The 234,835-nt window shown below is 49.0% G+C and overlaps 1 protein-coding gene across 2 annotated transcripts; it reads left to right on the top strand.

Annotated features, from left to right (window-relative positions):
- The first annotated feature begins 22,927 nt into the window (after positions 1–22,927).
- On the top strand, positions 22,928–187,120 carry CNIH3 (cornichon family AMPA receptor auxiliary protein 3). Of its 2 annotated transcripts, XM_088449362.1 has the most exons (6): positions 22,928–23,251; positions 70,632–70,700; positions 152,288–152,335; positions 173,842–173,954; positions 182,570–182,713; positions 185,601–187,120. In XM_088449362.1, the coding sequence occupies exons 1-6, from the start codon at positions 23,171–23,173 to the stop codon at positions 185,626–185,628; spliced, it is 483 nt and encodes a 160-aa protein (XP_088305488.1). In that variant the 5' UTR covers positions 22,928–23,170; the 3' UTR covers positions 185,629–187,120. The 2 variants fall into 2 exon arrangements, with proteins under 2 accessions (XP_088305488.1, XP_088305487.1); XM_088449361.1 differs by lacking the exon at positions 185,601–187,120 and having other exon boundaries at positions 182,570–183,254.
- The last annotated feature ends 47,715 nt before the right edge of the window (positions 187,121–234,835 follow it).

The raw sequence follows: 234,835 nt of genomic DNA, 5'->3' as shown, positions 1-234,835 counted from the left end.
TGTATGACACATATAATGGGTTACTGTGATCACTGGTCCTGTAGATGCTGGAATTATGACACACAATACACTATTGTATGACACATATAATGGGTTACTGTGATCGCTGGTCTTGTAATATGCTGGAATTATGACACACAATACACTATGTATACGACACATATAATGGGTTACTGTGATCACTGGTCCTGTATATGCTGGAATTATGACACACAATACACTATGTATGACACATATAATGGGTTACTGTGATCGCTTGGTCCTGTATATGCTGGAATTATGACACACAATACACTATGTATGACACATATAATGGGTTACTGTGATCACTGGTCCTGTATATGCCTGGAATTATGACACACAATACACTATGTATGACACATATAATGGGTTACTGTGATCACTGGTCCTGTATATGCTGGAATTATGACACACAATACACTATGTATGACACATATAATGGGTTACTGTGATCAGCTGGTCCTGGTATATGCTGGAATTATGACACACAATACCTATGTATGACACATATAATGGGTTACTGTGATCACTGGTTCCTGTATATGCTGGAATTATGACACACAATACACTATGTATGACACATATAATGGGTTACTGTGATCGCTGGTCCTGTATATGCTGGAATTATGACACACAATACACTATGTATGACACATATAATGGGTTACTGTGATCGCTGGTCCTGTATATGCTGGAATTATGACACACAATACACTATGTATGACACATATAATGGGTTACTGTGATCACTGGTCCTGTATATGCTGGAATTATGACACACATACACTATGTATGACACATATAATGGGTTACTGTGATCGGCTGGTCCTTGTATATGCTGGAATTATGACACACAATACACTATGTATGACACATATAATGGGTTACTGTGATCGCTGGTCCTGTATATGCTGGAATTATGACACACAATACACTATGTATGACACATATAATGGGTTACTGTGATCGACTGGTCCTGTATATGCTGGAATTATGACACACAATACACTATGTATGACACATATAATGGGTTACTGTGATCGCTGGTCCTGTATATGCTGGAATTATGACACACAATACACTATGTATGACACATATAATGGGTTACTGTGATCGACTGGTCTGTATATGCTGGAATTATGACACACAATACACTATGTATGACACATATAATGGGTTACTGTGATCGACTGGTCCTGTATATGCTGGAATTATGACACACAATACACTATGTATGACACATATAATGGGTTACTGTGATCAGCTGGTCCTGTATATGCTGGAATTATGACACACAATACACTATGTATGACACATATAATGGGTTACTGTGATCACTGGTCCTGTATATGCTGGAATTATGACACACAATACACTATGTATGACACATATAATGGGTTACTGTGATCACTGGTCCTGTATATGCTGGAATTATGACACACAATACACTATGTATGACACATATAATGGGTTACTGTGATCACTGGTCCTGTATATGCTGGAATTATGACACACAATACACTATGTATGACACATATAATGGGTTACTGTGATCCTGGTCTGTATATGCTGGAATTATGACACACAATACACTATGTATGACACATATAATGGGTTACTGTGATCACTGGTCCTGTATATGCTGGAATTATGACACACAATACACTATGTATGACACATATAATGGGTTACTGTGATCGCTGGTCCTGTATATGCTGGAATTATGACACACAATACACTATGTATGACACATATAATGGGTTACTGTGATCACTGGTCCTGTATATGCTGGAATTATGACACACAATACACTATGTATGACACATATAATGGGTTACTGTGATCACTGGTCCTGTATATGCTGGAATTATGACACACAATACACTATGTATGACACATATAATGGGTTACTGTGATCGCTGGTCCTGTATATGCTGGAATTATGACACACAATACACTATGTATGACACATATAATGGGTTACTGTGATCACTGGTCCTGTATATGCTGGAATTATGACACACAATACACTATGTATGACACATATAATGGGTTACTGTGATCGCTGGTCTTGTATATGCTGGAATTATGACACACAATACACTATGTATGACACATATAATGGGTTACTGTGATCACTGGTCCTGTATATGCTGGAATTATGACACACAATACACTATGTATGACACATATAATGGGTTACTGTGATCGCTGGTCCTGTATATGCTGGAATTATGACACACAATACACTATGTATGACACATATAATGGGTTACTGTGATCACTTGTCCTGTATATGCTGGAATTATGACACACAATACACTATGTATGACACATATAATGGGTTACTGTGATCACTGGTCCTGTATATGCTGGAATTATGACACACAATACACTATGTATGACACATATAATGGGTTACTGTGATCGCTGGTCCTGTATATGCTGGAATTATGACACACAATACACTATGTATGACACATATAATGGGTTACTGTGATCACTGGTCCTGTATATGCTGGAATTATGACACACAATACACTATGTATGACACATATAATGGGTTACTGTGATCGCTGGTCTGTATATGCTGGAATTATGACACACAATACACTATGTATGACACATATAATGGGTTACTGTGATCACTGGTCCTGTATATGCTGGAATTATGACACACAATACACTATGTATGACACATATAATGGGTTACTGTGATCACTGGTCCCTGTATATGCTGGAATTATGACACACAATACACTATGTATGACACATATAATGGGTTACTGTGATCGCTGGTCCTGTATATGCTGGAATTATGACACACAATACACTATGTATGACACATATAATGGGTTACTGTGATCACTGGTCCTGTATATGCTGGAATTATGACACACAATACACTATGTATGACACATATAATGGGTTACTGTGATCGCTGGTCCTGTATATGCTGGAATTATGACACACAATACACTATGTATGACACATATAATGGGTTACTGTGATCAGCTGGTCCTGTATATGCTGGAATTATGACACACAATACACTATGTATGACACATATAATGGGTTACTGTGATCAGCTGGTCTTGTATATGCTGGAATTATGACACACAATACACTATGTATGACACATATAATGGGTTACTGTGATCACTGGTCCTGTATATGCTGGAATTATGACACACAATACACTATGTATGACACATATAATGGGTTACTGTGATCGCTGGTCTGTATATGCTGGAATTATGACACACAATACACTATGTATGACACATATAATGGGTTACTGTGATCACTGGTCCTGTATATGCTGGAATTATGACACACAATACACTATGTATGACACATATAATGGGTTACTGTGATCGCTGGTCCTGTATATGCTGGAATTATGACACACAATACACTATGTATGACACATATAATGGGTTACTGTGATCACTGGTCCTGTATATGCTGGAATTATGACACACAATACACTATGTATGACACATATAATGGGTTACTGTGATCACTGGTCCTGTATATGCTGGAATTATGACACACAATACACTATGTATGACACATATAATGGGTTACTGTGATCGCTGGTCCTTGTATATGCTGGAATTATGACACACAATACACTATGTATGACACATATAATGGGTTACTGTGATCACTGGTCCTGTATATGCTGGAATTATGACACACAATACACTATGTATGACACATATAATGGGTTACTGTGATCGCTGGTCCTGTATATGCTGGAATTATGACACACAATACACTATGTATGACACATATAATGGGTTACTGTGATCGCTGGTCCTGTATATGCTGGAATTATGACACACAATACACTATGTATGACACATATAATGGGTTACTGTGATCACTGGTCCTGTATATGCTGGAATTATGACACACAATACACTATGTATGACACATATAATGGGTTACTGTGATCGCTGGTCTTGTATATGCTGGAATTATGACACACAATACACTATGTATGACACATATAATGGGTTACTGTGATCACTGGTCCTGTATATGCTGGAATTATGACACACAATACACTATGTATGACACATATAATGGGTTACTGTGATCACTGGTCCTGTATATGCTGGAATTATGACACACAATACACTATGTATGACACATATAATGGGTTACTGTGATCACTGGTCCTGTATATGCTGGAATTATGACACACAATACACTATGTATGACACATATAATGGGTTACTGTGATCGCTGGTCCTGTATATGCTGGAATTATGACACACAATACACTATGTATGACACATATAATGGGTTACTGTGATCACTGGTCCTGTATATGCTGGAATTATGACACACAATACACTATGTATGACACATATAATGGGTTACTGTGATCACTGGTCCTGTATATGCTGAATTATGACACACAATACACTATGTATGACACATATAATGGGTTACTGTGATCGCTGGTCCTGTATATGCTGGAATTATGACACACAATACACTATGTATGACACATATAATGGGTTACTGTGATCACTGGTCCTGTATATGCTGGAATTATGACACACAATACACTATGTATGACACATATAATGGGTTACTGTGATCGCTGGTCCTTGTATATGCTGGAATTATGACACACAATACACTATGTATGACACATATAATGGGTTACTGTGATCACTGGTCCTGTATATGCTGGAATTATGACACACAATACACTATGTATGACACATATAATGGGTTACTGTGATCGCTGGTCCTGTATATGCTGGAATTATGACACACAATACACTATGTATGACACATATAATGGGTTACTGTGATCACTGGTCCTGTATATGCTGGAATTATGACACACAATACACTATGTATGACACATATAATGGGTTACTGTGATCACTGGTCCTGTATATGCTGGAATTATGACACACAATACACTATGTATGACCACATATAATGGGTTACTGTGATCGCTGGTCCTGTATATGCTGGAATTATGACACACAATACACTATGTATGACACATATAATGGGTTACTGTGATCACTGGTCCTGTATATGCTGGAATTATGACACACAATACACTATGTATGACACATAAAATGGGTTACTGTGATCGCTGGTCCTGTATATGCTGGAATTATGACACACAATACACTATGTATGACACATATAATGGGTTACTGTGATCGCTGGTCCTGTATATGCTGGAATTATGACACACAATACACTATGTATGACACATATAATGGGTTACTGTGATCAGCTGGTCCTGTATATGCTGGAATTATGACACACAATACACTATGTATGACACATATAATGGGTTACTGTGATCGCTGGTCCTGTATATGCTGGAATTATGACACACAATACACTATGTATGACACATATAATGGGTTACTGTGATCGCTGGTCCTGTATATGCTGGAATTATGACACACAATACACTATGTATGACACATATAATGGGTTACTGTGATCACTGGTCCTGTATATGCTGGAATTATGACACACAATACACTATGTATGACACATATAATGGGTTACTGTGATCACTGGTCCTGTATATGCTGGAATTATGACACACAATACACTATGTATGACACATATAATGGGTTACTGTGATCACTGGTCCTGTATATGCTGGAATTATGACACACAATACACTATGTATGACACATATAATGGGTTACTGTGATCACTGGTCCTGTATATGCTGGAATTATGACACACAATACACTATGTATGACACATATAATGGGTTACTGTGATCGCTGGTCCTGTATATGCTGGAATTATGACACACAATACACTATGTATGACACATATAATGGGTTACTGTGATCAGCTGGTCCTGTATATGCTGGAATTATGACACACAATACACTATGTATGACACATATAATGGGTTACTGTGATCACTGGTCCTGTATATGCTGGAATTATGACACACAATACACTATGTATGACACATATAATGGGTTACTGTGATCGCTGGTCCTGTATATGCTGGAATTATGACACACAATACACTATGTATGACACATATAATGGGTTACTGTGATCGCTGGTCCTGTATATGCTGGAATTATGACACACAATACACTATGTATGACACATATAATGGGTTACTGTGATCGCTGGTCCTGTATATGCTGGAATTATGACACACACTACACTATGTATGACACATATAATGGGTTACTGTGATCGCTGGTCCTGTATATGCTGGAATTATGACACACAATACACTATGTATGACACATATAATGGGTTACTGTGATCACTGGTCCTGTATATGCTGGAATTATGACACACAATACACTATGTATGACACATATAATGGGTTACTGTGATCACTGGTCCTGTATATGCTGGAATTATGACACACAATACACTATGTATGACACATATAATGGGTTACTGTGATCACTGGTCCTGTATATGCTGGAATTATGACACACAATACACTATGTATGACACATATAATGGGTTACTGTGATCACTGGTCCTGTATATGCTGGAATTATGACACACAATACACTATGTATGACACATATAATGGGTTACTGTGATCACTGGTCCTGTATATGCTGGAATTATGACACACAATACACTATGTATGACACATATAATGGGTTACTGTGATCACTGGTCCTGTATATGCTGGAATTATGACACACAATACACTATGTATGACACATATAATGGGTTACTGTGATCACTGGTCCTGTATATGCTGGAATTATGACACACAATACACTATGTATGACACATATAATGGGTTACTGTGATCACTGGTCCTGTATATGCTGGAATTATGACACACAATACACTATGTATGACACATATAATGGGTTACTGTGATCGCTGGTCCTGTATATGCTGGAATTATGACACACAATACACTATGTATGACACATATAATGGGTTACTGTGATCGCTGGTCCTGTATATGCTGGAATTATGACACACAATACACTATGTATGACACATATAATGGGTTACTGTGATCACTGGTCCTGTATATGCTGGAATTATGACACACAATACACTATGTATGACACATATAATGGGTTACTGTGATCACTGGTCCTGTATATGCTGGAATTATGACACACAATACACTATGTATGACACATATAATGGGTTACTGTGATCGCTGGTCCTGTATATGGTGGAATTATGACACACAATACACTATGTATGACACATATAATGGGTTACTGTGATCACTGGTCCTGTATATGCTGGAATTATGACACACAATACACTATGTATGACACATATAATGGGTTACTGTGATCACTGGTCCTGTATATGCTGGAATTATGACACACAATACACTATGTATGACACATATAATGGGTTACTGTGATCGCTGGGTCCTGTATATGCTGGAATTATGACCCACAATACACTATGTATGACACATATAATGGGTTACTGTGATCGCTGGTCCTGTATATGCTGGAATTATGACCCACAATACACTATGTATGACACATATAATGGGTTACTGTGATGACTGGTCCTGTATATGCTGGAATTATGACACACAATACACTATGTATGACACATATAATGGGTTACTGTGATCGCTGGTCCTGTATATGCTGGAACTATGACACACAATACACTATGTATGACACATATAATGGGTTACTGTGATCACTGGTCCTGTATATGCTGGAATTATGACACACAATACACTATGTATGACACATATAATGGGTTACTGTGATCACTGGTCCTGTATATGCTGGAACTATGACACACAATACACTATGTATGACACATATAATGGGTTACTGTGATCACTGGTCCTGTATATGCTGGAATTATGACACACAATACACTATGTATGACACATATAATGGGTTACTGTGATCGCTGGTCCTGTATATGCTGGAATTATGACACACAATACACTATGTATGACACATATAATGGGTTACTGTGATCACTGGTCCTGTATATGCTGGAATTATGACACACAATACACTATGTATGACACATATAATGGGTTACTGTGATCACTGGTCCTGTATATGCTGGAACTATGACACACAATACACTATGTATGACACATATAATGGGTTACTGTGATCACTGGTCCTGTATATGCTGGAATTATGACACACAATACACTATGTATGACACATCTAATGGCTTTACTGTGATCACTGGTCCTGTATATGCTGGAACTATGACACACAATACACTATGTATGACACATATAATGGGTTACTGTGATCACTGGTCCTGTATATGCTGGAATTTTGACACACAATACACTATGTATGACACATATAATGGGTTACTGTGATCGCTGGTCCTGTATATGCTGGAATTATGACACACAATACACTATGTATGACACATATAATGGGTTACTGTGATCGCTGGTCCTGTATATGCTGGAATTATGACACACAATACACTATGTATGACACATATAATGGGTTACTGTGATCACTGGTCCTGTATATGCTGGAATTATGACACACAATACACTATGTATGACACATATAATGGGTTACTGTGATCGCTGGTCCTGTATATGCTGGAATTATGACACACAATACACTATGTATGATACATATAATGGGTTACTGTGATCACTGGTCCTGTATATGCTGGAATTATGACACACAATACACCATGTATGACACATATAATGGGTTACTGTGATCGCTGGTCCTGTATATGCTGGAATTATGACACACAATACACTATGTATGACACATAATACACTATGTATGACACATATAATGGGCTTACTGTGATCACTGGTCCTGTATATGCTGGAATTATGACACACAATACACTATGTATGACACATATAATGGGTTACTGTGATCGCTGGTCCTGTATATGCTGGAATTATGACACACAATACACTATGTATGACACATATAATGGGTTACTGTGATCACTGGTCCTGTATATGCTGGAATTATGACACACAATACACTATGTATGACACATATAATGGGTTACTGGGATCGCTGGTCCTGTATATGCTGGAATTATGACACACAATACAATATGTATGACACATAATGGGTTACTGTGATCGCTGGTCCTGTATATGCTGGAATTATGACACACAATACACCATGTATGACACATATAATGGGTTACTGTGATCGCTGGTCCTGTATATGCTGGAATTATGACACACAATACACTATGTATGACACATATAATGGGTTACTGTGATCGCTGGTCCTGTATATGCTGGAATTATGACACACAATACACTATGTATGACACATATAATGGGTTACTGTGATCACTGGTCTTGTATATGCTGGAATTATGACACACAATACACTATGTATGACACATATAATGGGTTACTGTGATCGCTGGTCCTGTATATGCTGGAATTATGACACACAATACACTATGTATGATACATATAATGGGTTACTGTGATCACTGGTCCTGTATATGCTGGAATTATGACACACAATACACTATGTATGACACATATAATGGGTTACTGGGATCGCTGGTCCTGTATATGCTGGAATTATGACACACAATACAATATGTATGACACATAATGGGTTACTGTGATCGCTGGTCCTGTATATGCTGGAATTATGACACACAATACACTATGTATGACACATATAATGGGTTACTGGGATCACTGGTCCTGTATATGCTGGAATTATGACACACAATACACTATGTATGACACATATAATGGGTTACTGTGATCGCTGGTCCTGTATATGCTGGAATTATGACACACAATACACTATGTATGATACATATAATGGGTTACTGTGATCACTGGTCCTGTATATGCTGGAATTATGACACACAATACACTATGTATGACACATATAATGGGTTACTGGGATCGCTGGTCCTGTATATGCTGGAATTATGACACACAATACAATATGTATGACACATAATGGGTTACTGTGATCGCTGGTCCTGTATATGCTGGAATTATGACACACAATACACCATGTATGACACATATAATGGGTTACTGTGATCGCTGGTCCTGTATATGCTGGAATTATGACACACAATACACTATGTATGCTACATATAATGGGTTACTGTGATCACTGGTCCTGTATATGCTGGAATTATGACACACAATACACTATGTATGACACATATAATGGGTTACTGGGATCGCTGGTCCTGTATATGCTGGAATTATGACACACAATACACTATGTATGATACATATAATGGGTTACTGTGATCACTGGTCCTGTATATGCTGGAATTATGACACACAATACACTATTTATGACACATCTAATGCTTTACTGTGATCGCTGGTCCTGTATATGCTGGAATTATGACACACAATACAGTATGTATGACACATATAATGGGATACTGTGATCACTGGTCCTGTATATGCTGGAATTATGACACACAATACACTATGTATGACACATATAATGGGTTACTGTGATCACTGGTCCTGTATATGCTGGGATTATGACACACAATACACTATGTATGACACATATAATGGGTTACTGTGATCACTGGTCCTGTATATGCTGGAATTATGACACACAATACACTATGTATGACACATATAATGGGTTACTGTGATCGCTGGTCCTGTATATGCTGGAATTATGACACACAATACACTATGTATGATACATATAATGGGTTACTGTGATCACTGGTCCTGTATATGCTGGAATTATGACACACAATACACTATGTATGACACATATAATGGGTTACTGGGATCGCTGGTCCTGTATATGCTGGAATTATGACACACAATACAATATGTATGACACATAATGGGTTACTGTGATCGCTGGTCCTGTATATGCTGGAATTATGACACACAATACACCATGTATGACACATATAATGGGTTACTGTGATCGCTGGTCCTGTATATGCTGGAATTATGACACACAATACACTATGTATGACACATATAATGGGTTACTGTGATCGCTGGTCCTGTATATGCTGGAATTATGACACACAATACACTATGTATGACACATATAATGGGTTACTGTGATCGCTGGTCTTGTATATGCTGGAATTATGACACACAATACACTATGTATGACACATATAATGGGTTACTGTGATCACTGGTCCTGTATATGCTGGAATTATGACACACAATACACTATGTATGACACATATAATGGGTTACTGGGATCGCTGGTCCTGTATATGCTGGAATTATGACACACAATACAATATGTATGACACATAATGGGTTACTGTGATCGCTGGTCCTGTATATGCTGGAATTATGACACACAATACACCATGTATGACACATATAATGGGTTACTGTGATCGCTGGTCCTGTATATGCTGGAATTATGACACACAATACACTATGTATGACACATAATACACTATGTATGACACATATAATGGGTTACTGTGATCACTGGTCCTGTATATGCTGGAATTATGACACACAATACACTATGTATGACACATATAATGGGTTACTGTGATCGCTGGTCCGGTATATGCTGGAATTATGACACACAATACACTATGTATGACACATATAATGGGTTACTGTGATCACTGGTCCTGTATATGCTGGAATTATGACACACAATACACTATGTATGACACATATAATGGGTTACTGGGATCGCTGGTCCTGTATATGCTGGAATTATGACACACAATACAATATGTATGACACATAATGGGTTACTGTGATCGCTGGTCTTGTATATGCTGGAATTATGACACACAATACACCATGTATGACACATATAATGGGTTACTGTGATCGCTGGTCCTGTATATGCTGGAATTATGACACACAATACACTATGTATGACACATATAATGGGTTACTGTGATCGCTGGTCCTGTATATGCTGGAATTATGACACACAATACACTATGTATGACACATATAATGGGTTACTGTGATCACTGGTCTTGTATATGCTGGAATTATGACACACAATACACTATGTATGACACATATAATGGGTTACTGTGATCGCTGGTCCTGTATATGCTGGAATTATGACACACAATACACTATGTATGACACATATAATGGGTTACTGTGATCGCTGGTCCTGTATATGCTGGAATTATGACACACAATACACTATGTATGACACATATAATGGGTTACTGTGATCACTGGTCCTGTATATGCTGGAATTATGACACACAATACACTATGTATGACACATATAATGGGTTACTGTGATCACTGGTCCTGTATATGCTGGAATTATGACACACAATACACTATGTATGACACATATAATGGGTTACTGTGATCACTGGTCCTGTATATGCTGGAATTATGACACACAATACACTATGTATGACACATATAATGGGTTACTGTGATCGCTGGTCCTGTGTATGCTGAAATTATGACACACAATACACTATATATGACGCATATAATGGGTTACTGTGATCGCTGGTCCTGTGTATGCTGGAATTATGACACACAATACACTATGTATGACGCATATAATGGGTTACTGTGATCACTGGTCCTGTATATGCTGGAATTATGACACACAATACACTATGTATGACGCATGTAATGGGTTACTGTGATCACTGGTCCTATATATGCTGGAACTATGACACACAATACACTATGTATGAGGCATATAATGGGTTACTGTGATCACTGGTCCTGTATATGCTGGAATTATGACACACAATACACTATATATGACACATATAATGGGTTACTGTGATCGCTGGTCCTGTATATGCTGGAATTATGACACACAATACACTATGTATGACACATATAATGGGTTACTGTGATCGCTGGTCCTGTATATGCTGGAATTATGACACACAATACACTATGTATGACACATATAATGGGTTACTGTGATAGCTGGTCCTGTGTATGCTGGAATTATGACACACAATACACTATGTATGACACATATAATGGGTTACTGTGATCGCTGGTCCTGTGTATGCTGGAATTATGACACACAATACACTATGTATGACACATATAATGGGTTACTGTGATCGCTGGTCCTGTATATGCTGGAATTATGACACACAAAACACTATGTATGACACATATAATGGGTTACTGTGATCGCTGGTCCTGTATATGGTGGAATTATGACACACAATACACTATGTATGACACATATAATGGGTTACTGTGATCGCTGGTCCTGTATATGGTGGAATTATGACACACAATACACTATGTATGACGCATATAATGGGTTACTGTGATCGCTGGTCCTGTATATGGTGGAATTTTGACACACAATACACTATGTATGACGCATATAATGGGTTACTGTGATCGCTGGTCCTGTATATGGTGGAATTATGACACACAATACACTATGTATGACGCATATAATGGGTTACTGTGATCGCTGGTCCTGTATATGGTGGAATTATGACACACAATACACTATGTATGACGCATATAATGGGTTACTGTGATCGCTGGTCCTGTATATGGTGGAATTATGACACACAATACACTATGTATGACGCATATAATGGGTTACTGTGATCGCTGGTCCTGTATATGGTGGAATTATGACACACAATACACAATGTATGACGCATATAATGGGTTACTGTGATCGCTGGTCCTGTATATGGTGGAATTATGACACACAATACACTATGTATGACGCATATAATGGGTTACTGTGATCGCTGGTCCTGTATATGGTGGAATTATGACACACAATACACTATGTATGACGCATATAATGGGTTACTGTGATCGCTGGTCCTGTATATGGTGGAATTATGACACACAATACACTATGTATGACACATATAATGGGTTCCTGTGATCGCTGGTCCTGTATATGCTGGAATTAAGACACACACTACACTATGTATGACACATATAATGGGTTACTGTGATCGCTGGTCCTGTGTATGCTGGAATTATGACACACAATACACTATGTATGACGCATATAATGGGATAATGTGATCGCTGGTCCTGTATATGCTGGAATTATGACACACAATACACTATGTATGACGCATGTAATGGGTTACTGTGATCACTGGTCCTATATATGCTGGAATTATGACACACAATACACTATGTATGAGGCATATAATGGGTTACTGTGATCACTGGTCCTGTATATGCTGGAATTATGACACACAATACACTATGTATGAGGCATATAATGGGTTACTGTGATCACTGGTCCTGTATATGCTGGAATTATGACACACAATACACTATGTATGAGGCATATAATGGGTTACTGTGATCGCTGGTCCTGTATATGCTGGAATTATGACACACAATACACTATGTATGAGGCATATAATGGGTTACTGTGATCGCTGGTCCTGTATATGCTGGAATTATGACACACAATACACTATGTATGACACATATAATGGGTTACTGTGATCGCTGGTCCTGTATATGATGGAATTATGACACACAATACACTATGTATGACACATATAATGGGTTACTGTGATCGCTGGTCCTGTATATGCTGGAATTATGACACACAATACACTATGTATGACACATATAATGGGTTACTGTGATCGCTGGTCCTGTATATGCTGGAATTATGACACACAATACACTATGTATGACACATATAATGGGTTACTGTGATCGCTGGTCCTGTATATGCTGGAATTATGACACACAATACACTATGCATGACACATATAATGGGTTACTGTGATCACTGGTCCTGTATATGCTGGAATTATAACGCACAATACACTATGTATGACACATATAATGGGTTACTGTGATAACTGGTCCTGTATATGCTGGAATTATGACACACAATACACTATGTATGACACATATAATGGGTTACTGTGATCGCTGGTCCTGTATATGCTGGAATTATGACACACAATACACTATGTATGACACATATAATGGGTTACTGTGATCGCTGGTCTTGTACATACTGGAATTATGACACACAATACACTATGTATGACACGTATAATGGGTTACTGTGATCGGTGGTCCTGTACATACTGGAATTATGACACACAATACACTATGTATGACACATATAATGGGTTACTGTGATCGCTGGTCCTGTATATGCTGGAATTATGACACACAATACACTATGTCTGACACATATAATGGGTTACTGTGATCGCTGGTCCTGTATATGCTGGAATTATGACACACAATACACTATGTATGACACACATAATGGGTTACTGTGATCGCTGGTCCTGTATATGCTGGAATTAAGACACACAATACACTATGTATGACACATATAATGGGTTACTGTGATCACTGGTCCTGTATATGCTGGAATTAAGACACACAATACACTATGTATGACACATATAATGGGTTACTGTGATCACTGGTCCTGTATATGCTGGAATTATAACGCAGAATACACTATGTATGACACATATAATGGGTTACTGTGATCACTGGTCCTGTATATGCTGGAATTATGACACACAATACACTATGTATGACACATATAATGGGTTACTGTGATCGCTGGTCCTGTATATGCTGGTATTATGACACACAATACACTATGTATGAGACACATATAATGGGTTACTGTGATCGCTGGTCCTGTATATGCTGGAATTATGACACACAATACACTATGTATGACACATATAATGGGTTACTGTGATCACTGGTCCTGTATATGCTGGAATTATGACACACAATACACTATGTATGACACATATAATGGGTTACTGTGATCGCTGGTCCTGTATATGCTGGAATTATGACACACAATACACTATGTATGACACATATAATGGGTTACTGTGATTGCTGGTCCTGTATATGGTGGAATTATGACACACAATACACTATGTATGACACATATAATGGGTTACTGTGATCGCTGGTCCTGTATATGCTGGAATTATGACACACAATACACTATGTATGACACATATAATGGGTTACTGTGATCGCTGGTCCTGTACATACTGGAATTATGACACACAATACACTATGTATGACACATATAATGGGCTACTGTGATCGCTGGTCCTGTACATACTGGAATTATGACACACAATACACTATGTATGACACATATAATGGGTTACTGTGATCGCTGGTCCTGTACATACTTGAATTATGACACACAATACACTATGTATGACACATATAATGGGTTACTGTGATCGCTGGTCCTGTATATGCTGGAATTATGACACACAATACACTATGTATGACACATATAATGGGTTACTGTGATCGCTGGTCCTGTATATGCTGGAATTATGACACACAATACACTATGTATGACACATATAATGGGTTACTGTGATCGCTGGTCCTGTATATGCTGGAATTAAGACACACAATACACTATGTATGACACATATAATGGGTTACTGTGATCACTGGTCCTGTATATGCTGGAATTAAGACACACAATACACTATGTATGACACATATAATGGGTTACTGTGATCACTGGTCCTGTATATGCTGGAATTATAATGCACAATACACTATGTATGACACATATAATGGGTTACTGTGATCACTGGTCCTGTAGATGCTGGAATTATGACACACAATACACTATGAATGACACATATAATGGGTTACTGTGATCACTGGTCCTGTATATGCTGGAATTATGACACACAATACACTATGTATGAGACACATATAATGGGTTACTGTGATCGCTGGTCCTGTATATGCTGGAATTATGACACACAATACACTAAGTATGACACATATAATGGGTTACTGTGATCACTGGTCCTGTATATGCTGGAATTATGACACACAATACACTATGTATAACACATATAATGGGTTACTGTGATCGCTGGTCCTGTATATGCTGGAATTATGACACACAATACAATATGTATAACACATAATGGGTTACTGTGATCGCTGGTCCTGTATATGGTGGAATTATGACACACAATACACTATGTATGACGCATATAATGGGTTACTGTGATCGCTGGTCCTGTATATGGTGGAATTATGACACACAATACACTATGTATGACGCATATAATGGGTTACTGTGATCGCTGGTCCTGTATATGCTGGAATTATGACACACAATACACTATGTATGACACATATAATGGGTTACTGTGATCGCTGGTCCTGTATATGCTGGAATTATGACACACAATACACTATGTATGACACATATAATGGGTTACTGATCGCTGGTCCTGTATATGCTGGAATTATGACACACAATACACTATGTATCACACATATAATGGGTTACTGTGATCACTGGTCCTGTATATGCTGGAATTATGACACACAATACACTATGTATGACACATATAATGGATTACTGTGATCACTGGTCCTGTATATACTGGGATTATGACACACAATACACTATGTATGACACATATAATGGATTACTGTGATCACTGGTCCTGTATATACTGGGATTATGACACACAATACACTATGTATGACACATATAATGGGTTACTGTGATCACTGGTCCTGTATATGCTGGAATTATGACACACAATACACTATGTATGACACATATAAGGGGTTACTGTGATCGCTAGTCCTGTATATGCTGGAATTATGACACACAATACACTATGTATGACACATATAATGGCTTACTGTGATCACTGGTCCTGTATATGCTGGAATTATGACACAATACACTATGTATGACACATATAATGGGTTACTGTGATCGCTGGTCCTGTATATGGTGGAATTATGACACACAATACACTATGTATGACACATATAATGGGTTACTGTGATCGCTGGTCCTGTATATGCTGGAATTATGACACACAATACACTATGTATGACACATATAATGGGTTACTGTGATCGCTGGTCCTGTATATGCTGGAATGATGACACACAATACACTATGTATGACACATATAATGGGTTACTGTGGTCGCTGGTCCTGTATATGCTGGAATGATGACACACAATACACTATGTATGACACATATAATGGGTTACTGTGATCGCTGGTCCTGTATATGCTGGAATTATGACACACAATACACTATGTATGACACATATAATGGGTTACTGTGATCGCTGGTCCTGTATATGCTGGAATTAAGACACACAATACACTATGTATGACACATATAATGGGTTACTGTGATCGCTGGTCCTGTATATGCTGGAATTATGACGCACAATACACTATGTATGACACATATAATGGGTTACTGTGATCGCTGGTCCTGTATATGCTGGAATTATGACGCACAATACACTATGTATGACACATATAATGGGTTACTGTGATCGCTGGTCCTGTATATGCTGGAATTATGACGCACAATACACTATGTATGACACATATAATGGGTTACTGTGATCGCTGGTCCTGTATATGCTGGAATTATGACGCACAATACACTATGTATGACACATATAATGGGTTACTGTGATCGCTGGTCCTGTATATGCTGGAATTATGACGCACAATACACTATGTATGACATATATAATGGGTTACTGTGATCGCTGGTCCTGTATATGCTGGAATTATGACGCACAATACACTATGTATGACACATATAATGGGTTACTGTGATCGCTGGTCCTGTATATGGTGGAATTATGACACACAATACACTATGTATGACACATATAATGGGTTACTGTGATCGCTGGTCCTGTATATGGTGGAATTAAGACACACACTACACTATGTATGACACATATAATGGGTTACTGTGATCACTGGACCTGTATATGCTGGAATTATGACACACACTACACTATGTATGACACATATAATGGATTACTGTGATCGCTGGTCCTGTATATACTGGGATTATGACACACAATACACTATGTATGACACATATAATGGGTTACTGTGATCGCTGGTCCTGTATATGCTGGAATTATGACACACAATACACTATGTATGACACATATAATGGGTTACTGTGATCGCTGGTCCTGTATATGCTGGAATTATGACACACAATACACTATGTATGACACATATAATGGGTTACTGTGATCGCTGGTCCTGTATATGCTGGAATTATGACACACAATACACTATGTATGACACATATAATGGGTTACTGTGATCGCTGGTCCTGTATATGCTGGAATTATGACACACACTACACTATGTATGACACATATAATGGGTTACTGTGATCGCTGGTCCTGTATATGCTGGAATTATGACACACACTACACTATGTATGACACATATAATGGGTTACTGTGATCGCTGGTCCTGTATATGCTGGAATTAAGACACACACTACACTATGTATGACACATATAATGGGTTACTGTGATCGCTGGTCCTGTATATGGTGGAATTATGACACACAATACACTATGTATGACGCATATAATGGGTTACTGTGATCGCTGGTCCTGTATATGGTGGAATTATGACACACAATACACTATGTATGACGCATATAATGGGTTACTGTGATCGCTGGTCCTGTATATGGTGGAATTATGACACACAATACACTATGTATGACGCATATAATGGGTTACTGTGATCGCTGGTCCTGTATATGGTGGAATTATGACACACAATACACTATGTAGGACGCATATAATGGGTTACTGTGATCGCTGGTCCTGTATATGGTGGAATTATGACACACAATACACTATGTAGGACGCATATAATGGGTTACTGTGATCGCTGGTCCTGTATATGGTGGAATTATGACACACAATACACTATGTATGACGCATATAATGGGTTACTGTGATCGCTGGTCCTGTGTATGGTGGAATTATGACACACAATACACTATGTATGATGCATATAATGGGTTACTGTGATCGCTGGTCCTGTATATGGTGGAATTATGACACACAATACACTATGTATGACGCATATAATGGGTTACTGTGATCGCTGGTCCTGTATATGGTGGAATTATGATACACAATACACTATGTATGACGCATATAATGGGTTACTGTGATCGCTGGTCCTGTATATGGTGGAATTATGACACACAATACACTATGTATGACGCATATAATGGGTTACTGTGATCGCTGGTCCTGTATATGCTGGAATTATGACACACAATACAATATGTATGACACATATAATGGGTTACTGTGATCGCTGGTCCTGTATATGCTGGAATTATGACACACAATACACTATGTATGACACATATAATGGATTACTGTGATCGCTGGTCCTGTATATGCTGGAATTATGACACACAATACACTATGTATGACACATATAATGGGTTACTGTGATCGCTGGTCCTGTATATGCTGGAATTATGACACACAATACACTATGTATGACACATATAATGGGTTACTGTGATCGCTGGTCCTGTATATGCTGGAATTATGACACACAATACACTATGTATGACACATATAATGGGTTACTGTGATCGCTGGTCCTGTATATGCTGGAATTATGACACACAATACACTATGTATGACACATATAATGGGTTATTGTGATCGCTGGTCCTGTATATGCTGGAATTATGACACACAATACACTATGTATGACACATATAATGGGTTACTGTGATCGCTGGTCCTGTATATGCTGGAATTATGACACACAATACACTATGTATGACACATATAATGGGTTACTGTGATCGCTGGTCCTGTATCGCTGGTCCTATATATGCTGGAATTATGACACACAATACACTATGTATGACGCATTTAATGGGTTACTGTGATCGCTGGTCCTGTATATGCTGGAATCATGACACACAATACACTATGTATGACGCATATAATGGGTTACTGTGATCGCTGGTCCTGTATATGGTGGAATTATGACACACAATACACTATGTATGACGCATATAATGGGTTACTGTGATCGCTGGTCCTGTATATGGTGGAATTATGACACACAATACACTATGTATGACGCATATAATGGGTTACTGTGATCGCTGGTCCTGTATATGGTGGAATTATGACACACAATACACTATGTATGACGCATATAATGGGTTACTGTGATCGCTGGTCCTGTATATGGTGGAATTATGACACACAATACACTATGTATGACGCATATAATGGGTTACTGTGATCGCTGGTCCTGTATATGGTGGAATTATGACACACAATACACTATGTATGACGCATATAATGGGTTACTGTGATCGCTGGTCCTGTATATGGTGGAATTATGACACACAATACACTATGTATGACACATATAATGGATTACTGTGATCGCTGGTCCTGTATATGCTGGGATTATGACACACAATACACTATGTATGACACATATAATGGGTTACTGTGATCGCTGGTCCTGTATATGCTGGGATTATGACACACAATACACTATGTATGACACATATAATGGGTTACTGTGATCGCTGGTCCTGTATATGCTGGAATTATGACACACAATACACTATGTATGACACATATAATGGGTTACTGTGATCGCTGGTCCTGTATATGCTGGAATTATGACACACAATACACTATGTATGACACATATAATGGGTTACTGTGATCGCTGGTCCTGTATATGCTGGAATTATGACACACAATACACTATGTATGACACATATAATGGGTTACTGTGATCGCTGGTCCTGTATATGTTGGAATTATGACACACAATACACTATGTATGACACATATAATGGGTTACTGTGATCGCTGGTCCTGTATATGCTGGAATTATGACACACAATACACTATGTATGACACATATAATGGGTTACTGTGATCGCTGGTCCTGTATATGCTGGAATTATGACACACAATACACTATGTATGACACATATAATGGGTTACTGTGATCGCTGGTCCTGTATATGCTGGAATTATGACACACAATACACTATGTATGACAGATATAATGGGTTACTGTGATCGCTGGTCCTGTATATGCTGGAATTATGACACACAATACACTATGTATGACAGATATAATGGGTTACTGTGATCGCTGGTCCTGTATATGCTGGAATTATGACACACAATACACTATGTATGACACACATAATGGGTTACTGTGATCGCTGGTCCTGTATATGCTGGAATTATGACACACAATACACTATGTATGACACATATAATGGGTTTCTGTGATCACTGTTCCTGTATATGCTGGAATTATGACACACAATATACTTTGTATGTAACATATTAAACTGGATAAGTGCTAATTCTGCCCTCTTCATGGACAGGCCACACATCGCTCTAAAATCAGGCATTTGGAAACCCCCCTCTAGAAATCCTGCGTTTGCCACTGTATTGGGTGCTGGAATCAATGAATATTAGACTTTACTTTTGTCTGATTTTGTATTACACTACACCAGATGCAGAAATCCACCTCCCTCAGCTGACTGCAAATATTCTGCTATTTGCACTTATTACACAGTACATGCACTAATGACTGTGCACAATGCTGCTTTTATCACAGATATCTGTGGCACCTGGGACACCGGAACATAAAGTGACTTGTGCAATGGTTATGGATGTGCCAGGAGGGTGCAATGGTGACTTATGCAATGGTTATGGATGTGCCAGGAGGGTGCAATGGTGACTTGTGCAATGGATGTGCCAGGAGGGTGCAATGGTGACTTGTGCAATGGTTATGGATGTGCCAGGAGGGTGACTGACAATAAGGACACAAACACTCTTCTGTAACCAGTCAGGGGCTACTGTGCTGCCACCTGCCTCAGGTGAGACCCCTGCCACTGGTTGGGTAATACTGGGACAGTGCCCGTGACTGAGCCCCCCATGCCAGCCAGACACTGCTCATCACCCACCTCCATCCAGCAGCACATGGAGGGAGCTGCTCCTCCTCCTAGTCCTCCTCCCCTGGCTGGAGTGAGTCACTGGCACCGGCATCCAGCACTCCAGAAGTGTCCTCTGTGGATGTGGGGAGATGCTGGGGAGACCTGGGAGCTGGGCTGCTCTGAGCCGGACACTTCTGAGCCTTCTCCCCCGCCATGAGGCGTCCCGCGCTGGGCTAGCCTGGAGGTGGCTCAGCTGCGCGCATCCAATGCACCCGGGCGCAGCAGTGGCGCAGAGCGCACCGAGGCTGGGGGCTCCCCTGGGGTCTCCGGTCACCTGAGCGCTGGGACTGGGGCTGGAGTCACCGCTCGCCCCGGGGCCGCTATGGCATTTACTTTCGCTGCCTTCTGCTACATGTTGTCCCTGGTCCTCTGCGCTGCCCTCATCTTCTTCGCCATCTGGCATGTGAGTAACTGGGGAGTACTGGGAGAGGGGAGCATTGGGGGCTGGGGGCTGCTTGCCGACCTGGGCTATCTGGCTGCCAGACAGGGCGGCGAAACTACCTACACGTTGCTTACTGACGTTTTTACTGACACAGTTTGGGCAACAAAAATGAGACAGATCAGTGACTTTGGGACTTTTATTTGCTCCACTAAAGGAGTTTGACGCTTTAATTTTTTATCTGACTGTCAGTACATTGCCTGAGTGTTGAAAACTGCTGGCAGAACTTGCTGGGAATTGTGGTTCCACCGCAGCTGCTTGTTGGCAATGACAGTATTACAAGGGACTTTTCAGGCACCTCAGACAAAGACAAGTTCTCAGGATGACACTATTATGATTATGAAAGGTCGCACAATATTCATTTATGAATGCAATAAATTATTATAACAACTTACTGTACCTATTACCCTGTATTTTACTTTATTTCCCTGTCTCTTACTTTACTTCTCTCCACCTTCTTTTCTTCCTTCTCTCCTTGTCTCTCTTTCTCTTCCCTCCATCTCTCTTTCCTTCCCAGTTCTCTAATCTTTCCAACCTTACTATCTCAATCTCCCCGACTCTTTTTATCTCTCTCTTTCCTTCCCATCTCTCTCTGTCTCTGTCTGTCTCTCTCTCCCCCCCTCTCTCTCTCTCTCTCTCTCTCCCCCTCTCTCTCTCTCTCTCTATCTCTCCCCCCCCTCTCTCTCTCTCTCTCTCTCTCTCTCTCTGTCTCTCTTCCCCCCTCTCTCTCTCCCCCCCCTCTCTCTGTCTCTCCCACCCCCCTCTCTCTCTCTTCTCCCCATTTCTCCCTCTCTCTCTTCTCCCCCTCTCTCTCTCTCTCTCTCTCTCTCTCTCTCTCTCTCTCTTCTCCCCATTTCTCTCTCTCTCTCTCTTCCCCCCTCTCTCTCTTCTCCCCCTCTCTCTCTTCGCCCCCCCTCTCTCTCTCTCTCTCTCCCCCCTCTCTCTATCTGTCTCTCTTCTCCCCCCCTCTCTCTTTCCCCCCTCTCTCTCTCTTCTCCCCTCCCTTTCTCTCTCTCTCTCTCTTTTCTCCCTCTCTCTCTCTCTCTTCTTCCCCCTCTCTCTCCGTCTCTCTTCTCTCCTCTCTCTCTCTTCTCCCCCTCTTTCTCTCTCTCTTCTCCCTCTCTCTCTGTCTCTCATCCCCCCCTCTCTCTCTCTTCTCTCCCTCTCTCTCTGTCTCTCTTCTCCCCTCTCTCTCTCTTTTCTCCCCCTCTCTCTCTCTCTCTCTCTCTCTCTCTCTCTCTCTGTCTCTCATCCCCCCCTCTCTCTCTCTTCTCTCCCTCTCTCTCTGTCTCTCTTCTCCCCTCTCTCTCTCTTTTCTCCCCCCCTCTCTCTCTTCTCCTCTCTCACTCTCTCTCTCCATCTTTTCTCCCTCTCTCTTCTCCCCCCCTCTCTCTCTCTGTCTCTCTTCTCCCACCTCTCTCTCTTTTCTCCCCCCTCTCTCTCTCTGTCTCTCTTTCCCTCCCCCCCTCTCTCTCTCTCTTCTTCCCTCTCTCTCTCTCTCTCTCTCTCTCTCTCTCTCTCTCTCTCTCTCTCTCTCTCTCTCTCTCTTCTCCCCCTCTCTCTTCTCCCTCTCTCTCTCTTTTCTCCCTCTCTCCTCCCCCTCTCTCTCTCTCTCTCTTCTCCCCATCTCTCTCTTCTCCCCCCCCTCTCTCTGTCTCTCTCTCTCTCTGTCTCTCTCATACCTGTAGAACTAAACACACTCAAATATAAAACTTCATGTAACAACATTTATTCATTTGAAGGAAGAGACTTATTGATATTCTGTTACCTTTCATCGGCCTTTGCTGATGAAAGGTAAGATGCCATGATGAAGGTTGGTGGCTCTGTGATGTATCTTAGAGAGTTATACACTTTGTTACATCATATATTGCAGGACAGACTTGAGATGTGGTACAGACTTTCACATAAATATGGCAGCAGTTAAGGAGCAACTTTAAATGTTTTCCCAGAGGAATTAAACATTTCTGACACTGAGGGCCTGATTCAGAGTTGCACGCTATGCCGACATGGCGTAGTTGGCTGATGTTTTATTTGCTTTGCGAGTTGGCTGATGTTTTATTTGCTTTGCGTGTGTCTGAGGAGGACTTTGCGTGCGTCCAGATGGTTACAGCGCGGAGATGCTGAACGTATTTGGATGTAGAATCAGACAGAGATAGCATAGGGCTGGTGCAAGTTTCCATGGTGCGGTGTAAAGACACGCAAAGATGGATTCCTACAGCCAGCTCAATCAGGCCCTTAAGGGCAAGGCAGTTACATCTACCCTTCGTGGTAACAAACCATTCTATATTGGTGGCTATATCCCCGAAAACACTAGTTTACGGAGGTTAACCGCAAATATTTAGTATTCTCCGGATGTATTAAGGAGGGGCCGCAGCAGGTATATCCATTCCTACAGGCAGCCCCATCCCCCATAGGTTTCTTTGGGGGATGCGTTGCTGCCAAATTTATCAACTTCCGGATATTGGGTATTGGCCCCCACAGCTGAAGATGGCGTTAGCCGCTGTAGCCTATGGGCTACACCAGGCATAATTACCCGGCGGAGGGTTCCCCGGCAATGGCGGCCGTGCATGTGCAGTCAGCGTTACAGCGCATGTGCGGCAGCTCTACGTGCACATCGCAGGGACGGGCTCCTTCCAGTGCCCCTCTCCCTGCTCGTGCCGTATGATACATTCCCGGCGATAGGATTGCAGGTTGCAATAGCGATCATTAATAAATGGGGGCCCCTGTGTCTTATCATATTACCGAATTCTTACACAGCCAATATGTAACATTACTGCTCTACAGGGGCGTTTCTAGAGAGGAGGGGGCCTGTGTGCAGTCTCCGACACGGGCCCCCTCCTCTCTGTCCGGCGGCCGGCAGCGCACTGAGCTGTGAGCGGCCAGCGCCGGGGTTATAGACTCTGGGCACTAGAGTGCGCCCAGAGTCTATACGGTATGCGCAGGTCACTGGGAAAAAGGCCATGGTGGCCATTTTTCCTGTACAGGGCATGCGCAAACGTGCCCATGTGCCCCGCACACCCTGCACCCATTATAGATACGCCCCTGCTGCTCTAATCCTTGTGCATTACATTATACATGCATTATACTGGGACCACTGGTCAAACTTTTGGATTACTCCATTGGAATTTTCAGGTTTGGGTGGAAAACCTGTCACCGAGATATTGAGGAACCCATCAGTCCCCGGGGAAACAGCCTCTGGAGCCTGGATTTCACAAAGGATATTCCACCCAAAACTGAAAACCCTGGGGTCCAAGTGGGGAAACGTCTGCAGAAGCTACAGGTAGTCACATGACGAGATAGGTCTCTGACATGTTCATGCATCTGCTCTTTATACAGACTTACTGTACCTTGGGACTTTCTGACAATATTATTCAATAGAAATTTATTTTCGTCATAGCTTTATACCTCAGAACACTTTTATAACTCTCCCAGAGGGGCCTAATCATCATTATGGGGTCTATTTACTAAGCAGTGTTAGCAGACAGCGTGAAAAGTGATAAGAAAGTGATAAGGTGCCAGCCAATCAGCTCCCAACTGTCATTTTTCAAACACAGCCTGTGAGATGAAAGTTGGGAGCTGATTGGCTGGTACCTTATCACTTTTTTATCACTTTTCACGCTGTCTCCTAACACTGCTTAGTGAATAGACCCCTATATAATTATCGCTAGTGATAATTTTGTTTTGAACTCGCTGCGAGTGTAAGAAATCTCTCCGAACAGCTGCTCTTTTTGCTGAGCCAACTTTTTGGATTATATTTTTCCCGCTACAGCTGAGGTATCCATAAGTATTTCCTCACTGCGTCTGCCCCTCCTCTCTATTCCGCCGCTCTTTCACCCAACACCCTCTGCTCTGTATTGTAGCCCCCCTCCCGCTGCTGTACGTCCCCCGCTCTCCCCACCACTGTCATTAACCACCCCCCTGCGCGGTCACCGGTGTCTGTCCCAGCTTCCCGCTGCTGCTGGCCTGTGGAGCCCTCCCCCTGCGCGGCCCGCTGGTGTGCATCCCGGTTCCCGTCCCATCCCCGTGTCCGTCCCAGCTCCCCCGCTGCTGCTGGCCCTGCTGCTGTCCGTTCTGGCTCCCCCTCCCCAGAATCCCGACACCCATACAGAAAGCAGGAAAGACTAACCCTTACACCTATCTCCCCGGTGCCTAACCCTAACCTCACCTCCTAGTGCCTAAACCTAACCTCCCTCTCCCTGCACCCTAAACCTAACCTCCCTCTCCGGTGCTTAAACCTAACCTTCCCTCCTAGTGCCTAACTCTAACCTCCTCTCCCTGCACCCTAAACCTAACACTCCCTCCTAGTGCCCAACCCTAACCCGCCCCCTAGTGCCTAACCCTAACCTTCTCTCCCTGCACCTTAAAGCTATCACTCCCTCCTAGTGCCTAACCCTGACCCTCCCCCAATTGCCTAACCCTAACCACCTCTCCCTGCACCCTAAATCTAACCTTCCCCCCTATTGCCTAACCCTAACCCGCCCCCTCGTGCCTAACCAAAACCCTCCCCCTAGTGCCTAACCCTAACCCGTCCCCTAGTGCCTAACCCTAACCCTCCCCCTAGTGCCTGACCCCCTCTCCCTGCACCCTAAACCTAACACTCCCTCCTAGTGCCTAACCCTAACTCTCCCCCAAGTGCCTAACCCTAACCCCCTCTCCCTGCACCCTAAACCTAACACTCCCTCCTAGTGCCTAACCCTAACCCTCCCCCTAGAGCCTAATGCACGCGGTCAGGATTCTGGTGCCGGGATCCCAACGCTGTCGGGATTTCGCCCGTCGGCATCCCGCACACCGGGATACTGACTACATCTCAAACACAGCTACAGGGATCTGAATGTTGTACAATGAATGCTGTACAAACCGCCGTCTAAACGACAGCTTGTGAATTGTATTTCAGGGGGGTGAACAGTATCACTCACAAGTTTTGAAAAAAAAAATTTTTTTCGGTACTTGATGAATGACATAATTTCCACGTCCCCTATACTAGTATGAGGACTGGGGAAATTATCGGGTGAGAATTGTAACCAGGCGATATCTGTGATATCTCCTGTATCTCCTGCGTTACAGGGATGATGAATAGCCCTGAACCTTTTCAACCACTTTTGTAGAAATTGAAGGGATGATGAATAGACCCTAATATCTTTCATTTGTTATTCTGATTATTAACGATTTGTTTCTGTGCACCTGGCCAGCTGTGTGGCTCAGCCCCAAGTACCTTCTGTTGGGAATGTTGTTACTTAGGTGTTTTCGATACTATATCATACATATTCGATATGTGCGTGGTTACATTGTGTTTCTATATAGCGCATGATTACAGTGTGTGATTACCATGTGTGGTTACAGTGTGTTATTATAGTGTGTTGTTATAGTGTGTGGTTACCATGTGTGGTTACAGTGTGTTATTAAAGTGTGTTGTTATAGTGTGTGATTACAGTGTGTTGTTACATTGTGTGCTTACCATGGGCTCTATTTATTAACATTATTTTTACTAAAATAAAGTGATAAAGGCTGTTTTGTGTTTTCACACCCTTTTCACATTATTTTAGTTTCACCTGTAGTTATTACAGGGCAATTGGAGTAGAATTAGTCAAATTCTACTCCAACCCCTAAGTATCACTTATTTTTAGTAAAGCAGATCGCATTTCCCATAATTGTAATGGGAAATGTGATCCGACCAGAGTTACTAAAAATAAATTGTAAAAAAATACCGGGGGAAGCCCTGTGATAATAACGCCACCTGGAGGTGGCGTTATCCAGGGTCTCCCCCGGTTACCGGGCTCCCACTCTGCTCTAACGGGGAGAGCAGAGCCGGGAGTCAGTCCCTGTAATCAGCTGTGTGGTCTAAACAGACCGCAAGCTGATGGCTGTAAAAAAAAGAAAAAAAAAATGGAAAAATTTTTTTTTTACTTACCTGAATCCAGGGACCGGTGATCGGGCCTCCGGTGATGGCTCCCCTCCGGTCAGCTGGTCTCCCACAGTGCACTGCTGCCCGGTCATCAGGTGATCGGGTCCCAGTGCAGTATGGGAGATCACATGACCGGGAAGCCCGGCGAAGATCACCGGAGGCCAGGAGGATGCAGGTAAGTGTAATGAAGGGAGAGAGGGGGGTCGCGGGGGGTCCGCGATCACGGGGGGCGGGGCTTAGCATCGGTGGGGGGGTAGCAGCGACGGTGGGTCGGCGCATGCGCGGGCTCTTAGTCGCGGTATTTTTTCCGAAAATACCGCGACTAGAGTGCGGATGGGATTCGCAGGGACAGAGCTTTATCGCAAGCTCTGTCCCTGCAAGGGATTTATAGTAAATCCCTGTGATATTGCCTGAATTCGCAATGCGAATTCACTCGGTAATATCACACTACAATCCACATTCAATATGCGGATTGTAGTAAATAGAGCCCCATGTGTGGTTACAGTGTGTGATTATAGTGTGTGATTACAGTGTGTGATTATAGTGTGTGATTATAGTGTGTGATTACAGTGTGTGCTTACCATGTGTGATTATAGTGTGTGATTATAGTGTGTGATTACAGTGTGTGATTACCATGTGTGGTTACAGTGTGTGATTACAGTGTGTGATTATAGTGTGTGATTACAGTGTGTGATTACCATGTGTGGTTACAGTGTGTGATTACAGTGTGTGATTATAGTGTGTGATTACCATGTGTGGTTACAGTGTGTGATTATAGTGTGTTGTTACAGTGTGTGATTATAGTGTGTTGTTAGAGTGTGTGGTTACCATGTGTGGTTACAGTGTGTGATTATAGTGTGTTGTTATAGTGCGTGATTACAGTGTGTTGTTACATTGTGTGGTTATAGTGTGTGATTATAGTGTGTTATAGTGTTTGATTACAGTGTGTTGTTGCATTGTGTGGTTACAGTGTGTGGGCACTGTGTGTGGTTACAGTGTGTGGGTACTGTGTATGGTTACCATTTGTATTCACAGTGTGTGACTATAGTGTGTTGTTACCGTGTGTGGTTGCAGTGTGTGGTTACAGTGTGTGGGTACTGTGTATGGTTACCATTTGTATTCACAGTGTGTGACTATAGTGTGTGGTTACCGTGTGTGGTTGCAGTGTGTGGTTACCGTGTGTGGTTACCGTGTGTGGTTACAGTGTTTGGGTAACGTGTATGGTTACCATTTGTATTCACAGTGTGTGACTATAGTGTGTGGTTACCGTGTGTGGATACAGGGTCGATGTTTGGCCACTGCGCATGCGCACGCCGGATCCGGCTCCGACACGCTCATGCGCGAGATCCGGCTAGCGACGGGCGCTCCGTCGCTCCGGGTCTCGCACCAAAAGGGGACGGCTGTCGATTTTGATCGACAGCACACACCGTTTTGGAGGCAGGCAGGGGGAGTGGCTGTCCAAACGGAGGCATTCCTGACGGACACCTGCCGTTTGGGGGCGGCCCCACTGACATCACGAGTGATGTCAGTGGTGAGCTTCCGGCTCTATTAAGAGACAGAAGCTCACTGGGGCTTGCGGCAATGAGACTCTACTGCAAGGGTCTCGTCGCAAGCCGCGATGGTCGAGACCATCGTGACCATCACCTGGCCGTTCGCAATAGCTGTGGGTGGTCACCCACAGCTATGCGAGCGGCCCGGAGGCCGCACCAAAAAAAAAAACAAACGCCCTGATTCAGAGCGAGCACTCTTTCAGAGTGTCCGACTCTGAATCAGGGCCACAGTCTGTTGTTACCTTTTGTATTCACGGTGTGTGGTTCGGGGGTGTGTAGTTACCGTTTATGGTCACCATGTGTGGTTACAGTGATTGGTTACCGTGTATGGTTACTGTTTGTATTTTAGGTGTGTTACAGTGTGTTGTTATAGTATGTGGTTACAGTATGTGGTTACAGTATGAGGTTACAGTGATTGGTTACCGTGTATGGTTACTGTTTGTATTTTAGGTGTGTTGTTACAGTGTGTTGTTATAGTATGTGGTTACAGTGATTGGTTACCGTGTATGGTTACTGTTTGTATTTTAGGTATGTTACAGTGTGTTGTTATAGTATGTGGTTACAGTATGTGGATACAGTATGTGGTTACAGTATGTGGTTACAGTGATTGGTTACCGTGTATGGTTACTGTTTGTATTTTAGGTGTGTTGTTACAGTGTGTTGTTATAGTATGTGGTTACAGTGTGTGGTTACTGTTTGTATTTTAGGTGTGTTGTTACAGTGTGTTGTTATAGTATGTGGTTACAGTGTGTGGTTCCTGTTTGTATTTTAGGTGTGTGGTTACAGTGTGTGGTTACTGGTTGTAGTTCATACTCTTGAAAAAGCATTTCAGGGAAATTGTGAAAGCAACACCTATGAGCGCTGCGGTAAAGTGGGCGTGTACTGCTACATCTGAGAGGCGTGTCATACATGTGATAGGTGTGTACTGCTACATCTGAGAGGTGTCATACATGTGATAGGCGTGTACTGCTACAGCTGAGAGGTATGTCATACATGTGATAGGCGTGTACTGCTACATCTGAGAGCCGTGTCATATAACTGACTTACATCCAAATGTAAATGAGCCCCAAAGCAGTTAGTAACATCTTCGTGTTGATGAAAACACCCTGATACTTTTCAGAAAATGTGTGTAGCCATAGGGATCATTGGGGGAGATGTATTACAGCGGCACCTAACGGGCCAATTTATCGCTTCCGAGGTGAAGCAGGAAGCACTAACGATGCGTTTACTCCCCCCTACGGCGATCCCTGCCTGAGGACATGTATCTCAGTCCCCACTGGCTCAACTGAGCATGCGGCCCTGGAGCCGTCAGCCACCGCACCAGGGACATCGCTGTCCCTGCTGTAGGGACAGGGCATTGATAGTGACAGCTACATACATGCCCTGCCGATCGGCGCTGCTATCTTGTAGCTCTGAGCTAGTACAGAGTGGAACCAACAAAAGTAATCCCTAAATTTCTCCCTCCCCCCCTCTCCCGCACACTCCTCTTTAATTTCAATCATCTCACCAATTTAAACTGCCCATCAAAGCTATTGAGAAAATAAGCCCCGCCCTGATCGAAACCCCACCCCAGTTCATCCTAACCCTGCCCTCGATCCACCAATAAGCGCCAACGTTTACGATGTCCGGGAATCGGGGCTCTCCCGCCCAAATCAGGGAATCTGAGAGGAAGACAGAGGGAAGAATCTCGCCCTATCCAGCCGCACCCATTGTCCAAGGAGAACTTTTTCTTGAATTTATTCAGCAATAGGGCTTATTATCGCTTTGCCCCGTACATAAAAGGGGTTACCGCAGACGTGCGCGGAAAACTCATTCAACAGGCATCGTGTCGGGAATACAGCACTACGGTACCTGCTCCGTGACACCGTGTCGGGACTGCGCAAACAGAAGCGGCCATATCAGAAACATTATTTATAACTAGAATGAAGCAGAAATAACGACAATATATTTTCGTGATGTAGTTAAGAAAACTGCTGGACTGGTCAGGCAAAGAGGCCATTTAACCCTTGCTACTGCGGACAAGTGGCGTTGGGGCAGCTCAGTGACACTTATCTGCCGCTGTCATATTTATTCATTTACAATTGCCGCTGATGAGTGGTTTTTGTAACGCCTTAATAGGGGATACTGTCATTGCTCCGCCCCTAGGTGTAGTTACGTTGTCTCTAGCAACTAGAGGGTTAAAATTGTGGACTTAGAGCCTGATTCCGAGCCGGACGCTATTTGCGCTCGCTCGTTCAGAAAAAGGGGCCGGCTATTTAAATTGAGCACTCGCTCTTTGCGGTCTGTTGACGCCTCTGTGTCTGAGCGAGCGAACGAAACATGCGCTCGCCTCCTGGCCGCTCGCATCCTACGTCATCTCCGCTATTTATTAGATTAATCGAGTACATCAAAAGGCATCTGAACTGCTCGCAGTGCTTGTGGTTGGATTTTCCTACCGCAATCATGCGAACAGTTCAGGCTTAAGAAACAACCAAGTGACGTGGTCGATGACGCTGCTTTGTTAATTATGCACACCCTTAAAACACCCATTTTGACCATTTGGCACGCCTGCGTTCGGATCACCACTCCCCGTTTTCAAGCACCTTCCCCTGTTACCACCCACAAACGCCTCATCCTGTCACTCAAATTAGCAGGCACTCGCTATTTTGCGAGCGCTCGATTTCCGACCGCACTGACTGGTTGGCGCATGCGCATTACGACCCATATGCATGCGCAGTTGTGCGAACATCGCTCGGAGCGAACGAGCAGCCGCTTACGAGCGACTCTGAATCAGGCCCTTATATCCTACAAATGATTGGACGCATAATTCATGAGCCATCCTCCTCTGGCTGTAGCAGAGTTAGTAGAAGGAAGTGGAACCCGCCCCTAGACATGGCGGCCTCCAAATGCACGTGACATTTGGCTTCGGAACTTAGCGCCCTTTTCCGATTTTGCAAATCACTTCGCAGCTGAGTCCTGAGACAGATTTGGATACTTATTGTCCAGATTCAGACCCGCTCGCGAGCGCATAGCGCTCGCAAGCAGGTCGAAGGCCGGGCAGTGAGCACGCTGCACACTGCGCGTGCGCGAGCCCTGTAGCGAGTACATTTTCACTCGCTGCAGGACTCACTACATTGTGATTGACAGCTCGCCCCGTTTTGTAGGAGTGCAGGGGGGGTGGCTGGACAAACGGAGGCGTTCCTGAAGGAACGCCTGCCGTTTGTGGGCGGCTCTACTGACATCACCAGTGATGTCAGTAGTGAACTTTCTGCTCTATTAGAGCAGGAAGTTCACTAGGGCTTGCGGTGGACGAGACCCTACCACAAGGGTCTCATTGCAAGCCCTATGGTCGCGATAATCGCGACCATCGCCAGGCCGCCCACTAAAGCTGTGGGTGGTCATCCACAGCTTAGCGAGAGGCCTGGAGGCCGGAGAAAACAAAACGTCCCTCCCTGATTCAGAGCGAGCGCTCGCAAATAGCGAGCACCTCTGAATCAGGGCCTATGTATCAAGCAGTGAAAAGCGTGAAGTTGCCCATTGCAACCTATCAGCTCCTACCTATTATTTTATAGACTGTACTTGATAAATGCTGCTTAAAAGCTGATTGGTTGCTATGGGTAACTTCTCCACACTTTTCACTGTTTGATAAATAGACCCCATAATTAGAGCAGTGACTGCACCCAGCCCTGTGGCACGCTATAAGAACAATCTTGGCATTTATCTTGTTAATGTGGTTTGTTTGTTCAGGTTGCTCCTAATGTTTAAAATTCATAAACAGTATCATGGACTACTATGGCAACCACAGTCACATGCCATAGTAGAGGTCAGAAAGGCTTTGGCTGGCTCTCTGAGCTTGGGGCCTGATTCAGAGCCGGACGCAATTAGAAAAAGGGGGTGGCTATTCAAATGAACCGTTCGCTCTTTGCGGTCTGTTGACGCCTCCATGTCTGAACGAGCGAACAAAACATGCGGATGTTTTTTTAAAAAATACGCCCCCTAGCCGCTCGCATCATACGTCATGTCCGCTATTTATTAGATTATTCGAGTACATCGATCAGCGTATGAACTGCTCGCTATTCTTGTGGTTGGTTTTTCTTACCACTATATTGCGAGCAGTTCTGACTATAAAACAACCAGGTGACGTAGTCAATGACGCTGCTGTTTTAATTATGCACACCCATAAAACGCCCGTTTTGACCTTTAAGCACGCCTGCGTTCTTAATTCCACTCCCCGTTTTAAAGCACCTTCCCCTGTTACCACCCACATACGCCTCATCCTGTCACTCAAAGTAGCAGGCATTCGCTATATAGCGAACAAATGATTTTCGGCCGCACTGACTGGTTCGCGCATGCATATTATAAACCGTACGCATGCGCAGATGTGCGAACATCGCTCGGAACGAGCATACTGCCGCTTACGAGCGGCTCTGAATCAGGCCCTTGGTCTGCTGTGTAATGTAAATCCTTTTCCCCTTTATCGACTTATGACAAGATAAAAGCTTTGTGCCCATGTGCATGTGTATGACTGCCAGCCATTCTTTGCAACCCCCAGAGAGATTTTGAAAAGGAGATAATGATTTGTATAAAGACAGCTAAGAAAAATGCCAATCAGATGCACGCTTAAAAGGTGCTTACCTTTTAAGCTGCATACACACACGATTTTGTTACCAACGATTTTCTGAACGATTTTATGAACGATTATCTGTCAGATTACCTGTCAGATTTTTTAAAGTGTAATGAACGATTTTTTTGAACTACAAACGATTTTTGCATATTAACTTAATGAAAATCGTTGAGTTGGCCAGTCTGACTGAACTACAAAATACAAACATGAACGCGCATGAACGATAATCTTTCATCATTTTCGCACAGAAAGTGAACGATTTTTCAAACGATTATCGTTACACGATATCATTTAACAATAATCGTTCAAAAAATCGTTGTGTGTGTATGCAGCTTAAGAGATAAAAAAAAAAACTACTCTGTAGGATTGCTGCTTTAAATGCTGAGTTTATTAGGCATAATTGATGAGAAGTAAAATGCAGGTCAGACTGAAATGCAGATTTCACGGCATTTCATCGAAATCACAGATTACAGCAGAGGGGAGCGAGCTCTGGGTTCAGTGATCATAAGTACGAACTCCTGACCCAGACATGTGTTATACTTGCTAAATGGATGCAAGGATTGACATCAAAGTAATTACCAAGCGCACAGTGGTTCTTATTGTGACAGGTATTGAATTATTCAGCACCTGTCAGGATAATCCCAGCCCCCACCGGGTACAGTTAATGGCTATGGTGTTAATCCCTTCCTCCATTCTGCAAATGTAACGCACTGCTACCGTCTCCGGGTCAGAATGTCCCATCTATGTGCAGTGGTCCAGATACCGACCGTGTTAGGAAAGGGGCTGGTTCATAACTGCTCAGAATAAACCCTCATAGATTACCCAAATTCTCCGGGTGGGGGTGGCCCATTTAACTGGCTATAAAAACTGCTCGTGATTCTCCTACTTGTCTTCCTATTGTAGTTACCAGAGCTGAATTAATGGATCGCGGTTATTTTAGTGCAGTGGTTCTCAAACTCGGTCCTCAGGACCCCACACAGGACAGGTTTTCCAGGTCACCCAGTAGGTGCACAGGTGTATTCATTACTCACTGACATATTTTAAAAGATCCACATGTGGTTATAATAATTTCACTTTTGATTCCGTGAAGAGACCTGGAAAACATGCACTGTGTGGGGTCCCGAGGACCGAGTTTGAGAACCTGTGTTCTAGTCACACTTACCTACTTTTGAAAAAGTATTTCAGGGAGGTTGTGAAAGCAACACCTATGAGTGCGGCGGTAAAGTGGGCGTGTACGGCTACATCTGAGAGGCGTGTCATATAACTGACTTACATCCAAATGTAAATGAGCCCCAAAGCAGTTAGTAAGATCTACTTGTTGATGAAAACATACTGATACTTCTCAGAAAATACATGTAACCAATGCAAGGAAATTATACTAATCATCCCATTTGAATGTATATATCTCTGTTTTTTCTTTTATATAACAGCTACATAATGGGGGTAAGGTGAAATGAGGGAGATTGGTAGACTTTTCAGGGAGACAAGGAGATTGCTGCTATTTCAGGGAGTCTCCCTGACAATGAGGGAGAGTTGGCAAGTATGGTTCTAGTATGTTTCTCATCAGTTATACCCCTTTTCCACCAAAATTCCGGGTCTGACCCGGAGTTGGAACAGGGGGGGGTAATTCAGACCCGCTCGCGAGCGCAGGACGCTCGCAAGCGGGTCGATGTTCCCCACTGCGCATGCGCACGACGGAGGGAGCTCCATCGTGCGCATGCGCGAGACCCGGATAGCGACGGGCTATCCGTCGCTCCGGGTCTCGCACCAAAGGGGGCGTGCTGTCGATGTTGATTGACAGCACGCCCCCTTTGGTGGGCGTGCCGGGGGCATGGCTGCCAGACGGAGGCGTTCCCATGGGAACGCCTACTGTCTGGGTCCGGCCCCACTGACATCACTAGTGATGTCAGTGGGAGTGATTTTGGCTCTGATAGAGCCAAAATCACTCCAGGGCTTGCGGCAGCGAGACCCTACCGCAGGGTCTTCGTCGCAAGCCCGATGGTCGCGATGGTCTTGACCATCGCGACCATCATCATGGACGCTCGCTATATCTGTGGGTGGTAACCCACAGCTATGCGAGCGTCCATAAGGCCGCTCCATTTTCATGTAGGAGGGCACTGATTCAGAGCGAGCGCTCTGGTCAGAGCGTCCGGCTCTGAATCAGGCCCAGGGTTCCTATCCGGATCAGACCCGGGCATTTAGTCGGCGCCGCTCACACCAGAGTCGGGTCTGCATAGACCCGGCTTTTCCGGCGTGAAAGTGGACGCTTGGAGATGACGAATCGGCCGGCTTGCGGCGCACTGCAGAACATCAAGACCCGGAGTGCGCCATACACACAGCAGGGTTTCACGGGTTACTCCCGTGTTAAACCCTGCTATTTACCTGGGTTGGATTGCCGGGTCACTCGACACAGCGATCCAACCCTCTCCATTTTTACACCAGGGAGCTGCCCGGGTTAACCCTGCAATAACCCGGGTTTTAGCTTCGGCGTAAAAGGTGTATTATTTACTTCCAGCTACTTGTAATTGGAAAATAAGTGGGAAAATCCGTAGCAGGTAAAGTGAGTCATATTACAGAGTCAGGATATGTACCAATGTCATACATGGGCTTCTGCGTGGACAGCATTACAGCAGTACAGCGAGTGTAATTCATGTGTCCGGATTTCCGTGGCTGATCTGGTAACCCTGCTCCTTGGTGCCTCGGGGAGAGGAACAATGATTGACATCTCTGCATCTATAGCCGTTTTGCAAGAGGCAAGGTCTTTGCTCCCAAACTCTCCGGAGGCGGCATGTTAGAGATCATCCTACCCAGCTAATTACAGGGCGAAGCTGTGCGATAATCTGAGCCAGGGAGATGTATTAGTCATGCCATGCCAGCATGCCAGCTCCTGAACTTCTGTACAGGATAATAGTGTCATATCTATTTTATGGTTCTATGCTGTGGTATTAAACTAGGATTTTTTTGGGTCTTGTTTTATGCAACGATCAATTAAACTGTTGATATTAATGTCTTGGTAAAAGTAATGCAGTCAGAGTCCACACGTCTTAGTTTATCCTCGGTTTCTGTCCACAGCGGAATAAGGACCTCATTCAGAGCCGCTCGCTATTTGCGGTCGTTCGTTCAAAAAAAAGGGGTGGCTATTCAAATGAACCGTTCGCTCTTTGCGAACAAAACTTTAGGTCGTTTTTTTTTAAAATACGCCCCCTGGCCGCTACGTCATGTCCGCTATTTATTAGATTAATCGAGTACATCGACCAGCGTATGAACTGCTCGCTATTCTTGTGGTTGGTTTTTGCTACCACAATCTTGCGAGCAGTTCTGGCTATAAAATAACCCAGTGACGTGGTCAATGACGCTGCTGTATTAATTATGCACACCCTTAAAACGCCCGTTTTGACCTTTAAGCACGCCTGCGTTCTGATCTCCACTCCCCGTTTTCAAGCACCTTCCCCTGTTACCACCCACATACGCCTCCTCCTGTCACTCAAAATAGCAGGCATTCGCTATTTAACGAACAAACGATTTTCGGCCGCACTGACTGGTTCGCGCATGCGTATTACGTACGCATGCGCAGTTGGGCAAACATCGCTCGGAGCGAACGAGCATCCGCTTACGAGCGGCTCTGAATCAGGCCCTAAGGCCACTGAAGAACGCGAGATTATTCAGTGGTAGAGGACGTGGGGCTTGTCATCTGTAGGGATGGTAAGATGTAACATACAGTGACATCAGCCTCCTCCTGGGTCCTGTGTATAGTATGCACACAGATCACGTGGCGCAGATCGGCAGCAGAGACAGAGGGAACTAGCTGAACAGCGTGGTCGCTCGTATACGGCTCGCGTGGTCAAGTGCGGTTTTTGCACAGGAGGATTCCAGAGGCAACAGTAATAATTATCAAATAACTGAATGGATATATTATGTGGAACCAGTGCCGGCCTGAGGCTGGACGGGTGACTGAGGGCCTGATTCAGCAAGCAACGCAAGTGAGAGAACGCACGGTGCGAGCCGATGTTTGCGATCTGCGCGTGCGCGAACAGGTTGCTGAGTATGGTAAGGGCTCTCTCAGAGTACGCAGGGACCTTCGATGTTGATTGATAGGAAGTGCCGTTTGTGGGTGGTGACAGGGGGGTGGTCGGCCAAACGCTGGCATGCCTGTGCGTTCGCACGCCGTCACATGGGCACGCATAAATTAATCTCAACGGCACCGCATGCATACGGCCGCCTCTCTGCGTGCAGGAATCTCTCAAGTCCTGAGGCAGGGTCAGGTCTACCCTTAGCTTACACGCAGCTTTGATGGCACTCGATGTTCCCGATGTTTGCGCTGTCGATCACAGCATAGGTGGCCGGCTTTATGTTTTGCTGGGTGTCTGCTTCTTGTGCTGCGGTCTCCGTGCGAATACATTGATTAGCATATTCTCGCAGCGGCTGGGTGCGTGCGTCTGCTAGCGTGTGTTCCTTGCTGATTCAGGCCCTGAGACATCTGTTGAAGAGGGACCACTGAGCTCCTTGCCAGTTGAGGAGAAGGGGCTACCCTCTGGAAAGATAACTGTGGGGTTGCGTCTTTAAAGCTAAATTAGCACAGAGAAAAATACTTTTCCATGAGACCCCCTCCTCCTAACCGGAACTCCCGCGCAGCCATTTTTCATGAGGTTCCACTGTTACTTACACAGCATCGGCTTCCTGCTATTCATTCAGAAGCCGCAATCTATTTCGATATTTCTTCTATCTCTCCCCCTGCACTACTTAACGATGGTGAACTTTAATGTTTTGTTGGTTCTGTGTTGTGGAAAGTTCAGAGCTCCTGGGCAAACAGAGATTGACCTGATCATTGTGTGTTGCCCCGGGGTGATTGGGGTGCATCACATTCCTATGGAAATTTCTTCGGTGTAAATTCATACTGGGAATGCCCAGAACAGTGCCCAAGTGCTTCAGTGCGCCCCAGATTTGTGTGCACTAATATTGGTGAGATTGGGGTGTTCTGAGGATGCCTAGTATGAAGTGCGCTTGCTGCCCATAAATATATGGTCTATAACAGGGACGCAAGTGGGTCGTAAATGTCTGTGACGCATGCCTGGCGTAAACCAGGTGCAAATGTTGCTGTGGCCGCCCGGAATGCATCTTGTGCTCAACATGTGGAAGAAATTACCCTATTATTGTGTGCACTTCTTTGTGTGTAATCTCCGCACATTGGACCTGATTCAGCAGCAATTGCGATTACGGACGCGGATTGAGTGTTTGTAAGCCATCGTGCATGCGTATAAGCCGTGCAGCGATTGCATTACGATTACGGACGCACAAAGGAATCCATTGCGAAGTGAGTGACAGGCTGTCAGCGTTTGGGGGTGGTGACTGGTGGGGGGGGGGTGTCTCTCTGTTTGAACACCGTTTCATGGGCGTGCATAAATTAGCCACTGCGACTGAATACACAGCATGAGAGCTGCCTGCGTGCAACGAGACTTGCAATGTCTGCAACTGGTCAGACTTGTAAATGCTGCATGAGTGGTCGATCTGCCTCGATGGTACCGATGTTTTCCGCAGAAGAGCGACATTTGACAGATATGAGAAGACAGTCTTTACGTCGGATGTGCTTTGGCAAGCATCCGTAGGCGATTGCATTTGCGTCCAACCCTGCTTCAGCCACTTCTGCTACTGAACTGAAGCAAGACGCCACAGAAGATGGCCAGGATTAATCCTACGTGCGCATTCCGGCTGGTTTATTGCAACATCGTACAAAATTACGTTTTGGGTAGCTCCTACGCCTGTCATCGGGTGCATGATAGGATTGTGGCTGTCCCCTTATTCCCTAACCCTATAACAGTGAACACCGAGACCAGAGGAACAGCATCATTATAGTAAGGGATTGCGGACTCCGACCAATACACTGTATAATGATTGGAGTCGTTTTATTTTACCCATCAAAAATAATCCCCATAAAACTGAAACTGTAAAAAATGTAAATAAATGAAATAATTTTAATGTCTCTATAAGGATGGCCATGTATGACAGCTGGGTGTTTAATGTGTCGTATAATAGGTATGGAGCCATGAAATTGTAATTGCAACATATACACCAGATCGCACTAAATGTTGCGGTTCCCCTCTCAGCGTGCGACAGAATTCCATCTACCGCCGTCGTCCATCTGTTTCCTTCTCCCATTCCATTCATGGTTCTGCATTTCAGGCCATTTGGAATGAATTATTGACATTAAGTTTTCATCGGGGAGCGAGTTTCTTAGAAGTTTTAATGCTTTTGGATTATTCAGTACCATCGTATCTTCCTGTCATGTCGTGTTTAAAATGAAGTGAAATTACACTGACTTGTGCCGTGCCCAGGCCTGGCCGCAGCCTGGACGCCGGAGAATTAGCAGCAGCTATCCAGCTGGATGACTTTCTTCTCGCGCTCATAGGTCCTCATTCAGAGCCACTCGCTAGCGGCAGTACGCTCGTTCCGAGCGATGTTCGCACATCTGCGCATGCGTACGGATCGTTATACGCATGCGCGAACCAGTCAGTGCGGCCGAAATTCATGTGCTCGCAATATAGCGAATGCCTGCTATTTTGAGTGACAGAATGAGGCGTATGTGGGTGGTAACAGGGGAAGGTGCTTGAAAATGGGGAGTGGAGATCCGAACGCAGGCGTGCTTAAAGGTCAAAACGGACGTTTTAAGGGTGTGCATAATTAATCCAGCAGCGTCATTGACCACATCACTTGGTTTTTTTTAACTCAGAACTGCTCGCAAAATACTGGTTGAAAAAAACAACCACAAGAATAGCGAGCAGTTCATACGCTGGTCGATGTACTCGATTAATCTAATAAATAGCGGACATGACGTATGGTGCGAGCGGCCAGGGGGCGTTTTTAACAAATAAACGAGCGTATGTTTTGCTCGCTCGTTCAGACTTAGAGGTGTGAACAGACTGCAATTTGCGAACGGATCATTTGAATAGCCACCCCTTGTTTTTGAACGAATGACCGCAAATAGCGAACGGGTCTGAATCAGGCCCATTGACCCTTGAAATATTTACAATTTCTTTCTGGTTAAACTTGGAAAACTTTGCTCTGAATAAGATTAATCTCCCTGTTTATAGAATTTAATTTACACTTTCATCCAGAGGGCCTGATTCATAGCCGGGCTTGCGACGAGACCCTGCGGTAGGGTCTCGCTGCCACAAGCCCTGGAGTGATTTTGGCTCTAGTGATGTCAGTGGGGCCGGACCCAGACGGTAGGCGTTCCCATGGGAACGCCTCCGTCTGGGCAGCCACGACCCGGCACGCCCACCAAAGGGGGCGTGCTATCACTCACCATCGACAGCACGCCCCCTTTGGTGCGAGAACCCGAGCAACGGCTTCCCCGTCGCAGTCTCCGTCGTGCGCATGCGCTTTTGGGTACCATCGACCCGCTTGCGAGCGTCCTGTACACAGTGATTGTTCCGTCGTTCATTAAATCTTTTAAGTGTGTACTGGCAATCATGCAATGTCCAGGGTGAAGGCAAATCGCCCTGAACATCGCCACGATTCCCAGTCGTTTAGGTGTGTACCCAGCCTTAGTATGGATCGCAATTGCAGCTGCGTAATCGCAAGCAATGAAGCTGCGGAAATATGTTAATGCCTGCCACAGCACAGCCAGCATAGAGACGCCCACTGCTGCTATCTCACATCTGTAATACCTCAAAGTCCTGTGTATACATCTGTAACATCAGCCACAGTTCAGCCAGCATAGAGACACCCGCTACTGCTATCTCACATCTGTAATACCTCACAGTCCTGTGTATACATCTGTAACATCAGCCACAGCTCAGCCAGCATAGAGACACCCACTACTACTATCTCACATCTGTAATACCTCACAGTCCTGGGTATACATCTGTAACATCAGTCACAGCACAGCCAGCATAGACACCCACTACTGCTATCTCACATCTGTAATACCTCACAGTCCTGTGTATACATCTGTAACATCAGCCACAGCTCAGCCAGCATAGAGACACCCACTACTGCTATCTCACATCTGTAATACCTCACAGTCCTGTGTATACATCTGTAACATCAGCCACAGCACAGCCAGCATAGAGACACCCACTACTGCTATCTCACATCTGTAATACCTCACAGTCCTGTGTATACATCTGTAACATCAGCCACAGCACAGCCAGCATAGAGACACCCACTACTGCTATCTCACATCTGTAATACCTCACAGTCCTGCGTAACATCAGCCACAGCTCAGCCAGCATAGAGACACCCACTACTGCTATCTCACATCCATAATACCTCACAGTCCTGTGTATACAGTCCTGTGTATACATCTTTAACATCAGCCACAGCACAGCCAGCATAGAGACGCCCTCTACTGCTATATCACATCTGTAATACCTCACAGTCCTGTGTATACATCTGTAACATCAGCCACAGCTCAGCCAGTATAGAGACACCCACTACTGCTATCTCACATCTGTAATACCTCACAGTCCTGTGTATACATCTGTAACATCAGCCACAGCTCATCCAGCATAAAGACACCCACTACTGCTATCTCACATCTGTAATACCTCACAGTCCTGTGTATACATCTGTAACATCAGCCACAGCTCAGCCAGCATAGAGACACCCACTACTGCTATCTCACATCTGTAATACCTCACAGTCCTGTGTATACATCTGTAACATCAGCCACAGCACAGCCAGCATAGAGACAACCACTACTGCTATCTCACATCTGTAATACCTCACAGTCCTGTGTATACATCTGTAACATCAGCCACAGCACAGCCAGCATAGAGACACCCACTACTGCTTTCTCACATCTGTAATACATCACAGTCCTGTGTAAACATCTGTAACATCAGCCACAGCACAGCCAGCATAGAGACGCCCACTACTGCTATCTCACATCTGTTATACCTCACAGTCCTGTGTATACATCTGTAACATCAGCCACAGCACAGCCAGCATAGAGACACCCACTACTGCTATCTCACATCTGTAATACCTCACAGTCCTGTGTATACATCTGTAACATCATCCACAGCTCAGCCAGCATAGAGACACCCACTACTGCTATCTCACATCTGTATTACCTCACAGTCCTGTGTATACATCTGTAACATCAGCCACAGCACAGCCAGCATAGAGACACCCACTACTGCTATCTCACATCTGTAACACCTCACAGTCCTGTGTATACATCTGTAACATCAGCCACAGCTCAGCCAGCATAGAGACGCCCACTACTGCTTTCTCACATCTGTAATACCTCACAGTCCTGTGTATACATCTGTAACATCAGCCACAGCTCAGCCAGCATAGAGACGCCCACTACTGCTTTCTCACATCTGTAATACCTCACAGTCCTGTGTATACATCTGTAACATCAGCCACAGCTCAGCCAGCATAGAGACACCCACTACTGCTTTCTCACATCTGTAATACCTCACAGTCCTGTGTAAACATCTGTAACATCAGCCACAGCACAGCCAGCATAGAGACACCCACTACTGCTATCTCACATCTGTAACACCTCACAGTCCTGTGTATACATCAGTATCAGTCACAGCACAGCCAGCATAGAGACACCCACTACTGCTATCTCACATCTGTAATACCTCACAGTCCTGTGTATACATCTGTAACATCAGCCACAGCTCAGCCAGCATAGAGACACCCACTACTGCTATCTCACATCTGTAATAATACCTCACAGTCCTGTGTATACATCAGTATCAGTCACAGCTCAGCCAGCATAGAGACACCCACTACTGCTATCTCACATCTGTAATACCTCACAGTCCTGTGTATACATCAGTAACATCAGACACAGCACAGCCAGCATAGAGACGCCCACTACTGCTATCTCACATCTGTAATACCTCACAGTCCTGTGTATACATCTGTAACATCAGCCACAGCTCAGCCAGCATAGAGACGCCCACTGCTGCTTTCTAACATCTGTAATACCTCACAGTCCTGTGTAAACATCTGTAACATCAGCCACAGCACAGCCAGCATAGAGACGCCCACTACTGCTATCTCACATCTGTAATACCTCACAGTCCTGTGTATACATCTGTAACATCAGTCACAGCTCAGCCAGCATAGAGACGCCCACTACTGCTATCTCACATCTGTAATACTTCACAGTCCTGTGTATACATCTGTAACATCAGCCACAGCTCAGCCAGCATAGAGACACCCACTACTGCTATCTCACATCTGTAATACCTCACAGTCCTGTGTATACATATGTAACATCAGCCACAGCACAGCCAGCATAGAGACACCCACTACTGCCATCTCATATCTGTAATACCTCACAGTCCTGTGTATACATCTGTAACATCAGCCACAGCTCAGCCAGCATAGAGACACCCACTACTGCTTTCTCACATCTGTAATACCTCACAGTCCTGTGTAAACATCTGTAACATCAGCCACAGCACAGCCAGCATAGAGACACCCACTACTGCTATCTCACATCTGTAATACCTCACAATCCTGTGTATACATCAGTATCAGTCACAGCACAGCCAGCATAGAGACACCCACTACTGCTATCTCACATCTGTAATACCTCACAGTCCTGTGTATACATCTGTAACATCAGCCACAGCTCAGCCAGCATAGAGACACCCACTACTGCTATCTCACATCTGTAATAATACCTCACAGTCCTGTGTATACATCAGTATCAGTCACAGCTCAGCCAGCATAGAGACACCCACTACTGCTATCTCACATCTGTAATACCTCACAGTCCTGTGTATACATCTGTAACATCAGCCACAGCACAGCCAGCATAGAGACGCCCACTACTGCTATCTCACATCTGTAATACCTCACAGTCCTGTGTATACATCTGTAACATCAGTCACAGCTCAGCCAGCATAGAGACGCCCACTACTGCTATCTCACATCTGTAATACTTCACAGTCCTGTGTATACATCTGTAACATCAGCCACAGCTCAGCCAGCATAGAGACACCCACTACTGCTATCTCACATCTGTAATACCTCACAGTCCTGTGTATACATATGTAACATCAGCCACAGCACAGCCAGCATAGAGACACCCACTACTGCCATCTCATATCTGTAATACCTCACAGTCCTGTGTATACATCTGTAACATCAGCCACAGCACAGCCAGCATAGAGACACCCACTACTGCTATCTCACATCTGTAATACCTCACAGTCCTGTGTATATATCTGTAACATCAGCCACAGCACAGCCAGCATAGAGACGCCCACTACTGCTATCTCACATCTGTAACACCTCACAGTCCTGCGTATACATCGGTAACATCAGCCACAGCACAGCCAGCATAGAGACGCCCACTACTGCTATCTCACATCTGTAATACCTCACAGTCCTGTGTATACATCTGTAACATCAGCCACAGCTCAGCTAGCATAGAGACGCCCACTACTGCTATCTCACATCTGTAATACCTCACAGTCCTGTGTATACATCAGTAACATCAGCCACAGCACAGCCAGCATAGAGACGCCCACTACTGCTATCTCACATCTGTAACACCTCACAGTCCTGCGTATACATCGGTAACATCAGCCACAGCACAGCCAGCATAGAGACGCCCACTACTGCTATCTCACATCTGTAATACCTCACAGTCCTGTGTATACATCTGTAACATCAGCCACAGCTCAGCCAGCATAGAGATGCCCACTACTGCTATCTCACATCCATAATACCTCACAGTCCTGCGTATACATCGGTAACATCAAAGCACATCGGCCCCTCACGCGCAATTACAGCAGGTCTGACCTGTCGCAAAAATTGCAAGTCTCATAGTACTGACGCTGCATGTGCAATTGCAGCGGCTAATTTATGCACGCCCATGAAACAGCGTCCAAACGGACAGGCACGACTTGCGTTTTTCCAACCACTCCCCCGTCACCATCCCAAATGCTCACAGCCTGTCACTCACTCTGCGATGGATTCCTGTCTGCGTGCATAATCGCAGTGTATTCGCGGCGCCCGTGTAGTGCGGTTTATACGCATGCGCAATAGCTGACAGTCGCTCGATCTGCATACGCAGTTGCAAGTGCAATCCGTCTATATTTGTCATTTTCATCAGCCATCAGTCCCTGCCCCAGTATCTTACAATCTGTATGCGCTACCACATGTGCACATATGCACTAGGGATAACCTACCAGTAGGTTATTGGGGTGTGGGAGGAAGCAGGAGGAAGCCCACACAAACACAAAGAGAACATACAAACTCCACACTTATAACACTCTGGCCTGGAATTAAGCTTTTGACCTCCGTGCTGTGAAGCAGTAATACTGACCTCTACACCACCATGATATCCATGGTTAACCAAGTGACATTAGCAACTATTAAAGGGTAACTCTGGTTAGAATGTGGGCTTTTATATTTTCATATTCTTGCCGGTTTTTCATCAGCTTTGCCTCTAGGTAGCCCGGCAGTTAAAAAAAATGGTGGGTACCCTGAGATTTTGGGTATAATGCCTGAGGTCCACATGTGTATAACCCCCAACAATTCTGCTTTTTTTGGGCAGTCAAATCCAATTATCAATTTGGGGTATGGTCTTGATTAACTTTGGGTGCGGTCGAGTGGAATTGGGGAGTGTCTAATTTGTGTCATAAAGCTCATCCCGGCATTTTGATAGGGACCAAGAGAGTTACTTTAGGCTTATCATGTGGATTTTGCCATTGTTACAAACGACAAGTAGTCATAATGACGACATTTACGTTGTTGGCATTCACAATATCATTAGGGGGATGGTTGGGGTTAGGCACTAGTGGGAGGGTTAGGGTAAGGCTTAGGGATATGGTTAGGGTTAGGCACTAGGGGGAGGGTTAGGCACTAGGGGGAGGGTTAGGCACTAGGAGGAGGGTTAGGCACTAGGAGGAGGGTTAGGCATTAGGGGGAGGGTTAGCTACTAGGAGGAGGGTTAGGCACTAAGAGGAGGGTTAGGCATTAGGGGGAGGGTTAGGCACTTTTGGGAGGGTTAGGTTTAGGCCCTAGGAGGGTTAGGCACTAGGGGGAGGGTTAGGCACTAGGAGGAGGCTTGGGGTTAGGCACTAGGGGGATCGTAAGGGTTAGGCACTAATGGGAGGTTTAGGCACTAGTGGGAGGGTTAGGGTAAGGCACTAGGAGGAGGGTTAGGCATTAAGGGGAGAGTTAGGCATTAGAGGGAGGGTTAGGGATAGGCACCAGGGGGAGGGTTAGACCTTAAGGGGAGGGTTAGGCATTAGGGGGAGGGTTGGAGTTTTGCACTAGGGGGAGGGTTAGGCATTAGGGGGAGGGTTAGACATTAGGGGGAGGGTTAGGCACTAGGGAGAGGGTTAGGCATTAGGGGGAGGGTTAGGCGCTAGGGGGAGGGTTAGGGTAAGGCACTAGGGGGAGGGTTAGGCATTAAGGGTAGGGTTTGGGGTAGGCATTAGTGGGAGGGTTAGGGTAAGGCACTAGGGGAAGGGTTAGGCATTAAGGGGAGGGTTAGGCATTAGGGGGAGGGTTGGGGTTAGGCATTAGTGGGAGGATTAGGGTAAGGCACTAGGGGGAGAGTTAGGGTAAGGCACTAGGGGAGGGTTAGGCATTAAGGGGAGGGATAGGCATTAGGGGGAGGTTGGGTTGGGGTTAGGCGCTAGGGGGAGGGTTAGGCATTAAGGGGAGGGATAGGCATTAGGGGGAGGTTGGGTTGGGGTTAGGCGCTAGGGGGAGGGTTAGGGTAAAGCACTAGGGGGAGGGTTAGGCATTAAGGGTAGGGTTGGGTTAGGCATTAGTGGGAGGGCTAGGGTAAGGCACTAAGGGGAGGTTAGGGTAAGGCACTAGGGGGAGGGTTAGGGTTAGGCACTAGGGGGAGGGTTAGGGTTAGGCACTAGGGGGAGGGTTAGGGTGAGGGTTAGGGTGAGGCACTAGGGGCAGGGTTAGGGTTAAGTACTAGGGGGAGGGTTAGGCACTAGGGAGAGGGTTAGGCACTAGGGGCAGGGTTAGGGTTAAGTACTAGGGGGAGGGTTAGGCACTAGGGGGAGGGTTAGGCACTAGGGGGAGGGTTAGGTACTAGGGGAAGGGTTGGGGTTAGACACTAGGGGCAGGGTTAGGGTTAAGTACTAGGGGGAGGGTTAGGCACTAGGGGGAGGGTTAGGCACTAGGGGAAGGGTTGGGGTTAGACACTAGGGGCAGAGTTAGGGTTAAGTACTAGGGGGAGGGTTAGGGAGTAGGGGGGATCGTAAGGGTTAGACACTAAGGGGAGGGTTAGGCACTAGGGGGGATCTTAAGGGTTAGGCACTAGGGGGAGGGTTAGGCACTAGGGGGAGGGTTATGGTGAGGCTCTAGGGGGAGGTTAATGTTAGGTACTAGGGTTAGGCAGTAGGGGGAGGGCTGAGTTTAAGCACTAGGGAGAGGGTTGAGGTTAGGCACTAGAGGAAGGGTTGGGGTTAGGTATTAAGGGCAGGGTTAGCAATACTCACTGACGAAAGTACCACAGGATCCCCCAGAAGTTATCCTGGCGTCACCGCAAGGACCCGGAATACCACCGTATACATCCTGTTAGGTAAGTCACCGCTAGACCACCATGTTAAAATGTTGTAATCACGTCAACATTTTATCAGTCGACATGTCGACAAAATATACCACACCTGTTGTAAACACCAGACTATAATTCTGTACGCAGCAACAGCAACCTCACCTCTGTGAACAATTGCCTCGGACGTAGTTTCCCAAACTTCATGCTTGATGCCAGATTGTTAAATCAGATTGACTGAGGCACTAATTAAGTCACCTGTGCTCTTAAAACCTGGACTGTAGTGGTGGAGTTTGAAAACCTCTGAGCTAGGACACAAGCCAAAGACATCACAAATTGCGCAAGGACAATGGCTCCACATTTCATACAATTTGCACGGGGCTAGCCATCGGTAAATACAAATGTTCTGTCATATAAAGCTCCTGCTAGCCGCACTGTCAGCTGTGCAGGGAGTGAAGCATTGCATACTGTTTTGCTGGAGAACGAGTTCTTTCTTATAGGAAAGCATCTTGCAGAATGTGAGAATGGGACGATGAGAGGCAGAATGGGAAATGAGACCAGACAGGATAATGTCTCCGCTCTAATGTGACTCGGGGGCAGCGGAACCACAGATCGGATTCTTTATTTTGATTTCTGAATTATGTGGACAGTTTGGTAAATCCGGGGAGAAGCAGAGATGCACGAGATAATCTGTATATAACAAGAGCATTTCCAGGAGAGGAGAACTAAGGGCCTGATTCAGAGCCGGACGCAATTAGCGCTCGCTCGTCCTGAAAATAGGGGTGGCTATTCAAATGAACCGTTCGCTGTTTGCGGTCTGTTCACGCCTCTAGGTCTGAACGAGCGAACAAAACTTGCGGTCGTTTTTTGGGAAACTACGCCCCCTGGCCACTCGCATCCTACGTCATGTCCGCTATTTATTAGATTAATCGAGTATGAGGGTATGAGCTGCTCGCTATTCTTGTGGTTGGTTTTTGCTACCACAATTTTGCGAGCAGTTCTGGCTATTAAATAACCCAGTGACGTGCTCAATGACGCTGCTGTTTTAATTATGCACACCCTTAAAACGCCCGTTTTGACCTTTAAGCACGCCTGCGTTCGGATCTCCACTCCCCGTTTTCAAGCACCTTCCCCTGTTACCACCCACATACGCCTCATTCTGTCACTCAAATTATCAGGCATTCGCTATTTTGCGAGCACATGAATTTCGACCGCACTGACTGGTTCGCGCATGCGTATAACGATCCGTATGCATGCGCAGTTGGGCAAACATCGCTCGGAGCGAACGAGAGGCCGCTTACGATCGGCTCTGAATCAGGCCCTAACTCTTCTGTCGCTGCATGCGAGGCAGGGGCAGATATTTATCACTGTTTGGATTTACAATTTTAATTACATATAGAGGGTGCATTTAACAGGACCCACGCATTAGGGATGGATGTTAAATACTGGTGGCGTCACCACCATCGCAGCACGCCTTGCTATAACGTAGCCATCGCAATGTAACCAGTTATTTAGCATGCATGTGTAGTAGAATTTGGAAACTGTTCTGCGCACGCAGTCTCCCCCTCCTACCCGCCTACAAAACGGGGCGAGCTGTCGATCACCATCGACAGCCGCCCCGTCTTTGAGCGAGCCCCGGAGCGAGTGATTTCTCACTCGCTCCGGGGCTCGCGCACGCGCAATGGCCCACCATCGACCCGCTTGCGAGCGCAATGCGCTCACGAGCGGGTCTGAATCAGGCCCTGAATTCATATACTTTTAGAGCTTCTCTTGTTGCAGTCCATCCATAATTTCATTATTTATAAATATTTTGTCAACAGCGAGAAGCATATTTGGGGTTTTCTATTCACAATTAAATGGTTGCAAATTTATTTTAAATTTTTATAACCGATCAAACGTTGCTTTGACAGACTAATAGCTTGCCGCTAATAAGATGATATAGGGTGATTTCACCAGCTGAACACCCCTCGGCCTGTGTGAGTCTTTGTGCCGCTGCTAATTTTCTTGGTTACGTAATGAAATGAGGCATTTTCAGGATCCGCGTAGCCACACTTCTCAGGGAAATGTCTCTGCAGAGCATCGCGACGTCAGGTTGCATTAGTTACCATTAGACAGCGGTTTTTATTTCATGATCATTTTCTGCTTCTCGTCTGGCGCTCCAAAACCCGATTGTCCAAGTAAAACCGGACAATTGGAAGCCGTCGCTTTTGGCCCACGCCGTGCAGACTGGGTTGTTTCCAGGAATAGTAAATTTGTGATGCAGGGGGAACTGAACTGCAGATGTTCATTGAGTAATTCTGGGTACACACGGGCCGATATATCGTTCGTACAACTGACGAAAGATATATCGTCCCGGCCATCGATCAGAGTGTACACACGATGTAAATGGCGTCATGCACAGAACTATTGTCTCGGCCGTGGAGCACTACAGAAGCTGCTTGTGTGCCCTGACGATCGACTCACTGACCCATATGCCATCGGCAGGAACCGCCCACAATAACATCACTACCGGTTGCTGTGGCCAGACATATTGGTCGGTTAGTCGGTAAGTGTGTGTGTACATCTACATACATACCAAACCGGTTTGTCGGACGGCAAGACTCCTTATTACTGCAATTTGCGACTGTAGGGTCTTTTTGTTCCCCTACATGTCTGATTTGCCGGGATAAGAGCCCGCACTGGCAATCAGTAAGAAATTAAGTAATGATATTTGCAATCACTTTACTTTTCGAGTTTGCCCCTGTGCCTCCATGCTACTGCACATCTGGAAGCAGGCAGCACCAGGGAGGGGTCGTTCGGATCCCTCTGCCGGAAAAAATATTGCATCATGTTACCTTGGGCTTGGCACATTTCACTTTTTTGCAGCCCCCTTAGAAACCCACGGGGGCTGCTTTTGCAAACAAAAACAGAGGTATTCCCTGAAAACGGTGGTAGTGGGGGGTAATATCCCCCAAAACAGCATTGATGAATGTGGCCCTTAGACAATTCTCTACTTGAAGTAATTCCTACTTTACGGATGAGCTTTAAAAAAAAAAAAAAAGTAATATATATCTGTCAAAAGCAGACGAGGACAATATTCTGTGGTTCTCTCTAGAGATTAGATAAAGAAGTCTGCAAATGGGAAAAAAATAGGAGATATTAGATTCTAGAATGTGAGAGGATGGTAAATTTGGTTTTGGCTGAATCAGCAGCTTTGGTAACCTGCATCTGCCGGAGTCTACATTCAGTGCCTTGGAGCATCAGGGGGCCGCAGGATCCGGGAGGGGTTACCCTATCTTAAACCGCGTGTGTCCCATAGATTGGAGACCCCGCAGTACTGCTAGTTCAGGGTTGCAGGGTTATTGTAAAGCTGAAAATATGACACATACTTCTTAGGAAATCCACACGTGGTTTTTTTTTCTTCATTCTGTTCCTGACCCATTTGTAAATTGTTCCTTTATTATTTTTGTTTTCTATTCCCTATTGTTTTAGAAAAATAAGTACAAAAAGTTCAGAAGTTATTTCCAACCTAAACACTTGTGAGCTGGCCACGGACAACCAGAAGCACTGTGACATGTTGTTGCATTGATAGGCACAATCCTTAAAAACTTTTCAAGGCAATTAAACCCTTTGCGTTACAGAGTAGCTGGGATTATAAACCTTGTACACGCTTACAGCACAAGCAGACGCGTTTCATGTTTTTGATGCTAGTGAATTTTCAGTCCTTAGCGCTCACTTTTAGGCTTCTGCAGTGTATATACTTGTAGTAAGGACAAATGAATGTAACAGGATGCGTTAAAAAACAACAACTAAATGCTAGTAAAATGCATGTGATTAACTTCAGGGGTTGGGTATGAAATCCCAGCAGCTCAATAGCCGCCAGGATGAAATGCTGACGCCGGAAGGCCGACACAGAAGAATCCCGACAGAGCATGTAAGTACCCTAACCCTACCCTCCTCCCCCCCTAACCCTCCCTTAGGGATGCCTAACCCTAAAAATCCTGGGGTGGTGCCTAACCCCAAGTCCCCACCGGGGGTGCCTAAACCTAACCCTCCCGGGGGGTGCTTAACCCTGACCTTCCCCCAGTGGCGCCTAACTCTAACCCCCCCTTCCCCTAGCCTAACCCTTCCCGGGGGGTGCCTAACCCTAAGTCCCTCCGGGGGTGCCTAAATCTAACACCTCCCCCCGCAGCTGGGTGCTGAGGACCGCTGGACTTACCTCGATCAGTCCGGCGTCTTACGACATTCCGGCGTCGGGATTAAGATAGGCGTTGGTATTTCGACACCTATCTTAAGTCCCTTGTTGGGCTTCTGCTGTCGGAATCCACCGGTCAATAAACTACATCCCAACTCAGGTGGGTACGTGACATGAAGGAGCTAAAATATAAATAATGATGTCAGCAAACATTATTATAAATTAGAGGATGTGAATTAAAGCATGGCATGACGAGTGGACATCTCCTTTAGATATGAGATAGATTAGAAACAAAAGGAAAGTATTACAGTAGGTGCGGCGCGTCCAACGCATCTGAGAGGTGTGGCGTACTATATCTTTCTTCAAATTATGCGTCTTTGTTGCATCGCAGACGCAGCAAAAAGACGCTCTCAGTGTACTAGAGACATTAGGCTGCGACTTCAGCCGCACATTCATTTATTTCATACACGTACAGAGTCGCAGAAGCAGATGAAGCATCACAGTAGTTGGTAAGAGGAAAAACTGCGGCCGCTCCCATCAGAGTCCATTTTACTCAGATTCGGGCTCAGTCGCACACAGATGTAGGAATGTCGCACACCCCATTGATCATTGGACGCTAACAATGTAGCTTCTGGTTTTATTTATGTGAACGAGATGCGCATTTTAAGGTGTGAGCAGCAATCTGCGCTCACTAGTGCCACGATGCATCATCTTACGCGGTAAGAGCATCGAGGTAAACTGCATCTGCCGACATAAGTGCCGGGCGCTACATGGGCAATTGTATAGCTCCATCCTGGGAGCTTAACAGGATCACGCTGGATTGAATCAACCCCATAGATTGTAAGCTCCACTGGGACAAGGACTAATATGAAGCGCCAAATATTCTCAGTAAAGTGCTGCGGGAATATGTGTGCGCTGTATAAATAACGGATAATAAATAAATAACTGCGCAGGAACTTGATCCTATTTTCGTCTGCGGCTGTAGCCTTTCTGTGTTTGATGACAAATTGCAGATAACTTTGTTTTCCTGCCCTTGAGATTTATACATTTCATTTGCTCAGCCTCTTCCAGGAGCTGTCACAGACATAAACAAATGACACGTTTATTGCAATCAGATGGAATTATGCTCTTATTGGGAGCGCGGCGTGCGGTGCTCTCCCATCCAGCATGATAAACGCAGCGAGAGAGATTATACTGTACACATTAACTATTCATGGCTCGGAGAGAATGGCGCTGCCTCGTTACCGCTCCGTAACAAAAGTGACTGCTTTATTAACCACCGTGCTGAAAATACAGATATGGCGTTATTGAGGCAGCGTTCAGCATTATCCAGGAAACGTTGCATAATGCAAAAATAAATTAGATAAGAAAATAAATCCTGAGGGTTTCATTTGTGGCTGGCAGCAGCTGCGAGAGCTGGGTTCGGAATAGTCTGCTAGCGGATTCCTCACATCTGTGATGCTTCTAGAAAATGATCTGCAGGCCGGCTATTGCCGTAAATGCTAATAGCATGTAATAGGGTCATTTGCATATCACTACCCACAATGCCTTGGTGGCAATGGACAGTTTACCTGTTATTGCTTTACATGAGAATGGATTAATAGTCTGAACCCCAAACACAGAACTGCTTGAGGTATATTTACTAAAGTGAGAGTTTTTAGAAGTGGAGGTGTTGCCCATAGCAACCAATTAGATTCTACTTTACATTTATCTAGCACCTTGTAGAAGATAAGAGCTAGACTCTGATTGGTTGCTATGGGCAACATCTCCACTTCTAAAAACTCTCACTTTAGTAAATGTACCCCCTTGTCTTTGTTATCTAAGCGCGTGATGCGCGCATCTGTACAAATAGGGGCATTATTCAGAGATGAACGCTGTTTGCATCGCAGCCGCGTACAATATATGGTATTGCCACAGAAGGCATTTGAGGACAAGTGACGCCATCCAAAGGCAGCATGAGATCATCATCGGTTGTGGCATACGCCACCTGAGTGAGTCTAAAGGTGCAGACACACACAACGATTTTTTTTGAACGATTATGGGTAACGATATTGTTTATCGTTCAATCGTTTAAAAAATCCTCCACTTTATGAGTTAAAATGATGAACGATTATCGTTCATGCGCGTTCACGTTTGTAGTTCAGTCAGACTGACCAACTGAACGGTTTTCATTAAGTGAATATGCAAAAATCGTTTGTAGTTCAAAAAAATCGTTCATTACACTTTAAAAATTCTGACAGATAATCTGACAGAAAATCATTCAAAAAATCGTTGGTGACAAAATCGTTGTGTGTGTATGCAGCTCTAGGCGACTCAGGGCCTCATTTATCAACGAGTTTTATCATTCACAACGAATGATAAAACTTGTTGCATATGATAATGGTGCTCCAGCCAATCAGCTCCTAACTGTCATGTGTTTGAAAAATGACAGTTGGGAGCTGATTGGCTGGAACACCATTTATCATACTCAGTGACATTTAGCACTAGTTTGAGTGATAAACTCATTGATAAATGAGGCTGTCAGAATGGCCATCTTATCTCAGTAGCCAAGGCCAGTAAATCTGCGTCGGAAAGACTCCGGCACTCCCACAAAATGGAGATGACACGCTTCCATTTCAGGAAACGGTCCCTGTCGCTGCCCCCTCCCCTTCCCCAAATGCCGCAACATATCAGTCGTGCTGCGGCTTAAGGGGCAGTGCAAGCTGACCCCTAACAGGGCTTAAATGCTTCCTATGCTGGCCACGCCCCCTTAGTGCCCAACGTCGGACGCATGACGTCATTGCATTGTGCGGAAGGGGCTAGGCCAGCAGCACCGGTAAGTGCAGCGATGGCTTGGAGTGTCCTCAGCTGCAGACACTGTAGGATGCCTGTCTACACCCTGCGCTCTGTGCATCCTGAATGAAAACCTGCTCTAAAGCGCTTTTGACCTCAGACTGGGGCGACGGTTCATCTTTCAGCAGGACAATGACACTAAGCACACAGCCAAGATATGAAAGGAGTGGCTTCAGGACAACTCTGTGAGTGTCCTTGAGTGGCCCAGCCAGAGCCCAGACTTGAATCCGATTGAACATCTCTGGAGAGATCTGAAAATGTCTGTGCACCGACGCTTCCCATCCAACGTGATGGAGCTTGAGAGGTGCTGCAAAGAGGAATGGGTGAAACTGCCCAAAGATAGGTGTGCCAAGCTTGTGGCATCATATTCAAATAGACTTGAGGCTGTAATTGCTGCCAAAGGTGCATCAACAAAGTATTGAGCAAAGGCTGTGATTACTTATGTACATGTGATTTCTAAAGCTGCATACACACACACAACGAATTAGTAAATGAACGATTTTAGTAAATGATTTTCGTTCATTTTTTCAAGGGAAAAATGAATGAAAATCGTTTACTGAAATTGTTCATTTACTAAATGTAATTAACGATTTTTTTGAACTACAAACGAGTTTTGCATATTCCCTTACTGAAAATCGTTGAGTCAGTCTGACTGAACTACAAACTACAAATGTGTGAACGCGCATGAACGATAATCGTTCATCGTTTTAACTCAGAAAGTGAATGATTTTTTCAACGATTGAATGATAAACTATATTGTTATTGATAATCATTCAAAATATCATTGTGTGTGTGTATGCACCTTCAGTGTTTTGTTTTTTTTAAATTAAATTTGCAAAAATCTCAAAAAAAAACTTTTTACACGTTGTCATTATGGGGTATTGTGTGTAGAATTTTGAGGACAAAAATGAATTTATTCCATTTTGGAATAAGGCTGTAACATAACAAAATGTGAAAAAAGTGAAGAAATGTGAATACTTTCCGGATGCACTGTATATCTCTGAATCAGCCCCCAGGTGCGTGTAAAGCTGGATTAAGGTTTGTGCGGGCCACAGGGCAACTAACTTGTGGGGGCTCCTACCAATAAAATTGTCAATATGATAAGTGGGGAAAGTATAATGTGTATATTCTCCCAGCACTACAAATGTGTTATACACTGTAGCAGCACAAGTTCATATTATGCCACAGTGTGGGCACTGGGTGTGTGTGGCATGCAGGTGTACTAGTTGTGTGGGTGGGTGTAACTAGGTGCATGCTAGACATGTGTACAACCAGATGTTGCAGGCATGTGTACAACCAGGGCTGTAACAAGGGTTTGTTCCAGTGGTTTCGTTGTCAAAGGCGCTGGGGGCGGCACTGGCGCTGCCCCACGTTTGACTTGCAGGGTGCCTGGAATTGGAGATGTACTCAAACGATCAACAAGTCACACAATGTAGACATAACGTCGACACCACAATGTGCGGATAAATCAGGATTACTCCCCACTTTACTTTTTATTAAAAACAAAACTAAAGACGTTCTACAGCAAAAATGTTGATGTAATAAATAGACCCCTTGGTACTTTCATTAATGGTTGGATGGGGGCCGCATAGGTGCAGCCATCTCTGAATCAGGGGGAAATCTGCGGCCGGGGTGGGTACGGGATCCAGGCAGTCGGGATGCCGGCAGTCAGAATACCGACAGCGGCATACCGATGCCTGTGGGTAAGTACCCTAACCCTCCCCGCAACCTAACCCTCCCCACTGCAGCCTAAACCTAATCCTTCCCCTAGTGCCTAACCATCGGGAGGAACGCATCCGGTGCACTTCACCGGGGCCTGCCGCAATATAGGGGTCCACACTGCCCGGCGCCATTTATAATTGTATGGCAGGCTGCAGAGCAGCTGCTTGCCGAGCAGTCATCAAGGCTGTGCCTGAGCCGGCCGGTAGCTACACGCAGAGAGGACCAGGGCACAGTGCAGTCAGGATCAGCGCTGCAGTGCACTTGTGCTGAGCTCTGATTGGAGGAGCCCATCAAATGCTCCTCCGACCTGGAGTTTAGCAGCAGCGCGGCCTCATGGGCGTGACCTATTGTGAGACGGTTACAGCTAGATCCCCTTCCCTAGATGTACCCTGATGTCATCAGTTACTGTCTAACGTCTACTATCCACGTGGGCATAGGGGGGAATACAATCTTGTGGCGAGCGAATACCTTACCATTGTGAGGGTGTGACTGCTGCTCTGCCAGCTGCCTGAGGATGCTGCTGGTGAGTATACTGTGTGGGCACTCGAGGTGGCATAATGTGTGGGCACTACAGGTGGCATAATGTGTAGGCACTACAGGTGGCATGTGTAGGCACTACAGGTGGCATAATGTGTGGGCACTACAGGTGGCATAATGTGTGTGCACAACAGTGTAGCATAATGTGTGGACACTACAGGTGGTATAATATGTAGCAATGTGTGGGGACTACAGGTTGCATAATGTGTGGGCACTACATGTAGCATAATGTGTGGGCACTAGAGATGGCACAATGTGTGGGCACTACATGTGGCATAATGTTCGGGCACTACAAGTGCATAATGTACTACCGGTGGCATAATGTGTGGGCACTACAGTGTAGCATAATGTGGGCACTACAGGTGGCATAATGTGGGGACTACAGGTGGCATAATGTGTGGGCACTACATGTAGCATAATGTGTGGGCACTACAGTGTAGCATAATGTGGGTCCACTGCAGGTGGCATAATGTGTGGGCACTACAGTGTAGCATAATGTGTGGGCACAGCAGTGGTATATTGTGTGGTGACTACTGTGTGCATGATGTGTGGCCACTACAGGTGGCATAATGTGTGGGCACTACAGTGTAGCATAATGTGTGGGCACTACAGGTGGCATAATGTGTGGGCACTACAGGTGGCATAATGTGTGGGCACTACAGTGTAGCATAACGTGTGGGCATACAATGTAGCATAATGTGTGGGCACTAGAGGTGGTATAATGTGTGGGGCACTACAGTGTGGTATAATGTGTCGGGCACCCACTGAATCTCCCTGTTACCCACTGCCCCTCCCTCTCCCTGTCACCCACTGCCTGTCACCCTCTCCCTCTCACCCACTGCTTCTCCCTGTCACCTCTCCCTATCACTCTGTCCATGTCACCCACTGCCTCTTCCCTCTCTCTGTCACCTTTCCCTATCACCTCTCCATGTCACCTCTCTCTGTCACCTTTCCCTATCACCTCTCCATGTCACCTCTCCCTGTCACCCACTGCTTCTCCCTGTCACCTCTCCCTGTCACCCACTGCTTCTCCCTGTCACCTCTCCCTGTCACCTCTCCCTGTCACCCACTGCTTCTCCCTGTCACCTCTCCCTGTCACCCACTGCTTCTCCCTGTCACCTCTCCCTGTCACCCACTGCTTCTCCCTGTCACCTCTCCCTGTCACCCACTGCTTCTCCCTGTCACCTCTCCCTGTCACACTCTCCCTGTCACCCACTGCTTCTCCCTGTCACCTCTCCCTGTCACCCACTGCTTCTCCCTGTCACCTCTCCCTGTCACCCACTGCTTCTCCCTGTCACCTCTCCCTGTCACCCACTGCTTCTCCCTGTCACCCACTGCTTCTCCCTGTCACCTCTCCCTGTCACCCACTGCTTCTCCCTGTCACCTCTCCCTGTCACCTCTCCCTGTCACCCACTGCTTCTCCCTGTCACCTCTCCCTGTCACCCACTGCTTCTCCCTGTCACCTCTCCCTGTCACACTCTCCCTGTCACCCACTGCTTCTCCCTGTCACCTCTCCCTGTCACCCACTGCTTCTCCCTGTCACCCACTGCTTCTCCCTGTCACCTCTCCCTGTCACCCACTGCTTCTCCCTGTCACCTCTCCCTGTCACCCACTGCTTCTCCCTGTCACCTCTCCCTGTCACCTCTCCATGTCACCCACTGCTTCTCCCTGTCACCTCTCCCTGCCACCCACTGCTTCTCCCTGTCACCTCTCCCTGTCACCCACTGCTTCTCCCTGTCACCTCTCCCTATCACCCACTGCTTCTCCCTATCACCTCTCCCTGTCACCCACTGCTTCCCCCTGTCACCTCTCCCTGTCACCCAATGCTTCTCCCTGTCACCTCTCCCTGTCACCCACTGCTTCTCCCTGTCACCTCTCCCTGTCACCCACTGCTTCTCCCTGTCACCTCTCCCTGTCACCCACTGCTTCTCCCTGTCACCTCTCCCTATCACCTCTCCCTGTCAACCCCAAGCCTAATAATCACCATCGGAATGTCAGCGGTTGAGTTTCCAGGCGCCGGGATTCTGACCTCCGGAATGCCGACTACAGTACATCCCATGTAACCAACTGGGCTCTGACTTTAGATCGCGCCTAAAGTGTAAATCTGTCTGGAGTAGATGTCGTCAGCTTGTATTTGGGTATCTATTGAATCACCAATCTGGTGTTGCTCCTTCATCTACAATATACCCACAAGTGGTTATTCAGCACTGTGGGGCAGATGTACTATAATATAACAGCACTTATCATGCCACCAGTAGCGGCTCTAGGCATGGGCAAGCTGGTATGTCGCCCGGACCGCCATTGGATCCGGCGGGCGCAGGAAAAGCCCTCCCTCCCACCCGGCGCTATTTTGCTGATAAACGCTCAGGGGGAGGGAGCAGAGGAGGGAAGTGGCGGTAACACAGTCCGGCGCTGGGTGCAGCAAAGCCTGGCGCCGGCCCTGCAGGTCACTATAGCTCTTCCTGGTACGCCTCCTATCGAGGGGAAGCAGGATGCAATAACGCTGAGATGTATCAACATCTCGGGGCTGCCGGAGTGGGAGAGAGAAAACTCCCCCCTCCGGCGATTCCTGCAAGACCCCCCCAGTGCCTCAGCACTAGGCTGTGTGTCGCGCCTCCTGGCCAATGCCACTGCGCATGGGCGAGATCTCGCAAACATCATGTGACCTCGCACACAACCAAACCCCCGGGTATGCCGCCGCAGGTTAGCGCACATACTGGCCCAAAAGTGTGCTTATCGTTCTTTAATAACATCTGAATCTAAAGCCGGGTACTCAGTGACGGAACGATGCAAAGTAACGATACACCGCGTGTGCCGTACACACTGCATGATCCGGCATACGACGGCGCGATGTACAGTATGCTTACACGCTGCATGTAACGGAACCGCGTTGTTCATTGCATCCCATCTGCCGAGCAGAACAGCAAATGAGACGATGCAATGAACGGCAACCGTGAGCGATGGATCAGCCGTACACATTAAACGATGTGTACGATATATCGTTCCGATCACCGATATATCGTATAGTGTTTACACGGCTTTTGATGTTTGCAGATAAGATAGACAAAAGTCATTTATTATCTGGTTTCCTACATACCGAGGATGAATGAGTGTCTAATAGCGCTGGTTATTGTGGTGCATTTGGCACTTACCACCTCTTCTGAATCTCCCCCGTTCATTTTCAGTCACCTATGTAGAAATACACCCAGGAACTGCCCCTAATAATTGTAAAAGTGTACAGTGGCACAGTGGTTAGCATTGCTGCCTCACACAACTGGGGTCATGAGTTCGATTCCACCAGGGTGAATTTGTGGGTTCTCTCTGTGATTTTTTGGGTGTCCACATACATAAGTTAGTTGATGCCGCCCTGACTTTCATCTTTATATCAGAACTAGAGAAGTCAGTTCCGCAATTTGCCATAACCTACGGGCATAAGACATCAATATCCACAGGAGACGATTAGGAAACCCTGGTGATAAAAAGTTAACGACACATTATTCAGATTACCCACTTCAGCATTCCAGGAAATCAGAATATAAAACATTGCATTAGGGGCAGAAGAAGAAGTGGAACATTTTTATGAGGCCAGAGAGGTAACCTGAATGCTTATAGGCTTCATTGCTGGAGGACACATCTGCACAAGGAACACGAGGTTATTAGGACCTTATAACGTTTTACCAAGTGATCTCTGCTTGGTATTTTATTTTAAGCCTCAGTAAGAAAAATAATAATGAATTTCTCAGTTCCAGGTCATTAGAGGCGGATGTTATTTTACCAGGACCTAAAGTGGTTTGTGACATATCGTACAATGCAGAGACACATATGTATGCTGTGTGTTCTATAACGGGATAATAACATGTATTATAAACGCACCCCCCTTAGGCAGCAATATCTTTCTTCCTGAACCTGCCGAGAGTTTTGGGAGGAGGTATTAACTCTGTTTATACAACAGTGTTTTATTTTGCAATTTAACCGGTCCCACACCGTACACCTTGCACCCATTTACTAAATACTTACCTCTCCGGAGTCCTGCGTCGGTGGTACCATAGCTCCACAAATGGTCTGGCGGCCATTTTTCCCGGCATTTTGCGCAGACGCAATAGGGAAATCACAGGGGAAAGGGCTGGGGCATGCACAGGAAACTCCGGCATAGCACTAGAGATTACTCTAGTGCCTGGAATCTGCTGCCGGTCGCCGGGCAAATACATTGATTATTTCTGCATGCAGGGTAAATACTGGCTGCATGTAGCCTACGTATGCTGGACAGCTTTATTCTTACACTGCAAATTAGATCCGAGTTTAGGCACGGACGTCTCAAATGTAACGCTCTCTGCACATTCTACCTCTGTCCCCACCTGCAGCGCAGAACGGTTTCATCAAGGCGCAACTGTACTTGCTCCCAGCGCAGAATCAGCCCCTGAATGCCTTAATAATGTTATTAAAGCACCCCACCCGATGGGGGAGATGTACTAAGCCTTGAATAGAGATAAAGAGGGAGATTTAATAAAGCTTGGAGAGAGATAAAATAGGAGATAAATAGCACCAACCAATTAGCTCCTAAATGTCATTTTTTGAAACAGCCTGTAAAGTGACAGTTAGGAGCTGATTGGTTGGTGCTATTTATCTCCTATTTTATCTCTCTTCAAGCTTTATTAAATCTCCCCCATAGTACCAACTCCGAACTGACATTTTTTAAACACAGCCTGTAAAGTGACAGGAGCTGATTGGTTGGTACTTTATCTCTCTCCACTTTATCTCTCGCCAAGGCTTAGTAAATCTCCCCCAACATCTGGGAGAACAGGCTATTTTCCGTCACTATGGGAGTGTTCTTAGGGAATACATACGAATTACCGCCGGACATAAGTCCGGCGGTTCAAATCCCGACAGCGGCAGGCCGACACAGCTGAAAATCCTGATCGTCCCCAGGTAAGTATCAACTAACCTAACCCTCCTTAGGGGTGCCTAACCCTAACCTTCCCCCCAGTGCCTAACCCTCATCCCCCCTCTAAGTGCCTAAACTTAACCCCCCCTTCCCCGCCGCCTAAACCTAAGTCCCCCGGGGGGGGAGCCTAACCCTAAATTCCCCCCGGGGTGCCTAACCCTCCCTCCCCCTAGCCTAACCCTCCCTCCCCCTAGCCTAACCCTGACTTCCCGAGGGGGATGCCTTACCCTCCATCCCCCTAGCCTAACCCTAACCCCCCCCCTAGCCTAACCCTCCCTCCCCCTAGCCTAAAGGTGCCCACACACATACCGATGTCCTCACGATACGATTTTATGGCCAATTTCCTCATGAACTTTCACGGGAGCTCCCTTGCCGTCGTGATGACGATTTGGAGTTAAAAATGTCCAATCTGACTAAAGATCTATCTTGCAGCCAATGCATTGTATCCCAGATTGGCTAATCTGCCCTACAGCACGGCAGATCAGAAGATGCGATGTACGACGAGCGGGGACGCGCATCGGCATCATGCTCGTGAGTATAAACTCATGATTTGTACTTTTTTTACCCGATTTGTCGTCACGATTCGTCGAAATCGGCCAACTCGTGTAAAATGTCGCTATATGTGTGGGCACCTTAACCCTAACCTCCCGGGGGGATGCCTAACCTTAACCCTCCCTCCCCCTAGCCTAACCCTCCCTCCCCCTAGCCTAACCCTAACCTCCCGGGGGGATGCCTAACCCTCCATCCCCCTAGCCTAACCCTCCCCCCCCTAGCCTAACCCTTCCCCCCTAGCCTAACCTCCCGGGGGGATGCCTAACCCTAAGTCCCCCCCGGGAGCCCTAAACCTAACCCTCCCCCCCGCGGCTGTCCGCAGCGGCGCCTGACATCACTTCGACCGGGATGCCGGGCGCCGGTCTCCTGGCATCAGTAAAATGACAGGCGTCTAGAATTAGACGCCTGTCATTTAACCCTCACAGGGATAAAGCAGTCGGGAAGCCGGCTGTCGGGCTTACGTCCGCCGGCTTCCCAATTGCATACCGTTCTTAGTGCTCCCGAGTTGCTGGTCTGAACCCGCACTGTTTAGATTCAGTGCACGTGCCCCCCCCCCCTCCCAAGGGTCACTGTGGCCCGAAGATGGGACAGTGCCCAAAAAGCCGGACTGTCCTGCCAAAATCAGGGCGATTGGGGGTGGGATTAAAGTGAACCTATCACTATATAATAATAAGACCAGCAAAAGCAAATGTGCCATTATGTGGTCCCTGGGCCTAATACAGTAGGGATCGCTATTCATTCACTTCCAAGTCATATCCCGACAGTAATACTGCAGAAGGGGGGAGGTGGCAGCATCGTGTAACGGCTAAAAATGTGGTTGTGGGGGGAGGGAGACGACAATGTAGTGGGGGTCTAGCATATGTGCAGCCTCTGACAGGCTGTACCCTATTGTTCCTAAACAGCCCCCGGCACAATACACATTAATACCAGGTACGTTGTCTCATAAGCGATGTGTAGAACTAGAAATGTACAGATGTGCCCTCATACACCCAGCCTCTATACGCCACGCGGTGCCAACCTGCCATGCCGTTAAGAGTAACGTATCGACTTTTTAAAAAACGTTTTAGTCTTATTTGTGCCGCAAACGTAGCAAAACACCACTCAGTCTGCGCCAGAGATGCCGGGCTGCGACTTTAACCACACAAGAATTAGGCGCAGAATTTGGCATGAACAAAAGTTGCCGCCGCTGCTTTTGTGGCGTTTCGTATATTCAGACTCATTGGCACACAGATACACAAATACTGACTACCTGTCACTCAGCGAAGGGAATCCCCTGTGCGCGCGTGATCGCAATTCAATCGCTAAGCACATGCGCGGAGGCAAACAATCGCTCAGTCTGAGGGTTTCATTCAGACCCGCTCGCAAGCGCCTATGCGCTCGCAAGTGGGTTGATGTTGAGGCCCTGCACACATACAGCGGGCGCACTGCGCACGTGCAAACCCCGGAGCGTGAGAGAAATTCTCTTGCTCCGGGGCTCACTACAAAAGGGGCGGCTGTCGATGGTGATCGACAGCTTGCACTGTTTTGTAGGCAGGGTGGCTGGCCAAACGGAGGCGTTCCCGACGGAACGACGGCCGTTTGGGGGGCGGCCCACTGACATCACGAGTGACGTCAGTGGTGAGCTTCCGGCTCTTGTAGAGCCGAAAGCTCACTGGGCCTTGCGGTAGACGAGACCCTACCACAAGTGTCTTGTCGCAAGCTCTGATGGTCGCGATGGTCTTGACCATCGCGACCATCAACCTGGCCGCTCGCTAAAGCTGTGGGTGATCACCCACAGCCTAGCGAGCGGCCAGGAGGCCGGCTCAGAACATAGAAGCGACCGCCCTCATTCAGAGCGAGCGCTCGCATTTTGCGAGCGGCTCTGAACGAGGTCCTGAGTGCAGATATGAATAAGACCCATTGTACCCCTAATATCTCGCTGTTACGTCGCATTATGGTGGAACTGACCCTGGCAGTGAGACTGTGATTTATAACAGAAATAAATAGGGGCACGCCTACAATGGAGCTATGCACAGAGAGCAGGGATACGAATAGTAATGGGATTAAATGTACTGACTTTACTTTCTGCTGTATGTGGGTCTCACCAGTAACAATGGGCGTCATTTTCTTTACGTCCCATCAGCACATTACGGAATATAAATAAAACCAGCGTTGTCTAAATATTGGTCTATAAATATATTTCCATTTGTATCTGTGCACGGGGAATATAGATTTGCGGAGAATCAATGTGGGGCTTGCGAACAGCAGGGGGGGGGGGGGGGGGGGGGTTGGAAGCGGCTCCATGCCTGCAGCCAAATCTGCTCTCTTCAGTATAAGTAATAAGGAAACTGTTTTATCAATGGTTGAATAAATAAGATATAGCTGAAGGTGGAAATCAGTGATACAAGATCAGTCAGCGGGAAATCACATCTTCATCTGCGACGGGGGGGACGGATGACAGCTTGTTTGCTTATTTCGGCCATGTTCTATGAAGTAAACTTTCATTCCCACACTTAGGGGCCCATTTATCATTGTATATTTGCGGCTTAATCTTTCGGGGGGGTTTAACGGCGAATATTAAGTTTCCTCCAGATTTATATCTGCTGCGATCCCTCCATCCCCCCCCATAGGTTTATTTGGGGGACGTGATGCTTCCTGGGATTGGCCCCCGCAGGCAACGCCATCTGAAGATGGCGTGAGCCTGTTGTAGTCTATGGGCTACACTTTGCATAATTAGCCAGCAATGGCGGCTGTGTATGTGCAGTCAGCCGGACGGGCTGCTTCCCTGGCCCTGCGTGTGCTGGACGATACAGCGATATGATCCCATCTTACAATGCGGTTATGGGCGGTAATGTCCAATCCCAGATCACATTGCACATTCCATCAATAATAATAGATGGCCGCCTTAAACGCAGAGGCTGGTATTTCCCAAGCTGCCCTTTGGTATGCGGCGTGTGCCGGACATCGGATGTGGTTTTCAGGATTTACTATCCTGCGCTTGTCAGGAAATTATAAAACCGCATCGGATGTGCGCAGTTTGCGCCTGGAGATGAGCCGCCCATTGCAGAGTAGCACTGGCCACCTCTGATACCTCGGCTGGGGGGGGGAACAGGGAAAAAAATGTAGAATCTAGTGCAAGCTCTCGTGGCACTACAAGTACCAACATGAACTGATACTGTTGTTGGGAGCAAGGTTTTTTTATGCGAAAATCACTCAGAACTCGCCCCCAATTGTGGAATACCACGGGTATGCACGCTCCCGATACCCGCGATATTCAATTTGAAAAGAAATGCACGTGGGGCATACTAGCCTACTTTTGAAAAAGCATATCAGGGAGATAGTGAAAGCAGCACCTATGAGCGCGTGTTACAGTGGGCGTGTACTGATAAATCTGAGAGGCGTGTCATACATGTGATGGGCGTGTACTGATAAATCTGAGAGGCGTGTCATACATGTGATGGGCGTGTACTGATAAATCTGAGAGGCGTGTCATACATGTGATGGGCGTGTACTGATAAATCTGAGAGGCGTGTCATACATGTGATGGGCGTGTACTGATAAATCTGAGAGGCGTGTCCTAAACCTGACTTACATCCAAATGTAAACCAGCCCAAAAGCAGTTAGTAAGATCTGTTTGTTGATGAAAACACACTAATACTATTCAGAAATTCATAGGGATCATTGTGCCTTATAATAACCAATGCAGGGAAATGACACTAATGATCCCATTAGAATGTATATATCTCTGTTTTTTAATATAACAGCTTCATAATGGGAGTAAGGATGAAATGAGGGAGATTGCTAGACTCTTCAGGGAGACAGGGAGATTGCTGCTATTTCAGGGAGTCTCCCTGACAATGAGGGAGAGTTGGCAAGTATGACGTGGGGTTTTCAGCACTGAAAACCCCAAGGTGCAAGAAAAAAGAAAAACGTACTTAGCGGTCTGTTGGTTTCCACGGCTCCTGGTCATCCCCCCTCCATCTTTGCACTGGGGAGGGGGCTGCTGGCAGTCGAGGAGGCTGCTGGGAGGCTAGGGGGCTCTTTGGAAGGTATACAATCGGGAAGCCGGCTGCCTTAATACCGGCAGCCGGCTTCCCGACTGTCATATCCCGGCGAGGGTGAAATGCCGGGTGTCTAGATGTAGACGCCTGACATTTCCCTGGCGCCGGGAGACCGGCACCCGGCATCCCGATCGAAGGGATGCCAGGCGCCGTGAGCGGACAGCCGCAGGGGGGGGGGGAGGGCTAGGTTTAGGACACCCGGTGGGGGGTTAGGAACCCCCTGGGAGGGTTAGGCTAGGGGGAGGGAGGGTTAGGCACCACCGGGGGTACTTAGGGTTAGGCACCCCCCTGAGGGACTTAGGTTTAGGTAGCAGGGAAGGGGGAGTGTTAGAGTTAGGCACTTGGGGGGGGGGAGTTTAGGGTTAGGCACCCCTATGGAGGGTTAGGTTATGTTGGTCAATACTTACCTATCGACGATCGTGATTTCCAGCGCTGTCGGGCTTCCGATGCCGGGAACTCTGATTTGGTCGGCCAGGCGCTGCCGGGAATAGAACCGCCGGCCATGCAGCTGGCGTTATTTCATACCGATTCCCTTTGGCAGGGTGGTGGCTGCTGGGAGATGTAGTTCTCTCTGTAGCTGCTTCTGGGGGGGGCTCACACACACACACGGGGGTCACACAGACACTCACACACAATCACTTACACACACACTCACAAACATACTTACACACACCGCTGCTGCAGGAGACCGGGTCCTGACGCTGGGGGGAGAAGGTACCGCTTCAGAAGGTGAGTATTTACTGACTAAGGGCCTGATTCAGAGCTGAACGCTCTGACCAGAGCGCTCACTCTGAATCAGGGCCCTCCTACCTTTTTTTGGAGCGTCCTTATGGACGCTCGCAAAACTGTGGGTGACCACCCACAGCACATGCGAGCGTCCATGATGATGGTCGCAATGGTCTTGACCATCGCGACCATCGGGCTTGCGACGGAGACCCTGCGGTAGGGTCTCGCTGCCGCTAGCCCTGGAGTGATTTTGGCTCTATCAGAGCCAAAATCACTCCCACTGACATCACTAGTGATGTCAGTGGGGCCGGCTTGAGATGGTAGGCGTTCCCGGCACGCCCACCAAAAGGGGCGGGCTGTCAATCAACATCGACAGCACGCCCCCTTTGGTGCGAGACCCGGAGCGATGGAGAGCCCGTCGCTCGCCAGGTCTCGCGCATGCGCACGACGGAGCTCCCTCCGTCGTGCGCATGCGCAGTGGGGGAACATCGACCCGCTTGCGAGCGTACTGCCGCTCACGAGCGGGTCTGAATGACCCCCTAAGCCAATTGGAAACTTCCAATTGCTTAATTAGTCATTAGGGGGGGTACCGCTGGGGTCCCAGAGCATTTCCTGACCTTTCCTAAAAATATGGATTTTAGGAAAAATTGGTCGTGCTCTGTAGGTGCGCAATTAAAAACCTCCCGACTCTCAAAAAATTAAAAACCCTGCACCTAATTGTATAGCAAAAATCCCGCACCTGCAGAAAAAACCTATTCTGAGCTCACACTTTTTGGAGATGGCTTTTTGTAATCAGCTAATTTTTGATATTTTTTAAATAGTAAGTTTATTAAAGATCAACACAGTTCACAGCATCAGACATGTAATGTGACAATAACAGAATCTGAGAAAACAAGTATATCATCCAAGAGCAGGATTATAACCAGGCAATATATGTGCGACTGTGAGACCCATTTTTTTGAGGGGGTGTAATCAGCTAATTTTGCAAAATATTATCATTCCTTTGACCTGTAAAACAGTTAATATTCTCCTTTTATTTCATAGAATAAAAAAATTATGCTTTAAAAACAAAGAAAAAAAAAAAGTAAAAAATTAGAAGAGTCATGGACCGTATTATAATTTAAATGAGGGGTTTGGAAATAATTCAGCAGATGCTTTGATGGCATAGAATAACCAGACTGCCATAGACTGTCTCCTGAAATGCATATCCGCTGCCTGCCTCTTAGAAACGCTCCTCTCCTCTAATCATCTCTTGCAGATAATTGCCTTTGATGAACTAAGAACGGATTTCAAAAGCCCAATTGATCAGTGTAATCCTGCGCACGCGGTAAGTAGCCCTAATCGCTTCCTTCCCAGAAATGTGTTTTCTCAATGAGGATGAATGTTTGTGTCATCACATTACGGGTCAGAATGGTGACTGTCATTCACAGGTCCAGCGATACATTCACAGTCTTGTACCTACACTGTCTTGTGGAACCACCAGTAGGGTCACATCCCCTTGGGTACTATTGACCAACTCTCCAACTGTGCAGAACTACAAGTCCCAGCATACCCATACCAGCCAGAATCAGTAAAAATCCAATATGCTAGACTTGAGTATACCACCGATGATACTTGGCACTGTACTGTATAATATAGTTGTTTACAATCCCTTCTTTATAACATTACTACTTCAAGCATTAGTAAAAATATTTTTTTATTTAATTATTATTCGTCAATCATTTATAATCAAATATCCTGATACTAGGATTAGCATATAGTCGCAGACACACGGCTGTATACCAGGGGAAGGGCTGATACTAGGATTAGCATAAAGTCGCAGACACACAGTTGTATACCAGGGGAAGGGCTGATACTAGGATTAGCATAAAGTCGCAGACACACGGCTGTATACCAGGGGAAGGGCTGATACTAGGATTAGCATAAAGTCGCAGACACACGGCTGTACACCAAGGGAAGAGCTGATACTAGGATTAGCATAAAGTTGCAGACACAAGGCTGTACACCAGGGGAAGGTCTGATACTAGGATTAGCATAAAGTCGCAGACACACGGGTGTACACCACGGGAAGGGCTGATACTAGGATTAGCATAAAGTGACAGACACACAGCTGTATACCAGAGGAAGGGCTGATACTAGGATTAGCATAAAGTCGCAGACACACGGCTGTACACCAGGGAAGGGCTGATACCAGCATTAGCATAAAGTTGCAGACACACGGCTGTACACCGGGGGAAGGGCTGATACTAGGATTAGCATAAAGTCGCAGACACACGGCTGTACAGCAGGGAAGAGCTGATACTAGGATTAACATAAAGTCGCAGACACACGGCTGTACACCAGGGGAATGGATGATACTAGGATTAGCATAAAGTCGCAGACACATAGCTGTACACCGGGGGAAGGGCTGATACTAGAATTAGCATAAAATCGCAGATACACGGCTGTACACCAGGGAAGAGCTGATACTAGGATTAGCATAAAGTCGCAGACACACGGCTGTACACCGGGGGAAGAGCTGATACTAGGATTAGCATAAAGTCGCAGACACACGGCTGTACACCAAGGGAAGAGCTGATACTAGGATTAGCATAAAGTCGCAGACACATAGCTGTACACCAAGGGAAGAGCTGATACCGGGATTAGCATAAAGTCGCAGACACATGGCTGTACACCAGGGAAGGGCTGATACCAGCATTAGCATAAAGTCACAGACACATGGCTGTATACCAGAGGAAGGTCTGATACTAGGATTAGCATAAAGTCGCAGACACACGGCTGTACACCAGTGGAAGGGCTGATACTAGGATTAGCATAAAGTCGCAGACACACGGCTGTACACCAGTGGAAGGGCTGATACTAGGATTAGCATAAAGTCGCAGACGCACAGCTGTACACCAGGGAAGAGCTGATACTAGGATTAGCATAAAGTCACAGACGGGACTACAGCAAAGGACGCTAAAGTGGTAGCAGCAGCACGCGTTACCAAGGTTGGGGGACTATCTGAGATTAATAATACAGGTACTCTCATTGTGGTGAATTTAGAGATTACTTTATGTCAACACCTATATATGATTGACATGCTGCGTAGACACGGTCAGATTTTCTTAAAGATATGAACGATAACGATTGTAAAAATCGCTCATATCTTTGCCATGTTGGGCATGCATCGATGAACGATGCGCGTGCCCATATGTCAGATAACAATTTCTGAAATTGACTGTGTTTGCAGTCAGATTTTGACGATTTCATTAATTTTATACTGTCAGAAATCGTTCAATCGTTCATGAAATCGCTGGTAAAATCGTTCATATCGTTCATTGTTATCGTTGATCTAGCAAATCTGACTGTATGTATGCACAGTAACATTTCTTTAGCACCTTTGCAATTGGAACAAACACCATATTAATAAGAGTGGGCATTACTGGACAGAAAAAAAAAAGATTGAATAGCTTGCAAGCTTACAATTCATTTGACATTGTGTGATACCCTTTATAGCCTGTTGGTGTCACTGTTGCTATTGCTGTAGTAGGGGTCTTCAACCTTGGCCCTCCAGCTGCTGTGGAACTATACATGCCAGTATGCACTGCCACCTTTTTGATATAACAGCATGCTAAAACTATGGCAGTACATGCTGGGATGTGTAGTTCCACAGCAGCTGGAGGGCCAAGGTTGAAGACCCCTGCTGTATAGCAATCGTCTATGGGCCTGATGCAGCAATTATCGCAGTTACTAATTCGCATGCAATCGGCCTATTATTTCGCACTGGATATACAGACCCATGGCAGAGCGATTGACAGGAAGTGCCGTTTGTGGGTGGTGACAGGGAGGTGACCGGGCGAACGCAGGCGTGCCAATGTGTTTCAACGGCGTTGCAGGGGCGTGCATAAATTATCCACTGCAATACCATACACAGCCTGAGGCCTCATAGCGTGCGCTGAAGTCATCAATTTCTGAGTGAGGTCTGACCTGCCCTACCTGTGCGTATGGGTCCGCTGTTACCGATTGTTTCTCTCTGTTGGCCAAGTATACGGATGTGAGTATGGGGAAGTGGGCGTCCTTATGTTAGGCTGCGATCGCAATGTGAATGCAAACATTTACATATCACCACTGATATTAGCACCTGTGTTGCGTGCGTATAAGCAGAATAGAGATCCGTAGGAAATCAGGCCCTATATTTGGGTACAGTTCATTGAACAATTAAGAACATGACAGCAAAACTGAAAATGTTGTCACAACTTTGAAATAAAAAAATCACTTCTATTCACTTTGACATCTTAATACATATTAATGTAAGAATGTTTAAAATATACTTGCAGTCTTTATACAGCTAATCAGCATGAAGTTGCAGAGATGTGAATACATAAACGGTATATTACAGTGTATTCATTCCAGTTTCCATATGTATTACATGCAGCTGTTAAAGGCTGCGCTAATCACTCATCCTCGCGGTTTCTTCATAATGTCTTTGTTCTGCTCTCTAGTGTGGTCTCCATAGATGGGTTACAAAATAGATTAAGAGCTAAGGGGTCTATTCGTGGAGCAGAGAAAAGTCCTGTTTTGCGGTAAACGGGGCTTTTCTCTGGTTGGTGCAATTCAGAGCGGGTTACCGGGGAGAAGTTCATTATTTCTCCAACTGCACCCCCGCTCCGTGGCTGAATGGCGTCATTATACCTTAGTATGGTCAGTGTGCTTCATTAAAGGATGAAAAGCTCTGCTTTCCGCTTCTCCTTTGTGTTCAGATTCGCCGTCTCAGGATAGCGTAATCTGAACACAGCCACGAAGCGTGCAGGGAAGTTGCTTACCTCCCTGTCTTCTGCCCGCAGTGCCCAGCACTCAGCACTAGCTCCACCCCCTTGATGCCCCAGAAGCCACTGCAGCATCCCCTGAGCTCAGCTGTCGGCGCGTGCGCAGGAAGGACCTGTCTTCGCCTCCCGGCTGCTCACCCTGGAATGCAGCAAATGACTGGACCGCCGGACACCTGGATATTGGATCGCATCGTCTGAAAGGTAAGTATTCATAATTTGCTACTTAGCAAAGCTAAATATAGCATCAAACCAATGTGATATAAAGTGAAACATAAGTTTTAATTTTCTTTATGAATGAACCCCTATGTGCTTTGATTTAGACGTATGCATTACAGGGACATATTTCTGCAACTTTGCTGATACCAGATATCAACCAACTTGTAGGGCGTGTTCTGTCCACCATGTGAGCACCATCTATCCAGTTATCTGACCACCATGTAGTCACCATCTATCCAGTGTTCTGTCCACCATGTAGTCACCATCTATCCAGTGTTCTGTCCACCATGTGAACACCATCTATCCAGTTATCTGACCACCATGTAGTCACCATCTATCCAGTGTTCTGTCCACCATGTAGACACCATCTATCCAGTTATCTGGCACCCATGTAGTCACCATCTATCCAGTTATCTGTCCACCATGTAGTCACCATCTATCTAGTGTTCTGTCCACCATGTAGACACCATCTATCCAGTGTTCTGTCCACCATGTAGACACCATCTATCCAGTTATCTGACCACCATGTAGTCACCATCTATCCAGTGTTCTGTCCACCATGTAGACACCATCTATCCAGTTATCTGACCACCATGTAGACACCATCTATTCAGTGTTCTGTCCACCATGTAGACACCATCTATCCAGTGTTCTGTCCACCATGTAGTCACCATCTATCCAGTGTTCTGTCCACCATGTAGACACCATCTATCCAGTGTTCTGTCCACCATGTAGTCACCATCTATCCAGTGTTCTGTCCACCATGTAGACACCATCTATCCAGTTATCTGACCACCATGTAGTCACCATCTATCCAGTGTTCTGTCCACCATGTAGACACCATCTATCCAGTTATCTGACCACCATGTAGTCACCATCTATCCAGTTATCTGTCCACCATGTAGTCACCATCTATCCAGTGTTCTGTCCACCATGTAGACACCATCTATCCAGTGTTCTGTCCACCATGTAGACACCATCTATCCAGTTATCTGACCACCTTGTAGTCACCATCTATCCAGTGTTCTGTCCACTATGTAGACACCATCTATCCAGTTATCTGACCACCATGTAGACACCATCTATCCAGTGTTCTGTCCACCATGTAGACACCATCTATCCAGTTATCTGTCCACCATGTAGACACCATCTATCCAGTGTTCTGTCCACCATGTAGACACCATCTATCCAGTGTTCTGTCCACCATGTAGTCACCATCTATCCAGTGTTCTGTCCACCATGTAGACACCATCTATCCAGTGTTCTGTCCACCATGTAGTCACCATCTATGCAGTGTTCTGTCCACCATGTAGTCACCATCTATCCAGTGTTCTGTCCACCATGTAGTCACCATCTATGCAGTGTTCTGTCCACCATGTAGACACCATCTATCCAGTATTCAGTCAACCATGTAGTCACCATTTATCCAGTGTTCTGTCCACCATGTGAACACCATTTATCCAGTGTACTGTCCACCATGTAGTCACCATCTATGCAGTGTTCTGTCCACCATGTGAACACCATCTATCCAGTGTTCTGTCCACCATGTGAACACCATCTTTGCAGTTATATGTCCACCATGTAGTCACCATCTATCCAGTGTTCTGTCCACCATGTGAACACCATCTATCCAGTTATCTTTCCACCATGTAGTCACCATCTATCCAGTGTTCTGTCCACCATGTAGTCACCATCTATCCAGTGTTCTGTCCACCATGTAATCACCATCTATCCAGTTTTCTGTCCACCATGTAGTCACCATCTATGCAGTGTTTTGTCCACCATGTGAACACCATCTTTCCAGTTATCTTTCCACCATGTAGTCACCATCTATCCAGTGTTCTGTCCACCATGTGAACACCATCTATCCAGTGTTCTGTCCACCATGTAGTCACCATCTATCCAGTGTTCTGTCCACCATGTAGTCACCGTCTATGCAGTGTTCTGTCCACCATGTGAACACCATCTATCCAGTGTTCTGTCCACCATGTGAACACCATCTATCCAGTTATCTGTCCACCATGTGAACACCATCTATCCAGTTATCTGTCCACCATGTAATCACCATCTATCCAGTGTTCTGTCCACCATGTAGTCACCATCTATCCAGTGTTCTGTCCACCATGTAGACACCATCTATCCAGTGTTCTGTCCACCATGTAGTCACCATCTATCCAGTGTTCTGTCCACCATGTAGACACCATCTATCCAGTTATCTGACCACCATGTAGTCACCATCTATCCAGTGTTCTGTCCACCATGTAGACACCATCTATCCAGTTATCTGACCACCATGTAGTCACCATCTATCCAGTTATCTGTCCACCATGTAGTCACCATCTATCCAGTGTTCTGTCCACCATGTAGACACCATCTATCCAGTGTTCTGTCCACCATGTAGACACCATCTATCCAGTTATCTGACCACCTTGTAGTCACCATCTATCCAGTGTTCTGTCCACTATGTAGACACCATCTATCCAGTTATCTGACCACCATGTAGACACCATCTATCCAGTGTTCTGTCCACCATGTAGACACCATCTATCCAGTTATCTGTCCACCATGTAGACACCATCTATCCAGTGTTCTGTCCACCATGTAGACACCATCTATCCAGTGTTCTGTCCACCATGTAGTCACCATCTATCCAGTGTTCTGTCCACCATGTAGACACCATCTATCCAGTGTTCTGTCCACCATGTAGTCACCATCTATGCAGTGTTCTGTCCACCATGTAGTCACCATCTATCCAGTGTTCTGTCCACCATGTAGTCACCATCTATGCAGTGTTCTGTCCACCATGTAGACACCATCTATCCAGTATTCAGTCAACCATGTAGTCACCATTTATCCAGTGTTCTGTCCACCATGTGAACACCATTTATCCAGTGTACTGTCCACCATGTAGTCACCATCTATGCAGTGTTCTGTCCACCATGTGAACACCATCTATCCAGTGTTCTGTCCACCATGTGAACACCATCTTTGCAGTTATATGTCCACCATGTAGTCACCATCTATCCAGTGTTCTGTCCACCATGTGAACACCATCTATCCAGTTATCTTTCCACCATGTAGTCACCATCTATCCAGTGTTCTGTCCACCATGTAGTCACCATCTATCCAGTGTTCTGTCCACCATGTAATCACCATCTATCCAGTTTTCTGTCCACCATGTAGTCACCATCTATGCAGTGTTTTGTCCACCATGTGAACACCATCTTTCCAGTTATCTTTCCACCATGTAGTCACCATCTATCCAGTGTTCTGTCCACCATGTGAACACCATCTATCCAGTGTTCTGTCCACCATGTAGTCACCATCTATCCAGTGTTCTGTCCACCATGTAGTCACCGTCTATGCAGTGTTCTGTCCACCATGTGAACACCATCTATCCAGTGTTCTGTCCACCATGTGAACACCATCTATCCAGTTATCTGTCCACCATGTGAACACCATCTATCCAGTTATCTGTCCACCATGTAATCACCATCTATCCAGTGTTCTGTCCACCATCTAGTCACCATCTATCCAGTGTTCTGTCCACCATGTAGTCACCATCTATGCAGTGTTCTGTCCACCATGTGAACACCATCTATCCAGTTATCTTTCCACCATGTAGTCACCATCTATCCAGTGTTATGTCCACCATGTAGACACCATCTATCCAGTGTTCTGTCCACCATGTAGACACCATCTATCCAGTTATCTGACCACCATGTAGTCACCATCTATCCAGTGTTCTGTCCACCATATAGACACCATCTATCCAGTTATCTGACCACCATGTAGACACCATCTATCCAGTGTTCTGTCCACCATGTAGACACCATCTATCCAGTTATCTGTCCACCATGTAGTCACCATCTATCCAGTGTTCTGTCCACCATGTAGTCACCATCTATCCAGTGTTCTGTCCACCATGTAGACACCATCTATCCAGTGTTCTGTCCACCATGTAGTCACCATCTATGCAGTGTTCTGTCCACCATGTAGTCACCATCTATGCAGTGTTCTGTCCACCATGTAGTCACCATCTATCCAGTGTTCTGTCCACCATGTAGTCACCATCTATCCAGTATTCAGTCAACCATGTAGTCACCATTTATCCAGTGTTCTGTCCACCATGTAGTCACCATCTATTCAGTGTACTGTCCACCATGTAGTCACCATCTATGCAGTGTTCTGTCCACCATGTGAACACCATCTATCCAGTGTTCTGTCCACCATGTGGACACCATCTATCCAGTGTTCTGTCCACCATGTGAACACCATCTATGCAGTTATATGTCCACCATGTAGTCACCATCTATCCAGTGTTCTGTCCACCATGTAGTCACCATCTTTCCAGTTATCTTTCCACCATGTAGTCACCATCTATCCAGTGTTCTGTCCACCATGTGAACACCATCTATCCAGTGTTCTGTCCACCATGTAGTCACCATCTATCCAGTGTTCTGTCCACCATGTAGTCACCATCTATGCAGTGTTTTGTCCACCATGTGAACACCATCTTTCCAGTTATCTTTCCACCATGTAGTCACCATCTATCCAGTGTTCTGTCCACCATGTGAACACCATCTATCCAGTGTTCTGTCCACCATGTAGTCACCATCTATCCAGTGTTCTGTCCACCATGTAGTCACCATCTATGCAGTGTTTTGTCCACCATGTGAACACCATCTTTCCAGTTATCTTTCCACCATGTAGTCACCATCTATCCAGTGTTCTGTCCACCATGTAGACACCATCTATCCAGTGTTCTGTCCACCATGTAGTCACCATCTATCCAGTATTCTATCCACCATGTAGTCACCATCTATGCAGTGTTCTGTCCACCATGTGAACACCATCTATCTAGTGTTCTGTCCACCATGTGAACACCATCAATCCAGTTATCTGTCCACCATGTGAACACCATCTATCCAGTTATCTGTCCACCATGTAGTCACCATCTATCCAGTGTTCTGTCCACCATGTAGTCACCATCTATCCAGTGTTCTGTCCACCATGTAGTCACCATCTATGCAGTGTTCTGTCCACCATGTGAACACCATCTATCTAGTTATCTGTCCACCATGTAGTCACCATCTATCCAGTGTTATGTCCTCCATGTAGAAACCATCTATGCATTGTTCTGTCCACCATGTAGACACCATCTATCCAGTGTTCTGTCCACCATGTAGACACCATCTATCCAGTGTTCTGTCCACTATGTAGTCATCATCTATGCAGTGTCCACCATGTAGACACCATCTATCCAGTGTTCTGTCCACCATGTAGACACCATCTATCCAGTGTTCTGTCCACCATGATAACAACATCTATTCATTGTTCTGCCTACCATGGGGGCACCATCTAGCCAATGTTATGTCCACCATGTAGACACCATCTTTCCATTGTTCTGTCCTCCATGTAGGGTTTTGGTTAGGCACTATGAGGAGGATTAGGCTGCAGGATGGGAGGGTTAGGATGAGGCACTATGGAGAGGGTTAGGGTTAGGCTGCAGGAGGGGAGGGTTAGGATAAGGTTCAGTGTTACTCACCACTGGAACCAATGGATGACAGCTGGAAGTCAACTTTACCTGAACGCCGGACCCAGAAGACACCGCTGTTAGGTATGTAGCTGCTGCACCAGGACACACGACAATCTAATAATGTCAACATTTCATCAGTGTCGATGACCATATCAACCAGTCATAAGCACAGTGCTTGTTTTCTGGTGCACCTGAGTAGCGGAACCTTACTTTGTTTTTGGATAACAGGAAGTTAATTTTTCTGCCATCATTGGTGCTATGTCAACACGAAATCTTGGATCTTGTATCAAAAGATTAGTCCATGCCAGCTGCTTACAATAGACCAGGGAGGCACTAACCTGGCCATAGGACCAGCAATTTAGGTGAGTGCAGTAACTTTTATTTTTGTTACAGTTTCCAGTACCTTTTCTCATAGAGGAAAAGTGCTGCATAAATATATATCACTCGCTGCGTTTCCCTATTATCTGTCCTCTTCCATACTCTGCCTATCAGCCAGCAAACCAGGCAAATTGTTATTTCTTATTTAGTAGACATTGCAGTGCTGCTATTTACATCTGCAATATAGAGGAGCGTTTGAGAGGACTACGCATTGACAAGGAACCCTCCAACCAGCTGGGTGCTGGGAGGTGTTTTACATTTCCAGGACCGCGCCAGTGTCACAATCAGCAGCTTATTCCGTGACATGTTCCGTAACGAGCAGTATACAGGTATCTACTCTGTCAGGTCTCCTGTTTCTGATCCTGAAATGTATTGTGACGCATCGTAGTTTTAAAAGTAAGCAGAATTATATTGAAGCACAGTCACGTCCGGGCTGTATATTCAGCTGCCAACAAATATACAATGTGTTCCAAAACTAGATATTGCTTTAACTATATTTAGTGGGTGTTTTTTTTGCATCCACACTTTTTGGTTTTTGCTATGTGTTCAGAGGTTAAGTTGTTGACTAAAAGTTATTTTGCTATCCAGTTTATTAAATAATCAGGCTATATATATATATATATGTATGTAATTAGCTCGGTAGATTGGTGTCAGGGTTGCAGTGATTAGGTGCAGAGTTAGAGAGTCCACACATTGCGTTCCAGTAAAAATAAATGAAAATGGTGCTTTACTTCCAGCATGGAAACCAGTAAACAGAAAATAATAAACAACCTAGCCCTCTCTTAGGACACTAGCTCACTTCTTGAACCCGCTCTATAGAAGCAGCTAATCTGCATGAAAGTCTCTGACAGTCTCTGAGATTTGTGGTCCTTCCTGCCACATGCAGGACTGGACACTGGCCTCCTGGCCTGGTATAGCTTCCTTAGCTTGTTGGCTGCCGCCTCTCACAAGGACAGTGTCAGAGGTATATGGATCTCCCTGCCTCCTTGCAGGCATAATCCTGACCACCTGGTCTGCTTCACTCACACTGCAGCCCCACCTGGACTGTCTGGCTGTGTTCACCAGCATCCTCACCTGGGCTCTGGTCATACGACAGCCATTATACATCTTCCCACAATGCTTTTCTACTCTGTGTGGGCGGATCTATCCTGCCACACACAGAATCTGCTTCTCACCAGCACCACCTCTGGTGATACTGCCACAATATACTTTCATTTAAATATTTGCATCAGAGAATATTTATGTTTATCATCATGATATGAGCAAGAGCAAATTCTTGATAGTACAAAACAACATTCGTATTGAAAACAACGTTATCCATACCAGTAATACTGTAGATCAAACATACCACAAAACGCCTATTATCCTGAACATCAAAATTTCAGCGTTGGGTGTTCAATCAAGATGTATAGGGGTAAATTTACTAAGGGTCTGTTTCGCTGTACATTAAAAACCGATGGGCATTGCCGACAATTTAGTGTAAATAAAAGGAGGTAAAAATGGAGTGGGGTCTCCCCTTAGTCTCCACTGAGCCAGCCAGGGCTGGTGACACTATAGCAGGGAGCCATGCACAGTTGGGGCCCCCAGCCACAATGTCAACCAGCCCTAGACTAGTCAGTCCAAGGCTGGAATCCCTAGGGAAGTGGGGACCCCCCAAAATGGAGTCCCACCTAGACCCATGGGTTCCTGCCCTAGGCTGACCAGTTTAAGTTTTGTTGACATTGTGGCACATGTTATAGAGTCTTCAGCCTGGTGCTGGTTAGTGAAGAATAGGAGAGACAGAGACTCCATGCCATTTTGCCCCCAACTTTTCACTACCAGCCTAGGTTAGGAGGTCTTGGGCTGGTTATCCCAATATTCTTACCCTCTTTGTGTCAGCCCCTTGTACCATCAATGAGTGAGTAACATTATGTAACTCATTCACTATTTAAGACACCCCCTAAACCTTATCACTTTAAGCTCTGGGTCAGGGCTATACAGTATGGACCTGATTCAGACCCACTCGCAAGCGGCCGCTCGTTCGTTCACGGACGATATTTCCAATCTGCGCATGCATCCCAATGCACGTGCGTGAACCACTGCGAGTGGTCTAGAAGGGCTCGCTCGCCCAGCATAGACAGCCCATCTGAATGAGTGACAGGACAGGCCATTTGTGGGTAGTAACTGGGGAAGGGCAGTAGTAACGGGGGAGTGGAGGTGCGAACGCAGGCGTGACAATGCCAATGTTGCAATGCCATTTCAGAGGCGTGCAAAATTAAAAGGCAGTGTCATAGTTCATGTCACTTGGTGGAATTTCACACTGATGTGATCGCTTGCCATAACAAAGTGGGAGTGCTTATGACTTGCCCTGCGAGTGGCTGCCTTGACGCCACTTAGCCGAATTTCCATACGCTGGGAGCGAGCAATCGCATCTAGCGAGCGGGTCTGAATGAGATCCTATATCCACAGTTCTCTGTGGCATCTCCATAGTCCCCACCTCCACCTGGTTCACTCCGACAAGTCCCTTCCCAGGCTTTACGTATTGGTTGGCTTGTCTCGGCTTCCGTCCTCGGCTACTGTTGCAGCTCCGTGACGTCAAGTGTGCAGAGAGCCAGGAGCCAACAACCAAATGCCGCTTCAGGTACTGGTGAGGAAAGTCATGGGCACCAGTACCATGCCTTTGGTAAAGCCCTACTCTGGAGTATGTGTTTTCAACCACTCTTGCCCTTTACTGGCATCACCTGACACCATTGATCATTAAACATTAGCAAGAACAGATGTCTTGGTCAATAAGACGGACGGACCTAACACTCACCCTTTTTTCATAGCCACTTATGTCTTCCCTTGCAATCACCCCAGCCAGAATTCTAGTCAACCAGTCAGTCCGGCATATATACATACTTGCCCCCCATGCTTGCATTATGCTTCATGTTCCTCATTTACCCAGGTGTGTCCATGCTTTTAGTTGCACCAACTGTTATGTCCCATACATATATAGGGTTCGCGCATGCGTATAACGATCCGTACGCATGCGCAGTTGGGCAAACATCGCTCGGAGCGAACGAGCTGCCGCTTACGAGTGGCTCTGAATCAGGCCCTATATCTTTAGAGAGAATTGGGAGTGAGGGGACACTGGGACTATCTCTATCCTACATGAATGTTTTGTTACGTTGTTAGAAAAACAAAAAATTGCTCTTTCCCATATAAACCGGAATGCAAAAGTGTTCTTATTGCAGGTATAGGCTGAAGCCGGACTACTGCCGCCTATCGGGACATGGAAAAAACCCTCAGTCTTTGGAGGTAGGCACAATACCAGATATGTATATGCCATTTTCAACAAGGAATACCCCCATCCAGCTCTCCCAGTCAGAAGATGCTATACTTTGTTCACCCTCCTTCCCCCACTCACTGCTATAGTGGACATTAGATGTATGTGCGCCCCTTGTACCCAAGCACGTGCGCAGAAAAAGGTTCCATCACAAAATGCCATTCGTGCTGCACAACGTGTTCTTAGCATGTAGTAAGTTTTTTGCGCTCATTAAAGAGCCTTTGTAATCATGCTTGCTTATTAATCTCCTGTAAAGTCAAGAAGTAAAACATTATTAGTGGGTGTGGTCTATTTTGTCGACATTCATCATGTAGATATGAGAATATCAACATGGTCATAATGTTGACATGCTGCATGTCGACTTGATAAGAATGTCGACAAAACGTTCCTGGTGGGCCAGTGGTGGCTTACCTGGTACAGCGGGTCCGGTGGCTCCAGCAGTGTTTTCCGGGCACAGTGGTCAGCTGGTGAGGTCAAAGCTTCCGGCGGTGAGTATCCATAACCCTCCTAGTGCCTAACCTCCCCTCCCGCAGCCTAACCCTAACCATCTTACTAGTGCCTAACCATCCCCTACCGCACCCTAACCATCTTACTAGTGCCTAACCCTCCCCTACCGCAGCCTAACCTTAAGCATCTTACTAGTGCCTAACCCTCCCCTACCGCAGCCTATCCCTCCCTCTAGTGCCTAACCCTCTCCCCTTTCCAGCTTTCTAACCCTCCCCCTCGTGCCTATCCCTCCACTCCCACAGCCTAACCCCAACCTTCTCCGTAGTATCTAACCTTCCCTTCCACAGGCTAACTCTAACTTTCCACTCCTGCAGCCTTACCATAACCTTCCCCTCCCACAGCCTAACCCCAACCCACCCCTCCTGCAGCCCTTACCCTCTGCCTAGTATCTGACCCCTAACCTCCCCTCCTGCAGCCTAATCCTAACATTCCCCTCCTGCAGCCTAACCCTCCCCTCCTGCAGCCCTTACCATCTACCTACATCTGATCCCTATCCTCCCCTCCCGCAGCCTAATCCTAACATTCCCATCCTGCAGCCTAACTCTCCCCTACTGCAGCCCTTACCATCTACCTACACGTGATCCCTATCCTCCCCTCCCGCAGCTTAATCCTAACTTTTCCTTCCCGCAGCCTAACCCTAACACTCCCCTCCTGCAGCCCTTACCCTAGCTTCCCCTCCCGCAGCCTTACCTTAACCCTTCCCACCCGCAGCCTAACCCTCAACCTAGTATTTAACTCCTAATCTTCCCCTCCTGCTGCCTAACCGTAACCCTCCCATAGCCTAACCCTAATCCTCCATTCCCGCAGCCTAAATCTCCCCTCCCACAGCTTAACCCTAACCCTCCCCTCCAACAGCCTAAACCTCCCCTCCCACAGCCTATCCCTAACCCTCCCCTCCAACAGCCTAACCCTATGCCTCCCTCCGGCAGCCTAACCCCAAACAGCCTTACCCTCTGCCTAGTATCTGACCCCTAACCTCCCCTGCTGCAGCCTAACCCTAACCCTTCCCTCCCACAGCCTAACCCTAAACCTCACCTCCCGCAGCCTAACCCTCCTCTCTCACAGCCTAAATCTCTCCTCCCACAGCTTAATCCTAACTCTCCCCTCCCACAGCCTAACCCTAACCCTCCCATCCCACAGCCTAACCCTCCCCTCCCAAAGCCTAACCCTATGCCTCCCTCCGGCAGCCTAACCCTAAACCTCCCCTCCCGCAGCCTAACCCTAGGCCTCCCTCCCGCAGCCTAACCCTCCTCTCCCACAGCCTAAATCTCCCCTCCCACAGCTTAACCCTAACTCTCCCCTCCCACAGCCTAGCCCTATGCCTCCCTCTGGCAGCCTAACCCTCCTCTCCCGCAGCCTAACCCTCAATCTGGAATCTAGCCCCTAACCCTCCCCTCCCGCAGTCGAGCCCTCCTCTCCCGCAGCCTAACCCTAACCATCTTCCTAGGGCCTAACCCTCCAGGCTAACCCTAACTTTCCACTCCTGCAGCCTTACCCTAACTTTCCCCGCCCCCACAGCCTAACCTCAACCCTCCAATCCTGCAATCCTTACCCCAGGGGCGGATTGGCCATTGAACTCACAGGGAGTTTTCCCGGTGGGCCGGACTCTTTTGGGGTCACTGAAAATGGCATATTAATGGCTGTAGACGCCAAGATTTGTTCATGGTGGTTCACCCCTCCCCAGGGACCAGCCACCTACGGCTGTGCTTTGCAGATCAACCCACTCCTTCATGATCCACTACTCACCCTCCCTTGGCTCCCCGCTGAGAGGCACAGGCAGCGTCTCAAAGTCGAAGTCACACACACGCTGGCTGCCTGTGGATCGGATTGGCGGCTGCTGCTACCCCTACCGGTCACTGCATCAGAGGTCACCCGTCACTCCCCTGGAGACCATCTTCTCATTCATCATGAGTTAGCCAGCAGTGGACACCAAGCATTTCCTGCTGCTGGGTGACTGACACTGTGGAATTCCAGGCTGTGCATGCACCTGGGGGGCTGCTGTCTGGGAGGCTGCAGGGTGCCTGTGGGGGCTGCAGCTTGTTTAATTGCATTGTATTACAGGCCCCTGGAAGTACCCCAGGGTATTTAGGCAGGCAGGCTGGAAGTATGGTAGGGTATAGGCTGGTGTATGTGTTCCCCTCTCTGCCCTTACAGGACTTGGTCAAACTTTGAGGCACCTCTGGAGCTGATTGCCCTCTACTCCTAGTAATCCAACTCCTATAGTGTCTGCAAACGTGTGCACAAGTTGTGATTCTTGTTGTTAGTGCAGCTGCGGGCAGCCCCTCGGGCACTCATTGCTGAGGGGGTACCTATACTTGGACCAGCCATCTGGGCACTCACTGCTGAGGGGGTACCTACACTGCGTTCAGCCCCCTGGGCACTCACTGCTAAGGGGGTACCTACACTGCGTTCAGCCTCCTTGGCACTCACTGCTAAAGGGGGTACCTACACTGCGTTCAGCCCCCTTGGCACTCACTGCTAAAGGGGGTACCTACACTGCATTCAGCCCCCTTGGCACTCACTGCTAAAGGGGGTACCTACACTGGAACCAACCCCATGGGGACTCACTTCAGAAGGGTTACCTAAACTGGGGTCAGCTACCATGATGATGGGCCTATTTTTATGTGGAGGCCTGGAGCTGTAGCTCCATCCGCACCATTGTTAATCTGTCCCTGCTGACAGGAGGAGAACACCCACCCCATGTCCAGCAGCTGGGAAACTCCCTCACAGAGAGGAAAGTCCTGTCTGCTCGGTTACCAGCCAGCTAGTGGATTCACCTCTGGGGAGTAACAGAGTGGGTCCCAGCCAACAAGACCTCCCCTCCTCAACATTTTAATTGACTCCTCATCTCTCATAAATGGGGTGAGGGACGTATTACATAAACATATAGTGCACATATGAAGATCCCTTTATCAAACTAACAGAAACACACGCTATGTAGATTGCCAGCAATCAAAATACAATTGTGATTAAACCAACTCAGGATACTTCATTTGGAATTTCCGTACTCTAGTCTGCAGAATATTAACTATAACTATTGGCAAGTTATGAGAAAACATACCTCTATATAGTAACTTATATACTGGATAATTTTACAAAACTATAGGAAACAACTACTTGTAGACTAGAATAACTATGCGCACCTAAACAGATTGGTCGTAGGCTTCAGATGTATGTAATTGTTTTGTCCAGCATGTAGACACAAAAAAAACAAATCACAGGTGCACAACTCCAAATTACTAATTATATATAATACATTTTGCAATAGAATTTTGCAATAAATAGAGGTTTTAGCATAATCATGGCCAAGGTTATGGGCCTACCCACCACTTCACAGTAACCTCTTAGGGTAGGTCCCTAACATACTGAGGTTCAAATCCAGGGCGCAGGACACCCCCAAACCAGCCCAGCTGAGCCACCCCAGGGCATCGCTCTAATGAGAAAAGTGGAGTGTAAAATTGGATAAAGAGCAGCTACTGCTGCATATATAAGAATAGAGATGTGAAAATACATATATAATAAACAGACAATAGAAGTGTTAAATGTGCAAAAAAGGAAAAATGAGTTATAAAGCGATGCCCTGAAGCAGCCCAACCAAAGCAATCCAGGGGACCCACGCCCCAAAAATCAAACCAAAGCTGCACTACAGTATATAACTTTGCAGGACTTACCTAAATTGTGCCTTTTACTAATGTGCATTCACAATGCCATACTACCTGCTTAAAACCAATGTGGGAGGGGTGCTAGCCCAGGCTGAAGATGTCTCATGCCTTCGGGTGTGCAAAGGAGCACACTGATTAGAGTATATAGAAAAGAATCCTAGACTGCACACCCTGAATATATATATAATGAGAGGTGCTACTTGTTGAGACTATTATTGCAGACACAAACAAATAATAGTCTCAACAAGTAGCACCTCCTATTATATATATTTTCAGGGTGTGCAGTCCAAGGTCCTTTTCCATATTTGTCCAGCATGTAACAGGAATTGGGCAACAAGGGTCCAAGAGCCTGATTCAGCAAGGAACTCAGTTGCTAATACGCACGCAATCGGCCAATTGTTACGCACCGATTGTTGCGTACTGCGCATGTATATGCATCGCAGTGCGCAAACTAGCCATTGTGATCGGCATGCTTCGTTGGTAAATAGGGGCCAAAGTTATTAACTGAAAACATTATTCAGATTCTTTTTTCTGAAGATGTTCCTGTACAGGATCTTACTGGAAGATATAATCCAAAATCCATATCAGTAGTCATTATCCAAAGTCACCTAAATAAAGCAGGAACTACTCAGAGAGTATCAATGTAGGACAAAATGTCACCACAAAATGGCTTCCAGTAGCTGGGCTTCCCTTATATAGGGCTGTGACCTGCACTGTGACATCACAATACATACAGGCAGCAGCTAGTGATAGCTATAGCCACAAAATGGCTGCCAGTAGCTGGGCTTCCCTTATATAGGGCTGTGACCTGCACTGTGACATCACAATACATACAGGCAGCAGCTAGAGATGGCTATAGCCACAAAATGGCTGCCAGTAGCTGGGCATCCCTTATATAGGGCTGTGACCTGCACTGTGACATCACAATACATACAGGCAGCAGCTAGAGATGGCTGTAGCTTAGATCAACTCTGGGCCCAGATGCCCTGCAGCAGCAGTGTAACTCGGTGCAGGGTGAGGGTCGGGCCCCGTAGGTGGCCTGGGCCCCTTACCAGCCTCACTCTCCGCACCTTCTATAGCTACGCTCTTGACTGGCATGCTGTTTTTACTGTATGGCAGGCAGAAAGATACTCTCTGTATTGTAAGGCTGTCAAGTTGGCTGTTTGCTAGCACCACTTATGTTTGTGTTGGAGCGTCTACAATTTAAATTTGAATGAGGCCACTCTCAGGATTGTATCCAGAGCCTCTTTCCCCTGCCTTACCCTCTGCCAAGTATCTGATCCCTAACCTCCCCTCCCGCAGCCTAACCCTAACCCTCCCCTCTCGCAGCCTTATCTTAACCCTCCCTGCCTGCAACCTTACCCTCAATCTAGTATCTAACTCCTAATCCTCCCCTCCAGCTACCTAACCTTAACTTTCCCCTCCCACAGCCTAGATCTAACTTTCCCCTCCCGCAGCCTAGCCCTAACTTTCCCCTCCCGCAGCCTAACGCTAACCATCAGCTGCCGCATTCTAACCCTCACAAATCGACATTGTGAGCATATGGACTTAGGGCCTGATTCAGACCTGCTCGCTAGCAAATAGATGCTCATTGCAGACGATGTTTGCTAATGTGCGCATGGGTGTAGTTCGCAGTGCGCCTGCGCAAACTAGTACGAGTGATCGGAATGTGCTCGCTCGCCCTGCAAAGACAGCCCAGTGGAATGAGTGACAGGAGAGGCCGTTTGTAGGTGGTAACAGGGGCAGGGCAGTAGTAACGGGGGAGTGGAGTTGCGGACGCAGGCGTGCCAGAGTGTTTCTGGGGCGTGCATAATTAATGGGCAGTGTCGTAGTGCACGTCACATGGTTGAATAATACACTGAAGTGTTTGCAGTGCGGTACAGTCAACCGTAAGCGCTGCGGTCAGATTCGATAGAACCCGATGTACCGATGATTGTATATACTTCCTCGAGATGACGTTCACTAGTGGGCGGCTAAAGACAGGCTTGTGGGCTTCTATAAACACAAAGTGATCGCTCGCAAAGACATAGTGGGCGTGCTTATGCCTTGCCGTGTGATCGCCTGCCTTGACGTCACTTTGCTGAATTTCCATACGCTGGGAGCGAGCGGCCGCATCTAGTGAGCGGGTCTGAATCAGGCCCTTCAGATGTTGACATGTTCAATGTTACTATTTCAGCACTATCGACATCATAACTGTCGTCATTGTGTCAACATTGTGAATGTCGACATTGTAAAGGTTTACATTGCGACTGCATACCTTATTAACATATATATAGTGTCAGCATATTCCGTTGCGCTTCATAATTGGGACACAGTAATAAAACAAGACTTATGCATGCAAGGTAGGTAGTAACAGTGGCGTAACTTCATCCCAGGTGCCCGGAGGCAAGATAAATGTTGGTGCCCCCCCAAAATTAAAATGTACCACCCGCCCAGCACCTATGCCAGCCCCAGCTGCCGCCCCCTATGCAGTTCCACCAGTAGTGGTCCCCCTGTGCAGTGCCCTCTGTAGTGGTCCCTCTATGCAGTGCCGCCTATGTAGTGCCCCGCAGTAATGGTCCCCCTGTGCAGTACCTCCAGTAGTGGTCCCCCTTTGCAGTGCCCCTGTAGTGCCCCCAGTAGTAAGCCCCCTGTAGTGCACCCAGTAGTAAGCCCCCTGTAGTAAGCCCCCAGTAGTAAACTCCCTGTAGTGCCCCCAGTAGTAAGCCCCCTGTAGTAAGCCCCCTGTAGAAAGCCCCCAGTAATTCCCCCTGTAGAAAGCCCCCAGTAATGCCCCTGTAGTAAGCCCCCAGTAGTGCCCCCTGTAGAAAGCCCCCAGTAATGCCCCCTGTAGTAAGCCCCCGCAATGCCCCTGTAGTAAGCCTCCGCAATGCCCCCTGTAGTGCCCCCAGTAATGCCCCCTGCAGTGAGCCCACAGTAATGCCCCCTGTAGTGAGCCACCAATAATGCCCCCTGTAGTGAGCGCCCCCCCCCTGCAAGCACATACAAGAAAAAAAAAGAAAAAAAACAATACTTACCTGAAACCCCGCTCCAGTGCTGCTGCCTTCCGTCCCCGGCACCCGCTCCTCGGAACTATGGGCGTGACGTCATGATGTCACTCCCATAGTGCATTGCGGGACCCGGAAGTGGAGCTCAGGAGTGAGCTCCGTTCCTCCGGCTACCGCTGGGGGAAAGAAGGAGCCAGGCACCCGCTGGTAACACACTCAGTGGGCGCCCGGCAAATAGGGGGTGTGATCGCACCCCCCCGTATTGACGCCGCTGGAGGTGGAGCGCCGTTCAGCGTCGCTCCATCTCCATAGCAGTGCCTGGAACGGCCCGGGGGACAATGGAGCCAGGTGCCCCCTTAAGGGCTGGAGCCCGGCGGCAAATGACTCCATTGTCTCCGGCAGTTCCGCCACTGGGTAGTAACAGGGTGACAATGCGGCATTGCAGTGAAATGACTGGGACTAACCCCCTTTCCCCTAGCCTAACCCTTCCCAGGGGGTGTTTAAACCTAAGTCACCCCGGGGGTGCCTAAACCTTACACCCCCCATGGCTAAGTGCTAAGGACAGCCAGACTTACCTCGATCGGTCCTTCGGCATTCCGGCGTCGGGATTAAGATAGGTGTCGGTATTTCAACGCCTATCTTAAGCTTCTGCTATCGGGATATAGACCGGCGGCATTTAGCCCTACGGTCTATAAACTACATCCTGACTGGGACCATGAATCATGTCAGACAGACACAACATCGTCCCTTTTCTCTACAGACAGAAGAAAAAAAATCAATTCAGCAAATGCATTAAAAATCGGATTAATAAGAGGTTATTTTTAACAAAGTCATTAAAATAATTATATGCATTTTAATAATCCTTTTGAAGTATTGAAAATAATTCCAGAACAAGTTATCCATTATTACATTTTCCCCTATGGAGACTACTGCTAAGTGTTAAAATAAAGATACAAATCAGAGATTTACGCCTTGAATTGCAATGTAGTGAAAGATGAAAGCCAGATGGACTGCAGGACCAGTGATAGCCGGGGAGTCTTGAAGAGGTTCCGGGCAGTGGGAGGGTGCCTGTAGTGTCTAAAGGATACTGGCTGCAGGGTGCCTGTAGTGTCTAAAGGTTACTGGCTGCAGGGTGCCTGTAGTGTCCAAAGGATACTGGCTGCAGGGTGCCTGCCTGTAGTGTCTAAAGGGTACTGGCTGCTGGGTGCCTGCCTGTAGCGTCAAAAGGATACTGGCTGCAGGATGCCTGCTGTAGTGTCTAAAGGGTACTGGCTGCAGGATGCCTGCCTGTAGTGTCCAAAGGATACTGGCTGCAGGATGCCTGCCTGTACTGTCTAAAGGGTACTGGCTGCAGGGTGCCTGCCTGTAGTGTCCAAAGGATACTGGCTGCAGGGTGCCTGTAGTGTCCAAAGGATACTGGCTGCAGGGTGCCTGTAGTGTCCAAAGCGTACTGGCTGCAGGGTGCCTGCCTGTAGTGTCCAAAGGGTACTGGCTGCAGGGTGCCTGCCTGTAGTGTCCAAAGGGTACTGGCTGCAGGGTGCCTGCCTGTAGTGTCCAAAGGGTACTGGCTGCAGGGTGCCTGTAGTGTCCAAAGGATACTGGCTGCAGGGTGCCTGCCTGTAGTGTCCAAAGGGTACTGGCTGCAGGATGCCTGCCTGTAGTGTGTAAAGAGTACTGGCTGCAGGGTGCCTGCCTGTAGTATCTAAAGGGTACTGGCAGCAGTGTGCCTGCCTGTAGTGTCCAAAGGGTACTGGCTGCAGGGTGCCTGCCTGTAGTGTCCAAAGGATACTGGCTGCAGGCTGCCTGTAGTGTCCAAAGCGTACTGGCTGCAGGGTGCCTGCCTGTAGTGTCCAAAGGGTACTGGCTGCAGGGTGCCTGTAGTGTCCAAAGGATACTGGCTGCAGGGTGCCTGCCTGTAGCGTCAAAAGGATACTGGCTGCAGGGTGCCTGCCTGCAGTGTCTAAAGGGTACTGGCTGCAGTGTGCCTGCCTGTAGTGTCCAAAGGGTACTGGCTGCAGGGTGCCTGCCTGTAGTGTCCAAAGGATACTGGCTGCAGGGTGCCTGTAGTGTCTAAAGGGTACCGGCTGCAGGGTGCCTGCCTGTAGTGTCCAAAGCGTACTGGCTGCAGGGTGCCTGTAGTGTCCAAAGCGTACTGGCTGCAGGGTGCCTGCCTGTAGTGTCCAAAGGGTACTGGCTGCAGGATGCCTGCCTGTAGTGTCCAAAGGGTACTGGCTGCAGGGTGCCTGTAGTGTCCAAAGGATACTGGCTGCAGGCTGCCTGCCTGTAGTGTCCAAAGGGTACTGGCTGCAGGGTGCCTGCCTGTAGTGTCCAAAGGGTACTGGCTGCAGGGTGCCTGCCTGTAGTGTCCAAAGGATACTGGCTGCAGGGTGCCTGCCTGTAGTGTCCAAAGGGTACTAGCTGCAGGATGCCTGTAGTGTCCAAAGGATACTGGCTGCAGGCTGCCTGCCTGTAGTGTCCAAAGGGTACTGGCTGCAGGGTGCCTGTCTGTAGTGTCCAAAGGGTACTAGCTGCAGGGTGCCTGCCTGTAGTGTCCAAAGGATTCTGGCTGCAGGGTGCCTGTAGTGTCCAAAGCGTACTGGCTGCAGGGTGCCTGCCTGTAGTGTCGAAAGCGTACTGGCTGCAGGGTGCCTGCCTGTAGTGTCTAATGGATACTGGCTGCAGGGTGCCTGCCTGTAGTGTCTAAAGGATACTGGCTGCAGGGTGCCTGCCTGTAGTGTCCAAAGGATACTGGCTGCAGGGTACCTGCCTGTAGTGTCTAAAGGGTACTGGCTGCAGGGTGCCTGCCTGTAGTGTCCAAAGGGTACTGGCTGCAGGGTGCCTGCCTGTAGTGTCCAAAGGATACTGGCTGTAGGGTGCCTGTAGTGTCCAAAGGATACTGGCTGCAGGGTGCCTGTAGTGTCTAAAGGGTACTGGCTGCAGGGTGCCTGCGTGTAGTGTACAAAAGGTACTGGCTGCAGGGTGCCTGTAGTGTCTAAAGGGTACTGGCTGTAGGGTGCCTGCCTGTAGTGTCCAAGGATACTGGCTGCAGGGTGCCTGTCTGTAGTGTCCAAAGGGTACTGGCTGCAGGGTGCCTGTAGTGTCCAAAGGGAACTGGCTGCAGGGTGCCTGCCTGTAGTGTCCAAAGGGTACTGGCTGTTGGGTGCCTGTAGTGTCCAAAGGATACTGGCTGCAGGGTGCCTGTAGTGTCTAAAGGGTACTGGCTGCAGGGTGCCTGCCTGTAGTGTACAAAGGGTACTGGCTGCAGGGTGCCTGCCTGTAGTGTCTAAAGGATACTGGCTGCAGGGTGCCTGTAGTGTCCAAAGGGTACTGGCTGCAGGGTGCCTGCCTGTAGTGTCCAAAGGGTACTGGCTGCAGGGTGCCTGCCTGTAGTGTCCAACGGATACTGGCTGCAGGGTGCCTGCCTGTAGTGTACAAAGGGTACTGGCTGCAGGGTGCCTGTAGTGTCTAAAGGGTACTGGCTGTAGGGTGCCTGCCTGTAGTGTCCAAGGATACAGGCTGCAGGGTGCCTGTCTGTAGTGTCCAAAGGGTACTGGCTGCAGGGTGCCTGTAGTGTCCAAAGGGTACTGGCTGCAGGGTGCCTGCCTGTAGTGTCCAAAGGGTACTGGCTGCAGGGTGCCTGCCTGTAGTGTACAAAGGGTACTGGCTGTAGGGTGCCTGTAGTGTCCAAAGGATACTGGCTGCAGGGTGCCTGTAGTGTCTAAAGGGTACTGGCTGCAGGGTGCCTGCCTGTAGTGTACAAAGGGTACTGGCTGCAGGGTGCCTGCCTGTAGTGTCTAAAGGGTACTGGCTGCAGGGTGCCTGTAGTGTCCAAAGGGTACTGGCTGCAGGGTGCCTGTCTGTAGTGTCCAAAGGGTACTGGCTGCAGGGTGCCTGCCTGTAGTGTCCAACGGATACTGGCTGCAGGATGCCTGCCTGTAGTGTCCAAAGGGTACTGGCTGCAGGGTGCCTGCCTGTAGTGTCCAAAGATTACTGGCTGCAGGGTGCCTGCCTGTAGTGTCTAACGGATACTGGCTGCAGGGTGCCTGCCTGTAGTGTCTAAAGGATACTGGCTGCAGGGTGCCTGTAGTGTCCAAAGGGTACTGGCTGCAGGGTGCCTGCCTGTAGTGTCCAAAGGGTACTGGCTGCAGGGTGCCTGCCTGTAGTGTCCAAAGGGTACTGGCTGCAGGCTGCCTGCCTGTAGTGTCCAAAGGGTACTGGCTGCAGGGTGCCTGCCTGTAGTGTCCAAAGGATACTGGCTGCAGGGTGCCTGTAGTGTCCAAAGCGTACTGGCTGCAGGGTGCCTGCCTGTAGTGTCCAAAGCGTACTGGCTGCAGGGTGCCTGCCTGTAGTGTCTAAAGGATACTGGCTGCAGGGTGCCTGCCTGTAGTGTCTAAAGGATACTGGCTGCAGGGTGCCTGCCTGTAGTGTCCAAAGGATACTGGCTGCAGGGTGCCTGCCTGTAGTGTACAAAGGGTACTGGCTGTAGGGTGCCTGTAGTGTCCAAAGGATACTGGCTGCAGGGTGCCTGTAGTGTCTAAAGGGTACTGGCTGCAGGGTGCCTGCCTGTAGTGTACAAAGGGTACTGGCTGCAGGGTGCCTGTAGTGTCTAAAAGGTACTGGCTGCAGGGTGCCTGTAGTATCCAAAGGGTACTGGCTGTAGGGTGCCTGCCTGTAGTGTCCAAGGATACTGGCTGCAGGGTGCCTGCCTGTAGTGTCCAAAGGGTACTGGCTGCAGGGTGCCTGTAGTGTCCAAAGGGTACTGCTGCAGGGTGCCTGCCTGTAGTGTCCAAAGGGTACTGGCTGCAGGGTGCCTGCCTGTAGTGTCTGAAGGATATTGGCTGCAGGGTGCCTGCCTGTAGTGTCCAAAGGGTATTGGCTGCAGGGTGCCTGCCTGTAGTGTCCAAAGGGTACTGGCTGCAGGGTGCCTGCCTGTAGTGTCCAACGGATACTGGCTGCAGGGTGCCTGCCTGTAGTGTCTAAAGGATACTGGCTGCAGGGTGCCTGTAGTGTCCAAAGCGTACTTGCTGCAGGGTGCCTGCCTGTAGTGTCCAAAGATTACTGGCTGCAGGGTGCCTGCCTGTAGTGTCTAATGGATACTGGCTGCAGGGTGCCTGCCTGTAGTGTCTAAAGGATACTGGCTGCAGGGTGCCTGTAGTGTCCAAAGGGTACTGGCTGCAGGGTGCCTGCCTGTAGTGTCCAAAGGGTACTGGCTGCAGGGTGCCTGCCTGTAGTGTCCAACGGATACTGGCTGCAGGGTGCCTGCCTGTAGTGTACAAAGGGTACTGGCTGCAGGGTGCCTGTAGTGTCTAAAGGGTACTGGCTGTAGGGTGCCTGCCTGTAGTGTCCAAGGATACAGGCTGCAGGGTGCCTGTCTGTAGTGTCCAAAGGGTACTGGCTGCAGGGTGCCTGTAGTGTCCAAAGGGTACTGGCTGCAGGGTGCCTGCCTGTAGTGTCCAAAGGGTACTGGCTGCATGGTGCCTGCCTGTAGTGTCCAAAGGATACTGGCTGCAGGGTGCCTGTAGTGTCCAAAGCGTACTGGCTGCAGGGTGCCTGCCTGTAGTGTCCAAAGGGTACTGGCTGCAGGGTGCCTGCCTGTAGTGTCCAAAGGGTACTGGCTGCAGGGTGCCTGCCTGTAGTGTCCAAAGGGTACTGGCTGCAGGGTGCCTGTAGTGTCCAAAGGATACTGGCTGCAGGGTGCCTGCCTGTAGTGTCCAAAGGGTACTGGCTGCAGGATGCCTGCCTGTAGTGTCTAAAGAGTACTGGCTGCAGGGTGCCTGCCTGTAGTATCTAAAGGGTACTGGCTGCAGTGTGCCTGCCTGTAGTGTCCAAAGGGTACTGGCTGCAGGGTGCCTGCCTGTAGTGTCCAAAGGATACTGGCTGCAGGGTGCCTGTAGTGTCCAAAGCGTACTGGCTGCAGGGTGCCTGCCTGTAGTGTCCAAAGGGTACTGGCTGCAGGGTGCCTGTAGTGTCCAAAGGATACTGGCTGCAGGGTGCCTGCCTGTAGCGTCAAAAGGATACTGGCTGCAGGGTGCCTGCCTGCAGTGTCTAAAGGGTACTGGCTGCAGTGTGCCTGCCTGTAGTGTCCAAAGGGTACTGGCTGCAGGGTGCCTGCCTGTAGTGTCCAAAGGATACTGGCTGCAGGGTGCCTGTAGTGTCTAAAGGGTACCGGCTGCAGGGTGCCTGCCTGTAGTGTCCAAAGCGTTCTGGCTGCAGGGTGCCTGTAGTGTCCAAAGCGTACTGGCTGCAGGGTGCCTGCCTGTAGTGTCCAAAGGGTACTGGCTGCAGGATGCCTGCCTGTAGTGTCCAAAGGGTACTGGCTGCAGGGTGCCTGTAGTGTCCAAAGGGTACTGGCTGCAGGGTGCCTGCCTGTAGTGTCTAAAGGATACTGGCTGCAGGGTGCCTGTAGTGTCCAAAGCGTACTTGCTGCAGGGTGCCTGCCTGTAGTGTCCAAAGATTACTGGCAGCAGGGTGCCTGCCTGTAGTGTCTAACGGATACTGGCTGCAGGGTGCCTGCCTGTAGTGTCTAAAGGATACTGGCTGCAGGGTGCCTGTAGTGTCCAAAGGGTTCTGGCTGCAGGGTGCCTGCCTGTAGTGTCCAAAGGGTACTGGCTGCAGGGTGCCTGCCTGTAGTGTCCAACGGATACTGGCTGCAGGGTGCCTGCCTGTAGTGTACAAAGGGTACTGGCTGCAGGGTGCCTGTAGTGTCTAAAGGGTACTGGCTGTAGGGTGCCTGCCTGTAGTGTCCAAGGATACAGGCTGCAGGGTGCCTGTCTGTAGTGTCCAAAGGGTACTGGCTGCAGGGTGCCTGTAGTGTCCAAAGGGTACTGGCTGCAGGGTGCCTGCCTGTAGTGTCCAAAGGGTACTGGCTGCATGGTGCCTGCCTGTAGTGTCCAAAGGATACTGGCTGCAGGGTGCCTGTAGTGTCCAAAGGATACTGGCTGCAGGGTGCCTGTAGTGTCCAAAGCGTACTGGCTGCAGGGTGCCTGCCTGTAGTGTCCAAAGGGTACTGGCTGCAGGGTGCCTGCCTGTAGTGTCCAAAGGGTACTGGCTGCAGGGTGCCTGCCTGTAGTGTCCAAAGGGTACTGGCTGCAGGGTGCCTGTAGTGTCCAAAGGATACTGGCTGCAGGGTGCCTGCCTGTAGTGTCCAAAGGGTACTGGCTGCAGGATGCCTGCCTGTAGTGTCCAAAGGGTACTGGCTGCAGGGTGCCTGTAGTGTCCAAAGGATACTGGCTGTAGGGTGCCTGCCTGTAGTGTCCAAAGGGTACTGGCTGCAGGATGCCTGTAGTGTCCAAAGGATACTGGCTGCAGGCTGCCTGCCTGTAGTGTCCAAAGGGTACTGGCTGCAGGGTGCCTGCCTGTAGTGTCCAAAGGGTACTGGCTGCAGGGTGCCTGCCTGTAGTGTCCAAAGGATACTGGCTGCAGGGTGCCTGTAGTGTCCAAAGCGTACTGGCTGCAGGGTGCCTGCCTGTAGTGTCCAAAGCGTACTGGCTGCAGGGTGCCTGCCTGTAGTGTCTAAAGGATACTGGCTGCAGGGTGCCTGCCTGTAGTGTCCAAAGGATACTGGCTGCAGGGTACCTGCCTGTAGTGTCCAAAGGGTACTGGCTGCAGGGTGCCTGCCTGTAGTGTCCAAAGGGTACTGGCTGCAGGGTGCCTGCCTGTAGTGTCCAAAGGGTACTGGCTGTAGGGTGCCTGTAGTGTCCAAAGGATACTGGCTGCAGGGTGCCTGCCTGTAGTGTCCAAAGGGTACTGGCTGCAGGGTGCCTGCCTGTAGTGTCCAAAGGATTCTGGCTGCAGGGTGCCTGTAGTGTCTAAAGGGTACTGGCTGTAGGGTGCCTGCCTGTAGTGTCCAAAGGGTACTGGCTGCAGGGTGCCTGCCTGTAGTGTCCAAAGGGTACTGGCTGCAGGGTGCCTGCCTGTAGTGTCCAACGGATACTGTCTGCAGGGTGCCTGCCTGTAGTGTACAAAGGGTACTGGCTGCAGGGTGCCTGTAGTGTCTAAAGGGTACTGGCTGTAGGGTGCCTGCCTGTAGTGTCCAAGGATACAGGCTGCAGGGTGCCTGTCTGTAGTGTCCAAAGGGTACTGGCTGCCGGGTGCCTATAGTGTCCAAAGGGTACTGGCTGCAGGGTGCCTGCCTGTAGTGTCCAAAGGGTACTGGCTGCAGGGTGCCTGCCTGTAGTGTACAAAGGGTACTGGCTGTAGGGTGCCTGTAGTGTACAAAGGGTACTGGCTGCAGGGTGCCTGTAGTGTCTAAAGGGTACTGGCTGTAGGGTGCCTGCCTGTAGTGTCCAAGGATACAGGCTGCAGGGTGCCTGTCTGTAGTGTCCAAAGGGTACTGGCTGCCGGGTGCCTGTAGTGTCCAAAGGGTACTGGCTGCAGGGTGCCTGCCTGTAGTGTCCAAAGGGTACTGGCTGCAGGGTGCCTGCCTGTAGTGTACAAAGGGTACTGGCTGTAGGGTGCCTGTAGTGTCCAAAGGATACTGGCTGCAGGGTGCCTGTAGTGTCTAAAGGGTACTGGCTGCAGGGTGCCTGCCTGTAGTGTACAAAGGGTACTGGCTGCAGGGTGCCTGCCTGTAGTGTCTAAAGGGTACTGGCTGCAGGGTGCCTGTAGTGTCCAAAGGGTACTGGCTGCAGGGTGCCTGCCTGTAGTGTCCAAAGGGTACTGGCTGCAGGGTGCCTGCCTGTAGTGTCCAACGGATACTGGCTGCAGGATGCCTGCCTGTAGTGTCCAAAGGGTACTGGCTGCAGGGTGCCTGCCTGTAGTGTCCAAAGGGTACTGGCTGCAGGGTGCCTGCCTGTAGTGTCTAACGGATACTGGCTGCAGGGTGCCTGCCTGTAGTGTCCAGAAGATACTGGCTGCAGGGTGCCTGCCTGTAGTGTACAAAGGGTACTGGCTGTAGGGTGCCTGTAGTGTCCAAAGGATACTGGCTGCAGGGTGCCTGTAGTGTCTAAAGGGTACTGGCTGCAGGGTGCCTGCCTGTAGTGTACAAAGGGTACTGGCTGCAGGGTGCCTGTAGTGTCTAAAAGGTACTGGCTGCAGGGTGCCTGTAGTATCCAAAGGGTACTGGCTGTAGGGTGCCTGCCTGTTGTGTCCAAGGATACTGGCTGCAGGGTGCCTGCCTGTAGTGTCCAAAGGGTACTGGCTGCAGGGTACCTGTAGTGTCCAAAGGGTATTGGCTGCAGGGTGCCTGCCTGTAGTGTCCAAAGGTTACTGGCTGCAGGGTGCCTGCCTGTAGTGTCTGAAGGGTACTGGCTGCAGGGTGCCTGCCTGTAGTGTCCAAAGGGTATTGGCTGCAGGGTGCCTGCCTGTAGTGTCCAAAGTGTACTGGCTGCAGGGTGCCTGCCTGTAGTGTCCAATGGATACTGGCTGAATGGTGCCTGCCTGTAGTGTCTAAAGGATACTGGCTGCAGGGTGCCTGCCTGTAGTGTCTAAAGGATACTGGCTGCAGGGTGCCTGTAGTGTCCATAGGGTACTGGCTGCAGGGTGCCTGCCTGTAGTGTCCAAAATGTACTGGCTGCAGGGTGCCTGCCTGTAGTGTCCAACGGATACTGGCTTCAGGGTGCCTGCCTGTAGTGTCCAAAGGGTACTGGCTGCAGGGTTCCTGCCTGTAGTGTCCAAAGATTATTGGCTGCAGGGTGCCTGCCTGTAGTGTCCAACGGATACTGTCTGCAGGGTGCCTGCCTTTAGTGTCTAAAGGATACTGGCTGCAGGGTGCCTGTAGTGTCCAAAGGGTACTGGCTGCACGGTGCCTGCATGTAGTGTCCAAAGGGTACTGGCTGCAGGGTGCCTGCCTGTAGTGTCCAAAGGGTACTGGCTGCAGGGTGCCTGCCTGTAGTGTCCAAAGGATACTGGCTGCAGGGTGCCTGCCTGTAGTGTCCAACGGATACTGGCTGCAGGGTGCCTGCCTGTAGTGTCCAAAGAGCACAGGCTGCAGGATGCCTGCCTGTAGTGTCCAAAGGGTACTGGCTGCAGGGTGCCTGCCTGTAGTGTCCAAAGGGTACTGGCTGCAGGGTGCCTGCCTGTAGTGTCCAAAGAGTACTGGCTGCAGGGTGTCTGCCTGTAGTGTCCAACGGATACTGGCTGCAGTGTACCTGCCTGTAGTGTCTAAAGGATACTGGCTGCAGGGTGCCTGCCTGTAGTGTCCAAAGGGTACTGGCTGCAGGGTGCCTGCCTGTAGTGTCCAACGGATACTGGCTGCAGGGTGCCTGCCTGTAGTGTCTAAAGAGTACTGGCTGCAGGGTGCCTGCCTGTAGTGTCCAAAGGGTACTGGCTGCAGGGTGCCTGCTTGTAGTGTCTGAAAGATTCTGGCTGCAGGGTGCCTGCCTGTAGTGTACAAAGGGTACTGGCTGTAGGGTGCCTGTAGTGTCCAACGGATACTGGCTGCAGGGTGCCTGTAGTGTCTAAAGGGTACTGGCTGCAGGGTGCCTGCCTGTAGTGTACAAAGGGTACTGGCTGCAGGGTGCCTGTAGTGTCTAAAAGGTACTGGCTGCAGGGTGCCTGTAGTATCCAAAGGGTACTGGCTGTAGGGTGCCTGCCTGTAGTGTCCAAGGATACTGGCTGCAGGGTGCCTGCCTCTAGTGTCCAAAGGGTACTTGCTGCAGGGTGCCTGTAGTGTCCAAAGGGTACTGGCTGCAGGGTGCCTGCCTGTAGTGTCCAAAGGGTACTGGCTGCAGGGTGCCTGCCTGTAGTGTCCAAGGATACAGGCTGCAGGGTGCCTGTCTGTAGTGTCCAAAGGGTACTGGCTGCAGGGTGCCTGTAGTGTCCAAAGGGTACTGGCTGCAGGGTGCCTGCCTGTAGTGTCCAAAGGGTACTGGCTGCAGGGTGCCTGCCTGTAGTGTCCAAAGGATACTGGCTGCAGGGTGCCTGTAGTGTCCAAAGGATACTGGCTGCAGGGTGCCTGTAGTGTCCAAAGCGTACTGGCTGCAGGGTGCCTGCCTGTAGTGTCCAAAGGGTACTGGCTGCAGGGTGCCTGCCTGTAGTGTCCAAAGGGTACTGGCTGCAGGGTGCCTGCCTGTAGTGTCCAAAGGGTACTGGCTGCAGGGTGCCTGTAGTGTCCAAAGGATACTGGCTGCAGGGTGCCTGCCTGTAGTGTCCAAAGGGTACTGGCTGCAGGATGCCTGCCTGTAGTGTCCAAAGGGTACTGGCTGCAGGGTGCCTGTAGTGTCCAAAGGATACTGGCTGTAGGGTGCCTGCCTGTAGTGTCCAAAGGGTACTGGCTGCAGGATGCCTGTAGTGTCCAAAGGATACTGGCTGCAGGCTGCCTGCCTGTAGTGTCCAAAGGGTACTGGCTGCAGGGTGCCTGCCTGTAGTGTCCAAAGGGTACTGGCTGCAGGGTGCCTGCCTGTAGTGTCCAAAGGATACTGGCTGCAGGGTGCCTGTAGTGTCCAAAGCGTACTGGCTGCAGGGTGCCTGCCTGTAGTGTCCAAAGCGTACTGGCTGCAGGGTGCCTGCCTGTAGTGTCTAAAGGATACTGGCTGCAGGGTGCGTGCCTGTAGTGTCTAAAGGATACTTGCTGCAGGGTGCCTGCCTGTAGTGTCCAAAGGATACTGGCTGCAGGGTACCTGCCAGTAGTGTCCAAAGGGTACTGGCTGCAGGGTGCCTGCCTGTAGTGTCCAAAGGGTACTGGCTGTAGGGTGCCTGTAGTGTCCAAAGGATACTGGCTGCAGGGTGCCTGTAGTGTCTAAAGGGTACTGGCTGCAGGGTGCCTGCCTGTAGTGTACAAAGGGTACTGGCTGCAGGGTGCCTGTAGTGTCTAAAGGGTACTGGCTGTAGGGTGCCTGCCTGTAGTGTCCAAAGGGTACTGGCTGCAGGGTGCCTGCCTGTAGTGTCCAAAGGGTACTGGCTGCAGGGTGCCTGCCTGTAGTGTCCAACGGATACTGGCTGCAGGGTGCCTGCCTGTAGTGTACAAAGGGTACTGGCTGCAGGGTGCCTGTAGTGTCTAAAGGGTACTGGCTGCAGGGTGCCTGCCTGTAGTGTCCAAAGGGTACTGGCTGCAGGGTGCCTGTAGTGTCCAAAGGATACTGGCTGCAGGGTGCCTGCCTGTAGTGTCCAAAGGGTACTGGCTGCAGGATGCCTGCCTGTAGTGTCCAAAGGGTACTGGCTGCAGGGTGCCTGTAGTGTCCAAAGGATACTGGCTGTAGGGTGCCTGCCTGTAGTGTCCAAAGGGTACTGGCTGCAGGATGCCTGTAGTGTCCAAAGGATACTGGCTGCAGGCTGCCTGCCTGTAGTGTCCAAAGGGTACTGGCTGCAGGGTGCCTGCCTGTAGTGTCCAAAGGGTACTGGCTGCAGGGTGCCTGCCTGTAGTGTCCAAAGGATACTGGCTGCAGGGTGCCTGTAGTGTCCAAAGCGTACTGGCTGCAGGGTGCCTGCCTGTAGTGTCCAAAGCGTACTGGCTGCAGGGTGCCTGCCTGTAGTGTCTAAAGGATACTGGCTGCAGGGTGCCTGCCTGTAGTGTCTAAAGGATACTTGCTGCAGGGTGCCTGCCTGTAGTGTCCAAAGGATACTGGCTGCAGGGTACCTGCCAGTAGTGTCCAAAGGGTACTGGCTGCAGGGTGCCTGCCTGTAGTGTCCAAAGGGTACTGGCTGTAGGGTGCCTGTAGTGTCCAAAGGATACTGGCTGCAGGGTGCCTGTAGTGTCTAAAGGGTACTGGCTGCAGGGTGCCTGCCTGTAGTGTACAAAGGGTACTGGCTGCAGGGTGCCTGTAGTGTCTAAAGGGTACTGGCTGTAGGGTGCCTGCCTGTAGTGTCCAAAGGGTACTGGCTGCAGGGTGCCTGCCTGTAGTGTCCAAAGGGTACTGGCTGCAGGGTGCCTGCCTGTAGTGTCCAACGGATACTGGCTGCAGGGTGCCTGCCTGTAGTGTACAAAGGGTACTGGCTGCAGGGTGCCTGTAGTGTCTAAATGGTACTGGCTGTAGGGTGCCTGCCTGTAGTGTCCAAGGATACAGGCTGCAGGGTGCCTGTCTGTAGTGTCCAAAGGGTACTGGCTGCCGGGTGCCTATAGTGTCCAAAGGGTACTGGCTGCAGGGTGCCTGCCTGTAGTGTCCAAAGGGTACTGGCTGCAGGGTGCCTGCCTGTAGTGTACAAAGGGTACTGGCTGTAGGGTGCCTGTAGTGTACAAAGGGTACTGGCTGCAGGGTGCCTGTAGTGTCTAAAGGGTACTGGCTGTAGGGTGCCTGCCTGTAGTGTCCAAGGATACAGGCTGCAGGGTGCCTGTCTGTAGTGTCCAAAGGGTACTGGCTGCCGGGTGCCTGTAGTGTCCAAAGGGTACTGGCTGCAGGGTGCCTGCCTGTAGTGTCCAAAGGGTACTGGCTGCAGGGTGCCTGCCTGTAGTGTACAAAGGGTACTGGCTGTAGAGTGCCTGTAGTGTCCAAAGGATACTGGCTGCAGGGTGCCTGTAGTGTCTAAAGGGTACTGGCTGCAGGGTGCCTGCCTGTAGTGTACAAAGGGTACTTTCTGCAAGGTGCCTGCCTGTAGTGTCTAAAGGGTACTGGCTGCAGGGTGCCTGTAGTGTCCAAAGGGTACTGGCTGCAGGGTGCCTGCCTGTAGTGTCCAAAGGGTACTGGCTGCAGGGTGCCTGCCTGTAGTGTCCAACGGATACTGGCTGCAGGATGCCTGCCTGTAGTGTCCAAAGGGTACTGGCTGCAGGGTGCCTGCCTGTAGTGTCCAAAGGGTACTGGCTGCAGGGTGCCTGCCTGTAGTGTCTAACGGATACTGGCTGCAGGGTGCCTGCCTGTAGTGTCCAAAAGATACTGGCTGCAGGGTGCCTGCCTGTAGTGTACAAAGGGTACTGGCTGTAGGGTGCCTGTAGTGTCCAAAGGATACTGGCTGCAGGGTGCCTGTAGTGTCTAAAGGGTACTGGCTGCAGGGTGCCTGCCTGTAGTGTACAAAGGGTACTGGCTGCAGGGTGCCTGTAGTGTCTAAAAGGTACTGGCTGCAGGGTGCCTGTAGTATCCAAAGGGTACTGGCTGTAGGGTGCCTGCCTGTTGTGTCCAAGGATACTGGCTGCAGGGTGCCTGCCTGTAGTGTCCAAAGGGTACTGGCTGCAGTGTGCCTGTAGTGTCCAAAGGGTATTGGCTGCAGGGTGCCTGCCTGTAGTGTCCAAAGGTTACTGGCTGCAGGGTGCCTGCCTGTAGTGTCTGAAGGGTACTGGCTGCAGGGTGCCTGCCTGTAGTGTCCAAAGGGTATTGGCTGCAGGGTGCCTGCCTGTAGTGTCCAAAGTGTACTGGCTGCAGGGTGCCTGCCTGTAGTGTCCAATGGATACTGGCTGAATGGTGCCTGCCTGTAGTGTCTAAAGGATACTGGCTGCAGGGTGCCTGCCTGTAGTGTCTAAAGGATACTGGCTGCAGGGTGCCTGTAGTGTCCATAGGGTACTGGCTGCAGGGTGCCTGCCTGTAGTGTCCAAAATGTACTGGCTGCAGGGTGCCTGCCTGTAGTGTCCAACGGATACTGGCTTCAGGGTGCCTGCCTGTAGTGTCCAAAGGGTACTGGCTGCAGGGTTCCTGCCTGTAGTGTCCAAAGATTATTGGCTGCAGGGTGCCTGCCTGTAGTGTCCAACGGATACTGTCTGCAGGGTGCCTGCCTTTAGTGTCTAAAGGATACTGGCTGCAGGGTGCCTGTAGTGTCCAAAGGGTACTGGCTGCACGGTGCCTGCATGTAGTGTCCAAAGGGTACTGGCTGCAGGGTGCCTGCCTGTAGTGTCCAAAGGGTACTGGCTGCAGGGTGCCTGCCTGTAGTGTCCAAAGGATACTGGCTGCAGGGTGCCTGCCTGTAGTGTCCAACGGATACTGGCTGCAGGGTGCCTGCCTGTAGTGTCCAAAGAGCACAGGCTGCAGGATGCCTGCCTGTAGTGTCCAAAGGGTACTGGCTGCAGGGTGTCTGCCTGTAGTGTCCAACGGATACTGGCTGCAGTGTACCTGCCTGTAGCGTCTAAAGGATACTGGCTGCAGGGTGCCTGCCTGTAGTGTCCAAAGGGTACTGGCTGCAGGGTGCCTGCCTGTAGTGTCCAACGGATACTGGCTGCAGGGTGCCTGCCTGTAGTGTCTAAAGAGTACTGGCTGCAGGGTGCCTGCCTGTAGTGTCCAAAGGGTACTGGCTGCAGGGTGCCTGCCTGTAGTGTCTGAAAGATTCTGGCTGCAGGGTGCCTGCCTGTAGTGTACAAAGGGTACTGGCTGTAGGGTGCCTGCCTGTAGTGTCCAAAGGGTACTGGCTGCAGGGTGCCTGTAGTGTCCAAAGGGTATTGGCTGCAGGGTGCCTGCTTGTAGTGTCCAAAGGTTAGTGGCTGCAGGGTGCCTGCCTGTAGTGTCTGAAGGGTACTGGCTGCAGGGTGCCTGCCTGTAGTGTCCAAAGGGTATTGGCTGCAGGGTGCCTGCCTGTAGTGTCCAAAGTGTACTGGCTGCAGGGTGCCTGCCTGTAGTGTCCAATGGATACTGGCTGAATGGTGCCTGCCTGTAGTGTCTAAAGGATACTGGCTGCAGGGTGCCTGCCTGTAGTGTCTAAAGGATACTGGCTGCAGGGTGCCTGTAGTGTCCATAGGGTACTGGCTGCAGGGTGCCTGCCTGTAGTGTCCAAAATGTACTGGCTGCAGGGTGCCTGCCTGTAGTGTCCAACGGATACTGGCTTCAGGGTGCCTGCCTGTAGTGTCCAAAGGGTACTGGCTGCAGGGTTCCTGCCTGTAGTGTCCAAAGATTATTGGCTGCAGGGTGCCTGCCTGTAGTGTCCAACGGATACTGTCTGCAGGGTGCCTGCCTTTAGTGTCTAAAGGATACTGGCTGCAGGGTGCCTGTAGTGTCCAAAGGGTACTGGCTGCACGGTGCCTGCATGTAGTGTCCAAAGGGTACTGGCTGCAGGGTGCCTGCCTGTAGTGTCCAAAGGGTACTGGCTGCAGGGTGCCTGCCTGTAGTGTCCAAAGGATACTGGCTGCAGGGTGCCTGCCTGTAGTGTCCAACGGATACTGGCTGCAGGGTGCCTGCCTGTAGTGTCCAAAGAGCACAGGCTGCAGGATGCCTGCCTGTAGTGTCCAAAGGGTACTGGCTGCAGGGTGTCTGCCTGTAGTGTCCAACGGATACTGGCTGCAGTGTACCTGCCTGTAGTGTCTAAAGGATACTGGCTGCAGGGTGCCTGCCTGTAGTGTCCAAAGGGTACTGGCTGCAGGGTGCCTGCCTGTAGTGTCCAACGGATACTGGCTGCAGGGTGCCTGCCTGTAGTGTCTAAAGAGTACTGGCTGCAGGGTGCCTGCCTGTAGTGTCCAAAGGGTACTGGCTGCAGGGTGCCTGCCTGTAGTGTCTGAAAGATTCTGGCTGCAGGGTGCCTGCCTGTAGTGTACAAAGGGTACTGGCTGTAGGGTGCCTGTAGTGTCCAACGGATACTGGCTGCAGGGTGCCTGTAGTGTCTAAAGGGTACTGGCTGCAGGGTGCCTGCCTGTAGTGTACAAAGGGTACTGGCTGCAGGGTGCCTGTAGTGTCTAAAAGGTACTGGCTGCAGGGTGCCTGTAGTATCCAAAGGGTACTGGCTGTAGGGTGCCTGCCTGTAGTGTCCAAGGATACTGGCTGCAGGGTGCCTGCCTCTAGTGTCCAAAGGGTACTTGCTGCAGGGTGCCTGTAGTGTCCAAAGGGTACTGGCTGCAGGGTGCCTGCCTGTAGTGTCCAAAGGGTACTGGCTGCAGGGTGCCTGCCTGTAATGTCCGAAGGATACTGGCTGCAGGGTGCCTGCCTGTAGTGTCCAAAGGGTATTGGCTGCAGGGTGCCTGCCTGTAGTGTCCAAAGGATACTGGCTGCAGGGTGCCTGCCTGTATTGTCTAAAGGATACTGGCTGCAGGGTGCCTGCCTGTAGTGTCTAAAGGATACTGGCTGCAGGGTGCCTGTAGTGTCCAAAGGGTACTGGCTGCAGGGTGCCTGCCTGTAGTGTCCAAAAGGTACTGGCTGCAGGGTGCCTGCCTGTAGTGTCCAACGGATACTGGCTGCAGGGTGCCTGCCTGTAGTGTCCAAAGGGTACTGGCTGCAGGGTGCCTGCCTGTAGTGTCCAAAGATTACTGGCTGCAGCGTGCCTGCCTGTAGTGTCTAACGGATACTGTCTGCAGGGTGCCTGCCTTTAGTGTCTAGAGGATACTGGCTGCAGGGTGCCTGTAGTGTCCAAAGTGTACTGGCTGCACGGTGCCTGCATGTAGTGTCCAAAGGGTACTGGCTGCAGGGTGCCTGCCTGTAGTGTCCAAAGGGTACTGGCTGCAGGGTGCCTGCCTGTAGTGTCCATAGGATACTGGCTGCAGGGTGCCTGCCTGTAGTGTCCAACGGATACTGGCTGCAGGGTGCCTGCCTGTAGTGTCCAAAGAGCAGACGCTGCAGGATGCCTGCCTGTAGTGTCCAAAGGGTACTGGCTGCAGGGTGCCTGCCTGTAGTGTCCAAAGGGTACTGGCTGCTTGGTGCCTGCCTGTAGTGTCCAAAGAGTACTGGCTGCAGGGTGTCTGCCTTAGTGTGTAAAGGATACTGGCTGCAGGGTGCCTGTAGTGTCTAAAGGATACTGGCTGCAGGGTGGCTGCCTGTAGTGTCTAAAGGGTACTGGCTGCAGGGTGCCTGCCTGTAGTGTCCAACGGATACTGGCTGCAGGGTGCCTGCCTGTTGTGTCCAAAGAGTACTGGCTGCAGGGTGCCTGCCTGTAGTGTCCAAAGGGTACTGGCTGCAGGGTGCCTGCCTGTAGTGTCCAAAGAGTACTGGCTGCAGGGTGCCTGCCTGTAGTGTCCAACGGATACTGGCTGCAGGGTGCCTGCCTGTAGTGTCCAACGGATACTGGCTGCAGGGTGCCTGCCTGTAGTGTCTAAAGGATACTGGCTGCAGGGTGCCTGCCTGTAGTGTCTAAAGGATACTGGCTGCAGGCTGCCTGCCTGTAGTGTCCAAAGGGTACTGGCTGCATCGTGCCTGCCTGTAGTGTCCAAAGGGTACTGGCTGCAGGGTGCCTGCCTGTAGTGTCTGAAGGATACTGGCTGCAGGGTGCCTGCCTGTAGTGTCCAAAGGGTACTGACTGCAGGGTGCCTGCCTGTAGTGTCCAAAGGGTACTGGCTGCAGGGTGCCTTCCTGTAGTGTCCAACGGATACTGGCTGCAGGGTGCCTTCCTGTAGTGTCTAAAGGATACTGGCTGCAGGGTGCCTGCCTGTAGTGTCTAAAGGATACTGGCTGCAGGGTGCCTGTAGTGTCCAAAGGGTACTGGCTGCAGGGTGCCTGCCTGTAGTGTCCAAAGGGTACTGGCTGCAGGGTGCCTGCCTGTAGTGTCCAAAGAGCACAGGCTGCCGGATGCCTGCCTGTAGTGTCCCAAGGGTACTGGCTGCAGGGTGCCTGCCTGTAGTGTCCAAAGGGTACTGGCTGCAGGGTGCCTGCCTGTAGTGTCCAAAGGGTACTGGCTGCAGGGTGCCTGCCTGTAGTGTCCAACGGATACTGGCTGCAGTGTACCTGCCTGTAGTGTCTAAAGGATACTGGCTGCAGGGTGCCTGCCTGTAGTATCTAAAGGGTACTGGCTGCAGGGTGCCTGCCTGTAGTGTCCAACGGATACTGGCTGCAGGGTGCCTGCCTGTTGTGTCCAAAGAGTACTGGCTGCAGGGTGCCTGCCTGTAGTGTCCAAAGGGTACTGGCTGCAGGGTGCCTGCCTGTAGTGTCCAAAGGGTACTGGCTGCAGGGTGCCTGCCTGTAGTGTCCAAAGGGTGCCTGCCTGTAGTGTCCAAAGAGTACTGGCTGCAGGGTGCCTGCCTGTAGTGTCCAAAGAGTACTGGCTGCAGGGTGCCTGCCTGTAGTGTCCAACGGATACTGGCTGCAGGGTGCCTGCCTGTAGTGTCTAAAGGATACTGGCTGCAGGGTGCCTGCCTGTAGTGTCTAAAGGGTACTGGCTGCAGGGTGCCTGCCTGTAGTGTCCAACGGATACTGGCTGCAGGGTGCCTGCCTGTTGTGTCCAAAGAGTACTGGCTGCAGGGTGCCTGCCTGTAGTGTCCAAAGGGTACTGGCTGCAGGGTGCCTGCCTGTAGTGTCCAAAGGGTACTGGCTGCAGGGTGCCTGCCTGTAGTGTCTGAAGGATACTGGCTGCAGGGTGCCTGCCTGTAGTGTCCAAAGGGTATTGGCTGCAGGGTGCCTGCCTGTAGTGTCCAAAGGGTACTGGCTGCAGGGTGCCTGCCTGTAGTGTCCAACGGATACTGGCTGCAGGGTGCCTTCCTGTAGTGTCTAAAGGATACTGGCTGCAGGGTGCCTGCCTGTAGTGTCTAAAGGATACTGGCTGCAGGGTGCCTGTAGTGTCCAAAGGGTACTGGCTGCAGGGTGCCTGCCTGTAGTTTCCAAAGGGTACTGGCTGCAGGGTGCCTGCCTGTAGTGTCCCAAGGGTACTGGCTGCAGGGTGCCTGCCTGTAGTGTCCAAAGGGTACTGGCTGCAGGGTGCCTGCCTGTAGTGTCCAAAGGGTACTGGCTGCAGGGTGCCTGCCTGTAGTGTCCAACGGATACTGGCTGCAGTGTACCTGCCTGTAGTGTCTAAAGGATACTGGCTGCAGGGTGCCTGCCTGTAGTGTCTAAAGGGTACTGGCTGCAGGGTGCCTGTCTGTAGTGTCCAACGGATACTGGCTGCAGGGTGCCTGCCTGTTGTGTCCAAAGAGTACTGGCTGCAGGGTGCCTGCCTGTAGTGTCCAAAGGGTACTGGCTGCAGGGTGCCTGCCTGTAGTGTCCAAAGGGTACTGGCTGCAGGGTGCCTGCCTGTAGTGTCCAAAGGGTACTGGCTGCAGGGTGCCTGCCTGTAGTGTCCAACGGATACTGGCTGCAGGGTGCCTGCCTGTAGTGTCCAACGGATACTGGCTGCAGGGTGCCTGCCTGTAGTGTCTAAAGGATACTGGCTGCAGGGTGCCTGCCTGTAGTGTCCAAAGAGTACTGGCTGCAGGGTGCCTGCCTGTAGTGTCCAAAGGGTACTGGCTGCAGGGTGCCTGCCTGTAGTGTCCGAAGGATACTGGCTGCAGGGTGCCTGCCTGTAGTGTCCGAAGGGTATTGGCTGCAGGGTGCCTGCCTGTAGTGTCCAAAGGGTACTGGCTGCAGGGTGCCTGCCTGTAGTGTCCAACGGATACTGGCTGCAGGGTGCCTTCCTGTAGTGTCTAAAGGATACTTGCTGCAGGGTGCCTGCCTGTAGTGTCTAAAGGATACTGGCTGCAGGGTGCCTGTAGTGTCCAAAGGGTTCTGGCTGCAGGGTGTCTGCCTGTAGTGTCCAAAGGGTACTGGCTGCAGGATGCCTGCCTGTAGTGTCCAACGGATACTGGCTGCAGGGTGCCTGCCTGTAGTGTCCAAAGGGTACTGGCTGCAGGGTGCCTGCCTGTGGTGTCCAAAGAGTACTGGCTGCAGGGTGCCTGCCTGTAGTGTCTAATGGATACTGGCTGCAGGGTGCCTGCCTGTAGTGTCTAAAGGATACTGGCTGCAGGGTGCCTGTAGTGTCCAAAGTGTACTGGCTGCAGGGTGCCTGCCTGTAGTGTCCAAAGGGTACTGGCTGCAGGGTGCCTGCCTGTAGTGTCCAAAGGGTACTGGCTGCAGGGTGCCTGCCTGTAGTGTCCAAAGGGTACAGGCTGCAGGATGCCTGTCTGTAGTGTCCAAAGGGTACTGGCTGCAGGGTGCATGCCTGTAGTGTCCAAAGGGTACTGGCTGCAGGGTGCCTGCCTGTAGTGTCCAAAGAGTACTGGCTGCAGGGTGCCTGCCTGTAGTGTCCAACGGATACTGGCTGCAGGGTGCCTGCCTGTTGTGTCCAAAGAATACTGGCTGCAGGGTGCCTGCCTGTAGTGTCCAAAGGGTACTGGCTGCAGGGTGCCTGCCTGTAGTGTCCAAAGGGTACTGGCTGCAGGGTGCCTGCCTGTAGTGTCCAAAGAGTACTGGCTGCAGGGTGCCTGCCTGTAGTGTCCAACGGATACTGGCTGCAGGGTGCCTGCCTGTAGTGTCCAACGGATACTGGCTGCAGGGTGCCTGCCTGTAGTGTCCAACGGATACTGGCTGCAGGGTGCCTGCCTGTAGTGTCTAAAGGATACTGGCTGCAGGGTGCCTGCCTGTAGTGTCTAAAGAGTACTGGCTGCAGGGTGCCTGCCTGTAGTGTCCAAAGGGTACTGGCTGCAGGGTGCCTGCCTGTAGTGTCTGAAGGATACTGGCTGCAGGGTGCCTGCCTGTAGTGTCCGAAGGGTATTGGCTGCAGGGTGCCTGCCTGTAGTGTCCAAAGGGTACTGGCTGCAGGGTGCCTGCCTGTAGTGTCCAACGGATACTGGCTGCAGGGTGCCTTCCTGTAGTGTCTAAAGGATACTTGCTGCAGGGTGCCTGCCTGTAGTGTCTAAAGGATACTGGCTGCAGGGTGCCTGTAGTGTCCAAAGGGTTCTGGCTGCAGGGTGTCTGCCTGTAGTGTCCAAAGGGTACTGGCTGCAGGGTGCCTGCCTGTAGTGTCCAACGGATACTGGCTGCAGGGTGCCTGCCTGTAGTGTCCAAAGGGTACTGGCTGCAGGGTGCCTGCCTGTGGTGTCCAAAGAGTACTGGCTGCAGGGTGCCTGCCTGTAGTGTCTAACGGATACTGGCTGCAGGGTGCCTGCCTGTAGTGTCTAAAGGATACTGGCTGCAGGGTGCCTGTAGTGTCCAAAGTGTACTGGCTGCAGGGTGCCTGCCTGTAGTGTCCAAAGGGTACTGGCTGCAGGGTGCCTGCCTGTAGTGTCCAAAGGGTACTGGCTGCAGGGTGCCTGCCTGTAGTGTCCAAAGGGTACAGGCTGCAGGATGCCTGTCTGTAGTGTCCAAAGGGTACTGGCTGCAGGGTGCATGCCTGTAGTGTCCAAAGGGTACTGGCTGCAGGGTGCCTGCCTGTAGTGTCCAAAGAGTACTGGCTGCAGGGTGCCTGCCTGTAGTGTCCAACGGATACTGGCTGCAGGGTGCCTGCCTGTTGTGTCCAAAGAATACTGGCTGCAGGGTGCCTGCCTGTAGTGTCCAAAGGGTACTGGCTGCAGGGTGCCTGCCTGTAGTGTCCAAAGGGTACTGGCTGCAGGGTGCCTGCCTGTAGTGTCCAAAGAGTACTGGCTGCATGGTGCCTGCCTGTAGTGTCCAACGGATACTGGCTGCAGGGTGCCTGCCTGTAGTGTCCAAAGGGTACTGGCTGCAGGGTGCCTGCCTGTAGTGTCCAAAGAGTACTGGCTGCATGGTGCCTGCCTGTAGTGTCCAACGGATACTGGCTGCAGGGTGCCTGCCTGTAGTGTCCAAAGGGTACTGGCTGCAGGGTGCCTGCCTGTAGTGTCCAAAGGGTACAGGCTGCAGGATGCCTGTCTGTAGTGTCCAAAGGGTACTGGCTGCAGGGTGCATGCCTGTAGTGTCCAAAGGGTACTGGCTGCAGGGTGCCTGCCTGTAGTGTCCAAAGAGTACTGGCTGCAGGGTGCCTGCCTGTAGTGTCCAACGGATACTGGCTGCAGGGTGCCTGCCTGTTGTGTCCAAAGAATACTGGCTGCAGGGTGCATGCCTGTAGTGTCCAAAGGGTACTGGCTGCAGGGTGCCTGCCTGTAGTGTCCAAAGAGTACTGGCTGCAGGGTGCCTGCCTGTAGTGTCCAACGGATACTGGCTGCAGGGTGCCTGCCTGTTGTGTCCAAAGAATACTGGCTGCAGGGTGCCTGCCTGTAGTGTCCAAAGGGTACTGGCTGCATGGTGCCTGCCTGTAGTGTCCAACGGATACTGGCTGCAGGGTGCCTGCCTGTAGTGTCCAAAGAGTACTGGCTGCATGGTGCCTGCCTGTAGTGTCCAACGGATACTGGCTGCAGGGTGCCTGCCTGTAGTGTCCAAAGGGTACTGGCTGCAGGGTGCCTGCCTGTAGTGTCCAAAGGGTACAGGCTGCAGGATGCCTGTCTGTAGTGTCCAAAGGGTACTGGCTGCAGGGTGCATGCCTGTAGTGTCCAAAGGGTACTGGCTGCAGGGTGCCTGCCTGTAGTGTCCAAAGAGTACTGGCTGCAGGGTGCCTGCCTGTAGTGTCCAACGGATACTGGCTGCAGGGTGCCTGCCTGTAGTGTCCAACGGATACTGGCTGCAGGGTGCCTGCCTGTAGTGTCTAAAGGATACTGGCTGCAGGGTGCCTGCCTGTAGTGTCTAAAGGATACTGGCTGCAGGCTGCCTGCCTGTAGTGTCCAAAGGGTACTGGCTGCATCGTGCCTGCCTGTAGTGTCCAAAGGGTACTGGCTGCAGGGTGCCTGCCTGTAGTGTCTGAAGGATACTGGCTGCAGGGTGCCTGCCTGTAGTGTCCAAAGGGTACTGACTGCAGGGTGCCTGCCTGTAGTGTCCAAAGGGTACTGGCTGCAGGGTGCCTGCCTGTAGTGTCCAACGGATACTGGCTGCAGGGTGCCTTCCTGTAGTGTCTAAAGGATACTGGCTGCAGGGTGCCTGCCTGTAGTGTCTAAAGGATACTGGCTGCAGGGTGCCTGTAGTGTCCAAAGGGTACTGGCTGCAGGGTGCCTGCCTGTAGTGTCCAAAGGGTACTGGCTGCAGGGTGCCTGCCTGTAGTGTCCAAAGAGCACAGGCTGCCGGATGCCTGCCTGTAGTGTCCCAAGGGTACTGGCTGCAGGGTGCCTGCCTGTAGTGTCCAAAGGGTACTGGCTGCAGGGTGCCTGCCTGTAGTGTCCAAAGGGTACTGGCTGCAGGGTGCCTGCCTGTAGTGTCCAACGGATACTGGCTGCAGTGTACCTGCCTGTAGTGTCTAAAGGATACTGGCTGCAGGGTGCCTGCCTGTAGTATCTAAAGGGTACTGGCTGCAGGGTGCCTGCCTGTAGTGTCCAACGGATACTGGCTGCAGGGTGCCTGCCTGTTGTGTCCAAAGAGTACTGGCTGCAGGGTGCCTGCCTGTAGTGTCCAAAGGGTACTGGCTGCAGGGTGCCTGCCTGTAGTGTCCAAAGGGTACTGGCTGCAGGGTGCCTGCCTGTAGTGTCCAAAGGGTGCCTGCCTGTAGTGTCCAAAGAGTACTGCTGCAGGGTGCCTGCCTGTAGTGTCCAAAGAGTACTGGCTGCAGGGTGCCTGCCTGTAGTGTCCAACGGATACTGGCTGCAGGGTGCCTGCCTGTAGTGTCTAAAGGATACTGGCTGCAGGGTGCCTGCCTGTAGTGTCTAAAGGGTACTGGCTGCAGGGTGCCTGCCTGTAGTGTCCAACGGATACTGGCTGCAGGGTGCCTGCCTGTTGTGTCCAAAGAGTACTGGCTGCAGGGTGCCTGCCTGTAGTGTCCAAAGGGTACTGGCTGCAGGGTGCCTGCCTGTAGTGTCCAAAGGGTACTGGCTGCAGAGTGCCTGCCTGTAGTGTCTGAAGGATACTGGCTGCAGGGTGCCTGCCTGTAGTGTCCAAAGGGTATTGGCTGCAGGGTGCCTGCCTGTAGTGTCCAAAGGGTACTGGCTGCAGGGTGCCTGCCTGTAGTGTCCAACGGATACTGGCTGCAGGGTGCCTTCCTGTAGTGTCTAAAGGATACTGGCTGCAGGGTGCCTGCCTGTAGTGTCTAAAGGATACTGGCTGCAGGGTGCCTGTAGTGTCCAAAGGGTACTGGCTGCAGGGTGCCTGCCTGTAGTTTCCAAAGGGTACTGGCTGCAGGGTGCCTGCCTGTAGTGTCCCAAGGGTACTGGCTGCAGGGTGCCTGCCTGTAGTGTCCAAAGGGTACTGGCTGCAGGGTGCCTGCCTGTAGTGTCCAAAGGGTACTGGCTGCAGGGTGCCTGCCTGTAGTGTCCAACGGATACTGGCTGCAGTGTACCTGCCTGTAGTGTCTAAAGGATACTGGCTGCAGGGTGCCTGCCTGTAGTGTCTAAAGGGTACTGGCTGCAGGGTGCCTGTCTGTAGTGTCCAACGGATACTGGCTGCAGGGTGCCTGCCTGTTGTGTCCAAAGAGTACTGGCTGCAGGGTGCCTGCCTGTAGTGTCCAAAGGGTACTGGCTGCAGGGTGCCTGCCTGTAGTGTCCAAAGGGTACTGGCTGCAGGGTGCCTGCCTGTAGTGTCCAAAGGGTACTGGCTGCAGGGTGCCTGCCTGTAGTGTCCAACGGATACTGGCTGCAGGGTGCCTGCCTGTAGTGTCCAACGGATACTGGCTGCAGGGTGCCTGCCTGTAGTGTCTAAAGGATACTGGCTGCAGGGTGCCTGCCTGTAGTGTCCAAAGAGTACTGGCTGCAGGGTGCCTGCCTGTAGTGTCCAAAGGGTACTGGCTGCAGGGTGCCTGCCTGTAGTGTCCGAAGGATACTGGCTGCAGGGTGCCTGCCTGTAGTGTCCGAAGGGTATTGGCTGCAGGGTGCCTGCCTGTAGTGTCCAAAGGGTACTGGCTGCAGGGTGCCTGCCTGTAGTGTCCAACGGATACTGGCTGCAGGGTGCCTTCCTGTAGTGTCTAAAGGATACTTGCTGCAGGGTGCCTGCCTGTAGTGTCTAAAGGATACTGGCTGCAGGGTGCCTGTAGTGTCCAAAGGGTTCTGGCTGCAGGGTGTCTGCCTGTAGTGTCCAAAGGGTACTGGCTGCAGGATGCCTGCCTGTAGTGTCCAACGGATACTGGCTGCAGGGTGCCTGCCTGTAGTGTCCAAAGGGTACTGGCTGCAGGGTGCCTGCCTGTGGTGTCCAAAGAGTACTGGCTGCAGGGTGCCTGCCTGTGGTGTCCAAAGAGTACTGGCTGCAGGGTGCCTGCCTGTAGTGTCTAACGGATACTGGCTGCAGGGTGCCTGCCTGTAGTGTCTAAAGGATACTGGCTGCAGGGTGCCTGTAGTGTCCAAAGTGTACTGGCTGCAGGGTGCCTGCCTGTAGTGTCCAAAGGGTACTGGCTGCAGGGTGCCTGCCTGTAGTGTCCAAAGGGTACTGGCTGCAGGGTGCCTGCCTGTAGTGTCCAAAGGGTACAGGCTGCAGGATGCCTGTCTGTAGTGTCCAAAGGGTACTGGCTGCAGGGTGCATGCCTGTAGTGTCCAAAGGGTACTGGCTGCAGGGTGCCTGCCTGTAGTGTCCAAAGAGTACTGGCTGCAGGGTGCCTGCCTGTAGTGTCCAACGGATACTGGCTGCAGGGTGCCTGCCTGTTGTGTCCAAAGAATACTGGCTGCAGGGTGCCTGCCTGTAGTGTCCAAAGGGTACTGGCTGCAGGGTGCCTGCCTGTAGTGTCCAAAGGGTACTGGCTGCAGGGTGCCTGCCTGTAGTGTCCAACGGATACTGGCTGCAGGGTGCCTGCCTGTAGTGTCCAACGGATACTGGCTGCAGGGTGCCTGCCTGTAGTGTCCAACGGATACTGGCTGCAGGGTGCCTGCCTGTAGTGTCTAAAGGATACTGGCTGCAGGGTGCCTGCCTGTAGTGTCTAAAGAGTACTGGCTGCAGGGTGCCTGCCTGTAGTGTCCAAAGGGTACTGGCTGCAGGGTGCCTGCCTGTAGTGTCTGAAGGATACTGGCTGCAGGGTGCCTGCCTGTAGTGTCCGAAGGGTATTGGCTGCAGGGTGCCTGCCTGTAGTGTCCAAAGGGTACTGGCTGCAGGGTGCCTGCCTGTAGTGTCCAACGGATACTGGCTGCAGGGTGCCTTCCTGTAGTGTCTAAAGGATACTTGCTGCAGGGTGCCTGCCTGTAGTGTCTAAAGGATACTGGCTGCAGGGTGCCTGTAGTGTCCAAAGGGTTCTGGCTGCAGGGTGTCTGCCTGTAGTGTCCAAAGGGTACTGGCTGCAGGGTGCCTGCCTGTAGTGTCCAACGGATACTGGCTGCAGGGTGCCTGCCTGTAGTGTCCAAAGGGTACTGGCTGCAGGGTGCCTGCCTGTGGTGTCCAAAGAGTACTGGCTGCAGGGTGCCTGCCTGTAGTGTCTAACGGATACTGGCTGCAGGGTGCCTGCCTGTAGTGTCTAAAGGATACTGGCTGCAGGGTGCCTGTAGTGTCCAAAGTGTACTGGCTGCAGGGTGCCTGCCTGTAGTGTCCAAAGGGTACTGGCTGCAGGGTGCCTGCCTGTAGTGTCCAAAGGGTACTGGCTGCAGGGTGCCTGCCTGTAGTGTCCAAAGGGTACAGGCTGCAGGATGCCTGTCTGTAGTGTCCAAAGGGTACTGGCTGCAGGGTGCATGCCTGTAGTGTCCAAAGGGTACTGGCTGCAGGGTGCCTGCCTGTAGTGTCCAAAGAGTACTGGCTGCAGGGTGCCTGCCTGTAGTGTCCAACGGATACTGGCTGCAGGGTGCCTGCCTGTTGTGTCCAAAGAATACTGGCTGCAGGGTGCATGCCTGTAGTGTCCAAAGGGTACTGGCTGCAGGGTGCCTGCCTGTAGTGTCCAAAGAGTACTGGCTGCAGGGTGCCTGCCTGTAGTGTCCAACGGATACTGGCTGCAGGGTGCCTGCCTGTTGTGTCCAAAGAATACTGGCTGCAGGGTGCCTGCCTGTAGTGTCCAAAGGGTACTGGCTGCATGGTGCCTGCCTGTAGTGTCCAACGGATACTGGCTGCAGGGTGCCTGCCTGTAGTGTCCAAAGAGTACTGGCTGCATGGTGCCTGCCTGTAGTGTCCAACGGATACTGGCTGCAGGGTGCCTGCCTGTAGTGTCCAAAGGGTACTGGCTGCAGGGTGCCTGCCTGTAGTGTCCAAAGGGTACAGGCTGCAGGATGCCTGTCTGTAGTGTCCAAAGGGTACTGGCTGCAGGGTGCATGCCTGTAGTGTCCAAAGGGTACTGGCTGCAGGGTGCCTGCCTGTAGTGTCCAAAGAGTACTGGCTGCAGGGTGCCTGCCTGTAGTGTCCAACGGATACTGGCTGCAGGGTGCCTGCCTGTAGTGTCCAACGGATACTGGCTGCAGGGTGCCTGCCTGTAGTGTCTAAAGGATACTGGCTGCAGGGTGCCTGCCTGTAGTGTCTAAAGGATACTGGCTGCAGGCTGCCTGCCTGTAGTGTCCAAAGGGTACTGGCTGCATCGTGCCTGCCTGTAGTGTCCAAAGGGTACTGGCTGCAGGGTGCCTGCCTGTAGTGTCTGAAGGATACTGGCTGCAGGGTGCCTGCCTGTAGTGTCCAAAGGGTACTGACTGCAGGGTGCCTGCCTGTAGTGTCCAAAGGGTACTGGCTGCAGGGTGCCTGCCTGTAGTGTCCAACGGATACTGGCTGCAGGGTGCCTTCCTGTAGTGTCTAAAGGATACTGGCTGCAGGGTGCCTGCCTGTAGTGTCTAAAGGATACTGGCTGCAGGGTGCCTGTAGTGTCCAAAGGGTACTGGCTGCAGGGTGCCTGCCTGTAGTGTCCAAAGGGTACTGGCTGCAGGGTGCCTGCCTGTAGTGTCCAAAGAGCACAGGCTGCCGGATGCCTGCCTGTAGTGTCCCAAGGGTACTGGCTGCAGGGTGCCTGCCTGTAGTGTCCAAAGGGTACTGGCTGCAGGGTGCCTGCCTGTAGTGTCCAAAGGGTACTGGCTGCAGGGTGCCTGCCTGTAGTGTCCAACGGATACTGGCTGCAGTGTACCTGCCTGTAGTGTCTAAAGGATACTGGCTGCAGGGTGCCTGCCTGTAGTATCTAAAGGGTACTGGCTGCAGGGTGCCTGCCTGTAGTGTCCAACGGATACTGGCTGCAGGGTGCCTGCCTGTTGTGTCCAAAGAGTACTGGCTGCAGGGTGCCTGCCTGTAGTGTCCAAAGGGTACTGGCTGCAGGGTGCCTGCCTGTAGTGTCCAAAGGGTACTGGCTGCAGGGTGCCTGCCTGTAGTGTCCAAAGGGTGCCTGCCTGTAGTGTCCAAAGAGTACTGGCTGCAGGGTGCCTGCCTGTAGTGTCCAAAGAGTACTGGCTGCAGGGTGCCTGCCTGTAGTGTCCAACGGATACTGGCTGCAGGGTGCCTGCCTGTAGTGTCTAAAGGATACTGGCTGCAGGGTGCCTGCCTGTAGTGTCTAAAGGGTACTGGCTGCAGGGTGCCTGCCTGTAGTGTCCAACGGATACTGGCTGCAGGGTGCCTGCCTGTTGTGTCCAAAGAGTACTGGCTGCAGGGTGCCTGCCTGTAGTGTCCAAAGGGTACTGGCTGCAGGGTGCCTGCCTGTAGTGTCCAAAGGGTACTGGCTGCAGGGTGCCTGCCTGTAGTGTCCAACGGATACTGGCTGCAGGGTGCCTGCCTGTTGTGTCCAAAGAATACTGGCTGCAGGGTGCATGCCTGTAGTGTCCAAAGGGTACTGGCTGCAGGGTGCCTGCCTGTAGTGTCCAAAGAGTACTGGCTGCAGGGTGCCTGCCTGTAGTGTCCAACGGATACTGGCTGCAGGGTGCCTGCCTGTTGTGTCCAAAGAGTACTGGCTGCATGGTGCCTGCCTGTAGTGTCCAACGGATACTGGCTGCAGGGTGCCTGCCTGTAGTGTCCAAAGGGTACTGGCTGCAGGGTGCCTGCCTGTAGTGTCCAAAGAGTACTGGCTGCATGGTGCCTGCCTGTAGTGTCCAACGGATACTGGCTGCAGGGTGCCTGCCTGTAGTGTCCAAAGTGTACTGGCTGCAGGGTGCCTGCCTGTAGTGTCCAAAGGGTACTGGCTGCAGGGTGCCTGCCTGTAGTGTCCAAAGGGTACTGGCTGCAGGGTGCCTGCCTGTAGTGTCCAAAGGGTACTGGCTGCAGGGTGTCTGCCTGTAGTGTCCAAAGGGTACTGGCTGCAGGGTGCCTGCCTGTAGTGTCCAAAGGGTACTGGCTGCAGGGTGCCTTCCTGTAGTGTCCAAAGGGTACTGGCTGCAGGGTGCCTGCCTGTAGTGTCCAAAGGGTACAGGCTGCAGGGTGTCTGCCTGTAGTGTCCAAAGGGTACTGGCTGCAGGGTGCCTGCCTGTAGTGTCCAAAGGGTACAGGCTGCAGGGTGTCTGCCTGTAGTGTCCAAAGGGTACTGGCTGCAGGGTGCCTGCCTGTAGTGTCCAAAGGGTACAGGCTGCAGGGTGTCTGCCTGTAGTGTCCAAAGGGTACTGGCTGCAGGGTGCCTGCCTGTAGTGTCCAAAGGGTACAGGCTGCAGGGTGTCTGCCTGTAGTGTCCAAAGGGTACTGGCTGCAGGGTGCCTGCCTGTAGTGTCCAAAGGGTACAGGCTGCAGGGTGTCTGCCTGTAGTGTCCAAAGGGTACTGGCTGCAGGGTGCCTGCCTGTAGTGTCCAAAGGGTACTGGCTGCAGGGTGCCTTCCTGTAGTGTCCAAAGGGTACTGGCTGCAGGGTGCCTGCCTGTAGTGTCCAAAGGGTACAGGCTGCAGGGTGTCTGCCTGTAGTGTCCAAAGGGTACTGGCTGCAGGGTGCCTGCCTGTAGTGTCCAAAGGGTACAGGCTGCAGGGTGTCTGCCTGTAGTGTCCAAAGGGTACAGGCTGCAGGGTGTCTGCCTGTAGTGTCCAAAGGGTACTGGCTGCAGGGTGCCTGCCTGTAGTGTCCAAAGGGTACTGGCTGCAGGGTGCCTTCCTGTAGTGTCCAAAGGGTACTGGCTGCAGGGTGCCTGCCTGTAGTGTCCAAAGGGTACAGGCTGCAGGGTGTCTGCCTGTAGTGTCCAAAGGGTACTGGCTGCAGGGTGCCTGCCTGTAGTGTCCAAAGGGTACAGGCTGCAGGGTGTCTGCCTGTAGTGTCCAAAGGGTACTGGCTGCAGGGTGCCTGCCTGTAGTGTCCAAAGGGTACAGGCTGCAGGGTGTCTGCCTGTAGTGTCCAAAGGGTACTGGCTGCAGGGTGCCTGCCTGTAGTGTCCAAAGGGTACAGGCTGCAGGGTGTCTGCCTGTAGTGTCCAAAGGGTACTGGCTGCAGGGTGCCTGCCTGTAGTGTCCAAAGGGTACTGGCTGCAGGGTGCCTGCCTGTAGTGTCTGAAGGATACTGGCTGCAGGGTGCCTGCCTGTAGTGTCCAAAGGGTATTGGCTGCAGGGTGCCTGCCTGTAGTGTCCAAAGGGTACTGGCTGCAGGGTGCCTGCCTGTAGTGTCCAACGGATACTGGCTGCAGGGTGCCTTCCTGTAGTGTCTAAAGGATACTGGCTGCAGGGTGCCTGCCTGTAGTGTCTAAAGGATACTGGCTGCAGGGTGCCTGTAGTGTCCAAAGGGTACTGGCTGCAGGGTGCCTGCCTGTAGTTTCCAAAGGGTACTGGCTGCAGGGTGCCTGCCTGTAGTGTCCCAAGGGTACTGGCTGCAGGGTGCCTGCCTGTAGTGTCCAAAGGGTACTGGCTGCAGGGTGCCTGCCTGTAGTGTCCAAAGGGTACTGGCTGCAGGGTGCCTGCCTGTAGTGTCCAACGGATACTGGCTGCAGTGTACCTGCCTGTAGTGTCTAAAGGATACTGGCTGCAGGGTGCCTGCCTGTAGTGTCTAAAGGGTACTGGCTGCAGGGTGCCTGTCTGTAGTGTCCAACGGATACTGGCTGCAGGGTGCCTGCCTGTTGTGTCCAAAGAGTACTGGCTGCAGGGTGCCTGCCTGTAGTGTCCAAAGGGTACTGGCTGCAGGGTGCCTGCCTGTAGTGTCCAAAGGGTACTGGCTGCAGGGTGCCTGCCTGTAGTGTCCAAAGGGTACTGGCTGCAGGGTGCCTGCCTGTAGTGTCCAACGGATACTGGCTGCAGGGTGCCTGCCTGTAGTGTCCAACGGATACTGGCTGCAGGGTGCCTGCCTGTAGTGTCTAAAGGATACTGGCTGCAGGGTGCCTGCCTGTAGTGTCCAAAGAGTACTGGCTGCAGGGTGCCTGCCTGTAGTGTCCAAAGGGTACTGGCTGCAGGGTGCCTGCCTGTAGTGTCCGAAGGATACTGGCTGCAGGGTGCCTGCCTGTAGTGTCCGAAGGGTATTGGCTGCAGGGTGCCTGCCTGTAGTGTCCAAAGGGTACTGGCTGCAGGGTGCCTGCCTGTAGTGTCCAACGGATACTGGCTGCAGGGTGCCTTCCTGTAGTGTCTAAAGGATACTTGCTGCAGGGTGCCTGCCTGTAGTGTCTAAAGGATACTGGCTGCAGGGTGCCTGTAGTGTCCAAAGGGTTCTGGCTGCAGGGTGTCTGCCTGTAGTGTCCAAAGGGTACTGGCTGCAGGATGCCTGCCTGTAGTGTCCAACGGATACTGGCTGCAGGGTGCCTGCCTGTAGTGTCCAAAGGGTACTGGCTGCAGGGTGCCTGCCTGTGGTGTCCAAAGAGTACTGGCTGCAGGGTGCCTGCCTGTGGTGTCCAAAGAGTACTGGCTGCAGGGTGCCTGCCTGTAGTGTCTAACGGATACTGGCTGCAGGGTGCCTGCCTGTAGTGTCTAAAGGATACTGGCTGCAGGGTGCCTGTAGTGTCCAAAGTGTACTGGCTGCAGGGTGCCTGCCTGTAGTGTCCAAAGGGTACTGGCTGCAGGGTGCCTGCCTGTAGTGTCCAAAGGGTACTGGCTGCAGGGTGCCTGCCTGTAGTGTCCAAAGGGTACAGGCTGCAGGATGCCTGTCTGTAGTGTCCAAAGGGTACTGGCTGCAGGGTGCATGCCTGTAGTGTCCAAAGGGTACTGGCTGCAGGGTGCCTGCCTGTAGTGTCCAAAGAGTACTGGCTGCAGGGTGCCTGCCTGTAGTGTCCAACGGATACTGGCTGCAGGGTGCCTGCCTGTTGTGTCCAAAGAATACTGGCTGCAGGGTGCCTGCCTGTAGTGTCCAAAGGGTACTGGCTGCAGGGTGCCTGCCTGTAGTGTCCAAAGGGTACTGGCTGCAGGGTGCCTGCCTGTAGTGTCCAAAGAGTACTGGCTGCAGGGTGCCTGCCTGTAGTGTCCAACGGATACTGGCTGCAGGGTGCCTGCCTGTAGTGTCCAACGGATACTGGCTGCAGGGTGCCTGCCTGTAGTGTCCAACGGATACTGGCTGCAGGGTGCCTGCCTGTAGTGTCTAAAGGATACTGGCTGCAGGGTGCCTGCCTGTAGTGTCTAAAGAGTACTGGCTGCAGGGTGCCTGCCTGTAGTGTCCAAAGGGTACTGGCTGCAGGGTGCCTGCCTGTAGTGTCCGAAGGATACTGGCTGCAGGGTGCCTGCCTGTAGTGTCCGAAGGGCATTGGCTGCAGGGTGCCTGCCTGTAGTGTCCAAAGGGTACTGGCTGCAGGGTGCCTGCCTGTAGTGTCCAACGGATACTGGCTGCAGGGTGCCTTCCTGTAGTGTCTAAAGGATACTTGCTGCAGGGTGCCTGCCTGTAGTGTCTAAAGGATACTGGCTGCAGGGTGCCTGTAGTGTCCAAAGGGTTCTGGCTGCAGGGTGTCTGCCTGTAGTGTCCAAAGGGTACTGGCTGCAGGGTGCCTGCCTGTAGTGTCCAACGGATACTGGCTGCAGGGTGCCTGCCTGTAGTGTCCAAAGGGTACTGGCTGCAGGGTGCCTGCCTGTGGTGTCCAAAGAGTACTGGCTGCAGGGTGCCTGCCTGTAGTGTCTAACGGATACTGGCTGCAGGGTGCCTGCCTGTAGTGTCTAAAGGATACTGGCTGCAGGGTGCCTGTAGTGTCCAAAGTGTACTGGCTGCAGGGTGCCTGCCTGTAGTGTCCAAAGGGTACTGGCTGCAGGGTGCCTGCCTGTAGTGTCCAAAGGGTACTGGCTGCAGGGTGCCTGCCTGTAGTGTCCAAAGGGTACAGGCTGCAGGATGCCTGTCTGTAGTGTCCAAAGGGTACTGGCTGCAGGGTGCATGCCTGTAGTGTCCAAAGGGTACTGGCTGCAGGGTGCCTGCCTGTAGTGTCCAAAGAGTACTGGCTGCAGGGTGCCTGCCTGTAGTGTCCAACGGATACTGGCTGCAGGGTGCCTGCCTGTTGTGTCCAAAGAATACTGGCTGCAGGGTGCCTGCCTGTAGTGTCCAAAGGGTACTGGCTGCAGGGTGCCTGCCTGTAGTGTCCAAAGGGTACTGGCTGCAGGGTGCCTGCCTGTAGTGTCCAAAGAGTACTGGCTGCATGGTGCCTGCCTGTAGTGTCCAACGGATACTGGCTGCAGGGTGCCTGCCTGTAGTGTCCAAAGGGTACTGGCTGCAGGGTGCCTGCCTGTAGTGTCCAAAGAGTACTGGCTGCATGGTGCCTGCCTGTAGTGTCCAACGGATACTGGCTGCAGGGTGCCTGCCTGTAGTGTCCAAAGGGTACTGGCTGCAGGATGCCTGTCTGTAGTGTCCAAAGGGTACTGGCTGCAGGGTGCATGCCTGTAGTGTCCAAAGGGTACTGGCTGCAGGGTGCCTGCCTGTAGTGTCCAAAGAGTACTGGCTGCAGGGTGCCTGCCTGTAGTGTCCAACGGATACTGGCTGCAGGGTGCCTGCCTGTTGTGTCCAAAGAATACTGGCTGCAGGGTGCATGCCTGTAGTGTCCAAAGGGTACTGGCTGCAGGGTGCCTGCCTGTAGTGTCCAAAGAGTACTGGCTGCAGGGTGCCTGCCTGTAGTGTCCAACGGATACTGGCTGCAGGGTGCCTGCCTGTTGTGTCCAAAGAGTACTGGCTGCATGGTGCCTGCCTGTAGTGTCCAACGGATACTGGCTGCAGGGTGCCTGCCTGTAGTGTCCAAAGGGTACTGGCTGCAGGGTGCCTGCCTGTAGTGTCCAAAGAGTACTGGCTGCATGGTGCCTGCCTGTAGTGTCCAACGGATACTGGCTGCAGGGTGCCTGCCTGTAGTGTCCAAAGTGTACTGGCTGCAGGGTGCCTGCCTGTAGTGTCCAAAGGGTACTGGCTGCAGGGTGCCTTCCTGTAGTGTCCAAAGGGTACTGGCTGCAGGGTGCCTGCCTGTAGTGTCCAAAGGGTACTGGCTGCAGGGTGTCTGCCTGTAGTGTCCAAAGGGTACTGGCTGCAGGGTGCCTGCCTGTAGTGTCCAAAGGGTACTGGCTGCAGGGTGCCTTCCTGTAGTGTCCAAAGGGTACTGGCTGCAGGGTGCCTGCCTGTAGTGTCCAAAGGGTACAGGCTGCAGGGTGTCTGCCTGTAGTGTCCAAAGGGTACTGGCTGCAGGGTGCCTGCCTGTAGTGTCCAAAGGGTACAGGCTGCAGGGTGTCTGCCTGTAGTGTCCAAAGGGTACTGGCTGCAGGGTGCCTGCCTGTAGTGTCCAAAGGGTACAGGCTGCAGGGTGTCTGCCTGTAGTGTCCAAAGGGTACTGGCTGCAGGGTGCCTGCCTGTAGTGTCCAAAGGGTACAGGCTGCAGGGTGTCTGCCTGTAGTGTCCAAAGGGTACTGGCTGCAGGGTGCCTGCCTGTAGTGTCCAAAGGGTACAGGCTGCAGGGTGTCTGCCTGTAGTGTCCAAAGGGTACTGGCTGCAGGGTGCCTGCCTGTAGTGTCCAAAGGGTACTGGCTGCAGGGTGCCTTCCTGTAGTGTCCAAAGGGTACTGGCTGCAGGGTGCCTGCCTGTAGTGTCCAAAGGGTACAGGCTGCAGGGTGTCTGCCTGTAGTGTCCAAAGGGTACTGGCTGCAGGGTGCCTGCCTGTAGTGTCCAAAGGGTACAGGCTGCAGGGTGTCTGCCTGTAGTGTCCAAAGGGTACTGGCTGCAGGGTGCCTGCCTGTAGTGTCCAAAGGGTACAGGCTGCAGGGTGTCTGCCTGTAGTGTCCAAAGGGTACTGGCTGCAGGGTGCCTGCCTGTAGTGTCCAAAGGGTACAGGCTGCAGGGTGTCTGCCTGTAGTGTCCAAAGGGTACTGGCTGCAGGGTGCCTGCCTGTAGTGTCCAAAGGGTACAGGCTGCAGGGTGCCTGCCTGTAGTGTCCAAAGGGTACTGGCTGCAGGGTGCATGCCTGTAGTGTCCAAAGGGTACTGGCTGCAGGGTGCCTGCCTGTAGTGTCCAAAGGGTACTGGCTGCAGGGTGCCTGCCTGTAGTGTCCAAAGGGTACTGGCTGCAGGGTGCCTGCCTGTAGTGTCCAAAGGGTACAGGCTGCAGGGTGTCTGCCTGTAGTGTCCAAAGGGTACTGGCTGCAGGGTGCCTGCCTGTAGTGTCCAAAGGGTACAGGCTGCAGGGTGTCTGCCTGTAGTGTCCAAAGGGTACTGGCTGCAGGGTGTCTGCCTGTAGTGTCCAAAGGGTACAGGCTGCAGGGTGCCTTCCTGTAGTGTCCAAAGGGTACTGGCTGCAGGGTGCCTGCCTGTAGTGTCCAAAGGGTACAGGCTGCAGGGTGTCTGCCTGTAGTGTCCAAAGGGTACTGGCTGCAGGGTGCCTGCCTGTAGTGTCCAAAGGGTACAGGCTGCAGGGTGTCTGCCTGTAGTGTCCAAAGGGTACTGGCTGCAGGGTGCCTGCCTGTAGTGTCCAAAGGGTACAGGCTGCAGGGTGTCTGCCTGTAGTGTCCAAAGGGTACTGGCTGCAGGGTGCCTGCCTGTAGTGTCCAAAGGGTACAGGCTGCAGGGTGTCTGCCTGTAGTGTCCAAAGGGTACTGGCTGCAGGGTGCCTGCCTGTAGTGTCCAAAGGGTACAGGCTGCAGGGTGTCTGCCTGTAGTGTCCAAAGGGTACTGGCTGCAGGGTGCCTGCCTGTAGTGTCCAAAGGGTACAGGCTGCAGGGTGCCTGCCTGTAGTGTCCAAAGGGTACTGGCTGCAGGGTGCATGCCTGTAGTGTCCAAAGGGTACTGGCTGCAGGGTGCCTGCCTGTAGTGTCCAAAGGGTACTGGCTGCAGGGTGTCTGCCTGTAGTGTCCAAAGGGTACTGGCTGCAGGGTGCCTGCCTGTAGTGTCCAAAGGGTACAGGCTGCAGGGTGCCTGCCTGTAGTGTCCAAAGGGTACTGGCTGCAGGGTGCATGCCTGTAGTGTCCAAAGGGTACTGGCTGCAGGGTGCCTGCCTGTAGTGTCCAAAGGGTACTGGCTGCAGGGTGCCTGCCTGTAGTGTCCAAAGGGTACTGGCTGCAGGGTGCCTGCCTGTATTGTCTAAAGGGTACTGGCTGCAGGGTGTCTGCCTGTAGTGTCCAAAGAGTACTGGCTGCAGGGTGCCTGCCTGTAGTGTCCAACGGATACTGGCTGCAGGGTGCCTGCCTGTTGTGTCCAAAGAATACTGGCTGCAGGGTGCATGCCTGTAGTGTCCAAAGGGTACTGGCTGCAGGGTGCCTGCCTGTAGTGTCCAAAGAGTACTGGCTGCAGGGTGCCTGCCTGTAGTGTCCAACGGATACTGGCTGCAGGGTGCCTGCCTGTTGTGTCCAAAGAGTACTGGCTGCATGGTGCCTGCCTGTAGTGTCCAACGGATACTGGCTGCAGGGTGCCTGCCTGTAGTGTCCAAAGGGTACTGGCTGCAGGGTGCCTGCCTGTAGTGTCCAAAGAGTACTGGCTGCATGGTGCCTGCCTGTAGTGTCCAACGGATACTGGCTGCAGGGTGCCTGCCTGTAGTGTCCAAAGTGTACTGGCTGCAGGGTGCCTGCCTGTAGTGTCCAAAGGGTACTGGCTGCAGGGTGCCTTCCTGTAGTGTCCAAAGGGTACTGGCTGCAGGGTGCCTGCCTGTAGTGTCCAAAGGGTACTGGCTGCAGGGTGTCTGCCTGTAGTGTCCAAAGGGTACTGGCTGCAGGGTGCCTGCCTGTAGTGTCCAAAGGGTACTGGCTGCAGGGTGCCTTCCTGTAGTGTCCAAAGGGTACTGGCTGCAGGGTGCCTGCCTGTAGTGTCCAAAGGGTACAGGCTGCAGGGTGTCTGCCTGTAGTGTCCAAAGGGTACTGGCTGCAGGGTGCCTGCCTGTAGTGTCCAAAGGGTACAGGCTGCAGGGTGTCTGCCTGTAGTGTCCAAAGGGTACTGGCTGCAGGGTGCCTGCCTGTAGTGTCCAAAGGGTACAGGCTGCAGGGTGTCTGCCTGTAGTGTCCAAAGGGTACTGGCTGCAGGGTGCCTGCCTGTAGTGTCCAAAGGGTACAGGCTGCAGGGTGTCTGCCTGTAGTGTCCAAAGGGTACTGGCTGCAGGGTGCCTGCCTGTAGTGTCCAAAGGGTACAGGCTGCAGGGTGTCTGCCTGTAGTGTCCAAAGGGTACTGGCTGCAGGGTGCCTGCCTGTAGTGTCCAAAGGGTACTGGCTGCAGGGTGCCTTCCTGTAGTGTCCAAAGGGTACTGGCTGCAGGGTGCCTGCCTGTAGTGTCCAAAGGGTACAGGCTGCAGGGTGTCTGCCTGTAGTGTCCAAAGGGTACTGGCTGCAGGGTGCCTGCCTGTAGTGTCCAAAGGGTACAGGCTGCAGGGTGTCTGCCTGTAGTGTCCAAAGGGTACTGGCTGCAGGGTGCCTGCCTGTAGTGTCCAAAGGGTACAGGCTGCAGGGTGTCTGCCTGTAGTGTCCAAAGGGTACTGGCTGCAGGGTGCCTGCCTGTAGTGTCCAAAGGGTACAGGCTGCAGGGTGTCTGCCTGTAGTGTCCAAAGGGTACTGGCTGCAGGGTGCCTGCCTGTAGTGTCCAAAGGGTACAGGCTGCAGGGTGCCTGCCTGTAGTGTCCAAAGGGTACTGGCTGCAGGGTGCATGCCTGTAGTGTCCAAAGGGTACTGGCTGCAGGGTGCCTGCCTGTAGTGTCCAAAGGGTACTGGCTGCAGGGTGCCTGCCTGTAGTGTCCAAAGGGTACTGGCTGCAGGGTGCCTGCCTGTAGTGTCCAAAGGGTACAGGCTGCAGGGTGTCTGCCTGTAGTGTCCAAAGGGTACTGGCTGCAGGGTGCCTGCCTGTAGTGTCCAAAGGGTACAGGCTGCAGGGTGTCTGCCTGTAGTGTCCAAAGGGTACTGGCTGCAGGGTGTCTGCCTGTAGTGTCCAAAGGGTACAGGCTGCAGGGTGCCTTCCTGTAGTGTCCAAAGGGTACTGGCTGCAGGGTGCCTGCCTGTAGTGTCCAAAGGGGTACAGGCTGCAGGGTGTCTGCCTGTAGTGTCCAAAGGGTACTGGCTGCAGGGTGCCTGCCTGTAGTGTCCAAAGGGTACAGGCTGCAGGGTGTCTGCCTGTAGTGTCCAAAGGGTACTGGCTGCAGGGTGCCTGCCTGTAGTGTCCAAAGGGTACAGGCTGCAGGGTGTCTGCCTGTAGTGTCCAAAGGGTACTGGCTGCAGGGTGCCTGCCTGTAGTGTCCAAAGGGTACAGGCTGCAGGGTGTCTGCCTGTAGTGTCCAAAGGGTACTGGCTGCAGGGTGCCTGCCTGTAGTGTCCAAAGGGTACAGGCTGCAGGGTGTCTGCCTGTAGTGTCCAAAGGGTACTGGCTGCAGGGTGCCTGCCTGTAGTGTCCAAAGGGTACAGGCTGCAGGGTGCCTGCCTGTAGTGTCCAAAGGGTACTGGCTGCAGGGTGCATGCCTGTAGTGTCCAAAGGGTACTGGCTGCAGGGTGCCTGCCTGTAGTGTCCAAAGGGTACTGGCTGCAGGGTGTCTGCCTGTAGTGTCCAAAGGGTACTGGCTGCAGGGTGCCTGCCTGTAGTGTCCAAAGGGTACAGGCTGCAGGGTGCCTGCCTGTAGTGTCCAAAGGGTACTGGCTGCAGGGTGCATGCCTGTAGTGTCCAAAGGGTACTGGCTGCAGGGTGCCTGCCTGTAGTGTCCAAAGGGTACTGGCTGCAGGGTGCCTGCCTGTAGTGTCCAAAGGGTACTGGCTGCAGGGTGCCTGCCTGTAGTGTCCAAAGGGTACAGGCTGCAGGGTGCCTGCCTGTAGTGTCCAAAGGGTACTGGCTGCAGGGTGCATGCCTGTAGTGTCCAAAGGGTACTGGCTGCAGGGTGCCTGCCTGTAGTGTCCAAAGGGTACTGGCTGCAGGGTGCCTGCCTGTAGTGTCCAAAGGGTACTGGCTGCAGGGTGCCTGCCTGTAGTGTCCAAAGGGTACAGGCTGCAGGGTGCCTGCCTGTAGTGTCCAAAGGGTACTGGCTGCAGGGTGCATGCCTGTAGTGTCCAAAGGGTACTGGCTGCAGGGTGCCTGCCTGTAGTGTCCAAAGGGTACTGGCTGCAGGGTGTCTGCCTGTAGTGTCCAAAGGGTACTGGCTGCAGGGTGCCTGCCTGTAGTGTCCAAAGGGTACAGGCTGCAGGGTGCCTGCCTGTAGTGTCCAAAGGGTACTGGCTGCAGGGTGCATGCCTGTAGTGTCCAAAGGGTACTGGCTGCAGGGTGCCTGCCTGTAGTGTCCAAAGGGTACTGGCTGCAGGGTGCCTGCCTGTAGTGTCCAAAGGGTACTGGCTGCAGGGTGCCTGCCTGTATTGTCTAAAGGGTACTGGCTGCAGGGTGTCTGCCTGTAGTGTCCAAAGAGTACTGGCTGCAGGGTGCCTGCCTGTAGTGTCCAACGGATACTGGCTGCAGGGTGCCTGCCTGTTGTGTCCAAAGAATACTGGCTGCAGGGTGCATGCCTGTAGTGTCCAAAGGGTACTGGCTGCAGGGTGCCTGCCTGTAGTGTCCAAAGAGTACTGGCTGCAGGGTGCCTGCCTGTAGTGTCCAACGGATACTGGCTGCAGGGTGCCTGCCTGTTGTGTCCAAAGAGTACTGGCTGCATGGTGCCTGCCTGTAGTGTCCAACGGATACTGGCTGCAGGGTGCCTGCCTGTAGTGTCCAAAGGGTACTGGCTGCAGGGTGCCTGCCTGTAGTGTCCAAAGAGTACTGGCTGCATGGTGCCTGCCTGTAGTGTCCAACGGATACTGGCTGCAGGGTGCCTGCCTGTAGTGTCCAAAGTGTACTGGCTGCAGGGTGCCTGCCTGTAGTGTCCAAAGGGTACTGGCTGCAGGGTGCCTTCCTGTAGGTGTCCAAAGGGTACTGGCTGCAGGGGTGCCTGCCTGTAGTGTCCAAAGGGTACTGGCTGCAGGGTGTCTGCCTGTAGTGTCCAAAGGGTACTGGCTGCAGGGTGCCTGCCTGTAGTGTCCAAAGGGTACTGGCTGCAGGGTGCCTTCCTGTAGTGTCCAAAGGGTACTGGCTGCAGGGTGCCTGCCTGTAGTGTCCAAAGGGTACAGGCTGCAGGGTGTCTGCCTGTAGTGTCCAAAGGGTACTGGCTGCAGGGTGCCTGCCTGTAGTGTCCCAAAGGGTACAGGCTGCAGGGTGTCTGCCCTGTAGTGTCCAAAGGGTACTGGCTGCAGGGTGCCTGCCTGTAGTGTCCAAAGGGTACAGGCTGCAGGGTGTCTGCCTGTAGTGTCCAAAGGGTACTGGCTGCAGGGTGCCTGCCTGTAGTGTCCAAAGGGTACAGGCTGCAGGGTGTCTGCCTGTAGTGTCCAAAGGGTACTGGCTGCAGGGTGCCTGCCTGTAGTGTCCAAAGGGTACAGGCTGCAGGGTGTCTGCCTGTAGTGTCCAAAGGGTACTGGCTGCAGGGTGCCTGCCTGTAGTGTCCAAGGGTACTGGCTGCAGGGTGTCCTGCCTGTAGTGTCCAAAGGGTACTGGCTGCAGGGTGCCTGCCTGTAGTGTCCAAAGGGTACAGGCTGCAGGGTGTCTGCCTGTAGTGTCCAAAGGGTACTGGCTGCAGGGTGCCTGCCTGTAGTGTCCAAAGGGTACAGGCTGCAGGGTGTCTGCCTGTAGTGTCCAAAGGGTACTGGCTGCAGGGTGCCTGCCTGTAGTGTCCAAAGGGTACAGGCTGCAGGGTGTCTGCCTGTAGTGTCCAAAGGGTACTGGCTGCAGGGTGCCTGCCTGTAGTGTCCAAAGGGTACAGGCTGCAGGGTGTCTGCCTGTAGTGTCCAAAGGGTACTGGCTGCAGGGTGCCTGCCTGTAGTGTCCAAAGGGTACAGGCTGCAGGGTGCCTGCCTGTAGTGTCCAAAGGGTACTGGCTGCAGGGTGCCTGCCTGTAGTGTCCAAAGGGTACTGGCTGCAGGGTGCCTGCCTGTAGTGTCCAAAGGGTACTGGCTGCAGGGTGCCTGCCTGTAGTGTCCAAAGGGTACTGGCTGCAGGGTGCCTGCCTGTAGTGTCCAAAGGGTACAGGCTGCAGGGTGTCTGCCTGTAGTGTCCAAAGGGTACTGGCTGCAGGGTGCCTGCCTGTAGTGTCCAAAGGGTACAGGCTGCAGGGTGTCCTGCCTGTAGTGTCCAAAGGGTACTGGCTGCAGGGTGCCTGCCTGTAGTGTCCAAAGGGTACAGGCTGCAGGGTGCCTGCCTGTAGTGTCCAAAGGGTACTGGCTGCAGGGTGCCTGCCTGTAGTGTCCAAAGGGTACAGGCTGCAGGGTGTCTGCCTGTAGTGTCCAAAGGGTACTGGCTGCAGGGTGCCTGCCTGTAGTGTCCAAAGGGTACAGGCTGCAGGGTGTCTGCCTGTAGTGTCCAAAGGGTACTGGCTGCAGGGTGCCTGCCTGTAGTGTCCAAAGGGTACAGGCTGCAGGGTGTCTGCCTGTAGTGTCCAAAGGGTACTGGCTGCAGGGTGCCTGCCTGTAGTGTCCAAAGGGTACAGGCTGCAGGGTGTCTGCCTGTAGTGTCCAAAGGGTACTGGCTGCAGGGTGCCTGCCTGTAGTGTCCAAAGGGTACAGGCTGCAGGGTGTCTGCCTGTAGTGTCCAAAGGGTACTGGCTGCAGGGTGCCTGCCTGTAGTGTCCAAAGGGTACAGGCTGCAGGGTGCCTGCCTGTAGTGTCCAAAGGGTACTGGCTGCAGGGTGCATGCCTGTAGTGTCCAAAGGGTACTGGGCTGCAGGGTGCCTGCCTGTAGTGTCCAAAGGGTACTGGCTGCAGGGTGCCTGCCTGTAGTGTCCAAAGGGTACTGGCTGCAGGGTGCCTGCCTGTAGTGTCCAAAGGGTACAGGCTGCAGGGTGCCTGCCTGTAGTGTCCAAAGGGTACTGGCTGCAGGGTGCATGCCTGTAGTGTCCAAAGGGTACTGGCTGCAGGGTGCCTGCCTGTAGTGTCCAAAGGGTACTGGCTGCAGGGTGCCTGCCTGTAGTGTCCAAAGGGTACTGGGCTGCAGGGTGCCTGCCTGTAGTGTCCAAAGGGTACAGGCTGCAGGGTGCCTGCCTGTAGTGTCCAAAGGGTACTGGCTGCAGGGTGCATGCCTGTAGTGTCCAAAGGGTACTGGCTGCAGGGTGCCTGCCTGTAGTGTCCAAAGGGTACTGGCTGCAGGGTGTCCTGCCTGTAGTGTCCAAAGGGTACTGGCTGCAGGGTGCCTGCCTGTAGTGTCCAAAGGGTACAGGCTGCAGGGTGCCTGCCTGTAGTGTCCAAAGGGTACTGGCTGCAGGGTGCATGCCTGTAGTGTTCCAAAGGGTACTGGCTGCAGGGTGCCTGCCTGTAGTGTCCAAAGGGTACTGGCTGCAGGTGTCCTGCCTGTAGTGTCCAAAGGGTACTGGCTGCAGGTGCCTGCCTGTAGTGTCCAAAGGGGTACCAGGGCTGCCGCAGCTGTAGTGTCCAAAGGGTACTGGCTGCAGGGTGCATGCCTGTATTGTCTAAAGGGTACTGGCTGCAGGGTGTCATTCTTGGCACCCTGCTAGCTAGAAGAAAGAGCTGTAGGGTGGCGATGGTGCTCTCTGTGCAACACACCCCAAGTTACGGCCCTGCGTACGCCTATCATATCGCTTTTAGGGGGGTGCCTAGTCCAGCCCCGGAGATAAACAAATCTTTCTGGCTTTATATAGTTATCAAGGGCAAAAACTGGTCACCGGGGGAAACCACAGCGCACCGTCCCGCCACAATATCCTGAACTCAACTAGAGGAGGGTTTTTATATATCAGCTAAACAATACTTAAAAATATAGTTTGCATCATTTCGGGTTTACAAAGTCTTCACCCCGGGGCTGTTTTTGCCATAAAACCAAGCTTGTCACATGCAGCATAGATCGGGAGATGGGGTTAATACATTAGAAAAAAGGTTTTTGCTTTTTTTTACATTCATTTGTATTGTTTTTGCCATCGTCCATCTTTATTCAGAATAGCGTTATGAGAATACAGAATACGCAATAGCTAAATTGCACCATACTTGCCTACTTTTGAAAAAGCATTTCAGGGAGATTGTGAAAGCAGCATCTATGAGCGCGGCGGTAAAGTGGGCGTGTATGGCTACATCTGAGAGGCGTGTCATACATGTGATGGGCGTGTACGGCTACATCTGAGACAGAACTATATGCACCTTGTGACGCGACGAGGAATCCGACGGCCAACATATCGGGCGGTCCCCACACCCGGTGCAATCGGGAGTCTGACCGTCCGATATGCTGACACCCCCCTCCTCCCCCGCATAGCGCTGCCTGGGATTGTACATCGCATCCCCAGATCAACTGAACCAGCAGTAAGATCTGGAGGTGCGATGTACGACCCCCACGGGTGCGCGCACTATCCGATACCATGCCCATACACGGCACGATATAGCAGCGATATCGTACCGATCCGCATCACAGTGTGTGCGTGAACCAGCCGCTTCAATCGGATCTGCATTCGCAATGGCAACGCAGACCCATTGCAGTGTGATTGACCGGAAGTGCCATTTGTGAGTGGTGACGGGGGGGGGGGGTGGTCGGGCGAACGTAGGCGTGCCAGTGCATTTCAACAGCGTTGCAGGGGCGTGCAACGTCGCGGTCTCATAGCGTGTGCTGAAGTTAGCAATTCTTAAGTAAGGTCTGACCCTGCTTTAACTGTGCGTATGGGTCCGATGTTACTGATTGTTTAGCTATGTTTCCAAACTATACGTGAGTAAGGGGAATTGGGCGTCCTTATATCAGGCTGCAAATGCGAATGTCATGTCCCCGCTGATATTTGCAACTGCGTTGCGTGCGTATTAGCAGAATAGCGATCCTTGCTGAATCAGGCCCTTAGGCCATAGAAATACATTCAAATTGTGAGTATATAGTATCCTATGCAATTAAACATTTAATTATTATTAGACATGAGCGGCTTGTTTTTCAGTCGGATCTTCCTGCCAAGTTCGGATCCCAAAGGCAAAAGATCATCTGTCATGGACACCTAGGCAGAGAGACACCTAGGCACAGAGACACCTAGGCAGAGAGACACCTAGGCACAGAGACACCTAGGCAGAGAGACACCTAGGCAGAGAGACACCTAGGCAGAGAGACACCTAGGCACAGAGACACCTCCCCCTACCCTGGAAGTTAAATGGAAGGCACCAGATGCAAATATTTAAACTTTAAGCACTGAAGTGCCACCTCCCCCTACCCCCCTACTATGTTTTTTTCACAAACTAATGATGAAATATAGACATTTCTGCCATTTGCAAATTAAAAACAATACATCCATCTCCATCTCCCCCTCTCCTGCTGCCGGAAGCATCAAAAATGTACTTACTAACAACAATATTCGGATCTTTAACCTGGCTAACAGCCCCCCTCCTCTTCACCGACGGACATTGGGGAACAGCTCCTCGATTGCTCACATCACGTTCCGCACATACCAGGTGACATTTCTCATTGCTCCGACCGAGTCCGAAGACAGAGGAGGCGGAGCTAAGCGCTAATAGTAGGAAGACCAAGTCCTTCCATGGTGGAGTCACCGCATTACTGTCTTTAATGGCGGCGGTGCTGCGGGCCAGAGCGGGCGGGCGCCATCAGATTAGTTGGCGCCGGCGGGGTTACTGTGGCAGCGCCCTCAGGCCGCAGCGCCCCGGGCAATAGCCCTGCTTGCCCGCCCCTAGAACTGCCACTGGCAGAGCGACACCTAGGCAGAGAGACACCTAGGCAGAGAGACACCTAGGCAGAGAGACACCTAGGCACAGAGACACCTAGGCACAGAGATGTCTGTGAAAGGTGATGTTGTGCCTCGTTCAGAGATTCGAACTTGGCAGCAAGATCCACCTGAAGAACAGACCAATCATCTCTAATTATTATGTACATTTATTCATAGAGGATGTCATCTTCATCCCGGCGGTCAGAATGCCAGCGGTCATAATCTCGGCCGCTGACATCCCAATGGTGAGTATTAGGGTTAGGGTTTGGCACTAGGGAGAGGGTTATGGTTTGGCTATGGGAGGGGAGGGTTAGACTGCGGGGAAGGTGGGTTAGGGGCAGGGCCGGATTAACAATGGGGCGGGTGGAGCTACAGCTCCAGGCCTCCCATTGAAAATAGGCCCATAGGAAACTGACAGCCGTGCAGACAGGAAAAAAAAACATTTTTTTTTTCCCAGTCACAACCAACAGCCCAGCTCACTCACCTCCTGGCCGACCGAATCTTAGCCCTCACACCCCCTTGGTCCTCCTCTCCTCTCTGCTGGTGGACACACACACATGCCGGCTGAAGCCCCGCCCACCTCGGACCCGCTGAAGCTCCGCCCCTAGTCACCCGAAGCTCCACCCCCTGGCCATCTTGCTCTAAAGCATTGTGAATGCAGTAGCCTAGCACATAGGGAAGGCAGCCCTGAGCACAGCATGTCAGTGTAACTCTAGATCCCTGTGTACTTATGTTTCCATATCTATCTATCTATCTATCTATCTATCTATCTATCTATCTATCTATCTATCTATCTATCTATCTATCTATCTATCTAGTTAATCAAGTAGTGGACCAGCACTCAATCTCCTCCTATTGTAAAGTGCCCAGGTGACCTCCTCTATATAAGCGACTACAAAGGTAAATAACAGGAAACTTTGGAAGTTATGTGTGACATACTTTCAATACAAGTGATTTATGAGACCAGGAGTACCGCCTGTTATTTACCTTTAAAAAAAAAATATATATATATATATATATATATATAGGACCGTACGGAGGGTGGTGCGGCCGGTGCCTCCGCACAGGGCAGAATCCTGCAAAGTCATCGGCCTCTTCCTGCTGGGCTCCGGAGGTCTGCAGGAAGTGACCTCCTAGAGTGCTAAGCGACAGAGCAGCACAACTCTAAAGAAATCCCTGCCCTCCACCCGACGGCCGGGTGAAAAGGCATGCACATATGGGAAGTAGGCGGCGGTGGGGGGAGTGAGAGGGGCGGCAGTACAGCACAGAGCGCACTGTGGTCCTGCTACGGCACTGTGTGTGTATATAATATATTATATATATATATACACACACACACAATTGGTAGGCTGCCACTCCTGTGCAAAGTATTGTGCCATGGTGCCTGGTGTCCTCCTAATTACCTTTTGCCTGTGAAGGGAGTGGACCATGTAGCAGTCGAATGGGCTGCACTCAGGTCGGCTAGTATATAACACTAAAATTCGGTATCAAAATTGCAGAACCTGCACTCATTCTCTCTGTAATCCCTCACGAAAGTATGAAAACAGGTTCTGAAATATTTAAAATGTAAATGGATTTTAGTGTGCTTTATACAAGATGTTCAGAGTGCTGTCCGTTCGACTGCTATATTATATATATATACACACACACACAGTAAGCGGCCTGGCAAATTACTGGTCCTGTCCCCTAAATTCATGATGTCATGTCATCGCACAGGGGGGCGGGAGTGTCATCACCTGGAAGTGTAAAGTGCAGCACTGCCGAGAGTGCCCTGAGGATGCTGCACAGACTGCAGGGTGTCTGTCTGAGCAGCACTGCATCAGCGATACTGGCAGCAGGATGCTGTTCCAAGCAACCTGTTTGCCAGTGTCAAGGGCGACGGTGCTACAAACAGCGCACACCTCTAGATTGGCACTGTATACAGTCAGAAACGGTGGCACTCACTTTCGCCATGATTGAGACATCAAAGGTCTATGATCAACATTTCAGTCCTCTGTGGACTTTTACCAAGAACCCTCCAGAGGACTGAAACATTGATCGGGCCAATAATTAGTGTATATGCAGGAGGGCTAGCCAATAAACATCTTCAAATGCTCCTGCAATGGTCAGATAGCGTGTTCTGCACACACTATCTCGTTCCCGGAATGGTATTTAAATGCCGGCAGCTGTTTAGCCAGTTCAAATACCGACTGCGGATGCCCGACAGGATGAAGATCCCAACTAAGGCAGGTAAGTACTATTATCCTCCCCTGTCCCCGCCCCCTAACCCTCCCTTAGGAGTGCCTAACCATAAAACTCCCGGGGTGACAGCGGCACGCAATAGGCCCTTCATGAATTTCAGCTCCAGGCCCATGTGGACATTAATCTGGCACTGGTTAGGGGGATGGTTCGGGTTAGGCTGTCGGGGAGGGTTATGGTTAGGCTGCGGGATGGGAGCGTTAGTGTTAGGCTACGAGAAAGGTGGGTTAGGGTGCGGGTGGGGGCAGGGTGAGGCTGGCTGTGGGGGGTGGTTAGGGTTAGGCTGTAGGGGGGTGGTTAGGGTTAGGCTGTGGTGGGTGGTTAGGGTTAGGCTGCAGGAGGGGAGGTTAGGGTTAGGCTGTGGGGGAGGGTTAGTGTTACTTACGTGCCGCTGTCGGCACTTCCTCCATTCGAGCAGCCGCTGTCGGCATTTCCTCCCTTCGGGCAGCCGCTGTTGGGATTTGAACCGGCGGCTGTTTAGGCACCGCAGGCACGCATCCATGTGTACTATATAAGCATTGATCTATTTCCAAATTTTACACTTGGCCTAATATTTATAGAGCAGACAGTAAGTGTGACATGACGTCTCTCTGCTCGGAGGTATATATATATATTTAATATGCGGTTAGGTGTGATTTATGTTCGGGGGTTTACCTCAAATACTAAGAGGGGTATTCAATATGAAAGGTTAACTTCCCTGGCGAAGTTAACGTTTCATATCGGAGTTTTTTTCTGCGTAAAGGTATGGTGCGCGCTCCCGCTTATCCCCGTATTCAAAATAAAATTAACGAAAACGGGAAACTCCGAAGTTGGATTTGCGTAAAGTTACGAATTTTTCCTTAAAGTAATTGTAAGACCCCCCTAAAGTTGTAAAAACATGGGGGAACACTATGGGTACCCCCGTTTTAGCCTTTAAATGAAAGTCGGGGATTTAAATAGCCGCAGCAGGTGCTTTTTTCCCGACATTGAAGAAGTGATGCAGAAGAGCACTTAGGTTATTTTATTCGTTTTTTTAAGTGGTCCCATCAAATTTGGGGTACATGAAAATGGGTACTAGCATATTTTGATGTCCCTAAAGTCAGTTTTTAAAAATTCTGCATTTGTGCACCTGCCGCTATAATTCTATTCTAGAAAACACGTGCCGCTAATAATTCTATTATAGAATACACCTGCCGCATACTTGCAGAATAGCCCTGAACCTATTTCCCTATTCTTAAACAATTTTTTCCCATTTTTTTTTTGCACCCCAATTTTTAAATGAATTTTTTGGGGTGTCACTATTTTTTTTTTAAACTTTTTTTGACACAGTTCTTTTTTAAATGTCAATCTCAGGGGTGCAGACTATTTTTTTTAAGCCTGCACCCCTAAACCCCAATTCTGCACTTTTTTTCGACACCTATTCAATGGTGAAAAGTTATCCCCGTTTTTTATCAAAGACTTTTCAAAACTGCGATAAGTCTTTGAAATTGAATACGGTGTAAAACTAAAATCAGTGATATTAACGCAAAAAAATTTAAAAGTGCGATATTAATGCAAAAAACGATGTTATCGCACCCATATTAAATACCCCTATAAGTATCCCCCGAATGTATGAAGGAGGGACCGCAGCAGCTATCTCCGATACCTGCTGCGATCCCTCCATTGCCGCCAGCAGCCGCCTCCCCCATAGGTTTCTATGGGGGATGCGATGCTGCAAAATGTATCAATATCAGGAATGCAAAGCATTCCCGATATTGGCCACAGCAGCTAACGCTATAGCCGCTGTGCCCTATGGGCACTTACCCGCATTTCAGCCGGCGGAGGGATCTTCCAGATCCCTCCGCCGGCAATGGGCGCCGCTCATGTGCAGTCCTCGGGACTGCGCATGCGCAACAGCCCGGAATGCGCTCTGGCCACATCGCAGGGACGGGCTCTTTTCGGTGCCCGTCTCCCTGCATGTGCCGGGTCATACATTCGGCCGGTATGATCGCATTTTGCAATGCGATCATGGGCGGTACTGCATGCCCTGATCGCATTGCAAAATGCGATCCTTAATAAATGGGCCCCTAAGTGGTTTGATATGGCAGCTTATCAATTTCTACAATAAATATCTTCATAACTCAGATTGCAGAAGGTAGTAACAATTTATCACTGTGAATGGGAAACTCAATAAATACCAAATACAAAAATGTATTATAGAGCACTGGAGACTGTTGTTTAATGGAGAAAAGCTCTTGGTACAGTGATATCTGTGAGTCTGCTGGTTGCAGACGTTCTGTCCTGTGGGGCAGGAGATTGCTAGAGATGAATGTGCTACAGGTGTAGTGTGGTCATTAGGAGCCAGCACATAAACCTGGATGTATCGTGGGCCAATATTACAGCCAGGGTTTATGCGTTATTATTACAGATCCAGAGATGAATGACCAATGTTTCAGCACTTTCCCACATTTGTCAGTCATGTGGATTTAGGCCCTGATTCAGAGCCGGACGCTCTGACCAGAGTGCTCGCTCTGAATCAGGGCCCACCTCCATTAATATGGAGCGTCCTCCTGGACGCTCGTATAGCTGTGGGTCACCACCCACAGCATATACGAGCATGCAGGTTGATGGTCGCGATGGTCTTGACCATCGCGACCATCAAAACTGCGAGCAGAAGCCTGCGGTTGAGTTTCTCAACCGCAAGGCCAGGAGTGATTTTGGCTCTATCAGAGCCCAAATCACTCCCACTGACATCACTAGTGATGTCAGTGGGGCCGGCTTCTGACGGTAGGCGTTCCCTTGGGAACGCCTCCGTCTGGCAGGCACGCCCACCAAAGGGGGCGTGCTGTCAGTCAACATCGACAGCACGCCCCCTTTGATGAGACACTACGAGCGAAGGAAAGTCCTTCGCTCGTCGCGTCTCGCGCATGCACACGACGGAGCTCCCTCCGTCGTGCGCATGCGCAGTGCAGACCATCGACCCACTTGCGAGCGGACAGCCGCTCGCGAGTGGGTCTGAATGAGGGCCTTAGCCTGAACCTATTAAGAGTGATATGCACATTCTTTTATTCTAAATGGGCAAATCCTGAAAGTACTACTTTTAGCAATGAAAAACCTCTGACCTGCCGGTTACTGTGCACAAGTTACAGCTCGTCTGTTGGCGATCAGGCTGTAAGGGACGGGCATACTGTACCCTACAACAATATTCTGTTCTTGCATTTAACATATATAGGCTAATCCAGAGGGTTTTTCAGTCACTTTATGCCAATGCTAGTAAAAGCCGGTCCCCTGGTGTACAAGAGTACGTCTGACAGTGCAAGGACTGGGACGCCCACTTCGTGAGTCTTTAGACGCAGCAATCCCGCTTAGGGCGACTTTCAGTCTCACAAATAGAGACTGGCTCCTGCCCCAGGCTAGATGCAGATTCTCCATCGCACTATGGCCTCCAATATAGGCGATGAATTGCCGGAAGGCCAAATTCAGCTGCGAACGCAATGCCCATATTTTCGCAGATTCAGAGTTTGGGGGTGGTAGTGGGGGGTGGTTAAAAAATGCAGATGTGTCTGGCCATTAAAACCTCTTTCATGGGTGTGCATAAAGTACCCATTGCGATCTCCTTGACTACCCGATGTTTACGCTGTTGCACGTCATTGGACGGATATGAGAAGGCAGCAGTGGGCGTCCCTATTCTCGGGTAAGCTTTGGAAGCATTAGCGTTTGCTACTGAATTAGCGTTCACACAGTTATGTGAAACTCCCATAACACGCCCCTTAGACCGTACATGTCCGTGTGTCTACATAGCCACCTCCCATGTACTATAAACATAAACAATTGTACTTAAACCAATCGGAGCAGCACATCGGAGCGGCAAAGGTGTATAAAATAAGTCACCAAACATCACAAAATTGCACAAATAAGAGAAAAGTATATCAACCTCACTTGCGCTCCAAGTGGAGCTGCCTAGGAACTCCCAATGTATTTCCCTACACTTTTACATTTGTGCATCTCAATCGCTACAGCGCCTCTGTGCGCACAAACCGTGCGCTGTGTGTGCGACTTTACAGCGACTTAGATGCATGTGCAGCTGAAACACATCAACCATTGGCAGGGACACTCGTGTGACTGGCTAATTCTGAGTGTACAGGGCTGCGGAATATGTTTGGTGCTATATAAATAATAATCCTATGTGGCTCATTGTTATTTTGGATCACTGCTGAAATTGAGAATGTTGGCTTGATATTCATTTAGGGTGGGTCCATTGTTAGGGTTTGACATTGGCCACCGGTGGAGTCACAGCTTAGCAGCGATTGCAGGGTGAATGTGAATAGGAAGCAGAATGCGGCAAGAAGCTGACTGTCCTTAATGCCGGTAAAATCTGCAAAATTTAGAATAAGTATAAGTAATACAGGGGCAGATGTATGAAGCTCTGGAATGTGATAAAGTGCAGAGTGATAAACCAGCAGCCACTCAGCTTCCAACTGTCACTTTTCAAACACAGCCTGTAACATGGCAGTTGGGAGCTGAGTGGCTGCTCATTTATCACTCTGCACTTTATCACTTTCCAGAGCTTCGTACATCTACCCCATTATCTCTTATGCATTCATGGCATGGAAATTGATTTGTGACAAACTTTGTGAAAGTCCCGAAACCTGAACGTTGGAGATCTGCACTGCGCATGAGCAGGACTCTTTCTGCGACTGTGGGGGCAGTGTTCCCAAGCTGCAGCAGGATTGATATGCTGCGGCAGTTTGGGGGCAGGGAATGTGCGGCAACAGCCAGCGTTCCCGAAAACAGGACATCGTCAAGAGCGACGAGGCCAGTGTCTGCGTCTTCCAATGGCTATGGAGCTGCAACAGCCATTATGAGTAGCCTAAGACCGACTCAGATGGCCAGTCCCTCGACCAATGGTGATCCAATGCTGCACCTTTGGACACAGCACTAGGATCTACGATGCCCCTCAGGGGACGTCTTTCATCCTCAGATGCCCCCTGCGGCATTAGCATATATTTATCATCGCTGCTGTATCCAAAGACACAGCAGAGATGGGAATAGCGTTCAAATCCCAATTTCCAGAACACAATATTAGTGCCCTCTCTAATACCACTTTCAGTCCTAAAATCCCGGCTTCATCCTGGCTCGGACCTGGGACACCGAGCACGGGTTGAAGCCAGCCTGGCTTCAACACCTTTCACACCCAACCCGGGAATTAAGTGGGTGCTTGGAGATGACCTCATCACCAAGCGCCACTGTCCCCGGCCAATACTTTATTTTAGATGTGACCTGGGTCATTAAAACCCGGGATGCAGCTTTCACACTTGAGCCGGGGTTGTTGACCCTGATAGGCTTAAGGGGTCTATTTACTAAGCAGTGTTAGGAGACAGAGTGAAAAGTGATAAGGTGCCAGCCAATCATCTCCTAACTGCCATCTCACAGGCTGTGTTTGAAAAATGACAGTTGGGAGCTGATTGGCTGGCACCTTATCACTTTTCACTCTGTCTCCTATCAATGCTTAGTAAATAGACCCCTAAGTCTGAAAGGGGTATTAGTCTCTCTGGTGACCATAGGTCCGTGGAGAAGCTGGGTGGACATAAATGGCTTTATTGTAATTTTTGGCCAAAAAACACCTATTAGCATTTTCCAGCTGTCACCTCCTAAGTCCCCATGTTTCCTGTCACCGGTGACTCTCCTGCTCATTCGGTTATTGGTCAGTGAATGTCACCATGCTTCCATACCCCAAGCTTCTGCACAAGTATCTGCGCTTCCTCATGAGGGCAGCACAACAGTTGCTGGGAGAGAAGGGGGATTCCCTTTATCCGTTTCTAATGCTGCTCTCGTCCCTGTGCTTCTTATATACACACGCAGGAGAGGGCACTGGGGAAGAGAAGGGTGTTTGCAAAGTGTATGGTTCCTGGTCTGTCTTCAGGGTTCCACAATGTTGGGTTATAATGCTAGCGGATGAGGCAGCAAATGGGGGCCAAGAGGAAGCCGCTGTTTTGGCACCATGCACCTTAGGGATGTGCGGAGACAGATTATAGGTGGGGAGCAAATGTGGGAAGGTGACTGTGTGGCGGGGGAGCAGGAGAGGAGCCAAGGATCTTCTGTACAGGGGCCCAGATTTCCTCTCTGGGGCCCTGAATGTGAGGAGCACCAATGAGAGGTATGCACAAGCCTGGCTCTACAACTAGGTGGACCTAAGTGGTCATTTAAGAGGCATGTAATGTCACTCACATACTGTAGGGGTGATGGAGACTTTTCCCATAGCAACCTGCCATTTAATAAAATGATAGAAGCTGATTGGTTAGAAAGATTGAAATATCCCCCCGTCAGTGTCTTCATTTTCACCTCTGTGTCCCCTCACAATACATAGGCTGCTGAAATGGAGAGGCAGCTTCTTACCTATGAATATTGTTAAATGGCAATGGGCCCGATTCATTAGCGATCGTAACTGCGATTGCGCACTCAGATGGCAGTTTGTTGCGTTTTGCGTATACATCGCAGTCCGTGAAGGTCTCACTGCGATCGGGCTGCGATCACAGTGACTACACAGACCCATCGTAGAGTGACTGACAGGAAGGGAGCGTTTGTGGGTGGTGATTGGGGGGTGGTCGGAGAAAGCAGGCGTGCCAGTGCGTTTGAACGCCGTTACAGGGGCATGCATAAAATGCCATATGCAGCCTGGGCTCTCACTGCGTTTGCTGAGGTTAGCAATTTCTGAGTAAGGTCTGACCTTGTGCAAGTGTTCATGAGGGACCGATGGTGCTCCATGTTACCGATGGTTTTGCTAAGTATTACAGATGTGAGTAAGGGGATGTGGACGTGCTCATGTTAGGCTGTGTCAGCATTGCGATTGCAGACATTAGCATATTTTCGCAGTGGACCTGCGTGCGTAATCACAGTCGCGATTGCAACAGCGTTCCGTAATGAATCATGCCCAATGACGTCACAGCCCAGCGCCACCCTTCCGAGAAAAGAAGCTGGCACTGAGTATCGACCAATTTCCCCACCATTGGTTTTCACCAACTGAATGGAGCCAGGAACTAGCGCAGCGCTTGTGTCCACCAAACAACTCGAATTGTTGTTCCCTGCCCTTAATTATCAAATGTATCCCACACCTCTTAGATAGTAAACTTGGGGTACAGGATATGCCACTGGGAACCTCACCGTTACCTGATTTCAGTCACTGGTACCATACATGGGAGCAGAAGGCTTTCATCTCTGCCTGCAGCCAAGCCCGGACGTGACCCATGTGAGGAATACTGGGCCTGATTAGGAAGGTGGTGCAGCCAAGCCCGGACGTGACCCATGTGAGGAATACTGTACCTGATTAGGAAGGTGGTGCAGCCAAGCCCGGATGTGACCCATGTGAGGAATACTGGGCCTGATTAGGAAGATGGTGCAGCCAAGCCCGGACGTGACCCATGTGAGGAATACTGTACCTGATTAGGAAGGTGGTGCAGCCAAGCCCAGATGTGACCCATGTGAGGAATACTGGGCCTGATTAGGGAGGTGGTGCAGCCAAGCCCGGACGTGACCCATGTGAGGAATACTGGGCCTGATTAGGAAGGTGGTGCGGCCAAGCCCGGACATGACCCATGTGAGGAATACTGGGCCTGATTAGGAAGGTGGTGCAGCCAAGCCCGGACGTGACCCATGTGAGGAATACTGGGCCTGATTAGGAAGGTGGTGCAGCCAAGCCTGGACGTGACCCATGTGAGGATTACTGTACCTGATTAGGAAGGTGGTGCAGCCAAGCCCGGATGTGACCCATGTGAGGAATACTGGGCCTGATTAGGAAGGTGGTGCAGCCAAGCCCGGACGTGACCCATGTGAGGAATACTGGGCCTGATTAGGAAGGTGGTGCAGCCAAGCCCGGACGTGACCCATGTGAGGAATACTGGGCTTGATTAGGAAGGTGGTGCAGCCAAGTTCGGACGAGACCCATGTGAGGAATACTGGGCCTGATTAGGAAGGTGGTGCAGCCAAGCCCGGACGTGACCCATGTGAGGAATACTGTACCTGATTAGGAAGGTGGTGCAGCCAAGCCCGGACGTGACCCATGTGAGGAATACTGTACCTGATTAGGAAGGTGGTGCAGCCAAGCCCGGACGTGACCCATGTGAGGAATACTGTACCTGATTAGGAAGGTGGTGCAGCCAAGTCCGGACGTGACCCATGTGAGGAATACTGTGCCTGATTAGGAAGGTGGTGCAGCCAAGCCCGGACGTGACCCATGTGAGGAATACTGGGCCTGATTAGGAAGGTGGTGCAGCCAAGCCCGGACGTGACCCATGTGAGGAATACTGGGCCTGATTAGGAAGGTGGTGCAGCCAAGCCCGGACGTGACCCATGTGAGGAATACTGGGCCTGATGAGGAAGTTGGTGCGGCCTAGCCCGGACGTGACCCATGTGAGGAATACTGTACCTGATTAGGAAGGTGGTGCGGCCAAGCCCGGACGTGACCCATGTGAGGAATACTGTACCTGATTAGGAAGGTGGTGCAGCCAAGCCCGGACGAGACCCATGTGAGGAATACTGGGCCTGATTAGGAAGGTGGAGCAGCCAAGCCTGGATGTGACCCATGTGAGGAATACTGTACCTGATTAGGAAGGTGGTGCAGCCAAGCCCGGACGTGACCCTTGTGAGGAATACTGTACCTGATTAGGAAGGTGGTGCAGCCAAGCCCGGACGTGACCCATGTGAGGAATACTGTACCTGATTAGGAAGGTGGAGCAGCCAAGCCCGGACGTGACCCATGTGAGGAATACTGGGCCTGATTAGGAAGGTGGTGCAACCAAGCCCGGACGTGACCCATGTGAGGAATACTGGGCCTGATTAGGAAGGTGGTGCAGCCAAGCCCGGACGTGACCCATGTGAGGAATACTGGGCCTGATTAGGAAGGTGGTGCAGCCAAGCCCGGACGTGACCCATGTGAGGAATACTGGGCCTGATTAGGAAGGTGGTGCAGCCAAGCCCGGACGTGACCCATGTGAGGAATACTGGGCCTGATTAGGAGGGTGGGGCAGCCAAGCCCGGACGTGACCCATGTGAGGAATACTGGGCCTGATTAGGAAGGTGGTGCAGCCAAGCCCGGACGTGACCCATGTGAGGAATACTGGGCCTGATTAGGAAGGCGGAGCGGCCACGCCCGGATGTGACCCATGTGAGAAATACTGTACCTGATTAGGAAGGTGGTGCAGCCAAGCCCGGACGTGACCCATGTGAGGAATACTGTACCTGATTAGGAAGGTGGTGCAGCCAAGCCCGGACGTGACCCATGTGAGGAATACTGGGCCTGATTAGGAAGGTGGTGCAGCCAAGCCCGGACGTGACCCATGTGAGGAATACTGGGCCTGATTAGGAAGGTGGTGCAGCCAAGTTCGGACGAGACCCATGTGAGGAATACTGGGCCTGATTAGGAAGGTGGTGCAGCCAAGCCCGGATGTAACCCATGTGAGGAATACTGTACCTGATTAGGAAGGTGGTGTGGCCAAGCCCGGACGTGACCCATGTGAGTAATACTAGGCCTGATTAGGAAGGTGGTGCAGCCAAGCCCGGAAGTAACCCATGTGAGGAATACTGTACCTGATTAGGAAGGTGGTGCAGCCAAGCCCGGATGTGACCCATGTGAGGAATACTGGGCCTGATTAGGAAGGTGGTGAGGCCAAGCCCGGACGTGACCCATGTGAGGAATACTGTACCTGATTAGCGAGGTGGTGCAGCCAAGTTCGGACGTGACCCATGTGAGGAATACTGGGCCTGTTTAGGAAGGTGGTGCAGCCAAGCCCGGACGTGACCCATGTGAGGAATACTGGGCCTGATTAGGAAGGTGGTGCAGCCAAGCCCGGACTTGACCCATGTGAGGAATACTGTACCTGATTAGGAAGGTGGTGCAGCCAAGCCCGGACGTGACCCATGTGAGGAATACTGTACCTGATTAGGAAGGTGGTGTGGCCAAGCCCGGACGTGACCCATGTGAGTAATACTAGGCCTGATTAGGAAGGTGGTGCAGCCAAGCCCGGACATGACCCATGTGAGGAATACTGGACCTGATTAGGAAGGTGGTGCAGCCAAGCCTGGACGTGACCCATGTGAGGAATACTGTACCTGATTAGGAAGGTGGTGCAGCCAAGCCCGGACGTGACCCATGTGAGGAATACTGGACCTGATTAGGAAGGTGGTGCAGCCAAGCCTGGACGTGACCCATGTGAGGAATACTGTACCTGATTAGGAAGGTGGTGCAGCCAAGCCCGGACGTGACCCATGTGAGGAATACTGTACCTGATTAGGAAGGTGGTGCAGCCAAGCCCGGACGTGACCCATGTGAGGAATACTGGGCCTGATTAGGAAGGTGGTGCAGCCAAGTCCGGACGTGACCCATGTGAGGAATACTGGGCCTGATTAGGGAGGTGGTGCAGCCAAGCCCGGACGTGACCCATGTGAGGAATACTGGGCCTGATTAGGAAGGTGGTGCAGCCAAGCCCGGACGTGACCCATGTGAGGAATACTGGGCCTGATTAGGAAGGTGGTGCAGCCAAGCCCGGACGTGACCCATGTGAGGAATACTGGGCCTGATTAGGAAGATGGTGCAGCCAAGCCCGGACGTGACCCATGTGAGGAATACTGGGCCTGATTAGGAAGGTGGTGCGGCCAAGCCCGGACGTGACCCATGTGAGAAATACTGTACCTGATTAGGAAGGTGGTGCAGCCAAGCCCGGACGTGACCCATGTGAGGAATACTGTACCTGATTAGGAAGGTGGTGCAGCCAAGCCCGGACGTGACCCATGTGAGGAATACTGGGCCTGATTAGGAAGGTGGAGCGGCCACGCCCGGATGTGACCCATGTGAGAAATACTGTACCTGATTAGGAAGGTGGTGCAGCCAAGCCCGGACGTGACCCATGTGAGGAATACTGTACCTGATTAGGAAGGTGGTGCAGCCAAGCCCGGACGTGACCCATGTGAGGAATACTGGGCCTGATTAGGAAGGTGGTGCAGCCAAGCCCGGACGTGACCCATGTGAGGAATACTGGGCCTGATTAGGAAGGTGGTGCAGCCAAGTTCGGACGAGACCCATGTGAGGAATACTGGGCCTGATTAGGAAGGTGGTGCAGCCAAGCCCGGATGTAACCCATGTGAGGAATACTGTACCTGATTAGGAAGGTGGTGTGGCCAAGCCCGGACGTGACCCATGTGAGTAATACTAGGCCTGATTAGGAAGGTGGTGCAGCCAAGCCCGGAAGTAACCCATGTGAGGAATACTGTACCTGATTAGGAAGGTGGTGCAACCAAGCCCGGATGTGACCCATGTGAGGAATACTGGGCCTGATTAGGAAGGTGGTGAGGCCAAGCCCGGACGTGACCCATGTGAGGAATACTGTACCTGATTAGCGAGGTGGTGCAGCCAAGTTCGGACGTGACCCATGTGAGGAATACTGGGCCTGTTTAGGAAGGTGGTGCAGCCAAGCCCGGACGTGACCCATGTGAGGAATACTGGGCCTGATTAGGAAGGTGGTGCAGCCAAGCCCGGACTTGACCCATGTGAGGAATACTGTACCTGATTAGGAAGGTGGTGCAGCCAAGCCCGGACGTGACCCATGTGAGGAATACTGTACCTGATTAGGAAGGTGGTGTGGCCAAGCCCGGACGTGACCCATGTGAGTAATACTAGGCCTGATTAGGAAGGTGGTGCAGCCAAGCCCGGACATGACCCATGTGAGGAATACTGGACCTGATTAGGAAGGTGGTGCAGCCAAGCCTGGACGTGACCCATGTGAGGAATACTGTACCTGATTAGGAAGGTGGTGCAGCCAAGCCCGGACGTGACCCATGTGAGGAATACTGGACCTGATTAGGAAGGTGGTGCAGCCAAGCCTGGACGTGACCCATGTGAGGAATACTGTACCTGATTAGGAAGGTGGTGCAGCCAAGCCCGGACGTGACCCATGTGAGGAATACTGTACCTGATTAGGAAGGTGGTGCAGCCAAGCCCGGACGTGACCCATGTGAGGAATACTGGGCCTGATTAGGAAGGTGGTGCAGCCAAGTCCGGACGTGACCCATGTGAGGAATACTGGGCCTGATTAGGGAGGTGGTGCAGCCAAGCCCGGACGTGACCCATGTGAGGAATACTGGGCCTGATTAGGAAGGTGGTGCAGCCAAGCCCGGACGTGACCCATGTGAGGAATACTGGGCCTGATTAGGAAGGTGGTGCAGCCAAGCCCGGACGTGACCCATGTGAGGAATACTGGGCCTGATTAGGAAGATGGTGCAGCCAAGCCCGGACGTGACCCATGTGAGGAATACTGGGCCTGATTAGGAAGGTGGTGCGGCCAAGCCCGGACGTGACCCATGTGAGGAATACTGGGCCTGATTAGGAAGGTGGTGCGGCCAAGCCCGGACGAGACCCATGTGAGGAATACTGGGCCTGATTAGGAAGGTGGAGCAGCCAAGCCTGGATGTGACCCATGTGAGGAATACTGGGCCTGATTAGGAAGGTGGTGCAGCCAAGCCCGGCCGTGACCCTTGTGAGGAATACTGTACCTGATTAGGAAGGTGGTGCAGCCAAGCACGGACGTGACCCATGTGAGGAATACTGTACCTGATTAGGAAGGTGGAGCAGCCAAGCCCGGACGTGACCCATGTGAGGAATACTGTACCTGATTAGGAAGGTGGTGCAGCCAAGCCCGGACGTGACCCATGTGAGGAATACTGGGCCTGATTAGGAAGGTGGTGCAGCCAAGCCCGGACGTGACCCATGTGAGGAATACTGGGCCTGATTAGGAAGGTGGTGCAGCCAAGCCCGGACGTGACCCATGTGAGGAATACTGGGCCTGATTAGGAAGGTGGTGCAGCCAAGTGCGGACGTGACCCATGTGAGGAATACTGGGCCTGATTAGGAAGGTGGTGCAGCCAAGTGCGGACGTGACCCATGTGAGGAATACTGGGCCTGATTTGGAAGGTGGTGCAGCCAAGTGCGGACGTGACCCATGTGAGGAATACTGGGCCTGATTAGGAAGGTGGTGCAGCCAAGTGCGGACGTGACCCATGTGAGGAATACTGTACCTGATTAGGGAGGTGGTGCAGCCAAGCCCGGACGTGACCCATGTGAGGAATACTGGGCCTGATTAGGAAGGTGGAGCAGCCAAGCCCGGATGTGACCCATGTGAGGAATACTGGGCCTGTTTAGGAAGGTGGTGCAGCCAAGCCCGGACGTGACCCATGTGAGGAATACTGTACCTGATTAGGAAGGTGGTGCAGCTGATCCCACAAGAAACATGTCACAGGCTCTGTTTGAAAAATGACAGTTAGGAGCTGATTGGCTGGTACTTTATCTCTGTCCTATTTATTTCCATCCAAGGCTTAATAAATAGACCCCTTTATTCCATATAGTCAGGATATTCGCCTAGACCAGGGTGAAGCGCTACATCAGAAGTCTGGAACTTTAGTAAGAGCATCAGATACCCAAATATCAGTGGTATCCGGTCTATAGATCTGCAGTAAAAAGGTAGACAATGCCTAGATAGACACCAGATGTTAGACAGGCAATAGGGCGACAGGGACATACTGTAGGTCGACACACTAAAGGTAGACATGTAAGAAGGTCAACAGGTACAAATGGTCAATAGGGTCAAAATGTTGACGTGCAAATGGTTGCCATGAAAATGGTCGACACATAATTTTTTGGTTTATTTTAGGGTTAGGCACTTACCAGAGGGTTAGGGTTAGGCACTAGAAGGGACGGTTAGGGTTAGGCACCAGGAGGAAGGGTTAAGGTGAAGATTAGGGTTGGGAAAAAAAATCAGGCGTCGACCATATACATGTCGACCTTTTGACCCTGGCGACCAATTTGTACATGTCGACCTTCTAACATGTCGACCTATTGTCCCTGTTGACCTATTGCCTGTCTAACATCTGGTGTCTATCTAGGTATTGTCTACCTTTTACTGTAGATCTATCAATCCATAACCATATCAGTAACCCCCTTAGATTGTAATAACAGTATTAGAAAGTGATGAAATGATAATAATAATGGGTTCTGCTATGTAACACACGTGTCTCAGCGGTCACTCTTTCTTATTCTTTCACAGAGGGAACGACTGAGAAACATTGAGCGGATTTGCTTCCTCCTCCGTAAGGTGCGTACATTGCTGTGCCCCATCCTTGGCACCTGTGCCCTCTTACCCATCGTACAATGTGAGCCATGCTTTCTGTATGTAAGTGATAGAGGACAGTAAGGGTTACATTTATTAAATTGAGGGTTTTTAGAAGTGAGTTTTAGTCGAGATATTGCCCATAGCAACCAATCAGATTCTAGCTATTATCTTCTAGAAGGTGCTAGTTAAATGTTAAGTAGTATCTGATTGGTTGCTATGGGCAACATCTCTTCTAAAACTCAGGGCCTGATTCAGAGCCGCTTGCTGCTGGCGAGCGCTCGCTCTGAATCAGGGTGGGGATTTATTTATTTCTTTATTTTACCAGGCCGCTCGCTAAGCTGTGGGTGACCACCCACAGCTTTTGCGAGCGGCCTGCAGCCCGTCGCGATTATGGCAACCATCGGGCTTGCGAGGAAACGCTGTGGTAGGGTCTCAGCTCTCGAAGCCCGAGTGAACTCCCAGCTCTAATAGAGCAGGAAGTCCACTACTGACATCACGAGTAGGGCCGCCCACAAACGCCAAGCGTTCCTGAGGGAACGCCTGCGTTTGTACAGCCACCCCCTCCTCTCCCCGCCTACAAAATGGGACGAGCTGTCAATCAACATCGTCAGCCGCCCTGTCTTGTAGCGAGACCCATAGTGACGGAGCAGGCATGCGCAGAGGGGGACCATTGTCCCGCTTGCGAGCGCTGTCCGCTTGCGAGCGCTGTCCGCTTGCGAGCGGGTCTGAATCAGGCCCTTACTTCTAAAAACTCTCACTTTAGTTAATTTACCCCTAAATGTATATATGAGTTATGGGATTCCACCTGTACCCTTTCTTCTGTTATAATGAAATGCATCCACATAAGCATGTGTTGTAAGACAGGTAGTAAGGTCATGGCCACAGCTTATGCCCGGCTTAGGCAGCACACAGCAGGGGAGGGTTACTCTGAGAGACCGCCATAACTTATAAACTATGTACAAGTTTACTTGTGATGAGCTGAGGACGGCCTCGTCCTGTACATGTGGGCGGTTTTAGGGGTTATTGATCTGTATTGGGAACCACCTGTCAATATATGCTAGCAATCAATGGGATTGCAGGGTGACTCTGCAAAGATTGGAACTAGGGCTTCATGCATTAAGCCTAAGTACCAACCAATTAGCTTCTAACTGTCAGTGTTTGAAAAATGACGGGAGCTGATTGGTTGGTACTTTATCTATCTGAAAGAAATTCTCAAAGTTAGACTAAAGCTGGGTACACGCTGAATGATATATTGGCCTATATTTCATGTGTGCCCCCGATATGTCTGTCTGAACAACGTCGCTCACTGACATATATCGCATTTGCCCTGCAGCACCGGAGATGGTCGATATATCTGCAGATATCGGTGCATCTGGCCGTGTTGCCCAAACACCTGCTGCAGGGACCGCTGGTGACTGACAGCCCCGCCCAGTTGTGATGTCAGGGAACACACTCGGAGTGGCCGATCGGTAACTGTATAGCTTACTTGATCGGCTGCTGTGTGGGCAGTTCCACCCATTGTCAGTTCCGTCGGCACAGTGTGTAACCGGCTTAACTTTCTTGCCCACCTGAACAGAGAGGGGCAGGGCCGTAGCTAGGGGCGTGCGGCCGGTGCAGCTGCATAGTGCACAGGGCTCTGGGCGGCACACGGCCCCTGCTTCTGGCATATTTGCCAGAATTATGGCAACCTGCCATAATTACAGCTGCCGGAGCGTCTTACCCAGGGGTTGGGTATGGGATGCTGGCAGTCGGCAGACACTTATTGGTCGGTATGCTAACCCTCCCTATCCTAGCCCACACCATCCCTCTTTGGTGCCTAACCTTCCCCCTAGTGCCTGAACCTAATCTACCCCTCCCCACACCCGAAACCTAAGCCTCCCCCTTAATACCTACCCCCCCCCCAGTGCCTAATCTTAATGCTAACCCTCCCCCCAGCCCTGCTAGGTGACCGGCGTTGGGATTCCGGCGGTGGGAATGTAAGCGTCGGCAGCTTCAGGTGCCGGGGGCCAGCTTCCCTTATGCGCAACGTCATGACGTCACGTGCAAAGGGCGCGGGCCCGGCACAGGGCACTTAGCGCCCTAGTTACGGCTCTGGAGAGGGAGTGGGTGGATGGTAGGGGGTCATTCAGACCCGCTCGCGAGCGGCAGTACGCTCGCAAGCGGGTCGATGTTCCCCACTGTGCATGCGCACGACAGAGGGAGCTCCGTCGTGCGCATGCGCGAGACCCGGGGAGCTAAGGGCTTTCCATCGCTCCGGGTCTCGCACCAAAGGGGGCGTGCTGTCGATGTTGATTGACAGCACGCCCCCTTTGGTGGGCGTGCCGGGGGCGTGCCTGCCAGACGGAGGCGTTCCCATGGGAACGCCTACCGTCTGAAGCCGGCCCCACTGACATCACTAGTGATGTCAGTGGGAGTGATTTTGGCTCTGATAGAGCCAAAATCACTCCAGGGCTTGTGGCAGGGAGACCCTACCGCAGGGTCTCCATCGCAAGTCCGATAGTCGCGATGGTCAATTCCATCGCGACCATCTTTTTGGCCGCTCGCATTTTCATGGAGGAGGGCCCTGATTCAGAGCGAGCGCTCTGGTCAGAGCGTTCAGCTCTGAATCAGGCCCATAGTCCCCAGGGAGAGTGAGTGTCAGATCTAATTTCATTTGACATTGGGTGCATACCTTCTCCTCCTACCCGCATAAATATGTTGTATTACCACCCAGATAATTAGAGGGATAATAAACATTATATAATAACGTTACTACCAGCGATCCTTTAAAATTAGATAACCACATTATGAACCTCTGAGGAAATAAATAGAATATAAAGTACAAAGTGTACTATAATTACTGCTGTGTTTAAAAAAAATAAAAACGCAACAAGACTGGAGCCGTTCATGTATTACCCATCACTCATCACATTAAGACGCTATAGGACGGCGGCAAATCTCCAGCTGTGGACTGCGCTCCCTGAACAATGGCTGGAAATTATCCCAGAAACAGTCATTTCCATCTCGTTAGTGCTACCAGGGACCTAGACAAGTATAGTAAACGCTGAGTGCTTGGCGCTGATTGTATCTCTGTTAAAATTAATATTTCATTGGAATATGCTTTAAAGATGGATAAACCCCACATTCTTCATCATCTGCATAAATGAATGGTAGTTAAGTGCGTTGTTCAATCTTTACTAACTTTTCACTGGCGCTTTTCTATGGCGTGAAATGCCATGCAGTCTCTGGCTGAGGTTCGCTCGTGATCGGCGTAAGCTGGGTAATGGATCTCGGAGAAAGTGGAAATGACATGACTTTGCTGGGAAACTGGCCTGAATACAATATTACTGCTACATGATAGAAACTCCAACTTCCAAGAAACAAATGTATTTGCAGTGCTGGGCTCTGCTTTATATACTGTTCACCGGATTGGAGAGTCAGGTTGTACACTAGACGCTAAGGGGCCTGATTCAGACCCGGACGCTATGCTGCGCTCGCTCGCATTGAGTGATTTCTCGCAATCTGCGCATGCATATGAGTCGCAATGCGCGTGCGCGAAAAAGTCATTGCGATGGGAAAGTTCTCACCCGTAGCCCGCAGTCGGGCCGCTATTTTGAGTGACAGATAGCGCCGTTTGTGGGTGGTAACAGGGGAACGTGCTTGAAAACTGGGGTGTGGATGTGCGAACACAGGCGTGCCCGACCGTCAGAACGGCGTTTAATGAGTGTGCATAATTAGCCAAGTAGCGTCATTACACACGTGACTGGGTTGTATTTTAGCCTGAACTGCTCGCAATGTTGTGGTGGGAAAAGGCTGTCACAAGCGCTGCGAGCACCTCCCATGGCTCTCGATGTTCCCGATTAATCCTACAACTGCCGGAGATGGCGTGTGTGGCGAGTGGCAAAGGGGCGTCTTTATACAGGTGCGAGCGCCTAGTGCGGACGCTCGCTATTACTTAGTGGGCGGCTTTACGCGACGCAGTGCGAGCACATGATTTAAATAGCCGGCCCCTTTTAGCCAGCATCCGGGTCTGAATCAGGCCCTAATTTAGGCTCCTAGTCTGTCTTTTGTGTACTAGCCACCCTATTGGAGTCTACTTTACATACTGGACAATATATTGGTCTTAGCTTTGCAAACTAGCCCCAAGATTGGGGTCATATTGGTGCACTAGCTACCATAGCGGTCTCTGGGCCTGATTCAGGCTCGTTCGCTAGGCTTCGTTCGCACGTAGTCTGCCGATGTTTGCAATCTGCGCATGAGTATAAGACGCAATGCACGTGCGTGAAGCGATCGCCCCTTGTACATAGACGCCTCGCTAGATTGAGTGACAGGACGAGCCGTTTGTGGGTGGTAACGGGATGGTCGATGGAAACGGGGGAGTGGCGGTGCGAACGCAGGCGTGTCTGAGCTTCTTAACGCCGTTTCAGAGGCGTGCATAATTAGACGCAGCGTCATAGTACACGTTACATGGCTGAATTACACACAGCAGCACTCGCAGTGCTGGCGGTAGGGTATGGTCAGCCACAAGTTCTGCGTATGGTCCGATGTTACTCGATGTTACCGATTGTTGCATACACTTCCTGGAGATGACGTGTATCACTAAGGGAAAGTGGGCGTCTTAAAACAGGATGGTGGGCGTCTAAATACACACCGCGATCTGTTTTTAGTACTAGCCACCAAAATTCAACTTGCTTTATATACTAGTCACCGGTATTAGGGGCCTATTCATCAAACGATAAATGGCCCAGTAACCATGCGGAAACGCTAGTTTAGTTACTGGGCCATTCATCATCAGGGGTCCGATAGAGCCCTCTGATATCCAGCAAACTTCGAAAACTGAAAGTTTTCGGAGTTTGCTCATGAGAAACTTTGCTCTCGTAGCCCCGCTTCTACATGTGGAATCCGAGCGGATCCCTCCGCCGCCTTCTCACGGACTCCCCCGGCAGCTATGCGCATGCCGACAGTAACGCAGCTACAGCTTTTCAGAGCAGCTGTCCCCTCCCCGGAGCAATGATGGATTAAGTATCCTCGTAGCGAGTTCAATACAAAGGGGCATATTCAATTAGGTGCGAAAAGTCCTGTACTTTTTGCATGCCGGAGTTTTCATCGACATCGCAGGTTTTCCATGGGAAAAAGTATCGTGCTCGTCCCCGCTTATCCCCGTACTCAATTAGAAATCCGTGAAAACGGGACCTGGTGAATTCAGACCTGTTGCCAGATTTGGGGAAATCAGCCTGACACCTCCCAAAAGATGCACTGACATTGGGGATCACTATAGATCCCCCCAAACTGCTGTAGGTATTTGGGGTACTCTCAATAGCTGCTAAATAGCGTATTAAAGGTTTTTTTGTGAAAATAAGTAGTCCCAGCAAATTTGGGGTACATGAAAATGGGTGCTAGCATAAACGTAAAAAATCCACCTACCGCAAGTACCTGCAAACTTTAAACCACCTGGCACATACTTGGGGGCCCCCCTGGAGTCTATTTCGCTAGTTTTTAAGTTTGTCCCCCAACATTGTACTTTTCCGCCCCCTTTTTCAAAGACATATTTTGAGGTGTTCTTATGTATTTTTTAAACTTTTTTTGACACAGTTTACCCTTGGGGGCCTGTCCCAAGGGTGCAGGGTGGTTCCCGCAAGTTTGCACCCCAAAACCCCAATTCTGCACTTTTTTTCGACAGCTTTCATAGGCGAATCTTTTTTGCCTATTCCAAGGCATTCAGTTTCCGCACCGGCGAAAGGTCTTTGGAATTGAATACGGGGATAAGTTTCCGCCTGGCAAAATGACGTCACCGCCAATACTTTTCCACAGAGACTGACTTTTCGCACCTAATTGAATACGGCCTTTAATCTTAGGGCCTCTTATGATGAATAAGCCCCATAGTGATGTAAAGTACACAGAGTAAAATAGTAAAGTGCTTAAGGATGATGGCGCAGGCTTTAAATTTGCCCTGATTGCCATGGACTACCGGTAGTAATTCTCAATTTACTGTATCTTCTCTGGTGAGAAGGGGCGGTGCGTTCTAATGTAGGCGCAGTACAGTAAGCACAGCTCTGTCATTGACTGAAAGTTCTATAGCACAGAAGGGGGAAATGTAATAGGCCCCACATTGGCGGTTGATTCTGGACCAATCAGGGTCTCCCGGGCTCCTTGAGATAAGGCAAAGCCCCTGATTCGCTAGCTGTACTGCTCCATATTCATTTTCTAGAGAGTAGCATATAGCACATGGGCAAGCCAGTTTCTCCAGAAATGGGATTAAGCCAGTGGTTCCCAAACTAGGTGCCACAGGTTTGGTGGTCCAGGACCAAATCTAATTACACTGCACAACAATGAAAATGTTTCCGGTGTGAAAATATTTACTTCTAATTGATGTCAGCATGCAAAGAATGAATATGACATTTACAACTCTCAGTTAGCTCTGAGTTCCGAGATATAGCCCATGTATGACGATGTAGGGGTATTCCTAGTGACCTGGGCAGAATGGAGAGAATCTTACCAGCAATCTGCGTTCTGCACAGGGGGGCGGGGCCTAATGACTCAATTAAATGAATCAGTTATTTGTCCCCTATTCAATTATATGTGATTCACGGGATTCCCCCCACACAAGATATCTGTGGGGCACTGAGTGACAGCATAGGGAGCGATTCCACCAAGACATCTCAGCAATGGGACAAAGATATCAGGGCAGGTGACAGTGACAAGAGATGGCCCAGAGGAGGAGTATAAGCGACAAGCAAAGAGAAAGCACCCCCATGTATAGGCCCCTATATTACATAGTACTTTCCTATGCTGTATGTGTGTTTCCTATACTGTATGTATGTTTCCTATGCTGTATGTGTTTCCTATGCTGTATGTGTTTCCTATGCTGTATGTTTGTTTCCTATGCTGTATGTGTTTCCTATGCTGTATGTGTTTCCTATGCTGTATGTTTGTTTCCTATGCTGTATGTGTGTTTCCTATGCTGTATGTTTGTTTCCTATGCTGTATGTATGTTTCCTATGCTGTATGTGTTTCCTATGCTGTATGTCTGTTTCCTATGCTGTATGTGTGTTTCCTATGCTGTATGTTTGTTTCCTATGCTGTATGTATGTTTCCTATGCTGTATGTGTTTCCTATGCTGTATGTGTTTCCTATGCTGTATGTGTGTTTCCTATGCTGTATGTTTGTTTCCTATGCTGTATGTGTGTTTCCTATGCTGTATGTTTGTTTCCTATGCTGTATGTGTGTTTCCTATGCTGTATGTTTGTTTCCTATGCTGTATGTGTTTCCTATACTGTATGTATGTTTCCTATGCTGTATGTGTTTCCTATACTGTATGTGTGTTTCCTATGCTGTATTTTTGTTTCGTATGCTATATGTTTGTTTTGTATGTTGTATGTTTGTTTCGTATGTTGTATGTTTGTTTCGCATGCTATATTTTTGTTTCGTATGCTGTATGTTTGTTTTGTATGTTGTATGTTTGTTTAATAAGCTGTATGTTTGTTTCGTATGCTGTATGTTTGTTACGTTTTGTGTTCTTATTTGTGATTGTTTGAATTAAAACTGTTTATTTTCTATCAAGAAAATATCAGATTATTTAAAAATAGCTTTTCACTATGACTATATTACTAATGTACATACAGTATAGTGCAAGTAGTGTAGCTCAAAAAATAGAGCTAGTAAAAACATTCTGAAATCATTTTAGTTTTTCTTGACCTCAAATTAGTAATGTATGACTATTAGTGATGTATGACTATTAGTAATGTATGACTATTAGTAATGTATGACTGTTAGTAATGTATGACTATTAGTGATGTATGACTATTAGTAATGTAGGACTATTAGTGATGTATGACTATTAGTAATGTAGGACTATTAGTGATGTATGACTATTAGTAATGTCTGACTATTAGTGATGTATGACTATTAGTAATGTATGACTATTAGTGATGTATGACTGTTAGTAATGTATGACTGTTAGTAATGTATGACTATTAGTAATGTATGACTGTTAGTAATGTATGACTATTAGTGATGTCTGACTATTAGTGATGTATGACTATTAGTGATGTATGACTATTAGTAATGTATGACTGTTAGTAATGTATGACTGTTAGTAATGTATGACTATTAGTGATGTATGACTGTTAGTAATGTATCACTATTAGTAATGTCTGACTATTAGTGATGTGTGACTATTAGTAATGTCTGACTATTAGTAATGTCTGACTATTAGTGATGTATGACTATTAGTAATGTATGACTATTAGTAATGTATGATTATTAGTAATGTATGACTATTAGTGATGTATGACTATTAGTGATGTATGACTATTAGTGATGTATGATTATTAGTGATGTATGACTATTAGTGATGTCTGACTATTAGTGATGTGTGACTATTAGTAATGTCTGACTATTAGTAATGTGTGACTATTAGTGATGTGTGACTATTAGTAATGTGTGACTATTAGTAATGTATGATTATTAGTAATGTCTGACTATTAGTAATGTATGACTATTAGTAATGTGTGACTATTAGTAATGTGTGATTATTAGTAATGTCTGACTATTAGTAATGTCTGACTATTAGTAATGTATGATTATTAGTCATACATTACTAATAGTCAGACATTACTAATAGTCATACATTACTAATAGTCATACATTACTATTAGTAATGTCTGACTATTAGTGATGTGTGACTATTGGTAATGTGTGACTATTAGTGATGTATGACTATTAGTAATGTATGATTATTAGTAATGTATGATTATTAGTAATGTCTGACTATTAGTAATGTCTGACTATTAGTAATGTATGATTATTAGTAATGTATGACTATTAGTAATGTATGATTATTAGTAATGTATGACTATTAGTAATGTATGACTGTTAGTAATGTATGACTATTAGTGATGTGTGACTATTAGTGATGTATGACTATTAGTAATGTATGACTATTAGTGATGTATGACTATTAGTGATGTATGACTGTTAGTGATGTATGACTATTAGTAATGTAGGACTATTAGTGATGTAGGACTATTAGTAATGTATGACTATTAGTAATGTAGGACTATTAGTGATGTATGACTATTAGTAATGTAGGACTATTAGTGATGTATGACTATTAGTGATGTATGACTGTTAGTGATGTATGACTGTTAGTGATGTATGACTGTTAGTGATGTCTGACTATTAGTGATGTGTGATTATTAGTAATGTGTGACTATTAGTAATGCGTGACTATTAGTGATGCCTGACTATTAGTGATGTATGACTATTAGTAATGTATGATTATTAGTAATGTATGACTATTAGTGATGTATGACTATTAGTAATGTATGACTATTAGTGATGTATGACTATTAGTAATGTATGACTATTAGTGATGTATGACTATTAGTAATGTATGACTATTAGTAATGTCTGACTATTAGTGATGTGTGACTATTGGTAATGTGTGACTATTAGTGATGTATGACTATTAGTGATGTATGACTATTAGTAATGTATGATTATTAGTAATGTATGATTATTAGTAATGTCTGACTATTAGTAATGTCTGACTATTAGTAATGTATGATTATTAGTAATGTATGACTATTAGTAATGTATGATTATTAGTAATGTATGACTATTAGTGATGTATGACTATTAGTAATGTATGACTATTAGTGATGTATGACTATTAGTGATGTATGACTATTAGTGATGTATGACTATTAGTAATGTATGACTATTAGTGATGTATGACTATTAGTGATGTATGACTGTTAGTAATGTATGACTACTAGTAATGTATGACTATTAGTGATGTATGACTATTAGTGATGTATGACTGTTAGTAATGTATGACTGTTAGTAATGTATGACTATTAGTAATGTATGACTATTAGTAATGTCTGACTATTAGTGATGTCTGACTATTAGTGATGTGTGATTATTAGTAATGTATGACTATTAGTAATGTATGACTATTAGTAATGTATGACTGTTAGTAATGTATGACTATTAGTAATGTATGACTATTAGTGATGTATGACTATTAGTAATGTATGACTATTAGTGATGTATGACTATTAGTGATGTATGACTGTTAGTAATGTATGACTACTAGTAATGTATGACTATTAGTGATGTATGACTATTAGTGATGTATGACTGTTAGTAATGTATGACTGTTAGTAATGTATGACTATTAGTAATGTATGACTATTAGTAATGTATGACTATTAGTGATGTCTGACTATTAGTGATGTGTGATTATTAGTAATGTATGACTATTAGTAATGTATGACTATTAGTAATGTATGACTGTTAGTAATGTATGACTATTAGTGATGTATGACTATTAGTGATGTATGACTATTAGTAATGTATGACTATTAGTAATGTATGACTATTAGTGATGTCTGACTATTAGTGATGTGTGATTATTAGTAATGTATGACTATTAGTAATGTATGACTATTAGTAATGTATGACTATTAGTGATGTATGACTATTAGTGATGTTTGACTATTAGTGATGTATGACTATTAGTGATGTCTGACTATTAGTGATGTCTCACTATTAGTGATGTATGACTATTAGTGATGTATGACTATTAGTGATGTATGACTATTAGTGATGTCTGACTATTAGTGATGTGTGATTATTAGTAATGTGTGACTATTAGTAATGTGTGACTATTAGTGATGCCTGACTATTAGTGATGTATGACTATTAGTGATGTATGACTGTTAGTGATGTGTGACTATTAGTAATGTATGACTATTAGTGATGTATGACTATTAGTGATGTATGACTATTAGTGATGTCTGACTATTAGTGATGTGTGATTATTAGTAATGTGTGACTATTAGTGATGTATGACTATTAGTGATGTCTGACTATTAGTGATGTGTGATTATTAGTAATGTGTGACTATTAGTAATGTGTGACTATTAGTGATGCCTGACTATTAGTGATGTATGACTATTAGTAATGTATGACTATTAGTAATGTGTGACTATTAGTAATGTATGACTATTAGTAATGTATGACTATTAGTAATGTCTGACTATTAGTAATGTATGACTATTCGTGATGTATGACTATTAGTGATGTATGACTATTAGTAATGTATGACTGTTAGTAATGTCTGACTATTAGTGATGTATGACTATTAGTAATGTCTGACTATTAGTAATGTAGGACTATTAGTGATGTATGACTATTAGTAATGTATGACTATTAGTAATGTAGGACTATTAGTGATGTATGACTATTAGTAATGTATGACTATTAGTGATGTCTGACTATTAGTGATGTTTCACTATTAGTGATGTATGACTATTAGTGATGTATGACTATTAGTAATGTCTGACTGTTAGTAATGTATGACTGTTAGTAATGTATGACTATTAGTGATGTCTGACTATTAGTAATGTATGACTATTAGTAATGTATGACTATTAGTAATGTATGACTGTTAGTAATGTCAGACTATTAGTGATGTATGACTATTAGTAATGTGTGACTATTAGTGATGTATGACTATTAGTGATGTATGACTATTAATAATGTATGACTGTTAGTGATGTATGACTATTAGTGATGTATGACTATTAGTAATGTATGACTATTAGTAATGTATGACTATTAGTGATGTATGACTATTAGTGATGTATGACTATTAGTAATGTATGACTGTTAGTAATGTATGACTATTAGTAATGTATGACTATTAGTAATGTATGACTGTTAGTGATGTATGACTGTTAGTGATGTATGACTGTTAGTAATGTATGACTGTTAGTAATGTATGACTATTAGTAATGTATGACTATTAGTAATGTATGACTGTTAGTGATGTATGACTATTAGTAATGTCTGACTGTTAGTAATGTATGACTGTTAGTAATGTATGACTATTAGTGATGTATGACTATTAGTGATGTCTGACTATTAGTGATGTATGACTATTAGTGATGTGTGACTATTAGTAATGTATGACTATTAGTAATGTGTGACTATTAGTGATGTATGACTATTAGTAATGTATGACTATTAGTGATGTATGACTGTTAGTAATGTATGACTATTAGTGATGTATGACTATTAGTGATGTATGACTATTAGTAATGTATGACTATTAGTAATGTATGACTATTAGTGATGTATGACTATTAGTGATGTGTGACTATTAGTGATGTATGACTATTTTTAGAAAGGAAACAAATTAAAAGTATTAATTTGTTGTACAGTGTTATTTATGGTCCATGTGGTAGGCAAAACCAGAGCTGGCGGCTGGCATTCATAGTACCAATAATGAGTAGGGGGGCAGATGTAACACGTGCAGAGAGCTATAGCTTTGGGAGGGATCGTGTCCTAGCTGAACTCTAAACTTCAGTGTAACAATAAAGCTTTGGGGCTACATACAAAGCAGCCAGTATGTACCCTGCATGCTGCATGCACAATAATACATGTATCTGCCCCCTTGTATTGCAGCATGGTTTGTTCCAGGTGCAACTTTTTTTTTTTTGCTTTGCTCCCAACTCTGAAGCTGTCACCGTTCTCCAGACATAATCGCTTCTCATTCTGAGTCGGGTGCAAAGTGGTCGCAAGTGCGGATGGCAGGTTTAATTCCTTATGCTAATGCCAGTGTCCTTCTGTTTTCACGCAGTCGTGCGGCACCCAGTGTTATTCCATCAGCAGCCACCATCATGACGCAGTGTGCGCGCAGTCTGCAAATATCTGCTCAATGCATCTTAAGCTGCATACACACACAACGATTTTTTGAACGATTATCGTTAAATTATATAGTTTAAAGATAATCTTTTGAAAAAGCGTTCACTTTCTGAGTCAAACGATGAACGACATGCGCGTTCACGTTTGTAGTTTGTAGTTCAGTCAGACTTGTCAACTCAACGATTTTCATTAATTTAATGTGCAAAAATCGTTTGTAGTTCAAAAAATCGTTCATTATACTTCAAAAATCTGAAAGATAATCTGAGAGATAATCGTTCATACAATCGTTCATAAAATCGTTGGTAACAAAATCGTTGTGTGTGTATGCAGCTTCACTTTTGGCTGAATGGGACCCAATATCCTTATCTGGCTCTGTATCATGAGGAAAACCAAGTGTCCTTGCTATATGCTGTAGCTCTTGTTCTAGCGCTGTGTATATTTTCCCGTACTATGGACCTCATTCAGAGCCGGACGCTATTTGCGCTCGCTCGTTCAGAAAATAGGGGTGGCTATTCAAATGAACCGTTCGCTCTTTGCGGTCTGTTCACGCCTCTAGGTCTGAATGAGCAAACCAAACATGCGGTCGTTTTTTGGAAAACTACGCCCCCTGACCGCTCGCATCCTACGTCATGTCCGCTATTTATTAGATTAATCGAGTACATCGACCAGCGTATGAACTGCTCGCTATTCTTGTGGTTGGTTTTTCCTACCGCAATCTTGCGAGAAGTTCTGGCTATAAAATAACCCAGTGACGTGGTCAATGACGCTGCTGTATTAATTATGCACACCCATAAAACGCCCGTTTTGACCTTTAAGCACGCCTGCGTTCTGATCTCCACTCCCCGTTTTCAAGCACCTTCCCCTGTTACCACCCACATACGCCTCCTCCTGTCACTCAAAATAGCAGGCATTCGCTATTTAGCAAACAAACGATTTTCAGCCACACTCACTGGTTCGCACATGCGTATAATGATCCGTACGCATGCGCAGTTGTGCAAACATCGCTCGGAACGAACGAGCGGCCGCTTACGAGCGGCTCTGAATCAGGCCCTATGGTTATAGTAATGGTGTAAGCATATAAGGACTTATTCCAGGCTGCCAGCCACCAGCGTCTTCATGCTGCCAGTACTTAAATGTCAGAATTTACACAACTAATTACTTAAAAATCTAGAAAATTGCGGAGAGAAAGGTCACGCTCTGTCGGGTCTTTATTGTGCATTTATTTTTATCTAACCATGAAAGTACATTTTGAAATGCACGGGGAACTACTAAATATTTGATGTACTATGTTACACGCAGCCATCTGCAACAATTGTAGGTCAGTGTCTCGTATCCAATTAGCAGATATAGAATTTGTATAATCTTCCCTTGTCCTTATTATACACCGCACATGAACAGACAGGTAATGAAACATCACAAATCACATAGGAACGTGAGCAGAATATTCCGGGGAAATCGAGGGACCCGTGGCCATAGCATTGTAGCCGATCCATGTGCAGGCGTTTGGTGGGCTGAATGGGCCGAGACGGCACAGCCAATTCCTTAACCACAGAAACCAATTGAGTCAGCGACCTAAGACTATGGGGGTCATTCGGACCCGCTCGCGAGGGAAGTTCGCTCGCAAGCGGGTCGATGGTTGACGAATGCGCATGACGGAGGGAGCTCCGTCGTGCGCATGCGTGAGACCCGGCGAGTGACGAGAAATACGTCGCTCGGGGTCTCGCAACAAAGGGGGCGTGCTGTCGATGGTGACTGACAGCACGCCCCCTTTGGTGGGCGTGCCGGCCAGACGGAGGCGTTCCCATGGGAACGCCTACCGTCTGAGTCCGGCCCCACTGACATCAGTAATGATGGGTCTCGCCGCAAGCCCGATGGTCGCGATGGTCTTTGACCATCGCGACCATCATCATGGACGCTCGCATAAGCTGTGGGTGGTAACTCACAGCTATGCGAGCGTCCATGAGGACGCTCCAAAAACAGGTAGGAGGGCCTGATTCAGTGCGAGCGCTCTGGTCAGAGCGTCCGGCTCTGAATCAGCCCTATGACAGCCGCTATCACCGCGGAAGAGCTGTATGTTCAGCATTTGTATATTGTGGGGCCCGCACAGCGATGGAGGCAAGTTGTGTGTAGTCGTAAACATAAAATATATCTAGTCACTAATGTAAAAAGTGCGCTGGATAAGAAGACATTTTTGCTACTCATGCAGAGCTGCCTGCAGTAGATATGTCGGTATACAATCGGGAAGCCGGCTGCCTTAATACTGACAGCCGGCTTTCCGACTGTCATATCCCAGCGAGGGTGAAATGCCGGTGCGTCTAGATGTAGACGCCTGACATTTTCCCGACGCCGGGAGACAGGCGCCCGGCATCCCGATTAAAGGGATGCCGGGCACCGGTAGCGGACAGCCGCGGGGGGAGGGTTAGGTTTAGGGCACCCTGGGGGGACTTAGGGTTAGGCACCCCCCCGGGAGGGTTAGGGTTAGGCTAGGGGGAGGGAGGGTTAGGGTTAGGCACCTCCGGGGGACACTTAGGGTTAGGCACCCACCTTGGGGTTTAGGCAGCGGGGAAGGGGGGGGTTAGGGTTAGGCGCTTAGAGGGGGGATTAGGGTTAGGCCCTTGGGGGGGAGGTTAGGGTTAGGCATCCCTAAAGAGGGTTAGGGGGTTAGGTTAGGTTAGTAAGTACTTACCTACATACCTATCGACGATTGGGATTTCCAGCGCTGTCGGGCTTCCGCTGCCGGGAAGTCTGCTTTTGTCGGCCAGGTGCTGCCGGGAATCATACCGATTCCGATGTGTCCGTCCCGGCATGCCTAAATAGACTGTAGCAGATGCGCCCGGAATACGACGGGAGGTGCGGCTTCGCAGTGATAGTAAAACATGCATACATGTTGCAGAACATGGCCAGACAGTGTAATACATAGGTAATAAAGCCACGGGGAGCATGTAAAATGAAAATTGAACAATACATAAATACATAGGCCCTCATTCAGAGCCACTCGCTAGCGGCAGTACGCTCGTTCCGAGCGATGTTCGCACATCTGCGCATGCATACGTTTTTTAGTACGCATGCGCGAACCAGTCAGTGCGGCCGAAAATCATTTGTACGCAATATAGCGAGTGCCTGCTATTTTGAGTGACAGAATGAGTCGTATGTGGGTGGTAACAGGGGAAGGTGCTGGAAAACGGGGAGTGGAGATCCGAACGCAGGCGTGCCAAAGGTCAAAACGGGCGTTTTATGGGTGTGCATAATGAATACAGCAGCGTCAATGACCACGTCACTTGGTTTTTTTTAACTCAGAACTGCTCGCAAAATAGCGGTTGAAAAAACCAACCACAAGAATAGCGAGCAGTTCATACGCTGTACGATGTACTCGATTAATCTAATAAATAGCGGACATGACGTATGGTGCGAGCGGCCAGGGGGCGTTTTTATCAAATAAAAGAGCGGATGTTTCGCTCGCTCGTTCAGACTTAGAGGTGTGAACAGACTGCAATGTGCGAACGGATCATTTGCATAGCCACCCCTTGTTTTTGAACGAACGAACGCAAATAGCGAACGGCTCTGAATGAGGGCCATAATTTGTTTTCTTTTAAGCACACAATAATAGACGTCACTTATCAGTAGTCTTCCCCTTCAGGCTGACTGAAATATGGGGGGGGGGCTATTTATCAAAGCCTGGAGAGAGATACAATGGTGAGATATAAATACTAACCATTCTGCTACTAACTGTCATTTTTCAAACAGCCTGTAACATGTAATTTAGGAGCTGATTGGTTGGTAGTTTATCTCTCACAATTGTATCTGTCTCCAGGCTTTGATAAATACCCTGTTTAATACTGCAGACCGATCATTTATTGTTATTCTGCCAATGGATCGCACCATCGCTGTTATGCCAATATTAGCATATTTGGGAGGGCTTTTGACACGTTCAGCCAATTAGATGCGTCCCTTGGTCATCATCCAGGAGGAAACGCAGGAATTACTTGGGGAGGGGGTTTCTATATACAGTGGTGCTTGAATGTTTGTGAACCCTTCAGAATTTTATATGTTTCTGCTGAAATTTGGCCTAAAACTACCACAGATTTTCACATAAGTCCTAAAAGTAGATAAAGAGAATCAAATCAAACAAATGAGACAAAAAATTTAGACGGGCTTATTTTTTTATTGAGGAAAATGATCCAATACCACATATCTGTGAGTGTCAACAATATGTGAACCTTTGGTTTCAGTATCTGGTATGACCCCCTAGTGCAGCAATAACTGCTTCTAATTGATTAGTCCTGAACATTGCCTTGGAGGAACTTTACCCCATTCCTACGCAACAAAACAGCTTCAACTCTGTTATGTTGGTGGGTTTCCTCCCATGAACTGCTCGCTTCAGGGCCTTCCACAACATTTCGATTGGATTAAAGTCAGGACTTTGACTTGGCCATTCCAAAACTTTAAATTTATTCTTCATTAACCATTCTTTGGTGGAATGACCTGTGCATTGGGTCGTTGTCTTGCTGCATGACCTGACCCACGTTCTCTTGAGATGCAGCTCATGGACAGATGTCCTGACATTTTCCTTTAGAATATTCTAGTATAATTCAGAATTTAGTGTCCCATCAATGATGGCAAGTCGTCCTGTGCCAGAAGCAGCAAAACAGGCCCAAACCATGATACAGTACCACCACCACCGTGTTTCTGAGATGGAATGAGGTTTTTATGCTGGAATGCAGTGTTCTCTGTTCTCCAAACATAAAGCTTCTCATTTAAACCAAAAAGCTCTATTTTAGACTCATATGTCCACAAAACATTGTTCCGATAGTCTTCTGGCTTGTCCAGGTGATCTTTAGCAAACTGCAATGTTTTTTATGGAGAGCAGCGGCATTCTCCTTGCAATCCTGCCATGCACAACATTGTTGTTCAGCGTCCTCCTGATGGTGGACTCATGAACATTAACATTAGCTAATGTGAGAAAGGCCTTCAGTTGCTTAGAGGTTATATTGGGTTCCTTTGTGACCTTGCAAACTATTAGACGCCTTGCTCTTGGCGTGATCTTTGTTGGTCGACCACCCCTGGAGAGGGTAATAAAATATAATGGTCTGGAGTTTCCTCCACTTGTATACAATCTCTCTGACTGTTGGTTGGTGGAGTCCAAACTCTTTAGAGATAGTTTTGTAACCTTTTCCAGCCTGATGAGCATCAATAACTCTTCTTCTGAGGTCCTCAGAAATCTCCTTTGTTCATGGCATGATACACTTCCACAAACGTGTTGTGAACATCAGACTTTGAAGATCCCTGTTCTTTTAAAAAAGACCACTCGCACCTGATTGTCATCCCATAGATTGAAAATACCTGACTAATTTCACCTTCAAAATATCTGCTAAGCCTAAAGGTTCTCATACTTTTGACATTCACAGGTATGTGACATTGGACCATTTTCCTAAAAAAAAAAAAAAAAGTAAAATTTTTTGCCTTATTTGTTTGAATTGGTCTCTTTATCTGCTTTTAGGACTTCTGCGAAAATCTGTGGTAGTTTTAGGTCAAATTTCAGCAGAAATATATAAAATTCTGAAGGATTCGCTAACTTTCAAGCACCACTGTATATATACATATTAGAGATGAGCTGGCCAGACGGAGGCGTTCCCATGAGAACGCCTACCGTCTGGGGGCGGCCCCAATGACATCACAAGTGATGTCAGTGGGAGAGCTTTCGGCTCTGTTTGAGCCGAAAGCTCTCTGGGGTTTGCGGCAACGAGACCCTACCACAAGGGTCTTGTCGCAAGCCTGATGGTCGCGATGGTCTTGACCATCGCGACCATCATCATGGCCGCTCGCTATAGCTGTGGGTGGTCACCCACAGCTATGCGAGCGGCCAGGAGGCCGTTCTTAAAAAAAAAGACCGTCCCTGATTCAGAGCGAGCGCTCTGTCACAGCGACCGGCTCTGAATCAGGCCCTAAGTGTGTTGGAATGTGCCCGTATGCTATGCATAGTTGTGCGCTTCTATCCGCACACTGTGTTTCGCAGCTGCCATCATCGGCAGGGAGCACTTACATCAGCCCTATACCTGGTGCAAAAGGTCCATCTGAAAAAGATGGATCCCTGCGTATGCGCTATTCTGCATAGCTTACGATTGCGCCAACACTCCCTCAGTGAACTTCACCTACCCACGAATGCCCCATTACCAGCAAACTTGGCCCCTTCAGTCACAGATGTAAATGCGACTGCGTTGTGTGAGGACTGGTATCAGAAGGCTGAAAAAAATCCATTGTGCAGGGTTTTGCTAAACAGCAGATTGTTCGGGGTGGAGATTTTTTAACGCATTCCTTTCTAATGCACTCTGCTTCAGTCTACAAGAATCGTGGTCGGGGCTTCCTTCAGTTCTGCATCTAGCGCTGTAGGCGGGAGAGGTAATCCATACCTCAATCTCCCAGGCAGAAGCAGGCAACGTTCCTAAGCCGGGGAAATGACATGGAACGTTTAATAGGAGAACGATTTCCCCATTACACTTTAGTGTTTCAGCTCTAAAAACCACCGTGCACAGAATCCATGCAGCCTAAAGACTCTCGTGTGAGCAGAAGGGCACCAAGCAATCTCCTGATCAGTCAGCTGCGCTGTAGGCGAAGAGTCTTTAAAGAAGACTCAAATGTGATTTATATTGTAGACCAATCGACCCCCCTCCCCCATTAAACTGGTAGAACTTCTGGGTTCCCCAGTGCAGGACGCTCCGTACGCTGCAACCCATGGAGACGTGGGGGGGGGGGGAAAGGTTTCAGATCATTAGATGGCACCATCATAGCTATCGGTCATCCATACATTTTATTGGTATCCAAGAAGCTAAGTATTGCTGCTCTACTGCACCTAGACTCTTGTTGCACTGACGAAAGGGGCTCATATAGGGCCTTATTGTGAGTCGGATGTAACTCAAAATGCGGACGGATACTACGGATATCTGCAAACTGGACATGCGCCATAGAAAGCAGGACGCAGACTGCGCATGTGCCGGACCATGCATAAAACCACGAACAGAGATTGAAATTGCAGACAGATCGCTCTGTCTGTGAGATGGGCGTTTCTGGGCGGCGACCATGTAGTCTGTGCTGCTGCATAGAGCGCAAAGCGGCTCCCGAGTCCCCTCACCAGCGTTACGGCGCACATCACATCCGTGATTCTGATGAGGGTACTTGGGAGCCGCTCTGCGCTGTATGTATGCAGAACACAGAGCTGTCAGACTAGCCAGAAGCATTCAAGAGGAGCCGGCCATGTGAGGTGAGTGATCAGGGGTATTGGGGCAGGCACTGTGGGGCATTGGGGGATACACTGTGGGGCATATAGGGGGAGGGTTCTGTGGGGCAGGGTGACAATTTTATTGGAGGGGTCCTCAGGGATAGATGTGGGGGGGGATGTTTTAGATCATCAGGTGGCATCATGGTTGGACCTTGATCCGGCCCTGCATAGGACGGTCGTGGGAGTATCTTGGACGTGTAGGCCAACATTTGTGCTCATTTGTGGTGCACGGACAGATATGGGGCCCCTGCGGGTGCGGGCGGAAGACGCAATAAGATGGGCGGATACTCGCATAGTCAGGTGGATCTCCCTAGTGTAGCGCAGACCATGAAAGCCGTTGTCCAATTGGTTGTTACGGATTAGTGCAAATATTTCACCCAGTTGCAATGTTATCAAATGATCCATAATATGACCCAATATACAGTTTACTGCACCATTAGATTATTTGTAGTATATGGAATTATATGGGTTGGGTATGAAATCCCAGCTGTCGGGATGCCGCTGGTCAGAATACCGACAGCGACATCCCGACACCCATAGGAACTAATGGTAAGTATCATTCTAACCCGTACCCTAACCCACCCTCCCCGGTGCCTATCCCTAACCTCTCCCCTGGTGCCTAAACCTTACCTCCCCCTCCCCGCACCCTAAACCTAACACCCCCTCCCTGGTGCCTAAACCTAACACCCCCTCCCCGGTGCCTAAACCTAACCTTCCCCTCTAGTGCCTAAACCTAACCTCCCCCTCACCGCACCGTAAACCTAACACCCCTACCCCGGTGCCTAACCCTTCCCCTAATCAGGGGCATTTCTAGAGAGGAGGGGGTCCGTTTGCAGTCTCCGACACGGGCCCCCTCCTCTCCGCCCGGCGGCCGGCAGCCATTTTATAGTCGTTTTACAGTGCCAGACCCCCGCGCCGATGTGGGACCCCGGAGAGGTAAGTAATATTATGGGTGCAGGGTGTGCGGTGCGGGGGCCCCCTGGACCCAGGGGCCCGTGTTCCCGGTACACCCTGCAGATACGCCCCTCTCCCTAATGCATAACCCCTCTACCTAACCCTAACATCCCCCTAACACCCAATACTTTCCTTCAGGATGCCGGCGGTTGGGATACTGGTGCCGGGACCCCAACTTTTCAGGATTTCGGCACCGGTAGTCACACAGTCGTCATCCCACATGCCGGAGTGCCGACCACATCCCAATTATATCCCCTGAGTGTGTAAATGAAAGCAAACACATTTTCCTGTTCACTTTATGTTTTCCTGCTTTCTGGCTGCCATTTTGTTCCAACATTGAGCTACACAACATTGTGGCAGCAACTTTCTAACCTCACTGAATAGCTGCAAACGGTCCCATAATTCTCTGCGTTACAGTTCTCGTCTGTGGGTCTCGTCTCTTCCCGCACAGGAAACCTGACTAGGAATGGCGGCTACGTTACTGGAACGTTACTTTAGCGGCCTGGAGAACACTTTCATTCACCTCTTTGTCTTTCATTCTCTCATTTTTCTTTCATCGTTTCAGCTGGTGCTTCCAGAATATTCCATCCACAGCCTGTTCTGCATCATGTTTATGTGTGCGGAGGAATGGCTGACACTTGGGCTGAATGCCCCGTTGCTTTTCTACCACATATGGCGGTAAGTGGGTCTCCTGGTGCCCCCTGGTTGTCACATTGGTGCCATTAACCCCTGCATGACTTGGCCAGTTACAGCACCTGCACATGGGCCTACACGCTGGGGATTAATCATAGTGACCGTGTGTAGTTGTAAATGTAATGGAATTATAAGGTCTATACTGCAAGTACTAATGTGATTTACTTATCTTGAATCGTTGCTTGGATGCGCCGTCTAATAAATGCCTGGTACTTAGAAAGGTCTGTGGGCCTGATTGTGTGTCAGACGTAACTCTGTGCAAGGGCGCAAACGGCGAGTTTTTGCATACGGCACGTGCGCAGATATCAGTCTACGCATATCTTTGCGTATCTCCGCCCTATTCGGAACCAGACAGAACTTGGCCGGATCTGTCTTCCTGTGAAATTGGGAGTTTTGGGGCGGTGAATGGGTTTTGACAAAGCGAGCACACGGAACCGGCCTGTGGGCGTGCAGCGACAGCTCCGTGTGTAGGGGAAAGGGAAGAATGTTTCTGGCCTAATCATGAATGCAGCATGGTCCCCCCTTGCCAACTCTGGGATCCGCCTCACGCAACATCGATGCTGGGTACACATCGCTTAGTGCATACCCAGTATTACTGTGTGTCACAGTACTGTGCGGATGCGCAGTACTTAGCTACTGAGGTCAGACACCTAAATACTGCTGTTATCCCTTGCAGTACGATACTCTACTTCCTACTGATACCGCTGTGTTACTGCTGTTATCCCCTGCAATACTGCTACTCTGCTTCCCACTGATACCGCTGTGTTACTGCTGTTATCCCCTGCAATACCGCTACTCTGCTTCCCACTGATACCCCTGTGTTACCGCTGTTATCCCCTGTAATACCGCTTCCCACTGATACCGCTGTGTTACCACTGTTATCCCCTGCAATACCGCTACTCTGCTTCCCACTGATACTGCTGTGTTACCGCTGTTATCCCCTGCAATACCGCTACTCTGCTTCCCACTGATACCCCTGTGTTACCGCTGTTATCCCCTGCAATACCGCTGCTCTGCTTCCCACTGATACCGCTGTGTTACCGCTGTTATCCCCTGCAATACTGCTACTCTGCTTCCCACTGATACCGCTGTGTTACCGCTGTTATCCCCTGCAATACCTCTACTCTGCTTCCCACTGATACCGCTGTGTTACCGCTGTTATCCCCTGCAATACCGCTACTCTGCTTCCCACTGATACAGCTGTGTTACCGCTGTTATCCCCTGCAATACCGCTACTCTGCTTCCCACTGATACCCCTGTGTTACTGCTGTTATTGCCTGCAATACCGCTACTCTGCTTCCCACTGATACCGCTGTGTTACCGCTGTGTTATCCCCTGCAATACCGCTACTCTGCTTCCCACCGATACCGCTGTGTTACCGCTGTTATCCCCTGCAATACCGCTACTCTGCTTCCCACTGATACCCCTGTGTTACTGCTGTTATCCCCTGCAATACCGCTACTCTGCTTCCCACTGATACCGCTGTGTTACCGCTGTTATCCCCTGCAATACTGCTACTCTGCTTCCCACTGATACCGCTGTGTTACCGCTGTAATCCCCTGCAATACCGCTACTCTGCTTCCCACTGATACCGCTGTGTTACTGCTGTTATCCCCTGCAATACCGCTACTCTGCTTCCCACTGATACAGCTGTGTTACCGCTGTTATCCCCTGCAATACCGCTACTCTGCTTCCCACTGATACCCCTGTGTTACTGCTGTTATCCCCTGCAATACCGCTACTCTGCTTCCCACTGATACCGCTGTGTTACCGCTGTGTTATCCCCTGCAATACCGCTACTCTGCTTCCCACTGATACCGCTGTGTTACCGCTGTTGTCCCCTGCAATACCGCTACTCTGCTTCCCACTGATACCACTGTGTTACTGCTGTTATCCCCTGCAATACCGCTACTCTGCTTCCCACTGATACCGCTGTGTTACCACTGTGTTATCACCTGCAATACCGCTACTCTGCTTCCCACCGATACCGCTGTGTTACCGCTGTTGTCCCCTGCAATACCGCTACTCTGCTTCCCACTGATACCGCTGTGTTACTGCTGTTATCCCCTGCAATACCGCTACTCTGCTTCCCACTGATACCGCTGTGTTACTGCTGTTATCCCCTGCAATACCGCTACTCTGCTTCCCACTGATACCGCTGTGTTACCACTGTTATCCCCTGCAATACCGCTACTCTGCTTCCCTCTGATACCCCTGTGTTACCACTGTTATCCCCTGCAATACCGCTACTCTGCTTCCCACTGATACAGCTGTGTTACCGCTGTTATCCCCTGCAATACCGCTACTCTGCTTCCCACTGATACCCCTGTGTTACTGCTGTTATCCCCTGCAATACCGCTACTCTGCTTCCCACTGATACTGCTGTGTTACCGCTGTGTTATCCCCTGCAATACCGCTACTCTGCTTCCCACTGATACCGCTGTGTTACCGCTGTTGTCCCCTGCAATACCGCTACTCTGCTTCCCACTGATACCACTGTGTTACTGCTGTTATCCCCTGCAATACCGCTACTCTGCTTCCCACTGATACCGCTGTGTTACCACTGTGTTATCCCCTGCAATACCGCTACTCTGCTTCCCACCGATACCGCTGTGTTACCGCTGTTGTCCCCTGCAATACCGCTACTCTGCTTCCCACTGATACCGCTGTGTTACTGCTGTTATCCCCTGCAATACCGCTACTCTGCTTCCCACTGATACCGCTGTGTTACTGCTGTTATCCCCTGCAATACCGCTACTCTGCTTCCCACTGATACCGCTGTGTTACCGCTGTTATCCCCTGCAATACCGCTACTCTGCTTCCCTCTGATACCCCTGTGTTACCACTGTTATCCCCTGCAATACCGCTACTCTGCTTCCCACCGATACCGCTGTGTTACTGCTGTTATCCCCTGCAATACCGCTACTCTGCTTCCCTCTGATACTCCTGTGTTACCACTGTTATCCCCTGCAATACTGCTGCTCTGCTTCCCACTGATACCGCTGTGTTACCGCTGTTATCCCCTGCAATACCGCTACTCTGCTTCCCACTGATACTGCTTTGTTATCTCATGCAATACCGCTACTCTGCTTCCCACTGATACCGCTGTGTTACCACTGTTATCCCCTGCAATACCGCTACTCTGCTTCCCACTGATACCGCTGTGTTACTGCTGTTATCCCCTGCAATACCGCTGCTCTGCTTCCCACTGATACCGCTGTGTTACTGCTGTTATCCCCTGCAATACCGCTGCTCTGCTTCCCACTGATACACCTGTGTTACTGCTGTTATCCCCTGCAATACCGCTACTCTGCTTCCCACTGAGCCGCTGTGTTATCCCATGCAATACCGCTACTCTGCTTCCCACTGATTCCACTGTGTTACCGCTGTTATCCCTTGCAGTACGATACTCTACTTCCTACTGATGCCGCTGTGTTACTGCTGTTATCCCCTGCAATACCGCTACTCTGCTTCCCACTGATACCGCTGTGTTACTGCTGTCATCCCCTGCAATACCGCTACTCTGCTTCCCACTGATACCGCTGTGTTACCGCTGTTATCCCCTGCAATACCGCTACTCTGCTTCCCACTGATACCACTGTGTTACTGCTGTTATCCCCTGCAATACCGCTACTCTGCTTCCCACTGATACCGCTGTGTTACCACTGTGTTATCCCCTGCAATACCGCTACTCTGCTTCCCACCGATACCGCTGTGTTACCGCTGTTGTCCCCTGCAATACCGCTACTCTGCTTCCCACTGATACCGCTGTGTTACTGCTGTTATCCCCTGCAATACCGCTACTCTGCTTCCCACTGATACAGCTGTGTTACCGCTGTTATCCCCTGCAATACTGCTACTCTGCTTCCCACTGATATCCCTGTGTTACTGCTGTTATCCCCTGCAATACCGCTACTCTGCTTCCCACTGATACCGCTGTGTTACCGCTGTGTTATCCCCTGCAATACCGCTACTCTGCTTCCCACCGATACCGCTGTGTTACCGCTGTTGTCCCCTGCAATACCGCTACTCTGATTCCCACTGATACCCCTGTGTTACTGCTGTTATCCCCTGCAATACCGCTACTCTGCTTCCCACTGATACCGCTGTGTTACCGCTGTTATCCCCTGCAATACTGCTACTCTGCTTCCCACTGATACCGCTGTGTTACCGCTGTTATCCCCTGCAATACCGCTACTCTGCTTCCCACTGATACCGCTGTGTTACTGCTGTTATCCCCTGCAATACCACTACTCTGCTTCCCACTGATACAGCTGTGTTACCGCTGTTATCCCCTGCAATACCGCTACTCTGCTTCCCACTGATACCCCTGTGTTACTGCTGTTATCCCCTGCAATACCGCTACTCTGCTTCCCACTGATACCGCTGTGTTACCACTGTGTTATCCCCTGCAATACCGCTACTCTGCTTCCCACCGATACCGCTGTGTTACCGCTGTTGTCCCCTGCAATACCGCTACTCTGCTTCCCACTGATACCGCTGTGTTACTGCTGTTATCCCCTGCAATACCGCTACTCTGCTTCCCACTGATACAGCTGTGTTACCGCTGTTATCCCCTGCAATACCGCTACTCTGCTTCCCACTGATACCCCTGTGTTACTGCTGTTATCCCCTGCAATACCGCTACTCTGCTTCCCACTGATACCGCTGTGTTACCGCTGTGTTATCCCCTGCAATACCGCTACTCTGCTTCCCACTGATACCGCTGTGTTACCGCTGTTGTCCCCTGCAATACCGCTACTCTGCTTCCCACTGATACCACTGTGTTACTGCTGTTATCCCCTGCAATACCGCTACTCTGCTTCCCACTGATACCGCTGTGTTACCACTGTGTTATCCCCTGCAATACCGCTACTCTGCTTCCCACCGATACCGCTGTGTTACCGCTGTTGTCCCCTGCAATACCGCTACTCTGCTTCCCACTGATACCACTGTGTTACTGCTGTTATCCCCTGCAATACCGCTACTCTGCTTCCCACTGATACCGCTGTGTTACCACTGTGTTATCCCCTGCAATACCGCTACTCTGCTTCCCACCGATACCGCTGTGTTACCGCTGTTGTCCCCTGCAATACCGCTACTCTGCTTCCCACTGATACCGCTGTGTTACTGCTGTTATCCCCTGCAATACCGCTACTCTGCTTCCCACTGATACCGCTGTGTTACTGCTGTTATCCCCTGCAATACCGCTACTCTGCTTCCCACTGATACCGCTGTGTTACCACTGTTATCCCCTGCAATACCGCTACTCTGCTTCCCTCTGATACCCCTGTGTTACCACTGTTATCCCCTGCAATACCGCTACTCTGCTTCCCACTGATACAGCTGTGTTACCGCTGTTATCCCCTGCAATACCGCTATTCTGCTTCCCACTGATACCCCTGTGTTACTGCTGTTATCCCCTGCAATACCTCTACTCTGCTTCCCACTGATACCCCTGTGTTACCGCTGTGTTATCCCCTGCAATACCGCTACTCTGCTTCCCACTGATACCGCTGTGTTACCGCTGTTGTCCCCTGCAATACCGCTACTCTGCTTCCCACTGATACCACTGTGTTACTGCTGTTATCCCCTGCAATACCGCTACTCTGCTTCCCACTGATACCGCTGTGTTACCACTGTGTTATCCCCTGCAATACCGCTACTCTGCTTCCCACCGATACCGCTGTGTTACCGCTGTTGTCCCCTGCAATACCGCTACTCTGCTTCCCACTGATACCGCTGTGTTACTGCTGTTATCCCCTGCAATACCGCTACTCTGCTTCCCACTGATACCGCTGTGTTACCACTGTTATCCCCTGCAATACCGCTACTCTGCTTCCCTCTGATACCCCTGTGTTACCACTGTTATCCCCTGCAATACCGCTACTCTGCTTCCCACCGATACCGCTGTGTTACTGCTGTTATCCCCTGCAATACCGCTACTCTGCTTCCCTCTGATACTCCTGTGTTACCACTGTTATCCCCTGCAATACTGCTGCTCTGCTTCCCACTGATACCGCTGTGTTACCGCTGTTATCCCCTGCAATACCGCTACTCTGCTTCCCACTGATACTGCTTTGTTATCCCATGCAATACCGCTACTCTGCTTCCCACTGATACCGCTGTGTTACCACTGTTATCCCCTGCAATACCGCTACTCTGCTTCCCACTGATACCGCTGTGTTACTGCTGTTATTCCCTGCAATACCGCTGCTCTGCTTCCCACTGATACCGCTGTGTTACTGCTGTTATCCCCTGCAATACCGCTGCTCTGCTTCCCACTGATACACCTGTGTTACTGCTGTTATCCCCTGCAATACCGCTACTCTGCTTCCCACTGATACCGCTGTGTTATCCCATGCAATACCGCTACTCTGCTTCCCACTGATTCCACTGTGTTACCGCTGTTATCCCTTGCAGTACGATACTCTACTTCCTACTGATGCCGCTGTGTTACTGCTGTTATCCCCTGCAATACCGCTACTCTGCTTCCCACTGATACCGCTGTGTTACTGCTGTTATCCCCTGCAATACCGCTACTCTGCTTCCCACTGATACCGCTGTGTTACTGCTGTTATCCCCTGCAATACCGCTACTCTGCTTCCCACTGATACCGCTGTGTTACCGCTATTATCCCCTGCAATACCGCTACTCTCCTTCCCACTGATACCGCTGTGTTACTGCTGTTATCCCCTGCAATACCGCTGCTCTGCTTCCCACTGATACCGCTGTGTTACCGCTGTTATCCCCTGCAATACCGCTACTCTGCTTCCCACTGATACCACTGTGTTACCGCTGTTATCCCCTGCAGTACGATACTCTACTTCCTACTGATAGCGCTGTGTTACTGCTGTTATCCCCTGCAGTACGATACTCTGCTTCCCACTGATACCGCTGTGTTACTGCTGTTATCCCCTGCAATACCTCTACTCTGCTTCCCACTGATACTGCTGTGTTACCGCTGTTATCCCCTGCAATACCGCTACTCTGCTTCCTACTGATACTGCTGTGTTACCGCTGTTATCCCCTGCAATACCGCTACTCTGCTTCCCACTGATACCGCTGTGTTACTGCTGTTATCCCCTGCAATACCGCAACTCTGCTTCCCACTGATACCGCTGTGTTAAAGCTGTTATCCCCTGCAATACTGCTGCTCTGCTTCCCACTGATACCGCTGTGTTAACGCTGTTATCCCCTGCAATACCGCTACTCTGCTTCCCACTGATACCGCTGTGTTACCGCTGTTATCCCCTGCAATACCGCTACTCTGCTTCCCACTGATACAGCTGTGTTACCGCTGTTATCCCCTGCAATACCGCTACTCTGCTTCCCACTGATACCCCTGTGTTACTGCTGTTATCCCCTGCAATACCGCTACTCTGCTTCCCACTGATACCGCTGTGTTATCCCCTGCAATACCGCTACTCTGCTTCCCACCGATACCGCTGTGTTACCGCTGTTGTCCCCTGCAATACCGCTACTCTGCTTCCCACTGATACCCCTGTGTTACTGCTGTTATCCCCTGCAATACCGCTACTCTGCTTCCCACTTATACCGCTGTGTTACCGCTGTGTTATCCCCTGCAATACCGCTACTCTGCTTCCCACCGATACCGCTGTGTTACCGCTGTTGTCCCCTGCAACACCGCTACTCTGCTTCCCACTGATACCGCTGTGTTACTGCTGTTATCCCCTGCAATACCGCTACTCTGCTTCCCACTGATACCGCTGTGTTACCACTGTTATCCCCTGCAATACCACTACTCTGCTTCCCACTGATACCGCTGTGTTACCACTATTATCCCCTGCAATACCGCTACTCTGCTTCCCTCTGATACCCCTGTGTTACCACTGTTATCCCCTGCAATACCGCTACTCTGCTTCCCACCGATACCGCTGTGTTACTGCTGTTATCCCCTGCAATACCGCTACTCTGCTTCCCTCTGATACTCCTGTGTTACCACTGTTATCCCCTGCAATACTGCTGCTCTGCTTCCCACTGATACCGCTGTGTTACCGCTGTTATCCCCTGCAATACCGCTACTCTGCTTCCCACTGATACTGCTTTGTTATCCCATGCAATACCGCTACTCTGCTTCCCACTGATACCGCTGTGTTACCACTGTTATCCCCTGCAATACCGCTACTCTGCTTCCCACTGATACCGCTGTGTTACTGCTGTTATCCCCTGCAATACCGCTGCTCTGCTTCCCACTGATACCGCTGTGTTACTGCTGTTATCCCCTGCAATACCGCTGCTCTGCTTCCCACTGTTTCACCTGTGTTACTGCTGTTATCCCCTGCAATACCGCTACTCTGCTTCCCACTGATACCGCTGTGTTATCCCATGTAATACCGCTACTCTGCTTCCCACTGATTCCACTTTGTTACAGCTGTTATCCTCTGCAATACCGCTACTCTGCTTCCCACTGATACCGCTGTTATCCTCTGCAATACCGCTACTCTGCTTCCCACTGATACCGCTGTTACCGCTGTTGCCCTGTTGATATCAATAAACCCAGCATCCTGGTTATAGTCTCTCTATGTGGCCGTAATACAGGCTCTATGTGTACGTGACAATTTTCTATCTTCCTTCAGGTATTTCCACTGCCCGGCGGACAGCTCAGAGTTGGCGTACGATCCAGCTGTAGTAATGAATGCCAGTACCCTGAGTTATTGCCAGAAAGAGGCCTGGTGCAAGTTAGCGTTTTATCTCCTCTCCTTCTTTTATTATCTATACTGGTACATCACTTTATCTCTCTCCAAGCTTTGATACATCTCCCCCTATGTCTCCCTTCTGTTACAGATTTGATGCTATAGGCTGCAGGGCTCATTCACACTCGCCTGCTTTTCATTTGTCAATAAACACATAAACCGGAGCACCCGTAGGAAACCCACACAAACATGGGAAGAACATACAAACTCCACATAGTGTAATGGTCACAAACGCATGTACTCAGGAGTCTGGCATATTATGTCGACGTTGTCAATGTGCTAAACCAGATTGTCAGTATGGGCTGTGTGTTGACTTGTTACATGTCGACATTCACAATTTAGACACTAGCATAATGTTCAAAATGTTGACAATATACATGTCGGTAGTGAGGATATCAACAGTACTTTATTTCCCTAACCCTTACCACAGCCTAGACCTTACTGCAACCTAATCATAACCCTAACTGCAGCCTAACCGCAGACTAAGCCTTATTGCAACCTGACCCTAACCACAGCCTAACCCTAACAGCAGCCTAATAATAACCCTAACTGCAGCCTAACTCTAACCGCAGCCTAATCATAACCCTATCCGCAGACTAATCATAACCCTATCCGCAGCCTAATCATAACCCTTACCGTAGCCTAACTCTAACCGCAGCCTAATCATAACCCTAACTGCAACCTAACTCTAACCACAGCCTAATCATAACCCTAACTGCAGCCTAACCCTAACCGCAGCCTAATCAGAACCCTTACCGCAGCCTAATCATAACTCTAACTGCAGCCTAACTCTAACCGCAGCCTAATAATAACTCTAACTGCAACCTAACTCTAACCACAGCCTAAACATAACCCTAACTGCACCCTAACCGCAGCCTAATCATAGCCCTAGCCGCAGCCTAATCATAGCCCTAGCCGCAGCCTAATCATAACTCTAACCACAGCCTAACCCTAACCGCAGCCTAATAATAATCCTAACCGCAGCCTAATCAGAACCTTTACCGCAGCCTTAATCATAACTCTAACTGCAGCCTACCTCTAACCACAGCAAAATCATAACCCTAACTGCAACCTAACTCTTAACCGCAGCCTAATCATAACTCTAACCGCAGCCTAATCGTAACCCTAACCACAGCCTAACCCTAAATCGCAGCCTAATAATAACCCTAACCTCAGCCTAATCAGAACCATAACCACAGCCTAGTCATAACCCTAACCACAGCCTAATAATAACCCTAACCGCAGCCTAATCATAACCCTAACCACAGCCTAACCCTAACCACAGCCTAATAATAACCCTATCCACAGCCTAATTATAACTCTAACTGCAGCCTAACTCTAACCGCAGCCTAATCATAACCCTAACTGCAACCTAACTCTAACCGCAGCCTAATCACAACCCTAACTGCACCCTAACCGCAGCCTAATCAGAACCCTAACCGCAGCCTAATCATAACCCTAACAGCAGCCTAATCATAACCCTAACAGCAGCCTAAGCCTAACCGTAGCCTAAGCCTAACCGCAGCCTAATAATAATCCTAACCACAGCCTAACCATAACCCTAACTGCAGCCTAACCCTAACCGCAGCTTAATCATAACCTGAACTGCAGCCTAATCATAACCCTAACCACAGCCTAACCCTAACTGCAGCCTAATCATAACCACAGCCTAATCATAACCCTAACTGCAGCCTAACCCTAACCACAGCCTAAACATAACCCTAACTGCAGCCGAACCCTAACCGCAGGAAATCATAACCAATAGCAGATTTTACCTAGGGGCTGTGGGACTGCAGCCCCCCCATTAAAATGTGCCACCCGCAGGGACTGCCTAGCCATTGCCAGTCCAGACTGCAATAGCAGAGAGAGGGGTTCCCATGGGACATCACTCCCTGCTATTTCGGCAGCCCTATCTGGCTTCTAGGGGCTGCAGCTGATGCGTTCCCTAGAAGCCAGCCTGTTTGCTAGCAGCGCTGGTCTTAAGCTCCGCTCCCTTATTTAGGCTCCGCCCCTTGCCACCTCCAGACTTAAGGCCTGCCTCCCAGTGATATCAGCTGTCAATCATTGTGTTGGCAGGGAGAAGAGGGCTGCGCAGCCTATGACGTGTAGGCCAGACAGGTAAGGAGCCGACTCTGATCATAACCCTAACTGCAGCCTAACCCTAACACTCATATGTTCATAATGTAGACATGCATAATGTCAGCATTTTGTACATATCAACATTCTGACCAAATATGTAGACATTCTGAACCTGTGGACATTGCAGCCTCGACATTATGAATGAGATGTAGTCACGATGCCGGCGGACGGGATGTCGGACGTCGATATACCAATGCTGGAATCCCGAAGAGGATAAAGATGTCGGCGCCGCTATCCCGAACAGGATGAAGATACCGATGTCGGCATCCCAAAGGTAAGTATGCGGCTTAGCGGAGATGGGGGGTTAGGGTTATGCACCCCCGGGCGGAGATTGGGGTTAGGCGCCCCCTGGGGGAGGTTAGGGCTAGGCTGCGGGAAGGGGGGTTAGGCTTAGGCACCACCAGGGGGACGGTAGTGTTAGGCACCACCTCGGGAGGGTTAAATTTAGGGTGTGGGAAGGGGAAGTTAGGGTTAGGCAACGCCGGGGGAATATTAGGGTTAGGCACCACTGGGGGGAGGTTAGGGCTAGGCACCACTGGGGTAGGATTAGGGGGGACAGGAGGAGGGTAAGTATACTTACCAGCCCTGTCCGGATTTTGCAGATCGGGATGCCACTGTCGGTCTGACTGCTGGCATCCCGTCCGCCGACCCTCCATACCCATTCCATAAATAACATATCATTAATTTCAAATGTTTCTTTGTGGACGATGAATTGAGCATGATGGCCTGCCCCTTGTGTGCTGCCTAACAATTTATGTTTTCCTCGTTCTTTTAGTATGATATATACTTTGATGAGTTCCTAAGGAGGAAGAGACTGGGAGATTAAGGAAATTACAAGCGGATAAGATGAAGAACTTGTCTGGCTTTTGTAAAATGCTAGAAATTATATACAGGTCTACACACACCTCCCCATATGAAGGAACTCTAGCCCTGAAGATCTGGGAAGGTTGTAGCTTTAGAAGGACAGCTATGTTCAGTACAAGTGTACCACCACAAGTGTACCACCACCGGATTGATCATTTTCAGAGAGCATTAGTCCAGCCATACCGCGTCACCTTGGTCAATGATTTCTATCATAGATTTACAAACAGACACCGATGTGAAGTTGTCATAAAATGGGACAGGAGAGCGATCACAGACGGATGACAGGTGCTTGAATGTGGTGCATTGTACCGGACAGCCAGTTCAACATTATCTCTTTAAAAATATACCCGGATGAAAAATAATGGCAGCTGCAATAATTCATAGAGTTTTTGCTCATAACTTAAAATGCTGTTCGAACTTTTTTTTTATTTATTTTTACTGTTGATGTAAATAATCCCCATGATGCATATTCAGTGCGCGGTGCTGATTGGGACTGAATTTGCCTACGTACCCGTCCACCCTGATTCCCCTTTGCAAGCGTCAACCACATGTCACTTTATGTACGCGGAGTCTCCAAAACGACAGGTAATTTATTAAGTGTATTCGCAGGCTCCGCTGCGCCTGACACAAAGTGATTGCAGATTATTTCCCATTCGTCAGCCCGAATCAAAAAACTTGCATGTAGTTAATTAAGTCATCCTGGAGTTGGATATTCAATTATCATATATTTGCTGAGTGCCGCGCACTGGGAATTCCAGGTTGGGTTGGGGGAGAGGCAGTAAGTACGCACCATTGCGATGTTAGTTTACATAGCGTTGACAGTTTCTGTTATACTGACAAAGGCTGAAGTTATATTACTGTAGGACTGTGTGAGTCATTTCAAATTGCACAATTACAGTTTTATGGAGCGTACACACGGTCAGATTTGTCAGACTTGTCAGATTTGTCAGACTTGTCAGATTTGTCAGATGAACGACTGAACGATTAAACGATTTGAACGATTTGGACGATTTGACCAAAGTTTTGAACGATTTGAACGATTTGAACGATTGAACGATTTTTGACTGCATTAAAATGAATGGAAATCGTCCAAGTCTGACTGCAAACCCATCAGATGTCAGATATCGTTATCTGACCAACGGGAACGCGCATCGTTGATCGTCCATCGTTCAGGCATGTCAGATATGAACGATTTTCCATCAGATATGAACGACTGAACGATTTTTAAATCGTTATCGTCCATATCTGAAGAAAAAATCTGATCGTGTGTATGCACCATTACTTGAAGAGACTACGCCGTGTGAGTTCCCTCATTACTTGCATTCAACAAAGTTAATCTGGTTGCAGAGAGTTTACTAAAAAAACCGTTGTTGTTTTTATTTACAAAACAAAAAATTTCTTTTTTTTTTTTTTATTTATTACAATTTAAGATTTGCCAAATGTATTATTTATGTATTTGTCTGAATTATATGTAAAAGTGTTGTAACTCATTATTTCTTGCTGGTTATAGGTGTTTTCATTGGGAATAAGGGCAAAATTTACTAAGCGGCGGGTACTAAACCCCGGTGGCGTTTTGACGGCGGTTTTGCTATCTGTAAATTTACTAAGGCCAAAACCGCCGTCAAAGCACATTTTAGAATAGAATAGAACAGGGCTGTCATTTAGAAATCACTGCAAAACCGCCACCAAACTGCCGGGCTTTAGAACCCGCCGTCAAACCGCCACCAAACCGCCGGGGTTTAGAACCCGCCATTTAGTAAAGTTTGAAAAGAGTTTTTTTGTTTTGTCTTCACTTAGACCAGTACATGAAATGGTCACAATGGGCCGATTCAGGGATGGACACTAATGAAATCGCACAGATGACAACTGTGAAAATATGCGAATAGTTCTAAATCATCCGCAAGTACAACTGTGTCTGTACCAACGTTAATATCGGTAACATTGACCAGCCATGCAGCCCTCGCTGTAGGTCTGCCTGTCGCAAACACTGCGGCTCTCCTGGCACGCTGAGAGCTCTCATGCTGCGTAGGAGATCTAAATGGCTAATGTATGCACGCCCATGTAACGACGATTAAACTGTAAAACACACCCTGCGTTTTTCTAAACACCCACCCCTGGTACCTCCCCCAAACACTGACTACCTGTCAATCACTTTGCAAATGATTTCTCTGTGTGTGCGCAATGTGACTTTCATGCACACGCAATAGCAAAAAATTGCTCGTTCTCTGTAAAAATCGCCATTGTGTTCATCTCTGAATGAGGCCCTTAATCCCTGCCAGCGGTGGGATTCACTGATGACACCTGGCTTCCCCATGCCCCATTTTTTTGTAATCATTTTTAAATATTCGTTAAAATGTTTATTTTATATGACAATGGGGCCTATTCATCAACACTAAAATAACGTTTTTAAGGACATTTTCCTTAAATAACGTTATTTTGGTATTCATGAACAGACTTAGCACAGGAGATATCACAGATATCTCCTTGCTAAATTCCCCTGCGTTCATTTCCACACTCCCCATAAATTAGTACATTATTACATTAGTATTAGTACATTAGTACATTAGTATGGGGATGTGGAAATTGTGGTATTCATTAAATTCCGAAAATTTATAATTTTCGGAATTTGATGCAGTTACTATTCACCACTGTGAGGTGGCGAATAGCAGAATCCACTAACCTGTATCAGCGTGTGCAGGTCCCCCGACGTGTCCCTCCGGCGCTCTGCTCCGTCCTCAGGCTCCGTCCTGCTGGTCTGTCATGTGTGCTCCCCAGCACAGCACAAGAAAGTTTAGACAAAAAAAAAAAAGTTTTTTTTTTTTTTTCTAATCTGTCATGTGGTCTGCTGGGAAACCACATGACAGACCAGCAGGACGGAGCCGGAGGCTGCTGCGCAGACAGGTAAGTCGGGGGGGAGGTCGGGGGGGGGTACACTACCTTAACGCATCTGTAGGCAGTGCTGCGCATGCGCTGGTTTTACAGATGTAACAGCGCATGCGCAGCACTGTTTCCAGATGCGATAAGGTAGTGTATGCAGGAAAAGTATCTATTTCCCGAAAAGCTGTCATCGCAAAAATGACAGGTACCGGAATAGATACTTATGGAGAGGTGGAATGATGAATTCCACCTATAATTAGCTAGAACTCCATGCGAGTTCTAAACCTAATTATCTCTAGAGAATTTTTAGGTTTAATGAATAGGCCCCTGTGTGAGCATATCTGCAGAGCCAGGTTTAAGCCTCGCTTCAGCATAGTTCAGCTGCCTTGGCAATATCACTTTGTAAATTGCGCTGATAAGGGATCTCGTAAGGTCACAATCAGCACAGATAAGGGCCCTGACTGTGAGGTGCACGCATTCCTGACGATGGACACAGTGGAGCATTGTTTTTGCAGCGCATGTGGCTGTATCGTACTGCCCATGTATCAAGATTGCGCGGACACAGTCGAAGTTGCGATTGAGGAGTGCGGGAGGCTCACGGTACCAGAAACGTGTTGAAAATAAACTGACGTAGGTCGTTATTCGTCGCATGAACTGGGCAAATGTTGGTGAATTGTGTGAAGATGCTCATTAGGACAACAGCAGGAAATTTGCAGAGGTGGCGTAACCATCCTGGAACGCAGCTGACCAGTCCCAGCCCTCGTGCGCTTGTACGGCAGATCAGAGAACACCAACTTCGTCTGGTCACACATCCCCGGGGACTGAGCTTCAGAGCGGTGCTGTAACACGTTACATTAATGTCACTGTACATCTCAGCTGCCATGTCAGATCTTGTCATGGAACCTTACTTAGTCCTGAGAGGATTACGACCACCTTGTCACATCCAATCATTCCAAACTCGTGCCGGCTGGCGCTCAGAGTCGATCCTAAACCATCTTGTCTTTGCAGATAGTGGCCATGATGTTAGAATTACTCATTGCCCCCAGCCCCGTTCAATGACCTATTTGTTCTTCACAGTAAAAACTCGGCTTCCAACGTCATCTGCTGTTCCTCGTTCCGCCTGACAGATCTATTTTAGAATGGCGAGGACCTCGCATCGAGACGTAGGGTTTTGTTTATGTCAGTAATGTTAAAATCCCATAAAAAGAAAAAAACAAAAACAAAGAAAAGCATTTTTGTGTATGGCGCTGATGCTGAGTTGTACGTATGATTGTTGGCGGAGGGTATCTTGTGCGCTTTTGCGCTGTGCAAGATCCAAAACTGCTCTGCGCAAGTACAGGCAGCGCAGAGGGCCTGATTCAGACCCGCTCGCGAGCGCTCAGCGCTCGCAAGCGGGTCGATGTTGCCCAAGTGCGCATGCGCACGACGGAGGCGGCTCCGTCGTGCGCATGCGTGAAACCCGAATAACGTCGGCCAAGCCGTCGTTAAGGGTCTCGCACCAAAGGGGGCGTGCTGTCGATGGTGATTGACAGCACGCCCCCTTTGGTGGGCATGCCGGGGGCGTGGCTACCCAGACTGAGGCGTTCCCATGGGAACGCCTACCGTCTGGGGCCGGCCCCACTGACATCACAAATGATGTCAGTGGGAGTGCTTTTGGCTCTGATAGACGAGACCCTACCACAAGGGTCTCGTCGCAAACCTGATGGTCGCGATGGTCTTGACCATCGCGACCATCATTTTGGCCGCTCGCTATAGCTGTGGATGGTCACCCACAGCTATGCGAGCGGCCAGGAGGCCACTCCAAAAAGTAAGAGGGACGGCCCTGATTCAGAGCGAGCGCTCTGTCAGAGCGTCCGGCTCTGAATCAGGGCCAGAGTTCTATGCATTTTGATTGCATCTGCGCTTACGTCTGAAGAGGGGTAACGGGGCGGTGAATGGGCAATCTCATGTAGGCAACCTTCAGTGAGGGGGCATGGGGGTGACTGCAGGATATGCAGACTTGGAAGGAAGTGTAAATCCCCTGTGCATGATTACAGAAAGCCAGAAAGCAAGACTTGGTAAAACATTTGAGGACTGGTGTTGAGAACCCATCTAGTGGGATTATAGATTATACATCGACTGAAATTATTAATGTTTTCGTTTTTAATTTGAAACTGTGTGTAATAAGGGATAAATATATTCTGCTGTAGATTATGAAGATATTAGAAGTCACTTTAGGGATACGTGTTGTATAAGGCATATGGTTTGATTCCTGATATTAAATGACCTTGGCAGTGGCGTAACTAGGGTATATGGAGCCCAGGACAAATAAAAAATGGGGACGCGCCTTTGGCGCATGCGTCAAAAAACGGGCGGGGTCACAAGAGACGTGGTCACTTAAAAATGGGGCGTGTCAACATGACACACACCCCTTTCTTGTCACTCTGAACATTCCTTTCCATATGCACCTTAACCCCCAGTAGTGCCCCTTATACAGTACCCCCAGTATGCAATGTCCCCAGTAGTGGTCCCTCTTATGCATGCCCCTAGTAAGTCCCCCTTATACAGTACCCACAATAGTGGTCCCCCTTATGCAGCCACCCATTAGTTCCCCTTCCACAGTGCCCCCAGTAGTGGTCCCCCTTTTGCAGCCCCCCATTAGTTCCCCTTACACAGTGGCCCCAGTAGTGGTCCCCCTTTTGCAGTGCCCCTCATATAGTGCCCCCAGTATTACTCCATCCCATGCAGTGCCCCCAGTAGTATGTACTCCTTCCTATGCAGTGCCCTTTATACAGTGCCCCCAGTAGTAGTCCCCCCTATGCAGGGCCTAGTGGTCCCCCTTATGCAGGGCCCCAGTAGTGATCCCCCCTATCCAGTGCCCCTTTTAGTGGTCCTCCCTATGTAGTGCCCCCAGTAGTGGTCCCCCCAGTGCCCCTTGTGCCCCTAGTAGTAACCCCCTTATATAGTGCCCCCAGTAGTAGTCCACCCCAGTAGTAGTCCCCAGTAGAGGTCCCCCCTCCCGATGCAGTGCCCCCCAGTAGTAGTCCCCGCCAGTAGTGCCCCCAGTAGAGGTCCCCCCTCCCGATGCAGTTGCCATAGTAGTAGTCAACCCCCCACTAGTGTCGCCAGTAGTAGCCCCTCCCAGTAGTGCCCCCAGTAGTAGCCCCCCCTCCGATGCAGTGCAGACAAATACAAGTAAAAAAAAGAAAAAAAACTTACCAGAATCCCCGCTCCGGCTACTGCCCCTGCCGCCGTCCGCACGTCAGTCCTCCCGGGCTGGCGCACTCTGCATTATGGGAGAGACGTTATGACGTCTCTCCCATTACTCACTACAGGAGCCGGAAGGCGGAGCTCATGAGTGAGCTCCAACCCGGCTCTTGCAGTGGGCGCAGCAGCCAATGAGAGTCAGAAGACTCTCATTGGCTGCTGGTTTACACACACATCGCCACCGCGCTGGCGGCGATGTGTGTGTAAATATGCACCAGCCTGAGTCCGCCTCCCACCCTCCTCCTGGCGCTATTGGGTAAGCTTTCTGGGGGAGGGAAGGGGCTCGGCTGTGCAGCACAGGACGGCGCTGGGCACAGGGAAGCCTAGCTCCGATCCTATGTAAATGTGTAGTGCTGACCGCACTCACTGCGGTCGACACTACACTGGCTAACTAGGATGGGCCGGTACCGTGGCCGGCAGCGCTCCCTGCGCCGCCGGGTACTATGGTGCCCAGGGCACACGCCCTGCTCGACCCCCCTGAGTTATGCCACTGGTCCTTGGCCTATCAATACAGCAGAGCATCTGGCTCCCATCACTGCCCAGCCTCATAGCTGCCATACTCACTGCAACCTATATCTACATTCCTTCCCCTCCGTCTCCTTACATATTGTCCTTCCTTTCTTTTTGTATGTTCTTTTCCTTTCTTCCTCTCCTTCATTTCCTCTTCTTCCGTCCTACCCTTATCCTTCCTCTTCTTCCCTATCCACTTCTTCCTTCCTTCTGCTTTTTTCCTCTCTATATACTTCCTTCCTCACCTTCATTTCATTTCCTTCTCCTTCCGCCCCCTACCCTTCTCCTTCATTTACTCTTCTTCTTCTGTCCTACCCTTCTCCTTCCTGCCTCTCCTTCATTTACTCTTCTTCTGTCCTACCCTTCTCCTTCCTTCCTCTCCTTCATTTACTGTTCTTCTGTCCTACCCTTCTCCTTCCTGCCACTCCTTCATTTACTCTTCTTCTGTCCTACCCTTCTTCCTGCCTCTCCTTCATTTACTCTTCTTCTGTCCTACCCTTCTCCTTCCTGCCTCTCCTTCATTTACTCTTCTTCTGTCCTACCCTTCTCCTTCCTTCCTCTCCTTCATTTACTGTTCTTCTGTCCTACCCTTCTCCTTCCTTCCTCTCCTTCATTTACTCTTCTTCTGTCCTATCCTTCTCCTTCCTGCCTCTTCTTCCCTGTCCACTTCCTTCTTTATGTTTTCTTCCTTTCTATATACTTCCTTCCTCACCTTCATTTCATTTCCTTCCGCCCCCTACCCTTCTTCCTTCCTCTCCTTCATTTACTCTTCTTCTGTCCTACCCTTCTCCTTCCTTCCTCTCCTTCATTTACTCTTCTTCTGTCCTACACTTCTCCTTCCTGCCTCTTCTTCCCTATCCACTTCCTTCTTTATGCTTTCTTCCTTTCTATATACTTCCTTCCTCACCTTCATTTCATTTCCTTCTCCTTCCGCCCCCTACCCTTCTCCTTCCTCTCCTTCATTTACTCTTCTTCTGTCCTACCCTTCTCCTTCCTTCCTCTCCTTCATTTACTCTTCTGTCCTACCCTTCTCCTTCCTTCCTCTCCTTCATTTACTCTTCTTCTGTCCTACCCTTCTCCTTCCTTCCTCTCCTTCATTTACTCTTCTTCTGTCCTACCTTCTCCTTCCTGCCTCTCCTTCATTTACTCTTCTTCTGTCCTACCCTTCTCCTTCCTTCCTCTCCTTCATTTACTCTTCTTCTGTCCTACCCTTCTCCTTCCTGCTTCTCCTTCATTTACTCTTCTTCTGTCCTACCCTTCTCCTTCCTGCCTCTTCTTCCCTATCCACTTCCTTCTTTATGCTTTATTCCTTTCTATAAACTTCCTTCCTCACCTTCATTTCATTTCCTTCTCCTTCTGCCCCTACCCTTCTCCTTCCTTCCTCTCCTTCATTTACTCTTCTTCTGTCCTACCCTTCTCCTTCCTTCCTCTCCTTCATTTACTCTTCTTCTGTCCTACCCTTCTCCTTCCTTCCTCTCCTTCATTTACTCTTCTTCTGTCCTACCCTTCTCCTTCCTTCCTCTCCTTCATTTACTCTTCTTCTGTCCTACCCTTCTCCTTCCTTCCTCTCCTTCATTTACTCTTCTTCTGTCCTACCTTCTCCTTCCTGCCTCTCCTTCATTTACTCTTCTTCTGTCCTACCCTTCTCCTTCCTTCCTCTCCTTCATTTACACTTCTTCTGTCCTACCCTTCTCCTTCCTTCCTCACCTTCATTTCATTTCCTTCCGCCCCCTACCCTTCTTCCTTCCTCTCCTTCATTTACTCTTCTTCTGTCCTACCCTTCTCCTTCCTTCCTCTCCTTCATTTACTCTTCTTCTGTCCTACCCTTCTCCTTCCTGCCTCTCCTTCATTTACTCTTCTTCTGTCCTACACTTCTCCTTCCTGCCTCTTCTTCCCTATCCACTTCCTTCTTTATGCTTTCTTCCTTTCTATATACTTCCTTCCTCACCTTCATTTCATTTCCTTCTCCTTCCGCCCCCTACCCTTCTCCTTCCTCTCCTTCATTTACTCTTCTTCTGTCCTACCCTTCTCCTTCCTTCCTCTCCTTCATTTACTCTTCTGTCCTACCCTTCTCCTTCCTTCCTCTCCTTCATTTACTCTTCTTCTGTCCTACCCTTCTCCTTCCTGCCTCTTCTTCCCTGTCCACTTCCTTCTTTATGTTTTCTTCCTTTCTATATACTTCCTTCCTCACCTTCATTTCATTTCCTTCCGCCCCCTACCCTTCTTCCTTCCTCTCCTTCATTTACTCTTCTTCTGTCCTACCCTTCTCCTTCCTTCCTCTCCTTCATTTACTCTTCTTCTGTCCTACACTTCTCCTTCCTGCCTCTTCTTCCCTATCCACTTCCTTCTTTATGCTTTCTTCCTTTCTATATACTTCCTTCCTCACCTTCATTTCATTTCCTTCTCCTTCCGCCCCCTACCCTTCTCCTTCCTCTCCTTCATTTACTCTTCTTCTGTCCTACCCTTCTCCTTCCTTCCTCTCCTTCATTTACTCTTCTGTCCTACCCTTCTCCTTCCTTCCTCTCCTTCATTTACTCTTCTTCTGTCCTACCCTTCTCCTTCCTGCCTCTTCTTCCCTGTCCACTTCCTTCTTTATGTTTTCTTCCTTTCTATATACTTCCTTCCTCACCTTCATTTCATTTCCTTCCGCCCCCTACCCTTCTTCCTTCCTCTCCTTCATTTACTCTTCTTCTGTCCTACCCTTCTCCTTCCTTCCTCTCCTTCATTTACTGTTCTTCTGTCCTACCCTTCTCCTTCCTTCCTCTCCTTCATTTACTCTTCTTCTGTCCTACCCTTCTCCTTCCTGCCTCTTCTTCCCTGTCCACTTCCTTCTTTATGTTTTCTTCCTTTCTATATACTTCCTTCCTCACCTTCATTTCATTTCCTTCCGCCCCCTACCCTTCTTCCTTCCTCTCCTTCATTTACTCTTCTTCTGTCCTACCCTTCTCCTTCCTTCCTCTCCTTCATTTACTCTTCTTCTGTCCTACACTTCTCCTTCCTGCCTCTTCTTCCCTATCCACTTCCTTCTTTATGCTTTCTTCCTTTCTATATACTTCCTTCCTCACCTTCATTTCATTTCCTTCTCCTTCCGCCCCCTACCCTTCTCCTTCCTCTCCTTCATTTACTCTTCTTCTGTCCTACCCTTCTCCTTCCTTCCTCTCCTTCATTTACTCTTCTGTCCTACCCTTCTCCTTCCTTCCTCTCCTTCATTTACTCTTCTTCTGTCCTACCCTTCTCCTTCCTTCCTCTCCTTCATTTACTCTTCTTCTGTCCTACCTTCTCCTTCCTGCCTCTCCTTCATTTACTCTTCTTCTGTCCTACCCTTCTCCTTCCTTCCTCTCCTTCATTTACTCTTCTTCTGTCCTACCCTTCTCCTTCCTGCTTCTCCTTCATTTACTCTTCTTCTGTCCTACCCTTCTCCTTCCTGCCTCTTCTTCCCTATCCACTTCCTTCTTTATGCTTTATTCCTTTCTATAAACTTCCTTCCTCACCTTCATTTCATTTCCTTCTCCTTCTGCCCCTACCCTTCTCCTTCCTTCCTCTCCTTCATTTACTCTTCTTCTGTCCTACCCTTCTCCTTCCTTCCTCTCCTTCATTTACTCTTCTTCTGTCCTACCCTTCTCCTTCCTTCCTCTCCTTCATTTACTCTTCTTCTGTCCTACCCTTCTCCTTCCTTCCTCTCCTTCATTTACTCTTCTTCTGTCCTACCCTTCTCCTTCCTTCCTCTCCTTCATTTACTCTTCTTCTGTCCTACCTTCTCCTTCCTGCCTCTCCTTCATTTACTCTTCTTCTGTCCTACCCTTCTCCTTCCTTCCTCTCCTTCATTTACACTTCTTCTGTCCTACCCTTCTCCTTCCTTCCTCACCTTCATTTCATTTCCTTCCGCCCCCTACCCTTCTTCCTTCCTCTCCTTCATTTACTCTTCTTCTGTCCTACCCTTCTCCTTCCTTCCTCTCCTTCATTTACTCTTCTTCTGTCCTACCCTTCTCCTTCCTGCCTCTCCTTCATTTACTCTTCTTCTGTCCTACACTTCTCCTTCCTGCCTCTTCTTCCCTATCCACTTCCTTCTTTATGCTTTCTTCCTTTCTATATACTTCCTTCCTCACCTTCATTTCATTTCCTTCTCCTTCCGCCCCCTACCCTTCTCCTTCCTCTCCTTCATTTACTCTTCTTCTGTCCTACCCTTCTCCTTCCTTCCTCTCCTTCATTTACTCTTCTGTCCTACCCTTCTCCTTCCTTCCTCTCCTTCATTTACTCTTCTTCTGTCCTACCCTTCTCCTTCCTGCCTCTTCTTCCCTGTCCACTTCCTTCTTTATGTTTTCTTCCTTTCTATATACTTCCTTCCTCACCTTCATTTCATTTCCTTCCGCCCCCTACCCTTCTTCCTTCCTCTCCTTCATTTACTCTTCTTCTGTCCTACCCTTCTCCTTCCTTCCTCTCCTTCATTTACTCTTCTTCTGTCCTACACTTCTCCTTCCTGCCTCTTCTTCCCTATCCACTTCCTTCTTTATGCTTTCTTCCTTTCTATATACTTCCTTCCTCACCTTCATTTCATTTCCTTCTCCTTCCGCCCCCTACCCTTCTCCTTCCTCTCCTTCATTTACTCTTCTTCTGTCCTACCCTTCTCCTTCCTTCCTCTCCTTCATTTACTCTTCTGTCCTACCCTTCTCCTTCCTTCCTCTCCTTCATTTACTCTTCTTCTGTTCTACCCTTCTCCTTCCTTCCTCTCCTTCATTTACTCTTCTTCTGTCCTACCTTCTCCTTCCTGCCTCTCCTTCATTTACTCTTCTTCTGTCCTACCCTTCTCCTTCCTTCCTCTCCTTCATTTACTCTTCTTCTGTCCTACCCTTCTCCTTCCTGCTTCTCCTTCATTTACTCTTCTTCTGTCCTACCCTTCTCCTTCCTGCCTCTTCTTCCCTATCCACTTCCTTCTTTATGCTTTATTCCTTTCTATAAACTTCCTTCCTCACCTTCATTTCATTTCCTTCTCCTTCCGCCCCTACCCTTCTCCTTCCTTCCTCTCCTTCATTTACTCTTCTTCTGTCCTACCCTTCTCCTTCCTTCCTCTCCTTCATTTACTCTTCTTCTGTCCTACCCTTCTCCTTCCTTCCTCTCCTTCATTTACTCTTCTTCTGTCCTACCCTTCTCCTTCCTTCCTCTCCTTCATTTACTCTTCTTCTGTCCTACCCTTCTCCTTCCTTCCTCTCCTTCATTTACTCTTCTTCTGTCCTACCTTCTCCTTCCTGCCTCTCCTTCATTTACTCTTCTTCTGTCCTACCCTTCTCCTTCCTTCCTCTTCTTCATTTACACTTCTTCTGTCCTACCCTTCTCCTTCCTTCCTCTCCTTCATTTACTCTTCTTCTTCTGTCCTACCCTTCTCCTTCCTGCCTCTCCTTCATTTACTCTTCCTCTGTCCTACCCTCCTCCCTCTGCCTCTCCTTCATTTACTCTTCTTCTGTCCTACCCTTCTCCTTCCTGCCTCTCCTTCATTTACTCTTCTGATGTCCTACCCTTCTCCTTCCTGCCTCTCCTTCATTTACTCTTCTTCTGTCCTACCCTTCTCCTTCCTGCCTCTTCTTCATTTACTCTTCTTCTGTCCTACCCTTCTCCTCCCTGCCTCTCCTTCATTTACTCTTCGTCTGTCCTACCCTTCTCCTTCCCTATCCACTTCTTCATTTCTTCCTCTGTCTCCTTATCCTTACTCTCTCCTTCCTTCTCCTTCTTATACCATTTCCACTTCTTACTTCCTCTTCTTCTCCTTTCTTCCCCTCTATCCCCTTACTCTACTTCCTCCTTTTTTTCATGTTTTCATCCATCCTTTCTCATTTCCATCCTTTCTTTCCTTCCTCTTTTCTCCTTCTTTACTCTTTCTGCCATTTCATCGCCTTCCTTTCTCTCCTTTTTTTCCTCTTACTTGCTCATTCCTTACTCTGCTTCTCCTTCCTTGTCCCGTTCATGCCTCTTCTACCTCTTTCCATCCTTCGTCTCCTCCCTTGCTCTATGTATCTCTGCTTCCTTACGTCTTCCTCCTTCCTCTCATTTCCTATTGTCTTCCTCTCCTTCTTTGCTTCCATCCTTCCTCCCCAGCCCTTTTCTTTTTGTCTTTATACAGTTAATGTGTCTTGGTTGTTTCTCACTATTGCTTCTTTCTTTCTCACTGTTGTTTCTTACTGTTTTTTTTTTTTTCTTTCTTTGTCCTTCACTTTATTCTATATTCTTTGGTCTTCTGCATCTCTTTTTATGCTTGTATTTATCTTCTTGCTGGAGAGAATACTGGTCACTGACTGTCGATTGCAGTAATAGTGCGCACGTGTGTGTGTTTGTATGTAACGGTGGTTGTGACTGGTTCTGTGGTTAGTAAATGACTTTTATTACTTATCTCCGCTATCTCTGTGCTGTCCTTATTTCCTTTTCAGAAATACATTGTTAATATTCAGTGTATATGGCAGAGAGCTGTTCTCAGGATACAATTGTAACCATCGCAAAAAGTACGACAGAGCTCTGCCGCATCCAAAGGCAACAAAATGAAGCTCTGACTGATGATATAAAAAACTTGACAGAAAAACACAGAAAGGGAAATCCAAGGTTTTCGGAAATGTTGCCAGAGGACACGTATAAGGCAATAGACTAAAGCAATTATCTTATTTGAACTTTTTAGACTTTACACATTTTGGAAATGGGAATTAAGGTGCAGTGACATCATAACGTCATTACAGGCTCCTCCTCCCTTACCTCCAACTCACTACCTCTTCCTCATCCGTCACTTGCCGGCTGCAGCTGTAGTTGCGTTCACACAAGATAACTCGGAGGCTCTGATGCAGATTTGAATGGAAAATGGTCGTATGTGCTGACACATTGCACGCATGGAGGAAAATACCTATATGCATAGTTGTACGCATCTTGCAGTGCGCCCGCCCGGTTTAATAGTCGCCATTATCAGTGGGGACTTGCACATACTCTTTACAGATGGCAAATTAAACACCACCAGAGGAGAGGTGGGGGGCGGCGCCGGAAAGATTTTATGTTGCCCCCCCCCCAACATAAAGTCTTTCCGATGCCCCAGTCCACGTCACATGATGCACGGAAGCAGTCACCAGGTCCAGAGAATGGTCTTCATTCTGCAGACCTCCGTATCTCCACTGAATAAGAATAAAATACCCCTTTCAGACATCTCGAGACTCCCGGGAATTTGGCCTGCCTCAGTCAAATTCCCGGGTAGCCGTGTCTGTCTGAAAGGTACCTACCCGGGAACACGTTCCCGGGTAGCCACCCCTGCAATCGACCAGGGTTTTTCCCGGGACTTAAGTCGCGGGAAATTACCCTGCTTCTGTCTGAATGGTGCTACCTGGGAATTTACTACTCCCGGGCAGCACCAAGCAGCTTTTACATGTAGTTGACAGCACAGAGCGTCCTATAGGACATTCAGCGCTGCTGCTTTGAGCTGACAGCGCAGAGCTTCCTTTAGGACGCTCAGCACTGCTGCTCACCACCCCCAGTGCCGGCCGGCTGTGCCACAGCGGGCCGCCCGCACTCACGCTGGACCACCAGGGAATTAAAATAAATAAAAAAAAAATGATAATAAAAAAAATAAAAATCTGCATTATGATTGGCCAGCTTCCGGCTGCTGAATGATGACATCATCAGCAGCCGGAGAGGGGATAGGCTAGGAGGAGCAGACGGCAGAGAAGAGGCAGGTAAGCAGAAAAACCCTGCTCTTGTCTGAAAGGGGTCTACATGGGAATTTCCCGGGTAGACACTATAGTGTGAAAGGGGGGTCTCGATCAAATACCCGGGAATTTGCACAGGAGAAATTCCCGGGTCTGAGCAGGAAATTTCCCGGGTTGTATATCTGAAAAGGGGTATTATTGTCATTTTTATAGATTTAAGTAAAACTCAAGTAGTGGATCAGGGGAGTTTTTCGTTTTCTATAAAACGGACATTAAAATTCTCCTGAGGGCTTTGTGCCTGTGTAATGTCACTAGTTCCTAGTAATTTCATCATCTACTCCCTCATATATATTGTCCTAGCCGACAAAATGTTTCCCTGCACTACGTGTAGGCGCCAGGTGCCGTCTTACATCCATCCTCATTACCCCACTAGCTGTACTTTTCCACCGACAGATTGGGCCACTTTACTGAAATCTGTATAATAGCAGGAAATGTATCTCTAGCTCTGCTTTAACCTACCCAGAAGCCAGGAAATTAAATTGTTCAGAGGGCCTGATTCAGACCCGTTCGCGAGTGCACAGCGCTCGCAAGCGGGTCGATGGTCTCTCACTGTGCATGCGTACGCCTGAGCCGGCTACTGGTCGCCGTCGCTACGGGTCTCGCACCAAAGCGAGGCAGCTGTCGATTGTGATTGACAGCTCGCCCCGTTTTGGAGGTGGGCAGGGGGGGGTCGCTGGCCAAATGGAGGCGTTCCCGAAAGAACGCCTGCCGTTTGGGGGCGGCCCCGCTGACATCACGAGTGATGTCAGTGGTGAGCTTCCGGCTCTATTAGAGCCGAAAGCTCACTGGGGCTTGCGGAAACGAGACCCTACCATGGTCACGACCATTGCGACCATCACCTTGCTGCTCGCTAAATCTGTGGGTGGTCACCCACAGCTTAGCGAGCGGCCAGGAGGCCGTCTTTAAAAAAAAACAGGGATGCAATGATTCAGAGCGAGTGCTCTCAAAGAGCGTCCGGCTCTGAATCAGGCCCAGAGACTGGGAGAAATCACTTTCTGAACACTTATAGTAGGTGCTGATTCTGAACTGAGCAAGTATCTGTGCACCTTGGTAAAACCATGCTGTGCTCCAGGGGGAGGGGAGGGGTGTATAGGTAAGATGTGCAGAGTGATTTAGGTGGCTGTGTCTTTCTTAGATCTGGATTGCAGTGATAATAAAGCTGTCCAGTATTTGTAGACTACAGTACATGCAGGAGCAGTCAGTATTTACCCAGGCCTGCCGATACGGCTGCCTACTCCGGGAGGAGGCAGCCAGCTCGGCACAGCAGTGGGGGGGAAGCGGGCATGACGTGATTTTGAAGGTGGGACGGGATCGCATCATCGTAGCCCCGCCCCCGCTACACACTGCAAAGATTACAGGCATTGTGTAGCTGGGGGCGAGGCCACAATGACGCAATTTAACGCAAATTAGCCACTGCGATCTCATACGCAGCTTGGGCTTGCACTGCGTGCGCTGAGGTTAGCAGTTCCCGAGTAAGGTCAGAGCTTGTGCAAGTGTGCGTGAGGCTGCGATGGTACTCCATGTTACCGATGGTTTCACACACTTGCTAAGTAATAAGGATGTGTGTAAGGTAAAGTGGGCGTCCTTATGTTAGGGCTGCGTATGGCATTGCGATTGCAATCATTAGCATATCATCACAGTGAGACTGCGTGCGTAATCGATATTGCGATCACAGTTGCGATCCATACTGAATCAGGCGCTATGTTGTATGATCCCACAATATGGCTGCCTCCACTCTGTGCAGACATCGGGTGGAATGGTTTGGTTCAGTAGTAAATAAGGACTTATTGCACCTGTGGGTGCTGTTGCTTTGTGTAGAGGAATGGGACAGAAATTAAAAAAGTTTCTTTTAAAGTTTAGCACAAGGAATATATACAGTAAATCCTAAATGTTATGGATACCAAAACGGTGTATGGTAGAGAGTGATAATGTCATAAAAATAATAATAATGTAATTTGATATTATGCAGCGAGATCCACCAGCACTAAACATGAAACATATTTCATTTGATATACCCACATTATCGCTGTCAGTTCCAGCATCCTAATGGGTGGACAGATAATAAACAGCAACGAATAAATGAGCTGTGAGCAGATGAATGGTTGCCTGGAAGACACTGTACCCTGCAATCCTGCTAGTGTTCAGATTATTAGTAACTGCTTGTGTGGTAATTAGCTAATTGGGGACAGGCAGGCCCTGGGTGGTCTCGGAACGTGATAGATTGCTTTCATGCTGGGGTAATTTTGTTCTAGAGATACCCCGTGGTTTGTCCCACACAGAGCAAGACAAAGAAAATTACAAAGTTCAGCCCCACTGTTATGGTACCGAATCCAAATCCCCCCTCGCTCCCACAGAATAGAACAAAACGGTTGGTGGAAAGGCATTAAAATGTCATTAAAAACAGCTTGAAGACCGAGCCTCAGCCTTTAAAGTAGCTTGTATGTATTATTAGCTTATTATGATCCATTGATGTTCTTTTCTTTTTTTGTAACATAGCCTGGACGACCGCGCTATGCGTAAATGACATATTTGTTGGAGGCCTGGTACGGAGGGTTGGGGCCGGCTGAATCACCTCTTCCCAAATCAAAAACACATTCGGCTCCATATGGCTCCTGTTTGATTATTTCACACCTCTGAATCACGCTGCCCGTCTCTTGCAAAGTCACGTTGTGCCAAATGGCACAACAGTTTGTCACAATAACCCTTAACGTGCCACGGTGCCACACGCATACAAGGCTAACGACGTAGGGGCTCGTTTCAGAGCTGAATGTACATTTGCGCATAAGCAGAGATATCCGCATGCACGCTCGCCTTTCACGTCTGTATTTTGACTTGCGCTCATCATTGTTGAAGTCAAGAGAACGCTACTGCACAGTCTCCATATTGGCTCCTTTAGGGAGGCTTCATTCCCTAACCAAGATGCCTGCCGCCTTTACCTCTGCGCCATCTTGTCACTGTGTTAGAGCGCTGTAGTGGAACATAGATGTATTGCACTTAGGGTCCGATTCAGACCTCACTAGGCTGCGTTCGCACGCAGCCTGCCAATGTTTGCAATGTGCGCATGCATATAAGACGCAGTGCGCGTGCGCAAACTAGTCCATTCGATCGGGAAGCGATCGCACCCTGCACATAGATGCCTCGCTAGAATGAGTGACAGGACGAGCCGTATGTGGGTGGTGATGGGTTGGTCGATGGAGATGGAGGTGTGGTGGTGCAAACGCAGGCGTGTCTGTGCGTCTTAACGCGGTTTCAGGGGTGTGCATAATTAAGATGAAGCGTCATAGTACATGTAACATGGCCGAATTACACACTGCAGCACTCGCAGTGCTTGCGGCAGGGTATGGTGAGCCACAAGTGCTGCGTATGGGTCCGATGTTACCGATGGTTGCATACACTTCCTGGAGATGACGTGTATCACTAAGGGAAAGTGGGCGTCTTATGACAGGTTGGTGGGCGACTAAATACACACCGCGATCGCACGGCAAGACATAGTGGGCGTGCTAATGCCTTGCCGTCCGATTGCGGGATTTGCATACTTTGGCAACTGACGGCTGCGTGCGAACACATCTAGCGAGTGGGTCTGAATCGGGCCCTTAGCTCAGTGAGACCCTGAAATATTCTGCATCCACAGCGTTGTTCACCATTTGCATCCTACGCTACTTCAAAATGTACTAACTTTGCGGAGTACATCCCGCCATGCCTCGCATTCCTACTGATCGCATATGTACTAATATATGCGATCAGTAGCGCAAAGGATAGCTCTTCCGATAAGAGCTGTCCTTTGCGATGTGCTCTGTGCCGTAGACTTCCAGGTTTATGCCACGGAAGTCCATCTGCGCATGTGCAGAGTGACGCGGCGGCCGCGGGGCATGCTGGGAGGGATCCGATCGGATCCCTCATAGCAGCGCGATGCGGTAGAAGCCATAGGCTTCTATAGGGTAACACCGGCCAGCTGATGATACATACGAAAAATGCGGTAAAACCCTGGAAACAGGGTTTTTACTGCGTTTTCCGTTTAGTACATCCCGTCACTGGCTGGTGGTCTGTACGTTCCCCTCCATGCTGAGGTTGTGTTACAGGCATAACACTGAGTATGGCTGTATATATTCAAGTTACTGCTAAATAAACCGTCCCACTGGTTAAGTACTGGGCTGTTCAGTGACTACAGGGTATGCACTGGTGTGTACATTTACCTTGCTATACCATCTGCTAAAGTACACACATATTCCACAATGTTCACACAACCGAGTATAAATATAAGCAGGGCCGGTTCTATGGTTACGCATGGTACGCGGCCGCGTAAGGCGCCACATGGTGACCATGCAGAATTACCGCGGTGCAGACTGGATCTCTGTGACACAGCTGCACCGCGCGTGTAGCGCTGACCGGACGGAGTTCGGTCAGCGCTACACAGTGCCAAACACACAGCCGCCGCTGCCGACAGCTGTGTGTTTGTTTCAGCAGCTGATGAGAGTCTGTCACACTCTCATCAGCTGCTGCTGCTCCCACTGCGGGAGCCATCTTCTGGCTCCTGCAGTGGGTAATGGGAGAGACTTCATGACGTCATGAAGTCTCTCCCATAATGCAAAGCGGCCCTGGAGAATGGTCGGGAGTAGCTGATAGCGGCGGCGGGAGCAGGAGCGGGGGGTTCAGGCAAGTGGTTTTTTTTTATTATTATTAACTGTGTCTCTACTGGGGGGGCTACAAGGGGGATTACTACTGGGGGCACTTGAAGGGGGGATTACTACTGGTGGCACTAGAAGGGGGGTTTACTACTGGTGGCACTAGAAGGGGGGATTACTACTGGGGGCACTAGAAGGGAGGATTACTACTGGGGGCACTATAAGGGAGGATTACTACTGGGGGCACTTGAAGGGGGAATTACTAATGGGGGCACTAGAAGGGAGGATTACTACTGGGGGCACTGAATAGGGGGACTACTACTGGGGGCACTATATAAGCTTACTAATGGGGGCACAAGGGGCACTGCACAGGGGGGACCACTACCGCGGGCACTGCATAGGGGGGGCACCAAAAAACCTGCTCGCTTACCAAAAAATTTGGGCTAGGGCCGGCCCTGAATATAAGGTTAGAGTATAGACACTGCAATCATCGTCATCGACGGCAAGCCTTGAACCTGGCTCATAGGGGCTAAATTCACATCTCATATGTAATGTATTTCAACAGCTGTCTAACGCCAAAGAACATGTCTCCAAGGAGCCGGCTTAACTTGTGGCTGTGCAGCTGCACCGTACGGCACATGTACATCAATGTCCTGGACCCACTTCTCAAATAGTAACGGGCCTCAAGTACAAGTTACGTATAACTCTAAGGGGCCTATTTACTAAGCAGTTTTTAGGAGACAGAGTGAAAAGTGATAAGGTGCCAGCCAATCAGCTTCTAACTGTCATCTCACAGGCTGTGTTTGAAAAATGACAGGAGCTGATTGGCTGGTACCTTATCACTTTTCACTCTGTCTCCTAACACTGCTTAGTAACTAGACCTCTGTGGGGCCTATGCATCAGCACTAAAATAACGGTTTTAAGGACATTTTCCTTATTTACCGTTTGTTAGTATTCATTAACACACTTAGCACAGGAGATATCACTGATATCTCCTGGGTAAGTCTGTCTGCGTTAATTTCCTCACTCCCCATACATTAGTACATTAGTACATTAGTATGGGGATGTAGAAATTAGGTTATTCATCAAATTCTGAAAATTATGTATCTTCGAAATTTGATGATGTTACTATACGCCACTCTGAGGTGGCGTATAGCGGGTTATACTTACCTGCTTTCAGCTGGGCAGGTCCTCCTCCGGCTCACTCCATCACTCCCTGGTCGCTCCTCCGGCTCCAGCTGCTGGCTCCGGCTGTGTACTTCCGGCAGAACACAGTAAAGTTTTAAAAAAATATATATATTTTTTTGTAACTTTACTGTTTTCTCTTCACACGGGAGGTCGGGGTCCGCGGCTGCAGCGACCAGGTAGGTGGGGGACAGGGAGGTGAGCGGAGGGGCTGGGGGACACAGAATTACCGCAGCTGTAGGCAGTGCTGCGCATGCGCCGGTTTTGTGAGTGTAACTGCGCATGCACAGCACTGATTACAGCTGCGGTAACGTAGGACTAGGCCGGGAAAAGCAGCTATTTCCCGAAAAGCTGTCATCACAAAAATGACAGCTTTTCGGAATAGATACTGATGGAGAGGAGGAATGATGAATTCCTCCGGTAATTAGGTAGAACTCCATGCCAGCTCTAAACCTAATTACCTCTATCAATATTTTAGTTATAATGAATAGGCCCCTAAGTCATACTTGCCTACCCTCCCGATTTGGTCGGGAACCTCCCGAAAATCGGGTGCCGCTCCCGACCTCCCGGGAAGGCAGGCAAGTCTCCCTGCAGCTGCCGACCCTTCCTACCCCCCACCGCAATTACAAGAAGCTCCCCGGCAGCGGGGGGCCTGTAACGCGATTCACGCAGAATCGCTTCATTTTGGCCCCGCCCCCTGCTTCACACTGCCTGTAATATCGGCAGTGTGTAGCAGGGGCGGGGCCAAAATGACGCGATCGCGTGGCTCCACCCCCTGCTCCACCCGCCCAACTCTTGTAGTCTTGCCGGCCCCGCCCCCGTCTGCTGGCCACGCCCCCCCACTCAAGCCGATCTGGCTGCTCCCTCCCGGAAGGGGCAGCCAGATAGTCGGCAAGCATGCCCCTAAGTATGGGAGCAAATAGTACGTGCAGTAAATATTGCAGCACAACACGACTTAATCCAGCAATTGCACTTAAGCTCTTTACTAAATAGTGCACCCCTGCCAAATAAAATCAGCGAACGGATTGGTAAGTGGAGCAGTGGTGACGTTTCTCAAAGCAACCAATCAGCTTCTACCTATTATTTTATAAAATGGACTTGATAAATGATTGCTAGGAGCTGATTGGTTGCTATGGGTTTTTCTCTGGACCTCTCCTACTCATAGAGGCTCAGGCCCGGTGCTGACCAGGCTGCTGCTGGTTATCACTATGGGGAAGGTTTACTAAAGCTTCTAAAACAGACAAGTGGTGGTGTTGCCCATAGCAACCAATCAAATCCTGCATCACAGAATGCAATACAGAAATTACAGCTAGAATCTGGTTGCTATGGGCAACCCAGGGCCGTTTCTAGGGCCGGGCGACCCGTGCAATCGCACGGGGCAGGCCTCCTCCGACCCCTGCTGTAAAAAGCCTGTGAACTGCCGGGCGCCTGCTGAGATTCGGTTACCAGCGGGCGCCTGGCAGGGCAGGGCAGAGCAGAGCTCCGGCTTCCGGCTCCCCCAGTGTGCACTATGGGAAAGACGTCATGACTCATGACGTCTTTCCCATAGTGCAGAGGAGCAGCCAAGCGGAGCGGGCGCCGAAGCGGGGCTTATGGTAAGTATTAGTGTTTTTTTTTTTGTGTGTGTGTGCACGCGGCTTTTACTAGGGACAATACTTGGAGGGGGGGGCATGTCTGCTGGGGGAGGCACTACTACTGGGGGCACCCGGGCACTACTACTGGGGACATTACTCTGGGGGCACTTCTGCTGGGGGAAACACTACCACTGGGGGCACCTGGGCACTACTACTGGGGACATTACTCTGGGGGAACTTCTGCTGGGGGAAACACTACCACTGGGGGCACCTGGGAACTACTACTGGGGACATTACTCTGGGGGCACTTCTGCTGGGGGAAACACTACCACTGGGGGCACCTGGGCACTACTACTGGGGACATCACTGTTGGGGACATTACTAATGTGGACATGACTACAGGGGGCACAAGACTATAGGGGGCACTACTAATGGGGTCACACCAAAGGCATGCACACACAAGTGCGGCGTGGGTTTGTGACAGCTAGGCCACACCCCAATTTTTGAGCGCCCGCCTTCGGCGCGCGCATTATGTCTGTCTTTCTTTTAACTACATATATTTTTCAGCGCTTTGCCTCTGACAGGTTAGCCACCCCTGGGCTCAGTAGTCACAGCAGCTGACATTCTGTGGTCTTTCAAGACAACGCTCCCTTACTGTGGTACCACACCCCCCATGATTAGGCCACGCCCACAATATTACTGCTTCTTGAGGGAAGGGGGGGGGGGGTGCATTTTGACTGCTCGCACTGGGAGCCTCAGACCCTAGAAACTGCCCTGGGGCAACCCCACCACTTTCATTTTTAGAGACTTTAGTAAATCTACCCCTATGACGGGGGCATCCAATACGTCCCTATTATAGTGCCTACTGTAATTCAGAGAGGTTTGTAAACCCAATATTTGCGTACATCTCCAATGTTTTCAGATTAGCGCAGAAACCGCGCTGCGCTTGTACAGATCTGGGGCTGCGATGTTGCTCGCAGAGCCCCAAATGCTGCAGCATGATTGACACGCTGCTGGCATTCAGGGGACGGTGACACAGCGTGTCCCAGAAAACACGGGATGTATCTGACCCGTTATTATGGGCATGCCAAAGCCAGTGGCTGCGTCCTTTGACTCAGCTTCACTAGCGGCAGCAGCGTGATGTCACTGAGCATCCTGAGGTTTACTCAGATGTTTGATGGTCACGCAGTTGATCCGATTAGGGGCACCGAGAGGGGCGGGAGCGGGTACTAATTACCCCGGCCCCACTCCTCCCTGTCAGCTGAGCAGCTGCTGTGTGCTGGGCTGCAAAGGTAGACTACTTGCTGCTGCAGTCTCCTCTGCCTGGGGGGGGTGATCATCCTGACTGCGCCCCCCCCCCTGGATATGCGTTGGGCTGAGGGGCTCACAGTGCCACCCTCCTCAGCGCGCAGCATCGCTGCAACAATGTATTTTTTTACTTTAAATTTTTTTTCTTATGGGGGCGTAGCTCCCGCAATTAGGCCATGCCCCCTTTACCCGGGCCCGCCTCTTGGCAGCCCTGGATCCGATTCTGCGTCTTTGGACGCAACAGCTGATCAGAGAAGCCGGCAGGGGGACGTCTTTTTACTTAAGGTCCCGGCTGCGGCTTTTGTATTTGTAGGACAGCTCCTGTGTACAGGGACGCAGAGGCTAGGTGACTGCATCCACCCTGTCTGTCCTGGTCATTGCCTGTGATGGTGTTAGCAGGACAGGTATGCAAGGCTATGCTTAACCCTTATGACAGCAATGGCTGCGCATGTTCATGGAGACCAACTGTGCTGACTTTTATTTATTATCATCAGTGTTTTGATATGTTTTAATAAAATACACATTTTAATCTATTACAAGGAGAGGATAACGTAATGAATAGAGACAGACTCTATGGTCCCCCAAAATGTAGAAGCTGTGTGTGACGGAATGGCGGATCCCTCTCAGCCGGCTCCACCTTTGGGACGCTTCCGTACATCAGGGACTGGAAAACAAAGCAGAGCTTCCCAAATACTGGCATTACAGTCCAGATTTTAAGGATATCCCTGCTTGAGTGCAGATAGTTAAATCAAATTGACTGAGGTACTAATTAAGGGACTCATTTATCAACGAGTTTTATGCTACGCAACGAGTGATAAAACTTGTTGCGTATGATTGATAATGGTGCTCCAGCCAATCAGCTCCCAGCTGTCATCTGTTTGAAGAATGACAATTGGGAGCTGATTGGCTGGAGCACCATTTAGCCTACGCAACGAATTTTATCACTCATTGCGTAGGATAAAACTTTTTGATAAATAGCCCTATAAGTCACCTTTGCTCAAACATGAATAGTCTTAAAACCTGTACTGTAATAGCGGAGTTTGGGAATCTCTGAACTAAAGCATACAATGAAAACTACACAGAAATTATTTAAACACAAAAAGTCAGCGTGCTGAAGTGACCCCAATCCTATTACAGATCTGCGAATGCTGTGACAATCACTGGTCACCATTGGAATCATTCATCGTCTTTATTTTTTCATTTTCTTTTTTTAGAGTGTTTATTAAATTTACTTTTCAGAGCATTTTGTGTTGACTAGTTGTAAGAATTCTGGGCCTGATTCACTACGGAATGCAACTGCGAATGAAATAGCGATTACGCACGCAGTTCAACTGCGATAGTATGCAAATTCATTGCAATCGCAATGCCATACGCAGCATACCATAAGGACGCCCACTTTACCTTACCCATCCGTAATGTTTAGTAAAACTGTGAAACCATTGGTAACATGGAGTTCCACCGCAGCCTCACACACACTTACACAGGCTCTGACCTTACTCAGGAATTACTAACCTCATCACACGCAGTGATTACACAAGACTGAGAAACCATCAGTAACATGGAGTCCCATCACATCCTCACACACACTTACACAGGCTCTAACCTTACTCAGGAATTACTAACCTCATCACACGTAGTGATTACACAAGACTGAGAGACCATCAGTAACATGGAGTACCATCACATCCTCACACACACTTACACAGGCTCTGACCTTACTCAGAAATTACTAACCTCATCACACACAGTGATTACACAAGACTGAGAAACCATCAGTAACATGGAGTACCATCACAGCCTCACACACAATTACACAGGCTCTGACCTTACTCAGGAATTACTAACCTCATCACATGCAGTGATTACAGAAGACTGAGATACCATCAGTAACATGGAGTACCATCACATCCTCACACACACTTAAACAGGCTCTGACCTTACTCAGGAATTACTAACCTCATCACACGCAGTGATTACACAAGACTGAGAAACCATCAGTAACATGGAGTACCATCACAGCCTCACACACACTTACACAGGCTCTGACCTTAATCAGAAATTGCTAACTTCCACGCATGCAATGCATCGCAGTGGATAATTTATGCACGCCCCTGGAACGGCGTTTAAATGCACTGGCACACCTGCGTTCGCCAGGCCAACTCCCATCACCACCCACAAACTGCACTTTCTGTCACTCTGTGAAGGGTCTGTGATCGCAGTCCCGATCGCAATGGCTAGTTCGCGCTCTGCGATGCAGTATGCAACAATTGGCCAATTGCGTGGGTAATTGCAGTTGCGTATGGTAGTGAATCAGGCCCCCTATAATAAATCCAATTTGGTTCCATGATATACAGTAAATATAAGGAGGCTGATGCAGAGCGAGCACTACGCCGGTTGGAACGACTTTCACACTGTGCAAGCTCTGAAACTAAACAGACGCAAACACAAGTGAGACGCATTATGGACGCAGTGGAGCGACAGGACAGGGGTATCAATGGACCTGAGACTGGCAAGGATCAGTAAGGGTACGTTCACCTTACACGTGCTACAGGGTGGGTCTGAGTACCACAATAATGACGCCGACTGGTAGTAAACTCAGCGCATATACTGCCCCAACAGCTCTGCAGGTGAGCAGGAATGTGCAATTTTTGCAACAACTATTTTTGGAGTCATTGGCGCCACATTTTGCATCAGCACCAGAAATATAAAAAAAAATTCTAAAGGGGATATTTTTTTATAGCCAGCGTATGTACAGTAGGTGACGGGTACACTGCAAACTCCAATCAATGACTAAGAATAATATAAACCCTTCAAATCTATTGCGACCAAATGCATACATTACAAACACAGGTTAGGATGTTCCCATTCCCTGCAGAAAAGCCAAATAGAGAAAATGGGCCTCATTTGGTTGCATGATCCTTCAGTAAACAGCACCCTTGGGTGCACTTGCAGGAGCAGGGTAATTATATTGCTGCTCTTCTTTCTGCACTCAGATGCTCAGGAAAAATCACTGACATGGTTCACACGGCCCAAGAATTAGAGCTCGTCCCAGAGAAGTGAGCAGCGGGCTGCTCCGGCAGAATCCACACTCACAGTAACCTACCCGCTGTGCCTTGGAATATTCATATTGTGCATGGTAACTACTGAGTTACCTGCTGTAAACAGGAAATGTCATTCTTCCTATTAATCTGCAATAGTTGAATCCTTTATACAAGTTTGCGCTGTAGATAAATTATGTGAATTAAATAGATTGAGTCATTCACCTGTTCCCAGGTGCATCATTAGACTCATAGAGGCCCAGGGTTTCTAAATGCCCTACGTCAGTGGTTCTCAAACTCTGTCCTCAGGACCCCACACAGGTCACGTTTTCCAGGTCACCCAGCAGGTGCACAGGTGTAATCATTACTCACTGACACATTTTAAAAGATCCACAGGTGGAGCTAATTATTTCACTTGCGATTCTGTGAGGAGACCTGGAAAACATGCACTGTTTGGGGTCCGGAGGACCGAGTTTGAGAACCTGTGCCCTAGGTCAGAGGTTCCCAAACTCCCTTATTACAGTCCAGGAGTTAGGGATATTCATGCTTGAGTCCAGATGGTTAAATCAAATAAGGTACTAATTAAGTCACCTGTGCTCTAGCATGCATAACTTTAAAATGTGGACAGTAATGGGGGAGTTTGGGAACCTCTGCTCCTAGGCAAAGCTATGTTAAGACCGCCCTTGCTCTCCCTAGTACCCTCCACCCAGCTCCCAACATACCCGCCCACTCCAGGCTCTTTGGGGGATGTGAAAAGACATGAGAAAAACACATATGTGCAATAAAAAATAAAAAAAAATTTAAACTCTACCGAGCACAGCTCCCTTTAGTTGAGTTTCTTCAGCTCATATGAGTATAACACAATATCGATGCCCTGGATTGACTTCAGCATGCCGACATGGTTATGTGGTCTGTACTTGATAATAGGGATGGCAATTAACCATCGATGATTGCCAACTATCAATGGTTAAACCCTGATGGTTGATGGTTTTGCCATTGATAGTGGAGATTCAATGGTTTTCCGCCATCGATGGCACAGAGCCCCAAAATGTTTTTGTTTTTTTCCTGTCGCCGGGACACAGAACATAGCTCGGCCCCCGAAGCAACCCGCAAAGCCCCGTCCCTAAATATGATTGGCCCGCTGCTCAGTGATTATAAGAGCAGGGCTGACCATTGGTGAGCGAGACCATCAATGTTTCCTGCTGATGGTTACACTGATGGCCATCCTTACTTGATAGATCATGACAATGTGCTAGTATCTCTCATGTGATCACACATATATGTACAGATGGGTTGGGTGCAAGATGCCGGTGCTTGGATTCCCAGTGGTCAGAATCCTGATTCCGGCATCCCAACAGGGTTAGGATACTGACTCCTGTCAGCAAGTATCCTAACCCTCCTCCTAACCGTCTCCCCTGCTGTCTAAACCTAACCTCCCCCCTAGTGCCTAACCCAACCCTCCTAACTCTCCTACTTACAGTGGGGATGCTGGCGCTGGGATTCAGACTGGTGTCGGGATTCCGGCGCTGGCGTTCTGAGTGCCGCCATCCCGACAGCTGGGATTTAAACTACAGTGGCCACACCGTGGGGGAGAAATATTGCATAGCAACCAATCAGCTGCTAGCTTTCATTTATTAAGCGCATTGTATAGAATGATAGGTAGAATCTGATTGGTAGCTATGGGAAACTTCTCCATCTATCATCTTTAGAAGATTGGATACACCCCCAGTGTATTACAAGACAGATTTGGACTACCAGACTTGTGTAAGACTTAGCTGCTCACCCCAGTTAATCTCTTGTAATGTCTATTGTACAGACTGAGATTTATCCAACCTTATAAAGAGGACATTTGGAGAGATTGCCTATAGCAACCAATCAGCTTCTGTGGGGATCTTGTGATTTGTATATTCGCGCTCTGTATCTCAGCACGTGTAATTTTATCTCCCATGTATTTCTGATCCCACCCACGGTAACCTATGCAGCGCGCCCCCGGATGGCCGCCTCCTCCGGTAAGTTCTTGTGTGGGATGAACAATCTGTGGAACTTGTGATTCTGGTTGTATCTTGTGTTTTAGATTCAACCACTGTATCTATTGTAACACGGGGGATGATGCAGAGGTGGGCGCAGTTGCAGTAGCCACTACTGTGTCTACTGAGATGATCACCGGCAGTGTCATGAATCTGCCGATGTGCATACAAAGACTTTAGCAGACTTTCTGCACGATGCGACCAAAACCAGGATGTTTTGGTCGGATTGTTAGGAAAGTCTGCTAATGGATAGCCGGCAAGGACCAGCAATGCGCGTGCACGCTGGGTCCTTGCCGACCCCGACTATCTACAGAACATAAACAGACAAATCTCAGGTGCACAACTCCAAATTATTAATAATATATAAATGCAATAGAATTTTGCAATCAATAGAGGTTTTTAGCATAATCTTGGCCAAGGTTATGGGCCTACCCACCACATCCAGGTAACCTCTTTAGGGTAGGTCCCTAACATACTAGGATTCAAATCCAGAGCGCAGGACACCCCCAAACTGGCCCAGCTAAGCTGCCCCAGGGCACCGCCATAGTAAGAAAAGTGCAGTGTAAAAGAGATAGTTAGGAGCAGCCACAGCTGCATATAAAGAATGAAAATAAAAAAGTGAGGTACATGTATAATAAACAAACAGTGAAGGGTTAAAATGTGTTATAAAATAAAAATGTGTTATAATGCGGTGCCCTGAAACAGATCAACCAAGGCAATCCAGGGGTTCAGTGAACGCCATTCAATGCGGTGCCCGCACCTCGGTGACATGAAGGTCTGAACGCTGGACATTCAGACTTTCATGTCGCGTAGTGGATACCCACCTTTACAATCGGCGGTTATCGGCCGCACCATTGGACATTGCACCAGCCAATGGCAGACGCAGAATGTCTGAGGGACCATCCCCACCTGTTTGACACCTACCCTCAGTTACCTCCCCAAAAACGCCCCTTGGAAATTGCATTGATCTCCTTGCACTTCCCATCTGCGTCCCACGGCGGTAACCATCCTGCATACAGCATACGCAGTGCATCCTGGTCACATGCACAGGGGGAAAACATTGCCCGTTTACGCCTGATGTTTCCCCTGCGTCCAACTCAGAATCACTCCCACGGTGTCTTTCGCGCAAATATAAAGTGCAGCAAGTCTTCTAGGAGAAAAGCGTTATATAAATATTATTATTATTATTATTATTATAAGATAACTAATAGTCACAGACCTAACGGACTAGGAGAAAGCTGTTGCATCTCTTAATCGCTGGGGCAGTCGCTGTACGCTTCGTGGGGCAACGTCTGATGCGAGTGATTATATTTTCTCTGGAAAGCACTAGAGCTATATAAATAAACGGAATCAGTATGAAATACCGCCGGCCGTGGTTCGATTCCCGGCAGCGCCTGGCCGACCAAAGCAGAGTTCCCGGCAGCGGAAGCCCAACAGCGCTGGAAATCCCGATCGTCGATAGGTAAGTATTGACTAACCTAACCTAACCCCCTAATCCTCCTTAGGGGTGCCTAACCCTAACCTCCCCCCCAAGTACCTAACCCTAATCCCCCCTCTAATTGCCTAACCTTAACCCCCCCTTCCCCGCTTCCTAAACCTAAGTCCCTCGGGGGAGTGCCTAACCCTAAGTCCCCCCTGGGGGTGCCTAACCCTCCCTCCCCCTAGCCTAAGCCTCCCGGGGGTGCCTAACCCTAAGTCCCCCCTGGGTGCCATAAACCTAACCCCCCCCCCCCCCCGCGGCTGTCCGCTCGCGGCGCCCAGCATCCCTTTGATCGGGATGCCAGGCGTCGGTCTCCCGGCGTCGGGGAGATGTCAGGCGTCTACATCTAGACGCCCGGCATTTCACCCTCGCCGGGATATGACAGTCGGGAAGCCGGCTTCCCGATTGTATACCAAATAAACAACAGTAATAATAATAAGTCTAATTTTTCTGGCTATTTTGAAGTTATTATAGCCTTACCTCACTTTTTACAGCAGGACTAGTTTCCGCAGTCATCACGGGACACAATACACATTGTGTAAGGCCGTTACTGCTGTTTCATTACAGGATAAATAAAATAAGCCGTGTGATGCTCTCATTTCTGTCTTCTGCTGTGACCATATGTTGCCAGGAAGTTACGAGTCCCACTGGAACCATGTAATCACATTGCCGCGACTAGACACACGCTGCATCCGTGTTACATGCAGAGCGCAAGTTTAGAAAACATTTTCTTAACAATGTTTTTAGGCGTTTGTACGACAATATTCATTTATCTAATGATTCCAATGAAATGCTGTAGATTGGTTTGGTGACATTTGTGAAGTTTCCAGCAGCTCTCACACTGGTAAAATTCAACACGGATACCGCAAACATTTATTACGGGGGGGAGAAAGCTACAATTTAGACAACTACTATGTGCTAAAATCTAACATGGTGTCTGTATAACTAAGCGAGATGTAGTAATAATGGCGACTTTCATAATGTTTACATCACAATGTTGACAGTTAAGATGTGTACATTGTTGAAATGTCGACATTGACCATATCGGCAAGTGCAAAATGTTGACATGTTGACAATGGCCTGGCAGCGGAGGGTAAGGTCTACGGGAGGGGAGGGTTAGGCACTAGGCTGAGAGTTAGAGTTAGGCTACGGGATGGGAGGGGAGGGTTAGGCACTAGGCTGAGAGTTAGAGTTAGGCTACGGGATGGGAGGGGAGGGTTAGGCACTAGGCTGAGAGTTAGAGTTAGGCTACGGGATGGGAGGGGAGGGTTAGGCACTAGGCTGAGAGTTAGAGTTAGGCTACGGGATGGGAGGGGAGGGTTAGGCACTAGGCTGAGAGTTAGAGTTAGGCTACGGGATGGGAGGGGAGGGATAGGCACTAGGCTGAGAGTTATGGTGCGTACACACTGGGCGATTAAAGTGGACGACTGAACGATAACGATATACGACGCATGATGAGTGTTCCCGCAGGTCGTTCGTCTTTATCGTTCATCGGGCAAACATGCAGGCCAACCTGACGATATTGTCAGGTTGCTGCATGTTGAGGAATGGGGGAGAGATATCGTTCAGCGGGTGTGCTCAATGTCATGAACGACATTGAGCACACCCTGCCAGGGACACACTAGACGATATCGCTCAGGGAGCATACACCAGATCACGCAGTGCATACAAACCGCCCAAAATATATATCGTCCAGTGGCATCTGCCGTCGCTGGGTACACATATCGTCTAGTGTGTACCAAGGTTTAGACTGCGGGAGGGGAGAATTAGGTTGTAGGAGGGGAGGCTAGGGTTAGGCACTAGAGAGATGGTTAGGGTTTACTACCGGAAACCAGGCAGTATCCGTTGGACATCTTGCTGACATCACCGTCGGTCCCCAGAGACAGACACTGGAGCTGCTGTACCAGGTAAGTCACTGCTAGACCATCAGGGACATTTTGTCAACATTCTAATCCTGTCGACATTCCATCAGTTTGACCTAATAAATGTCGATGTGGTTAATGTCACATTACAACCATTTGAACATGATGAATGTGACCACACCCGAAATACGCTGTCTATATACGTTATGCACCCCGAGGCATGACAGCGTGTGATGCTCGATTTATGGAGGAGATGTGTAAGCTTTGAGATTGAAAAAGAAAGGTTTGGTGTTGAGCTTAAGCCGCGTATCCACTAGACGATATAATGAACGATTTAACGATAATAATATCGTTCATTGTATATCGTCCAGTGGATATGCCATCAACGACCAGCGATGCGCGCTCCCGCTGGTTGTTGATGACATCGCTCATCGCCCGAACCTGCTGTCCAGCCTGATGATATCGTCAGGTTGTGCAGGTTTGGGGATGAGGGAGGGTGCTGGCACTGAACGATATATCATTCAGTGTGGGTGCTCAATGTCGTTAAGGACATTGAGTACACCACTGCCGAGGACACACTACACGATATCGCTCATGGATCAAAGCATGTAGTGGATATGCCCCTTTAGAACAAATACAGCCAGCATGATTAATTAAAGACTCCCCCTCCCTCCCGGGGGAACTACTCACTGCGGTCCGCACTACAATTACTGAAACCGATGGCGCTACGCCACTGATCAGCGGGCAGGGGGGTTCCTAGGTACTCAGAAACGTATGGGCTCCCAGTGCAGGGCGGCCGACTCCGGGAAGCTGTAACGCATGCGCAGTGTCAGCTTCCCACGGAGAAGCCGGGTATATAACTTGTAGGTTACCACAGCCGCTGTCCCTGCGAGTTCCCCTTTGTACATAGCGGGGATATTTTCAGAAAAAATGTAAATATCCCTGGCGATATGGATAGATAATAATCGCGGCTGGTCCGCGATTATAAGTACATAGACCCCCCAAGGGCCTGATTCACTACCAATCGCAACTAGTACGCTAATCCAGTGCGATCGCTATGCAGCCACAGCACAACATAAGGATGCCCACTTTATCTTGCACACATCCGTAATGTTTAGCAAGACTGCAAAACCACCGGTACAATCGAGTACCATCGCAGCCTCACGCACACTTGCACAAGGCCAGACCTTACTCAGAAATTGCTACAGTATCTTCAGCGCACACTATGAGTCCCCAGGCTATGTAAGACATCGCAGTGGATAATTTATGTACCCCCCTGCAACGGCGTTCAAATGCACTGGTACGGTACTTCCTGTCAATCACTACTCTGTGATGGGTCTGCGCAGTCACTGCGACTGCAGTCCCGATCGCAATGGCCGGTTCGCGCACACGCACTGCGATACATACGCAAGCACAGTACACAACAATCGGCCGATTGCGTGCATATTAGCAGCTGCGTTCCAAGCTCAATCAGGCCCCAAGTCCTTACTTATATCCTTGACCCATAATTAGACCATGAACTGAACTTAATTATCAGGACTGAGGGGCGGATTTAGCGGTGGACGCAGGAGCGCCCTATTTTTGTTTTTTTTACCTCAGACTAGGTTTGTGTGTAGAAATTTTATTTTTCTTTCACTGAAGCCACCGGTATTGTTTAACATTAAAGTCAGGTTTCCATCCCTGTATTCAATCCTCCCAGTGACTGCACCAAAGGCACATAAATATGCGAGCTGTATTCATTTGACACTTGGCGCTTTGATAACCAGGCGGGCAGAAGTAGCGTGTGCGGCAGTGATAGGCTTCACAAGGAGACCTGTCTGCCAGCTCTCAGACTGCTGCCTCACTGTCACAGCCCTGGATACATCACTAACCTATGTAATTATATCGTCTGCACCGGGGCTCTAAGAAATGTCGCCCACGCCGCAAGGTAGAGTCTATCTATATGTGCAATTATATTTCACAGGGATATTACAGGTAGAAGTAAATATTCTACTTTCCAGTCATTCAGCAGCAGGAATCCCACACACTATTCCTTTAGGTGCAAGAATGATTCATAAAAGCGTAATCCTCAGCCTACCCAGCCGCTCGCTTTACTAACTGCATCAAACCATCGGAACAAAGTACCCTGACATCTTGTGCATTGTTTGTATGGTTCCTGACGCTAATTTTGTTCAAGGACTGCAAGGGTCAGTCCTTGCGTCCAGCATCAAGCGCTACGTAACAATGTTGAGGGTTAAAGGACAGGCCTAGCTGTGGGGAAAAATGGAACACACAGAGGGCCTGATTCAGACCCGGATGCTAGGCCGCGATCGCTCGCTGCCAAAAGGGGCTGGGTATGCAAATTCCGCGATCGCACTGTGTTGGGTAAGGACGCCCTCTATGTCTTATAGAGCGATGGCAGTGAGCGTACGCTGGTGTATAAAGACGCCCACTTTCCTTTCTTAACACACGTCATCTCCAGGAAGTGTACGATTAATCGGTAACATCGAGAGCCATCGCAGACTTACACGCAGCGCTTGAGGTAGCCCCTTCCCCAGCGCAAGCACTGCGATCACTGCAGGCTGAAATACAACCAAGTGACGTGTACAATGACGCTTCCATGCTAATTATGCACACCCATAAAACTCCGTTTTGACGCCCAGACACGCCTGCGTTCGCAGCACCACTCCCCCCGTTCACAAGCACCTTCCGATGTTACCACCCACAACCGGCGCTATCTGTCACTCAAAGTAGCGCTCAGTCTTTGTGCTGCGAGCGCACGATTCCCGATCGCAGTGACTGGCTGCGCATGCGCAGATGGGCGGCAATTGCCCAGAGCGAGCGATCGCAGCTTAGCGTCCGGGTCTGAATAGGCCCAGAGTGTTTTTGGCAAATATAACCCTTGTCTTATGCACCAATGTTTTCTAGATATATTCTTTAATAGAGTGTATCTAACACTTAGAACCAAATGTAACAGGGTGAGAGATTGGAGAATGTGAGAGTATAGCAGTAAGCTCTCGCACTTTTTAAATTCGGCCAAAGTAATAGAGTCCGAGAACAGGCAAACTCCCATGTTTTCAGACTCAAAAACTCTCACGATTTAAAATCTTATCCAGATGTTCTCCCATTTTGAAGATAAAACTCGACCAATGTGAGAGATTACTGCTAAACTCTCACATATTCTACATGTCACCTTAAGGTGCGTACACACTAGACAATTTGCTCCATAAGCGACATCGTTTAGTGTGTCCCCGGCAGGGATGGGCAGGGGTGTGCTCAGTGTCGTTAACGACACTGAGCACAAACACTGAACGATATCGTGAACGATATCGTTCAGTGCCGTTCTCCCTCCCTCATTCCCGAACATGCAACAGCCTGACAATATCGCCAGGTTGGCCTGCATGTTCGGGCGATGAACGACAAAGACAAACGACCAACGGGAGGGCGCGTCGCTGGTCGTTATCGCTCATCGTTTTTGCACAAAAAATAGCGATATTTTGGATGACGGAACGATAATGATATCGTTCCGTCGTCCAAAATATCGCCCAGTGCGTACGCACCTTTACTGTTACTGCAGCAGTTCCATCTTCAGGGATGCCAGGTGTGTGCTATCTCTCACCCTGTTACATTTGGTTCTAAGTGTTAGATACATTCTATTAAAGAATATACCTAAAAAACAATGGTGCATAACACAAGGGTTATATTTGTCTATTGCCGGCTGTGTGACTGTTCTCTTGAGCAGATCTAGGCGAATTACAATGATCTCTGGTGTTAATGTTACTCCAGTACAGCAGACTCGGGACCTCATTCAGAGTCGGTCGTAAGCGGCCGCTCGGTCGTACGCCTAATGACCGCAAAACTGAAAAAGGAAGCAATCGCATGGCCGGTCGGTCGCAACCAAAGTGACGCCCATACATGAACAAAGCTCCTCCTCTAGCTAGCGAGTGATAGCAGCTAGCGATCGAGTCAACCGTTGTCAGTCGCTGTCAGTCGCTGTATGTTAATGTTCTTCTGATGGTTGCGGCCGCTTGTGTTGTGCAAATTACATCAAAAATTAACAAAAAAACGCATAGAATAAGCCATCCCCATGAAATATATTTATTCTTATTCTTCTCTAATGCAAACGCAACTGAATCAATTAGCCAATTAGCAGTGTTATTAGCTTCAACAATCGATTATTAGCTGCTTGCATTGTGTGACACAAAATAGAAACATCAAACATAACATCAGTCACATTCGATAGTATCGATTGCACTCTGGGGCTTGAGAGAGCACATACCCAACCTCAACCTGTACGATCAGCCAGGCCTCTAACCTGCTCGCAGAGTGACGTTTTACTACTTCCGGCCTTCTATGTCGGTCGTAGCAGGTAATTTATGTACGCCCCTAAACGCCCTAAAAACAGTGAGGAACGCCTGCGTTTTTAGACCACCACCCCCATCAACACCCACAAACGGCCTTTCATGTCAATCAACTCTCAGAAGCCACTTCCTGCTCGTAAGCCGTACGATCGACAGCATTTTGGATCGCAAGGTCTCGGACGCACATGCGCACAACTAACCGTACGCATGCATGGTTTGGAAACATCAGATGCTTACGACCGACTCTGAATGAGGTCCTCTGTCTCACACCAGTAGTCCACAGAGACAGGCGCACGGGGTGAATTGCTTAACAGATAGAATTAGAACCCAGGTTTACACCAAGTGGAATCCAATCAGAGCTTTAGAACCGCCGAGGACAGTGAAAGGCAACCAGATATACTACGGGGACCACATTAGGTGGTCCACTAACCTTTATTAAGGGCTACACAATGCTCTTAATCTCAGTAGTTAAACTGATACATTTAGTTAATGAAAGAGACATCTTTCTGTAATAACATATCAGCAGACCATTTAAGCAAACATGACAAGCTGTAACAGGCAAACATGACAACGTTGTAGGAAGGAGCCAGAGCTGCAAGTCAAGGCCTGGAGGGGTGCATGTGACCCCAGAGCCGCCTGTTGCCCACAACTGTGGGCAACAGTCTAGGCCGACCTATAGCCATCACATGAGCACCCATACAGTTCCCTTTGAGCGTTGATTCCAAGGACCTGGATCCAGTGTCAGGGCAAATTTCAAGCCAATTCAGGTAGCCTTGACCTTACAAGTAGCCGATGAGAGTTGCTAACCTAAACAGTAACTATAGGGGACCTGCTAGACTACGATCAAAGAGGGAGGCGCCGCGTCTCGGTGGGCCACAGGTGAGACCAAGTGAACTAGTGGACACGCTGGGACCAGTAGTGCACCATGTTCGACACTGGCGAATTGACTCGACAAAAGACTACAGAGACACGTTGTGTGAGTCCAGTGTCAGCAGCCCATGTACTTGTGGACTGTGTTATCCATTTGCGTACTGAGGGGGTCATTCAGACCCGCTCGCGAGCGCAGGACGCTCGCAAGCGGGTCGATGTTGCCCCATTGCGCATGCGCGAGACCCGGAGGGAGCTCCGTCGTGCGCATGCGCGAGACCCGGATAGCGACGGGCTCTCCGTCGCTCCGGGTCTCGCACCAAAGGGGGCGTGCTGTCGATGTTGATTGACAGCACGCCCCCTTTGGTGGGCGTGCCGGGGGCGTGGCTGCCAGACGGAGGCGTTCCCATGGGAACGCCTACCGTCTGAAGCCGGCCCCACTGACATCACTAGTGATGTCAGTGGGAGTGATTTTGGCTCTGATAGAGCCAAAATCACTCCAGGGCTTGCGGCAGCGAGACCCTACCGCAGGGTCTCGTCGCAAGCCCAATGGTCGCGATGGTCTTGACCATCGTGACCATCATCATGGACGCTCGCATAAGCTGTGGGTGGTCACCCACAGTTATGCGAGCGTCCAGGAGGACGCTCCATTTTCATGGAGGAGGGCCCTGATTCAGAGCGAGCGCTCTGGTTAGAGCGTTCTGCTCTGGTCAGAGCGTTCTGCTCTGAATCAGGCCCTGAGAACAAGTGATAGAGATAGAGACAGTGTAGAGGACGAGAAAGAGAGTAACAATCCCCAAGGTGAGAGAGCGTCAGCTCCCAGGTAAACCTGTGATTAGTTCCAGCAGCTGGAGGTGTAAATAAAAGTGCAGCTTCATCCAGAGATGGTCGGAAGCCCGGTCTTATAACATCTGTATCTGTACTGGCACTGCACCACTGCACCTGGGTGAGCCCTACCACTGAGCGGGTTATTAACACTTGCATCATGTACCATGGCCCTTTTACTCATTAACCCCTACAGAGCCCAAGAGCGGAGAAGAATGAACTGAGCAGGCCTCAGATAGAACCGAGCAAGAGGCACCAACGCCAGTGAGGATGGCATATTCTGAGGTGTAACCAAACCATGCCACATAAATGGGCCAAACAGCGGTGATTTGCAATAGGTTGTGCAGGGTACATGACGGGTTACATTCTTATAATGATATCCATTAGATCAGAGGTTCCCAAACTCTGCCATTACAGTCCACCACGTTTTAAGGATATCCGTGCTTGAGCACAGATTTATTAATTAACACCCTGGTCAATTTAATTTAACCATCTGGACTCAAACTTGGATAGCCTTTAAACCTGGACCTATGCATTAGATCATTCATAATCCACTGTCCGTTCCAGATCTAAGGCCAGGTAAGGACATTATGGTCTTTCAGAAAAGACTTAGGGGGTCTATTTACTAAGCAGTGTTAGGAGACAGAGTGAAAGGTGATAAGGTGCCAGCCAATCAGCTCCCATCTGTCAGTTTTCAAACACAGCCTGTGAGATGACAGTTGGGAGCTGATTGGCTGGCACCTTATCACTTTCCACTCTGTCTCATATCACTGCTCAGTAACTAGACCCCTTATAAACTACATATTATCCTCAGTGACATGACCGCATGAAGCCCATCCAAGTAAATGATAATCCATATAAATGCCATAAGACTTCCAGTCTCCTGGAGCTGTAGATACAGTAGCTCACATGACTCCCAGACCCGGGGATACCATAGCACGCTTCACTTGCTGAAAGCTTATTCTAATGGCGGCTGTGTGTCTCGGGCTGCACACTGATCCATGATGGGAATCGTGCTCCCAGGGTACAGCCACAAATGTCACATACACACCACAACGTAGCTTCAATGCAAGAAATAAGCCCTAATGGGGAAAAAACAATCATACATTCACCGTATATATATATATATATATATATATACCTTACACGGGACCACTCTCCTATTTGCTATACATAAGGGAGTGTGATTAATTAGGATGGGGTTGTTCAAAGCAGATCACCCCTTTAAGGTTAACCTGATTGTGCTTCATATATGCAAGACAAGACGCAAGCGTTACCCTGCACCTAAACTGGGAGCCGCAGCGCATTTGCAGGGGTGCCGCGGGGGTGGTCCAGCTTCTTTGTAGGCTGGGCCCGAGAGCTGTCGCCTGCCTTGGAGAGGCAGCGTGTGGCCACTTACACCTCTGATTAACTGACCAGTATCCCCAGGGCGTCTGATTAGGAACCAGTATGATATACTGCCAGACGCATGGCCAGTGGTTCAAATCCCGACAGCGGAAGCCCGGCAGGGGTGAAGTTCCCGAAGCTAAAAAACTAAACCTATTCTACCCCCTGACCCTAACCCTAACTTCCCCCCCAAGTGCCTAACCCCCCCTAAATGCCTAAACCTAACCCCCCCTTCCCCGCAGCCTAAACCTGTCTCCCGGGGGGATGCCTAACCCTAACCCCCCCTTCCCCTAGCCTAACCCTAACCCTCCCAGGGGCTGCCTAACCCGGGAGCCCGCTACTACCCGCAATTAAGGAAACACCTGCCGCATACTTGGGAACACCCCCTGAATTAATTTCGTTACTTTCAAACTTGTTCCCCATATTTTTTTTTTCAACCCAAATTTAAACTTTAACCCCCCCTTCCCCTAGCATAACCCTCCCAGGGGCCGCCTGACCCTAAGTCTCCCCCCGGGAGCCCCTAACCTAACCCCCCCCCCCCCCCCCGCGCGGCTGTCCGCACCTGGCTTACCTTTGATCGGTATGCCGGGTGTCGGGCTCCCGGCGTAGGTCTAATTACAGGCGTCAGGATTTCGACGCATGTCATTAGTGCCTTGCCGGGATTTGACAGTCGGGAAGCCGGCGTTCGGCATTGCGACCGTCGGCTTCCTGACTGCATCCTTCTGATTATGGCACAGCTGCGTCAGCAATACCCTTTTTTGATAAATATGGTCAAAAAGTAAAAATAAATAACCTTTTGTTTACCATGGCGAGTTGGAGGGTGATAAATAGACCCAGTAGGGTTCCAGCTGAGATACAATCAGACACCCCTGATCTCCATCATACCATAGGGCCGGTCCGACCCTCATTATTTTGTCATGTTAATATAGATTTGACTCCGGTGGTGTTGAGGCCTCAGTTTAGTTAAGGCCCCTAAAATTCACATTTGCAGAATTAGGTGTTCAAGGGGGGGCGTGGACAGGGTGTAAGTATTGCGCCTGTCTCATGTCCATCTCTGGGCCGGATTCAATTAGAGGTGAAAAGTGCCGTTTGGAGAAAAGTTTCCGCGGATGCAGACTTTCCGCCTATATCAATTCCAGGACGATTTCGCCTAAGCAGAAAGTCAATGCATTGTAATAGGCGGAAAAGTATCTCCTATGAATAGCAGGTGAAAAAAAGTGCAAAATCGCTATTTTGGGGTGCAAACGTGGGGAAACGACTCAGATCCTGTGGGACAGCCCCCCGAAGGACAAATCAGAAAAATAAAAAAATGACCTCATAACACCCCAAAAAAGTGCTTTCGTTTTGGGGCGAAAAAGTAAAAAGTGGGGGGACAACTATAAAAACTAGCGAAATAGACATCTTGGGGTGCTGTAAGGAGGGGGCCAAGTGTTTTTGGGATTGCAGGTGCATGTATCAGGGTGATTTATCACGTTTTTAATAAGTTCACTTTAGAGACATAAAAATATGCTAGGACCCGTTTTCGAGTACCCCAAATTTGCCTGGACTCCTTATTTTCACCAAAACATACAGCTTTATGCCATTCTTCACCACTTTTACGTAGACACTAATAAGAAGCAATTTAAACTACTTACGTACCCCAAACTCTATTATTAGGGTATTAGTACACATCTACATTCATTCCCTATGTTAGTGCATCTTTTTTTAGGGGTACAGACTGATTTCGCCACTTCTGACAGTACTTTCCGCCTGTTCTGCATTCGCCGCTTTCACCTGTTTAGGAATTGAAAATGGAGAAGAGCGGGGACACTCACGTAAAGTTTCCGCCTCTGAAACAGGCGAAGTAGGCGGAGAGTCGGGCAGGCGAAACTTTTCCGACTTTTCGCCTCTAACTGAATCCGGCCCTCTGTCTGTTCCCGATTACAGTGCAGGCAGATGAGACGGAGCTTCCAACAGGGTGAAGGCAGCATACATCACCCTTAGCTGGTGGGCTCTCTACGCAGCTGCGCAGGGCGTTCCCTGCCTACAAGTTGTGCTCAAGGTTACAAAAATAGGAGTGCAACACAGCAGCCACACAGTGCAAGACTAAGGGGGGGTATTCAATATTGGAGCAAAAAGTCTGTGCTGGACTTTTCACTACACATCGGAGGTTTTACGGGGATAAAGTATCGGGCATGCGCCCGCTTTATCCCCGTATTCAATTTGAAAGCTGCGAAAACAGGACCCGGCGGAAAGGTAAGTATCGGAAAAATGTTAGGAATTTTCGGGAAGGCATCCAGGGACCCCCCTAATGATGTCCTGACATGGGGGATCATTATCCGTTTTGGCATGCGGAAGGTATGTTTTTTAAATAGCCGCGGCAGGTGTTTTTTTCCGACATGTAAGAAGGGGTGAAGAAGAGCACTTAGCTTTTTAAAAAAAAAAAAAAAAAAACTGTGTGCATCAAATTTGAGGTACATGAAAATGGGTGCAAGCATATTTTTAAGTCCCTAAGGTACATTTTTAAAATTCTTCAAAACTGCTCCTGCCGCTACTACCCGCAATGAAGAAAACACCTGCCGCATACTTGGGAACCCCCCGGAATTGATTTCGTTAGTTTTAAACTTGTTCCCCATATTTTATTTTTTTTCAACCAAATTTAAACTTTATTTTTTGGGGTGTCCCGATTTTTTTAAAACTTTTTTTTGACACAGATCTTTTTTAGGGGACATTCCCAGGGGTGCAGGCTATTTTTTTTTAAGCCTGCACCCCAATTCTACACTTTTTTTCGCCACCTATTCAGTGGTGAAAAGTTACCCCCGTTTTTTTTCAAAGACTTTTCGCACGGGCGAAAAGCCTTTGAAATTGAATATGGGGATAATGAAAATAGGCGAAAATCATAACGGCCTTTTCGCTTCAACTTGAATATGGCCCTTATGGGTACAAATATTAAACTAATTTTGTGGGAAATCCCCCAAAACAGCCGCAAATATTAAGTATCCCCAGAATGTATGTAGGGAGTACTGCAACAGGTATCCCACATTTTCAATCATAAATGCAGCCGCCATAGATTTCTGTAGGGGCTGCTAAATTGTGAATTTTATCAAACTCTTGAATGCAAAGCATAGTGTTGGGCTCCCGGCATAGGTCTAATGACAGGCGTTGGGATTTCGACGCCTGTCATTAGATCCCTGCCAGGATTAGACAGTCGGGAAGCCGGCAGTCGGCATTGCGAACGGCGGCCTCCTGACTGCATCCCGTTAGCTTTTAGCAGCCTGTGGCAGACAACCATGCATGCGTGTTACGCTAGCCAGGTCCGTAGCTAAAAGTAAACTGATCGCAGTAGCCGGGACAGTCATTTGGTGAATTTCCTATTTTTTATCATTTCTTATTGCTGTGGTAGGAAATATTACTATAAGGGAGTAAGATTCACATTATTGAAATATATGCCCCTAAGAGCCCTTTCACATTCCTATGTTATAACAACTACCGCACATCTGACAATGCAATAAAACTGAAACACCACTGCCCTAGTGCAGGGGGTCCCAAACTTCAACAATGTGTGGCCGGCCGACCCGATGGGCCCCTGCATCGGCAAGCGCATAGACACTTGCGCGATGCAGGGGGCGGACGGCGCGATGTCGGATGCCACGCTGCATTCGTCAGCGTACACAATAGGCGAGAAGCATGACGCATCGCAGACAGAAAGCGATGCATCTCGCCGCCCTTGGCATGCATGCCGGCGTTGGTAGATCTCCGCACTTGCTGAGCCGGGCACTGGGAGGTGTCACTTATTAGTAAATCAGGCGGACATCTACGAAACTTTGCTTCAAAATAAGGCTTGCATTGAACACAGGGCCTGATTCAGAGCCGCTTGTAAGCGGCCGATCGTTCGCTCCGAGCGATGTTCGCACAACTGCGCATGCGTATGGGTCGTAATGCGCATGCGCGAACCATTCATTGCGGTCGGAAATTGTGGGCTCGCAAAATAGCGAATGCCTGCTAATTTGAGTGACAGAATGAGGCGTTTGTGGGTGGTAACAGGGGAAGGTGCTTGAAAACGGGGAGTGGAGAACCGAACGCAGGCGTGCCAAACGGTCAAAACGGGCGTTTTAAGGGTGTGCATAATTAACAAAGCAGCGTCATCGTCCACGTCACTTGGTTGTTTCTTAGCCTGAACTGCTCGCATGATTGCGGTAGGAAAATGCTACCACAAGAATAGCGAGCAGTTCATACGCCTTTCGATGTACTCGATTAATCTAATAAATAACGGAGATGACGTATGATGCGGGCGGCCAGGGGGCGTCTTTACAAAATAGCGAACGCATGTTTCGAACGCTCACTCAGACATAGAGGCGTGAACAGACCGCAAAGAGCGAGCGCTCAATTTAAATAGCCGGCCCCTTTTTCTGAACGACCGTCCGCAAATAGCGTCCGGCTCTGAATCAGGCCCACATTTCCTTTCACCAGCCATTACCAGGGTGTCACAGTGTTACTAGGCATCTACCATTTATTTGCAAAGCCTGTGACTTATTTTTCTTTTTAAAAATACGACTAAAGTGCACAGGGGCTGATGTCTGGTGCACAGATATTATTAACACCCAGGCAGGGAACTTCCAGCTGCTGCTGTTACTACACTGTACTGTGCAATCTCCCCCCCAGCATGGAAGGAAGCTGAAACCTCTGCACTGCTGAGATTGAGTGACAGCTCCCGGGGAAGTGGGTGTGGCCCAGCCTGCCCTGTAACCACGCCCAGATTTCCAGGGCAACGCTGAACAGCGTCTCCCTGCAGAGAGGGCAAAAATCACAACACAACCTGGATGCACATTAATATCCTGTAACCTGGCAGGGCAGGGACAGGGTGTATATACTGTATACTGTATACTGACAGTGACTGGAAGCTGAGCCCATGGTGAGTGCTTTGTTTGCTCTTAGTTTTATGATAGATAGATAGATAGATAGATAGATAGATAGATAGATAGATAGATAGATAGATAGATAGATAGATAGATAGATAGATAGATGTGATATCTGCAGTGGCATTTCCTCTCTGACTGTTTGCATGCAGGTGGCCATCTATCTGACCATGCATAACCCAGACATGGACTTCAGACATTTGTACATTATGAATCGCTGTGTTCTGCCTTTAGGTCAGGAATCACCGACCGACCATAGTATGTGTCGTCTCACCATACTATCCCTTTAAACCGGGACCCTCATCAATTACACAGGTTCTGTGGCTGGCTGACTTCAGGCCTCAATTTCGCCTGGTTTTAATCAGCCACAGAGTCTTTAGGCCCCCCATACATCAGAGATTGATTGCAGCAGTCGTGCAATATGCAATCGATTGTGTATAAAAATCTTTCCCTTTTTAAATCGATTGCGGAATTGCCACAATCGATTGAAAGAGGGATAGATTTTTATACACAATCGATTGCAAATTGCACGATTGCTGCAATCAATTGCTGATGTATGGGGGCCTTTAGAGCTATTTCACGCATGCCAGTTTTGACCGGGCGGCAAAAAGCCGCCCGGTATTTAACCGGCTGTGAAATATAGTACTGCAGGGAAAGGACAGGCTCCTTTCACACGGCACAGTCGCCGTGATATAGCCGGAAAAAACTACTATACAGGACGGTGCTGTGCCGTGGCCGTGCCGTCCCTGCACGCCAGTAGTGTGAAGGAACCAATGTTTCGTTTCACACACACTACTGCTGCGCATGCCCGCTAGAGAAAAAAAAAAACACATAAAAAGCGGCTCAAAGCCGCTGTTTATGAAAAGCCGGCATGTGTGAAATAGCTCTTACACTCATGAAATAGTAGCAATCTCCCTGAAGAGTCTAGGAATCTCCCAGATTGCACCTTACCCCCATTATGTGTGTATCTATATATATATATATATATATATATATATAGAAACCGATGTATGTGATTATTACTATCATCTCTGTGCATTGGCTATAAGGCACAATGATCCCTATGGCTACGTGCATTTTCTGAAAAGTATCAGTGTGTTTACGTCAACAAGTAGTTCTTACTAACTGCTTTGGGGCTCATTTACATTTGCATGTGTCAGTTATATGACACGCCCCTCAGATGTAGCAGTACATGCCCACTTTACTGCCGCGCTCATAGGTGTCACTGTCACAATCTCCCTGATAGGCTTTTTCAAAAGTAGGCGTATGGTCTAAACCGGTAATGGATCCTCCACCATAACCCCTTCCACCAGGTACGCAATACTCTGCTCCTGGGCTTCCCACTTACACACACTCTAATATGACCCCTTCCACCAGGTACGCAATACTCTGCTCCTGGGCTTCCCACTTACACACACTCTAATATGACCCCTTCCACCAGGTACGCAATACTCTGCTCCTGGGCTTCCCACTTACACACGCTCTAACATGACCCCTTCCACCAGGTATGCAATACTCTGCTCCTGGGCTTCCCTCTTACACACGCTCTAACATGACCCCTTCCACCAGGTACGCAATGCTCTGCTCCTGGGCTTCCCTCTTACACACACTCTAAGATGACCCCTTCCACCAGGTACGCAATACTCTGCTCCTGGGCTTCCCTCTTACACACACTCTAAGATGACCCCTTCCACCAGGTACGCAATACTCTGCTCCTGGGCTTCCCTCTTACACACGCTCTAACATGACCCCTTCCACCAGGTACGCAATACTCTGCTCCTGGGCTTCCCTCTTACACACGCTCTAATATGACCCCTTCCACCAGGTACGCAATACTCTGCTCCTGGGCTTCCCACTTACACACACTCTAATATGACCCCTTCCACCAGGTACGCAATACTCTGCTCCTGGGCTTCCCACTTACACACACTCTAATATGACCCCTTCCACCAGGTACGCAATACTCTGCTCCTGGGCTTCCCACTTACACACACTCTAACATGACCCCTTCCACCAGGTACGCAATACTCTGCTCCTGGGCTTCCCACTTACACACGCTCTAACATGACCCCTTCCACCAGGTACGCAATACTCTGCTCCTGGGCTTCCCTCTTACACACGCTCTAACATGACCCCTTCCACCAGGTACGCAATGCTCTGCACCTGACTTTCTATGCCAGCCCCCGTCACTCCCCCCAGAACATGTGACATTGTGATGTCACAAAGACTCTAGGCACCCCTTAAGCCAGAGAAGGGTGCCACTGGGGCAGTGATGGTGCTGGGCCCCCAGCCTTGCACCCTGCGCTGAGTCCTTGGTTGCCCATGCCTTCCTTACGGCCTTGGGACCATGATGACTGTGAGACTCAGCAATGGATGACCTGGGAGCTAACAGTGATTCGCTCTTCATTCTCCTCAAGCACAAGCGCAGCAATTACCATTCAGTTACAGAAAATCTCGTTATTTTCCCCAGATACTTCATTTAGCAATTTCCCTTCATCAGGTTGTTAATTAGATAATTCATGCATAATTAAATAACAAAAAACGGAAAGTATTTTTCAGAAATGTATCACATTCTGTAGTGTTGTGTTTTTTTATTTATTTTTTAATTTCCCCAGTAATATAAAGATAATGAACTCGCACTGTAGAGTATTCAGATCAGTAATTGCGCTTCGGCAGCGAGAACCCGCCACGTCTTTGATTATTTATAATGATGGAAATAGGTAGATTTCTTTTTTGTCTGATTATATCTAATAAAGCCGCCTAGCTTAGGGCAATGGCGCAGTGTCTGAGTATCTGACAGCTTTAGCGACATCTTTATAGGTAACGGGGAAACGTAAATGAGGTTTCTGCCATTCACATTGTTTCTTCTACTTTTATACCTTGTTAGTTGTTCCAGTCCTTTAATATTGGAGTGTCACAAAAACCTGAATAATGTGGAATATGTCACCTCGAAGGTTGGGAACCCTTAAATTGTCTTTCCCTAGTACCATCACTGCGTACCCCTGTGTACCACCACTAACTGACTAGTGCCCTAACTGACTAGTGCCATCACTGCGTACCCCTGTGTATCACCACTAACTGACTAGTGCCCTAACTGACTAGTACCATCACTGCGTACCCCTGTGTACCACCACTAACTGACTAGTGCCCTAACTGACTAGTGCCATCACTGCGTACCCCTGTGCACCACCACTAACTGACTTGTGTCCTAACTGACTAGTACCATCACGGCGTACCCCTGTGTACCACCACTAACTGACTAGTGCCCTAACTGACTAGTACCATCACGGCGTACCCCTGTGTACCACCACTAACTGACTAGTGCCCTAACTGACTAGTACCATCACGGCGTACCCCTGTGTACCACCACTAACTGACTAGTGCCCTAACTGACTAGTACCATCACTGCGTACCCCTGTGTACCACCACTAACTGACTAGTGCCCTAACTGACTAGTGCCATCACTTCGTACCCCTGTGTACCACCACTAACTGACTAGTGCCCTAACTGACTAGTGACATCACGGCGTAGCCCTGTGTACCACCTCTAACTGACTAGTGCCCTAACTGACTAGTACCATCACGGCGTACCCCTGTGTACCACCACTAACTGACTAGTGTCCTAACTGACTAGTGCCATCACTGTGTACCCCTGTGTACCACCACTAACTGACTTGTGCCCATTTCAGCATCTTTGGCTGATGGACACATGGTGGCAGCACCGGATTAAGGGGTCTAGTTACTATGCAGTGTTAGGAGACAGAGTGAAAAGTGATAAGGTGCCAGCCAATCAGCTCCCAACTGTCGTTTTTCAAACACAGCCTGTGAGATGGCAGTTGGGAGCTGATTGGCTGGCACCTTATCACTTTTCACTCAGTCTCCTAACACTGCTTAGTAACTAGACCCCTAATACCTTAATGGGCCCTACAGGGCCGTGACTAGGGTAGTGCGGCCCGGTGCCATCGCACAGGGCACCACAGGTCAGGGGGCGCTGTTTGGGCCTATCAAATTTCTGTTTATTATCATTCTTGCTTGTAGCTTCCTCTTCTTTCATCCCCAGCATCTCCTGGCCTCCCCTATCTCTTCCCTGACCCTTCCCCATGAGGCCATGGCCCTCTCTCAGGTGCACTATATTATGTCCCTATTTATCCCCAGCATCTCCTGGCCTCCCCTATCTCTTCCCTGGCCCTTCCCCATGAGGCCATGGCCCTCTCTCAGGTGCACTATATTATGTCCCTATTTATCCCCAGCATCTCCTGGCCTCCCCTACCTCATCACTGGCCCTTCCCCATGAGGCCATGGTCCTCTCTCAGGTGCACTATATTATGTCCCTATTTATCCCCAGCATCTCCTGGCCTCTCCTATCTCTTCCCTGGCCCTTCCCCATGAGGCCATGGCCCTCTCTCAGGTGCACTATATTATGTCCCTATTTATCCCCAGCATCTCCTGGCCTCCCCTACCTCTTCCCTGGCCCTTCCCCATGAGGCCATGACCCTCTCTCAGGTGCACTATATTATGTCCCTATTTATCCCTAGCATGTCCTGGCCTCCCCTATCTCTTCCCTGGCCCTTCCCCATGAGGCCATGGCCCTCTCTCAGGTGCATTATATTATGTCCCTATTTATCCCCAGCATCTCCTGGCCTCCCCTATCTCTTCCTTGGGCCTTCCCTATGAGGCCATTTCCCCTTTTTTGGGTGCATTATGTCCCTTTGAAAAATGGGGGGGGCGCCAATGCTCTTTCTGGCACAGGGCACCAAAAAGTCTAGTTACGGCTCTGGGGCCCTAGGCAGCCAACTTTGTTTTCAAATATATTGGTTTTCAAAATAAATCCAAAACGTAGAATTGGGTTAGGTCAGTGGTTCACAAACTTTTTTGAATCACAGCGCCCTACAGAATCAGCATTATTTCCAAGGCGCCCCTGGGTCAAAAGTTTCTTATAGAGAAATTCAGCAAACATTAAATGAAGTCAATAGTGCTTATTATATGTCACCCTTAGGGTCAGTTATGTGGTGGGTGACAGGGCCGCGCTTCTCTTTGTCCGCATATGTTTTGATTGGCAGCCATTAGCACCGGTTTTGCCTATCACACTGACTAAAAATCGTTTTATATGGTACTCGACCACCAACCCGAGGCACCCCTGCAAGTGTCCTGAGGCACCCCATGGTGCCACGGCACCCAGTTTGGGAACCACTGGCTAAGGGTAACCTGTGTCACCAGTGCCCACAGAGTCTAAGGGGAATATTCATCATTGTGCCCCATTGAATCACCATTACTTTTAGTATCCAACTCGCTGCGAGGTGCGGCAGATACCAAACTACCAGAGCATTTCAATATTGCTCCAGTATGGGGATAGCAGCTGTCCCGCAAACCCTCGCACA

The sequence above is a fragment of the Taudactylus pleione genome, unplaced genomic scaffold (genome assembly GCF_031769625.1).
Source record: "Taudactylus pleione unplaced genomic scaffold, aTauple2 ptg000483l, whole genome shotgun sequence".
Taxonomy (NCBI): domain Eukaryota; kingdom Metazoa; phylum Chordata; class Amphibia; order Anura; family Myobatrachidae; genus Taudactylus; species Taudactylus pleione.
Note: the sequence above shows the minus strand (reverse complement) of the source record. Positions and strands in the feature narration are given on the sequence as shown.

Bases quoted from the DNA above. Each gene is read 5' to 3' on its own strand.
- CNIH3 (XM_088449361.1), top strand. From the start codon at position 23,171: ATGGCATTTACTTTCGCTGCCTTCTGCTACATGTTGTCCCTGGTCCTC. The intron at 152,336-173,841 runs GTGCGTACATTG...TCATCGTTTCAG, and splicing joins TTTGCTTCCTCCTCCGTAAG to CTGGTGCTTCCAGAATATTC. The intron at 173,955-182,569 runs GTAAGTGGGTCT...ATCTTCCTTCAG, and splicing joins CTTTTCTACCACATATGGCG to GTATTTCCACTGCCCGGCGG.